General features: G+C 51.9%; 14 protein-coding genes across 35 annotated transcripts in view; 7 read left to right on the top strand and 7 right to left on the bottom strand.

The window, feature by feature from the left end:
• Positions 1-26,248, top strand: part of COL7A1 (collagen type VII alpha 1 chain) — a 31,654-nt gene extending 5,406 nt beyond the window's left edge. Inside the window, exons 16-118 of the mRNA XM_045991815.1 lie at positions 294-413; positions 576-719; positions 1,048-1,173; positions 1,273-1,419; positions 1,634-1,756; positions 2,091-2,237; positions 2,488-2,622; positions 2,708-2,854; positions 2,936-3,072; positions 3,562-3,688; positions 3,775-3,921; positions 4,008-4,180; positions 4,282-4,317; positions 4,402-4,428; positions 4,522-4,566; positions 4,640-4,702; positions 5,121-5,192; positions 5,283-5,318; positions 5,443-5,478; positions 5,643-5,714; positions 5,827-5,904; positions 6,137-6,163; positions 6,246-6,299; positions 6,442-6,504; positions 6,592-6,651; positions 6,757-6,792; positions 6,995-7,039; positions 7,119-7,154; positions 7,506-7,550; positions 7,634-7,669; positions 7,811-7,843; positions 8,195-8,227; positions 8,394-8,447; positions 8,524-8,583; positions 8,680-8,715; positions 8,822-8,902; positions 9,010-9,045; positions 9,241-9,285; positions 9,463-9,534; positions 9,734-9,778; positions 10,031-10,057; positions 10,260-10,289; positions 10,408-10,488; positions 10,565-10,600; positions 10,677-10,712; positions 10,802-10,882; positions 11,135-11,170; positions 11,539-11,601; positions 11,810-11,854; positions 12,866-12,901; positions 12,975-13,010; positions 13,114-13,209; positions 13,331-13,366; positions 13,454-13,489; positions 13,597-13,644; positions 13,947-13,982; positions 14,119-14,241; positions 14,328-14,528; positions 14,623-14,658; positions 14,738-14,791; positions 14,974-15,042; positions 15,119-15,163; positions 15,287-15,349; positions 15,527-15,571; positions 15,902-15,937; positions 16,067-16,102; positions 16,242-16,286; positions 16,487-16,519; positions 16,602-16,664; positions 16,755-16,790; positions 16,870-16,950; positions 17,078-17,146; positions 17,272-17,307; positions 17,386-17,427; positions 17,586-17,630; positions 17,720-17,764; positions 18,447-18,482; positions 18,566-18,625; positions 18,763-18,870; positions 19,055-19,126; positions 19,270-19,305; positions 19,771-19,830; positions 19,928-19,972; positions 20,195-20,230; positions 20,346-20,381; positions 20,461-20,517; positions 20,656-20,727; positions 21,219-21,290; positions 21,500-21,535; positions 21,847-21,927; positions 22,170-22,223; positions 22,298-22,351; positions 22,424-22,486; positions 23,133-23,195; positions 23,302-23,418; positions 23,517-23,594; positions 23,692-23,745; positions 23,912-23,960; positions 24,705-24,737; positions 24,879-24,965; positions 25,208-25,297; positions 25,409-25,606; positions 25,936-26,248. Coding sequence (XP_045847771.1) covers positions 294-413; positions 576-719; positions 1,048-1,173; positions 1,273-1,419; positions 1,634-1,756; positions 2,091-2,237; positions 2,488-2,622; positions 2,708-2,854; positions 2,936-3,072; positions 3,562-3,688; positions 3,775-3,921; positions 4,008-4,180; positions 4,282-4,317; positions 4,402-4,428; positions 4,522-4,566; positions 4,640-4,702; positions 5,121-5,192; positions 5,283-5,318; positions 5,443-5,478; positions 5,643-5,714; positions 5,827-5,904; positions 6,137-6,163; positions 6,246-6,299; positions 6,442-6,504; positions 6,592-6,651; positions 6,757-6,792; positions 6,995-7,039; positions 7,119-7,154; positions 7,506-7,550; positions 7,634-7,669; positions 7,811-7,843; positions 8,195-8,227; positions 8,394-8,447; positions 8,524-8,583; positions 8,680-8,715; positions 8,822-8,902; positions 9,010-9,045; positions 9,241-9,285; positions 9,463-9,534; positions 9,734-9,778; positions 10,031-10,057; positions 10,260-10,289; positions 10,408-10,488; positions 10,565-10,600; positions 10,677-10,712; positions 10,802-10,882; positions 11,135-11,170; positions 11,539-11,601; positions 11,810-11,854; positions 12,866-12,901; positions 12,975-13,010; positions 13,114-13,209; positions 13,331-13,366; positions 13,454-13,489; positions 13,597-13,644; positions 13,947-13,982; positions 14,119-14,241; positions 14,328-14,528; positions 14,623-14,658; positions 14,738-14,791; positions 14,974-15,042; positions 15,119-15,163; positions 15,287-15,349; positions 15,527-15,571; positions 15,902-15,937; positions 16,067-16,102; positions 16,242-16,286; positions 16,487-16,519; positions 16,602-16,664; positions 16,755-16,790; positions 16,870-16,950; positions 17,078-17,146; positions 17,272-17,307; positions 17,386-17,427; positions 17,586-17,630; positions 17,720-17,764; positions 18,447-18,482; positions 18,566-18,625; positions 18,763-18,870; positions 19,055-19,126; positions 19,270-19,305; positions 19,771-19,830; positions 19,928-19,972; positions 20,195-20,230; positions 20,346-20,381; positions 20,461-20,517; positions 20,656-20,727; positions 21,219-21,290; positions 21,500-21,535; positions 21,847-21,927; positions 22,170-22,223; positions 22,298-22,351; positions 22,424-22,486; positions 23,133-23,195; positions 23,302-23,418; positions 23,517-23,594; positions 23,692-23,745; positions 23,912-23,960; positions 24,705-24,737; positions 24,879-24,965; positions 25,208-25,297; positions 25,409-25,606; positions 25,936-25,952 — 6,761 coding nt within the window. The 3' untranslated portion in view covers positions 25,953-26,248. The remainder of the gene's footprint in view (positions 1-293; positions 414-575; positions 720-1,047; positions 1,174-1,272; positions 1,420-1,633; positions 1,757-2,090; positions 2,238-2,487; positions 2,623-2,707; positions 2,855-2,935; positions 3,073-3,561; positions 3,689-3,774; positions 3,922-4,007; positions 4,181-4,281; positions 4,318-4,401; positions 4,429-4,521; positions 4,567-4,639; positions 4,703-5,120; positions 5,193-5,282; positions 5,319-5,442; positions 5,479-5,642; positions 5,715-5,826; positions 5,905-6,136; positions 6,164-6,245; positions 6,300-6,441; positions 6,505-6,591; positions 6,652-6,756; positions 6,793-6,994; positions 7,040-7,118; positions 7,155-7,505; positions 7,551-7,633; positions 7,670-7,810; positions 7,844-8,194; positions 8,228-8,393; positions 8,448-8,523; positions 8,584-8,679; positions 8,716-8,821; positions 8,903-9,009; positions 9,046-9,240; positions 9,286-9,462; positions 9,535-9,733; positions 9,779-10,030; positions 10,058-10,259; positions 10,290-10,407; positions 10,489-10,564; positions 10,601-10,676; positions 10,713-10,801; positions 10,883-11,134; positions 11,171-11,538; positions 11,602-11,809; positions 11,855-12,865; positions 12,902-12,974; positions 13,011-13,113; positions 13,210-13,330; positions 13,367-13,453; positions 13,490-13,596; positions 13,645-13,946; positions 13,983-14,118; positions 14,242-14,327; positions 14,529-14,622; positions 14,659-14,737; positions 14,792-14,973; positions 15,043-15,118; positions 15,164-15,286; positions 15,350-15,526; positions 15,572-15,901; positions 15,938-16,066; positions 16,103-16,241; positions 16,287-16,486; positions 16,520-16,601; positions 16,665-16,754; positions 16,791-16,869; positions 16,951-17,077; positions 17,147-17,271; positions 17,308-17,385; positions 17,428-17,585; positions 17,631-17,719; positions 17,765-18,446; positions 18,483-18,565; positions 18,626-18,762; positions 18,871-19,054; positions 19,127-19,269; positions 19,306-19,770; positions 19,831-19,927; positions 19,973-20,194; positions 20,231-20,345; positions 20,382-20,460; positions 20,518-20,655; positions 20,728-21,218; positions 21,291-21,499; positions 21,536-21,846; positions 21,928-22,169; positions 22,224-22,297; positions 22,352-22,423; positions 22,487-23,132; positions 23,196-23,301; positions 23,419-23,516; positions 23,595-23,691; positions 23,746-23,911; positions 23,961-24,704; positions 24,738-24,878; positions 24,966-25,207; positions 25,298-25,408; positions 25,607-25,935) is intronic.
• A 1,427-nt stretch (positions 26,249-27,675) lies between these two features.
• UCN2 (urocortin 2) lies at positions 27,676-28,020 on the top strand. Its single transcript, XM_045990176.1, has one exon. The coding sequence runs from the start codon at positions 27,676-27,678 to the stop codon at positions 28,018-28,020; it is 345 nt and encodes a 114-aa protein (XP_045846132.1).
• Positions 28,021-33,184: 5,164 nt separating this feature from the next.
• On the top strand, positions 33,185-62,620 carry PFKFB4 (6-phosphofructo-2-kinase/fructose-2,6-biphosphatase 4). Of its 5 annotated transcripts, XM_045991141.1 has the most exons (15): positions 33,248-33,342; positions 37,851-37,928; positions 38,222-38,338; positions 38,484-38,580; positions 42,842-42,908; positions 45,339-45,413; positions 45,782-45,838; positions 46,570-46,691; positions 48,894-49,101; positions 49,668-49,814; positions 55,909-56,013; positions 57,586-57,715; positions 57,822-57,884; positions 58,746-58,810; positions 60,917-62,620. In XM_045991141.1, exons 2-15 carry the CDS (start codon positions 37,922-37,924, stop codon positions 60,974-60,976), a joined length of 1,320 nt encoding a protein of 439 aa, XP_045847097.1. In that variant the 5' UTR covers positions 33,248-33,342; positions 37,851-37,921; the 3' UTR covers positions 60,977-62,620. The 5 variants fall into 5 exon arrangements, with proteins under 5 accessions (XP_045847095.1, XP_045847094.1, XP_045847096.1 ...); XM_045991139.1 differs by lacking the exon at positions 37,851-37,928 and having other exon boundaries at positions 33,185-33,339; XM_045991138.1 differs by lacking the exon at positions 37,851-37,928 and having other exon boundaries at positions 33,185-33,342.
• An 11,018-nt stretch (positions 62,621-73,638) lies between these two features.
• On the top strand, positions 73,639-97,606 carry SHISA5 (shisa family member 5). 2 transcript variants are annotated; one of them, XM_045990071.1, is made up of 6 exons: positions 73,639-73,808; positions 76,029-76,185; positions 89,128-89,211; positions 95,781-95,899; positions 96,057-96,269; positions 96,384-97,606. In XM_045990071.1, the coding sequence occupies exons 1-6, from the start codon at positions 73,742-73,744 to the stop codon at positions 96,461-96,463; spliced, it is 720 nt and encodes a 239-aa protein (XP_045846027.1). In that variant the 5' UTR covers positions 73,639-73,741; the 3' UTR covers positions 96,464-97,606. The 2 variants fall into 2 exon arrangements, with proteins under 2 accessions (XP_045846027.1, XP_045846026.1); XM_045990070.1 differs by having other exon boundaries at positions 73,639-73,811.
• TREX1 (three prime repair exonuclease 1) lies at positions 97,237-99,301 on the bottom strand. Its single transcript, XM_045990068.1, has 2 exons — positions 99,160-99,301; positions 97,237-98,857 (listed from the first exon to the last, which is right to left on the bottom strand). Exon 2 carries the CDS (start codon positions 98,835-98,837, stop codon positions 97,896-97,898), a length of 942 nt encoding a protein of 313 aa, XP_045846024.1. The 5' UTR covers positions 98,838-98,857; positions 99,160-99,301; the 3' UTR covers positions 97,237-97,895.
• A 529-nt stretch (positions 99,302-99,830) lies between these two features.
• On the bottom strand, positions 99,831-113,124 carry LOC123932277 (ATR interacting protein). Of its 3 annotated transcripts, none has more exons than XM_045990062.1 (14): positions 112,859-113,124; positions 110,422-110,552; positions 109,572-109,742; positions 107,850-107,968; positions 106,556-106,713; positions 105,630-105,731; positions 105,185-105,314; positions 104,282-104,962; positions 101,611-101,747; positions 101,361-101,452; positions 100,828-100,908; positions 100,371-100,623; positions 100,071-100,107; positions 99,863-99,988 (listed from the first exon to the last, which is right to left on the bottom strand). In XM_045990062.1, coding segments are annotated over exons 1-14 (2,340 nt in total). In that variant the 5' UTR covers positions 113,106-113,124; the 3' UTR covers positions 99,863-99,987. The 3 variants fall into 3 exon arrangements, with proteins under 3 accessions (XP_045846016.1, XP_045846018.1, XP_045846017.1); XM_045990061.1 differs by having other exon boundaries at positions 99,868-99,967; XM_045990060.1 differs by lacking the exon at positions 100,071-100,107 and having other exon boundaries at positions 99,831-99,967.
• A 4,901-nt stretch (positions 113,125-118,025) lies between these two features.
• Positions 118,026-126,479, top strand: CCDC51 (coiled-coil domain containing 51). Of its 5 annotated transcripts, none has more exons than XM_045990065.1 (5): positions 118,036-118,095; positions 122,487-122,609; positions 123,427-123,625; positions 124,645-124,809; positions 125,287-126,476. In XM_045990065.1, the coding sequence occupies exons 4-5, from the start codon at positions 124,660-124,662 to the stop codon at positions 126,040-126,042; spliced, it is 906 nt and encodes a 301-aa protein (XP_045846021.1). In that variant the 5' UTR covers positions 118,036-118,095; positions 122,487-122,609; positions 123,427-123,625; positions 124,645-124,659; the 3' UTR covers positions 126,043-126,476. The 5 variants fall into 5 exon arrangements, with proteins under 5 accessions (XP_045846019.1, XP_045846022.1, XP_045846021.1 ...); XM_045990064.1 differs by having other exon boundaries at positions 123,306-123,625; positions 125,287-126,471; XM_045990063.1 differs by lacking the exon at positions 122,487-122,609 and having other exon boundaries at positions 118,026-118,095; positions 123,306-123,625; positions 125,287-126,470.
• A 596-nt stretch (positions 126,480-127,075) lies between these two features.
• Positions 127,076-156,397, top strand: PLXNB1 (plexin B1). Of its 8 annotated transcripts, XM_045990432.1 has the most exons (39): positions 128,817-129,192; positions 131,255-131,383; positions 132,822-132,874; positions 133,542-134,654; positions 135,337-135,519; positions 135,862-135,990; positions 136,088-136,188; positions 136,478-136,610; positions 136,903-137,059; positions 137,302-137,410; positions 137,493-137,601; positions 137,993-138,679; positions 138,889-139,011; positions 139,199-139,321; positions 139,591-139,684; positions 139,760-139,932; positions 140,088-140,239; positions 142,670-142,775; positions 142,918-143,054; positions 143,321-143,497; positions 143,692-143,863; positions 144,053-144,295; positions 145,061-145,237; positions 145,314-145,462; positions 145,970-146,070; positions 146,174-146,391; positions 146,558-146,736; positions 146,878-146,944; positions 147,198-147,344; positions 148,095-148,263; positions 148,558-148,661; positions 148,734-148,818; positions 149,056-149,228; positions 149,418-149,578; positions 149,684-149,831; positions 151,423-151,487; positions 151,630-151,705; positions 152,529-152,603; positions 153,785-156,397. In XM_045990432.1, exons 4-39 carry the CDS (start codon positions 133,548-133,550, stop codon positions 153,887-153,889), a joined length of 6,414 nt encoding a protein of 2,137 aa, XP_045846388.1. In that variant the 5' UTR covers positions 128,817-129,192; positions 131,255-131,383; positions 132,822-132,874; positions 133,542-133,547; the 3' UTR covers positions 153,890-156,397. The 8 variants fall into 8 exon arrangements, with proteins under 8 accessions (XP_045846389.1, XP_045846383.1, XP_045846386.1 ...); XM_045990433.1 differs by lacking the exons at positions 128,817-129,192; positions 131,255-131,383 and adding an exon at positions 127,076-127,094; XM_045990427.1 differs by lacking the exons at positions 128,817-129,192; positions 131,255-131,383 and adding an exon at positions 128,075-128,226.
• On the bottom strand, positions 128,418-132,799 carry LOC123932208 (basic proline-rich protein-like). Its single transcript, XM_045989960.1, has 2 exons — positions 132,772-132,799; positions 128,418-129,382 (listed from the first exon to the last, which is right to left on the bottom strand). The coding sequence occupies exons 1-2, from the start codon at positions 132,797-132,799 to the stop codon at positions 128,418-128,420; spliced, it is 993 nt and encodes a 330-aa protein (XP_045845916.1).
• Positions 156,398-163,539: 7,142 nt separating the features above from the next.
• On the bottom strand, positions 163,540-205,830 carry FBXW12 (F-box and WD repeat domain containing 12). 3 transcript variants are annotated; one of them, XM_045991464.1, is made up of 14 exons: positions 205,791-205,830; positions 197,169-197,254; positions 196,534-196,698; positions 187,146-187,225; positions 181,728-181,927; positions 181,085-181,122; positions 180,721-180,878; positions 179,745-179,863; positions 173,831-174,040; positions 172,643-172,801; positions 171,467-171,677; positions 170,826-171,004; positions 170,622-170,755; positions 163,540-163,947 (listed from the first exon to the last, which is right to left on the bottom strand). In XM_045991464.1, exons 5-14 carry the CDS (start codon positions 181,815-181,817, stop codon positions 163,848-163,850), a joined length of 1,398 nt encoding a protein of 465 aa, XP_045847420.1. In that variant the 5' UTR covers positions 181,818-181,927; positions 187,146-187,225; positions 196,534-196,698; positions 197,169-197,254; positions 205,791-205,830; the 3' UTR covers positions 163,540-163,847. The 3 variants fall into 3 exon arrangements, with proteins under 3 accessions (XP_045847420.1, XP_045847422.1, XP_045847421.1); XM_045991466.1 differs by lacking the exon at positions 196,534-196,698 and having other exon boundaries at positions 181,085-181,537; positions 205,791-205,817; XM_045991465.1 differs by lacking the exons at positions 163,540-163,947; positions 187,146-187,225; positions 196,534-196,698; positions 197,169-197,254; positions 205,791-205,830 and having other exon boundaries at positions 170,691-170,883; positions 181,728-182,269.
• Positions 205,831-210,922: 5,092 nt separating this feature from the next.
• On the top strand, positions 210,923-218,760 carry NME6 (NME/NM23 nucleoside diphosphate kinase 6). 2 transcript variants are annotated; one of them, XM_045991467.1, is made up of 7 exons: positions 210,923-211,330; positions 211,628-211,699; positions 213,515-213,611; positions 215,839-215,941; positions 217,044-217,083; positions 217,509-217,669; positions 218,158-218,760. In XM_045991467.1, the coding sequence occupies exons 2-7, from the start codon at positions 211,695-211,697 to the stop codon at positions 218,322-218,324; spliced, it is 573 nt and encodes a 190-aa protein (XP_045847423.1). In that variant the 5' UTR covers positions 210,923-211,330; positions 211,628-211,694; the 3' UTR covers positions 218,325-218,760. The 2 variants fall into 2 exon arrangements, with proteins under 2 accessions (XP_045847423.1, XP_045847424.1); XM_045991468.1 differs by lacking the exon at positions 211,628-211,699 and having other exon boundaries at positions 210,924-211,330.
• A 4,326-nt stretch (positions 218,761-223,086) lies between these two features.
• ZNF589 (zinc finger protein 589) lies at positions 223,087-225,643 on the bottom strand. Its single transcript, XM_045989734.1, is given in 3 exon segments — positions 223,087-225,031; positions 225,034-225,202; positions 225,205-225,643. Coding segments are annotated over 3 exon segments (696 nt in total). The 5' UTR covers positions 225,406-225,643; the 3' UTR covers positions 223,087-224,705.
• A 21,393-nt stretch (positions 225,644-247,036) lies between these two features.
• Positions 247,037-249,106, bottom strand: LOC123933181 (cathelicidin-6-like). Its single transcript, XM_045992200.1, has 4 exons — positions 248,909-249,106; positions 248,160-248,267; positions 247,950-248,021; positions 247,037-247,162 (listed from the first exon to the last, which is right to left on the bottom strand). The coding sequence occupies exons 1-4, from the start codon at positions 249,104-249,106 to the stop codon at positions 247,064-247,066; spliced, it is 477 nt and encodes a 158-aa protein (XP_045848156.1). The 3' UTR covers positions 247,037-247,063.
• A 12,601-nt stretch (positions 249,107-261,707) lies between these two features.
• LOC123933146 (cathelicidin-6-like) lies at positions 261,708-263,980 on the bottom strand. The gene is made up of 4 exons (XM_045992127.1): positions 263,783-263,980; positions 263,045-263,152; positions 262,835-262,906; positions 261,708-261,842 (listed from the first exon to the last, which is right to left on the bottom strand). Exons 1-4 carry the CDS (start codon positions 263,978-263,980, stop codon positions 261,714-261,716), a joined length of 507 nt encoding a protein of 168 aa, XP_045848083.1. The 3' UTR covers positions 261,708-261,713.
• Between the last annotated feature and the right edge of the window lie 6,832 nt (positions 263,981-270,812).

Below are 270,812 nucleotides of genomic sequence, written 5' to 3'. Positions count from 1 at the left end.
CTCCTCTAAGATTCACGCTTATACCCCCTCACTGCCTCCTCTGACCCTATTGGCTTCCCTGTCAGACCCTCTTCTCTCTCAGATTCCTATCACCTGCTTCACTCAGACTGCAACTGTCTCCTCTATCAGAACCCCCACTTCTTCCCCCATCTGGCCCATTCACCACCTCCCCCATCAGATCCCTGTCTCCTTTTAGATTTCCATAGCCTTCCGGTAGATGGTCCCCCAATCCTCCCCCATCAGACCCTCTCCACTGTCTCCTCCATGAGACTCTCCATGGCCTCTCCCCTCAGACCCACTGGGCCCAGTGAGGACCGTCCATGTGACGCAGACCGGCAGCTCCTCTGTCACCATCGCCTGGAGCAGGGTTCCTGGTGCCACGGGATACAGGATCTCCTGGCACTCGGGCCGTGGTGAGGACCAGGGGTTTGGGAGGGGACTGGAGGTTTTGGAGAGTCACGGGGGTGGATGCAGGTCTGGGTGGAATGGGAGGTGGAGGTTAATTAGGGGTCCAGGTGGGGCATTAGGGGGCAGAGTCTACCCAGCCCTGGAGCTGTCTCTGTTCCCACTCCCAGGTCCCGAAAAATCCCAGCTGGTTTCCGGAGAGACCACGGTGGCTGAGCTGGATGGGCTGGAGCCAGATACTCAATACACGGTGCGTGTGTGGGCCCATGTGGCTGGTGTGGATGGGACCCCCGCCTCCGTGCTTGTGAGGACAGGTGAGTGGATCCTGGCCAGCTGGCAAACATCTCATCAGCTACCCCAGCCCACTGTGTTTCTTGTCGGCTTCAGCTGCCCTCTCCATCACTGCTCAGTGACCTTTCCACATTGACTAAGTGTCCCTCCTCCGCGACCTCCTGGCCACCCCACCCTGCCCACTCTGGGGCACTGACCTCCTCCCTCTCAGAGGTTGCCTGCACTGACCTGTCCATACTAACCTCACGCTGACCTTCAGACCTCCTTGCACGGACCATGTTAGCACTGCCACGCTGTTCTCCTCCAGCCATCCAGTGGCCCCTGGCCCCTTACTCTGCCTCTGCCCCCCAGACCCTGCGCCCGTGGGCAGTGTGTCCAAGCTGCAGATCCTCAATGCTTCCAGTGATGTTCTGCGGGTCACCTGGGTAGGGGTCCCTGGAGCCACAGCCTACAGACTGGCCTGGGGCCGCAGCGAGGGTATGTTTCCCTGACCCGCCCTTGTCCCTCCCGCTTGGGACTGCCCTCTCTGGTAAAGCCACCCCCACCCCGACTGTTGCCCCATGTTTGCCTGCCTAGGTGGCCCCACGAGACAGCAGGTGCTCCCAGGAAACACGGACTCCGCAGAAATACGGGGCCTCGAAGGCGGAGTCAGCTACTCGGTGCGAGTGACCGCAGTGGTCGGAGACCGCGAGGGCGCGCCAGTCTCCATTGTCGTCACTACACGTAGGCGGAGCTCGGGCTGGGGCTAGCCTTGGATTGGTGGCGTGGACGGTTTGGGGATGGCATTTGTGCGCGGCGGGGGTCGAGGAGGGAGAGGTATGAAGCCTCGGATAGGCGGAGGAGCCGGTCGGGGCGGTGCGCGTTCCAGGATTGGTCTGGCATTGGCTCAGGAGCCAGTGGGGGCGGAGCCTCCCTGATGCCGGGGCTTTCTCTGCAGCGCCTGAGGCTCCGCCAGGACTGGAGACCCTTCGCGTTGTGCAGCGAGGGGAGCACTCGCTGAGGTTGCGCTGGCACCCGGTGCCCGGGGCACAGGGCTTCCGTCTGCGTTGGCGACCCGAGGGTGAGCGCTGTCTCCGGGTGGGGGCGGGCTCAGAGACCAGAGGGGGCGGGGCTGGGGGCGGGGTTGGCGAGTTAGGCGAGGTCCGTGAGTGGGCAGGGTCTGTGGTTTGCTGGATCAGTGATAGTGCGCGGAATCAGTCTGTCCGGCGGGTGGGATCAATAAAGGTCAGTCGTGCAGGGTCAGTAAAGTGAACAGGGTCAGCGAGAATGGGGAAGATCAATTAGGAGGGTGGATCTGGTCAGCAGGGTCAATTGGTGAGGTGGGCGAGTTCATTAATGCTGGTCTGTAGCATCCTTCCACGTGTTTTGGGTCCTCACTCTCATGCCTGTCCCAGGTGGCCAGGAACAATTCCGGGTCCTGGGGCCCGATCTCAGCAGCTATGAACTGGATGGGTTAGAACCAGCCACCCAATACCGCATACGGCTGAGTGTTTTGGGGTCAGCTGGAGAAGGGCCCCCCACGGAAGTGACTGCACAGACTGGTGAGCCCAGAGAGTCCCCTCTTCCCTGGTGTGAGCTTTCCCCCACTGATGACTCACCCTGGTTTCCTGCGCCCCATGACCCTTAGTGACTCCTCCTGTAACCCTCCTACCACTCTTGCCCCTGGGGTGACCCCCAGCATGATCTCCCAAGACATTTCTTTCACTAACCCAAGAACCTCCTCAGATGATTTCTCCCCTTTGGGTTCTCAAGACATAGACTCTGATCCCTGGTCTTTGATACCTTTTTCAGAGTCACCCCGTGTCCCAAGCACTGAACTGCGTGTGGTGGACACTTCAGTCGACTCAGTGACCCTGGCCTGGACTCCAGTGTCTGGAGTATCCAGCTACATCCTGTCCTGGCGGCCACTCAGACACCCTGGCCAAGGTGAAGTGGAGGCCAGGTTTGGGATGGGCTGGCAGTTGGGGCTCCACAGGAGGCCTCCCATTTAACCAGGTTTTATCCTCTGCAGACATCCATGCGGCCTCGCAGACACTTCCAGGGATCTCGAGCTCCCAGCAGGTGACAGGGCTGGAGCCGGGCCTCTCCTACATCTTCTCGCTGATACCCATCCGAGAGGGTGTACGGGGTCCTGAGGCCTCTGTCACACACATCCCAGGTATGGTAGGCACGGTGGGAGGGGCCTAAGGGGGTAGCCAGATGGGCCAGCCATTTCAGTAACTCAGCCCCCTTCCTGCAGTGTGTGCACATGGCCTGATGGATGTAGTGTTCCTTCTGCACGCCACTCAGGACAACGCTCATCGTGCAGAGGCTGCAAAGCGAGCCCTGGAGCGTCTGGTGTCTGCACTTGGGCCTCTTGGGCCACAGGCAGTGCAGGTTTGGCCCCAGAGACAGCCAGACCCCTTCCGATCCCAGCCCTTCCCCATCCCGGGCTTCACAGCAGCTATCATTAGCCCCCTCTACCAGTGATCCAGGCTGTCTCCCAGCCCTCCCCTTCTGCTGCTTGGCTCCTTATCCTACTATCCTACTATCACTGCTGACTCCCCCAAGTTCAGGTGTAGTCCCACACCCTGAGCTCTGTATCTCCCGCCACAGGCCCTGTCATTCTTTTTTTTTTTTTTTTCAAGATTTAATTTATTTATTTGATAGAAATCACAAGTAGTCAGAGAGACAGGCAAAGAGAGAGGAGGAAGCAGATTCCCTGCTGAGCAGAGAGTCCGATGCAGGGCTCGATCCCAGGACCCTGAGACCATGACTTGAACTGAAGGCAGAGGCTTTCACCCACTGAGCCACCCAGGCGCCCCCACGCCCTGTCATTCTTGCTTTGCCATCCTCCCCAGGCTCTGTGTACCCCTCCCACCCCAGGTTGGCCTCCTGTCCTACAGTCATCGGCCCTCCCCACTGTTCCCGCTGAATAGCTCCTATGATCCTGGCGTCATCCTGCAGAAAATCCGCAGCATCCCCTACGTGGACCCAAGTGGGAACAACCTGGGTAAGGAACTGCACTGGACGTGGACTCTGGGGGCTGCCCCGCGGGGAGCTGGTGGCCCCTGGCTTCTGACCTGTTCTTTCTCCCAGGCACTGCTGTGGTCACTGCTCACAGGCACCTGTTAGCCCCGGATGCTCCCGGGCGCCGCCAGCACGTACCAGGGGTAATGGTTTTGCTAGTTGATGAGCCCTTGAGAGGTGACATCTTCAACCCTATCCGTGAGGCCCAGGCTGCTGGTGAGGAGGAGGGCCAGTGGGGATGGGGCCTGGGGACATCCTGGCTCTGGCGCAGTTGTCATGCAGACTGCTGGACCCCTCCTTAGGGCTCAAAGTGATGATCCTGGGCCAAGCCGGAGCTGACCCAGAACAGTTGCGTCGCTTGGTGCCGGGCGTGGACCCCGTCCAGACTTTCTTTGCTGTGGATGATGGTCCAAGCTTGGAGCGGGCAGTCAGTAGTCTGGCAACATCCTTGTGTCAGATAGGCTCAGCCACCCAGGTTTGCAAGAGGCCTCCGGGGGAAGGGTTGCTGGCAGGGGAGAGGGGGCCTGGGGACCCTTGGTAGAAGAGCCCGGCCTCCAGGAGATCTTATATCCACAGCCACAGCCAGAACCTTGCACGGTGCATTGTCCAAAGGTAAGTGTCCAGGGTTGAGAGGGTGGGCAAGGGCCACACCTGGGCCCGGCCCCTCTGACCCTCATTGGACATATCTTTCCCCAGGGCCAGAAGGGGGAACCCGGAGAGAGGGTGAGTGACCCTAGCTGGAGGCAGAGAATGGTTGGGGGTCAGTGGGGCTGGGGGAAGGCTGGTGGTACAGGGCTCACTGATCACCCTTTCTAGGGCCTGAAAGGACAAGCTGGGCCTCCTGGCCCCCCTGGCCTTCCGGTGAGTGCCTCCCCACACCTGTCCTCTGCTCCCTGACTGGCACACAAGCTCCTTACCTGCTTTCTTCTCTCAGGGCAGGATTGGTGTTCCTGGCCCCCAAGGGCTCCCAGGGAGTGCTGCTGCAAAGGGTGACAGGGTGAGTGGAAACCACTGAGGTTCCCCTAAGACACTCCTGCAAGTGTCCCCTGGGTTTTTGAAAGACAGAAAGAAAGAACAGGGGTAGAACCACAAGGGTATTCCCAGAAGCCGAAGTGGACATTGTAAACCACACCAGAGACTTCGGGAAAGGGCATAAAGCAGAAGAGCCAGGGGAGTTTTGAGATTTCCCCCAGAGAGCCTGGGTGTGAGTTCTAAATCCCAGAGGCAGGGAAGGCCCTCTGCCTCGTCACTGCCCTTGTGCCCAGGATGAAGCCCCATTGAGCTCAGAAGGGTGGCTTCTGTGCCCCACTGCTCCGCCCCAGGAACACTTGGGGGCGTGTGGGTTCTGCGCTCCTCCAGCAAACCAGGGGCATGAGGGAGGGCCCCTTCCTGCCCTGACCTCTTTGCCTCCTTAGGGCTTCCCTGGGGCAGAGGGCCCTCCAGGCAGCCCTGGCCTCCCTGGGACTCCGGGAAGCCCTGGCTCAAAGGTAAGCAAGCCTTGCCCTTGCAGGTGCCACAGTGGGACAGGCTCGAGTGGGTGGTGGGTGTCTGACTGTCCTGACCACTTCCATTAACAGGGTTCCCCAGGGTGGCCTGGTCCTCGTGGAGAACCAGTAAGTTGTCTTTTGTTCATCCAGTGTCTTCCCAGAGTCCTTTCTGCGGGGTGGGGGCTGTGGGGGTGTGCAGCGTCGGAGCGCCGGTGCCCAGGTGTCACCCTTTGCTCTATTTTGTCCTCAGGGAGAGCGAGGACCTCGAGGCCCGAAGGGGGAGCCGGTAGGTGCGGGGGGAGGGAGGGAGCCAGGTGGCCCAGGGATGAGCAGGCTGGACACTGTGCAGGGCCTCGGGCATGATAAGGGATAGCTGAGGCCCCTCGAGGGGCTTCTCCCACCTCAAGGCTCCCATACCCTGAATCCTGTCCACTGCTTTCTGTCCTGCAGGGAGAGCCTGGACGAGTCACTGGAGGCGAGGGCCCAGGACTTCCTGGGCAGAAAGGGGACCGGGGACCTCCGGTAAGTTCCAGGACGTGTGGGGGCAAGCGACGTGTGGTGGGGGGGCCAACGGAAGGCAGGGTGGGAGCAGGGGTCCGTGGGGGCATACTTCACACTTTCTCTCTTCCATCAGGGCCTTCCTGGATCCCGTGGACCACTGGGGGACCCAGGACCCCAGGGGCTTCCAGGACTTCCTGGAATGGCCGTGAAGGTGACAACATGACCCCTGTATGGTTTCATGACCTCCATGTGATCTAGTGATCTAGTGACCCCATTTGAACCCTACTGGTCACTCTCACTCCATGTGACCCTTAGTGCCCCATGACTCCTCAGTGCCCCCATGACCTTCGTGATCCGATTTGTCCCCCTGACCTTCACCGTTCCCTTTACATTGGGGAGTGGAGCTGTACTCCAGGGTCATGGGGCCATGATCTGTCTTTCAGGGTGACAAAGGCGATCGTGGGGAGCGGGTAAGTGCGGGGCAAAGTGTCCTGGGGGTGGCTTGGAATCTGATTCTCCTTGGTCGTCTCCTCACCTGCTGTTCTCCCTCAGGGCCCTCCAGGACCGGGTGATGGCGGCACTGGTCCAGGCGAGCCTGGGCTGCCGGTGAGGGAGCCCTGAGGCTCTGCTGGGGAGCTTGGGGCCATGCTCAGGGGTGTGGATCCTGGGGCTGGGGCTCTGCTGGGCAATGGTGGGGGGTGCTAGGCCTCATGGTTTGGGGCTCACGTTTTTATCCACTTTCTCCTAGGGTCTGCCTGGAAACCCCGGACCCCAAGGCCCAGTTGGCCCCTCCGGAGAGAAAGGAGAAAAAGTAGGAAGCCTGACCCCTTGGTGTCCCAGTTCTGGGGTGGGGGCGGGGGCAGGGGCAGGGTCTTCTACTCATCTGTTTCTCCTTTAGGGTGACTGTGAGGACGGAGCCCCAGGTCTCCCAGGACAACCTGGGAGCCCGGGCGAGCGGGTGAGTGTAGGGACTAGGGTTCTGAGGGGCGGTCCCAGCTGCCTTGGCCTCCCACCCTCGACGCTCTCCTTATGCCCAAACCCAAAATCTCTGAACCACTCCTAGGGCCTACGAGGATCTCCTGGAGACATTGGCCCCAAAGTAAGTGCCATTTTGGGGGGGGGGTCAGGTGCGGAGCGTGACACACTGAGTGGGAATGCTGTAGGTCTGGGGGCCGTAGGGGGGTCAGGAGAAGAGGATTCTCACCAGGTCAGAGGCTGTGGTTTCCGGGGCAGGATGGCTAGAGGTTGAGACACCTTCTCTGGGGTTTGACAGTCAAGGCACCCTTCCTGTCTCCCCTTAGGGTGACAGAGGACTGAAAGGGGCTGTGGGTGAGGCCGGAGAGAAGGTGAGTGCACCCCAGGGGTCTCTCTGAGCCCCAGAGGGTCTGGGGTCAGACTCAGCTCTGAGCTGTCCTGTTCCATCAGGGTGAACGTGGATCGCCCGGCCCAGTGGGACCCCAGGTGAGCCCTCTGACCCCAAAGCCCGTGCCCGGCTGACTCGAGTTCTGCGCCCCTTCCTGCTTCTGACTTCTCAGCCTAGACTTCCCCTGCCCCCGACCTCTCCTCACGTAATTGCTGCTCATGCAGGCTCTAACTCTCAACCCCTGGGACCTGCTTTGAACTTCTTGACCCTACTGAACTGACCTTGACTTCCACTGACATGGTCTCTGTCGTCCCACTGAGTTTGACCCCTGCCACCTGAATCTTGGCCTTTCGCACCCTCTCTCTAGCACCCTTACCGTCTCTAGCCCTTGTTTGCCACGATCTCCCGCCCTCACCCCCTGGACCAGCATGTCCGCTCTTCTTCCCCAGGGGCTGCCCGGAGTGGCTGGACGTCCTGGACCCGAGGGGCCCGAAGTGAGTCTATAACCGTGGTGGGACTGGGAGAAGGCTTTTCACGTGTTCCTCCCACTCTGGCTTCATACTTTTTCCATATGCAGGGGCCACCGGGACCCGCCGGCCGCCGAGGAGAGAAGGTGGGTCATTGCCTGGGGGCTGGTCCTCTCCCCACCCTCCCACCCCTGCTCCATACTAGGGATTTTGGCCAGTGGGACATTGGGAACATGGATTCCTAGATGGGTCTCTGACCCATCCCCGCCTCTGTCCTTTTTCCACAGGGGGAGCCTGGTCGCCCTGGGGACCCTGGAGTGGTGAGCAAAGGGCGGATGGGGCTTTGGGCACAGCTCCTTGCACACTGGCCTGCGTGTAGACCAGTGTTCCAGGCCAGGACCCTGTAACCTTGGGGCCCTGGGTAGGCTAAGAGCTCTGTGACTCTCCTTATGCTACAACACACCTCCTGACTCCTGGCTGTCTCCTGTGACCCTGTGACCGTCACATAGGTCATAGGCTCCATGTAACCCCTGCCTGGCTCCCAGCCGGGCAGAGACGTCGGGACAGAGATGAGCTCTGTGACTTGCAGTTTGATGTAACCCCATCCCCAGTCAGTCACAGTACTGCGGTGCCCAGGTGTGGCCAAGCATGTCTGTCCTATTTGTTTTCAGGGACCTGATGGTGCAGGGGCCAAAGGAGAGAAGGTAATTTTGGCAAGAGGGAAAGGAGGCTGACACAGGGTTGAGGTCAAGGTAACAGTGCCTGCCGGAGGCCCCTGAGGGGCAGGATTGCTGGATCAAGGTGGCGGTGGGGTCTGGTTCATGGGACTTGGAGCTGGTGCTGATGGTTGATGGCCTTTGTCACCTCTAGGGAGATGTGGGGCCCCCTGGGCCCAGAGGAGCAGCAGGAGTCAAAGGGGAGCGGGTGAGTGAGGGGACAGGGTCTAGGGGGTCGGGCAGGTGAAGACTGTGCTCCCTGACTTCTGATCCTTCCATCCCAGGGCCCACCCGGCTCGGTTCTTCCTGGAGACCCTGGCCCCAAGGGAGACCCTGGAGACCGGGTGAGTAAACGTGGGATTGGGGGGTGTGACAGAAGGAGATGAGGTAGTACCTGGGAGCCCCAAATGAGTCCAGTTCCCCTCTTCCATGCCCTGCAGGGTCCCGTTGGCCTCACCGGAAGAGCAGGACCCCCGGTGAGTACCTGTGACTTTGGGTAACCTGGAGGTTTCTGGGGTTACCACCCCTCAAGAGTTGGCTGCTACCTGCGTCCCGGTCACCTCACTTCTGCCTCCTCCACAGGGTGACTTGGGGCCTCCTGGAGAGAAGGGAGACCCGGGGAGGCCTGGCTCCCCAGGACCTGTCGGCCCCCGAGGACGAGACGTAAGAAAGCTGGAGTTGGGGGCAGGGGTTTCTGAGGGACAGGGGAGTAGGGTGTTGTCAGACTCGTGGGGGATCTGGGGACCGGGGCTAATTCTCCTGTCTCACAGGGTGAAGTTGGAGAGAAAGGTGACGAGGGCCCCCCGGTGAGACTCCTTCCCACTGTGATTTCCGAACCCCTGCCCTTGAACTAGGATCCCACTGGGCTGGGGGCGCCACCGGGTCATCCAGTCCATTCCCCTGCCTGCTGTCCAGCTGGCGCCAGAGCCTTCTCTGCCCTTCTCCCCGAGTCAGGTTGAGTCCAACCCACCTGCTCAGTGTGGCTTTCTCTCCGTCACCAGGGTGATCCAGGTTTGCCTGGAAAAGCTGGCGAGCGTGGCCTTCGGGTGAGGCTGGAAGGGCGAAGTGAGGGGGTGCTGGAGAGTCTGGAAGGAGGCATGGGGTGATGAGAAACTCTGGCATGGTTTGGGGTGATGGGGAACCTGGGGCAGTGTAGGGGGGTGGGTCATGGGAAGCCTGTGACATACTGGGAGGGCCTGTCTAAGGCCATCTGCTCTTCCCAGGGGGCACCTGGAGCTCGGGGGCCTGTGGGTGAGAAGGGAGACCAAGGAGATCCTGGAGAGGATGGACGAAATGTGAGTCCTAACCCCTGACCCCAACTTCAACCATCGGTTCGCAGCCCAACCCTGCAATGCTAGGTCCTCACAGTTTGCTGGGACCCCTTCATCACAACCCCCAAAGGCCTCCAGGATCCCCATGAGTCCTCAGTTTGTGCCCCAAACTCCCTGAAACTGCCGGCTATCTTGGTGATCCTGACGCCCTGACTTTCTGCAGGGGAGTCCTGGACCGTCTGGACCCAAGGGGGACCGTGGGGAGCCGGTGAGTAGTGCCAGTGTCCTGGGCTCTGGAGGAATGCAGATTTCCAGTGTTTGGTCTGGTCAGTGACCATGTAAGGGCCCTGAAGGTCAAGGTGGGGAGCACTGATGGCCACCTTCGGGTCCAGCCTGCCTTCTGGGGGTTGGTATTGGGGTGCTTCAGGGAATCTAGGGGCAGAATTGAGGCTGGGGCAGAGCTGAGCCACGCCCTGGGAGCTTGGAGCATCTTATTGCCCATAATCATTTCCTTCCCCAGGGTCCCCCAGGACTCCCTGGACGGCCGGTAAGGGTTGAGCTGAGTCTGGTCCACTGTCCTCTCCCTTGCCTGCCCCTGTTGACGCTGTATGGTGTCCCTTCAATCCTTCCAGTGGGATGGGATGGTTCCCGTGTCCCCCATGGCCTCCTGATAGCTCCACTGACCCCACAGCCCCTCACTGGCCCCGCTTCTCCTTGTTGAACCATTCACGGGCCATTCCTCCTGACAGGTGGAGCCGGGACTTGGAGCTGGAGAGAAGGTATCAGGGTCTGGGGGTGGAGGGGGGCTCGGAGCACAGGAAGCATCCCAGTGCCTCCACGACTGGGCGTGCCTGCGACCATAGGGCTGTTCCTTCAACAAGCTCGTCTCTGCCACAGGGAGAACCTGGGGACCGTGGACAGGAGGGTCCTCGAGGACCCAAGGGTGACCCAGGCCCCCCTGGAGCCTCTGGGGAGAGGGTGAGTGTGATTGGTCCCTGGAGGAAATGTGGGTCTGGGAAGGCCTGGTCTGATTTCTTCCTCCCCTTATCCTCAGGGTGTCAGTGGACTTCGGGGGCCCCCAGGCCCGCAGGTGAGTGATGCTCTTTGCCCCAGAAGCCTCAGTCCCCCTCCTCCCCTCATCTCTCATCTGACCTTATTCTCCCCAGGGAGACCCAGGTGTCCGAGGCCCAGCAGGAGAGAAGGTGAGAGGGCAGGGAGGGTTTTTAGCCGTGAGCCAGGCTCTTAGGTCTGTCTTATCCTTTGTGGCCTCTTACCTCTCTGTTTTCCTCAGGGTGATCGGGGTCCACCTGGCCTAGATGGCCGTGGTGGGCTAGATGGGAAACCAGGAGCCCCTGGCCCCCCCGGGCTGAACGTGAGTTGTGATGGTCATTGCCTGGTCATGCCCCCCTTCCCTCTTCATGTGACCCCAGCCTCATCTGGGTCTTCTTGGTCTTGAGCTCTGGGGACAGATGGGGTATTTGTGGCTTCTCCTAGACCCCTCCCGGGTGGGGGGGCGTGAGTGCCTCTCAGGCCCCGAGTTCGCAGGAATTAGTGGCCATGTCAGCAGGTGGTCCTCCTGAGCCCGCAATCACTGCAGACTCCCTGACTTTGAGTTTCTCCTCAGGGTGCTACGGGCAAAGCTGGAGACCCAGGGAGAGACGTAAGTGATGGGAGATGTCAGGACGGAGGGCAGCTCAGGGTCTGGTCATCACACCGCAGCATCAGTGGGAGCAGTGGGAGCTGGTCCAGCCCTGTGCCTGGCAGGCAGGCTCTAGCAGGGTCCAGCTTTCTGACCTTCTCTGCCTTGGCCTGAGGAGGTCCCCCAAGTCCTGGAGTTTCTTCCCTGGGGAGTTTTAGTAGGGGACCCCTAACCAATGGGGTCTCTGCCTCAGGGGATCTCAATGGAACCTCCAAATTTTAGAGGTCTCTGCCCTCAAGGAGGATCTTAGTGGGGTCCTCCCCAGTCCACGGGTGTGCTTTGGGGGCTCTCTTAGTGGCTCTTTCAGTACTAGCAAAGACTTTTTCCAGGGGCTTCCGGGCCTCCGAGGAGAACATGGCCCCCCTGGCCCGCCTGGCCCCCCTGGAGCCCAGGTGAGACTGAGATTTCATGGTTCCCTTTCTTTTTTTAAAGTTCATTTACGTACTTCTTTAAATGACCTCAGTAATCTCTACACCCCCCATGGGACTTGAATTCATGATTCTGAGTTCAAGAGTCACACACTACCAATTGTGCCAGCGGGGCACCCCCTTCCTGTCCTCCCCCAGGCCCTGACTCCTGATCAGTGATCTGTCCCCACAGGGAAAGCCTGGAGAGGACGGCAAGCCTGGCCTGAACGGGAAAAACGTGAGTGTCCAGAGCAGACACAGGGACGGGTGCACACAGCCCAGGTGTGCAGACACACATGGGCCACACGCGCAGACCCCTGCTGAGATGCGTCCACACTCACACATACTCCCGGACCCACACATACTCCCTGAAACACACCTCCACGTGCACACGCGTGCAGTCGCACGGACGGTGAGCCATGGGGCCATGCTAACCGATGCCCAGATGGGCTGACAGCTGCCACGATCACACACAGCCAGGGGCACAGGCAAAGAGCCATGGGCACAGACGGAGGAGGGGTGCAGACGTACTGGTGTGAAGCCACGTTCAGGGATACTTGGAGACGTGTTGGCACGCAGGTGCCTCCACCCAGCCCACATAGGTGCCGAGACGTATGTGGAACCCAGGCCACATGTGGACTTGCGTTGAAGTATGGTGAGACACACATCCGAGGCTCTGGCATGTGACCCACGCAGTTATATCCACAGTCACTCGTACGCACATGGCCAGGTGTATCGAGATGACACACACAAGACTTGTGGGCAGATCCTGGGACATACAGATGATTCTCAAGGCACCAAGGACATGCGGACACACGTCTGTCCCACATAAACGTGTATGTGGCCATATGTAGACGTGGGTGAAGGCGTGCAGACAGACAAAGACACCTACTAAGTGTCACCTGCCAGGACACACAGACAGACCCATGCAAGGCTACACACGCTGACGCACACACGTGCACACACATGTCCAGAGGCACGCAGATGTGGAGCTACATCTGGAAAGCCAGAGACAGAGGCCATGGGCAGTTACCTGCGAGGTGAGCAGAGCCCCGTAGGTGTGCCCTCCGAGTGCCACAGTGCACTCATACAGTCCCAGGCCCTGCTCTGAGCCACACGGAGGCTTGGAACTACCGGCCCAGACATAAGGTCATCTGAGGCCCGCCACGCCAGTGTCTTGCAGCCAGACAGCAATGAAAGTGAATGTGAATTCTTCTGATGTTATGTGATGTGAATCTTCTGCCCACAGGGAGAACCTGGAGACCCTGGAGAAGATGGGAGGAAGGTAAAGCCCCTCACTTGGAGTCTGCTTTGGCCCCAGATGAGGGCCCTGTGTAAAGCGCTCTTGTCTTCCTCAGGGAGAGAGGGGAGATTCGGGCGCCCCTGGGAGAGAGGTGAGTACTGGATTCTTCTGTGATCTGACCCCAGATCCCGACTCTGCAGTGTCCGGCAGACCCCGGGGTCTCGGGGTCCTGATGCTGGCTGTGTCCTCCACAGGGTCGCGATGGTCCCAAGGGTGAGCGTGGCGCTCCTGGTAGCCCGGGACTCCAGGGCCCCCCAGGCCTCCCAGGGCAGATGGGCCCCTCTGGGCAGGTGAGTACCCAGGAGGGGAGTTCCAGGTCTTGGGAGTGACAGGGGCCATTATGTTCCAGCCGGACACCCTCCTGGGATGCGGTGATCCTGTGTGACCGCTTTGTGTTCTGTCCTATCTCAGGGTTTTCCTGGGGTTCCAGGAAACGCAGGCCCCAAGGTGAGTGTGCGTATGGTGGGTCAAGGGCATGATGAAGGCTAAGCAAGGTTGGGGCATTTCTTCCACCTGATCATTCTTCCTTCTCAGGGTGACCGTGGGGAGACTGGACCCAAAGGGGAACAGGTGAGGTCCCTACCTTTTTCACGTACCTAGGCAGCTGAAGCTCACAGCTAGGCACACACACTTCCCCCAGAAACTGGGTCCAGCAGCTTGTCTCTTGGTGTCTCCAGGGCCTCCCTGGAGAGCGTGGCCTGAGAGGAGATCCCGGGAGCGTAGGGGTGAGTGAAGCCTCAGGCCCCGGTTCTTGACTCGAAGCTGCAGGCATGAGGGAGCCGCCCCTCCCTGCTCCCCCTTGCCGTGAGGCCCCACGGGTTCTGTGCTGTGCGCTCAGTCCCCTGCCCTCCTGGGGTTCCCACAGCCGATATTCAGGGTGCCGGGCAATGGGGACATGCCAGGGAGGGGCTTCTAGAGCCCCGGGTCCCCTGCACCGGTGCTAAAGGGTCCTGTGGGCCAGAGGCCTGGGGAAGAAGGTATGGAAGCTTCTCTGAGGGCCGCCCCTCACCCCAGCTTCTGTCCCCAGAATGTGGAGCGGTTGCTGGAAACGATTGGCATCAAGGTAGGTTGTTTGGAGGCTGGGAGTGGGGACACATGGGGAGCCCCATGGAGCTAGTGGTGCCCAAATGGCCGAGCGGGGGGAGCCTGGGTGGGTGCAGGGTCAGGCCCTGTTTCCCCAAGTCGTTGCCATCACTCAGACGTCTACCCTGCGGGAGATCACGGAGACCTGGAATGAGAGCTCCGGCAGCTTCCTGCCCATTTCTGAGCGGCGCCGTGGCCCTAAGGGGGAGCCAGGCGAGCGGGGCCCCCCCGGCAAGGAGGTGTGTGTGTCTGCGGGTGGGCGGGGGCGCCCTGGGGACGGCATCATTGCGCAGCTGGCCGCACATTCACTCTTCTGCTCACCCAGGGCCCCACCGGCTTCTCTGGAGAACGCGGGCTGAAGGGAGATCGCGGAGACCCTGGCCCTCAGGGGCCACCAGGCCTAGCCCTTGGAGAAAGGGGCCCCCCTGGACCTCCTGGCCTTGCTGGGGAGCCAGGAAAGCCTGGCATTCCTGGGCTCCCAGGCCGGGCTGGGGGCGCGGGGGAAGCAGGGAGGCCAGGAGAGAGGGTGAGTGAGGCTAGCCAAGGAGGGCTGGGGATGTGGGCCCAGGAGGAGCTGGATGCCCCATGGACATGGCTCTCACCCGATGTTTGCATCTCAGGGAGAACGGGGAGAGAAAGGAGAACGCGGAGAGCAGGTGAGCTGAGGGGGCTTCCAGGGTGGGGCTGCCTGGGCGCCGTGCTGGGACAGCCCTGCCATTTCCTTCTTCTCCGCAGGGGAGAGACGGCCCTCCTGGCCTCCCTGGACCTCCTGGACCCCCTGGCCCCAAGGTGACTAGCCCGGCCCTGCCCTAAATCTGTGACTCTTGGTACAGGAGGCCACCATTAACTCAGGCCCCAGAAACTCCATGTGGTGTCTCTGACCCAAACCACGGTGGGATCCTGCGAGTGGGGATGACCCCTCCATGACTCTGTGACAGGTGCCTCTCTCCCTTGTGACCTTGTACGTGTAGGTGGCTGGGGAGGAGCCAGGGCCAGGACTCTCTGGAATGCAAGGACCCCCTGGATTCAAGGGCGCCAAGGTCAGTGTGTGGGATCAGTTGGGGGCCCACCCTCTGCCCTGGCACCAGGGCCTAGCTTGACGTGTCATCCCTACAGGGGGAGCCAGGCAGTGATGGCGACCGAGGCCCCAAGGGAGACCGGGTGAGGCCTGACCCTCCACCCCACACCGTGCTTCCTGTTCCTTTAAGGGAGCCCACAAGGGGTGGTGTGTCCGTGGGTGCACGGTAGTGACTGGGGGCTCAGGACCTGCCTTTCTGCTTGCAGGGTGTGCCGGGCCTCAAGGGAGACCGGGGAGAGCCCGGACAGAGGGGTCTTGATGGCAACCCGGTGAGTCTGCGCCATGGCCCAGCCCCCCCAACCTCCCTCCGCTGGCCCGGCCCGTGCCAGCCCCAGTCTCTTACAGTGCAGTCTGGCCTGGAGTCTGCACTGCCTGGGACTGTCTGGGGGAGTGCAGGGATGGGGAAATGAAGAGGGACCGTGTGGCCTTAAATCTGTTCTCTCCAGGGCCTACCGGGAGAGCGTGGGGTGGCTGGACCCGAAGGGAAGCCGGTAAGTTGGGGGCGCGGCCTGGCTCGGGCGCCCAGGGACAGCTGCTCTGTGCCATGTGCTGGCTACTCTGGGCACATGTCACTAGTGACAGGGGCGTCGTGCCCACGAGCCTGGACGTGAGTGCAGCCATGTGACCTCTGTGTGTGTGTGTGTGTGTGTGTGTGTGTGTAGGCCAGTATGTATTATCCCTGAGGAACCATCCTTGGGTGGGGGGTGGGGGGTGATCTACGCCTTGGGGGGAAAGTGGCAGCCTATAGGCGGGCTCCAGAAGGTGGGAGCAGGCCCAAGTGAGGCCCAGAGTGAGACTCAGCAGCCCCCTTCTCTATCCAGGGTTTGCAAGGTCCTAGGGGGACCCCTGGCCCAGCGGTAAGTACCCTAGCATCCTCCCCTGCTCCTGCCCCCATCCTACCCCAGCCCACAGGGGATGTACTTCCTGAGTTTCTCTGGTGGCCTGGCACTGGCTCCCCCTCATCGGACTCCTTCTCTCTCCAACAGGGGGGCCATGGAGACCCTGGGCCGCCCGGTGCCCCGGTGAGTCACAGGAGACACTGCCTGGTGGGGTGGGCTGGGCGTTGGTCCCCACTGCTGAGCCTGGCCTCGTTTGTGTGACTCTCCAAGCCTGGGTGGATAACTCTGACCCTGTCCCCTGGTCTTACTACTTTTTTTCTAGGGCCTTGCTGGTCCCGCAGGACCCCAGGGTCCTTCTGGCCTGAAGGTGAGTACGGGTATGTGCAGGTGTGTGGCTGACAGGAAGAGGCGGGTCATCGGAGCCGGGTCCACACCAGGGAGGTTGTCGTCCTGCAGTGGGGCTGAGCACCGCGGTGTCCCCTCCCTCCCTGGGGCCTTTGCTCATGGACAGGGGCTGAGGAGCCTCTTGTCCTTCTGTGGGTGATGTGGTCTCTGGGTTTTTGGCAGGGGGAGCCCGGAGAGACAGGACCACCGGGACGGGTGAGTGGCCCAGGTCATGGGTGAGAGCCATGGGGAGCTGGATGGGTGCATAGGCCTCACTCTGAACTCTTTCTTCGCCCAGGGTCTGCCTGGACCCACTGGAGCCGTGGGACTTCCCGGCCCTCCTGGACCTTCAGGCTTGGTGGTGAGTGAGGTCCCTGCAGGGACACCGTGTCCTGCTCTCTGAGTTCCACGTTCTCCCCTGTCCCCCTCACATCTGATTTGTCTCCCTTAGGGTCCTCAGGGGGCGCCAGGTTTGCCTGGACAAGTGGTGAGTCCTGGGGGTTGAGGCCGGGCTCCAGGGGTCAGGAGTTGGCGGGCAGGCCCCTGACAGAGCTCCTCCTTCGCAGGGGGAGACGGGAAAGCCGGGAGCCCCAGGTCGTGATGGTGCCGGTGGAAAAGATGGGGACAGAGGAGCTCCTGGCGTGCCGGTGTGTGTTCGGGGGGAGGCTCACTTCAGGCTTGTGACGGGTGCCTGTGTGGGGAGGGTGAGGAGAGCAGGGCCCCAGGACTGGGGTTGGGGGGAGGCCCTGAGTCCTTCTCTCTGCTCTGTCACAGGGGTCACCAGGTCTGCCCGGCCCTGTTGGACCTAAAGGAGAGCCTGGATCCATGGGGGCTCCTGGACAGGTGATCCTGACCCTGACCCCGATCCCCTGTCCCTCACCATATCTAGTGCTGGCCTCCTATCCGGGATGGTGGTGGGGCCGGGGAGAAGGCAGGGGATGAGGTAACTCACTGGGCATTCCCCGCAGGCTGTGGTCGGGCTCCCTGGAGCAAAGGGAGAGAAGGTGAGTGTGGGGGAGACCTGGGGGAGGGGCCAAGTGCTGGAGGCTGAGGCATCTGCCTGACCCGTGTCCCATTATCAGGGAGCACCTGGGGGCCTCGCGGGAGACCTGGTAGGAGAGCCGGTGAGTGTCGAGCCTCCAACAGCATTGTTCACCCATCCGCATGACCCTCGGCTTCCGTAATAAGGGTCGCATTTGACCCTGGGCCTCGTGCCTCCTTCCTTGAGTATCCTCTACCAGTGACCCCAATGCCCGTGCTGTTTCCTGTCCCTTCTCTACAGGGGGCCAAAGGTGACCGAGGACTGCCAGGGCCTCGGGGTGAGAAGGTGAGCTGGGCCCGGCCCCAGGGCCAGAGCACTGGGTCGAGGGGGGCCAGGCCAGGTGTCTAGACGCCCTTACCACCCTTTCTGTGCAGGGTGAAGCAGGCCGTGCAGGGGAGCCTGGAGACCCTGGGGAAGATGTGAGTCTGGGGTCTGGGCAAGTCTGAGCTTGGGAGGAGGAGTGCAGTTGTGGACCTGAGGCTGCATTCCCGGGCCTGTGTACCTTCCAGCATTCAGGATCCTGCTTCTGGGGCACACGGGGATCAATCCTCTTGGCTTCCATGCTCCTGGGGTGGGGGGTGAGGGCGCCATCTTTGCTTCCTGGTCCCTGTTTCCGGTCTCCTGCTCCTCGGTGTGTCTGAGCGCACGTGAGTGGTTCCTATCTGCTGCCCCTGGGCTCAGGACATGGCACAGTTCCTGCGGGTTTCTCCTTGGTCACCTGCTTATGCTTCCCGGGTCCCCTGGCCCTGGAGTTCTGGCTCTCAGCTCCCTGCGCTGGGGTGGCTCTGAGTTCCTGCACTGGCATGCTCATAGGATGTCCCATCTGTGCTCACATCCAAGGTCCCCAAGCCCCTGGTCCTGTGTGAGCACTACGTGTCCATAGTCACGCCCAAACTCCCCTGTATCTGTGCTCACAGCTGAGCTGCCCTCTGTGCCCTCACCATGGTCACCTCTGAGCTCCTGTGAGTCAGTCCTTGTGTACATGTCTGAGTCCTGTGTCTCCAGGAGCACATCTAAGCAGCCCTGGGAATATTCTTGGGCCACGTCTCAGCTCTGGGTTCATGTTCCTCCTCTTAAGTGCTATTTATTTCACTATTTTAGGGTCAAAAAGGGGCTCCTGGACTCAAGGGTAATAAGGTACGTGTACCCTGTAGTGTCTCTGGTGGAGGTCATGTTTCTGAGACTCCCTGGGCCTGACCTGACCCTTCTCTCCCTTGAAGGGTGACCCAGGAGTGGGGGTCCAGGGCCCTCCTGGGCCAGCTGGTCCTCTAGGTCTGAAGGTAAGTTGATGCCCCATCTCCAGTGGTGGGCAGTGGGCAGGGAACGCCCTGGAAGGGTGAAGAAGACTGCGTTCGGGGACTAGTTCTGGGAAGGAGCCCTGTGGGGACCACGCCTCCCTCTGCTGTCTCTGTTCCAGGGAGATGTGGGCCCTCCTGGCCCCCCTGGTGCTCCTGGTGTTGTCGGATTCCCCGGTCAGACAGGCCCTCGAGGAGAGATGGGTCAACCAGGCCCCAGTGGAGAGCGGGTAAGCATGCTGGAAGCAGCTTGTGGGGACTTGGTGACTTCAGGACCTCTGAATCTGGTAGTGGGTGAGCAGGTGACCAGAAGGCGGCCCAGGCCCTGCCTCGGGGGCTCCCAGTCTTGGAGGGGCCAAGGGGGAGGAAGGTCCCCAAGTCACTCTCTTCTGCTTTCCTTCATTGTTCCGGTAGGGTCTGGCAGGTCTCCCTGGGAGAGAGGGAGCCCCAGGTCCCTTAGGGCCACCTGGACCACCAGGGTCAACGGTGAGTAGAAGAGCCCCAACGTCCCATGTGTCTGATTCCTGTGGGTTGGGGTCTGTCCACATGGGGACCGGGACACACTTCATGGCCGGGTGTGTGCATGTGCCTTTGAGGGGCACAGAACCCTCACCTTATTCTGCCCACAGGGAGCGCCCGGGGCCTCTGGACTCAAAGGAGACAAGGTAGACGGGACAAGGCTGCTGGCTCCCCTGTATCCATCACCCCCCGTACCTCTGCTGACCCCCATCACCCCTGCAATCTCCACTGACCCACATCACCCTTCCCGCCTCCACTGAACCCCATCCCCCCTGCCTCCACTGACCGCTGTCACCCCACAACCTCACTGACCTGTCACCCCTACAAACTCCACTGACCCCTGTCACCCCCTGCAACCTCCATTGACCCCTGTCACCCCTCCCGCCTCCACTGACCCGTCACCCCTCTTGCCTCCACTGACCCCCAATCACCCCTACAACTACTCCATTGACCCCTGTCAACCCTCCTGCCTCCACTGACCCCCATCACCCCTATAACCTCCACTGACCCATCACCCCCTCCTGCATCCACTGACCCCCATCACCCTATCTGTCCCCCTCTGTCCCCCACTGATTCCCTTTGGATATCCCCGGTACCCTCTTGTTCTCCAGGGAGACCCTGGAGCAGGTCTGCCTGGGACCCGCGGCGAGCGTGGGGAACCAGGTGTCCGGGTATGTATGTCCCTCTCTGCAGCCACATCTCCCTTTAGCACAGCTCTCACTTCTGATTTCCAACTTCTGAGTCAATGAACTTCATGTCACCTTCCAGGGTGAAGATGGCCGGCCCGGCCCGGAGGGACCCCGAGGACTCATGGTGGGTCCCCTTGGGGAAAGTGCCAGCGGTGTGCCTTCTGTCCCCTGCCTGTACCCTCTGTGCCTTTGGAGCACGTTCTGTAGCCCTCTGACACTTTTTATGTACTCTCTGGTCCTTTATCTCTCTTATCCCCTGGGTCCCCTGGGTCTTCCCCTGCCCCCTGAGCGGTCTCTCCACCAGTGTCCCCAAACTCCCTTAGCTCACTGTTGTCTTCTCATACAGGGGCCTCCAGGCAGCCGGGGTGAGCGTGGGGAGAAGGTAAGGACGGGGGGGGGGGAAGAGCCCCTGGGGTGAGCGGGGGTGGGGCTAGATCCTGTAATTCAGGACTTGGAACCCCTCTGCTTTGGAGAGATTCACACTCTTCACCCAACAGGGTGACGCTGGAGCCTCAGGGCTAAAGGGTGACAAGGTGAGTGTGGGCACAGGGGAGGGCAGAGGCAGCGACTAAGGGTGCTCTGGACCCCTCTGACAGCCCCCTGTCCACTCAGGGTGACGCAGCCATGGCTGTGGGGCCCCCAGGGCCACGGGGTGCCAAGGGGGACATGGTGAGTAGATCTGGCCCATGTCCAAACTGGGTCTCGCTTCGGTGTGGGAAGGGCTTCTCGGGGGGCTGGGCCAGGGGATCTGAGAGCTGAAGCTCAGATGGTCCAGACCCTGACCCTGACTTCTGGCCCCCAACCCAGGGTGAACGAGGGCTTCCAGGCATAGATGGTGACAAAGGACCTCGTGGAGACAGTGGGAACCCTGGGGAGAAGGTACAGGGAAGGGGGGGATACTTTGTGCGGGGTCAGGAGAGGGTTTCTCTGGGCTGTGGGGGCTCTGTTGAGGGTCTGTGAGGATAGGAAGGGAGGATGGGGGGCTTTTGGGAAGGGCTAGAGGGAAGGGGGTTCAGGAGGCTGTAGTGACTCTGTGGGGTGGCTGAGAGGATGGGGGCTCTCCAGAGGGGTCGAGGACCTCCATGTGAGGTCACCAGGGAGCTCTGTGGAACGTAGCTCAAGGAGAGGCCCTCTGGGAACAGACAAGGAGCTTCTCAGGGGTCAGGGATACTCCAGGTGGGTTTGGGGGCCCCATGGTAGGAGGGAGGGACACAGATCTGAGAGCCTAGGCTGAGAACTGAGCCCCGCTGGGGGCAGTGGGTGGGAGCAGCTCTGGCTATAGCTCCCCTCACCTGGCAGGTTCCTGTCATACTCCAAACCCCGAGCCTGGTCTGGTCCTGATTGTGCCCTTCTCCCGGTCACACCCACAGGGCACCAAAGGAGAGCCTGGTGACAAGGGTACAGCCGGGTTGCTGGGAGCTCGTGGACTCACGGGACCCAAGGTCAGCCCCACCCCAGGCATAGACCCAGAACCACCCATCACATACATCTGTCTTGTGGGTGTCCTCTGATCGTTGGAGGGTTTCCAGCCTGCCTTGCTGTTGGCCGCATGTGTGTTCACATGGGATCTGTGTGCAGCCTGGGAGTCCCCATGAGGCATGGGGGACAGTCACACTGAAGGACTGCCCTCCCCAATCTGTGCTTCCCACAGGGTGAGCCTGGCATCGCAGGGAGCCCAGGTGACCCGGTAAGTCGCCCATGCTCCCACAGAGATGCCCTACCCCACAGGGTCCCTGTCCTCATGTGGTGGCCTTTGACCTTACAGTGACTGATGCTCTTGTGGTGTCCTCATGCTGCCTGGGGGCCCCCACCTTCACAGTAACTGCTGTGATGATCCCACATGGTGACCCCTGCCCTGGGGAAGCCCTGCCCTGGCAGCAGCTCTGGCCTCCAGCTGTAACTCTCACCCCATGATGTTCCCTGTTCCTCTCATCCAGAATGGTTCCCCTGGATCCCCCCGTCCTTCCTTGACTTCATATTGACCCCTCTCCTCACTAGGGATCCCCAGGAAAGGACGGAGCCCCTGGTGTCCGGGGAGACAAAGGAGATATTGGCTTCATGGGTCCCCGGGGTCTCAAGGTGGGAAGGGGCGCTGAGGTGTTTTCCTGGCTGGGGCGGGGGGGGGGGGTTGATGTTGGAGGGCAAGGTATCAGGGGTCGGAGGTCAGATATCTGGGGTCAAATGTGGGATATTAGGTTAGGAGTTGGAAGGTCAGCGGTTAGAGTGTCTGAGGGCAATTTGGAAAGTGGTTATGTGATCAGGGGCTTGGTTATAAGGTGATCTATCTGGAAGTGACTTTTCCATTTGCTTCTTCCCCACAGGGTGAACGAGGGGTAAAGGGAGCCTGTGGCCTTGATGGAGAAAAGGGAGATAAGGTATGGAGGTGATGGGGATGTGGGTGGCTGCGGGGCCTGGGCTTGCGTCTGACTCCCCCACCTGATGCCTACAGGGAGAACCTGGTACCCCAGGCCGCCCTGGGCTGGCAGGACGCAAGGGAGATATGGTGAGTGTGGGACACCGGGGATGGGAAGAGGATGGGTGGGCCAGGGCCCAGCTCATGTTTTCTCTTTTCTAGGGGGAGCCGGGGCTACCAGGCCAGTCGGGGGCCCCTGGGAAGGAGGGCCTGATTGGTCCCAAGGTATGGGGTCTTTCAACAGCGGTTGTAAGGGGGTCAGAATGGGGCAGGGAAGATCACAGTAGGGTGATGGGAGTTTCATATCAAAAGGGCTGTGGAGGGGCGCCTGGGTGGCTCAGTGGGTTAAGCCGCTGCCTTCGGCTCAGGTCATGATCTCGGGGTCGTGGGATCAAGCCCCGCATCAGGCTCTCTGCTCATCAGGGAGCCTGCTTCCTCCTCTCTCTCTGCCTGTCTCTCTGCCTACTTGTGATCTGTCTGTCAAATAAATAAATAAAATATTAAAAAAAAAAAAGGGCTGTGGAGAGTTGGGACATTGAGGGGTAGAGTGAGGTTGGTCTTGAGGTTTAGGTCGGGGTCACAGTGGGATTTAAGATTAAGGGATGAGACGTGAGGTGAGGAGATGTGTATCAGGACTAAGGGGTCAGGAGGGGAGGCTGGAGTGTCCATATAAAGAAAATAGGTGAGATTAGGACAAGGGGTATGATAGTAAAGTCAGGGTCACGGGGAGCACGGCAGACTGAGGGTCCTGGGAGGGTAGGGTCACAGGTGCTTGGGCATGGAAGATTGTGGCCATTGGGTCAAGGGGCTTGCGGCTGTTGAGCTGAGGAGGTCAAGGCAGATGGTCTGTCATGCTTCTTTCCATTTCCAGGGTGATCGAGGCTTTGATGGGCAGCTGGGACCCAAGGGTGACCAGGGCGAGAAAGGGGAGCGGGTAAGTTAAGACCAAGGTCATGGTAAACTAAGGAGAGACTGTCCTTTCTGGAGGTTCTTCCATCTTTGGGGGCTTTGATCACTGACACTGACCTGTCTCTCCACAGGGGCCCCCAGGAACTGGGGGCTTCCCAGGTCCTCGGGGCAGTGATGGCTCTAGTGGTCCTCCTGGGCCACCCGGCAGTGTTGGTCCCAAAGGCCCTGAAGGACTTCAGGGCCAGAAGGTAGTAAAGAGCTTGGAGTCTGACTCCTGACCCCTGAACCTCCCCGACTTCTGACTTCTGCTGTCTCTGACTGGTCTCTTGGTCCTTGCGTCTGATAGGGTGAGCGAGGCCCCCCTGGAGAGAGAGTGGTGGGTGCCCCTGGAGCCCCTGGGACCCCTGGAGAGAGAGGAGAGCAGGTGAGTGGGGATTCCTGGGCATAGGGCCTGAGACCAGGGTGACCTCTGGTGTCCTTAAGATCAGAGGTCACAGCCAGGTCCCATCCATTGTGCATAGGGGCGGCCAGGGCCCCCCGGCCCCCGCGGGGAGAAGGGAGAAGCTGCGTTGACAGTAAGTGTAGGCCTGGGTGGGCTGGGTCCCACCTCCTGCACCCGGGACCCCCTGGGCCTGGGCCTCTGACTCAGGGCTGTCTCTCCATGCTCCCTGGATCATGGGCCTCCTGTCTCTCCCGTGATCCATGGGTGCCTCATGATCCCCTGTGGTCTTGTGCTCCCAGGAGGGTGACATCCGAGGCTTGGTGCGTCAGGAGATGAGTCAGCATTGCGGTGAGTGCAGCCCAGCCCAGAGCCTCCTGGGTCCCGTTCCTAATCCATCCCAGCTCCCCTAGACTGGGGCAGGCAGGGTCCCCAGAACTTAGGGGGCTGGCACAGTCAAGGAGATGGACAGAGATGGATAGAAAGGTGGAAGGATGGGGCGCCTGGGTGGCTCAGTGGGTTAAAGCCTCTGCCTTCAGCTCAGGTCATGATCTCAGGGTCCTGGGATCGAGCCCCGCATTGGGCTCTCTTCTCAGCGGGGAGCCTGCTTCCCTTCCTCTCTCTCTCTCTGCCTGCCTCTCTGCCTACTTGTGATCTCTGTCAAATAAATAAAATCTTTAAAAAAAAAAAGAAAGGTGGAAGGACGTCTGTGCTTCCGGACAGACATGCCGACAGGACTTTCCCATAGGGTCCCTAGCAGCCCAGTGTGGTGGCGCGTAGAAGGTGGAGGTGGGAGCAGCCAGCTGGGGGTCAGAGAGTGAAGCTCTGTCTGCTCCTGTCCGTCTGACTGCTCCCATACCTTCTCCACGCCCGGCGGTTTCGACTGTCTCTCTCTGTCCCCCTTCCTCTCTCTCTGTTTCCTTCCCATTCTTTCTCTCCCTCCATCGGTCTCTCTGTCCCTCTCTCTTGCGGTCCTTCTCTGTCCATCTCTGCCTCCCTGGGTGTGTCCCTCTGTCTCTCCCCCTGCCGCTGTTCCATATTTGTCTCCTGCTGTCTGTCCTTATTTCTCTCCCTGCCCTCCTCTGCCCTCTCCAGCCTGCCAGGGCCAGTTCATCGCATCTGGATCACGTGAGTCATTTTCTGGTATCTTCTGCTCCCGGAACTTTGCTCATCCCAGACCCTCCTGTGCCCATCACCTGGGTCCACTCAGCAGGGGCTTGACTGGGTGGCCACCATTATGACCCCAAGGCCCTGTGCCCGTTGCTCCAGGACCCCTCCCTAGCTATGCTGCAGACACTGCGGGCCCTCAGCTCCACGCCGTGCCCGTGCTCCGGGTTTCTCACGCGGAGGAGGAAGGTGAGGACAGCTGGATGGGGGGTGGAGGGCCCGTGCAGGGTGGTGGGGGCGCAGACCCATGCAGCGTTGCTCCCGCACGCGGGGCAATGCCACGTGCATGGGGCAGTACGGAGGGCACAGCGCAGACATGGCGCATGTGCCGGAGACCAGGGCTGGCCGCCCTGCCCCCAGGGCCAGGGTTGGGCAATGTGAACATGGCCCTGCGGTGGCCTCACTCCCAGGACCCCTCACCCTCTGTGCAGGCCAGGTGCCCCCTGAGGACGACGAGTACGAATACTCTGAGTACTCCGTGGAGGAGTACCAGGTCCCGGAAGCTGCTCCAGCCAGCGCCGGTGAGAGCGGGGGCTGGCCCGGAAAGGTTCGGGGACAGGCAACAGAACCCCCCCAGTCCCTCTCTGACGGCCTCCAGCCCTGCTGACCTCCTGACCCCTCACTGGCCCTAGACCCCTGCTTGCTTCCGCTGGATGAGGGCTCCTGTACGGCCTACACCCTGCGCTGGTATCATCGGGCGGCGGCAGGTGGCACAGAGGCTTGTCACCCCTTTGTCTATGGCGGCTGTGGAGGGAATGCCAACCGTTTCGGGACCCGCGAGGCCTGTGAGCGCCGCTGCCCGCCCCGCGTGGTCCAGAGCCAGGGAACAGGTATGGGCCTACCTCTCCACCCTGGACACTGAGCCCACCCAGATCAGGTCCTGGTCAGGGTCTCAGGTTGGAGCCCCCTCAGATGGGGGACCTGGGACAGACCCCCAGACCAAGGAGCTAAACAGAGAACCCTCGCTGTGGGGCCCCCTCCATGCTCCCTCCTCCAGGGACCTGAGTGAGGATCCCCTCTGTGAGGTCAGACCCCACCCCTGCCGTGCCCCCAGCTGCCCCACCGATCCTTTGCCCAGTGCCTCTCTGGGGCCTACGTGCTGGGTAAGGCCAGATGGCTGAAGACAGCTCCCCATTTGCCACACCGCACTCCACCGTAGGTGCTGCCCGGAGCTGAGGCCTAGGTGACCAGCTGAGACTCAGCGTCCCCTGGAGGAGTCCTGCTGTCCCTCCCCTTGGTGCTAGAGGCCTGTGTGCACGTGAGCGTGCATGAGCGTGTCCGTTATTTCAGTGACTTGGTCCGTGGGTCTAGCCTTCCCCCCTGTGGACAAACCCCCATTGTGGCTCCTGCCTCCCCAGCAGATGATTCAGTGTGGGGGTGGCTGTGGGCAGGGAGCGGATGTGACTGCATCTGACCCGCCCCTTGACCCAGGCCTGTGATGACATGGTGCTGATTTGGGGGGGGGGGGCGCATTAAAGCTGCTGTTTTAAAAGGCCCCTGTTGTGACTCTTTGGGGAGATGGGGGTGGCAGGGGTCAGGTTTGCCCTGGGAGGTCAGTACTATCCTGCATGGGTGCACAGTCTCTCTGTCCGGCCCTTGCCTCTGTCCTGTGACCCTCCGTCCCCAACTTGTCCCCAGAAAGGCATAGACCAAGTGGGGATTGAGGACACGTCCTCACGGCCCCCCAGGAAGGGATGAGTCAGAGGTGGGGGGCTGCTTCATGCCAGGGGCCATGCCCCAGCTCCTACCTCAGGGGGCTGAGAGAGATAAATGGGCCGTGACGGGGGCAGAGGGCTGGACCACAGCACCACACGGCCTGAACCCCGCCGCAGGCAGCCCCGTTGGCCCCACCTTGTCCTGGAGGAGGCTGCTGCTGGTAGGACTGGGGTGGCTCTGGGTGGGATGGGCAGGGCCTTGGGGGCTGAGTGGATCTGGGATTTGGGCTGGTGGGGGTCTCTGGACCTGAAGGGGCCTTGGAGTCTCTGCTTGAAGACCCCCTTCCTGCTCTTCCTTGTCCTGGATCTGTGGCTCCCTCAGAACTCAGGCTCCTCTTTTGCCCTTCTGTGTTCTCTCTGTGTCTCTGCCTCCCTATTTTTTAAAAAGATTTTATTTATTTTTGGGGCACCTGCGTGGCTCAGTGGGTTAAAGCCTCTGCCTTCGGCTCAGGTCATGATTTCAGGGTCCTGGGATCGAGCCCCACATCGGGCTCTCTGCTCAGCAGGGAGCCTGCTTCCTCCTCTCTCTCTCTGCCTGCCTCTCTGCCTACTTGTGATCTCTGTCAAGTAAATAAATTTAAAAAAAAAAAGATTTTATTTATTTATTTGAGAGGGAATATGTATGCACGAGCAGGGGGAGGGGCAAAGGGAGAGGGAGAAGCAGACTCCCTGCTGAGCAGGGAGCTCCATGTGGGACTCGATCCCAGGACTCCCGGATCATGACCTGAGCCAAAGGCAGACGCTTAACTGACTGAGCCACCCAGGTGGCCCTGCATCCCTATTTTTATCACGTTGTCAGTGTCTGGGGTGGTTCCCACCTCTTTTTCTTCCAGTCTCCCTCTATTTTGGTTTGTCTCCTCCCTCTCCTTTCTCCCTCTTCCAGTCCCCCTCCCCAAGTGTATCTCTATCTCTGCATGTAGATCTAGCTTTGCTCTCCTTATCTCCTTGGCCCCTGCTCTGTCTAGCTCTGTCTTGATTTTCTCAGTCTCACTCTTGCTGTCTTGTCCTTTCATCTCTGTCTCTTCTATCTCTCTCCCTTCCCTGCCTGGCCTCTCTAATCTCTCTCTGTCTCTTTCCCTCAGTCTCCCTGTCTGTCTGCTTTCCCCATCCGTCTCCATCCATATGCCACGGCTGCCCAGAGCCCCTGCCCTAAACCTCTTTTTTCCTCGCAGCCTGACCACATGATGACCAGGTGGGCTCTGCTGGTGCTGATGGTCCTGACGTCGGGCAGGGCCCTGATTGTCCCCACGACCCCTCTCCCAGCCTTCCAGAACACTCCCCAGACCACTCCCCACCCCGTGACCTCGGAGAGCACCTCAGCCAGCACCACAGGCCCCTCCAGTGCTTGGGGCCACCCCAGCCCCAGCCCCGGCCCCCACCCAGGTCCCCGCCCGGGTCCCCGCATCACCCTCTCGCTGGATGTCCCCATTGGCCTCCTGCAGATCTTATTGGAGCAGGCTCGGGCCAGAGCTGTGAGGGAGCGAGCTGCCACCAATGCTCGCATCCTGGCCCAGGTTGGCCGCCGCTGAGCTGGAGAGTGGGGGTCACAATGATGGGGCCACCCTGGGTCAGGAGACCTGGAGGGCGGCGGCAGAGCAGGACGGCACTACATTGGGACATGGGGCACCCGGCCACCGCCCTGTGGGGTCACTGCCAGGTGGTGTCATATCACAGCTGAGTGCCTCTCAGAGCCACGGTGTGTCTGGACAGCCCCAAAGGTTGCCAGATTGGGGGGCGGCCAAATGGAGTCTTGCCACGCCTGGAGCCCCACAGACTTCCAGTATGTCTGGACAGCTTGGACACTACAGCGGAATGTCAGTGCTGGGTGGAGCCGCGCCATGTCTGGGTGGCCCACGGTCAAGAGCATCCGGACACTCAGTGTGCTTACTCTTGTGCCACTTTTAGGAACCTCAACACAGCAGCCCGACATGTTATCTGAGACCTATCTCAGTCTGCCTGAGACCAGACCTGCAGGTCTGCCCCGCCCCCCACAGGTCACCACACAGGGAGGTGCCCGTGGAGGGTCACACGCATGTCTTGTGCTCCCGGAGGCAGCACCCATCTCAGATAAAGGGGCGGTCGGGGGCATCTCCGGGCACAGGTGGCCAAATGCAGGAAGTCTGTGGCCATGGCAGCCTTGCCCTGTGGCAGGCATATGCGTGCATGGGTGACTGCGTCTCTGTGGCTCTGACAACGGTGACGCTGTGTGGGCAAGGTGGGGGCACGTGAGGGGGCTGTGCGGAACAGGGGCTTGTCCCCCAAGCCAGCATGAAGCGCGCTCAATGCACAGCCAGGCACTGTCCCACCCACGCGCCTGAACACCCAGCTGTGGCCCTTGGACACACGTGGCTCAGGCTGCTGGAACTCCAGCCCAGCTCTGCACCTCCCGCATCCAACTGTCCGGAGCAAAGGTGCTCATCTTTCCAAGACTCAGCTTCCTCCTCTGGAGAGCAGAGTGATGCCAGCGGGCTTCTCGTGAGCACCTGGTGACGGTATACGTGAAGGTTCTGGCATGCAGGAAAGAGCTCAATAAACGTCATGCCTGGAGAATGGGATGAACGAGGATCACAGTCGTGTGCACCCAGGCAGGGACAGTCAAGGGCTGAGTCACCACTGGCTACGCTGCCTCTCTGCCCACTCTCCCCAACCCCGCCCCATTTCACCGAGCTGGTCCCCTAGGTGTGGAAGGAATAGGTTTTCCCTAATCTCACACCACCAGCTCCATTGTGGGGCTGGAGATGGGACAGACCTTCTGAACGGTGTGGACAGGCTTGCCTGCAGATGGGGCAGAAACTCTAAGTAGTGTGGACAGCTCTGGCTGGAGACAAGGGCAGACCCTGGGCGGTAAGGACTGCTCCGGCTGTAGAGGGAGGCCACACGGGGCGGGAGCACGGCTGCCTGGGCTGGGGGCACTGTTGATCTCTCAAGTTGTGAGCGGCCCTGGGGGGCGGGCCCGGGGCGGGGCTGGGAAGGCGGGGCCACACGGGGCACACCGCAGCTCCCTCCGCGCCCGGAGGGCGGGGCTGCCCGGCTCCGGGCTGCAGGGGGCGGCGGCCCAGGGCCAGTTCGCTTGCAGGATGGACAGAGGCGAGGAGGGAGGCAGCGCCCTGACGGACCCCGGGTCAGGGAGCAGCAGGCGGGGTAGGCATGGGCGGCGGGGAGCGGGTGGAGGGGGTTGGGGGAAAGACCAGGGTGCAGCGGGGGTGGTGCTGGAAGAGGTGCGAGGGTGTTGGGGGGGTCTCTCTAGGTGTAGGGGTGCTTTGAGGAGACATCAGCCTGTCAGTGGCAAGGAGGAGGGGGAACACTGTCGCCTTGCAGGGGAGTGGGGGGAGCTGGGTCAAGGGGGAACTATAAATAGCTTCTCCCTCCAGCCCAGAAAGAGGGACAGCCAGCTGGAGCTGCCTGCGGCCCTCCTGCTCTGCCCTTTGCTGGCCTCCAAGGGGTCATGTTTGTCCAGGTCCCCCCTGAGGGATCACACATCATCTTGGGGAGGCCCAGAGGCTCATTTGGGAAATTTTTCATATGAAGTGGCTTTAGCTCTTGAACCAGAATTTCTAGGGCACCTACTGTGTGCCTTGAGTGGATCCTGACTGCTCTAAGCACCCACTCTGTGCTCTACCCTGGTCATGAACCTCTCTGAGCCCTTACTGTGTGCCTTGGCTGGCCCTGAGTCACTGAGCACCTACTATGTGCTCTGTGCCAACCTGGAATCAGCAAGTCAGACCAAGCAGGTCACAGTTTACAGGCTGCTCAGTCGCATGGCTCCATATCCCCAAACTGGAACCTCACCCCCAACCGCCATGAGCTCTGGGCCCAGGGAGATACCAGGGATGATCCTTGGCTTGAAGTGGCCAGAGGAAGCTGGAGCTCCTGGGAACTCCCTGAACCTCCCAGTGGCAGCAGAGGGGAGAGGAGGAGGGAAATCAAAGGGAAGGGAGGCAGTAGAGAGCAGCAAGCCCCTGCAGCCTGCCTGTTTCTGTGCAGGCCTGGGTTGTCAGTGCGCGGGTTGTTAGTGTGCGTGCACGTTGGGCTCTGTGTGCATGCTTCCATGCATGGGCATGTGGGTCTGTGTGGCATTCATTGAGGTCCCTGGGCCTTTATGTGGCAAAGTCTGGCCAGGACTGACCAGCAGATACAGGGATGGGGAAGCGGTTGAGCAGTGAGAACTGAGCATCTAGGACTTCAGCTACCCTTAGAGCTTGTAGCCAGGGACACTGGAGAGAGGTCCAGAGGTCAGTGCAGAGGGCACCACCGGAGCTAACCACGGGCAGGCCAGACAGCTTCATGGAGGAGCAGGGAGACTGAGCCCATAGTCAGTGCCTGCTGACACCCCAGTACACTTTCCACCGCATCGTTTTGGGATGGCCCCAAGGAGGGAAAAGTCATAAAGGCTGGCTGTTCTATTGGGCGTCTGCTGATGCTGGGAAAGCAGAAAGCCAAGAGAGCCCTGGAAGGAACAAACCAGAGCCTCGGCGTAGGGGTGGGAAATGTGGTGACATGGAAGATATGGGAGGTGAGGTTTTGAAAGGCTGGGAGTTCACCTGAGTCCATCCTGCACTGTGGGCTGGCTCTGGGACCCTGGGCCCTTTTCCCCTTCCTCAGTTTCCCACTCAAGAAATGGGCAGGGAGATGAAGAATATTCTTAGAGCAGAGGTAGACTCTGGCCTTGGGGAGGAGCCCCACGCTTCTTCTGCTGGTAACCTGTGGCCTTCCACTGGATATGGGGACTTGGAAAGGTGTGTTTGGGTCAGCCCAGGGTCAGACTGTTTGGGGAAGAGTGGGAGGTACAGAGTCGCCCTCTTCCTGGGAGGCTCAGCTCAGACGGTCTGGGTGTGGGGACAGTTTCCTCGAAATGACCCTGGCACCCTGCCCTGCTCTGGCTACCCCCTACCCCCAGCCTTTGACTAACATCCCAGGAGGGCTGAGGTGGAGAATGGGCGGGCAGGAGGAAGTGCTTGGTGTCTGTGGATGGTAGAGTGCGTAGCTTTTGCAATAAGTGCTGGGGGTTGGACAGGGTGTGGGTGGGTGGCGACAAGGTCTCTGAGGTCAAGGTGGCCCCAAGATGGCCTTGGCAATGGCTAGGAGACAGACAGCAAGGCTGCCTGTGTCAGGGACAGAATGAGTGGCTTTGGAGAAGTAGGAAAGTGGGCGGGTTGTCTCAAGTCCTGCTCATCAGGACCTGCCCACGGTTGTGCTCAGAGCTGCCTCTTGGGGGGCGGGGGGGGGGCATTGGACACGACAGAGGAAGGATGAAGGAGGAAGTGCCCAGCTTTGGCTGGGGCAGGGCATTCCTCCCGGGGTAGAGGGCTAGAGCTGGTTTCAGGGAGGGTCTAGGTGGGCTTCTGCCTGCTGAAACTTCATCTCCTGTGAAGGGGGCAAGACATCTATATCAGAATTATCTGAAGGGTCCTTGCCAGGCTCTGAAGTGCTGGGTGGAGACAAGTGTGTGGCAGGGAGGTCAGAGGGAGGGGGTGCCGCACCTGGGGTGCGCTGGGTGGAGCCTTGTTCTCCATGCCCCTAGCCCTGGCTCCTGGCTGGACACACTTTGGGCAGAGAGAACCTGAGGGTGCCATGATCTGGGGCTTTTGTGGAGGACATCGCTAGAGGGCAGGTTTGAGCAGGGTCAGTGGGGCCCCAGGACAGAAAACATACAGAACTTGGGAAAAGCTGGGTTGAGGAGACAAAAGAGAATGACCCAGGGTTCCTGAACTTCTGGATTTCTCCCGTGCCCTTTGCTTCCACTGCATTCTTAGAGACAGGAAAGAGATAAGTAATATAAATGATATTGCTAATGTGCTTCAGGATGGATTTCTCAGACACTAAGACATTTCAATCTATATCAGAATCCCGTCAGGTCAATGATGTCCACATTCTATTTTCCTAATTTTAAAATATGCAAATTTACAATTTGCAACTTAATTCGTAAAAATGAAATCCTGGAAGAAGTAAAATAGTGCCAGAGCTCAGTGAGTACCCAGGAAGCTTGGTTAAAAGGTCCTGCTCACGTGCTCCGGATGGACTGGAGTTTAGCCCGAGTTCCCCAGCGGCCAAGGTAAAGAGAGGAAACAATTTTGAGATGTCCTTGTCCATGAGGTAAAAGATTTTCTGGCGTGGTTGAGCCGGTCACTCCAGTGCGCGAGGAAGAGTCCTGGGGCTCTAGAGAGGGTCGGGACGCCCGGCTCAGGGGCGCAGCGGTTGAAACTGGCATAACGCAGGAGCCACCAGACTGGTCCTGACCAACTGAGACCTGCGGGTCAAGCAGGCGCAGCTCCTTGGCACGCAGATCCCTCCCTCCAGGCCGCCCAACCCTTCCCCCCACCCCGATCCTTGGTAGCAGTGAGCGGAACCCGGGTGCCTGGGGGCAAGGCTGTGCAAGGCAAGGCGGTGGATGAGGCGGATGCAAGTCTGCGCGGTCCCGACGGGCGTGCTGGGCTAGTGCATCCCGGGCAGGTTCGGCACCATCCCGGCCTTGAACCTGTGGGGACCTGGGCATGCGCGTCCTGGATCCCACCGTGAAGGGCGGGCCTGCCGCGTACAAAACCGGCTGGTAGGCGATTGGGCATGCGTGGTGGGAGGCCGGGCCCTCTTGTGTTGGGGTAGGGCCTACTCGTTCTGGGGCGGGGCCTGCCGGGAGTTGGAACGGCGTCTCCGTGGCTCGCGGAGGGGTGGGGCCGAGGGGCGGGGCCTCGAGTGGCCCGAGGTGGCCCGGCTGCTGGGTCGGAAGCCGCGCAGTCCGACTCATCAAGGCTAGGGCATGGCGTCCCCACGGGAATTGACCCAGAACCCCTTGAAGAAGATCTGGATGCCGTACAGCAATGGGCGGCCCGCTCTGCACGCCTGCCAGCGCCGTGGTGAGGCGGGCTCCGTGGAGAAGGGCAGGGTGGTGCCCGGGGGTGGGTGGATCGGGCGGCCTGGGCCAGGAACAGGTGGGGAACCGGGGACAGGTGAAGCTGCCGTGACTGATGGTAGGGGAGCAGGAACTGGTCGAGAGCCGGGCACAGGTGTGGCAGAGCAGAGGGCGGAGGCAGATATGTGGCCCTGTCTCCTCTCTCTAAGGACTAGGTCTGGCTACCATCACCTCGGGGAGGCGCCGGCCCCCTCTCACCGGAGTCTCTATCCACAGGTCAGGCTGGGGGAGGATTCGGAACCTCCCCCTACCATTCATTTCAGGCCAAAGAACGTGGACCATGTCTGAGCTGTGTTGGCCTTAGGGAAATCCCTTGACCTCTCTGAGCCCAGAACTTTCAGAGGCCCAAAGGTGGGCCAGTCCTCCAGTGAGAGGAAGGTGGCCCCTTGGCCTTAACTACCCACCTCTGGGGCTGAAACCAAGCTTTGGGAAGAAGTTCAGGGAAGTGCAGTGTGTTGAGGATGAAGAAGGTGGGAACACTGTCTCATATAGACCTGTCTTTGTGTCCATGGGGTACGTGCACCCCGGCGGGGTCGCGGGTGAATGGTAAGGCTAGAGGGGGAAACGTCCAGGAGACATGCTGACATTCGTGGGATTGTTAAGGGGCTCACCTTTCCTGGGATCCCGATGTTTAATCCACTTTACTTGACTTTCTGCTTGTCCTTAAATGAGTCTGCAACCTCTTATTGCCAAGAAAAACAAAGGGTTTTTTTGTTTGTTTTTTTTAGGAGTAGCCAACATTATAATGAATTTACAAGTTGGCAAGGACCTCAGAGAACATCTAGTCCAACTTGGGTACAGATACAGAAATGGAGATCAGGAGATTGTGTGATGTGCTAAGGTCCCTCTGTACTCCTTGACCTCTGCTTGGGCATAATAAGGGAGGGGAGAGTGCTCTGTTCTTGTTTGGCTTTGAGGCCAGCCTGGAGGCCCTGGCTTTGACCAAGATGTAAGTCCTGTGGGTGGGCTGTGTGTATCTGTTACTACACCGGGTTCTGTTAGGGGGAGTGGCCATGGTTTTGACCGGGCATTCTGGTGAGTCATGGCTCTGACCATGATCTAGGTCCTGGTAGGATTCTGAGGTGATGATCGGGCTCTTAGGCCCGGGGCCATGGCTTTCCAGTCAGTACTTGGTCCTGAGAGGCAATGGTGACTGCCTAGCCAGCTCTCCTTCCAGACTTTTCTGTGGAGAGACCAAGGCCAAGGCCCCTTGCCCTTGTGCTTCTAGCCAGTCTGTGTTGTCCTAATGAGGGGGTGGCCACTGTTATTACATAAAGGGCAAGAAGTCAGAACCTGGGCTTTGAAGAGCCACATTGTTGCTCAGCTGTGTGACCTTGGGCAAGTAGCTGATACCCCTTGCTAGGCCATGGGTTCCTCATCTGTGGGATGGAGACAGTCATCGTCCCTGCTCCTAGGAGCTGCTGTGAGCCTCTTCGAGGGGAGATGCTTGATAAGTGGTGGCAGGTGGTGCTGTCATTTCGTCACCACCCTTCTTTGCTTCTCAGTACCTCAGAGTCGGGAACTGAAGCATCAGCTGTGAGCCAACCCCCATTCCAGATGGCAAAGATGCTGAGGCTCAGTGGGGAGGGGCCTGTGTTTCTCCAAGCTCCAAGGATGCGGTGAAAATATGGCTCTGGCCTAAGCACAGGGGCTTGTGTGTGGTTCTGTCTCAGGCTGTTACAGCAGGTGAGATTCTGGACTGGCCCAGCACAGGAGGGCTTCCTGAAGGAGGAGGCACCCAAGAAACCAAAGATGAGACCTGCAGATGGTATGGGGATTTGGGCCCCAGGCGAAGGTCCCCAAGTTCACAGCGGGGAGTAAGCCATGAGTGAACATGGAACCTGTCTGGGCAGCACCTGCAGTCCTTAGAGCCTGTGCATGTAGCCATGTAGCATTTTAACCCCTGCGTGGTAATTTATAACTTGGTGGAATACCACAAGAACAGGTGAGGACCTGAGGGTGGGGGGTGGGTGGAAATTGACCTGATCAGAGGGCTGCATAGAGAAGAGGGTATAGAGGCCTATGGCTGGTCTGTGCTGTGTGGTGGGTTGTCTTTGGGTGCCTAGTCCCTGGCCTCTAAGGGCACCAGAGGCTGCTTGGCTGTGCCTCTTCTACCCCTACTCACCGTTAGCAATTCTTTTTCCTTTGGGGAAATTCAGGCCACACATGAGCGCGTGGAACCTGTTACCTTTCTTCATCACTGACCCCTCAGCTCAGCCCTAGAGGAGCACTGGGGGCAGGTGGGGCAGGGGCTGAAGAAAAGACTCAGAGCATGCCAGAAAGAATGGCACTTGTGATAGTTTTTATTGGAAATAAGGTACCAAGAACTTCTTGGCTAAGGACATGACTGGAATGGGCACAGGGCAACAGGGGAGATGACTTTCTGTCCCCTCTGAACAAGACAGTCATGCCAGATTGCTTGCTTTTAAAGAGTTCTCCCTTCCCCAGCTTGGCCCAAGGAGACATGCTCAGGAGGAGGTGCAGTTCTGGAACCTTCTTTAGGGCTTGTGGTGGCCCCTGAGGTGGTCCACCAGAAAGTCATCACAGGATAGCACCAGCCTTGTCTTGGGCCTCTTGATTCCTAGGGCCCTTGCGACCCTCAGCAAATTTATAGGAAAAGGAACCAGTGAGGTAAGTTGATTGGACATGTCTGCAAATCTCCTTGGGCGCATAAGCCTCATGTTCTGCTGTCTAATTGCCCAGTGCCAAGGCTCTCGAGGGGCCCAGAACCCCAGCTCCCCTGGTGCTTATGCTCTCTGTTCAGGCCTGGTAGTGTGTTCTGTCTTGTGGGCCTCGGTTTGTAATTCCTCTTCTGCTAGCTGGCTTCTGTTTTGCTGTTGTAAGCAGAGCTATTGCAGATACGTGTACTTTGAGCTTTCTTTGGGTCACTTCCTTGGGAGCTTATCTTGAGGAACAGTGTTGATAGGTAATTTATTGCTTTTGCTCCCAGTCCTGGTGGACGGCCCTGCCGGCCTTCTGCAGGTGGCGATGCATGGGGCCGGGGAGGGGATCCTGTCACCACACACTGGGGAAAGAGGCCAGGGCTGTCTCTGGGAAGACAGGAGATGTGAAGAGGGGGTATAGAACCCCACTCCTGAAGGCCTGGGACAGCCCTTCGGGGAGCAGTGGGAAGGAGGGAAGCAGTCTGGGTGTGCAGGCTCCCCCCGTCACCCTGTGCTTCGCGGCCGACTCGCTGCCCTTTGCTTGCTTGCGAGCCTTGGCCAGCAGTCATGCAAACAGCACAGGCCCCAGTGTCACTGGCCCTGAGGACGCAGGGCCTTGCTTAACTTGCTTTTCTCTCACCTTAGCCAATGCTGAGGTTTTTCTGCAAGTTCTTGCTTGCTCACTGTCAGCCTGTGTTCTGTGGGATCCTGTCCTTCCCTCCCCCGAGGCTTAAGGTTTGGGTCATACCTGTCCAAAGGTCATGAGCGCTGCAGCCCCCACTGGCAAGCAGGGCCCTTTGGTTCTCTGTGGGACCTGCCTGGAGACGGACAGATGCCTCTGCCCCCCAGCTCCCAAGGGCAGTGGATGCTGAGGTGCCTTTGCATCTCAGGGCGGGGCAGGTGGCTCTGGCTTCCCAGACACCCTCTGGCTTTTACCTGGAGATAGTGCGGGGCCTCACTGAGCGATTCTCATCCCATTTGACAGGTGAAGACACCAAGGCTCAGAGTGGCCAGTCATTGTCAGAATCCAGATGGGAACCCAGACCTGACTCCTGAGCCCCAAATGGGGCTGCCCCTGGGGCCTCTGTGCTCCAACTCCAGTGAGGGGTAGGGCCCAGCAAGCCGTCCAAGAAGGGCTGCCAGGAGACGGCATTTGCAGAGCCCTGGGGGCAAAAGAGGGGCAACGACAGGTCCCCACATGGGCCACCTGTCTGTGGGCTGTGGTTTCACATGGCCTAGATGCTGAGGACGGTGAAAGGGAAGCTTTCTAAGGTTTCTGTGGTGAGGCCACACTGAAAGCTGAGCCGGATCACGTGAGGCTGGTAGTTCTGCTGTCCTGGTGTCTGTCCTAGTGGGCCAGGATTTGGGGATGCTGTGTCCAGACCTGTCCCCCCCTCTGGCCTTGGCAACTTCTCCGGTGGGTGCACTGGCGGCACATGGGATGGTGGCAGGTGGGCTGCGTGAGGGACAGTCCTCGTGGACATTGGTCTGGGTCTCTGGTCTCAGCCCCGTGGCACTCACCCTGGGGGATTTCGAGATGTTGCCGCCCCTTCGCCCCATAGTTTTTGAGCAGCAGCTCTGTGCCAGACTGCGTGATCCTGAACGGCTCCAACGCTGCAGGGCTGCTCTCTCTCCAAGTGGTCAGGTGCAGGGGGCAGACCCATGGGTGGGGTAACCAGGATCAAGGGAGTGTGCCGGGGTACCTTGGAGGTGGCTAGGAGGCAGGGCTCCCCGAAGAAGCAGCTTTTGAGCCGGGCTTTGTACCAGATGAGGCAAAATTCCCGTCCAGGGGGATAAGCAGTGGAACTGTGCAGACAGGAATGCTGGAAAGGTTCTGTGCGGCCGGGTGTGGATTCCGGAATGACAGGTGGGCGTTGACTATCTCCTGGGCTTTGGCTCCGTCTGCCTGTTCATTCAGGGTTGGGGCAGGTCCAGCTTTATATCCGCAGTACCCATCAGGATAAGGGCTGATGAGATTCTGCCGCAGCTGCTGGAGCCCAGACAGGCCTGGGCAGCAGGGTTATGCCAGCGGTGGCTGACACCAGGGTCTGAGGCCAGGAGGCCTGGCAGGCCCATCTGATGTCCTGTGGCAGGAGCAGAGGGAGGGGCCCTCTGGGAGGTGTCCCAGCCCTTATCTGACACCGCCTCCTTGCCTTTCAGTTTGCATGACCAACTGTCCAACGCTCATTGTCATGGTAGGCCTGCCCGCCCGGGGCAAGACCTACATCTCTAAGAAGTTGACTCGCTACCTGAACTGGATTGGTGTGCCCACGCGAGGTGAGACTTGGCCTGGGATTCCAAGGGGGCCTGGGGGCTTTGTGGGGGAGGGGAAGGGAAGAGAGAAGGCTGGCCTGGGGTGGGTCAAGGTCAAGAACTGGGGAGGGCTGCTGCTGTGTGAAAGCTGAGCCTTTCTTTCCCCCAGAATTCAACGTTGGCCAGTATCGCCGGGACATGGTCAAGACGTACAAGTCTTTTGAGTTTTTCCTTCCAGACAACGAAGAAGGCCTGAAGATCAGGAAGTGAGTGTGTGTACGTGTGTAATTATGTGTGTTTACAGAGAAGACCTTGGAGCCAGGTGCCCAGCTGCTCCTGAGCCCTGGCCTTGCTCTGCCCCACTGGGCTGTGACAGGGTTGGTCTTCTGATCTCTTCAGATGTGGTGGGGTTGGGAATATGGGGACAATGGGCAAGGGTATAGGGCCTCTTTTTTTTAAGATTTTATTTTATTTGAGACAGAGAAAAGGAAGGAGAGCGTGGGCAGTGGGGAGAGGCAGAGGGAGAAGGAGCAGCAGACTCCCTGCTGAGCAAGGAGCCAGACATGGGGCTCCATCTCAGGACTCTGAGATCATGACCTGAGCCGAAGGGCAACCCTTAACCTGCTGAGCCACCCAGGTGCCCCAGGTGTATGGCGTCTTGGCCGCTGGCCCTCCCTGGGATTTATGAACCCTTAGTAAGGACGTCCTATGGGAGGGGAGGATGGAGCTTCAGAGAGATTGAGGAGACTTAGGACAGGTCATGGGCGGGCTGCAGAGACCTCTCACTTGCTTACCCCAGGCCCTCCACCGGCATGGCCTCTGGTAAGGAGGGGGGCCTGAGTGGGTGCAGGGACACAGGCCTCCAGGGTGGAGCAGAGTGGGAGAGGGACCACCTTCTGGCACAGAGTGGGAAGGATTGGGCCCAGAACCGCACTCTTCCTACCCTTTCCCTGGTAAACTGTATATTTGGAGGATGTTTGGCACATGCTTAGCATGTTCTTGGCATGTGTAGGACAGGCCTCGGCTTTGCTTTCAAGTGGCTCAGACTTCACCCTCCTGTTCTCATTCATGAGAGGGGAATTTGCAGACAATACCCTACCTCCTCCCCTCCCCGCCCCATTCAGACTCAAACCAAGAACACCAACTAGTGATCTGGGGATCTGCGCTCTTTTTGGCAGGTGTCAGCTGAGGGATCAAAAAGCCTCCTTACCCTTGCTTGGGGTTCGGCCATTGTGGTAGGGCATTTAGCAGAGGCTGGCCCAGCTCTAGTGGCCTCCCCAAATCAAGCAGAGCTCCAGGCCAGAAGCTCTGGGTTTGTTGCCTAGGCCTGGGTACTAGGCTGCCCGCTCTGTCTCTGGCCACCAGGGGGCAAGAGCTCCCCACTGTGGGGTGTGGCCCTGGTGCAGCAGCCCCAAGAGAGGGGAAGGGGAGTCTGTCGTTCAGGCCTGTGGCCCAATTGTGGGTGAAACTGGGGGCGGACTCCCTTCACCCAGACAAAAGGGAGGGGACTGGTATTTGAATTCCCGCTGTGTGTTGGCCGCATGCTGCCGTTGTCCCCCTGCCCATTTTGCTCAGGAGTCTCACACGAGATCACACGTTTCTGCCCAGAACCCAGACTTGACTCTAAGCCCACACCACCGAAAACTTTCGTGTTCATCTTTCCAGTGTTTCCCAGTTAGTGGGTCAGAGGTTGTATCCAGTGCCAATCCTGCAACAACCAAGCCGTGGGCACCCACTAGCCAGTTTGTCCTCTCCCGTGTGGGGGCCGGTGGTGTCACTTCACTCCTCCAGATGCGGAGGCAAGGTCTGAAAGTGATGGTGCTGCTTGGGATCACGCAGGGTTTGAATCTGAAGCCAGGCCTGTCTAAATCCAGTGTGTCTGGGAAGAATAAGGGAGTGGCCCTGCCAGGGCCCGCCAGTAATTCTGCTCAGGCCTCGCGAAGGTAGGAGTATTGGGATTAACTCAGAGGGGGAAACGCTGACTTGGAGAGGTTGGAGAGCTAGGCTAGGGCCCAGATGGAACAGAGGCCCCAGTGGGAGAAGCTGGGGGTGGGTTCACTGGTGCCTCCCTGCAGGCAGGCCCTCTGGCTCTTCCTGGAAACCCTCCCTCCTGGATCTGAAGGCTAGCTCTGGCCCCTGGGCTTCAGGACCATTTCCCAATAACCAGCCCAAAATGCCCACAGGTAAATGACAACAGAGAAGGATCACACTTTTTAAAATGGGAAGCCTGAGGGGCACCTGGGTGGCTCAGTGGGTTAAAGCCTCTGCCTTCGGCTCAGGTCATGATCCCAGCGTCCTGGGATCGAGCCCCACGTCAGGCTCTCTGCTCGGCGGGGAGCCTGCTTCCTCCTCTGTCTCTCTCTCTCTGCCTGCCTCTCTGTCTACTTGTGATCTCTGTCAAAAAAAAAAAAAAAAAAATCTTTAAAATGGGAAGCCTGAGAAGGGAAGGTTAGATTGCCCAGAGGCCTGGGTGACCTCAACACATTGTTGAGGTCCTTGGGGCTACGCAACGTTGACATCTGTCCCGTTGACCTCTATCCCTGACCCCAGGCACCATGGAAGGTCCAGGGAAGGGCATGTAAGGTCATGTGTGCACACACAGGTCACGTGAACACACGCACCATCGGGCACACTTAGTCTCCTACCACACACGAGCCCGCGCTCACGTACGCCTGTGGGCACTTGCATGTGCGTCTCAACAATCCCATTCAGGTCTGTCCTGACACGGTCCACCTGGAGTTAACATCAGTCTGCACAAGGGAAGGGCTCAGTCCCACAAGACCGTCCCCGCTTCACACCCACACCCCCATACGCTCGGGCTCCCTGGCTGTTGGTCCCACATCTCCACTGGAGCCCCGAGATCCCCCTTACCTGGTGTTGCCTCAGCCAGAGCAGCCCGCTGATGTTAGTGCAGGACTCGGCTTCACACAGCTGGCCGGAAATGGCTCCAGCAATGCGTTGCCCAGACGCTCAGAATTCAGGGTTTTTCTTGGCAGAAGAAAGCTCTTTTGTTTTTTTAAAGATTTTATTTATTTATTTGACAGAGAGATCACAAGTAGGCAGAGAGGCAGGCAGAGGGAGAAGGGGAAGCACGTTCCCTGCTGAGCCGAGAGCCTGATGTGGGGCTTGATCCCAGGACACTGAGACCATGACCTGAGCCAAAAGCAGAGGCTTAACCCACTGAGCCACCCAGGCGCCCCAGAAGAAAGCTCTTTAAAGTTTTAACCAAAAGACCCGCTGGGGTGCAAAAAGGTCACAAAGAGGCATAGGAGCAGAACTGCTGCTGCTTCTGGGGACCTGGACTCAGCTGTGCCACCAATTTGCCCCTGACCCCAGCGGCCGGCCCCCTGCTCTGCCTGGCCTGTGCTCCATGTTCAGGCCCCAGGGCCCGGCCAGTGAAAGGCCCCATAGCTCCGTCCTTGGATGTGCTGCAGGTTTGTGTACCAAATCCGAAGATCAAGCAAATGGAAGAACGTCTAACTTTCTAACTTGACTCTTGCATCAAGAAAGTGCAGGTAGGGGCGCCTGGTTGGCTCATATGGTTAAGTCTCTGCCTTCAGCTCAGGTCATGATCTCAGGGTCCTGGGATCAAGCCCCGTATCGGGCTCTCTGCTTAGCGGGGAGCCTGCTTCCCCCTCTCTCTCTGCCTGCCTCTCTGCCTACTTGTGATCTCTCTCTCTCTGTCAAACAAATAAATAAAATCTTTGGGGAAAAAAAGTGCAGGTAATAGATAAAAGGCTCGAGTGATCTGCTTGTCTCCAGACATTAGAGGAGAAGAGGATAGTATGAGGAAGACCTTACATATGGCAGCCCATTTCGCAGCAATAAACCGAAAGGCTGAGATGTTCTGAAGGCGATATAGTTGATGGTTAGTCATGGGGAAGATTTCACCTTCCAGAGGGTCCGTGGACATGGGTGCAAGAGGCAGAGACACAGCACCCTCCTCCATAAGGGGTAGTTTCACATATTCGCTCTTCCAGGAAAGCAAATGGAATATTAAGTATAACATCGCCCTAGGGGCCAGGAACAGTGTCTTTTCTCTCCCCACCACCAGCCCCCAGCACTCACACACAAGGAACCATCTCGTTTTAAAAGTGCTTATTTTGGGGGTGCCTGGGTGGCTCAGTCAGTTAAGCATCTGCCTCCAGCTCAGGTCATGATCCCTGAGTCCTGGGATCGAGTCCCGCATTGGGCTGCCTGCTCAGCAGGGAGTCTGCTTTTCCCTCTGCCTCTGCCTGCTGCTCCCCCTGCTTGTGCGTGCGCTCTCTCTCTCTCTGTCAAATAAGTAAATTCATTAAATCTTAAAATATATATATATCCCCAGTGGCCAGGAGCACATAGCCTTCGGGTTACAGGAGCAGAATTAGCAAAAGTACTGAAAAGGACCTCAAGGAGAAAGCGACCTTGAGAAGGGTAGGGTCCCCAGGGACTGGGCCCTCCCTGGTCAGGTAGGATGTGTCTCTGATCTGTGGCCCTCCTGCCTCCAGGGTCGGGTACGGGGTTGACCCTGTGTTTTCTCTTCTGAAGGCAGTGTGCGCTGGCAGCCCTCCGTGACGTCCGGCAGTTCCTCAGTGAGGAGGGGGGCCATGTGGCGGTGAGTGGGACAGCCCGGTGTCTTTTGGGAGTGACATATGGGAAGCCTAGCTACATCCACCCTTTTGCTTGTCAGGTACCTAGCAGGGAGGGGAGGGTGTGTGTGGCTGCAGTGGTCCCTGGGTGCCAGGCCCTGGAAGGAAGTCAACAGTCACCATACAGAAGGAAGCCCGAGGCTGGATGTGTGCTGGGAATTTCCCTCTGGGCTTGTGGTTGCACTTGACCTAGTAGGTCTTCCTTCTGGATACTCACATTGTCGGTCACCACATGTGGTTATCGTGTTACCTAAGTCTTGAGCAAGTGTGATTTCTGCTGGGCTGGAGAGAATCCTGCCGCACATTAAGTGGCTGTTCCTGGAAGCTGCTGAATCCTGGGTAATGGAATTCCAACGATGTGCTGGCCCCTCCCGTCAGATGGATGGGTGGGGCCAGGTTGAGCCTGGGTGTCTATGGGAAAGGCCCCTCTCCTCACCCTGTGCATTAGAACACAGGAGCAGCTTTTTCCTTCCTTTTTCCTCTTGGAGGTGTGGTTCCTGCAGCTCTTAATCTTCCAGCTCCACCTGACTCAGTCCCCTTCTTGGTCTCAGGAGTTTCCTTGTCCTGGCTCCCCAGCTGAAGCCCTGCTCTTGGCCCCCGTGTCTTCTTTTTCCTTGACTTACTGACTTGTTTTGTTGGAGCTCATCCTCCAGTAGCTTCCCAAGGAAGGTACTTGGGAATTACCTTGCATGAGATCTTGCGTGTCTGGCAATGGCTTTTCATCCTCCTATCTGATGGTTGGGTTTAGGTAGGAAGTATTTTTCCTTTAGAATTTCTACAGCATCGCTCTGTTGTAGTATGGCTTCTAGAGTAGTGTGGAAAAGCCTGATGGCGTTCTGATTTGCTGATCTTCCCAAAAGTTTCATCTCTTGGGGCTGCTCATGCCCTTTCCTCTGTGGAGAACTTGACAGCCTTGTGGTGGGTCTTCTCCCTCATGCTGGGTCCCGGGGCCACCCTTTCCAATGTGAAACTCTTTTCTAACAGGTCAGGGAAAATGTCATATTGCTGTAATAAACCACCCCCACGGGTTTCTGACAGTTGATTCTCTGCTCCACTCCCAGTTTTCTGAGCTGCTTTTTTGAGAACTCCTGGTGGTTTCATGCTGGACCTGAGCCCTAGTTTTATCTTTTTTTTCTCTCCCAATTTCCTATCTCTGTCACTTGTATTCTATTTTCAGGGAGACTTGCTCAACATTACTGTACAAGCATCCAGTTGAATTTTGAAAGAATTTCTGTGATCGTATTTTAATCTCTCAATTCTACATTTCTTATCTTTGAGTGTTCCAGTTTTTTAGAACTCTATTTCTGTTTCAGGGTTCTTACAGTATTTTGTATCTCTCTTTAGATAATAGTTGTAAAGTTTTTTTTTTTGACATTTCTTTCTGTTCCCTGTCCCATCTTCATTTCCTCACTGTTCCTTTTATTCTTTCTATGTAGTCTCTGTTTTTCACGTTGAGGTTTTGCTGGAGCATCCCATGAGCCCTGGTTGAATGCCCTCTTAAAAAAGTGATGCTTGGGACACCTGGTGGCTCAGTCGGTTGGGTGTGCCTACCTTTGGCTCCCGTCATAATCCCGGGGTCCTGGGATCAAGCCCTATATCAGGCTTCTTGCTCTGTGGGGAGCCTGCTTCTTCCCCTGCCTGACACTCTCCCTGCTTGTGCTCGCCTTCTCTCTCTCTCTCTCTGACAAACAAATAAATAAAATATTTTTTTAAAAAAAGATGCCTTAAAACCTGGTTTTAGACATGCGAGTGAATGGGTCACCCCTGAGGGCACATGGACAGGCCCCAGTGGTTCACAAGGAGGCCCAGGCAGTTCAGCCTGACTGGACAAGGCAGGGAGAGGGCCTGGGGCTCCACCTGCTCTTAGTTTCACCACCAGGCAGTCCCCCCATTTCCACTGCACACTTGTCCCTTTTCTCGGAGACACCTGGGTCCCTTTCCTGATGCTCCTCATTCCATACAGGTGGGTGTGCTCTGCTGGCCGAGGGCTGGTGTTTGGTTTTCTCCATTTCTCTGAGTCAGTCCCCAAAATTCTGCTAACATCTCTCCTGTTCTCTTTCTTCTTCTTTTCCCATCTTTGCAGAGTCTCGGGTGGAGTGACGATAAACGGGGGTTCTGCACTCCATGTTTAACTGGTTTTACAGGAAGTCCTGTTGGCCAAGCACGGACTGAGTGCCTTCCAGGAGCACAGGCACCCACTCCTTCCAGCTTCCTTGAGGCATGTTCCTCAAGGAAGGGGAGGCCTGGCCCAGGCCCTGCAGAGACCGGCCAGGCAGGTGGCCTGGGCACCAGCTGGTCCTCGTGAGAAAAATGGTCCCTGTGCAGCTGCCGTTGGCTGGCCTCCCACCTCCCCCGCTCTGGGGCCAGAGTCCAAGTTAACCCTGGTTTGGTCCTAGGTTTTTGATGCAACGAATACCACCCGAGAACGGAGAGCGACCATCTTTAATTTTGGGGAGCAGAATGGCTACAAGGTGAGAAGTCTTTGGTCCACCTCGTTGTTTGGACTGTGGCACATTCGGACCCCCCAAGCCCCTGTCACAGCCTCCTGATGTGTGCGGGGGTCAGGCAGGTGGCCTTCTGGGTGGCTGTGGGGTATAGGGGTTGCTGTTTCCTCTCCACCTGGGCTTTTCTTTCCAGGGAGGTGGGTGTCTTGTAGGAGCGTTCTGGGTAGGGTGGCACCTAGTTTGGTTTGGGGCTTCTCGAGCCTATCCCCACCCCAGAAGAAGGGCCCTGGGGTCAGCTTGGCCCTCGGGGAGGTGGGAGCTCTGTGGAGCCAGGCCCAGTGCCCTGATTGTGTCTGTGGTTCTTTCCCTCCTGCCCGGCCTCATCCTTGCTGTAGACCTTTTTTGTGGAGTCCATCTGCGTGGACCCCGAGGTCATAGCTGCTAACATCGTGGTGAGTGGTGTCTCTGACCTTGTGGGGGATCGTAGTGCAGCAGAGGTGGCGTGGGACAGCAAGGTCCGTCTGCGGGTTTGGGCCGGTGCCTAGGCCGGCCTGGCTTTGGGCTTCTTGAACATTGGGTATGGCGGGGGAAGGCCGTACAACGCCAGGTCAGGTGAACAGAGACTCTCCCATGCAGCGGGCCGTGTAGCTGGGGGGTGTGCACTCTTGCTCCCTCCTCTTGCCTTCCCCTCCCTTTCGCCATCGTCATTCCCTGGACAGTGGGAGAGGAGCTTCAGCCTCTGGAGGCAGGGAGTGGGGGTAGGAAACGATGTTTATATTCTGAAAGAGAAAGAGATTTGACCTTTCTCCCCTACACCCTGTCCCCTATCTCCTTATCCAAGGAATGAACATCTGGGTTGGGGGAGATGGTTCAGCTGGGAAGGGGCTTCCAGGCCCTTTGCCCCTGTGGCCTCACCTCCCGCTGTGGCACAAAGGTGAGGACTCCCACCTTCTGCTGCCCAGTAATAGTCTGCCCGCACTAGTGTGGGAGTGAAGACCAGGGGACTGCTGGACTCTTCCTAACGGAAGCAGTCTCCCGGGGTCGGCCTCCAGCCTCATGCCCCCATCCTTGTCCTGGCCTCTGGCTCAGCCTCCCCTCACCCCCTGCCCAGCATCCTCCTTGGTCTCTGGCCCTGCCTGGCCTCCAGCCCTCATGTGTCCTTGCTCTGTACCCGGTCCGGCAGCAAGTGAAACTGGGCAGCCCTGACTACGTGAACCACGACAGTGATGAGGCCACGGAAGATTTCATGCGGCGCATTGAATGCTATGAGAACTCGTACGAGTCACTGGATGAGGACCTGGACAGGTGAGTGAGGCAATCACTGTGGTCTGCAGCTATGATGGGTGGTGGGTGGGGGTCCCGCTCGGCTGCCTCCTTGTGACTCACTGGCGTGGTGGCTGAAGGGCTGCCCCAACAGGCAGAGATGGTCTGGCCTTTTTTCTTCCCTTCGGGCAGAAGTTGTAGGCCAGAGGTGACTTGCAGAACCCCTATTACCTTATGTGGGGCTCTGCAAGTCGGAATTTTCTGTTATTCCATGTGACTCTTGATCTCAGGGTCCTAAGTTCAAGCCCCGTATTGGGCATAGAGCTTACTAAAAAGAAAGGAAGGGAGGGAGGGAGGGAGGGAGAAAGGAAGAAAAAAAGAAAGAAAAGAATTTTCTGCTATTCTTTTATAAAATCAAGCCTAATTTCTGTGTGGAGGGCCTTCCGGCAGGGCATTTGCAAGCATTTCATGTTCTGTGAGTGCACAGTCTGTGTTTTGAGGTGGTTGGGGGGGTGGGGAGGAGCGCCCACATCCCGTCTACACAGAGCTGGCAGTGGCCTGTGCTGGTTAGCTCCACAGGCTCCTTCTGGAATGGCAAACCCAGCAAGAGTAAGTGTTGGGTGGGGAGGGGTCTTCAGACCTGCATGGGGCATGCCGTTAAGGCTCTTACGGTAGCAAACTCTATCTGTAAAGGGTCAGGTAGCAAATATTTTGGGCTTTGGGAACAAACAGTCTCTGTTGAGCTATTTAACTCTGCCATTGTAATGCAAAGGAGACGTAGACAGTATGTCAATAAATGGGCATGACTCCTATTCCAATAAAACTTTATTTACAAAAACAGGCTGCGGGCCGAATTTGACTTGTTGGCCATAGTTCACCAACTTCTGTGTAACAGCCTAAGTGGGGGCAGTGGTTAAGTCAGTAATACCATGGCCTCTGGTAAAGTATTGCATAGTTACAGATCATAGTCAAGACACAGGCGACAGGGTAAGTTATGTAGCATTACGTGAACGTCTGAATATAAACCTGTATAATCATATGAGAACATCTCGTGCATACAAACCAGGGGAAACAGGCGCCTGGAAGAGAGATGATTTCTGGGCGTCTTTACAGAACAGTTCCTACACTGACTGAGTGTCTGTGGCCGCCCAGGCCAGTCGGCATCCACTGCCTGGGCCCCTGTGGTTTTTCGTGTTTCTCCAGTCACCCCAGTACAGTGGTTCTCGTGGTTCTGTGACGTGACCACACGAGAGGGGCTTAGCCAGGTGGAGCTGCTCCTGTCCTATTCCTCAGTTGATGCTGCTGCTGTTTTTATTGGTGTTTGTGTAACAATCCTAAACCTAAACCCAGGCCCTAGAGCCAGACAGTGAGAACTCAGCTGAGAACCTTCAGATGGCCTCCCCAGGCCAACCCAGAGCACCATGCCCGAGAAACCCCGCCTTTCCTCCTGCTGCCTCCCCAATACCCAGCAAACATAAACAGACGAGTGAGCGTGTTCTCCTGCTGCCCCGCTGCCCAGCCTGAGCGAGCAAGGGAAGCAGCTGAGCTGGGGTACAGGAGCGGGCTTCCTGAGGGAAGGAGAGGCAGGTCCAGGAGTGGCTGGCCAGGGGAGCGGAGGTGAAGAAGGTTTGCCAGCTACCCCAAGGTCAGGCTTGGAAAAAACTCTCTCTTCTTTATTTATTTATTTATTTTTAAAATATTTATTTATTTATTTGACAGACAGCGATCACAAGTAGGCAGAGAGGCAGGCAGAGAGAGAGAGGGAGAAGCAGGCTCCCTGCTGAGCAGAGAGCCCGATGCAGGGCTCGATCCCAGGACCCTGAGATCATGACCTGAGCTGAAGGCAGAGGCTTTGACCCACTGAGCCACCCAGGCGCCCCAAAACTCTTTCTTCTTTACCTTACAGACTGTGCGTTAAAAGCTCAGAGGTAGGCAAGTGGGGTCTGGGGGCCACAGAGCAGGGGTGACAGTCACAATGTGTATGACTGACCCTTTCAATGTCACCTTTTGGAAACACGATAAGTGTTGAGCACCTCTCACCGGGGTCTGTCTGGATGTCCCACGTGTTGTGTTGCTCCCTCTTCATCCCGTCCCTTGCACACCCGCTGCCTGTCCCATGTGTTGTGATCTCAAGCCTGGTGGTCCAGAGCACACAGCTCTGTGGCCACTTCCGATGGCTGGCAGGCTGAGCCCTCGGGGGCGCAGTCACACTCGCACGTCTCTGTCGCCCTTCTCTCTGGAAAGGGATCTGTCCTACATCAAGATCATGGACGTGGGGCAGAGCTACGTGGTGAACCGTGTGGCCGACCACATCCAGAGCCGCATCGTGTACTACCTCATGAACATCCACGTGACCCCCCGCTCCATCTACCTCTGCCGGCACGGGGAAAGCGAGCTCAATCTCAAGGGCCGGATTGGCGGGGACCCGGGCCTGTCCCCTAGGGGCAGGGAGGTCAGTGTGTGTGTGTGTGTGTGCGTGCGCTGGCCTACTCGGGGGTGGTTGGGGGAGCCGTGGGCAGCTGGGTGCATGCATGCATGTGTCCAACAGGCCTAGCTCCAGCTCTCGTAGCTCATGCGTAATCATTCAATCTGGAATGTTCCTATCATGTAGGGAAAGTCACCAAGCACCACGCTTGGATCTCTGGCTTCCATGTGAGCTGTCACCAGCTGAGCCCCTTTCCTTGGAGAGGCACACCATTATGGGAGTGACCCAAGTCCCTGCAATGCAGCTGATGGCTGTCCCGCAGTCTGGGGGAGATGCTCAGGCCTCTGTGGGGAGGCCATGTGGTCCAGGCCATCCGGTTGGGAGGTGAGCGATGGCGAGGGGCGTAATGTTTCACAACTGGAATTCAGAGCATCGCGTAAGGACAGCACTCGAGGGTGTGGGTGCTCTCAGGAGGTCAGTTCTCTGTGTTCGGAGGCTGGGTGGGCAGGATTCTCTTGTGCCTTATGGCTTTGTGGTTCTTTGAAGGGCCACCTTGGGTTTGTGGGTCCGAATTTGTTTCTGATGCATTTCAGTTCGCCAGAAGTCTGGCCCAGTTCATCCGTGATCAGAACATAAAGGACCTGAAGGTCTGGACGAGCCAGATGAAGAGGACCATCCAGACAGCCGAGGCCCTGGGTGTGCCATATGAGCAGTGGAAGGTCCTCAATGAGATCGACGCGGTAATCAGCTGCCCTTTGCTGCCCTCCCAGTGCCCCCGCCCTCCACTGCTCGGTGCCCTCAGTGCCCGCGCTCTGCTGCTGGGTGCCCCCAATGCACCTGCCCACTGCTGCTGGGTGCTCCCAGTGCCCACCCTCCACTGTAGTCCCTGCCCCTCCCTTGCCCAGCGTTCACTATCCCCATCTGCTCACCATCCCCACGGGCCCTCACTGCCCCTGCCTCTGCTGCTCGGTGCTCCTGGGCTCAGCCCAAGGCCCCGGGGGAGCTCTCTCCTTCACTCTCCTTCAGTTTTTAGGGATTGGATTCCCCCCTCCCCACTTCCCTTCTTTTGAATTTAACTATCTTGACCAACCAAAATTTCTTCTGGTGTTCCAACATAAGCCTTAAAAACTGATCTCTCCCTAGTTAATTCACTTACCTATAACCACCCATCTATCTTTTCCCTGTTGATTTATTTCATCTACTTTTATATTAAGTATGATTTACAGTATCACACGATTTTAATTATGGTAGTTTTTTAGTCTGTTTCTTGGCCATTTGGATATCTTTTGTGAGGTCTTTCGTTCTTTTTCTTCCCAGACTGGATTGTCTGCCTTTTTTTTCCTGGTGGTTTTTAGGAGTTCTTTATGTATTCTGGATACACTCCCAATGTTTGACTGGGAGCTGGACATTTTGGATGAACCGTGGGGGACATAATTTAGGCCCAGGTGAATGTTGTCTCTCTTCAGAGGATTAACTTTCACTTTTTGCAGCCAGTTGGGGTGGGTTACCATAGTCGACTCAGACATAGAGCAATTTGCTAAGCTGTGTTTTGATCTTTGTAGAGGGCAATCAATGTTCAGGTCTTCTCCTTCTCCTAGAATGTGGCCTGTAAGGTTCTGATGGAAAACCTTGTGGGCCCAAGCTTCTGTTTCTGGCCCCTCAGCCCAAGATGGTTGCCAGCTTGGCCAGACTTCTGTCCACTCAGTCCCTACTTCCTGCTTGGCTTCTCCTCCTCACCCCCGGTTTTATTGAGATATAATCGGCATGTAACAGTGTGTTACTTTCAGGTGCACAACACGAGGATTTGGTAGAGTTATATATTACGAAATGACTAAAATAAGGTAACGTCTGTCACCTGCCATAGTTATACATTTTTTGTGTGTGTGAGGAGAACTTTTAAGATCTGATCTCTCAGCAACTTTCTTTCTTTCTTTTTTTTTTAAGATTTTGTCTATTTATTTGAGAGAGAGAGTGAGAGAGAGAGCACGAGTGGTGGGGAGGGGAAGAGGGAGAAGCAGACTCCCCACTAAGCAGGGAACCCCATGCGGGACTCGATCCTGGGACTCGATGCCGGACCCCGGGATCATGATCTGAACCAAAGGTGGATGCTTAACTGACCAAGCCACCCAGGCGCCCCTCAGCAACTTTCAAATATATGACTAAGTATTGTTAATTATAGTCACCATGATGTACGTTATATCCCGAAAGCTTATTTATCTTTTTTTATGTATGTATAATTCAAGATTTTATTTATTTGTGTGTGTGTGAGAGAGCTAGAGAAAGAGAGAGGGAACAAGCAGGGGGAGCAGCAGGCAGAGGGAGAAGCAGGCTCCCTGCTTAGCAGGGAGCCTGATGCGGGACTTAATCCCAGGATCCTGGGATTGTGACCTGAGCCAAAGGCAGACGCTTAACCAACTGAGCCACCCAGGTGTCCCAAGACTTATTTATCTTATCACTGAAATTTTGTACCTTGGACCACCTTCACCCATCTCCCTCACCCCCAGCTTCTCATCCTTTTAACTGCCACTTTCAAAGCAACACAACCCCAAAGCGAGAAATGATGCCATGTACCAGGTTTCTGTCTTTGGGCTTCCTTTTTCTCCAAGACCTCGGCCCCTCACGGCCTCTCTGCCTTGGTGCTCTATGATAATATCAAGCAAATTAAAAAAAGTTTTTTTTTCCTGTCTGGCTTTTCCAGTTGCTCTCCCTGGAGGGCTGTTCTGAAACAGGTGAGGCCACCATTGCCTGAAGTGCAGGCTGGTAATGAGAGCAGATTTGAATTGTAGAAAGGTCACCCCAGCTGGCGTAGAGAACTGGTATTGTTGGGGGTGAGGAAGAGGGACAGGCTGGAGAAGGGAGACCAGTGAGAGGGGTCCACAGTGGCCTGGTAAGGTGACACCTGGAATGTGTCTGGCAGCCAAGCAAGAAAGAGGAGTGGAGGGATCTACAGGCCCCCTACTCATTTATTCACTTATTTCTGCCAGCCTGCCCTGTGGTCGGAACTGGACCAGGTGCAAGGAACCAACATGTGGGGAAGGGGGAAAAAGTGATAACTTCGAAGAAGACAAGCGTCCAGAACCATTCCGGGTTTCCGGCCCCTGCGAGGGGGTTCTGGGTCACGTGAGGGCAGGAACTGTGTCTCCCTTGTGCCCAACGTGGTAGGGACTCACTAAATATTTACCTATTGAGTGGAAGGAGGAAGTTTGGGGGAGAACTGGTGAGCTCTTGAAAAGGGTAAGCACTTTTTGTGACCCTCTTATAGCTCCTTTGACCGTCTTGTAGGCTCCCATCTGCTGGGACTGTTGGGAGTCATGGAGGCCGGCGGCCATGTTTCCGCGGGGGTGTGCTCTGCAGGGACTCAGTCCCGGCTCTAACACTGGGCTTCCCTTACGCCACCCCAGTTGCTTCTTTTTTTCCCTTTGTAGTTAATCTGATTATTTTCCTAGATGCTGGTGGATTCTTTTCTTTATCTTGCCAGTTTTCCTAATATCTGTGATCTAGTCATCATTCTTTTGTGTTTATCTTTGTTCTTTTCCTGGGTTCTGGTAAACAGCCTTGGGCTAAGCCTTCTGTTTCAACACTGGGGTGTTTTTTTTTTTCCTTAGTTCAGCCCACAATTCACGGCCTTATCTGTTTCTTTCTTTCTTTCTTTTTTTTTGTTTTAAATACCAGCTTTATTGAGAAATAATTCACATACCATCTGGTTCACCTACCTAATGCGTACAATTCAGTGGTTCTTAGTATAGTCACACAGCTCTGCAACCACAACCGCAATTAATCTCAAACATTTCATTGCTCCAAAAAGCAACCCTGACCCCATCCCTCCATTTCCTTCCAATTCCTTCCCCCAGCCAGAGCCTACCACTCATCTGTTTTGTGTCTTCATAGACTGGCCTAGTGGGGATATTTCATATAAATGGAATCTTACACTATGCGGGGTTTTTTTTATGACTTAGTGTTTTTTTTCCTTTCACTTAGCATGTTTTCAAGGTCCATGCATGTGGTAGCAAGTGTCTGAGCTTCATCCCGTTATGTTGTCCCGTATCCTGTTGGACGGATGTACCCCATACAACATATCCAGTCCTCAGCTGACGGGCTTTTGCGGGATATGCATTTGGGGGCTCCTAGGAATGATGTTGCTGTGAACATTCGTGTGCAGCCTTTTGTGTGGACATGTTGTCCTTTCTCTTGGGCGTATATGGAGGAGTGGAACCATGTGGTAAACTCTGTATTTAACCTTGGCGGAAAACTGCCAGGCCGCAGCCTTGTGCGTTCCCACCAGCAGTACCTGAGGGATGTGATTTCTCTGCATCCTTACCAACTCTTGCTATCATCTGCCTCTTTTTTTTTTTTTATAACCTACCAACAGTGGAACATCCTTCAGCAAGCTCTCTACCATTTTCTAACAAAGATCTCCTTTTCCTTAGTGTCCAGTAAATTACCATTTCCATTTCCTTCTGAGGCCTCACCAGAAGCACCTTTCACATTCATATTTCTTTTTTTAAAAGATTTATTTATTTATTTGAGAGAGAGAGAGAGAGAGAGAAAGAGCATGAGTGAGGGCAGTGGGGCAGAGGAAGAGGGAGAGAGAGAGCTCTCAGGCAGATTCCTTGCTGAGCGTGGAACCCGGTATGGGGCGCGATCCCAGGACCCCAAGATCATGACCTCAGCTGAAGTCTCAAGTTGGCTGCTTAACGGACTGAGCCTCCCAGGCGCCCCAACATTCATATTTTTAGCAGCATTATGCTCGTGAGGATATATGTTTTCTAAGATGATAGAAGCTCTCTCTACCATGCTTCACTTCCATCTGAGCCTTTACTAGAATCACTATCAATGGCCATATTTTTACCAAGTATCTGGTGTTTGCCAACAGTCCTCGGCATTCCCTAACTTACAGCTGCAATCTCTGTCCTCGAATGGCCTTCTTCCCTGTGTGTGTCTCTCTGTGTCTTCACTTGGTCATCTTGAAAGGACATCAGTCAGTGGACTGGGGCCCACCCTTGGTGACCTCATTTACTTAATTACATTTGAAAAAACTTCCTTTTTTTTTTTAAGATTTTATTTATTTATTTGATAGAGATCGCAAGTAGGCAGAGAGGCAGGCAGAGACAGAGGAGGAAGCAGGCTCCCCGCGGAGCAGAGAGCCCGATGCGGGGCTCGATCCCAGGACCCTGAGATCATGACCTGAACCGAAGACAGAGGCTTTAACCTACTGAGCCACCCAGGCGCCCCATTCTTTTTCTTTTTTTAAAAAAGATTTTACTTGTTTTGGGGATGCCTGGGTGGCTCAGTCGGTTAAACGTCTGCCTTCAGCTCAGGTCACGATCCTGGGGTCCTGGGATCAAGCCCTGGGTCAGGCTCCCTGCTCCCTGCTCAGAGGCAAGTCTGCTTCTCCCTCTCCCTCTGCCACTCCTCCTCTTGTGCTCTCTCGCTCTCTGTCAAATAAATATATAAAATCTTTTTAAAAATGTGTTTTATTTATTTTAGAAAGAGGGTGAGAGAGCACGTGTGAGCTGGAGGAGGGGCAGAGGAAAGGGGAGACACAGAATCTCAAGCAGACTCTGCGCTGAGCGCAGAGCCCAACATAGGGCTCAGTCTCACAATCCTGAGATCATGACCTGAGCCAAAATCGAGAGTCTGATACTCAACCGACTGAGCCATCCAGATGCCCCCAAACCCTACTTCTAAATAAGGTCGAGCTCACAGATACCATGCATTAGGACTTGATGGTCTCTTTCAGGAGGGGCACATCTGACTCAACAAAGATGGTTTGTCTTTCTGGGAATTTTCTTGTTTCACGTAAGTTATCTCATTTGTTGGCACAGACGTGTTCACAATAGCCCCTTAGAGTCTCTTCTCATTCTGGAAGCTTGGTAGTCCTGTTCCTCTGTGATGCCTAATCATAGAGACTGGAGCTTTTTCTCTTGTCAGTCTATGGTTTGTGAATTCTGTTAATCTTACCAAGGAACCCACTTCTGCTTCCATTGTTTTTCTCTGTTTTCTGTTTTCTGTTATGTTGGTTTCTGCTCTGGTCTTTATTACTTCCTTCCTTTGGCGTGCTCTGCTTTTTTCCTGCTCTTCTTTTTTCCAGTATTTTAAGATGGAAGATCGGATTATTGATCTGAGATCTTTCTTCTTTTCTTTTTCGCCCCCTCCATACAGACATTTACAGCTAAAAGTTTTTCTCTTGGCCTTTCCTTCTTTTTTTTGGGGGGGGGGGCCTTTCCTTCTTAATAGACATCTTTGCCCCAAGGCTTGGTCTAGAAAACAGCTTAGAACAAAGGCAGAGGCCAGCAACTTTTTATTAGGACATTTTATGGCTTCTTCCCCTCTCGGGGACCTTAAACCACACTTATGTGTTGTCAACCAGTGTGCTTTGCTGGATTTTTTTTTTTTTTTTTACAAAATAGCATTTATAGAAGGTAATCTACACTACGTGTGAGTGTGTGTGTGTCGAAGGACCCAAGTGAAATCTTGCTTTATGGCTTGTACGACAGTCCATAACTCAGAATACATATTTCTACAGCACAGAGAACAAAAGACACAAGGAAAGACACATAGTTAACATTCCTGTTTATTTTTATGGCATAAACTGGATGGATGAAAAAGACTGTTGTGGTAGCTCTTTACAAACGAGGGGCTGCCCCCTTGGTCTGTGTCCCCACAAGCCTGCTCTTTCCAGAGGGATTCTAAGCTCCAGGCTGGGAGAGCCCCTGTGGCCCAGGAAATGCCCCGTAAACCTGGTCCCCTCTGCCTGCCCTCCCCCGCGTCCCCGACACAGGGCTCATCCCCAGGCCTGGCATGGGAGATGTGACGACCTCCGTATCTCCTTAGGGTGTCTGCGAGGAGATGACCTATGAAGAAATTCAAGACCATTATCCACTGGAATTTGCCCTGCGGGACCAGGACAAGTACCGGTACCGGTACCCCAAGGGGGAGGTAGGTGGGATATGGGGGCTTAGCCCTAGCTGCCCTCTGCTGTCTGCCCCAGGGTTTCTGGGGGACTCTGTGGAGGCTGCGTGGGCAGCAGGTGGGGCCTGACCTCAGAGCTTGGCCAGGCTGGGTGTGTGCGTCATCTCTGCCGCTTCCCAGCCATGGTGCCCAGGCCACGGTCCCCACCCACCTTCGGTGGTGGATGGACATGGCTGCACGGGACCCCAACTCTGAGACTCATTTGATTCCTACTCTCCGATGTTCCCCATCTTTGCCTTTCCCCTTCCCCAGGGCGTCACAGGGATCATGCATGCCCTCCCCGTGGCTCCAGACACAGGGCCCTGAATACAGGCTAGGAAGACCTTCCCTAGTTGAGTCGTGGCCACAAGAAGCCACGTGCTCAGACACCTTCCCTCAGGCTGGCTCCTGCCTCAGCCCAAGCCCCAGGTCAGAAGTCGGTCACCTTTGACTTGGGTATCCCCCACTTCCGGGAGGTGGCCTGGGACAGTGGCCAGATAAAGATACCCCTACAGACACACACATATGTATGCACATACATGGACAGCTGCAGAAGCTGCCCCCCACCCCAGGTGCCAGGCTCTTGGCCCCCCTGCTAGACTATCTTCAGGAAAAGTAAGCCTCCGGGGAGCATTAATTATTCCCCACATCGTACTGTGAGGCAGAGCTCAGATTTAGAACTAACCCAGATAACCATAGAAAGAAGCAAAGCAGTTGCCTGTTCAGAGTTGAGAATACAACGGGGGAAATTGGCAGGGAAATTATAGTTACCGAAAGAACTGATCTAGGATTCCTCGGGAACTATGGGGCATTGCTCCCCGTCAGCCTGCGGGGGGCACTTCCAGCTCCAGCTTGAGGCTGCATTTTGAATGTCTTGAAGGCCTGCTCACTGTGTGCAGAGAGGGCTTGATCTCCAGGGGAAGTCTCTGCATCTCAGGGCCCACGGGTTGGTCCAAGGGCTCCCTCATAGGCTACCTCGCAGCACCCGGGGAGGCCCAGGGCACTTCGACCATAAAGATCTTTGTTCCTGGGCCCTCAGGCATGCCGATGGGTCATGTTCCAGAAAGTTCTGGGGGTCTTTGCTCCTCCCACCCCCATGGTTCTCTCTGTGTGTTACATCTGCCGTGGGCTGGAAGGGCGCCGCATCTCTACTCCCAGTCCTCAGTTTCCGGCAGCTGGGGGTTCCGCTGGGGTCCCTGTGGGTAGGCAGGGAGATGGCCCCCTTTGGCTGGCAGCCTGAGGCCCAGCCCGGCCCTCCAGTCCTCCTGGGACCTGGCCCTGGGCTAGAGGATGCATTCTCTTTCCCAGACTGCCAGTTCTTCTTCCCTCCCAGCTTCCCTCTCAAGCTGGACATCTCACTGTCCTACAGAGACAGGCCCTAGCCCGGAGCTGCCCACCCCCACTGCCTGTGCCCCCGGGGTGCCAGGCTTGAGGATATCTAGCCATAGCCTCCCTGAACAGTGAGGGTCCCGGGAGGGAGGAGGTAGCCTGCTACCCAGAACATTTCCGTCACTACCGCTGGAGCAGGGCCTGAGGGACCCTTCCCGCTTGTCCTTGCAGTCCTACGAGGACCTGGTCCAGCGCCTTGAGCCTGTCATCATGGAGCTGGAGAGGCAAGAGAATGTGCTGGTCATCTGTCACCAGGCTGTGATGCGCTGTCTCCTGGCCTACTTCCTTGATAAGGCGGCAGGTATTGGCCGGCCCCGAGGGAGGTGGGGTGTGTGTATGTGAGAGAGACAGAGGGACAGTTATGTGGGCATCTCTGGTGTGCCAGCCCTGCCCATCTGTGTCCACAGAGCAGCTGCCCTACCTCAAGTGTCCGCTGCACACCGTCCTGAAGCTGACCCCTGTGGCTTACGGTAAGGAAGCTTCTGGCACACTTGCCTGCTTGCCAGACACTGGCTTTCCACGGGGCTCCATGCTGTTTCTGCAGATCCTGCCTTTCCCAGTTTCCTTTTTTTTTTTTTTTTTTTTTTTTTGGTTTTAATTTCTGTGGCCACATGAGCCCTTCCAGAGATCTTTAACCATCATCCGCCGGCATGACGGGCTTTTCTGTTTTTTTCTGAAACCCCCACAGCCCCCACGGCCTGGACCTTAAAATATTCAGAGTATCTTGAGAGCGGACTCATTTGAGTCCCACCTCTGCCTTTCATTGTGCCTGCAAGGGGCCTCGGGCCGCCTCCTAAGCTCCTGGGTCTCAGCTGGTCACTTTCAGCCCAGGCTACAAGGCACCCCTCAGGGGGTCGTGTCCTTGGGAGAAGGACAAGAAAGCCCAGCGACAGCTGATGTCAGGCCCCTGTGTGCCCATCCCCTCATGCCCATTGCACGGAGCCCCTGGTGTGATGTGGATTTGGCCTTGTGTTTGTGGCTTGGGGTATGAGTGGTTTGGGGGCCCTGAAGGCTCACGGAACGATAACATGTGGAGCTCAGGCCTGGGGCTGCTTAGATGGCTCTGCCCCGGCAGTGGACAGCTCGTGTCCTCAGTGAAGCCCTCCTGGATGTCTGTTCTCACCAAGGCTGCACGGTGGCACACGATAAACACAGGGCTGAGGTGTGCCTCCTCCTTCCTCGTATGCTCCCCAAAGCTGCCTAAGGCAGGAGGACTGGATGAGGCTGAGATTGGCTGCCTGTTCTGTGACACCCAGGGCCCCCACCCGAGAGAAGCTTCTACCCTCTAGGGCTCCAGGAGGGGAAATGGATTTACATCTTCCCTTTGGCAGGTTGTAAAGTGGAGTCCATATTCCTGAATGTGATGGCTGTGAACACGCACCGGGACAGGCCTCAGGTAGCAACGGGGTTACGGCTGGGGCAGTGAGCTTATTCCCGGGGGTGTCTAGATACAGCATCTCCCAGGCCCAGGGCCAACTGGGGTGCCTGCCAGAGAGAGCTTGAGTTTTGTGCCAAGCCTGCTGTCTTGTTGTCAGGGCAAGGTCATGGCCTGGACCAGGCCTTCCCAAGGGTGTTGCCCTAGGAGTGGGGAAGTCCCTGGAGCTGGGCCACCAGGGTAGGAAGTGCCCGATCCTGGGTATGGTGGCTTCCCAGCAGCCCTACCGTAGAGGTCTGAACCAGCGGGAGAGGCTGTCTCAGCTGGGAAAGAAGCAGGAGACCTACAAGGAGACACTTGGGGATTCTTCCATGATCCCCTCCAAGTTTAGGCCTCAAGGTCATCCTTTCCAACTTCGAGCACCTTTAAAAACTAAAATGGTATGTGCTTTGTTGGGGAAAGGGCCCTACAGGCTCAAGAGTGTGTTGGCGCTGGACAGAGACGGTCCTGCTACAGAGCAGTTCATGACCCTGTGTTCCCCCAGTGCCTTGTTTAAGATAGAAGCTCCTCGAACCATTGCCTAGAACCCCTTTCCATGTCCATGGGAGGTCTCTCTGCCACATTGCTTACCTCTTCTACTGAGGCCAAGGGCTGGGCCAGCCCTTCTGGATCCCATTCCCGGAGTTGGGTGCACCAAGAAGTCTCCTGGGGTCTCAGTTGTGCCTGCTGCCCCCCATAAGGGGGGATGGGGGGCTCTGGTCCCTGCCAAAGGTGCACAACTTGGGCTGCTCACCTGCAGCCCCTTGGCCTTGATCCCCACAAGCAGAGATGTGTGGATGTTCTTAAGGCCTTGCCCCCTCACTGGGACCGTCCACCATGCAGGCCTCTTCCCTGTTTGTCCAGAGACTCTGCTGCAGGCCCCCTCTGGCCCCCATAGGTCGGGGAAGGCATGTCCTAACAGGAGCTCTTTGTGTTGAGGGAAGTCCAGAAGGCAGTGGGCCCTCTCTGACTGACAGGGTGATGGTAAGAGAAGCTACTGGACCCGGCAGGCACTGGGGGCTGAACCCCGCATCTGTAGGGTGGGACCCATAGGGTCCCTGGCAGCCCCTTTGCCCCCCTCTGCGTGCTGGCTTCTGAGAAGACAACTTCCACTGACCACAGGTTCCCTTTAGGTGGCAGGATCCCCGGGCTCTAGCCCATTCTTGGGAGCAAACTGAGATAGGAAAGGGGCCCCCAGGAAGCCTGCCCCATCCCGCATCAGAGTCACACCTGTCCCTCCCCTTGCAGTGGCTGGTTCAGCAAACCCAGAGGTGGGCCCCTGGGGGCCGTGTCTTCTTCGCTGTGAGTCTGGGGGCATCACGGTGGCCCCAGGTGACCTGCTTCAGCAGATGCTGGTTATGAGGGGCCACAATCAAGAAGATGGGCCACCAGGACTGGGGGACTCATAGGACCATCTTCTGGAGCTGCGGAAAGTGTCAGGCCCCGTAATCCTCAGGCCTGAGCCCCGCAGGCCATGGAAGGGGCTGGGCTTTGTGGCTCGGCGAGGCCTGTCTGTAGTTGACAGCTTCGGGAGGTCCAGGGCGCCCTGCGCCTCGGCTCTGAGAGGACTGAGCAGGCCGCAGACGAGGAGGGGTACACAGGCTCCTGGGGCCTCATCAGACACCTGCCCACCGAGACTTAGACCAGGAGGTGGGCAACCCCAGGATTGGGGTCCCCTTCCCTGCCCCCACTGATGAGGATTTGAGCCCCCAACCACTGTTCCCTCCCAGTTGCCTCAGGCCCGAGGCAGGAGGTGGGATGGCCTCGTTCTGTCAGTCACTGCTCACTGCCTCACTGTCTGTCTGCTCACTGCCGGTCCCGTGAGCAAGGAGCGAGCAGGACCCAAGCACCTTCCTCCCCTGCCTTTGACTTCTTGTGCTCGTCCTCCCACTCATTTGTGGAGAGGCTCCTGGGCACCTCGCTCTTAGGGAAATTTGGGGGTTGGAGTCCCACAGCCAGGGCTCCTGGAGGGTGAGTCTGTGAACCTAGAAGCCTGCAGCGATGAGTAAAGTAGACAGCAGGACAGTGGGTGTCCGTCTGTTCTGGCCACAGAGTGAACGTTCTGTGTTTTGTGTGTGTGTTTTGCAGAATGTAGACATCTCGAGGCCCCCGGAGGAAGCCCTCATCACGGTCCCTGCTCACCAGTGACCATGTCTCCCCCACTGCCACCCCCAGGCAGATATTGAGCTCTGCAGGTGTGGTCATGACAGGCCCCTGGCCCATGTGACACTTTCTCTGCTGGAACATCCCAGAGGCCGTGCACTGGCCCCCCTGCTTCCTCATCGATGGTGACAGGGTTAGACGCCATGCCCAATGGGCTGCTGTAAAGTTTTGGTCAGACTGGATCTGCCCGGGGGTGCCCCTCCTGTCCTGCCCCGCCGGGAACCGGAGAGCCGCCGAGGCCTGGCCCTCGTGTCGGAGCCGCTCGTGAGCGCTGTGTGCTCACTTCAGCAGAAGCCCGCAGGGAGGCAGCCCTTGTGGTCACCCCTTCTTGACCGTGCATACGCTGGAACATTTGGGGGAGCTGGGGGCCCAGGCCACCCCTGCCCCTCGGCTGTCCCGGTGAAAGCACATGAAGTCGGGGTGGTCGTGTGAGCTCCCTTCCCTGTGCCGACCCAGGTGCTCGAGGAAGAGGCTGCCATCCCGCCTCTCCGTCCCTACTGTGCTCCCCTCGCTACCTCTGCCCCGTCGCCGCTGTGTCCACACGGGAGTGGACCCTGGTGGCCGAGAAATGCATTTGCTGTGAAACAAGCCTGTCCTGGCATTCGCTGCCCTCCGCCGGTGAGACCGAGCAGGGGACAGGCAGGAAGGTGGGGGCGCCCTGCCCAGGGGAGGATTTTCCCAGCATGGCACAGCTTTGGCTTCCCTTGCGTGGGAGCCTGGCGTGAGAACCACCCCGGGGGGCTGCCATCTGTCACACACTCCTGAGTTCCTTTGGGCCCAGGGAGGCAGGCTGGCCAGGGAGTCCTGGCTCCATCTTGTCTCTGGGCAGGAGGCCTGGCCGGCAAGTTGAGAAGCTGCGTGAAGAGGTGTCTGGGTCTGTAATTGGAGGCCCTGCTGTCCACAAGTGGGTCCTGGTCCGGGATTCTGGGCCCACATTGTACCTGGAAACTTCCCTGGCAGAACAGCCCATCTTTCCCAGCCTCCTGGGGCTTTGCAGCCATCTGCCCCTGAGGGGAACGTGTGCCCCTGCCCCGGCTGGTTGTCTCTCATCCTTGTGCACTGCAGTGGCCATGGACAGACCTGGTGGAGGGCTGGGGCAGGAGCTTCTGGACTTAGCCTGCCAGAGCCCCTAGCCCTGAAGTCAGGACCAGAGGACCATGCCACTGCCTTTGGGACATGGGGACCACAGCCCTTGTTTCCATGTCCCCCAGAGTTTCAATGACTTGGTCACTTGGGCATGCTTACTTGTTGGCCATGGTGGGTCTCTTTGATTGGTGCCAGGTACATCGAGACATCCCCACCTCTCCAGGACCGGCTGGCCGAGGCACGACCAGCGAGGCACAACCAGTGAGGGCAGTCAGGAGCTGCTGGACCCAGGGTGTTACGAGGACTGGGATTGGGCAGAGGGATGTCTGGGGGCATGGCATCACTTGGGGCAGATCCTCTCTGCTCTCTGCATGGGCAGCCACCCACTGGCTGGCTGCCGGGTTTTATCCATGACGGTTCTCGTGTCAAAACATTTGTGTCAAAGACATTTTCCCATTCTCCCTGGAGTGGGTGATGGTTGGTGGATCTCAGCTGCACATGACACCGTGTCCAGCATTCTTTGCAATAAATACTTAAAAAATCGGGGTGCCTGGCTGGCTCAGTCAGTAGAGCATGTGACTCTTGATCTCGGGGTTGTAAGCTCAAGCCCCATGTTGGGCCTAGAGCTTACTTAAAAAAAATAAATTAAAAATGAGAATCTAAGGTTGTATCTTGTGGCCATCTCTCCATTTCTGAGGTTTTTTTTTAGCTGGTTCTGAAGACTCCCACATTGAGGTCTCTCATAGGTCTGTGTTGGGGTCTTTGGTCCAGCTCCCACTTCCATGCCTATCCTCCTCTGAGAGGAAGCTGTCTTGTCCTGGAGTGAGTCCTGGGCCTGGCGCCCATGGGCAGGGACAGGGCCGAGTTCTCTCTGGGCCAACCTAGGGTTCTGGGTCCTCGCCCCTGAGCAGGAAGCAGATGTGTGAAGGGGCATCTGAGGTGGAGGACCATTAAGGGGAAATTATGGGTCCCAGATCATGGCATCTTTGGGGAGCGGATGGAACCAGGGGCTGGGTCAAGGATGGAGGGGCGGCAGGGGGTTGTGAGTGGGGGCGTGTTGGCTGGTTCTGCCCTGTTTTCTTTGTTGCCTGCCTTTGGGTTGGGGAAGATGATGACGGGCAGGGTTTTTCCCCTTCCCCTGGTCCAGGACCTCACTGGACTCTGCATGCCTCCTGCCCTGGGGCCGGGCTGTTGGAGGGCAAGTCACAGGGCTGCTCCTCGGTGGACTGATGGGGCTGGACATGTTGGCTGCCCATCTGCACCTCTCCCAGTGTGTCGGGATGGAGGTAGCTGTGGCCGGGCTGCTTCTGGCTGGTTCGGTGTTGCCAGTAGCTATGGCTCTGCCTTACCCAGTTGTGTCATGATCAGTGACAGAAACCTCTGACCTTCATCCCCGAGTTCAGCGCAATTTCAGCTGCGATGGTCTTCCTGGCAGTCAAGATTAGGGGACAGCTTGATGGTCCTCCCCCCGTCTCTGGACACTGAGTTCCTGGGTGGACACCTGACCTGAGAGGCCTCAGCACTTTTGGGAGAAGATGTTAAAGACTTCTAATAGCAAAGCAACAGCAGAAGGAATAAGATCTAACATTATGAGAATTTTTCTTCAGGTCCAATGTTCTACCACAGCCTAGGAAGAGGTATTATATTTCATCATATTGAAAAATTGTGTAGCATTTTGGGTTGCTAGGAAACAATGACCATCATTGGATGTTAGGGTCAGAGGACATTTGGATAGAAAGAAATGCTGTTCCAAAGGCATAGGCTTTAGCAGAGGCGTCTGGCTAAGCTCAGTCAGTGGAGCACATGACTCTTGATCTCGGGGCTGTGAGTTCGAGCCCCATGTTGGGTGTAGTGATTACTTAAAAATAAAATCTTAAAAAACAACAACAACATAGGTTTCAGCAATATTTGAATTAGATTTATAATATAACAATTACATACTATATATTAATAAATGAAAATACAATGATCACTTGGCAAAGGGAAGTGTTGGCATGTTTGGCTTAGGCCAGTCATGTGTGGGGCTGGGCACATTGTTATTTGAACTTTAAAACTATTTTATGAAAAGTGAAAAATGGAGGACACGCCTGGGTGGTTCAGTCAGTTGGGCATCTGACTCTTGACTTCAGCTCAGGTCATGATCTCAGGGTCCTGGATTGAGTTCTGCATCATCAGGCTCCGAGCTCAGTGGGGAGTCTGCTTGGGATTCTCTCCCTCTGCCTCTCCACTGGTTTGTGAGTGTGTGCGTGTGCTCTCTCTCTCTCAAAAAAAAAAATATTTATTTATTTATTTAAAGATTTTATTTATTTATTTGACAGAGATCACAAGTAGGCAGAGAGGCAGGCAGAGAGAGAGAGAGGAGGAAGCAGGCCCCCTGCCAAGCAGAGAGCCCGATGTGGGACTCGATCCCAGGACCCTGAGATTATGACCTGAGCCAAAGGCAGTGGCTTAACCCATTGAGCCACCGAGGTGCCCTCTTTATTTATTTTTTTAAAAGATTTTATTTATTTATTTGACAGAGAGCGAGATCACGAGCGGTCAGAGAGGCAACCAGAGAGAGAGGGGGAAGCAGGCTCCCTGCTGAGCAGAGAGCCCCATGCGGGGCTCGATCCCAGAAACTCAGGATCAGGACCTGAGCTGAAGGCAGAGGCTTTAACCCACTGAGCCACCCAGGTGTCCCTAAATAAATCTTTAAAATAAAAAAAGGGGGCACCTGGGTAAGGCCTCTGCCTTTGGCTCAGATCATCCCAGGTTTCTGGGATTGAGCCCCGCATGGGGCTCCCTATTCCATGGTGAGCCTGCTTCTCCCTCTCCCTGTCCCCCTGCTTGTGTTCCCTCTGTCTCTCTCTCTCTCTCTCAAATAAATAAATAAAATCTTAAAAAAAAAAAAAAGAATCCCCCATATGGAGAACAGTGACTATGTTGCTTAGTAAGTAAAGGTTGAATTGTGTCCCCCCCACAAAAAAATTCAGACATTTAAGATCTAACCCCTGATACCTCACAATGTAACCTTATTTAGAAATGGAATCTTTGGGGGCGCCTACGTGGCGCAGCTGGGTAAGCATCCAGCTCAGGTGGTGATCTCAGGGTCATGAGATCAAGCCCCCCGTGGAGCTCCACACTCAGCACCAAGTCTGCTTGCGATTCTCTCCCTCTCCCACTCCTGCTCATGCTGTCTCTCAAATAAATAAAATTAATCTTAAAAAAAAGAAGAAAGGAAGAAATAGCATCTTTGCAGACGTACTGAGTTGAGGTAAGGTCGTACTGTGGTAGGCTGGGCCCTCATTCAGATTCCCCGGTGCCTTCAGAGAGAGTGTGGCCCTGCCAATGCCTCGGCTCCAGAACCAAGAGACAAGAACTTTCTGTTGTTTAAGCCACTTGGTGTGTTATAGCTGCCCTGGCAGACAAACTTCTCAAAGACGTTCCCCTCAGCAATGAGCTTCTAAACTCAGAGAAGGGCGTATCTCTGGGTGAGCTGTCTGAGAAACTCAGTCCAACATTTGTTTTCAATGAATGAGCAAATCTTTCTGAGGCTTTGGATTCTTTCCTCTACATGAGACCAGGGAACTTTCGGCATCTTGATTGCGTTTGGTGAGACTCGGCTTTCCTTCTGGCCAAATAGACACACAGAACGACCCCTTGTAGCTCAAGCCAGCACACGGAATCCCAGATTTCTGGCAGATGCAGCTGTGTTGATAAATTCAGCCCCATCTAAACTTCGGTGCTTAACTCCTTGGCCCCGGACCTGGATCCTTCCTCACACATAGTCTTCATATTGTGACCAAGGTAAAGTAACAAAGTCTTACAATTCCTTTGATATATAAGCCTCCCCCTCTGGATTTGACTTGGTAATAAGATGTCCAGACATGCTGGAATCCATCTTTTTATTTATTTTATTTTTAAATAATCTCTACACCCAGCGTGGGGTTTGAACCCACAACCCTGAAACCAAGAGTCACATATGGTGCTCCACTGACTGAGCCCGTCAGGTGCCCTACAGGAACCCATCTTCAGTTTAAGGCACTGGGGATGTTAAGGAGTTTGGGAAGAGGGGCAGGCGGGTCGGCTTCCCCTGGCAAACTGACTCCCTCACAAGGTCTCAGGGGAGGACGCCTTGCTTCCGGGGGCAGGGGGTTCAGAGGGGCTGCCGTTGGTGGTAATAGGATTCCCTGCGTTCTTCCATCTCTCTTTATCCCGTGTCATTTGCTAACACATCAAGTGCCTACCATAGGCTAAGCCGTGGGGGCAGAGCAGTAAGCCTAACAGACAAGCTCTTGCTGTCACAGAGCTGACATTCTAAATGGTGGTAGACACAGTGAGAAAATGAGACCAGGGGCGTCTGTGTGGTTCAGTGGGTTAAGCCTCTGCCTTTGGCTCAGGTCATGATTCCAGGGTCCTGGATGGAGCCCCGCATTGGCATCGGGCTCTGGGCTCAGCGGGGAGCCTGCTTCCTCCTCTCTCTCTCTCTGTCTGCCTGCTTCCCCCTCTCTCTCTGCCAGCCTCTCTGCCTACTTGTGATCTCTCTCTCTCTGTCAAGTAAATAAATAAAATCTCTCTTTTTTTTTAAGATTTTATTTATTCATTTGACAGATCACAAGTAGGCAGAGAGGCAGGCAGAGACAGAGGGAGGAAGCAGGATCCCTTCTGAGCAGAGAGCCTGATGCGGGGCTCAGTCCCAGGACCCTGAGACCATGATCTGAGCCGAAGGCAGAGAGTTTAACCCACTGAGCCACCCAGGCACCCCATAAATAAATAAAATCTTTTTTTTTTTTTAAGAATTTATTTATTTATTTGACGAGAGAGATCACAAGTAGGCAGAGAGAGAGAGAGAGAAGGAAGCAGGCTCCCTGCCGAGCAGAGAGCCCAATGCGGGACTCGATCCCAGGACCCTGGGATCATGACCTGAGCCGAAGGCAGAGGCTTAAACCACTGAGCCACCCAGGCGCCCAATAAAATCTTAAAAAAAAAAAAAAAAAGATCAGAGAGAGAGAGAATCACTTTACAGAACGCTGGGACAGGCAGTATACGAAGGCCTCACTGGAAGGTGACCGAAAGCCTGGAAGAGGCCGGGAAGCATTCCACAGCTAGTGCGAGACTCTGAGTTCCAGGGTAAGTTCCAGGAACATAGGGGACACTGGGGGGCTGCAGAAGCAGGAGTGAGGAGGAGGAAGACCAGGTCAAAGGTCACGAGGTGCTGGCGATATGGGGCCTTGGAAACAGGAGGCTACTTTGAGCCAAATGACTTGATCTGATGAACATTTTTAAAGGGTCCCTCTGTCTGCCTGCTTCCCCCTCTCTCTCTGCCAGCTCTCTCTCTTTTTAAAAGATTTTATTTATTTTTCAGAGGGAGATAGAGCACAAGCAGGGCGAGCAGAAGGCAGAGGGAGAAGCAGGCTCACCGCTGAGCAGGGAGCCTGATGCGGGACTCGATTCCAGGACTCTGGGATAATGACCTGAGCTGAAGGCAGACACTTCACCCACTGAGTCACCCAGGTGTCCCAAAGAGCATCTCTTCTGTATTAAACGACACCCCCAATGGGGGCTTCAGCCTGCCAGGTTAGTTAGAGCCCTTTCCCTTCATCCTATCTGGATTTCTTTAGCTCCCACCAGATGAATGTCCAGTCCGGACACCTCCTGCCATCCCTGGGGACAACTCCTGTCAGTCACAGGAAACAGGACTTTGTCCAACTTAATTAAAGAAAGCGAATTTCTTTCTTTCTTTCTTTCTTTTATTTATTTTGTTTAAATTTATTTATTTGACAGAGAAATCACAAGTAGGCAGAGAGGCAGGCAGGAGAGAGAGAGAGGAGGAGGAAGCAGGCTCCCTGCTGAGCAGAGAGCCCGATGCGGGACTCGATCCCAGGACCCTGAGATCATGACCTGAGCTGAAGGCAGAGGCTTAACCCACTGAGCCACCCAGGCGCCCCTTTCTTTTATTTTTTGAAGATTTTATTTATTAATTTGACACAGAGGGAGCATAAGTAGGTAGAGAGGCAGGCAAAGAGAGAGGGAGAAGCAGGCTCCCTGCTGAGCAGAGAGCCCGATTCGGGGCTCAATCTCAGGACCCTAAGATCATGACCTGAGCCGAAGGCAGAGGCTTAACCCTCTGAGCCTCCCAGGCGCCCCAAAGAAGGCGAATTTCTAAAAACAAACTCGTGTAGCTGCCAGAGCCACCAAGGAGGCTAGAGGACAAGAGCCACAGTTTGTCTCCAGCCCAAATCATAGCTCTGAACTCCTCAGGGTAGGCCCAGACACTGCGGGGGGGCCCGCCCCCACGAAGTAGGCTCCTAGTTGTCCTGCCGCCGCCGGTTGCTCCAGGGAGGGTACGTTTGATTGACTGAGCCTGGACAAAGGCCCTTGCCCTCCGGCGAAGGACACCGGGGCAAGCGAGTATGTGGCATTTCTGCCTTCTGAAGCGGAAGAAAGGGGCCAGGTGCTGGGTGGAAAGGGATGGCCAGGACCTCTACTGTAGCATTGGTAATTAACGTGAATTCAGCTGAGTAACATGTAAAGCTCTAATTGGCTTAATTAAACACTTCCTTAGCTGGGCAGCACTCCACCTGTTGAGTGGAGGGGAGTTCCAAGAGTAGGACCAGATGGAGGGTTTCTGCAGACGGAGGGTAGTAGCAGGAAAGTTATTGGCAAAAGAAAAGGATTGTTTCTGGCGGAGGTTGAAACCGCAATTAGATTGGGGATCAAGCCCTGGTTTGGGGACTTGGTCTGCGGGGCACCTTTCTGGGCCTACAGTTTTCTCTTTAACAGCGCTCGCCCCTCTTGTCCCTGAGGCTCAGTCCTGGGCTGATCCTGTCAGGACTGGGACTCCGGGCATCACTGGATGTGGCTCTGGGCTGCCAGCCCCACGTGAAACTCCCAGCACAGCCGGGCCACCCAGCGCAAGTGAAGGTCCCATTCATACAAGGGTTGTTTACGGGGCTTTTGATAGGTTCAAGAGGTCACCTAGGTTGGCGCATCACCGGGGGGCTGACATCAGGAGGAGCCCCCCTTTTTTTTTTAAGATTTTATTTATTTATTTGACAGAGAGAGATCACAAGTAGAGAGGCAGGCAGAGAGAGAGAGAGGGAAGCAGGCTCCCTGCTGAGCAGGGTGCCCGATGCGGGACTCGATCCCAAGACCCTGAGATCATGACCTGAGCTGAAGGCAGCGGCTTAACCCACTGAGTCACCCAGGCACCCAGGAAGAGCCCTTTCAGGGTGTCTAGGTGGCTCAGTCGTTTACTGTCTGCTTTTGGCTCCGGTCGTGATGGGGGGAGTGATGGGATTGAGCAGTCTGTTGGGCTCCCTGCTGGGTGGAGAGCCTGCTTTTCCCTGTCCCTCTGCCCCCCCCCCACACTCGTGTGTGCATGCACACAAGCGTGCTCTATCTCTCACCCTATCTCAAATACAATCTTTAAAAATAAAAACAAAAACGGGGAGCCCTTTCCATCCCTAGGCCTGCAGGGGTGAAGTGGGGAATGCTTACTCAAACCTGGTGTGGGCCCACGCCTTAGTCCCGTTCAGTTCCTGTGATCTGTCCACCAGAGGGATCTCTCAAGACATGCGCTCCTGTGGTCCTCTAGATAAAGGCCCAATATCTCAGCATACAGCCCTGCAAGGGACCTGGGAGAGGGGTGGCTATGGGGTGGGGCGTGTTGACTGCAGGCAGGAGTTTGTGAAGGAGTAGGGGAGGAGCAGCCCTACCCACACATTCTCCAACTTCCTACCTTTGCCTACTATTTGCCAAGCCCAACAAGAAGCCCCGGAAGAGGGAGCCCAGGGACAGAGTAGGGTGGAAGGTGGGCCGGGAAAGAAAAGTCAAGACAAGTTGCTGCCACAGGCCCCTACTATGGGCAGCACAGAGGCTTGGGGGCACTGAGGCAGCCTGTCCCCTAGGGGAGTGATTCAGGGCTGGTACTCAGGGGAAAGTGATCAGTGGGTTGAAGGGGATCCTGTCTTTCCTTTTTCAGTTTTCTGGTATGTGCATGGCCCTTGTGCTAGTTATAGAAGACGGACCTCTACCCCAGCCTCACTGAACCCCCAGAGTAGCAAAAGACACCCACATAACCCAAGGTTTGGTGTTGGGCTGGGGAGCCACAAGGGCTGTGGGAACGTAGAGGGGAGCCCTAACTCAGACTTGACATCTTGGGAGGCTTCCTGGAGGAGGTGGTGTTTTAAACTGGGACCTAAAGGGTGAGTCAGAGTGGGTGAGAGGGATGTATGTGGTGGCTGCAGAGCCAGGAGGCATGAGGAGCCCCATTTTATTGCTGGGAATAAAATTGGAGCTTTACCTTAAGAGCCATGGGGAGCCCTTGCAGGGTTTAGGGTGGCAGGGGGTGTGGGGGGTAGGCGCTGGCTACTGATTTATTCTTTAGGAAGATCAAGACTGGAAGCATGGAGAGAGGTGGTGAGACCAGAGCTGGGTCAGTGGTGAGGAAAAGAATGTTCTGGAGGTGAGAGTGACAGAATGGGGGGAGTCGAGCACCAGTCTGGGTGACCAGGTAGAACTGGGGAAACAGGTGTGACTTGTCCGTGGGGGCCTAGGAGCTCTTGGGAGATGCTGTCCTGGGAGTCCTTAGGGCCTGGACTGTGCTGCATGAACAGGGATTCTCAGAGGCTCAGCCGGTTTGGAGAGAGAGGTGAGGGCAGGGACCTCTGGGAGCACACTGGGGAGGGGGCAAGAGGAGAGTTGTGGGTGGACGGTGAGGAAGGTGAGGATCAGGTGTTCTGGGGCACCAGTTGGGAGTGCAAGGCCGAAACGCAGAGGGAGAGGGTGAGGACTTAGGGGAGGACTCTGTGGTGCCAGTGGCCTGGGACAGGGGAAAAGCAGAAAGGAGTGAGTGTGTGTGCCCTGAAGTGAGGTATAAGCCATTCCAGGTAGACCAGACGGGAAAGGGGCAGAATTTAAGGGAGGGTCTGCTTCTAGGAGGAAGGGCACCGGCTGGGACGAAAAGCAGGTAGGGGAAGACTAAGGAGACAGGCTGTCAGAGGGGCCGGTCTGAGCTGCCCGGCCCATCCATCCCATACACCGTGGCCTGGCACTTTTTTGCTGAGCTAGTCCAGTTGGTCTGGGTCCTTGCATCAGGTGTCCTGCCTGTAGGACCCTCAATCCTGTTGAATACACTTTTTTTTTTAATGTAAACTACATGCAATGGAGGACTTGAACTCATGACCCTGAGACCAAGAGTTGGATTGGAGGGCCCTCAGTCTTGTTGAGATCCCCACGTTTGGCACAGGGAGTTTGGTTTCTGTCTCAGAGCGGCTGATTTCCCCAGGCGGCTTATGGAAGTGACCACTTCCCTGCTTTGCAGACTTGGTGTCCTCCTCCCTTGCATGGACGCATGCCTGTCGGGGGCATGGCTGTGATTTCTCAGCCATGGACTGTTCTTGGTGTCTAGCCCCATCCTGTCTGCGCACAGCTCTGGGTGGGCCATGGAGCCCTCACCGGACTCCCCCAGGAAGGTTTCCCCCATTTGTGTATGAGGTATGGGAAGATGACAGGGCATGGGAACCCCAATCCTGAGAAGGTCAGGGAGGATGAGGCCAGGGGAGAGGCCCCTAGAGGAAGTGGGGTGGGGGTGTCAGAGCAGAGAGGCCAAAGACAGGTGACAGGACGTAAGAAAGGACCTCTTTTATTTTCTTTTAATTGCCTTGGAAATGTGGGGAAACATTGCATTTCCTTTTTTTTTCTTTTTTTAAGATTTTATTTATTATTTGACAGGGAGAGAGAGAGACAGCGAGAGAGAGAGAGAGAGAGAGAGAGGGAACACAAACAGGGGGAGTGGCAGAGGGAGAAGCAGGCTTCCCGCAGAGCAGGGAGCCAGATGTGGGGCTCCCCTGAGTACCCTGGGATCACGACCTGAGCTGAAGGCAGATGCTTAACCACCGAGCCACCCAGGAGCGCCATGAAAGAAAGGACAACTCTTAGCAGCTTTGCTCAGGGCAGGGACTGGGTTATAAAGAGAGACCAAGTCTGTGGGAAGCAGAAGGCTGGGCACCCAGGCTGTGGAACAAGTGTTGGGAGGCTGGCTGGACAGGTGCACGTGGAGGGGAGCGTGTGGCGGCTCTTGTCCTCGGGAAGGGGGACCTGTGCTGTGTTCAACTTCAGACTGTATTGCTGAGGGGGTGTAACAAGGCTGAGTGGTGTCCGGAAGGCTCTTCATTCTGCTGGGGGACAGCTATGCCTCCGCCTCTGCTGAGTCCTGAGCCCTTCCTCGCCACGTGGTGGCCAAGCTGAGCCGTCTCTTCCCTCGTCTCACCCCTCAGCCTGGGGAACTGCACTGAGGACTTCCCAGGTGGTCCTCTGGGGTCTGTTAGTCCCAGCGATGCCCCTGGCAGGACACCATGGACACCACCATGGCAGGACACAGGGTGTATGCCCAAGCTTGGGTGCCCAGTCAGTGAGACGTGTCATGTTTTCTGCCTTGAGTACGATGTACTGCACGTGCCAGGTGTGGGGTGGGCAGCAGGTCAGAAACCCTGGGTGAAAAAATGCTGCCCATAGACTGAACACCTGTGTCCTCCCCAAATTCAGATGTTGAAATTCTAACCCCAAGGTGATGGTATTTGGAGGTGGGGCCTTTGGGAGGCGATTAGATCTTGAGGGTGGAGCCCTCATGAATGGGGGTTAGTGTCCTTAGAGAAGAGGCCCAGAGAGGTCCCTTGGTCTTTCTGCCAAGTGAAAACACAGGGAAAAGACAATCATCTATGAACCCAGAATCAGACACAGAATCTGCTGGCAACTTGATCTTGGATTTCCCAGTTGGCAGAACTGTGGTTCCCCGAGCCTATGATGTTTTGGGATGGCATCTGGAACAGAGTCGCAGCAGGGCTCCTTCTCCATTTCCTTGGCTCTGCCCAGACCCCTGCCCACAGTGAAAGGCAGGGTCAGGGATAGCTACTGCCCCATCTCAAGGAGTCTGTGTGAGCACATGGTCCTGGAACAGAAAGGAATGCGGTCCAGCCAGACTCCCCTGAGCCAGGAGGTGGCCTAGTGTGCCTGGAAGCTGCTGGTTCCCATCCTCAGAACAGCCCATCTGAACACGCTTGCCCTGAGAGGGGGGATGAGCCTGCCTGGGCTGGAGCGTAGGATGACTGTGGGGATAGAGAGGTCAATCCAGTGGATGGAGCCTCCTCAGAGTCTTTGGATTAGCATTTATTGAGTGCCTACTGTGTACTTAGGTCTGCTCTGGACACTCTTCTCACCACCTCACCTGGTCCCCCGCTTCCGGTGAGTCCCGAATGAGGATCCGCCTGTGTCCCGCCTCCCAAGTGTTAGGATGCAGATTTCCCCCTCTCCAGGAGACCCCCTCTGGGCCAAGGGCTGGGAACTGGGGCGCGGGGGAGGAAGGGGGGCTGGAAGTATCCCGTGCACAGAAGGCGGCGTCGGGTGGGGTGGGGGGAAGCCAGGCGCCGCCACCTCCAGAAGGAGCTGGAGTTTCCGCGTGGCCCCTGGACGTGGGCCTGGCCCGGAGGCTGGGAGGGGCGTCCGCTCCCCGTCCCTGGCCTCGCTCTCCTCGCCTCCGCTCCCTCCTCCGGGCGGGGTTCCCGGAACAGGCCGCCAAGGGCGGGGCGAGGAAGCGGTGGCCGTTCGGGTCGCTGAGGTTGCCGCGGCACCTCAACCCCTCCTGCTTCTTGTCCGTCTGTCCTTCTGTCCGAACGCCGCCCCGCCATGGCTGCGCGGGTCCCCGCGCTCCGGATCCTACTGCTGCTGCTTCTGCTGCTCCCGCCGCCTCCAGGTGGTGAGCCTTGGGGGTGGGGGCAGTTTGGCCCGGGCAGGCACCGTGTGTCTGGGAGGGGGGCTGCCCGGTTCCTGCGTCCCTGGAGTGCGCCCAGGCAGTACCGTCCCCACAGTGTCCCCCACCCCCAGTAACCCCGAGGCAGTCAGCCAGCCCCCCAGGACCTGACCTCAGCTCCCCTCCGTGTCTGAACGGACCCTAGGAAGTTGCCACCATTGTTGTGCCCTGGGTGCCGGTGGCAGTGGTGGGGTCTGCGTTCCCTCAGATGTTCAGAAGGATTGGGTCCTCAGGGGCTGGGGTGGGAGTCCCTGCCTGGTCTTAGCCTGGGGTGGTGGCAGAAGGAAGGCCTGGCCCCCTCCATCAGAGGCCTTCCCTTCAGCTCTATGTACTGGCTGGACTCCCCCACCCGCTGCTCCCATGGCCCTTGTGTTCCTGGAGACCGCTGAGGCTGGCCTCCCGGGTTGGAGGAAACACCACTGTGTGTGTTGATGGGACACTGATGATTCACAGACGGAGGAGGCCAGGCTGGGGGCCGTTTTGGGGTAGGAATTGGAACAGCCCCTTGCCCAGCCAGCGGAAGCCGAGTGACCCCCCTAGGGTGAGCGGCTTCCTCAAGGAAAAGGGCTTTATTTCCTGGGGGAGCTGAGATGAATCTGGGAACCCAGGGTGGGAAAGTGAGAAGGTAGTTCCCTGGTCCCTGGTCCAGTGAGTTCTGGCAAATCTCAACCAGCCTGTCTGGGGCCCAGAAGAGCATTTGTGTCCTGGGCTCTTGGTCCAAGCAGTGCAAGTGGTGTGTGTATGTCTTTGTCCCCAGCTTAGTGGCTGAAAGGACCCTGGTGGAGGAGGGTCACCTGAGTTTCCGGTAGCATTGGCCAGGCTGACATACTTACTGTCGGTTGGACGGCTGGTTAAGGGAAGCTGGGAGTGGTCAGGTCCTCTGTGCCTGCAGCTTTGCCCAGAGTAGGGTTGTGCCTGAACCTGCCAAGAACAGAGCACCCCTCCCCCGTCCCCCATCCCCTTCCTAGTTATCTCTTCTCAAGGAGGTCACTCAGTGCCTCTGTCTTTGGGCCTCGCTCTGTATGTGATGCACTGACCAGGCTGGGTCTCCAGACATGGCACGCTGCCCTGGGGCTCTGGCCAGTCTGGGTCTCCAGAGTCTAGGTGCTGGGCTGGGATGTTTTCCAGGCGACATAGCCATACTTCAGGGTTTATCATTAGACCTGTCCCCAGGCTACCATAATCATCTGGGTTTTGCTGGAGTGGGTGTTCTGTTCGGGGTCTGTCCAGGCACAGTCTGGGACCGCCCCCCTCCTGCTGGTGGGCACTAGATCTCTGCTCATGTGGTCTAAGGGTGCATGGGAACATTTGGTTATAGCATCTTCCTGGAAGTTTGCAAGCCTGTGGTCTCCCAAAGCCTTGGGTCATTTCCCACACTGGTCAGCCAGGTCCTCTCGGCATGACCTGGAATACTGGAGCTCTGTCCTTACCCCAGCCTGTGGGAAGGTCCTTGGATCCCTACTCTGGCTGAGAGCCTTGTAATGGTTCTGGGGCTTGAAGTGGGGCCACTGCCTCGGAGCCCTGGCCTCCAGTTGTGTAAACATTTTCTGGGCACCTGCGCTTCATAGACTTTTCTGGGTTAAGCGCTTCATGGACATGTATGGTGGGTATGACCATGGCCCATGGCGAGCCTGGTGTGAGGGTGTGGTCTGTGAGCTCCAGGCCCCTGCAGTCCTGTGTCTAGCAGAGACTGAGGCTGCTGTGACTGAGTGGTGAGGAGAAGTTAGGGGCTGAGTGTGGATAGAGCTGGAAAGTTGGGGTGACCATCAAAGGACCATCAAAGCCCTTGGCAGTCCAATCCGTGCTTTGTGGACCCTGGACTTGATTCTGAGGCAGTGGGGACCTGGGGTGGTCCACGAGCAGGAAGTGGCCCCACCGAATTCCCACTTAGGAAGGCCAGTCTTTCATCAGAAGCCAAGTGGCTGGTGGGGGAGAGAGGGAGCCCGGTTAGCTGCCTCTGCTGTGGGACAGGGGAGAGGGCAAGGCAGATGGGGGCTGTGGCTAGAGGTGACCAGTGACTGGGGTGGCTCAAAGGCCCCCCCAGATGCTTGTGCCTGCTGGCGGTGCTGGGGAAGGGGCTCCATTACGCGGGCCATGGCTGAGACCTGGCATGATGCCTGGCCCTGTGGCCCTCTGATGAACAAGGGTGCTTCTCCACCCCAGCCCACAGTGAGGTGTGTGTGGCTTCCCGTGGACACAACTTCTTCCCGGTGTCCTGTCCTGATTTCTGCTGTGGCAACTGTTACAACCAATACTGCTGCTCCGACGAACTGAAGAAGTTTGTGGGGAATGAGGAAAGCTGCGCTGAGCCCAAGGCCAGGTGGGTGCACAGTGGTCGCTGGGTGGGAGGGCTGAGTCTGCGCCCAGCAGGAGTGTGCAGGAAGGAGAAGTTAGCTCTGCCTCCGGCCTCTCAGGCCCTGCAAGATGGTAGAGCACTGGACCAGGGATGGGGGGTGAGGGTGTGGAGTCCTTGTTCTGGGCTGAACACCCTCCCCCAAGCTTATTCAGTTAGTCCCCTACCCCTCTCTCTCCAACCCTCGAGAGGCTCCGGCTCACCCAGCTCCCTCAGTCTTGGGCTGAGCAGGTTTCCCAGGGCTGGTGGCCTCAGCCGGCCCTGTGGCTCACCCCTGGGTATGCACCTGGACCAGCAAGGTGCACACCTTGGTGTGAGTCTGCCCTAGAGCAAAGCATGCACCTGGCAGGGGTAGTATGTGACTCGTGTAGACATCATCTTGTGGGCCCTGGAGCTCATGTCGTACCCTGCACCATGCCTGTGTCCTCTTACTGTGGCCAGTGGATTTGCATTGCATCATGGGCTGAAAGCAAGGTCTCCCTTTGCCACATCAGTGTTTCTTTTGTGTTTGATCATTAGGAATAGAGAGGGTGGAGGGGATCCAGCTTCTCTGCTCGTGGCAGGTGATCATCACTGGTCTGGACAAGACCAGCACATGCCATCCTATATTTTGAATCTCACATGTCCCTTCCATTTCCCTCTCACCCCATAAGCAACCAGTCTGTATGTCGTTTTCATTGTTTGTGATTGATTGATTGATTTTTAAGTTAAAGTTTTTTTTTTTTTAAGATTTTATTTATTTATTTGACAGAGAGAGAGAGATCACAAGTAGGCAGAGAGGCAGGCAGAGAGAGGAAGGGAAGCAGGCTCCCTGCTGAGCAGAGAGCCCGATGCGGGACTTGATCCTAGGACCCTGAGATCATGACCTGAGCCGAAGGCAGCGGCTTAACCCACTGAGCCACCCAGGTGCCCCAAGTTTAAGTTTTTTAAATTCTGCACCCAACCTAGGCCTCAAACTCACAACCACAAGATCAAGAGTTGGGTGGTCTACTGATGGAGTTATTTTGTGTTTTTGGAAAGTCTACATTGTTTTGTGGGTGCAAGGAACTCCCTTACCTTTTGCATTTGGCTCAGGGTTTATAAGACCCAGTAATACTGCACTGTGTGCATCTGGACTATGTCCACCCTTGTGGTGTTATTCTCTGGGGTGTGAGTATTAAGCTTGCTGTCATAGATGACTGCTGTAAGCATCTTCCTGTACTTTCTTCCTCTTTTTTATGAAACCATGTGAGAATTTCTTGAAAGTGTACATGGGAACAAATTGCCAGGAGAGTGAAATGTATGTAGTTACTAAGGACTTCTAAGGTGTTCTTAGGAATGGCAGCCCCAGGCTACATACCAGCCTACCTAGATTCCTGATGGATCAGAGTCCACCCTTTCACTGGAAGTGAACACCTTTTGGTGTCCTTGTATTTTTACATGAGTCTTTTAAAGAAAATCCATTCCAGTAATTTTTTTTTTTAAATACACGAGCATTTCATTTAAATTTAATGTAATTATTGGTGTTTTGGAATTTTATTTGCCATCTTATTTTGCGCTTTTTATTGGTCTCTTCTATTCTCTATTTCTTTCCTCTTCACTTACCATATTGTTTTGCTTTGTTCTTACTCCAGTTTTTCTTCTTCTATTCGTTTTTTTTTTTTTAAGATTTTAATTTATTTATTTGACAGAGAGATCACAAGTAGGCAGGGAGGCGGGGGGGGGGGGCGCGGGGAGCAGGTTCCCTGCCAAGCAGAGAGCCCGACGCGAGGCTCGATCCCAGGATCCTGAGATCATGACCTGAGCTGAAGGCAGAGGCCCAACCCACTGAGCCACCCCCGTATTCCTTTATTCCTTTTTCTTGCCTTGTTGCACAGGCTGGGACTTCCAGTGCAATGTTGAATAGAAGTGGTGAGAGCAAATCTCCCTGTCTGGGTCTCAATTTTAGGGAGAAAATATACAGGATTAGATATGATGCTAGCTGTAGCTTTTTCATTGGTGGCCTCTATTAGATTGAAGAAGTTGGCTTCTATTTCTAGTTTCCTTGGGCTTGAAGGGATCTTGAATTTTGTCAAATAGTTTCCCTGCATCTGTATTTTTTCTACATAATTAATCTTTTTGATGGTACTGTAAGTAGTGTAGTTTGGAATTCTTGTTATTTATTGATATAAAGGCAATACATTTTTATAAATTGACCTTGTATCCGGAGACTTTAATAAATTTATGTATTAATTTGAGTGATTTTAATAAAAAGTCTTAAGAATTTTCTACAGAAATGGTCACATCATGTGTAATTAATGTTTTATTTCTTCCATTCCAATTCTTATACTTTTAATTCATTTTTCATGCTTTATTGCACTGGCTAGGATTTCTAGTGCAGTGTTGATGGGAAGTGATGATAGATAGCATTCTTGTAGCAGGGGAAGGCTTTCATCATTTCATGATTAAAAATAATTAAATAAAATCTTTATAAAGGGGGGGGCACCTGGGTGGCTCAATTGATTAAGCTGCTGCCTTTGGCTCAGGTCGTGATCCCAGAGTCCCAGGATTGAGTCCCGCATTGGGCTCCCAGCTCCACGGGGAGTCTGTTTCTTCCTCTGACCTTCTCCCCTCTCGTGCTCTCTCTCTCTCTCAAATAAATAAATAAAATCTTTTTAAAAAATAATGTTTACTGTAGTTTTTTTCTTAGAATACCTTTTATTAGACTAAGGAAAGATTTTATTTATTTATTTGACAGGCAGTGAGAGAGGGAACACAAGCAGAGGGTGTGGGAGAGGGAGAAGCAGGCTTCCTGCTGAGCAGGGAGCCCAGTGTGGGGCTTGATCCCACAACCCTGGGATATGATATGAGCCGAAGGCAGATGCTTCATGGCTGAGCCACCCAGATACCCGGTTTCTGCTAATCTGATAGTGATACTAAGAATTCTTTTTTTTTAATAAATCCTTTTTATAAATCCTTTTTTTATAAATGCCTTTTAAAGATTTGTTTATTTATTTGAGAGAGAGAGAGAGACAGAGTGTGTGTGTGTGCATGAGTGGTGGGGAGGGGCAGAGGGAGAGGTAAAGAGAGAATTTTTTTTTAAAGATTTATTTATTTATGTATTTAACAGAGAGAGAGAGAGAGAGAGAGAGAGAGAACAAATATGCAGAGGCAGGCAGAGAGAGAGGGGGAAGCATGTTCCCCGCCGAGCAGCGAGCCTGATGCAGGGCTTGATCCCAGTACCCTGAGATCATGACTTGAGCCGAAGGCAGAGGCTTAACCCACTGAGTCACTCAGGCGCCCCAAAGAGAGAATTTTTTAAAAAATATTTTATTTATTTACTTGACAGAGAGAGTGAGATCACAAGTAGGCAGAGAGGCAGGCAGAGAGAAGGGGGAAGCAGGCTCCCTGCTGAGCAGAGAGCCAGACACGGGACTTGATCCCAGGACCCTGAGATCTTGACCCAAGCCGAAGGCAGAGGCTTAACCCACTGAGCCACCCAGGTGCCCCTAAAGAGAGAATCTTAAGCAGACTCCCCACTGAGTGCAGAGCCTGACTCGGGGCTTGATCTCAGGACCCCAAGGTCATGACCTGACCCGAAATCAAGAGTCGGGCACTTAACTGACTGAGCCACCCAGGTGCCTCTCCTTGGTGCCTTTTATTTTTTTAGATTTTTAAAAAAGATTTAATTAATTTATTTGACAGAGAGAGTGAGAGTGCAAGCAAGGGGGGGCAGCAGAAGGAGAGGGAGAAGCAGGCTCCCCGCTGACCAGGGAGCCCAATATGGGACTGTGGGACTCGATCCCAGGACCCTGGGATCGTGACCTGAGCTGACGGCAGATGCTTAACCATCTGAACCCAGGCGCCCCACCTTGGTGCCTTTTAAAAGAAACATATTTCTGGGGCTCCTGGCTGGCGCAGTCAGAGGAGCATAGGACTCTTAATCTCAGGTTTGAGTTCAAACCCCATGTTGGGAATAGAGATTACTTAAATAAATAAAAATTTAAATGGAACATATTTCTTTTGGGTAAATACCTAGAAGTCAAATTGCCAAGTCATTGGGTACACGTGTTCAACTTTGGCAGATACCCCCAGTTTTCTTTTTTTTTTTTTTTTAATTTTTTTTTTTTGACAGAGATCACAAGTAGGCAGAGAGGCAGGCAGAGAGAGAGGGGGAAGCAGGCTCCTTGCTGAGCAGAGAGCCCGATGTAGGGCTTGATCCCAGGACCCCAAGATAATGACCCGATCCGAAGGCAGAGGCTTAACCCACTAAGCCACCCAGGTACCCCATCCCCAGTTTTCTAACATTGTTGTAGTGTTTATGCTCTTACCAGCCATGTACGAGAGTTCCAGTTTGTTGTGCCTCCTCTGAAAACTTGGCATTGTAAATTAATTTTAAAAATCGAGGTATAATTACATGTAGTAAAATGCACAAGTCTTTTTTTTTTTTTAAGATTTTATTCATTTATTTGACACAAAAAGAGAGAGATCACAAGTAGGCAGAGAGATAGGCACAGAGAGAGGGGGAAGCAGGCTCTCTGCTGAGCAGAGAGCCTGATGCGGGGCTCAATCCCAGGACCCTAAGACCATGACCTGAGCCGAAGGCAGAGACCCAACCCACTGAGCCACCCAGGCGCCCCTAAAATGCACAAGTCTTAATGTTTCAGTGTGATCAGTTTTAATAAATGCATATTTCTCACCTGTAGTACCTCAATCAAGATCTAGATAATTTCTATTTCTAGAAGGTTTTAATTTTAGTAATTTTGGTGAATGTGTGGTAAGACCTCATTGTGTTGTTTTCTTTTAAGATTTAAGTGTTTTGAAATTTATTGAGATTCATTTTATGACCCAGCATATATTATACCTTGGTAAATGTTTCATATGAACTTGAAAAATGGTATATTCTGGTGCGCCTAGGTGGCTCAGTGGGTTAAAGCCTCTGCCTTCGGCTCAGGTCATGATCCCAGGGTCCTGGGATTGAGCCCCAAATCGGGCTCCCTGCTCAGCAGGGAGTCTGCTCCCCCCACTGCCCCCGTCTGCTTCTCTGCCTCTTTGTGATCTCCGTCAAATAAATAAATAAAATCTTAAAAAAAAAAAAAGAAAAATGGTATATTCTGCAGTTGTTGGGTGTAGTGCTTTTAGAAGTGTCGGTTAGGTCAGGTTGGTTGATAATAGTGCTTAGATCTTTTCCGTCCTTGTGGGTTTTGTCTGCTTGTTTTATCGATTACTGAGAGATCACAGATACATTTATTCTACTTTTAGTTCTGTCAATATTTGCTTTTTGAATTCTGATGCTTTGTTGTTCGGTGCATACATATTTAGGATTGGTTTGACTTTCTTTTTTCTTTTCTTTTTTTTTTTTTAAGATTTTATTTATTTGACAGAGAGAGAGAGAGAGATCACAAGTAGGCAGAGAGGCAGGCAGAGAGTGAGAGGGAAGCAGGCTCCCCGCTGAGCAGAGAGCCTGATGCAGGGCTGGATCCCAGGACCCTGAGATCATGACCTGAGCCAAAGGCAGAGACTTAACCCACTGAGCCACCCAGGCACCCCTGGTTTGACTTTTTGATGAAGTGTTCATTTTATCATGTGTAATGTCCTTCTTTATTTCTTGTAATACTATTGTAAACCTCAAAGGTCTTTTCAAGTGGTTTTGACAGTGAATATTTATTTACATTTATCCATATCTCTGTCTTCTCTGCTGCTTCTTCTTGCTTCCTACATCTTTAAGCCTCGGCTGAGATCGGGTTCCTTCTACTTCTCATGCAGGTATGCTGGTGTCAAATTTTCTCTGTTTTTGTTTCTCTGAAAATGTCTTTATTTCCCCTGCCTTCTTAAAGGATATTTTTCCTGGTTATAGATTTCTAGGTTGGCAGCTGTCAACTTCTCTCAGCACTTTAAAGCTTTCATTCCATTGTCTTTTCTTTTCTATTTATTTATTTTTTAGTAATCTCTACACCCAGCGTGGGGATCGAATTTATGACCTTGAGATGCTTTGCTGCCTGAGCCAGCCAGGCATCCCATTCCACTCCATTGTCTTCTGATTTCTGTTGTTTCTGTGGAGAAACCAGTGGACAGATTAATTATTGCTCCTTTGCAAGCAACATGTTTTTTTCTGACTACCTTTTTTTTTATTTTTTAAATTTTTAATTTTTTTAAAATTATTTTTATTTTTTGATTTTTTTAGATTTTTTGTTTATTTATTTGTCAGACAGAGATACAAGTAGGCAGAGAGGCAGGCAGAGAGAGAGGAGGAAGCAGGCTCCCCGCTGTGCAGAGAGCCTGATGCGGGTCTCGATCCCAGGGCCCTGAGATCATGACCTGAGCTGAAGGCAGAGGCTTTAACCCACTGAGCCACCCAGGCGCCCCCACAGTACTTCTTCAATTGTTATTCTTTTCTTCAGTTTTAAAAAATTGGCAGCCGTTATCTCTTTAAAGATTGCTTCTGCTCCATTTTCTTACTCTTTTCCTTTAGAACCCTAATTACACATATGTAAGACCTCTTGTAATCCTCTTATATTCCATATTCTGCCCACCATCTTCTGTCTTTACATTTACTGTCTTTTTGTGTCTCTGAGCTTCAGTCTACATGTATTAGACCTATTCTCCAGTTTATGAATTGTCTTCAGCTGTGTCTAAGAAATTATGAATTTGTAGTATTGCTTTTTAGTTCTAGAATTTTTGTTTCTTCATTTATATTTCATGTTCTCCTGAAGTGCTTGATTTTTTTCTTTGATCTCCTTGAACTGTGTATGTGGTGGTGGTTTTTTTTTTTAATTTATTTTTTTAAAAGATTTTATTTATTTATTTCAGAGATCACAAGTAAGCAGAGAGGCAGGCAGAGAGAGAGGGGGAAGCAGGCTCTCTGCTGAGCAGAGAACCTGATGCAGGGCTTGATCCCAGGACCCTGGGATCATGACCTGAGCTGAAGGCAGAGGCTTTAACCCACTGAGCCACCCAGGCGCCCCTATGGTGGTGTTTAATATCAATGGCTTCGGTATTTGAGGCCCCGTGGGTACTTCTGTGGTCAGTTACCTGTGGTCACTTGTGTTGTATTCACGTTGTCTTGTGTCCTTGTGTTTCTGAAACTTTTTGATAGCGTGCCTGATGTCACATTTACAAAATCGATTGTAGAAATTTGGAGCTCAGGACTTCTTTCAGGGAGGATTTGTGTTGCTTTTGCCAGGGTCACAGCACTCTTAAGACCATCTTGGCCTGGGACCCCTGGGTGGCTCAGTCAGTTAGGCGTCTGCCTTCAGCACAGGTCACGATCCCAAGGTCTTGGGATGGAGCAGGCTCCTTGCTCAGGGGGGAGCCTACTTATCCCTCTGCCTGCCACTCCCCTCGCTTGTGCTCTCTCTCTCTCTCTCTCTCTCTGACAAATACATAAAATCTTAAAAAAAAAACAAAAAACATGTTGGCCTAAATGCAGATAGAGACAGAGGATTAGAAGCTGAGCTGTCTACTCACTTCCTCCCTTCTTCTCGGGGTGTCGAGGTGCAGCTTTTGAGGTCTCATCCCAAGTGAGTGGGAATCACTGGGGCCTGCCCACCTGGTGGACTCTGGGTCTAATCTCTATTACCTGAGACCTTCAGAGAACAGGTCCTCAGATGCCAGCCTTACTTCCATGGATCTTTCTTTCTAGCCTCCCACACACCAGCTTGGTATCCTTTGCTCTGTTATTGCTCACCAAAGCCTACACAATGATTTTTTTTTTAAACTTTTATTTAAGAATTTTCTGTACCCGAGATGGGTTTCAAACCCATGACCCTGAGATCAAGAGTTGCGTGCTTTTCCAACTGAGCCAGCCAGATGCCCCTGCACACTGGTTATTTATTTTTTTTAAGATGTTATTTGTTTATTTGACAGAGAGAGAGAGACAGTGAGAGAGGGAACACAAGCAAGGGGAGTGGGAGAGGGAGAAGCAGGCTTCCCACAGAGCAGGGAGCCCGATGCGGGTCTCGATCCCAGGACCCTGGGATCATGACCTGAGCCAAAGGCATACGCTTAACGACTGAGCCACCCAGGCGCCCTGCACACTGGTTTTTAAAAAATATTTTCTTCTCAGCTTTACTTTTCCTTCAAGTTTAGGATATAGTCGTTCCTAATGCTTTTAAATTTTATTTTGTTTTACATTTAATTTTGGAAATTTTCAATATATACAAAAGCAGAGAGAATAATATAATTGTACATATCCATCACCTGCTTCCATAGTCACCAACACTCTGACACTGTTATTCCATATACCTCCCCCCCTTTTTTTCTGATCATTTTAAAACAAAATAAAAATTAAAACATCATAAATACTTCTCCCAGGGATGCCTGGATGGCTCAGAGGGTTGAGCGTCCAACTCTGGATTTTGGCCCAGATCATGATCTCTGGGTCCTGGGATCCAGCCCTGAGTTGGGCTCTGCACTCAGTGGGGAGGCTGCTTAGATTCTCCCTCCCTCTGCCCCTTCCCCTGTGCACGCGCGCTCTCTCTCTCTCAAATAAATAAGCCTTTTATTTATTTTTAAAAGATTTTATTTATTTGACAGAGAGAGATCATAAGCAGGCAGAGGTAGGCAGAGAGAGGGAGAGGGAAGCAGGCTCCCCGCTGAGCAGAGAGTCCGATGCGGGACTCGATCCCAGGACCCTGAGATCATGACCTGAGCCGAAGGCACAGGGTTAACCCACTGAGCCACTCAGGCGCCCAAATAAATAAGTCTTTTAAAAGCTGTCTCCTTAAATGTTAGTTTTCATCTGTATGAACAAGTCCTTTGTAAAGAGTTCTTTGTAAAGAAATATACGAGTTCTTTGTAAAGAAATATAACCACGATTATATTTGGCATAATTAACAGTAATTCATTAGTAATTTTCAGTGCCAGTCTGTCTTTAGCTGCCTCCACTTGTTCCAAAGTACCTTTTCATGGGTGGCTTGTTCCAATCAGAATCCAAAGAAGGTTATTATTGTTACTCTTTTTAAATTAAAGTATAGTTGAGTACAATATTCTGTTAGTGTCAGGTATATATCATAGTGATTTAGTATTTTCATGTTACAAAATCATCCCCACGATCAGTGTAGTTACCATCTGTCACCATACAAAGTTACTGCAATATTATTGCTTGTGTTCCCTGTTACGTGCATTACATCCCTGTGGCTTATTTATTTTACGACCGCAGATTTGTACCTCTTAATCCCCTTCACCTCTTTCACCCGCCCAGCTCCCAGCTGGCCCTCCCTCTGTAACCACATCTTTGTTTCCTGTATTGATGAGTCTCTCTCTGTTTTGGTTTGTTGTTTGCTAGATTCCACACAGAAGGGAAACCATACGGTATTTCTTTCTCTGTCTCATTTCGGTTAGCATTATACCCTTTGACTCCATCCATGTTGTGGAAAATGGCAAGATTTCTTTCTTTCTTTTGTGGCTGAGTAATATTCTGGTGTGTCTGTGTGTCTCCCATCTTCATTTTCCACTAATCTACCAATCAACACCTAGATTGCTTCCATTTCCTGACTATTATAAACAACCCTGCAATGAACATAGGGGTGTACATATCTTTTCAAATTGGTATTTTCGTTTTCTTCAGATAAATACCCAGAAGTGGAATTGGTTATATATAGATTATGTAGTATTTCTGTTTGTAACCAATAATGGGGGGTAACCTCCATGCTGTTTCCCCACAGTGGCTGCACCAGTTCAAATTCCTATTAACAATGCACCCGGGCTCCCCTTTTTCCACATGCTCCAAAGTACGTGTTGTATTTTGTCTTTTTGATACTAGCCAATGAAGTTATTACTTTTTTTTATTTTTCAAAAATTTCTTTATTTTAAAGTGAGAGAGAGAGAGAGGACGGTGGAAAGGGGCAGAGGGAAAGGGGGAGAGTCTCAAGCAGACTCAGCAGCAAGCACGGAGACTGTGTGGGTCTTGAACCCATGACCCTGAGATCACGAACTGAGCCAAAACCAAGAGTCAGACGCTCAACGAGCTATGCCAACCAGGCACCCGTAAAGTTATTAATTTTTTTTTTGGAAGAGTGAAACAATTATTTTAGAGATTTTATTCATCTATTTCTCGGAGAGAGATAGTCCACAAGCAGGGGGAGCAGCAGGCAGAGGGAAAGGGAGAAGCAGACTCCCCGCTGAGCATGGAGCCCAATGTGGGCTCGATCCCAGGACCCCTGGATCATGACCTGAGCCAAAGACCGGCGCTCAATTGCTCAATCGACTGAGCCATCCACCTGCCCCTGAAGTTATTACTTTTAAAGTCTTTGTTGTACCTGTAGTTCTTTCCTCTTTTTTATTATGCATTTTTTCCTTTTTTTGGTCTTTTCTCCTTGATGAGTCTTGCCAGAGGGCCTGCCAACTTTGGGTTTTTAAATTTTTTTTTTTTTTTTTTTTTTGTGGTGGTTGTTCTCTTTTATTTTTGCACTTCCCTTTATTAATCCCTTCCTTATTTGGGGGATTGGCTCTATTAGTTTTCCCCCAACTTCTTGAGTTTAACATCTTACTTTTAAAGATAAATAAATTTCTGGGGCAGCTGGGGGGCTCAGTCGGTTGAACATCTGACTCTTGATTTCAGTTTGGCTCATGGTCTCAGGGTTGTGAGATCAAGCCCCGCATCAGACTCTTTGCTGTGGGAGGAGTCAGCTTGAGATTCTTTCCCTCTCTCTCTGCCTTTCCTCCTGCCTATACACTTTCTTTCTCTCTGTGAGGTAAATCAATCTAAAAAAAAAACAATAATAAATTTCCCTCTAATAACTGCATTAGCTGTGTTTCATGAATTTTAACCTGTTGTATTTTTGTTATCCAGTTTTACTAATTTCTCTCTCTCTTTTTTAAGATTTTATTTATTTATTTGTGTGAGAGAGAGAGAATGAGAAGGGAGTGGGTCAGAGGGAGAATCAGACTCCCCGCTGAGCAGGGAGCTCAGTGCATAAGCTCCATCCTGGGACTCTGGATCATGACCCAAGCAGAAGGCAGTCACCCAACCAACTGAGCGACCCAAGCGCCCAATTTTACTAATTTTTTAATTTCTTTTTCTTTCACTTGGCACAATTTAATTTATTTTTTCTTCCAAATTTGTATTTAAATTTGGGTTAGTTGACATATAGCATAATACTGGTTTCATGAGTAGAATTTAGTGATTCATTACTTAACAGCACCCAGGGCTCATCATAAAAAGTGCCCTCCTTGGGGTTCCTGGGTGGCTCAATCGTTAAACATCTGCCTTTGACTCAGGTCATAATCCTGGGATTCTGGGATCAAGCCCCATATCGGGCTCCCTACTCAATGCAAAGCCTGCTTCGTCCTCTCCCACTCCCCCTGCTTGTGTTCCCTCTCTCGCTGTCTCTCTCTCTCTGCCAAGTAAATAAATAAATAAAATTTAAAAAGTGCCCTCCTTAATGCCCATCATTCATCTAGCCCATCCCCCACCCACCTCCCTCCATTAACCCTCAGTTTGTTCTCTGTAGTTAAGAGTCTCTTATGGGGGGCGCCTGGGAGGCTCAGTGGATTAAGCCGCTGGCTTCGGCTCGGGTCATGATCTCAGGGTCTTGGGATCGAGCCCCGCATCGGGCTCTCTGCTCCGCAGGGAGCCTGCTTCCTCCTCTCTCTCTGCCTGCCTCTCTGCCTACTTGTGATCTCTCTGTCAAATAAATAAAAAAAAAAAAAAAAAAAAAGAGTCTCTTATGGTTTGCCTCTCCCTCTCTCCTTCTCTCTTGCTTTTCCCTTCCCACACGTTCTTCTGTTTTGTTTCCTAAAATCCACATATGAATGAAATCATGTGGTATTTGTCTTTCTCTGACTGACTTATTTCACTTAGCATAATACATTAGCTCCATCCACATCATTGTAAATGGTTAAGATTTCATTCTTTTTGATGGCTCAGTAGTATTCTGCTGTGTGGATATACTACATCTTTTTTCTTTTTTTTTAAAGATTAAAAAAATTTTTTTAAAAGATTTTATTTATTTATTTGACAGAGAGAGATCACAAGTAGGCAGAGAGGCAGACAGAGTGAGAAGGAAGTAGGCTCCCTGCTGAGCAAAGAGCCCGATGCGGGACTCGATCCCAGGACCCTGAGATCATGACCTGAGCCCAAAGCAGATGCTTAACCCACTGAGCCACCCAGGCGCCCCTACATCTTTTTTTCTCTTAAGATTTTATTTTTTTATATTTTTGTTTGAGAACGAGAGAGTGTATGTGTGCCCACATGCACAGGTGTGGGCGAGGGGCAAAGAGAGAGAGAGAGAAGGGGGCTCCTTGCTGAGCAGGAAGCCCTACTCAGGGCTCCATCCCAGGACCCTGAGGTCATGACCTGAGCTAAAAGCAGACGCTTAACCAACAGCACCCCCCTGGTGCCCCGATATACCACATTGTTTTTATCCATTCATCAGTCAGTGGACACTTGGGCTCTTTCCACAATTTGGCTATTGTTGATAATGCTGCTGTAAACATGTGCCCCCTTTGCCCTGTGCCCCCTTTGAATCTGTATTTTTGTATTACATATTTCTTAATTTACTTTATAATTTCTTATTAATGCACATTATTTTTGTTGCCTTTTTTTTTTGGTAGCGTGTTGGTTTCTCAAGGTGTGAGTTATGTTCAGTATTTCTTTTTTCATTTCGTCGCACAGTCGTCTCCCTTTGCTGATGTCTAACTCCATGGCACTGTGGTTGGAGAAGATAGCTTTGTGTGATGCCCGTCTTTTCAGATCGATGGAGCCTCTTTTTGTAGCCTTATATGTAGTGCCTACTGGAGAATGTTCTGGGTACACCTGAGAGGAGTGTGTGGCCTTGTAGCCTGAGATCCTGGGGAGTGTGATAGTCCTCCTCAGGAGGCCGTGAGGAGTCTTCTGTGGCCCGTACAGGATTGATTCTTGTGCATTTTGTGTGTGTGCTGAGGTCGTGTTTGTTCCTGGTGTGCTGGGTGGGGCTTGGCCGTGTCAGCCATGAAGTTTTCTCTTTTCAGTGTGTCCGCGGGTACAGAGCCCCTGGAGCAGCTGGGCTCGGCGCTGAGGTTCCGTTCCAGCTTGGACAGCGACCCCATGTCAGGGTAAGGAAAACCTGCAGGCGGGGTCCGTCTTCCTGGTGGAGGTGACAAGGGTCTCAGTGGGCTAGAGTGAGGGCTGTGAGGGCTGGGATGCCACAGAGGCATTGTAGTGGGGCCCCAGAGTAGCTGACCAACGGGTTCCTTGATCCTTAGGTTGGAAAGTCGAGTCCTCATCATTGTGGACTGGGGATGGGGGGCCGTGGTTGACGGTTGAAAGGCCAAGTGGAGGGGGTCTGTATTGACCCAGGTGATGGGGTGGGCCCTGGTGACTGATGGGGAACGAATGGTGGTCGTGGAGGTGGTGGTGGTGACGGTGAGATGGTGACAGTGACGGGGTGATGGTGACGGTGACAGGGCGATGGTGATGGTGACAGGGTGATGGTGGTGACGGTGACAGTGATGGGGTGATGGTGACAGTGACAGGGCAACGGTGACAGTGGTGGGGTGATGATGGAGACAGTGACAGGGCGACGGTGATGGTGACAGTGACAGGGCAACGGTGACAGTGACGTGGCGATGGTGATGGTGACAGGGGAGTGGTGGCGACAGGGATGGGGAGATGGCAGTGACAGGGATGGTGTGACCGTGGTGAGGGGATGGGATGATGGTGGCAGGGTGGTGGTGGTGACCATGACAGGGCGATGGTGGGGCAGGTGGTAAAGATGCTGGGATACTGATACGCCTGGTCCCTGTGTCAGGGCCCTTCTGTCAGGGGCCAGGGAACAAGGCTGTCTCCCAAACCTCAGTTCCCTTGGCCAGGCTCCCTCTCTGTCTTGTTGCCACCGTGACGAGGTGTTGTACGCACCCTTCACGTGGGCGGAGCCAGCGTGCAGCCACGCGTGTGTTTTCCTGGTGGGGTCTGTTCCACGTGCTGCCTGCCTCAGCCCTGGTGGGTCTAGAAGCCCCCTCAGGAGATCTGCCCAGGGCTGGTCGCCCCTTGGGAGGAGGACCCTTGGGGCCCCGGGCCTGCGCGGGAGTCCAGGTGTGCGCCTGTCCTTTCTGCCCTGCGGGCCTGGGTGGGTGCAGGGTCTCACTGGCCACAGTGGAATCAGGACAGGGCTCCCGGGAGGGGGCAGGGAAGAGGTACAGCCTGTGGGCCCTCCTCAGAGCCCAAGGCCCTCCCATCTGCGGGCGGGTCCTGCGCCCATGGCTGATGGGAGAATGACACCCTGATGAGCCCCTCCCTCCGCCTGCAGGAGGCGCCCTTCCTTGGCTGAGTCCCCATAGGACCTCCTGCTGTCCGGCCAGCGTAGGCCTGGGGTAGCCCCGGAGTGGGCCTTGTCCTGAGGACAGTGGAGTGTTCTGGGCAATGCTGGTCTAAGCGGTGTTTAGGAAGGAGGCCATTCTGGCTGCTCCAGGGAGGATGAGGCTGGGAGGGGGTGGCGGCCATGGCTTCCCAGTCCCAGGTGTTGGGAGGCTGGAGGGAGACTGGGCTTGGTACAGGGAGGTGAGTGCCTGGCCTCTGCCCTGGTGACAGGAATGGAGGTCCAGGCCTGTGAGAGGATGTGGGACCAGAAGGGGGGCCAGGGTGAGGGGCTCAGGTTGGGTGGCAGGAGTGTGCCGAGGGCTGAATCTGAAGAAGAGCCTTGGGAGATGCTGAGAGGGAGGGTTCGGAGAAGCAGAAGGAAAGAGGAAGATGCGTGGGCTGTGGGCTGTTGAGAAATGTGGACTTCCTACCACAGAGGCCGTGGCACCCTTGGCAGGATCCGTTCAGTGCCGCGGACTGAGGAGTGAGCTGGGAACGTGTAGGGTGAAGTGAGTGTGAAGGCTTCAGGGAGCCACTGGGCTGCGAACTCCAGACAGGAGTTGGAGGAGGAGTCAGGGTGAGGAGAGGGGACAGAGGGGACATTGCAGAACCAGGTCTCCGAGGGGCATGGGAGGAGAGGCTGCCGGGGCTGGTGGTCGCAGCGAGGTGACTGGGTGAGCGCAGGAGCACCTGTTCCTGCCTGAGGTGTGCGCACAGAACAGGGGCTGGTGGGAGGTGTGCACGTGCCTATGTGTGCTGCGGGTGCCTGCTGCCTCCCACCCCGGCTGTCCTGCCCACTGGGGAGCGTGGGTGACGGCAGTCGTGCTGCCCCATTTCTCCCTCCCTGCCTTCTGGCCAGCGCCCCTGTGTCTTGCTCAGCACCTGCCCTATACAGGTTTAGGGCTTGGGAAGCAGCCAGAAGGGCAGGGTCACCAATGACACATCTGTGTGCTGCCCTGTTGGCCAAGGGCACTGTCTCTCTGCCGGAGTGTTGGCTCTGTGGTGGGGTTCAGCCCCTGCTGCCCAGGCCATGGCTGGAGCTCCAGGAAAGCTTCAGTGGGGGAAAAAAAAACCCCACAGAGTTACCTCTGTGGGTAACTCCTTGGGTTCTGCAAGAATGAGGCCCCAGGTCAGAGCACAGGGACCCAGAGGAGGTCTCCTCTGCCTGTCACAGCCTCCGTGGGTGGTGTCTTCCCTCCACGAGGGCCCTCTGCTCCCTAGCGTGTGGCTGTGTTAGGGCCTGAGGTTGGCCCAGGTCTTCTGAAGCCTGCTCCCTAACTTGGGCGGGTGAGCCCCATCCTGCCCTGTTGAATGGTCAGTGTCTGTGTCCACTCTTGGCTTGTACGTTCCCCATGTGCATACAGGGTCCTCGGTCCCTGTCATGGTTCTTTTGGACCCTAATATCATTGTCCTTTCCGGTTCCTTGCTACTCCTGGGCAGGATCGACGTGTGTTTCAGCATCTGAGTGGTAGAATGCATGGCTGCAGGCCCCAGGCAGGTGGCTGCTGGCCATGACTGCTGTGAGTGACGGTGTGGGAGAAAGGCATGCAGGTCCCTTAGGTGCGGTGGGGCCGTAGTACACCTGTCCCAGCCCTCCCAGCATCCTTTGTGCGGCTCTCACACCCACAGAGTCATGGCCGGTCCACCGCCTTGCCAGCATGATGGTGAAAGTGCTGTTGTCCCCACTCCAGAGAGGGTCTTCCCCAGTCCCTACACGAGAAGTCTTCAGCCTTCTAGAACCACGCACTTCAGTCCTGCACACTCTCTGCTTGGGCTGATTCTGCTTTTTGAACTTGGCCTTTGGACTGTCTGATCTGGGAGGTAGCACGAACGTTGGGAAACCCACTCCTTCCTCTCAGAGGCATGGTTCCACTAGAACTGTGGCCTTGGGTACCATAGGCCCCTACCACACTCTGGAACCACCCCTCAAATATTGCCCTTCCTCAGAGCATCATGCCTGGCTGCCCTACTGGGTGCTGCCCATGGGGTCTCTGTGTGAATTGTCATCCATCAAATCCCTATTGAACACACACCGTGTGCTCAGTGCCAGAGATAGAGCGATGGCCCTAAGCCGGTGCAGTCTGTGCCTCTGTGAATCCACAGGCTGGAGGCAAGTTGCATGTTAATCAAATGCTCACAGAGTATATGTTTGTAAACTGAGGGAGACAGAAATTTAGTTCCGTCAGAGCATTTATCAAGGAGAGTCTGAACTTATCTGGATGGTCAGGGAAGATGTCCCCAAGGAAGTGGTATTTTGAGCTGAGTTCTGAAGGATGAACAGGAATTAATTACATGGAGGGCAGACCAGGCAGGAGGAACTATATATGCAAAGGCCCTGAAGTCAGATTATAGCATGGTGCTTTGAAAAACTGGAAGGAAGGTGATGTGGCCAGAGCACAGAGAACAAGGTGAGGTGGGAGTTCCAGACCACACAAGTTTTATTTTTTTTATTTTTAAAATTTTTTAAAAAGATTTTATTTATCTATTTGACAGACAGAGATCACAAGTAGGCAGAGAGGCAGGCAGAAAGAGAGGAGGAAGCAGGCTCCCCGATGAGCAGAGAGCCTGATGTGGGGCTCGATCCAGGACCCTGAGACCATGACCCGAGCTGAAGGCAGAGGCTTTAACCCACTGAGCCACCCCAGCACCCCCACAACTTTTATTTTAATAGACTTTGTTAACTAAAGATATTTTTAAAATTTTGATTTTATTTTTTAAAAATTCAGTTAGTTAACATATATTATTGGTTTCAGAGATAGAGGTCAGTGATTCATCAGTTTTGTATAATATTTATTAACTAAGGATGAAAATTTGTTTTATTTTAAGTTTTACTGTCTGGTGAGACAAATCAGATTTTTTTTCTTTTATTGTCAGCTATCATATATATGTGTGTGTGTATATATATGTGCATATGTATATATATCTATATGCACCCACACACAGAAAATTACACAGATGATTTTTTTTTTTAGGACTTAAAAAAAATTTTTTTTTTAGGGTTTTTTTTTTTTTAGGACTTAAAAAAATTTTTAAATGATCTCTACACCCGATGTGGGGCTTGAACTCACAACCCTGAGATCAAGAGTCGCATGCTCCACCGACTGAGCCAGCCAGGTTCCCCAGATACACAGTTTAACAAGTAAATTATAAATCAAATTCCTGGAGCTACGGGAGCCATAGAAGGTTTTTGAGCGGGGGTGACATGATCAGACCAGGCAGGTTGGCCAAAGGCACTTGAAGAGGCTTCTGCGTCATCCTGGCGAGACAGGCTAGTTGCTTGGAGCATGCGCTGGTGGGAGAGGGGAAGCTGAGGGGATTCGTGTGTCATTCCAGGGGCCCCCAGAGCTGCTGGTGGACCTAGATCGCTGAAGGTGCCCATCAAGGAGGACAGCTGCAACAGGGTTGGCGGGCTGAGCAAGAGTGTGGCTCCGTCCCCCACACCTCGGATCCCAAGGCAGCGTCTGGACAGGAGGGTGGACAGCCATGGTGCAAAGTCAGGCCAGGGCAGGGCAGGCGAGGCTGGGACAGGGGCCACTTTGGAAGGACCGCTGGACGGCCCTGGCTTCCCTCCCTGCTCTGGCCCCCCCCCCCCCCCCCCCCCCCCCCCCCCCCCCCCGGCATTGCTGGGCCTTGCTGTGTCTTTAAGGGCTCTGCGCTGACGTCAGAGATGGGGGGGGCCAAGATTTGCTTTCCTTTCCTCGAAAGGGGAGGAGTTTGGAACTGAGTGGCCCAGGATGGAAATAGGGGAAGTCCAGGGCTGCTGGAAGCCCAGAAGTGAAGGCGGAGGCTAACATGGGGTGAGCTTGGGCGCCATAGTGTGTGTGTGTGTGTGTGTGTGTGTGTGTGTGTGTGTGTGTCCCCATTCCTTGGGGGCAGCAGCGGGTCTGGGAGGTGCTTGAGTCCCGGGCAGGTGACGCGCAGTGGCCAGTGGCTTCTGGTTTGTGAATGCAGTTGTGTATTTTGGAGTCCTCAGTGTGAAAGGTCTGTCACTAGCCTGTCCCTGGGCTGTATGGGGCCCTGCTGAGGTGGTGCTGCCCCTCTGGACTGTGAGGGGAAGCCCCTCCACCCAGGGCTGGGGTGGGGTGGAGTGGGGTACCCCCCACCCCTGCTTTCCCCTGAGGCTTCAGTGAGAAGGCTCCACGCCCAACGTGGGTGGGGCTTGAGCTCACGACCCAGATTGAGAGTGGTCTGCTCTACTGGCTGAGCCAGCCACGTGCCCCTCCTTACACGTTTGAATATTCTAGGTGCTGTCGTCAAGCGTGTTTCTTTTCTTAGAGTTTGGTCCCTAGCAATGGAGGAGGAGAGCAAGGGACTCCATCTGCCCTTGAAAGTCAATGTTAATGAACTTCCTGTCCGGGGCCTGCCCTTTCTTCTTTTTTTTTCTTAAGATTTTTTTTTTAACTGTTTATTTATGAGAGAGAGAGTGAGAGCAAGAGCAGGGAAAGGGCCAGAGGGAGAAGCAGGCTCCCCGCTGAGCAAGGAGCTCCATGTGGGGCTCGATCCCAGGGCCCTGGGACCATGATCCGAACCAAGGGTAGAGGCTTAACTCACTGAGCCACCCAACACCCCTGGGCCTGCCTTTTCTTAAAGCCCCTCTACTCTGCTATGGTCCTCGCTGAGGGGCTGGCATCAGGCAGGGAGGCCTCCTCTTCCAGAAGGCAAGCTTAGCTCTAGCACCCCCATATCAGCCACCTGGCTCTGCTTACCCACTTGGCCTCCTGGTCAGAGTGTGGGAGCCCAGAATATATGCGAACTCCTGGCACGGTGCTGGGCACCCAGTGGGCTCCCTGTCACTCCGGGGGGCCTGTAGCCCCTCTCTGAGGCCAGTGGCGGGGCTGTGTTCCCTGTGTGCCTCTCCTCACTGTTCTGGGCACACTGGCCTCTGCTCTCCCGGGATTTCTCCCCTGCCTCTGTCCCTTGTGCTTCCATTCTCCCTCAGCGTCTGCCCCCTGCACTGAAGGGTGGGCTCCCAGGGGCCGTGAGCTGGTTGGTGTTGCCCCAGGGACTGGCTTGAGCCACGTGCTTGAAGACCTGTTGCTGAGTGGTTGGGGTGAACAAGATGGGTGTGTGATCGGGAGACCCTCAAGAGGCGGGACACAAGAGGGGTAGACGCTGGGTGAGGTGCTTTACACAGACTCACGAAACAACCCCCTTTTACACTGAGGAAATGGTCGGAAGGAGGTTCAAGCTGCCCCACCTGGAAGTTGCCCTGTGTGGCCCAGAGTCTCCTCTGGCAAGAAGGGTGCTCCTGGGAATGGTGGGAGGTGGACGGCTAGGGCGGGGCTGGGGCGAGATAGGCCCTGGGTCACGGCCGGCTCTTTGGCAGGTTTGGGGCAACGGTAGCCATCGGCCTGACCATCTTCGTGCTCACTGTCGTCACGGTCATCATCTGCTTCACCTGTTCCTGCTGCTCTCTCTATAAGATGTGCCGCCGGCCACCGCGTCGTAAGCACGCCCACCCCCTCTCTGGTCCCCCCCTCCCCCGGGACCCTGGGTGCGCAGGTGCAGAGCCCAGGGGCAGGGGGGATGTTGCTGACCAGGGCCCTGGCTCGGCTAAGCTGGAGTGAGGGGGGCTTGGTCCTGACTGGGATTCTCTTTGCAGCGGTGGTCACCACCACCACGGCCACGACAGTGGTGCACACCCCTTACCCTCAGCCTCCGAGTGTGCCCCCCAGCTACCCAGGACCGACGTACCAGGGCTACCACCCCATGCCCCCACAGCCAGGGATGCCAGCAGCACCTTACCCGACACAGTACCCCCCGCCTTACCCTGCCCAGCCTATGGGCCCCCCAGCATACCACGAGACACTGGCTGGTGAGTACCACTGCCAATGCCAGCCCTGCCTGGCCCCCCACATCTCCTGCCACTGTCCCCTCGTGCTGCAGTCCTCCAGGTGCACAACCAACCGGTTTCCTCTTCTGTTTTCAGGAGGTGCGGCCATGCCCTACCCTGCCAGCCAGCCTCCTTACAATCCGGCCTACATGGACCCACCGAAGGCAGTCCCCTGAACATGTCCCTGCTTCTCTGGCTGCCCCTTGGGGTGTGCGTGTGTGTGTGTGTGTGTGTGAGAGAGAGAGAGAGAGAAAGAGAGAGAGAGAGAAGATGGGTATGAAGGCACGGTCTTTTTCTCCCCATGCGTGGTGTTTGTGTCCGGTTTGTACACGAGGCTTCTTGTGATGCCAACATGGTGGGGAGCAGTCCTTGCCAGAGTTGCTGGGACCCTACTTCATTCTCTTCCTCACTTGAAATTGTGCTCTTTCGAAATCTCAAAATTCAAAGACTGGGAGTTCTTTCCCATACCATCCCAGGGAGACCAGGTCGGTGGGGCTTGCCATGCCAGGACAGTGAGGCTTTTTGTGGGCAACGTGCCCATGTGTTCTGGTTTTGGTGGAGTGACTAGCCATTGCTCAAGGCCATGGCCTGTCCCCAGGGTGTGGGGTACTCTTCGAGGAACCAGAGCCATCATGGCGTGGGGGTGAGGCTTGGGGCCCGGCTAAGCAGACACCCCGCAGTGCCAGAGCCTGCGCCGTGGCCAGCAGAGGGCGGACAGCCTCCGGAGACCGAAACACTTGAGGCAGAGGCTCGGCCACCCGAGCGCGGTCTGCCTGGACTGTCCCTACATCCTCCCTGGGGACCAGCTGGAGGGCCACGTCCACCCACGGCTCTGGCTGCCCACCCCCACCACAGGGTGGCAGGGCAGCCTCTGTCCACCTGCACACTCAGGTGTCCTCCCTGCAGTGTTCTTGTTTTCCTTTTAGCCAAACATTTTGCCTGTTTCCTGTTTCAAAATGTATGTGATCGTTTTTGTGAGGCTGGACCTCCTGGGTCCTGGAAGGAAATTGGCCCACAGTGGAGAGGGACCGTCAGGCCTCTGATAGGCCTTGCTCCTGACCCCAGCTTCACAGAATAGCCAGCTCCTGTACCCTAGTCCACAGTGTGTCCTGGCACCTAGGGCACCTGGGCCAAGGGGCCATCTGGACCAAAGGTGGAAGGGGGCCCTAGGTGGCTGCTCTAGCCCAGACATGAATACCTCGGTGTTCCCTGTCCCTCTGTTAATATCTCACCAGATCTGTCTTAGCTTTGTACCTGTTGAAGTGTTTCTGAGAGTCTAGGGTCTGCACCTTTGTTTATAATAAATGCAAACATTTGGGGCTGCCGCCTTCTTTCTTCAGAGCCTGGATGCTGGGAGTGGGCATTAGGCCATGTGCCGTCTTCATGCAACTCTTGGATTTCCATGTCTTTCCTGGGCTCAGACGTCTGACCATCTTGCTAGGGAGGGTGAAGGACGGACTGTGCCACCCTCTGTGTCCCCCTCCCCAGGTCCCTGAGTGTGGGCAGAGGTACAGGTGGCTCCTCTAAGGCTGCCAAGGAGGGTAGAGGTGAGTGGCTACTCAGTGCTGGAGGGGAGGGGGTCTTTATTGGTCAGACTTTCCTCTTGGCCTACTGCCCAGGTGTGGCCAAGGAGAGCCCATACAGCATGGCTAGTGCCAAGGTGAGGAAGGCCAGCAGTCCCAGTGGGGCCAGCAGTCCCTCCTTGGGTGAGGCTCCAGGGCCCTCCACTGAAGGAACGGCCTTGGGCTTCCTGCCCCTGCCCAGGTTGGCACTAGTGTCCCTGGCTCTCGCCAGGGCTTTAGTGGCCGTGGTGGCAGATGGCCTTGGGTTGGTTCCAGCAGAGGCTGTGACCCCGTACATGGGCTTGACGGTGCTGAACGGCCTGGCGTGTGCATCCACCCACTGGAGCAGGGCCCGCGGCCTCCACTGACAGATGCTGAGCAGGGTGAGGACGTCACTCTCGGCCATGTGGGAGTCCGGGGGGGCCTGGCCGTACAGGCGTGTGTAGACACTGCCCAGACTGTAGCTCTTCCGTGGACCATGCTCTGAGGGGCTGGCAGCATGCTCCAGGGCCTTCAGGGCAGCAATGCTATCCACACAGAGGGCACCATCCAGAACACTGGCAAGGCCTAGTACAGCCAGCTCCGCCTGGAGCAAGGGGAAGTCGTAGCGGTCGCCGTTGTGTGCCACGAGGCACCAGGGCTGTGGCTGGCGCTGCAGGAAGGCTCGGAGTAGGCCGGCCAGGTCGGCGTCGAAGCATAGTCGCCCGTGTGTTGCCAGTAGGGCTGTGCTCAGGCCTGTGATCTTGCCAGCTTCTGGGCTGCAAGCCTTCCCTGGAGCCACGCACAGAGAGAGCTTGTCCAGCACCCGGGGTGGTGGGGGCACTGTGGGAGGCCCCTGAGTAGGGGGTGAGCTCTCCAGGGCACATCTGTGGACAGCCAGCAGGCACAGCTCCGTGACCTTGGGCTGGGAGGAAGGCAGGCCAGTGGCCTCCAGGTCCAAGAAAATGAGGGTCTGCACGGGTCCCAGGGCTGGGGCCTGTGAGCCCATGCTGGGTACCTGCCAGGAGCCTGGGGAGGAGCAGGGGTGGGGAGTTGTGTATGAGTGCCCCAGTGGGAAGAGCTGAGGCAGGTGGGGTGGGGCACCTGAGCACATCTCTGGCCTTCCCCGCAAAGACCTGCACTGTCACACTGAGGGTGAGCTCTAGGACCTGACCTGTTTCTAGGGCAGGAAGCGAGAGAGGGTGGCATAGCTGAAACCACTGTCTTGGGGGAAGGCTTGGCTCCTCCCCTAGCACCCACCTAGCCTGGGCATAGGTTGGCCGGGAGGCTTTCCCCCACCCTGCCCCAACCCCATGGGGGTCCTCACTTACCGAGCAGCAGGCAGCAGCAGTGATTCGGGGTCTGGCTGGTTCTTGCTGCCGGCAGTTAGTGGCGGGAAGTGAAACTTAGTGTGAGCCTGCCTATGGGCTGTCCTGAGTGGGGCCCGCCTTGTTTGTCAGCCGGCCAGGTCTGTCCCTCCCCAAGCACTACCCCCCTCATGACTCCACAGAGGCCTCCGACCTACAGCTGTGGGCCTGCTGGCTGGCACAGTGCATCAGAGCCCTCACGACATGAAAGCCGGCCGGCAGGATAAGGGCTGTGGTGCCCAGCCCTTTGGGGAAGCCTAGTAGCAGGACTCTAGCCAGCCAGGGACCCCAGCTGCGGCCACTGTGCATCTCCCCTTGGCCCCACTTTCTCGGGTCTCCCTGCTGTAGGCCCCAGCTCCCCGCTGCCTCCTGCCTTGCCGCACAATGGTTTCTTCCCATGGCCTCAGCCCAAAGCGATGACTCAGGACAATTCCACAGGCTGGGCAGGGCTGTGCTCTTTCCTCAGGGCAGATTCGTTACCATGGGGACAGGTCTCAACTCCAGCCAGGCTTAGGAAGGATATCAGCCTTCCTTGGGTCTGGCTCCTGCTCCATCCCTCCCTCCCACTCAGCGACACAGGTCAGACTCAGGAAACATCACAAGGCTGGTGAGTTCTCAAACAGCCCTTCACTGCTTTTAATCTGATGAAGCGGAGGGGAAAATAGTGGTTCTGGTGCCACCGTGTGGCTCAATGTTCAGCGGCCTCAGCTGCAGTCCATCTCAGGGTCATCCACATCGGTTTCGGCGGCACAGAGGTCATCCAGGGCTGCCTCTGAGCAGAGAGAACAGGGTTCTACGGTGCAGGCCCAGAGGTGCTGGGCACAGGGGCGAGGGGGAAGACCCACCGCTCCTCCCCCACGCCCGTGGGAACTAACCAGTCCCTTCCACGCCCAGGCCTTGCTCCCTCAGCTACTGCAAGCAAAGTGATACAAAGGCAATTCAGACAGGGATGTTTCTGGAAAAACCATGGCTGCCAGGCCAACTCGACAGATACAAGCAAAGGCAGCCTGCTATGCTCCGAGAGGAGCCAGAGCAGTAAGGCAAGTAGGACCCCAGCGCGAGCCAAGGCTGGAAGGAAGACTGCTGACTTAAGGCCAGGAAGTCTGACCTGTCCATGAACTTCAGGGAAATACCGTATGCGGGCTGGACAGAGAGGGGTCCTCTTGCTGGCTTACCTTCACAGTCTGCCACGTCAGGAAGCCCTCGAATCAGCATGCTGACCCCTGGCATCACCTGGTCATACTGATGCAGGACCTCCACACAGTGCACAGTGAAGAGCTTGTCCTTCTGGGACAGGCCGTGCAGCAGGAGCACCGTGTCCCGCAGGCACCGCACTGTCCGTTTCTGCTGGTCCGTCCTCGGTGGCCCCCCAGCCCTCCGCACTGTCAGCCACTGTCTGTGCAGCATCACCGTGAGTGCTCGGACTGCCTGCAGGGAGGGCAAAGACTGAAGCTGGGTCTCAGGGCTCCTGTACCCTACTAACCTGCTCAGCTGGACAGTACCCTTCCTAGCCACGCCAGGTGAGAAGGGTTCTGAGCAGGGGCATGAGGTTTAGAAGGGGCAGGGGGCCCCTGCATAGGATCGCCTCATCCCCCGACTGAGCTGCCAGGCTGCTGGCCCCCGTGCACTCACCTCCACGTTGCACTGGCAGTTAGAGCCAGTGACTGGGGAGGAGGGACTCTGCACACCAAGCTTAGCCAGGAGCCACACAGCCTAGAACAAGAACAGACTGTTCCATATGTGGTAGAATGAGACCCTGATCACAGTGAGGGCTTTCTAAGGCTTCTCCGAGTGCTCCAGTTGCCTTAGCAACTGCCTGTCTGTACAATGGGGTCCGAGAAATGGTCCTGTGGGACCTTCCCAGGCTAGATTCAGGGACAACACCTGTGTCTCACCCGAGACCCACCTGCCTCTAGGCCCCAAAGCCAGGGGTGGGACCAGTTCTCAGGCCACTCTGACAAGTTCCAGGACACCCTGGGGTCCACCTTTATTGCTTGTGTAGTGTGGAGCCCCCAAACTGAGTTCCCTTTGTTAGCAGCTAGGTAAACTCTTGTTGCCAAAATGAATGAAAGCTCTGTTCCCCCCAGAAGGAGGAACAGAGGCCCTGAGGTGGCAGGGCGTGGGGGGTGGTAAGCAGGTCACAGAAGGGGCTCTGGAAATTTTACCTCTTGTTCTAGCTGAAGCCACTGTGTGTCCGCGGCTGCTTTGTCAGGCCTTGATGTGATGTACATGTACAGCAGCAGGAGGAGACAGCCTTCTGAAAAGGACGCCCCACCTCTCACTCAGGGTCCCCCTTCTTACCCAGAGCCCAGGGCACAAGCTGCAGAAGCCGTCAGGAGGCCTCTGACCTGTCCCTGCTCCCACCCTCGCTGCCAGCCTGCAGCGGCAGCACCCCCCCACCCCGCCCTGCTCTACCTGAGCGGGAACAGAGCTGGGGCGCCAGTTTCTCATGGTCTGCCAGGAGAGAGAGGAGCTCGACAGTCAGCAGCACGCTGGGCAGGGGGCTCTCAGGGCTGAGGCACTGTGGCAGCACAGGGAACACACACTGGAACCTACAGCACAGGGGCCCAGAGAGAGGGGACACTGATAACCCCATCCCACAACTCACCCTCACTCTTCACCAGAGGGAACGGGACATTTTGAGCAGGCGATGAGAGGAGGAGCTGTGGTTCAGACCTGGGTTCAAGTGCTGGCCGACTACCACCTGCTTGCTAGGACATCCGCTTCCTGTGAACCAGTGGGTACTAGCCTCCGCTGCCATAATGCTGTGGCTTAGAGAGGACAGGCCCTAACCCGGCCCCGTGCCACCTGTAGATGGGGGCCACCTCCCTGTACCTGGAGTGCCTGGCTTCGACACTGCTCCTGGAGCTTTCCTACCTTAACTTGGGTGTGAAAGTTACAAGCCTACGACCCAAGGAGTGGCCAGGTTCTAGAAGTGACAAATGCAGACTTGGCTAGGGCTGGATTTTTTTATCACTTGCTGAGCAGACCGTTTTTGAAAACACCAGATAGGAGCAGGTGCCCCTTTGGAGCGTGCACGGGTGAGGGGCTCTGGGCATACTCTCCCCCAGGTCTCTCCGGCACAGGAACTTGGAACTAAGTCCCGAGACAACCGTCATTTGCTCAACCCACACAATCTTGTGGGTGGGGAGGGGGCACTTCTGTGTGTCCCCTTTCATGCATCACGCATCTGTAGCGTCTCACCACACACCACTGAGGGTTAAGAATATTTCTCAGTATGCCAATCAGGAAGCAAGTTCCCACTATTTGGGGTGAAGTCATTTCAGAGCAGATTCTGTTCAGTGGATAAGCTGCCAGTTCAGTCACCAGGGAGCATGGAACTTTGTGGGAAACTGGGATTTAACCTGGTTATTACCCACTTTCATCATTATAAGTGGTCTCTCGTCCTATTGCAAAGTCCCTGTAACTATCTGCAAGAAAAATCCATCTTTATATATGACACAATGGTTTCCAAATTATTTTTGGATAGCATCAGCCTTCTTTTAAAAAATTTTTTTCAAAGCCCCCGAACATGCAAGTCTTGTTCTGCTTGGAGCTGGGGATGAGACCTCTTTGCTCAAAAGCCACTGCCATCCCAGTACCGAGGAATGACCCAGTAACTGGGAATGACCTATGGCTACACCAGATATAGTAGGAAGACATGGGTCTGAGGGTTAGGGTTAGGGTAAAAGTGCCCTTTATGAGACCGCTGTCTGCCTGGCTACTTGTGTTGCCCTGCACACTGTGTTAGAGCCTTAGTGGCACATGTCCTTCGCTTTCATGCCAAGGTGAACAGGAAGCTGTGTGGTAGTGGGGTTCGGCCTGCAAGGATGTAGGAATTCTGACACCAAGAAGCACCAAGTGGGAGGTGGTGTCAGATCATAATCAAGGGCAAGTCAAGGAACTTGCCGAGCATGCTCTCTCCATTCATAGTCATGTGCTTACAGCTAGGTGTGGGGATGCAGGGCTCTGAGGTGTCCCCTGAGCTAGTGAACAGAAGGCACCTGTCTGGCCTATAGTAAGCATCCCCTGACTAGCTGTTTTGTCATGTTCTTGTGGATAAGCTCAACAGGGATGGAATGATGGTCTATCTACCAAGAGGACTGGTACGAAGTGGTTCCTGGCATTCATTCAATACCTATGAAACAAGCAACCAGCCCCTATGAGCTAGCTCTGTGCGTAGCCATAGCACCCACCACACGTGGGTGACGGTTCTGAACCCACCATGCTGCCCACAGCTCTGAGGACTACTGTTAGCATGGACTAGACCAGCCAGAATATCCTCTAATGGAAAGCAGGATCCAGAAGTGTTTTTAGGAGGCAAGTATGCTAAGCTCAGAGACTAAAAGCTTAAGGTAAGTACAGCCAGTGGAGTTACTTCCAAGAGGAACTGCCTTGGTGGTGTGCTGAGGGGGAGATCGGATTATCCTATGGGGGATGAGGTGAATGGTGTTTACAGTTCCTCCCGGTCTCAAGGCTCTGGAACCCCAAGTTAGGATTATGACTACAGTGTTCACAAGCTAGGTTCACTACACAACCACTTCCCACAAACCTTAAGAGGAGCAGGTAACCTATGACTTGTGCCAGAGTGGGGCATGGTGATGATGGGCAGATTCCCAGCAAGGTCAGCTTATGGGCTGCAGACCTACCCTACACCCTCTGCTTCCTTAGGGAACCCCACCAAACTTAAATGTGGTATGATTCGCGGTCTTCACCTGATCCATGGCCCAGGTTCAAGGCTCTTGGTTCAGCCTTTGTCTGTCCTGGGGACTGGATGCTTTTCCATGGCAGCTAAAAGCCTTCTTTCATCACATGTGTCTTTTGCTTACCTGCTGTACAGAGGCAGAATTAAGCCAAATAAATCACTTCCTTGGTTTTCCTAAATCACTTTCTTGGTTCTCCTACCACCTGGCCCCACTTTCCATTACTTCGGAACTCCTTGAATGAAGACTCACAACATAAAACCAATGCTTAGCACTGAGAAGTATAGATAAGTCAAGATTGGGCAAAGTATAAGGGCCATGGGATAGACCTCAAGAGGTCAGGTAAGACCCACAAAGAATCATGACGCCATGCTGTGTTGTACCTGGGCAGGAAATCAAAGGAAGCATTTTCAGTTAATTTCACCAAAATCGTAAGACACTGGCTCAGGACACTGGCTTGAAGGTGACCTGTTGCTGAAGAAGAGAAAGTCAACAGGTAAAGAAGCATCTTCAGTAGTGGGTGCTGGCCTTGGTCACTGGCAAGCCCCTTTGGGGCTGAGGACACATCCCCATGATCTTGTCTGTGAACCAGGCTCTGGTTTCCTTCCGTAGCAGCAGAATCCACCCCGGCATCGGACAGTAATCGGTGGACGACCGCTCCGCTGTGGCACACGAGGTGCTGAAGAACAGTAAGGGATGCTACAGAGAAGCCTTCCAGGTTACAAAGGGAGTCCTCGAGGCTGGCCTCTCCCCCAGAGCTCACGCAGGAGGAACGTGTCGGTGAGTCCCCAGGCGCTCCACTTCTCTTGGCTCCTGCCAAATCTTGCAGAGCCTGGCAGTGTAAGCCGATAAAGAACTGTACCAGGGGGAGGAGATGCACAGCTCCAGGAAGGTGGCAGAGTGGGAAGGCCCTTCTGCTGCCCTCTGCTGGGTCTCCATCACAGGCACCTTCATCCCGGGCAATGAGATTCAGTCCAGTGAGTGCCAGGTTCTGTGCTTCTCTCAGGGCCAATGACCCATCGCGAGAACCTGTGGTCCTCAGGCTTGAAATCCCAGTCAAGGTACTAGCAGTAAATACAGAGGAAAACACACAAGCATGAGATGAGAGACAAGGTCAAGGGCTTCAGTCAACCTGCCCGCCAAATTCTCTAGTTTCCCAAACTGCACCCCACCCCCGCCCACCCCTGCCATGGGCACATAGACCTCCCAGGCTGGCCAGGACCAGAAAGGGACTTGCTTCCTGGGAACTCCTTCCTAAATGAGCTTTTTAGGAGTCTGAGGCTTACCTGCCAAACCCTGGGGGCTGCAGCAGGGTACTCATAGGAGCCTCGGAACAACTGCTCAGGAGGTGGCACAGACCTAGGGATGACCCTGGGATCAAAGGCTGCTTCAGGAGAAGGTTTATCAAAATGGAACCTGCAGAAGACATGGTAATTCTAGAAGGTTCTGACAAGGGAGGCCTTTTCTAAGGCTTCAGAAGGAAAAGTGAAGGCTCCTTAAGACACTGTCCTCTACGCTGCCTTTCAGCTCCACTGAGATCCCTGTGGGTGCTGAGGGCTCTGGGACACACCTGCTTTGGCCCTGTCTAGTTTACAGTCTTCTGGTTAAGTCACAGACTACCACTCCCCGGGACCCTCTGAAGGACTGCCTGGGGTGCTGGTTCTCAAAGACAATTCAAAGACAACCGGAGCTGTGCCAGCCTCCTGCACGAGGGGCGGGGTGTTCTGGTACCTTGAGTGTTTGAGCTCTGCATCCAGCTGTCAATAAGACTTTTAGGGGATTCTTCTTGCTTTATGGAGTCACCTCCCAGACTGTGGCTCTTATTCTCTACAACTAGATAAAATGTGAATCAAAACTTGAGTGCGAAAGCAGAGGCATATCAGAAACTCTTGAACATAATGAGTTTTTAAACTTTTTTTTTTTTTTAAAGTAAACTCTACCCTTAATGTGGGGCTCGAACTCGTAACTCTAGGATCAGGAGTTGCGTGTTCTATGCACCGGACCAGCCAGGAGACCCATCATGAGTTTAAAACAGAAACTGTTCCACCTCCTCAACCTTGGAAACCTTGGACTAAAACAAGAGCCAGAGCAACTCAATAACCTTCACATTTTGCCTTTCTCATGGAAAACAGGAACTCATACAAGGAAAGGAAAGTTCCTTTATACTGGCTATGTTTCTGGCATGTTGAGTGGGGAGGTTTTAAAATACGCCTGCAAATTCTAGAGACACTTCTCTTCAAAAGGTGCGGCCTAGTTTCCTTTCCCTTGAACACGGCTTCTAACAAACAGAATGTGGCAGAAGTGATGCTATGGGACTTCTGCGGCTGGGCCAGAAAAGGGCTGGCTTCCACCCGGCTCTCTCTGGTCGGTTAGCTCTAGAGGAAGCCGTCCACCAGGTTATGAGGTTATCCAAGTAGCTCTGTAGAGAGGCCCACGTGTGGAGAACTCTGCTGCCAGTCATGTGAGTGAGCTGCTTTGAAAGAGATCTTCCAGCCCAGACAAGCCTTCGTGACTGCCGTCTCCACAGAGACAAACCATCCCCCACTGTGCTCTGTCGGCACTCTTGTTCCACAGAACCAGGAGAAATGCTCCTTGTTTTAAGCCACAAGTCTGAATAGCTCATTACACAGCGATGGATGAGAGACAGACTGACTTACCCTCTCTGCCCACCAGGGACTTGTATCCTGGCTCTGTCTGGAAGGGGTGGGGAAGGGACATGTTAGCACTAAAAGACTCCTTTGTAGGGAAAGATGGTTTTCCAAACTGTGGAGAACATGCTTCTGGCTTTACAGCCACAGAAGGGCTTTTCCTAGGACTGGAAAAAGTTAACTATGAAAGCAAAGTAATGATTCTGCTAAAACCATTTAAAATACCTGGTTATAAAACTTCTAACTTATTCACATGTTAAACTCTTTTCGTCTAGGTGCTTGGACCAAAGGTTTTATCTATTTTATATTTGTCATTTTTTATCAGGATAGCAGTGCAAAATTCAAGGCATTTTGTTCCAAATTGTTGAAAACCTCTTTCATCTCCATTTTCTTCTAATCACCCCAAAATACTGGCCTTAATTCTAGTCCTGTTTCCAATTCCACCCAAATACCTTATTAATGTGGAACAACCTCTTATTCAATAGTCCCCAGGGGCTGAATTCAGAGATTTTCAGTAGAAAGAGTGCCTATTAAAAGGCGTGTCGTGTCCTGCAACTTGAAAACCGAGCCAGTTCTTCGGTGCCAGGGTCTTGGTGTTAGAGAAGCAGTTTTAACCCTCTGAGCACATCAAGCAACGCCAGGACCTTTCTGTCAGAGATGTGTGAGGAGGTGAGGATGGACCCCCTCTGCTCTCCTGTCTGACCTGGACTAGGCAAGGCAAGGAGAGTTCAATTTCACACCCTGTCCATTTTGAGCAAAGACAGCAGATTGTCCAATACCAGAAAAAGACACCCTGACCCATACTGTTCAAATTTCAAGGCTGGTATCAACAGTGTGCCAGACTTCTCCGGCAGGCAGGGGGCAGGACAAGACCATTAACAAGCTGATCACATCTGTAGCAAAGGCGGGACGGTTGCACAAAAGTCCCAGGGCAGCAAATGAGAAAAAAGTTCCAAGTAGTTGGGACTGAAATACATTATACATGGGGCAAGATCAGTTATTTGAAACAAATTACATAAAAATGAAGACTGGCCCACCCCAAAAGTTCAGAGAGCATCTTTCCAGCCTTTTTTAGTCCTGAGTATACAGTCCTACAGAGAGGAAGCCCTCCTGGAGTGTGAGGCCTTTATGCTGTGATGCACCAAACCTTTCAAGCCTGATCTAAACCACCCTCAAGGCCTTTAGGAAAGAGGATCTGTGTTCAAATGGCAAAGTTTAAATGGCCTTCATCAAGATTAGCCTGACCTTATTCATACTTTCTATAAACCATGCAAAACCACTCTCTCTCCAGCACCATCGTTACCTGATATGGGGAATAGAGGGAGCAGCCAATTTATTTGCTCGTTCGCTGCTTTGAAGCTTTGTCCTTAATTCATTCATCTCCGCATCTTTAAACTGGAGTTCAGACTGCAATGATTGGAGCTGGAAGGCAAAAACAACATACTCCTGGTGACCCCATCTTACATGCAAAATTATCTCTGGACTTCAAATCTCAAGCTCATAAAGGAAAACAAACCATGAAAATAAGTATGAAAGTCTGATGCGACACAGTTGTCCTTTCTATCAAGCTTTTGCCCTCTTCCTGAAAGTCAGCATGGTATTCTAGAAAGACGTTTTGACCCGAACTATTGCGAGGTAGTGTGTGAGGGTTCAGATACCATTTCCTCAGCCTCTCTGAACTTTAGCTTATCTGTAACACAAATACCTGGCTTCACGGTTGGGGAGATTAAATAGGAAGGATGGACGTGGACTGCCCAGCCTGGAGCCTGGCAAGGTGCTGTATCTCACAGTGACATGTCAATCTTTTGATGAACATAGTGGCGTACGATTCCAGGTCTTCTTGAAAGTCTGGGCAGAGGATTTGGAAATGTTGCCCAAATCCCATGCAGCATGGGGAGACCTGCTCCGTCTTACAGCCAAGAGTAACTGCTGTGACTCCCTGAGCACACTCTCCGTGCCAAGTATAGTACCAGTCACAGCACTCCCGGCAAGTGCAGGGCTGTTTAAGTCTTACATCAACCCTTCTAGTTATTCCCTGGAACAGATAATGGAAATGAGTCACAAAGCTTAAGTCATTACCCTGGGGTCTCCACTCCTATGTGAGAAAGCCTGGATTCAAACTCTGGTTGGTCTGCCTACAACTCCCTGGCTCTTCCATCATGCATGTGGAGAGACAACTGTTGCTGTTAGTGCAGGGCACAGGTTAGTGCTTCTTTAAAGTTTGCTAATTTGCTGAGTGAATGGCAGAACAAGACCCAGGTCCTTGAGATTGAAGCCTTGGAAAGTGCTGAAGGAAAATGGTGTGACGTAAGGACACCTACTAATTTCTCCCTGGAACAGCAGCTCCCTGCCCCGATAAATAATCATTTCCCTACCTCTGTGTGATTTAAACAGGTGCTATCATCTCTGTGGTTGCAGTGACTAGGTCAGGGACAGGCGCCTGACTGAGGTCAGACCAATGAGAGCCCTGAGATGGTGGTGGTGGTGGGGCAAGTATTCAGTCTGCTTTGGAGCTATGAAATATGGGCCCAAGAGCTGCTGGAGAACATATCCTTTACCATAAGGATAGAGCCTGTCTATAGAGTAGACAGGAAAGACAAGTCACAGCAAGGCTTGAGTCATTCAAGGCCCCCACACACCTGTTTTTTCCCAGACTTAGTTATGGAAGTCAGTACGTTTTCTTTTGGCCCAAGCTAGGTCAATTGAGTTTCTAACCTACCAAAAAAGCTCTTACTTAAGCCTATTTCTGGAAAGTCTAAGCTATTGATTTGTTCCAGCCAAGACCAACTATCATAGCTACCACAGCAAAGCAGTTTCTTCTAAGTCCTTTTCCAAACCACATGCAGAGCCTGAAGAAAAGTATATGTAATTAACTGATAGCAGAAAGTATTTAAGACAAACAACTGTTGAAGTCTTCCTGGGAGATTTAAAGACACTTTGGTCATTGCTTCTAACAGAACTCAGTGAACAGGCAAAAAACACTTGTTCTTGTGCCCAGAACAAGAAAAAAAATTAAAAAGTTCACCTTTTTGGAAAATTCCTTTTCTTTGTCCCCAAGTGCTTGAGTTTTCTCTTGCTCAAGAAGGAAATGTGATCTTCTCTGTTCCTCTAGCATGGATTCTGTCTGATGCAGTGAGTCCCGCAAAATTTTTATTTCTCCATTTTTAATGAGGACTTCTTCTTCCATTGCTTTCATCTGTAAATCCCAAATCAATCTTGTGAAAAGCTTACAAGGGTAAATTACATATGTACTTGTATAGCTGTGGAGATGGAAAAAGCACATGTAAACCATGTTCTACAGACCAGAAGTCCCCAAATATATCCATACCAACTAGATGTCTCCATGGTCCACCAGGCCCATTCGTGGAACAGTTGACATTCAGCAAGCTAGCTTAAGGACACACTGTCATTCACACATACAGATTCTGTAGGTTCTTAAAGTATTAAACAATCTGGGTCACACACTTCACAGTTCCAGAATTTCACACTATATTCCTAGTTTTCCTAAGGACCTACAGATGGTCATATAAACGATGTCTGCTTTTTTGTAAAACTGCTAATGAAAACAGCAAACATTATGATGTATCCCCTGTATAAGACATATGCTATAAATCTGTCTCAGTGCTATGACAGAAAGTTTGTATCTCTTTTTGGATTTGGTATACACTGTTTCCTTTCTTGCCTAGTTGTTAGGAATCTCAGGATTTGGTTTCTTTCAGTCTGAATTTTCTGGCTCTCCCCAGCCTTCCTCCATTTTGTGGGGCTGAATCTTGAACTCTCGTTTTAAAGCATTTACATATCTTACTGTGCAATGCTTTATAACACATGCATAAGTGATTAAGTTAGCTATAAGAACCACAAGTTAAGTCACTTACCTTCTCTTTAAGTTCTTTGTATTGTGCCTGAAGTACCTCTAATTCAAAATTATCTTGAACTGGAACAAATTCTCTGTTTTTCCCTGCAGGAGTTTTTGACATCCCATCTAATCTGGGGACCTTATGAACATCTGTAAAAAACAGTTCCCATATACTTTTCAGAATCCAACATTTTCCCACTTTTGTCGGTCAATGCTGAAAAGAATCACTCTTGAAAGCAAATTAGAGAAAGTTCTAGTTAAAAAAAAAAAAGTAAAAAAAGTAAGAAGTTATTTTCCAACCTAAGAAAAGGAATCAAGCTCACAAATGATCCTTATAAAATAACAGATCCTGCCACTCCCCCCAACCCCCAATTTTAAGAGTCTCATCTGAAGGCTGAAAACATGTTGTGGGGACCTCACTGATCAGAAGTTGGTGATCTATTTTTCAACAATATTTACTGAGCACCTTTATCTACACCAACACCTACACCTACTGAGCATCTGGCACAATCTAGTCTCTAAAGGTACAGCGGTGAGCATAATGGATCCAGTCCTTACACTCACAGAGCTTATAGAACATTCAAAAATATTCACACAAATGCAAAATTACAACTGTGATAAGAGCTGCACAAAAGAACAAATATAGGAAAGCTTATCCAAGGGGGATTTGATCCAATAGGAATGACTGGAAGTCTTCCCAAGGAAGTGATGACTGAGCTCGGAGCTCAAGAACGAGCAGAATTTAAGCAGATGAGGAGGAATGGGGAAATGGATGAAAAGAACACCATGTACAAGAAACAGCAAAGAAGCAGGGAGAATTCAAGAAATGAAGATTGTGTAGCTCAAACTCAGAAAGAGTGGGAAAGGGCCAGGCCATAGTAGCTTTGCAGGCCATGGTAAGAATTTTGATCTTTTTTTTTTTTTTTTTTTAAGATTTATTGATTTATTGATTTGACAGATCACAAGTAGTTAGAGGCAGGCAGAGAGAGGGGGGTAGGCAGGCTCCTTGCTGAACAGAGAGCCGGATGCAGGGCTGGATCCCAGGACCCTGGAATCATGCCCTGAGCCGAAGGCAGAGGCTTTAACCCATTGAGCCACCCAGGCACCCCTCTTTTTTTTTTTTTTTTAAGATTTTATTTATTTATTTATTTGAGAGAGAGAGAGAGCACACAAGTAGAGAGGAGCAGGGCGAGGGGGACAAGCAGATTCCATGCTGAGCACAGAGCCCGATGTGGGGCTCAATCTCATGACCCTGAGCTGAAATCAAGAGTTAGAGGCTTAACCAGCTGAGGCACCCAGGTATCCCAGGATTCTGATCTTTATAATAGAGGCAGTGGGAAGTCATTAAAGGGCTTCAGTAGGGATGTTCACTTTTATCTGTGTGAGACACAGCCAGATTTGAGTTCTGTAAAGATCACTCTGGCTGTGGTGTAAAGTCTGACTTACAGGGAGTTGGGACTGGAAACGGGGAGAATTTATCAGATTATTGTCCAAACAGAAGCAGTGACTGTAACATAGATCAGGGAGATGGTAGAGATGATGCAAAAAGAATGGATTCCCGAGGTGGATTAAGAAGGTGAAGTTATAGGATTTGGAAAGGAATTAAATGGTCAAGGAAAGGGAACTATTGCCTTGTGCCTTCTGATGGAGAGTGGTGCTAGTCACTGTTGTACAGAATATTTAGCCATTAATGAACATCTTCTGAATGTCCACTCTGCCAAATGCCAGGCTGGCAATAGTGGAGAATGACAGGGTTTCCAGGAAGTGAATGTGTGGGATTTAAGATACCTGTGAGATACCCAAGTAGAGATGCAATGTGCCCTCAAAACATTTTCTGGGGCTCCACAAGACTTCATACCTTTCTCTAGCTAGAAATGTAGGCTCCTGAAGGAAAGAGGGTTTTTTTGTCTTTTGTTAATTGCTAAGTATGTTGCAGTTCCTAAGGTTTTGGGCACCTAGTACAACTTACTGGTTGTATAAAGGAATAAATCTCTTTCATCTCTTGCCCCGGCCAGGCCCCTCTCTTATGTTCTTGCGGCCCAAGCGGGAGTGGGGGTTGGGGGGGGGGGGGCGCAGTGGTATTCATTAGATCTAGAGCCTCCCAAACCTGTCACAGGAATGAGTTCCCATGTGTAGGTATGATTCTGATGGTGGAGGACGTGTTCTAAGGATCTTTGCTTAGAACCAAGAACTTCGTGGTCCAAACTTTATAAACTAAAATGTTAACCTAATTTTCTATATTTCAAATTGGCTGACATTCTTGATACATTTCTCCCCGAAATCAAAAGACCTTCTGAGGCACAACCACTGCTTAAAGGAAGCCATTCCTATATTTTAAGGAGGGCAGTGTGGGTGCAGGACACCGGGGCAGCGGTCTCTGGGGGGTTCCGAAGCCATCAGGGAGGTCTGGCGAGGTCTGCACCACCCTCCGGGGAAAGGCCCCGAAGCGCACTCACTGGACACGTCCCGAGCAGCGGCCGGGCACTGGCTCAGGGCCTGCGACGCGAGGGTGTCGAGTTCCTCCAGGTCATCGGCAGTGAAATCCCCGTGCGCGCCGAACGGGTCTTCGGGGTCCGGGACGGCGGCCGCTGGGAAGCCCCGGGCTCTCTTGGTCGGAGGGTGCCCGGTGCTGGGCGGAGGGCCAGGGCCAGGCGCCGGTAGCCCGCTCCGCCTCCTGCTGCTCGGCGCGGGGGTTCCAGCCATGCTTCCGCCGGCCACTGTCCGAGAGCACCCGAGGAAGGCCTGGTCGCCGCGAGGTCGGATCGCGGACCAACCGCCCGCGCGCCGCCGCTCGCCTCAGCCGCTAGGGCCACGCCCCCGAGCCCACGGGCCAATCGGTTGCCAGCCAGCGGGCGCGGAAGGATGACCTAATCCGAACGCGTCGCCGTGCTCCGCTGAGAGCGGGCTTTTCTCGGTGGAGTCCCGCCCCCCAGCCCAGCTCTGTTGGGCACTCTGGTACCGGTGGCCGGGTCTCCGTGGGTCTGCGTGGGTCTTCGGCGGGATGTGTGCTGCGCGGGCCGCGTTACCAGGGGGCCGGGCCGAGCCTTACCAGCCTTACAGCGCGGGTGGCTCTGCGCCCCCTCCGCGCAGCCGCGGTGGAGTCTGCCCTGACATTCACACGTACACTTGTGAATCGTGACAGGCAGTGTTCAGGGGTTTGGTCTCTGCGACTTTGCTGTTTTCCTCCCGCCGGACTCACCTCTCACATACCCAGAGGTCCTCTTGAGAAGGCGTCTGGGAGAGTGGAGTTGGGCGGGGTATGAATACAACTTTTGTGAGGAGGTATCTTTGAGAAAAGTTAATGTTTTGAGTGTGCGTATTTGAGATAGGTCTGGAGAAGAAAGGTCACGGAGAAGGGGTGATCCTGAGAAGGGTGTGCCTGTTTTGGAGAGTGTGGGAACTAACTCTTCAGGCTGTTGGCATTCATTTATTTCTCTGGGAGCGTCCTAGTGGTTTTCTCTTAAGCGCAGGTCATAAATGAACGAGGAGGCTCAGGAGGTCAAGAAAGGCCCCTTGAAAGAGGCACCTGGCCTGCCCTCCAGTTTGAGTGGGAGTGACTGACTTAGCAAGGAGACTGGTGTACAAGTCTACTCAGACGAGAACACAACACCGACATGGAGGCCACACAAATGCCAGGTAGGTGTTATCTGTGGCAAAGAGAGAAGGTTAAGCCTTCAAAGAGGAGCAGGACTTGGGCACCTGACAGGATGTTATTGGGGAGCAGTAGTGTGCAGGACAGTTAGCAGGAACAGGGTGTTAGAGAGTAACAGAGGTAAGACTCTACCCTTGCACACTCAGTGCCAAACTTAGCTTTTAAGTGTCCTATGAATGTTTATCAGTAAATGAAAGGGAGGTGGTTGTCAGGGTGTAGAAGATCTTGAATACCTGAGTTTAGTTTTTGGACAACTAGTAGGTTCCCTCAGTAGGCCCAAATGTTGAACACTTGTCTTAATTATGGCAGGTCTCTGGTCTTGTGAAGATAGGATTGTCCTTCGTTTGTCAGGATTAGGTTCCACCCAACAGAGTAGGAGACAGCAGTGTGGTGGCGTGCTGGATCTTGGGAGTTCTTCTCAGCCCCACAGGGAATGCCGGAAGTCCAAAGTGCGCTGGCTGGGCAACTTTCCAGAAGCGGACCAAAGAGGGACCCTCCCCTTATTATTGTCAAGTACCTTAGTCATAAAACAGGCTTCAGTCTATAAAAAACCTTTTCCAGTTTTGACTTAGCAAAATCTGACTAGTTCTAGAGCCCTTCTTGAAAACAGATGATTAGAGAAAGATGAGCATTATTAGCATAATTTCCAGTGATATCAAGAGCCTGGAGGGGAAATCCAGACTTGTGCCACTGAATTGTTTCAATATATATGCATTTAGCCTCTGCCTCCTCCAGTTTACTCCTCCTGGAGTCAAAGGTGATCATCAACAAATATAAAGAGAAAAAAATAAAGGGTAACAGACAACTGGGACCACCACTTTATAGACAGTGGTAAGGGAAAAGCTCACTACTGTGATGTTTGAATTCTCTAAAGGAAGAGAGGCAGTCTCCAGTATACAGAAATGACAGGCAGAAGGACGAGTTGATAAAAACAGTGAGTCAGCTTGCTTACAATGTAGACCATTGTGGCTCAAGATGATCAGGGGATGAATGGTATCAGAAAGTAGGGAGTGGCAGCCAGATGCCTGACTGGTCATTGTGGGGACTCAATTTTGCCTTAAGAAGCCACTGAGTTCTGAGCCAAGAAGAGACAAAGTGTAACTTTGTGGTTTAGCAGGGACACTCTGCATCCTAAGTGAAGGTTAAACTGTAGGGGAGAAAGGGTAGGGGGCAGGAAGACAAATGTGGATGTGACTACAATAACCCAGGTGAGGGGCTTTAGGTCAGAATGGGATGTGGCGGGGGTGATACTGGAGGAAGTATGCAGAGGCCATATTTAGTTTTGCTGATGGGTCAAATGTGGGGTTTAAGGCATGGGAACCTAGGAAGGACCTTTCTGAAGCCCTAGTGTAAATGCAGACCTGGAGGCTTCAGGTTCTTAAGAAGCTAGGTTCTTAGGAACTTTCAGAAATCTTTCTCCTTTCCCGTTTTATTCCCTTTATAATGCATATTGTATGTATTAATGTTGCTCCTCTCCTGTAACAGAGAAGTTCCTAGACAAGAATTGCCCTCTGGTACACGTGCAGCATGCACTTAGTGGACACCTGACATGAAAGATGAATAATTCCATTACAACAAATGGCAACGTGGATGTCCTCATAGAAAGAGAACTTTTTTCCTCCCCAAAGTACAAATTCTTTCATTAACCTCATGTAATATATTCCATCGGGCATACAATGATACAAAAACAATAACCATTTCAAATGCATTGGTTTAATTCCAGGTGACACGGAGTTCAGGACAGAACCAAGACTGAAGAGCACACGCTGGCAGGATCCCAGGCTAGGTTCACTCTGACCTCACAACTAACATAGAAATGACTGAGTGACAAAAAATAAAGAGAATATGAGCCACTGTATGATTATTTTATTTTTTTACAAAAGTTTATTCTTAAATGTACAACAGGATCTAAGAAAACACTTAATTCCAGCTATAGGTAGCAACAGATGCTATGACGGAATCCGGATGTTTAAACAGGAAAGGAATTAAGGATCATCATTGCCTCGGGCACAAGAACAGCTTACTTTTTGCCAGATTTCTTAATTCCACCTGTGGCTGCAAAAGGAAAAAAAGGTCTCAGCTAAGGAAAAATATACTCTTTATGATAGAAGTGCCGGGGGTCTGATATGGATCCTAGAAAGGCTCAGCTCTTGTGCGGGGCATTCTTTTTGATACCAGCACACACAGGGCTTTACCAACAGTCTATGCGGGGTAATACTAGAATGAGGATGAGGCAGAGGCACAAATAATGGCTGTGCACTGGCCTCGATCTACATTATTACGTATTTCACACACTGGCTCATTTAATCCCCATCCCCCATCAACCCACTTTCCAGATAATGAAATCTCAGGGAGGTGTTGTTCAAAGATATAGGCTGGTCTGCAACAAACCCAAGATTCCACCTTGGGCAGTCTGATGTCCAAGTCCACATTCTCAACCACCACATCACACACTACTACATTATGATCTTGGGGTGTGGTTTACTCAGTATCTTTATTTTATTCAATTCACATCTGACTATTTGGCACACGTAGATAACTTAAAAAATAGCTACAAAATTAAATATGCCTAACGCAGTAATGAAGATCCTAAATGTCTGACAAAATGAACCTTTAAAAAATGAGAGCTCAATGAAAAACAAGTAGTATAGGATTTCACTAAAGACTGACATTATCCCTATACACAATCACAGATTAAAGGAAAGTACAAAATACCTCACGATCCAAAAGGGAATCACAATACCTAGAATCTCAGCACTGTGAATCAAACCAAATCCACTGGGATAGAAGCCTTGTAAAGCCCTGGACAACACTCCCACCATTCTAGCCTCCACCGGAGCACGGGGTGGCTGAGTGGTCCCATAGGGCACAAATAACTATAGAAGAAACTGTTCACTAGTTTGATGAATGTAAACAGCATCTAAGAAGCACAGAAAAGCATTCGGGCTGTTGGGCTTGAAAAATTTTTGATACATAAGGAATTCTTTCTACATAATGAAAAGAGGCAGAATGGTGGGTGGGGGATTAGATTAAAAGAGCATATAGCACAGTAACACATTAAGGAGCCTGGGCTCTATGTTTAGGCGCACCCATAAGTGAAGACTCAGGATGCAAAAGAATTTACTAGAATTAACAATATGAGCGAGGAAGTCAAGAAATGTTTTAAGCAAAAAAGCAGTGAAATACGAATCTGGGGCAAGAAAGAGGGGACAATATTTGGAAATTCAACTCTACGACTTTGTGTCTAAGATATATGAATTTCGCTATTTCCATTTCTGCCGCCTCCCCAAAGACAGACCAGACTGCCTGGAAGAAAAGGGATTTCATTTCCAAAGCCGGTCTGGCTCCCTCCTCTTCTCACTGCTGAGAATCGAAGCCTGGCGGGGTCCGTCCGCCGTAGCGGACGCAAGGACCTCACCAATGAGGCAGGAAATGGACCAGGCTGATTGATGCTCAGAGCATTAGCTCGGCTTGAGCTCACTCTACTCGGCCCTCACTTACCTAGGGGACCCTTCCCCGCGGCCTTCGCTTTTAGCTCCTCGAGTTTCTTCTGCTCCTCCTTCTGTTTCTGCTTGAATGCCTTATCTTCCTAGGGAGAGGCAGACAGGCTTCACGCCAGGCAAATTTCCCAGTCCCTCCGCACCCGCCCACGCCTGCGCGCTCTCCCTCACCTCGTCCATCTCCTTGGCCTGTTTCTTGGGCTGCTTCAGGGGCTTCTTCTTGCCACCTGTGGGCGACACAAGCATGCTCAGTTCGGTCCCCGCCGGGCCCTGTCCCTTTCTGCCCTGCCACCCCCGTATACTCACCTTCGCGGCCGGACATGGCGCCTGCCGCCCCTTCCCCAGACCCTGCCACCGGAAGCGGAGCTCCCCTTCCCACCCCCTGCGCCTACACTTCCACGCGGGCCCTCTGATTGGCTCCTAGTCAGGAAGCTGCCCTCCCGCTGCCGGAAGCAACTCTGGGGGCGGGCATTAAAGGGTCAGAGATCTACTGAGTGGCGGGCGCTCTGTTTGGGTTGCAGTTCCCGCGTTGGGACGCCAGGTACGAGGTTGGGGTTGGCTTGCCGGGGGAGGGTCCGGAAGCCAGTAGGGGTGCTTTACCGGAAGGTGCTAGGCTTGGGACCGTGCGGGGGGTGGGGGAGCATTGGGGGTAGAAGGAAGGGCGCGTGCTGGGGCGTGAAGTTCCGCGCGTTCCTGAAACCGAGGAAGGGACGCATGGGTGGAGGGAGATAGGAAGGCCGTGACAGAAATGTGGCCGGGGACTAGATCACTGGTCGTAAAGTTTTGGAAACCACCGGAAGGAGTTTGGATTTTATGACAGAGCCGGGTTGTGACTTTTTGTAAATTCTGTTTATTCATTTAGTGCTTTTTTGTTGAGCATGTATTATATGCAGATAGTATTATAGGCACTGAGGATGCAGCAGTGAACAAAACAATGCCTACCCTGGCAGAGCTGATGTTCTAGTGGGTGAGACAGTCCTTAAGCAAAGTAAATAAGTGAAACACATATCACAGGTCATGTACGTAAGTGCATGGAGAAAAATAAAGCAGACAAAGTGGGTAGCGTGCTGGGATGGGAGGGCATGGCAGTGACATCTGAGCAGGACTTGGAAAAGAGAAGGGAGCAAGCAGTGCAGATAGCAAGCTGCTGGCATGAAGATCCTGCTGTGGGGATAGCCTAGTGTGTTCCAGCAACACCAAGAAAGCCCATGTGTGGTAATTACCTGAAGGATGTCTTAGCTAACTTTATTGTGGTACATGTTTAGCAATATACATAACTATCAAGTGTATCGAGTCATCACGTGTGTATCTTAAACTTACACAGTGCTATATATCATTTATATGTCAATAAAGCTGGGGGGAGTAAGGTCCATATGATTGGAGGAGAGTGAGAAGAATGAGAGCCAGGAAGTGGCTTCCCTGGAGACCATGGAAAGAATTGACTTTTACATTAAGAGAGATGAGGAACCATTGGAGAGTTTGAGCAGAGAGAGACATGGTTTGGGTTGTGTTTTGAAAGGACCACTGCCTGCTCTGTTCACCGTAGACTGTAGGGGTTAGAGTAGAAGCAGGGAGACATTGTTAGTCACTGGGACAAGGTGGTAGCAGTGGCAAGGATAGGAGGGGGGATTTTGTTTTTTAGAAAGGAAGTTGCATCTGCCAATGAATTGGATATGAGGTGGGAGAGAAGGATGTCGGGTGATTTGAGGATTTTGGTCTGATTTGGACTTGAAGTTTCCATCAACCAAGATGGAGAAGGCTGTGGAAAAGACAAGTTGGAAAGGGAAGTTAAGATCCCCATTAATCTAAGCAGGGATGTGGATTAAGCAGCTGGGTAAATGAGCCTGGAATCTACAGGAGAAGTCTGGGCTGCAAAAATCAGAGTATAGTTGATAGTTTTTTAAAGTAATGGCTTTGGCAGGGGGGAAGGGTGGAAGCACTTGGCTGTCTCAGTCAGTGGAATGTGTGACTCTTTATCTCGAAGTCATGAGTTTGACCCCAACATTGGGTATAGAGATTACTTTTTTAAAAAAGTAATAGTTGGGGCACCTGGGTGGCTCAGTGGGTTAAAGCCTCTGCCTTCGGCTCAGCTCAGGATTCCAGGGTCCTGGGATTGAGCCCTGCATTGGGCTCCCTGCTTAGCGGGGAGCCTTCTTCCCCCCCACCCCTGCCTGCCTCTCTGCCTACTTGTGATCTCTGTCTGTCAAATAAATAAATAAAATCTTAAAAAAAAAATGATAGTTTTAGGGGCGCCTGGATGGCTCAGTAGGTTAAGCCTCTGCCTTTGGCTCAGGTCATGGTCTCAGGGTTCTGGGCTCGAGCCCCGCATCTGGCTCCCTGCTCAGCGGGGAGCCTGCTTCCCCCTCTCTCTCTGCCTGCCTCTCTTCCTACTTGTGATCTCGCTGTCAAATAAATAAATAAGAATCTTTTAAAAAAAGTAATAGTTTTATCAAGATAAAACTTACATACCATACAATTCACTTATTTAATGTGTACAATTCAGTGGTTTCAGTGTATTCACAATGTTGTTCAACCATCACTATAATTAATTTTATAACATTCTAGTAGATGGCTTTTAAAGTTATGGGACTGGATGAGAGAGGAGTCCGAGGACCCTGTCCTGCAGCACTCTTTGTGGAGAGGTTCAGGAGATGAGTGGGGCCGAATGTAGAAGGTATTTCAAGGAGGAGGAAGGTGGTATGAGTCCCAGGCTGCTGATAGGCCAAGTAAGAGGAGGACTGAGATCTGATCACTGGATTTAGCAATGTGGAAGTGACCTGGACAAGAGCATTTCCAGTGGCATGGTGGTTTCGAGAGCTGGATCAGAGAGGGTTTGCAGAGAGGATAGAGAAGAGGAACTGGAGAGAACGAGTGTTGACAACCTGTCAAGGAGTTTGGCTGTACAGGGGGCAGAGAAGTGGGGCTGTTGCTGGAGGGATGTCTGATCAATTAGTGAGTAGTGTCAGGTGGGGAGGGTGCACGGGACCTGGGGCACAGCTTGGTCTTCCTAGAGCATGAATTCCTCATCCCAAAGAGCAAGAGAGAAGGTGGAAACTGGACAGACACTGGCAGGTGGGAAGGTATGGTAGGAGTTTAGAGAAGTTGTCTTCTAATTTTTAAATTTTTTGTTAGTGAAAAATGAAGCAAGCCATCAGCTGCACGCGGGGAAGAGTTGCAGGTGATGGAGGTTCGTGGGATGGGCAGTTGGTAGGAGACGGTCACCTGGGTAGAGTGGGAAAATTGATTTGGAGGGGCAAGGTTCTGAATGTGGCCTTCGAGACCCTTGTTAATGTGGCCTCTGTTTACCTCTTCAGCCTCTCCTCTGCCCACTCTCCTTTCCTCTGTCTTCCAGCTACACTGGCTGCCTTTTAGGTTTTAGATGACCCCCAAGTACCTCTCCACTTTGCCCCCTCTGGCAGGGACACCTTACCTGTGATGACATGAGGGCCTGTGAGAAGTTTGAGTGGGGAGAAGGCGGGACTGGAACAGAGAAACAATTTGAGTCCTTTCCTCACACAACAACGTCTCTGCTGTCACCAAGCTTATGTCGTAGCGAGGGGCTTGGCAACATGTGAAGAAGGCAAATATGTGTCTGATGGAGACAGATAAAGCAGGTGGCCCAGGAGGGAATGGTCAAGGAAGGCTTTGCCATGAGGTGATTTCTGAGCCAAGACCTAGAAGTCAGGGTGAGCCGCCTGGAGCTGAGGAGGAAGCAGCAGGGTTGGGTTTCCCCTGTTTGGGTGCCTGTAGCGGAGATCGGGGCAGAGAGGAGGAAGGGGATGACGGTCAAGAGGAGTGGGGCTTGTTGTCCACTGGCGGGACTGGTGTCCTTGGCAAGTGAGATGGGAGCTGTCGAGGGTGCAGGGGGGTTTGAACCGAGGATAGGCAATGATGAATTAACAGAGCCTCAGGTTGTGAGGAATGGCTCTGAGCAGCAGGGAGGAAGCCGGGACAGACAGAAGGACGTAGCTGTCATCACTGCCAGGGTTGGGTGACCCTCCTGGCTTCCAGGAGTGGGCAGCTGGTAGAGGAGGAGCTGAGAAAGGAGGCTGAGAAGGTTGGAGGAAGCTGAGAGGGGTAGTGACTTCAAAAAGACAGGGTGTTGAAAACTGCAGAGATTTGGAGAAGAAATCTGGGAAGCGCTTGCTGAATCCGGCAAGGTAGAAATTTTGCAGGGTTGGAGGGGTGGGGAGCAACCTTGAGGTGGAACAGGATCAGGATAGAATGGGGGCAGAGGAAGTAGTGACAGCTGAGGTGGACACCTTTCTGGTGAGTTGCTGAAAAGGAGGGGGCTGTGCTTGGTGGCGCTGCAAGTCTTTGTGCTTTGTTTTGCTCTGGGGTCCACCCACGGAATTGTGGGGTCACAGTTCAGTGCAGTGGGTGCTGGCCTTGAGGCCTCAGAGACTAGCTCAACCCCTGGGTCATGGATGTTGTGTGCTTTCTCGGGCCTTAGGGATGGGGTCCGGGATTGGAAGCAGTATCACAGGAATGTCCCCTTCTGTGGCTCTCAGCTCAGACCCGCTTTGGGCAGGAGGCATGTCCCTACTCAAGCAACTTTGTTTTCTAGAGGGCCTGAGCTTCTCCAAGCACAGCACAAGAGGGAGGAGGCTGGTCTCCGTTACATCCAGAAGCCACTTTCTTCATCCCTGGAGCTCCTCCAGTCTTCCTGTCCACAGCTCCCACTGCTTTTCTTTCTGGCCTGGTTGTTTGGCCACTAGGTGTCACTCTTACAGCCAGAGTCAGTACTTGAGGCGCTGGCCAGGGGAGGGAGTGCTGGCCAGAGGAGGGAGTGCTGGCCAGGGGAGGGAGTGCTGGCCCAGGTGTGCCCGGAGCATGGGTCATCTGGCCTCTCTTGGGGTCCTCAGTGTCCTGGCTGCTCTTGGGCTTAGGCAAGGACTGACTGGGTAATGGGAGTCTCCCTGTGCTCTTTAGGTAACAAGAAGTGGGTGTCATTGGGGCCCAAACATCAAAGCAAGGTTGAAAAGAGAAGGATTAAAGAAACCTAACCTGTAGAGCATGACTGAGGTTGGCGAGGCGGGAGAAAGCTTACGGAAGGTGAGGATTGTGACATGGAGCACATAGGAGAAGGGCTCATGTGAACCTAAGAAAAGCTCTCCTCTGTAAAGAGATCCGGGCGTTTTGTTTTGTTTCCTTTTTCTCCTGGAATTACCTTCTCAGAGGACTGCCGAGGAGGGAGTTTTCTGCCTTGGGACATGAACAACCTATGTCCTCGAACATGAGCAAAACTCTGCTTCCCCAGTGCTGTGGCCGCCCTCGGCGTCTGGACCGTTGGTTTCGATGGCCTTTTACGGAAGTCTTTCCCTGAAACCCCCTCAGTTCCAGTTTCCCCGGGAGTCTTTATGAACCTCTGTGGGGTTTTGTCAGCATGGGTACAGCTCAGGTTTGAGAATTTGCTTTGACGTTATCAGACAACCAGGCACCAGGATTCTGAGTCACAACAGAGACTTGGGGGATGTGGGGAAGGCGGGTAGAATGGGAGCGTCTGGTGGCTTTGCGGAGGGAGGTGGAAGGCATGATCTCCTAAATGTCGTCTTCCCTGCCCTGTTCTCCCCTGAGTTGTCTGGGAGCACCCGCGGCTATGTGGCTGCAGTCCCCCGGCACAACGGAGTAATGCTCAGTTTGGACTCCTCTACTGACATTTGTTCAGAACTGCCCCTGGGCCCTACAGTCTGACTCAGGTCCAGCCTTTCTCAGCTGTGAGCTGATCTCTCTGTCGTCCCCCCACCACAGATCTCCTGATGACAGGGCGCAGCACCGCGTTTACCACTCGGCACGTCATGGGTGTGCCCCGCGTGCTAGTGCGGAGAGGCCTCCTTAGAAGGGACCTCTTTATGACCAGGACTCTCTGCAGCCCAGGCCCTCGTCAGCCCAGAGAGAAAGGACCTGAGGAGGTGGCCCTGGGGCTGTACCACCGCCTCACCGCCCTGGGAAGAGCCCTGGGGCACGACATTAGGCAGCGAGCGTCCTCCACGGCCACGACTTGGTGGGACAGATATGAAGAGTTTGTCGGACTCAATGAGGTTCGAGAGGCCCAGGGAAACGTGACCGAGGTGAGGAGGGAAGTTGGGGGTGGTGGGCCCTGCCTTCTGACTCGGGAAATGTGGCCTGAGGCTTCTGCCAGATCATCACCAGCCACACAGTGCTGGGAAGCCATGCCCGCATTTGCCTCTTCTTGAACAAATTCTGTTCATAGAGGGATTTGACTCATGTCTCACGTGACACCTGGGTTTGATAGCTCCACCTGGGGTGGAGCTCTGTGTGTAACCATGTTCACCTACCCGGAAAACGGGTTTCTGTGTACCAGTCAGTCCCCGGCCATTGACATCCATTGTGTTAGGCCAGTGGACATTTCGCACATGGGCTCTTCGGGTTTGGTGAGGATGTTACGGTGTCCTCAAAGCCCTGTGTGGAATTAGAACAGCCCCAGTGAAGGTACAGGCCCAGGGCCAGGGCAGCATCATATGCTGAGCTGGAAAGAGCTGCCTGTGGCTGTGAAGCCCTTGGTGGCAATGGAAACACCTTCTGTCACCTCTGTTCGTGCTCCTGCCTAGTGCATAGCAGGCTAGTGAAGAGGCAAGAATCTGGGGTTGTGGGAGGTTTTGAGGCACCCCACTGTCTCTCCCCTTGGAGGTCGTGACCCTGCTGAGCTGGCGTTTCTGGGTCTGTAACATGGAGACATGGAGGTCACGGCCCTGCCTCTGGTGGCCTCGTTGTGAGATACAGCTAAGATAACGTACGTGGAGCGGCGCAGGAACCTGGGTTCCGCCTCTTTGTGGTTTGTATCAGACTAGAATTGGCTGGATTTTGTGTGTAGTGTTCCTTATTTCCCAGTTTCTCAGGAGCACATTATTTCTGCTTGAATGGATAAATCTGCAGATTCTGATGGGTGTGGCCCCGGGGCTGCGCTTTGAGGACCACTGGGTGAGCCAGGATTTTGTGTCTGAGGGACTCCTTTCCACCCTTTCGCACAGACACCCCACTCACCTCAGCCACAGCCTTGTTGGGCACGGAGCTGAGCCTGTGTGGGTATGGAGGGAAGCGCAGATGGCCTCCGTCGTTCCCTCTGCAGGCAGAGAAAGTGTTCATGGTGGCACGAGGGCTTGTCCGAGAGGCTCGGGAAGACTTGGAAGTTCACCAAGCCAAGCTGAAGGAGGTGAGGGACCGCTTGGACCGCATCTCCAGAGAGGATAACCAGTACCTAGAACTGGCTACGCTGGAGCACAGGATGCTGCAGGTACGGGCAGCTCGGGAGTCAGCCCCTCCTCGCCGGGCAGGAACCCTGGCCTGGCAGGTCATGGAGGGCCAAGGTGGGAACACTCACTGGCCTGTGGTCAGAGGCCTGGTGAGGAGGTAAACCTCCTCACCGAGCCCCAGGCTTCTGGAGCCTATCCACTGACTTCGTCCTGGAGTTAGAAGTCCAGGGCAGTATAATCTGGGTCCCACGGAGGGAGCACCGTGGAGGAGGGACTGGCCCAGAGAGGACATTCTGTAGACCCAGCATTGCTAGGTTAGAAGGTAGTACGGCTCATCTTGACCACCCCCCATTGCTTTGCTCCCTGTCCCGACCGGGTTTACTCTGCCTTCAGTCACCCAGCGGGTTTACAGAACACGGGGTCTGTGCTGGGCTGAGGCTGGGCCCCAGGAGCGTCTGCTCGTGGCTACTGCTGCAGGGCCCCCTTGCTGCTGTGTAACACAGCTTTTGCTTCTGCAGGAGGAGAAGAGGCTCCGTGCAACCTATCTGCGTGCTGAAGACTCGGAGCGAGAGAAGTTCTCCCTCTTCTCTGCGGCTGTGCGGGAAAGTCATGAAAAGGAGCGCACTCGAGCTGAAAGAACCAAGAACTGGTCCCTCATTGGGTCAGTCCTGGGAGCCCTGATTGGCGTGGCTGGCTCCACCTATGTGAATCGGGTGCGGCTACAGGAGCTGAAGGCCTTGCTCTTAGAGGCACAGAAGGGGCCTCTGAGCCTCCAGGAGGCCATCCGAGAACAGGCATCCAGCTACTCCCTCCAGCAGAGGGACCTCCACGACCTCATGGTAGACCTAAGGGGCCTGGTGCAAGCTGGGCCCGGGCAGAGCCCTGGGGCCCAGGCAGGTACTTCCCCCACCCGAGAAAGAGACACAGATGTCCTTTCAGCTGCCTTGAAAGAGCAGCTCAGCCATTCCAGGCAGGTCCGTTCCTGTCTAGAGGGTTTACAAGAGCGGCTTGATGGCTTGGAAAAGACGTTCAGCCAGACGGCTGAGGTGGTTCAGCTTGCAAAGGCTGCAGTGCATCCGGGCCTGGTGGAGCCAGCAGATGGGGCTCTGCCCGGCTCCTTGCTGGAGCAGGGGAACATGATCCTGGCACTGTCGGGCATGGAGCAGAGGTTAGAAGCCCAGGTCAACAGGAACACCATTTACAGCACGCTGATCACCTCTGTGACATTTGTGGCCGCGCTGCCTGTGCTCTACATGCTGTTCAGGGCCTCCTGACCCTAGCTAGCCCCTGGACCCTCCTCCAGAGGCCCCGAAGGGATAGTTGTGGCTGTGGATTTGTTAGAGAATCCCAACAATGAAGTGAGCCTTTGGGGTGCACGCAGCCTCACCCTGAGGCTGAGCACCATCTGTGTGGCTGAGCAGTGGGCATACTTTGTTTTCTAGAAAATGCTCCCTTATATTAATGATCAAAACTGTATGTTAATGTCCAATTAAAATGTCTTTGGGTTTGTGTTACTTAAAGCAACTTACATCAGACAGAGTTTTTCTTGTTCAAGACAGATTCAGGATTCGAGGGTTGGGCCTGGAATTACGGTAATCGTCCCTTCCTTTAGTTCCTCTCTCACCTCCTCTTGGTCTTGTCCTCACTTCAGGACCATATTGGATGTACTTACCCTTGAGGCCTCGGTGTTTGTTTTGGATTGCCTGGCCTGGTCTCTGCTTGCCTGACCTTCCTGTGTCAGATAGCCTGGGAGGTTCCAGTGAGTGGAATCTGGTACATTCACTGCTGACTGTAGTTTCTGCCGTTTCTGGATTACTTTCTCTGCAGGGGTGGGAAGAACCTTCTGGTTCTAACACTGGAGGGACAATCAGAAGAAGGGGGGGGAGGGATCAGGGGAATGGTTCATAAATATTGATGGGGACATAATTAGAGATTGGTAGCCAGTCTGGGTCCCTATGCAGAGAGAGCTTTGGGCAGCCCAAAATGGTGCTGCTAGAGCTAGATGTCCTCCCATACACAGCCTACGGACTGCTTGTACACAGGCAGAGCTTACCCCATCAGCAGTATGAACTAAGTGGCAAGGATGGGGAGGTGCCTCCCAGAGTTAGGAGGTGCAGTTGGGGCATGAGGCTGGGTTGGGTGGTGGGTGGACTGCCTGGAAACCCCTGGCCAGTCCCTTTTCAGAGAACAGCAAACTTTGACCTCCTGGGCTAAACAGCCATGGATGGCCTTGTGTGTCCTTGAGTAAACAGGAACAGCCAGGAAGTACTCTGTCCTCCCTGCAGGTCCGGAAAAGCCACTCCTTTCTGAGCCTGAGCAGATGGAGGTATGTAGATCTGTGGGGAGGGGCTCCTGTGGGCTGGGAATTGTTTGCCTGGGCCTGCAAGGAGCCCACTCTCAGCAGGGACCTGTGAAGCCGGAAGGGATTCCTGCGCGGTGCCCTTCCTCCTTCGAGTCTGTGGTCAGGCTTGGGCTGTGAACACAGCCCAAGTGGTCCACAGGTTCTGTGAGCCTCTGAGCGCCTAGTGCCTTGGTCATTTGGTCACTCCATTCTTGACCTTGTTTTCTTTGTGTAATGGGTCCTCAGGATGGCATGGGATGAAATGACCTCTGTTCGTGGGATGTTCACCCTCCCAATGGGGGTAGGAAGTGTCATATCTGTGTACAGATAAGGGGTGCTGTGGGGTTTGGAAGTCCCATGTACCCTTTGGTGTGAAGTAGGTCCTAAAGGGTGTGCACCTGAGTGAATGGATTTCAGGAGAGGAGAATTCCAGGTAGGGGGGAGGGGTGGAGGGCCTGGGGTCTCTGATGCCAGAGGCCAGGGATAAGGGAACTGGGAAGGGGGCGCTGTGCTGGTGCAAGGACCCAGGTGCTCAAAGTAGGGGTGGAGGAAAGGGAGTGACATGAGAAGTTGGCGAGAGAAACTGGAAGGCAGAGTTGGGTAGATAGAAGTTACGGCAGACTCTTGATGGGAGGGGTGGTGGCAGGTGGCAGGAGAGCCCCTGTGGTGTTGGCTCTTTGGACAGTAGCCAGTGTGGGTGACCTAGACCTTCTGGTTGAGGCTCTCCCTAGCCTGTGGAGACTATGGGGGTTTACAGGGTGATATGTGTGTGTGACAAATTTTGCCTCCCAGGAGGCTATCCCAGTGTGCCTTGAGCCAAAGTCCTAACAGGATGGGCCAGGTCCTAGCTCCTGAGTTCGCAGTGGGCAGGCCAGGCTGTGTGTGAAGGGCCCGGCAGAGGGCACAACTGGGCCTCTGTGCAGCGGTTCCTCCCTAGAAAGGCCCAGGTACGTCTGCCAGTGAAGGAGTCCAGACTTGCCCAGGGCTTCTCAGCTGAGGGTGGGTCCAGGTACAGGCCTGGAAGGAAAAGAAGTAAATGTGTCCTTGCTTGTGCACTTTGCAACCCGTGTGCGCTCCTTTAACAGCCGGCTAGGTGTGGCATCACCTCCATTTGTCGGTGAGCAAATAAGGCGTGCATGGGGGGTTGGGGGGGTCAGGTTACTAGGCTTACTGGTGGCCACAAACCCAGGCCCAACCCCAAAGCCCGTGCTTCTCTCGCACAGCCAGAGTTTGGGGCCGGAAGGAGGGGGTGGCCATTAGGGAGTCCGGAGAGTAGGGACGGCGCGGAGACACCAGGCGCCGAGAAGTTCAGGTAAAGAAAGTTGGAGGGCGGCCGCAGAAGGGAAGGAGGGAGCTCGCGCTCCGAGGCGCTGGAGCGCCGGTGGTGGCTGGCGAACCCGCGGGGCTGCTGAGGGGCGAGGGCAGCGGCGCGGCGCCGTGCATGCACACCTGTGGGTGCCGAGCGCGCCCCCCGCCCGGCCCCGCCCATCCCAGGAGGGCTCCCGATTCCGGTTCCTGCGAGGCGCGCAGGTGAGGCCGGGGTGGGTAGGGCCGGGCCGCGTAAGGCCGCGCCGCCTGCGCCCCGGGCTCAGCTCCTGGCACTCGGCTCGCCCGGCCGCGACCTGCGTTGCCGTGGCTACCGCCGCCGAGCAGCCCGCGCCCCCACAGGGAGGGGTCGAGTCCCCCGCCCTCGGCAAGTGCGGAGCCCGCAGGGCTGGAATGCGGGGTCCCGGGCGGCTCGGGGCCGCGCGCCCGGCTCTTGCGGCTGCTTCCGGCCTGGCCTTGGCGGCGGGCGGGGGGAGGGCGGCCCGGCGGGCGCGGGGGGAAGGAGCGAAGCCCGGCCCGGCCGACGCGGCTTTGTCTCCTTTGTTCCCGGCGGTGGCAGCGGCGCGGCGGGAGGGGCGGGCAGCGGGCGCGCTTTTCCGCCCCTCGGTCTCCGGGTAACAGCTGCGGCGCGGCCGGAGCCACCTCCCGGGGTGGGGGGGGGGGGGCAGGGGGCAGTGAGACCGCCGCGCGCAGATCCCGAGCCCGCAGCGGCCGGCGCCCGCCTCGGCGCGCTCCTCCTGCCGGGCCCGGCCGGGTGGTGAGTGTGGGGGCCGGGGACCCGGGGCCGGGGCGGGGGAGCGGGGGTGGCGGTGCGGCCCCGGGGGGAGGTGGGCAGCTTCGGCCCTGATGCTGCCGGGCAGGGGCAGCCTGGGGAAGCGGTGGGCAGCCGCGGTCCTGACAGTTGGGACCGCACTTCTCCGCACTGAGGAAAACTCTGGCGGCTCCGCCTGTAACGCGATTGGGAGACAGAGGAGGTGGAGCTGCTCCTCCGCGCCCCCTCCTCGCCGCCGCCTCAGCCGGGACCGGCCGGCCCCTTCCCCGCCCTCCCAGGACGGCTGGTGGGGTCCTGGCCCCGTGGCCGAGGGAGGAGGGAGGATGGGCCGATGGGGAGGTCGAGGCTTCCCCTTCTGTATGCAACAGTCCTTCCAGGCCACGCTCCAAGGCGGACTGTGAGCCTTGTGTTAGGCATCCTCAGAGGGGGACCCCCCAGCCCCCAACATGACCCGGGCGGTGGGTGATTGCTGAGCGCTCCTGAGCGCTCGCGGGTGGTGCATAAATGGTGCCCGCCCCCCTCCTTCCCCAGCACGCAGGCTGCGGGCAGAACAGTGTGCACTACAGCACTGTCAATGAATCTCTCCCTGGGGGACGCTGGGCGCTGAGCAGGAGTAGGGGAAGGAAAGGCCAGTGTCCCACTGATCCTGGGACTTGGTAGATGAGGGCCTGAGTGTCACCCCTCCAGACGTGGAAGGGCAGAGTTTGTTAGCCCCTTTGGTTGCTGAGGACAGCCCCAGGACTACTTTCTCTTTGCAAAAAAGAAGTTAGGCAGGTGTGGGCTCTGCTCAAGAGGTCCAGAGAAAGGTGGGCCCAGAAGAGACCTCAAGGCAGGCACTGGGCCCCAGTACAGGCAGGTTAGGCTTTGCCCAGGAGTTTGGAGGAGGCCTGAGATCTGGTGATCTGCAAGTTGAGGACACGAGGCCTGGCTCCAAACCAGCCTTTACAGTCTGCTCTGGCCTGGTTATTAATAAAAGTGAGCCTGACAACTTGTCCCTTTGAGAGGCCAAGTGGCCTGGAGAGGGGTGTGGGTCCCATATCTCCCCTACTGGCTGGATTTCCTCAGCTGTGAGATGGGGCTTCTTTCAACGTGTAAGGAGCACTTGCTTTGTGCTGATATCTGGCTCAGTGGCTGGGACCTCTGAATCAAAAGCCACACTCCTTGCTGGCAAGGAGCTTCAAGTCCAGAATGGAGAGGGTGGAACAGAGAGAAAAGTGGCCTTGGTTGGTGCCACCCATGCCAGGCACACACTGTTCCGTATTTAATGGCCGGAGCAGTCCTGCCTCCCGTTCTACAAACCGGAACTAAGGCTCAGCCCAAGGCAGAGCTGCTGTTCACCTCAGGATGGTAGCTGGGTTTGTCCATTCCATCCACCATAAGGAGCCTGGGGAGAGACAGGGTAGGCTCTCCTGGGAGATGATGGTTGGGAGTCAGAGTTAAGCAGATAGAGAGGGAGTGGGCATTCCAAGCGGGGAGGAGTGTGAAACAGCCTACAGTTCAGACGAGCAGAAGCTAATAGCATCTGTGGGGGAGCCCTGGCACGGATTAGATGGAAGAGGGCGTGGACTGGAGGGCTTTGACCTTTATTCTTCAGGCCTGGGGCTGCTCCAAAGACAGGGGAGAGATATGCTCTGATTCTGCTTGAAGATCCCGTGAGGTAGGAGGGGCAGTCTGGAGGGGCTGGGGGCTGCTCTGGCCTGTGGCAGAGGTTAGGGGAATCCGAGTGCCCAGTAGGGAGGAGAAGATGTCATTGCCCCACCTGTGGTACATAGGGAAGGGCGAGTGTGCTGCCTCAGTGACTGAAGAGGCCTTTCACTTTTCCCAGAGCGGCTCAGCCTCCAGCCTCCTTTGTGGCCTGGCCAGGAGCTATTCTGATCCCTACCATTTTCCTGTGGGCCACTCGACCCAGTTGTGATTTTACATTTGGGGAGTGTCTTGGTTGCTTCCCCTTGAGGGCTGGAAAACCTTGGCACGCAGTAGGCTCTGAGCAAATGTTTGTAAGCGAATGGAATGACTCTTGGTCTAACTATGGACCTTCTGCCTCTAGCGCATCCCAGGGAGGAGGTGGCCAGAGGGAGTAAGCAGTAGCTGAGTGCAGGAGATGGCCTCTGCCCATCCTCGGGCAGACCCTGTCCTCCCAGAGGAAGAAACTCTTCCCCCATCCCTTGGAAACAAGGTGGGGGGCTCCTGGGAGCCTGGCCTTGCCGTAGTCCTAGGTTCACAACTCTCCCTGCTGTCCCCTTTCCCCCACCCCCTCGGGTAGCAAACAGAGGCAGCCTTGTTCCCGCTCCCATAGAGCTGCCCTGTTCTCCGCACACTAAAAATGGAAACCCCCAAGCTATTTCGGGAGCAGTGCCCAGCTGGGCTGTGGCCACCGCTCCCCTGCTCCCACCAGGCTGCTGGACCCTCCTCCGAGACTTAGGCCCAGCCTTCTCACTCTGGGAGAGTCTCAGTAGCACCTTGGCGGGGTCTTGGCTGGGAGGAGCTGACCCCGGGCTGAGGGAGACTCTCCCTCAGACAGCCTGGCAGCTGGGTGGCGGGAGGGGCCAGGCAACGTGGCCTGGGCAGAGGCAAGTAGGGAAAGTATCTTCCAGCCTGGGAGCAGCACTTCCTCAACCTAGTGTTCGTGGCTCGGGACCACCCGGGGTGGGGGAAGATGGTGTTGCCATGGTTTTCTCCCGGCAGGCTTTGGGTGGGGGGGCTACAGGGAGGGATCTGGGAGGAGAGCAGGCACCCAGGCTCTGAGGTGGCCCTGGGGATAGGGAACACAGCTGGACATGGTGACTTCCTCTGGGACAAGCCTCCCCCCCCGCCCCAACTCTGGGCCTGGCTCTGCTCTGACCTGCAGGAGAAGAAATAGCAAGAGATGTGCTGGCTTCTGCGGCCCTGTAGGCCTTAGGGCTCGAACCAGGGAAGTGCGCATGAATCCGTGTGTGGGGGAATCTGAATGTGGGTGGGTGTGCCATGTGCTCGTGTGGAATGCCTGTCTGTGCAACGTACATGTTTGTGTAAGGAGGTTGTGTCTTTGCGCAGGTGTCTGAGCGGGGGTGGGGGGAGTATGTGACCTGTGTTTCTGCGTGTGTCTGTGTGTGGACACGTTGCGTCTGCATGCGTCTGCACCTGTGCCAGGGCCTGTGTGCTTGTGTGTGCGTGTGCGTACGTGGGGCTGGCAGCATGTGTGCTTCCTGGGGTGTGCAAGCCCATGTCTGCTCATGCGCTGGGGTCAGTCTGGACTAGGACAGTCCCTGGCCCCTGGGGAGGGTATGGACCTGGGTGCCCTGGCAGATTTTGGGCAGGAGGTGAGAAAAAGGGAGTGCGTGGAAGGGAGAAGGGGCTGCAGAGGAACAGGGTGATGCTTGGGGGTGGGGGGGCCCTGCCAATCGCGGGGCTCCTTTCTAGCTGCCCTTTCCCAGGCCCTGAGGGTGCCTGGTTCCGCTGCCCTCCCCCTCCCTGTGTGGGCTCTGAGGAGGCGTCCCCTGTGGAATGTGTTTGGTGGCCGAGGGCCAGGCTGGGCCCCGTTCCACTGGCAGGCTGGGCAGCGGGAAGGGGAGCCCGGGCTCCCACGTGCCTGCAGCCCAGCCCCCAGCTTCATGCTCTGCTATCTTCCTGGCTAGGTGACTCCCACACAGGTCATGCTGTTGTCTCCTGATCCAGCCGGCCCTGCCAGGTGAGCCTGACTTCACACCTAGGCACCTGGGAGAAGAATGAGTCCCGCTTCTTCTTAGGGCTCTCCGAGGTGGTGTCCAGTCTTTCAGGCCCCAGCCCTCGCAGGCTCAACCTCTGTCATTTCACCATTGGTTTTGTGGATTCCTTCTGGATTCCTGACCTAAAAGGCCCACCATCTAATTCTTGCTCTGCTCTAATGTGCAGATGGCCCAAGAGAACTTGCCCTCCCTCTTTCCCCTCAGGCCGCTGACCTCTGTGCAGAGTGGTCCTCTCCCTCCTAGGGGCCCTGAGCCCCTCCTTCCCCTCACCTGTGCTTCTGCCTCTTCCAGGCCCTGGTCCCTGGGGATGGGATGTTTCCCCCATCTCTGGCCCTCTGGCTCTTCCCCTGGGACTCTGTGATGACAGGGTGGTACAGGGTGAAGGGGTGGTGGGGTGGGATGGAGGTCCTCCTGGGACAAATGTGCTTGCAGAAAATGGGCAGTGTTGAAATTTCCAGGAAAGATCACCTGACCCTTTGCTAGTGTGCGGTCCTGGGGCCATCCTGGACCATAGTGCCATCTAAGCCTAGGCCTCCTTTGCTCACTCCCTGAGTTAAGAGGATCCTCTTGGCAATGTGATAGCCCTGTCCCACCGGTGGCCCATCAGCTCTCCAACTCTCTCCTTGCCAGGTGACCATGCCCGCCCTCGGCCCAGCTCTTCTCCAGGCGCTCTGGGCCGGGTGGGTCCTCGCCCTCCAGCCCTCTCCACCGGCTGCTTTTGCTCCCAACGGCACACACCTGCAGCATCTGGCACAGGATCCCACTTCAGGCACTCTCTACCTAGGGGCCACCAACTTCCTGTTCCAGCTGAGCCCTGGGCTGCAGCTGGAGGCTGCCGTGTCCACTGGCCCTGTGCTAGATAGCAGGGACTGCCTGCCACCTGTGATGCCTGATGAGTGCCCCCAGGCCCAGGCCACCAACAACTTGAACCAGCTGCTCCTGGTGAGCCCAGGGGCCCTGGTGGTGTGCGGGAGCGTGCACCAGGGGGTCTGTGAGCTGCGGCGCCTGGGGCAGCTCGAGCAGCTATTGCTGCGACCCGAGCGCCCTGGGGACACCCAGTATGTGGCCGCCAATGACCCTGCGGTCAGCACGGTGGGACTGGTGGCCCAAGGCTTGGCTGGGGAGCCCCTTCTCTTTGTGGGGCGGGGATACACCAGCAGGGGTGTGGGGGGTGGCATCCCTCCCATCACAACCCGGACCCTGTGGCCTCTGGACCCCCAAACTGCCTTCTCCTATGAGGAGACGGCCAAGTTGGCCGTGGGCCGCCTCTCCGAGTACAGCCACCACTTCGTGAGCGCCTTTGCACGTGGGGCCAGTGCCTACTTCCTGTTCCTGCGGCGAGACCTACAGGCTCAGTCTAGAGCCTTCCGTGCCTATGTGTCCCGAGTGTGCCTCCGGGACCAGCACTACTACTCCTACGTGGAGCTGCCTCTGGCCTGCCAGGGGGGCCGCTACGGGCTGCTCCAGGCTGCGGCTGTGGCCACATCCCTAGAGGTGGCCCAGGGGGAGGTACTCTTTGCAGCCTTCTCCTCGGCCGCTCCCCCGACCGTGGGCCGGCCTCCGTCGGCCGCTGCCGGAGCATCTGGAGCCTCTGCTCTCTGTGCCTTCCCTCTGGACGAGGTGGACCGCCTTGCCAACCGCACGCGAGATGCCTGCTACACCAGGGAGGGCCGCGCCGAGAACGGCGTGGAGGTGGCCTACATCGAGTACGATGTCAATTCAGACTGCGCGCAGCTGCCGGTGGTGAGCCCCAGCTCCCCCCTGTCTGGCAGTCACAGCTAGACAGGTGGCCCGAGGAGTCTGAAGCGAAGCTAGCGGTGGTGCGGGGGCTGATGAGGTCAACAGAGGTAACGTGCTTCCTCTGTGCCTGGGCGATGGAAAGACAGCTTGCCGAAATCGTGGTGCGCAGAGGTCAGAGAGCCAACTGTTCGGAACCGGGCTTGGCCTGGACACTGCAGAGGGCGTATTTGTGTGGATGGACTGAGGGTTCTAGGGTGTGGGCCAGGGATCTCGATTGTAGGGAGCTGGGCCCTGTTTTAAGTTTTTGAGCAAGGGAGGCAGGGGAAATTGAGACTCGTTTGGCTCTAGCTTCTGGATGGATAACACGGGGAAGAAGCCACACCCAGGAGGACTGAATGAGGGACAGGTGGCAGGGGCCCAGGGGAGCAGACTTGGACAGGAGGATTCAAGCTTTGGGAGGCTTTGGACAAGTGGTCCAGGGGAAGACTGAGCGCATAAACCGGGGCAAGTCCAGGCAGAGAGACTGGGGTGAGGGTGAGGTTTCTAGGGGCTCCCAAAGAGAAGGGTGAGGGAATAAGGCTGTCCCAGGAGGCCCTGCAGAGAAGAGAGAATCATTTGGGAAGAGCTGGCTGGGCCGTGTGATTGGGATGTCCAGGGAGGGTCTTATTGGGCTTGTTGCCTGTAGGACACCCTGGATGCTTATCCTTGTGGCTCGGATCACACACCCAGCCCCATGGCCAGCCGTGTCCCCCTGGAAGCCACGCCCATTCTGGAATGGCCAGGGGTTCAGCTGACAGCTGTGGCAGTTACTGTGGAGGATGGACACACCATTGCTTTCCTGGGTGACAGTCAAGGGCAACTGCACAGGGTGAGTGCGCAGGAGGTAATGGGCCCTGTCCCAGGGTCTGGAGGGAACAGGCTGCTGGTGACCAGCCTGGGCAGAGCTACACCTGTGACCCCTGGGGCCAGGATGAGGGGTCTGTGACACACCCCTGGCCTGAAGGCTGGGAGAGATGATTTAGGCTTCTTTTCCCAGGGCTGGGTGTCATTTACCTGCAACCTCCCCCCACCCCCTCCTCAAGGGCTGGGTGGCAGGACCTGTACTGCCTAGGAGACAACTCTGCTTCTAAATTGCTTCCCTGTAGGGAGAGGAGAGGGCCTTGGGTCTGTGACCACGGACCTGGGTCCCAGAACTTGTCTCTGATCTCAGGTCTACTTGGGCCCGGGGAGTGATGGCCACCCGTACTCCACACAGAACATACAGCAGGGGTCTGCTGTGAGCAGAGACCTCACCTTTGATGGGGCCTTTGAGCATCTGTATGTCATGACCCAGAGCACAGTGAGTGCCAGGCGGGAGCTAGGGCCTGGCTGCTGGGAGGGGCGTTGGGGCTGTGCCAGGGACCCATGAGTCACTGGTGTTTGGATTACCGTCATAGCTTCTCAAGGTTCCTGTGGCCTCCTGTGGTCAGCACCTGGACTGTGCATCTTGTCTTGCTCACAGGGACCCATACTGTGGGTGGTGTGTGCTCCTTGGCAGGTCAGTGCTCCCCTGACTCCTGACCCTTGACCTATTCCCCAGCCCCAGCCTCCTGCCCTCACCTGCATAATTGCCCTGTCTAGTACTCCTGGTAGTCATTGATCCTTGACTTGCAACCCCTGCTCCCTGGACGCCCTCCTTTCCTTCCTCCATCATCCATTCTGGGCATCAGTGCCCTGCCAGGGCAGACATAGCCTCGTGTCACAGCCCACCTGAGGATCCTGCTCAGGTCCCCAGTGCTGGGGGTGTCCCTGCCCCCTGAAGGTGGTTCCCCATTATTTTCATGCAGGTGCAGTCGCCACTCTGAGTGCTCACGGGGACAGGGCCCAGAGCGGTGGCTCTGGAGCTTCCAGCCCAAGCTAGGCTGTCTGCACGTGGCAGCCATGAGTCCTGCCAACATCAGCCGAGAGGAGCGGAGAGAGGTGAAGGAGCTGGGCGGACGCGTCCCTCATGGGGAGGGCTCTGGTGATGGGTCAGTACCCCACGTTTTAGTGTCAGGTGCTCCAAATACCACGTGGCCTTCCACCAGTCATTTCTCTTGGGGCCTTGCTTTCTCTGTTTCTAACCCAGGCTGGAGGGTGTTTATGAAGGCTCGGGGCCCGCCAGCTGTCAGGGGCCACTAGCCCCTGAGCCTGCTCACCTCGGCTGCCCCGGAAACGGGCCCTGGCCTGCTGCCCAGTGGCTCCAACAGCCTGTCCTGGCCTCTCTTGGCAGGTTTTCCTGTCAGTGCCTGACCTGCCGCCTCTGTGGCCAGGAGAGTCCTATTCCTGCCAGTTTGGGGATCACCAGAGTCCCGCCCTGCTGACCAGTGCCGGTGTGATGTGCCCTTCCCCAGACCCTAGTGAGGCCCCAGCGCTGCCGAGAGGAGCCGGTGGGTGAGAGAAGGGGCCAGCTCTGGGGCTTGGGAGCCCCACCCTCTTCCTGTCTTGCTCCAAGGGGTGCAGTTGGGGTGAGGTGTGAATCCGGGCAGGGAACCCTGAAGTAGCACCTTTCTCTGAGTCCCCTCAACTGCCCATTTTGTGCCCTGTGGACCATGTTGCAGACCCGGGGCGCTCCCCTCTGCTAAGGGGTGTGAACCCCACTCAGCCTGGGCCCTCTCTTCCTGCTTTGCAGACCACGTGTCCATGAGCGTGGAGCTCAGGTTTGGTGCTGTGGTGATTGCCAAAGCTTTGCTCTCTGTGTATGACTGTGCAGCCGTCACTGAGCTCCGCCCATCTGCGCCGTGAGTCCCCTCCCCCGCCGCTGACCCCTGGCCCCCGGGCTCCCCCACAGTGACTCCTGCCCAATGGCTGCACTCTGTGCAGGTGCCAGGCCTGTGTGAGCAGCCGCTGGGGGTGTAACTGGTGTGTCTGGCAGCAGCTGTGCACGCACAAGGCCTCCTGTGACGCCGGGCCGATGGTGGTCAGCCAGCAGGTGAGCAGGACCCCCAGCTGGCCCCCACGGGGTTGCACGGGTGTCTCTGACGGCCCGGGGTCTGTGTGCCTGCCCCCCCGATGTGAGGCTTTGTCACGAGCCTCCCCCCACCCCCCTGAGCTGCTGTGTGTGGCGGACTCCCTGGAGTTTCAGGAGAGAACCTTTGTGGCTGAGCGGCAGGGGAGGTCTGGGCCTCGGACCCCACCTCAGCACAGATGCCCCTGGAGCCTGCCCTCCCCTCCCCTCTCTCCTTTGGAGAATTAACGGGCTGTTTTTGTTTCTCTTTCCCTTGGTCTCCTTTCCTCTTAACACACCCTTTGCCTGCCTGCCACCTGCTCCTGCGCCTGCCTGCTGAGTGGCCCCTCCTGTCTTTCTCTGCCTCCCCCTTCAGAGCCCGCTTCTCTCCCCAGCCCCTCCAGCAGGAGATGCACCCACCCCTTTCCCACCCAGAACCCCTCAGGCCCCAGTCACCTCTGTTCCCGACACCCTTCCCGTGGAGCCTAGGATCCCCTCCACAGCCACAGCCTCGGCTGTCCCACCTGGGGACAGGCCCTCCCTGCTCAGCCCCTGGGGGCCAGGGGCGGGTCCTGGTCCGGTACCCGCCTCCGCCTCCACAGAGTCACCTCTCCATGAGGAACCTCCCCCTCCCGACCCCCCCAACAGACCTGGAACCGCTGTCCCCGCCCCCACTGACTCCGGACCCACGGCCACACCCGAGGACCTCTCGGCCTCCCACCCATCGCCCTCAGATGCAGCAGCACTGCCCCCCGCCCCTGCAGACCCCGGCCCCGAGGCCGACCCCTCTGCGGCACTCCTGGACCAGCCCCCCGGCACTGCTCCCACCACCACTTTCCCAGGGGCCGCTGGCTCCGTGAAACCTGCCCCGGACTGGCTCACGAGAGAAGGCGGCGAGCTGCCTGAGGCGGACGAGTGGACGGGGGGTGACACGCCCGCCTTCTCCACTTCCACCCTCCTCTCAGGTGATGGAGACTCGGCTGAGCACGAGGGCCCTCCCGCCCCCCTCATCCTCCTGTCCAGCCTCGACTACCAATACGACACCCCCGGGCTCTGGGAGCTGGTGAGGCCCAGCCCAGGAAGGAGGCCTCAGGGGAGGGGACAGAGGGCAGACTCAGCCCCTTACCTGCCTTGTGATCCTGCATCAGGAGGGATCGAGGGGCAGGGTGGGTTCTGCAGCTCCACATTGGCCTTGGGCCCTGGGTTCTGCACGGGGAGCCTCCAAGTTGACCGGGTGGGCGCCATAGACTGCCTTGCTCTTGGTGTCTGCAGGAGGAGGTGAACCGGGGGCCAAGTGCCTGCCCTTGCATAGACAGTGTTCAGGGTTCCATACTAATGCCAGTGCACGTGGAACGAGAAGTCCGGCTGCTGGGCAGGAACCTGGGCCTCTTACAGGTGAGCGTGTCCTGTGGAAGGTGGATGTGTGGCCTCCTTGGCTGTTGGTTATCTGTACGCAAGCCCTGGAATACAGGAGGAGGTCTTGGCCCTCAGTCCCAACCCGGGGGCTCTGCGAGGGGCCCTGGCAGGGCTCACTGGGCCCAGTTCCTCCAGCTGCCCCACCAACTGTGTCATCTGCCCCCAGGACAGCCCGGGAGACAATGAGTGTGTGATGGAGCTGGAGGGCCGCGAAGTGGTGGTCGAGGCCCGGGTGGAGTGTGAGCCCCCTCCAGACACCCAGTGTCGTGTGACCTGCCGGTGGCACCAGGTGCGGGTCACAAGTGCTGGGGTGGGCGAGGATGCGCTGGCCACGGGCCGGCCACTGGCCTCAGCTGGCCACGCCACATTCATCCTGGGAGTCTGCATACCCTGGCTCTGGCCTCTGACCCTGTGTGCCTTGGGGTCCCTGTACCCCAGCTCTGACCTCTGACCTGGTGCTCCCATAACTAGTCCTTTTGGTCCTTTCTGTGACCACGCCCCCTCCAGGCCTGATGCCTCCCCCGGCCCCAGGCTCTGACCCCACTCCCATTTCTGCAGCTCAGCTATGAGGCTCTGCAGCCAGAGCTCCGCGTGGGGCTGTTTCTGCGTCGGGCTGGCCGTCTGCGTGTGGACAGTGCCGACGGGCTGCATGGTGAGCTAGTGGGGGCCTCTGGGGCCGCGGGACTCCTTTACGCCCGCCTCTCACGTTTGTTTCTGCTCTCTCCAGTGGTGCTGTACGACTGCTCTGTGGGACATGGGGACTGCAGCCGCTGCCAAACTGCCAGGCCCCAGTACGGCTGTGTGTGGTGTAAGGGGGAGCGTCCACGCTGCGTGGCCCAGGAGGCGTGTGGCGAGACCGAAGCTGTGGCCACTCAGTGCCCCGCCCCCCTCATCCACTCGGTGTGTGGCAATGCTGCCGTGTCCCTTCCTCTCCGCTGCCTTTAGAGGGAGGGCAGGGTGCAGGGGGCCTGAAGGAGGGAGGCTCAGTCTGCATCCCCGGGCTGCCCAGGGGTGACTGGCAGGTGGAAGTGTTCTAAGTCCGTGTCTTGGAACAGGTGGAGCCACTGACCGGGCCTGTGGACGGAGGCACCCGTGTCACCATCAGGGGCTCTAACCTGGGCCAACACGTGCAGGACGTACAGGACACAGTCAGGGTGGCCGGGGTGCCCTGTGCCGTGGACGTTCTGGAGTACGAGGTCTCTAGTAGGTGAGTTAGCCGGACCAACGGGAGTTCGGCACACCTCACGGGCTCCCCAGTGGGCTTTCCTGCACTTGGCCGCCCACCCACTCCTCATCTGTCCTTCCCTCTCCCCCTTTCCCTGCTTCTGGTCGCAGGGCCTCAGAGCAAGGGTTGCTGTCTGAGGCCCCGGAGCGTTCACCTCCACTTCGTGCACAAGTGTGCACGTTCCTGGCCTGGGCTGCCGGGGAGTCACTGCTGGGCCTAGGCCCGTCTCTACCTAGAGCCAATAGATGGCCCCGTCCAGGTGTTCTCACCTGACTTTCTGGTGACCAGGGACGTAGTTGTGATAGCAAGGTTCTCAGATCCCAGATGACTATGTTCAGGGGCTGGCTGTCCACCAGCTGCCCTTCTGCCCCAGGCACTGCTGCAGGAGGGCACCTCAGGATGACAGACTTGTGGCCCACCTGCCGAGTCCGGTCCCTGGGTCCCCAGCTGCCTTCTCAGGCCTGCAGCTGATAGCAGTTCTGGCCCATGGTAGCCTGGCTGGCAGTTGTAGGGTCCCATGCAAAGGTGCCCACGCAAGACAGTCCCAAGGCGATATCCACGATCAGCAAATCCCAAACCCAGCTGAATATCTGGGTTACCCGGAGAGCCTGTCCAAAGCCACCATGGTATATGTGCTGCCGAAGCGAGCACCCAAAGCCACCATGGAATGGGTCCTTCGTGCCCACCCTCAGAGATTCGGACTGAGTAGGCGCATGCTGGGACCCCGTAATTTGTATCTTTTTTAACTTAATTATTTATTTTGGTAATCTGTATTTTATTTATTTATTTTTGAAGATTTTATTTTTTTTTAATGTTTAAAATATTTTTTTAAAGAATTTATTTATTTGTCAGAGAAAGAGAGCATGTGCATGCTTGAGCACAAGCAGGGGGAGAGGCAGGCAGAGGGAGAAGCAGGGTCCCCACTGAACAAGGAGCCTGTTGTGGGGCTTGATCCCAGGACACTGGGATCATGTCCTGAGCCAAAGGCAGAGGCTTCACCCACTGAGTTGCTCGGGCATCCCTATTTATTTATTTTAATATTTATTTATTTAGTTAGTTTTTAAAAGACTTTTATTATTTGACAGAGAGAGACACAGTGAGAGAGGGAACACAAGCAGGGAGAGTGGGAGAGGGAGAAGTAGGCTTCCTACTGAGCAGAGAGCCCGATATGGGGCTCGATCCCAGGACCCTGAGATCATGACCTAGGCTGAAGGCAGAGGCTTAACCACTGCGCCACCCAGGCACCTCCTTTATTTATTTATTTTTAGAGAGTGAGTGGCAGTGGGGTCAAGGTGGGGGAGAGGGACAGAGGGAGAGACAATCTTAAGCAGGTTTCATGCTTAATGAGGTGCCTGACGCAGGGCTCAATCTCATGACCCTGAGATCATTACCGGAGTTGAGATCAAGAGTCAAACACTCTAGTTGACTGAACCACGCTGGCACCCCCTCGTATTAAGTATTTTAAACTAGACATTGGGGGCACCTGAGTGCTTCAGTTGGTTAAGTGTCTGCCTTTGGCTCAGGTCCTGATCTCGGGGTCCTGGGATTGAGCCCCGCATCAGGCTTCCTGCTCATCGAGGAGCCTGCTTCTCCTCTCCTGCTGCCTCTCCCCCAGCTTGTGCTCTCTCTCTTGCTCGCTCACTGTCAAGTAACTAAATAAAATCCTAAAAAAAAAAAAAAAAGTGAACCAGACTTTGTTGGAGCACGTGGTTTCCCCCTTCAGTGTGTTATGACCGAAGACTGTTAATGATTCTAGAGCCATGAGACTAAGGTAACTTGCTAAGTGATTTATAAAGACATTCAAACATTCGCCGGTTGAAGTCTCTCCTGGGTACTTCACACATCACTTGCTCTGTTTTCCAACGTGCTGGCACTGAGTGTGACCATGTCACGGAATCGCGCCGCTGCCAGCTTCATGTTGGGGAAATTGATTTGCCCTGAGCTTCTGTTTTCTGGCCAAGAACCAGCATTTTCTGAGATTGCTCACTTTCCCTTTCTGTCTGTCCCCTGACCTGACTAGAGGCTTCCAGGACTTTTTTTTCACGAGGAAATCAAGTTGCCACTGCTTTGCGAGTGGCGTGGCATGCGTGGTGGTGGTTAGGCCAAGCGTTAGCGCAACCCCTCATCCCACAGCAGCCCTCCGGGGCTCTCTGTGCCACAGAGAGAGGGCGATTCCCCTTCATGAGGGGGGCCTCAGAGTTGGATTTGAGTAACTGAAACTGTGACTATGAATTCGCAGGGGCCAGAGCCCCCTGGAGTGCCGTAAGGCATTCCCTCCAAAGCAAGAGCATCTCTGTCAAATTCAGGAGCGGGAACAACACCTGACTGAGTGGGGGCAAGGAGGGGGCAGCTGAGTCCGTTTGAGGGGGCCCTTGGTGTGGCCCAGCACCCCAGCCTGCCCTGTGCCCACAGCTTCGTGTGCGTCACTGAGGCCAGCGGGGGGGAGGTGGCTGGCACGGTGACGGTGGAGGTGCCAGGAAGAGGACGTGGCATCTCAGAGCATGACTTCGCCTACCAGGTGAGGTGGCTCCCCCCTAGCCCATCTGGTTTTGCCCTCCTGGGGCTTCCCACCCTAGGGCCTTCTGTCTGCCTCAGGCTCCCCTGGCTTCCCTGTGGGTGGCCTCATGCCTGCCTATCTCTCCCTACCCCTGTTCCCACAGGACCCGAAGGTGTATTCCATCTTCCCGACCCGGGGCCCCAGAGCCGGGGGCACCCATCTGACCCTGCATGGCTCCAAGCTCCTGACTGGGCGGCTGGAGGACCTCCGAGTTGTTGTTGGAGACCAGCCTTGTCACCTGTGAGGGCTGCTTCCTCATTCTCCCAAAATCCATGTGTTCGGTGGAGAAGACAGAGGGGCGGGATGCTGGGGAGACCAGCAGTGGGGGAGAGGGCCAGGTCTGCTCCAGCAGAAAGTGGCCAGATCTTCCCGAAACTGGGGCTTTTGTGGGAAGGCGGCCTCCAGGGTCACCTGTGGAGCTCTCAGTGGGCTCTGAGGGAAGCGAGTGGAGGCCCGAGTGGGTCCTGTGTCCTGGCCCACCTTCCACTAGTCCCTCCCTTCCGTAGGCTGCTGGAGCAGCAGGCCGAGCGGCTGCAGTGTGAGACCAGCCCCCACCCTATGCCTGCCGCGCTTCCTGTGGCTGTGTGGTTTGGGGCCACTGAACGGAGGCTTCAACATAGCCGGTTCGAGTACACATCAGACCCCAATGTCACCTCTGCCGGCCCCACGAAGAGCTTCCTCAGGTGCTGGGCCGGTTGCTGCATGGCATGTGCTGGCGGCGGGGGGGTTGTTTTGCAGCTCTAGGACGTGGAGGGGTTGCAGGGCTTCCTGTGGGCATTGTGATTCCCGTGCCAATGGCAGGGAGAAGGACCATGTGGCTTGGGCTGGGCTAGGCAGGTTCTCAAAAGCCATCCACGGTTCATGGTCTGTCTTGCAGCGGAGGACGTAAGATATGGGTCCGTGGCCAGAATTTGGATGTGGTACAGACACCAAGAATCCGAGTGACTGTGGCCCCAAGAGCCCTGCTGCCTAGCCAGGGGCTTGGGCGGAGGCGCCGCGTGATCCCGGAGACGGCATGCTCCCCTGGTGCTTCCTGTGGCGGCCATCATGTAGGAGACCCACGGGCGTCCCTACGAGGAGACCCTTGGGGCTAGCTGTCCCCCGCGTCACCCCCACTCCCCCTCCTTTGCACAGCTATGGGTGGCGGGTACCAAAGAGGCTCTCTCCCTGTCCTTGCCGGACCCCCTTCCTGCGTGGCCCTCAATGGGTCCTCCCTGTCTTTCCTCCCTCTGCCCCAGTTTGAGGAGCCATGCCACGTGAACTCCTCTCAGCTCATCACGTGCCACACGCCTGCCCTCCCAGGCCTGCCCGAGGACCCCTGGGTCCGGGTGGAATTTATCCTCGACAACCTGGTCTTTGACTTCGCAACGCTGAACCCCACACCCTTCTCCTATGAGGCCGACCCCACCCTGCAGCCCCTCAACCCCGAGGACCCTACCATGCCGTTCCGGCATAAGCCTGGGAGCGTGCTCTCTGTGGAGGTACTGTGTCCGCTCCCATGTGGGTCCGTGCGACCCTTCGCTTTGCTGGACATTGCTGCTGAGGGAGACTGGGGCGGGGGCGGGGTGCAGCATGGCAGCAGAGCAAGAGCCAGAGGACAGATCTGGCTCTTCACCCTTCATGTGGCGAGGGGCTGAGGGGTTGGTGGGGGCTGCCCAGCCTGCCGCGTCGGGCGGAGGCTTGGGTCCTGCCGCCTGGGTCCCAACACATTCTGCGGCAGGAGTCTGAATGACAGTATGCAAATGGTCTGGCACACACAATAGCTGGGGGCATGGTACACAGTAGGCGCCTGGGCTGATGCCCGTTTGGCAGCCTGGCTCAATGTGGACAGGCCCTTGGCATGGGTTCGGACATGTGCAGTAGGTGGGCATCCCGGAAGGCTGTAAGTGGCCAGCCCACCGTTGTGCACCTGGTGGGCCCACAGACAGGTAGGGGCTCTGGCTTTGTGAGTAACTGGGTGTCAGGATTGAGGGGGGGACTTTCTATTGTCCAGATTTTTAGCTCTGGAAAGTGTGAAGAACAGGAAGGGCAGAAGAGGGTCGGGGGCAACTTGGGAGATAACCATGGACAGCCGCCTCCCCCACAGGGGAAGAGTGCTGAGGCATCATCAGTGCTGCGCGGGGGGGGGGGGGGGGTGTGTGTGTCAGGACGGTCCTTCCCCCCTTTGGGGGGATGGGATCTGAGTGACCACCGGCTCCTCCCCTTAGGGAAGAGTTCTGAGTAATCTATGTGACCTCGTGTTCCAGGGGGAGAATCTGGACCTTGCGATGTCCAAGGAGGAGGTGGTGGCCATGATAGGGGATGGCCCCTGTGTGGTGAAGACGCTGACCCGCCACCACCTATACTGTGAGCCCCCCATGGAGCAGCCCCTGCCCTGGCACCACGCCCTCCGAGAGACACCTGATGCTTTGCCCGAGTTCACGGTCAGTAGGTGGGCCTGGGCTGGGCCGGGCCCTGGGCGTGTGCTGAAACCTTGCTCACTGGGGGCTTCCCATGTAGGTGCAGATGGGGAACCTGCGCTTCTCCCTGGGCCACGTGCAATATGATGGCGAGAGCCCCGTGGCTTTTCCCATGGCAGCCCAGGTGGGCTTGGGGGTGGGCACCTCTCTTCTGGCTCTGGGCGTCATCATCATTGTCTTCATATACAGGTGGGTGCAGCTGGCCGTGGCTGGGCTAGGCCAGCAATGGGGGTGTGGCTCTAGAGGAAGGGCAAATGAGGCCAGGGGTCAACAAACGTTCCTGGAAGGTGCCCGAGAGTACTAGTTTTAGGCTTTCATGGGCCAGGTGGCCTCAGTTGCCATGGTTCTGCTCTGCTTTTACTGTGCAGAAGCAGCCATAGACAAGAGGCAAACTCATGAGTGTGGCCATGTGCCAACAAATCTTTATTGACAGAAATAGGCTGTGGGCCAGATTTGGCCTGGTTGTAGTTTGTTGATCCCTGGACTAAACCACTGGGCTAGACTGGAGGTGGGCTTGCGCAGGACGGGACAGGCTAAATTATTCTGGGCGACGCCTTGGCTTGGCCAGGCATGGCCGTGTTAGACGGTGCCAGCCTGGGCCAGGGTGAGGCTGGGGTAGATAGGCCTGGACCCGAGGCACCAGAAAGAGCTCTGTTCTGGTCCGGCCTCCCCCTTCCTGACCTTGGTGCTGAACAGGAGGAAGAGCAAGCAGGCCCTGAGGGACTACAAGAAGGTCCAGATCCAGCTGGAGAATCTGGAGAGCAGTGTGCGGGACCGCTGCAAGAAAGAGTTCACAGGTGAGGCTGAGGAGCAGAGGCCTGGAGGATGCTCCAGGGCTCTGCCAAGCCTCCTCCCATGGCATGGGTCCCAAGCCCCAACCCGGCCTCCTCCGCTCCACAGACCTCATGACCGAGATGACCGATCTCACCAGTGACCTACTGGGCAGTGGCATCCCCTTCCTCGACTATAAGGTGTATGCCGAGAGGGTCTTCTTCCCCGGGCACCAGGAATCACCCTTGCACAGGGACCTGGGTGTCCCTGAGAGCAGGCGCCCCACTGTGGAACAGGGACTGGGGCAGCTCTCCAACCTGCTCAACAGCAAGCTCTTCCTCACCAAGGTGCCAAGCGCCCTGCCCCGCCCCAGGCCCCAGGCCTCAGGCCTCTCCACCACTGGGGGAAGGGGAGGGAGGCTCCTGGCCCCGCCCCTCGGGCCCTGGCCCTGCCTTCTCTGTCCCTCCGGTTCTGAATCGTCCGCTCCCTCCCCATCCTGTCTCCCGGCACCAGTTCATCCACACCCTGGAGAGCCAGCGCACCTTCTCGGCTCGGGACCGGGCCTACGTGGCATCTCTGCTCACCGTGGCGCTGCATGGGAAGCTCGAGTACTTCACTGACATCCTCCGCACGCTGCTCAGTGACCTGGTGGCCCAGTATGTGGCCAAGAACCCCAAGCTGATGCTGCGCAGGTCTGTGTGGCTGTCGGAGGCCGTGGGGGCTGGGGGGGCTGTCAGGGCTGGAGGCAGGGGCTCAGGGAGGCCGCCTGGGGTAGAGGAGTCTGTGGCTCAGACGCCTCTCGGTCCTGCCCCTGTCCTTTCCTGTCCTCCCAGGACGGAGACCGTGGTGGAGAAGCTGCTCACCAACTGGATGTCCATCTGCCTGTACACTTTTGTCAGGGTGAGAGAGGCAGAGGCAGGGGCAGAGTTGGGGGAGGCAGGGTGGGAGGGGCTACCCCCCCCCGGGGGGGGGCAGGGCTGTCAACCACACAGCTTCTGGCCCCCAGACAGCTTGGACACTCCTGCCCAGCAAGTCTCAGTCACCTTAGGCACTCTGCGGCCCGTCCCCCTCCCCAGCGTGGGCCATGCTCCATACAGCTCCGTTTCATGCCCATCATCTGACCCGGGGTCCTCACGGCCTGTCACTCCCCTAGGACTCAGTAGGGGAGCCTCTGTACATGCTTTTCCGGGGAATTAAGCATCAAGTAGACAAGGGACCAGTGGACAGCGTGACTGGCAAAGCCAAATACACCCTCAATGATAACCGTCTTCTCAGAGAGGATGTGGAATACCGTCCCCTGGTGAGTGGGTGGGGAGGGAGAGGGGAGAGGAGGGTAAGAGTGGCGAGGGACAGAGCGTGTGAACGTGTTTGCGCATAGTGGGGTCAGACCCTGGTGAGGATGAGTGTGGGTGGTCGTGGTGAACATCTGTGTCTGGTTTACAGTGGGCCTGACTTCTGGCTGGCTGCTGGGGAAAGGCTTTAGACTGGCTTAGCAGGACAGTAGCTTCAGGGCCAGTCCTTGAGGCGGAGGGCCTGAAGGACCAGTGACCACGAAACCCAGGCCAGCTCTGTCAGACCCGGCCATCTCGTCCTGTGGGTGGCTTTCTCCTTAGGGCAGGCCTTTCCTCAGTGACCCACACGGGGCGTCTTTGGGAAAGTCTCATTCAGGCTCCACCAGACCTGCTCTCTCTGAGGCTGGCAGGGACTTGCCGCTTCTCACGCCGGCTTCTCTCGGGTGCCCCAGCCTGACAGTCATGCCAGGAACCTGGGGTCCTGAGTTAAGAGGGCCTTGTGTACCCTTGTTTTTTACTGCCATTCACTTACCTAGTGCACTGTGTTAGGTGCTGGGGTCATGGCAGAGGGAGCCTCTATCCCTCTGGGGCTGGGGGCGGGCGGGGGGGAGTTGGGGACAGCGAAGAGACAAGAATTAAAGACTCTTCGGTGCCTGGAGGTCGGAGGCAGTGGCTTCCTCATGGTTGTCCCTGTCCCTGCGTTTTGGTCAGCAGAGGTGCAGCACGAGCCATGACTGCTGCCGTGTGTGCCTCCGTAGACCCTGAATGCACTGTTGGCTGTGGGGCCTGGCGCGGGAGAGGCCCAGGGGGTGCCTGTGAAAGTCCTGGACTGTGACACCATCTCCCAGGCCAAAGAGAAGATGTTGGACCAGCTTTATAAAGGAGTACCTCTGGCCCAGCGGCCAGACCCCCGCACCCTGGATGTCGGTGAGGGTGGAGGAGAAGGGTAGCCTGGGGGCCCGAGCCAGAGTGAAGGCTGGGCTGGCCCTGACTTAGCCCTGCAGGGGCGGCGTATTGCTCAGTGGGCGTGGGGCAGAAGTGGACTGCAGAGTCCCTCTGCCAGGACAGTCTCTCACATGGCGAGGGCCCACCACCCTAGTCTTTGCAGAGCGTGGGGGAGGCTGCCCCCTGATGGTGGGTCTGTGCCCCTGTGGAGGAGGAGGTAGGCCCCACCTGCAGGAAGGGTGTCCTGGGAGCTCTCAACCCACCTTGCTCTCGCAGAGTGGCGGTCCGGGGTGGCCGGGCATCTCATTCTTTCCGACGAGGATGTGACTTCGGAGGTCCAGGGTCTGTGGAGGCGCCTGAACACCCTGCAGCATTACAAGGTGGGAGGGGTAAGAGCAGGAGGAGGGGCGGGGGGTGGGGCTGGTGGAGGGGTCACCGGCTGTGATCCGCAGGTCCCAGATGGAGCGACCGTGGCCCTGGTCCCCTGCCTCACTAAGCACGTTCTCCGGGAAAACCAGGATTATGTCCCTGGAGAGCGTGAGTACTGCCCACCCCCTTTCAGCCCTCACCCGGTCACTGTTCTCTGCCCTCGCTTTGCCCAGTCCCCAATAACAGGCAAAGTCCTCTGGACCTTAGGGTGGGCGTGTGTCTACTTCCCTTCCACGGAGAGAAGCCCTCAACCTGTGCCTCTGCTCCTGGAAGTTGGCAGGACCCTGGGGGCCCAGGGAAGGTGGTACCTGATGAGGGGTGAAGAGCTGTGGGGTCTTGGCACAGGGACCCCAATGCTGGAGGATGTGGATGAGGGGGGCATCCGGCCCTGGCACCTGGTGAAGCCGAGTGAGGAACCAGAGCCCCCCAGGCCTCGGAGGGGCAGCCTACGGGGCGGGGAGCGTGAGCGCGCCAAGGCCATCCCTGAGATCTACCTGACTCGCCTGCTGTCCATGAAGGTGGGGCAGGAAGGGCGGGAGGGAGGCTGGGGTCAGGGCCAGGCCAGGCCACAGGTCTGGGCTGCAGGGGAGGACGGCTGCTTAGGAGATTTGGAGTGGTGTGGGGCTTGCATGAGCATGGTGCCACGGGGCGTCCGAGGCCAGGCTGGGGCTGAGGCCCCCTCCTCTTGTGCTTCCCCTCCCCCACAGGGCACCCTGCAGAAGTTTGTGGACGACCTCTTCCAGGTGATTCTCAGCACCAGCCGCCCTGTGCCACTTGCTATCAAGTACTTCTTCGACCTGCTGGATGAGCAGGCCCAGCAGCACGGCATCTCCGACCAGGACACTGTCCACATCTGGAAGACCAACAGGTGGTGGGGGGGTGGTGGTGGCTGGAGCCAGGTGGGCCAGGTGTACCGGGGTCTCCTCTCCTGCTTCCCCCGAGCGCTCACCGGCCATGCCTGCCCCACCCGCAGCCTGCCCCTGAGATTCTGGATCAACATCATAAAAAACCCACAGTTTGTGTTCGATGTGCAGACGTCTGATAACATGGATGCCGTGCTCTTGGTCATCGCGCAGACATTCATGGATGCCTGCACGCTTGCCGACCACAAGCTGGGTCGGGTGAGTAGGTCCCGCCGGATGCGGAGAGCACACCGGCAGGCCGGGGAAGCAGGAGCCGGGGCTGGGCAGTGCTGTGTGCGCCCAGATTCCGGGCTTGGCTGACAAGGTCAAGGGGGAGGGCTGGGGGAGGCTGGTGACTGTAGCCCCAGGCTGGACTTTGTCCCCAGGAGGTGGCAGGGCCTCATCTTCAGAGATGACCCTTCCAGAACCAAATCCAGCAGGCAGCCTGGAGCTGTTGTGGGACCGTAGAAGCCACCTGTCCGCCTGGTGGCCCCCATGTCACCTCGGGCTCCCCTTCTCCCAGTCGGGGCTCACCGTAGCCAGAGGCCCAGGGATCCGGAGTGACTCCCACTTCTACATGGGGCAGAGGAGGTGTTTGGCTGCCAGTGCAGTGCAGATGGGAGAGTCTGGGGCAGCGAGTGCCCGGTGTGGAGCAAGGTGCTGGTGAGAGGAGCTGAGAGGCAGATGGGCGGGGCCAGGGCCGTGTGGTAGCCTGCAGTGGCGGGGTATTGTCACCGCAGTAAGAGCCAGCAGAGTCGCAGGACAGATAAGGGCACATGGCTGCAGCTGCTCAGGTCCCCAGCAGGCAGGGCGGGTGGCTCCTCAGGCCCGGGAAGGGAGCCTGTTACCTCTGGAGAGATCAATTTCTAGGCCTCTGTGGAGAAACAGAAAGTTCAGTTCTATTCTGTAGTGCTGTCTTGTGGGACCCGTTTTTGTTCCGTGTGTTCCCGTCACTCCGTCTACAGTGAACAGAGAACCACGGGGGCCACCAGGACCTGGGGCCTCAGTGGGTGGTGCTGCGTGGTGGCGGGTTCTTGCCTGACCTTCACACGGCCTCCCCTTGCCTGCAAAAGTGCAAATGCTTGCCCGGTAGCTCAGCAATAGCCCAAACCGGGAATGCCAAGCGTCCCCCCACGGACAGCGGCTGAGAAGGCACGCGTGCTGGCTCAGGCCCAGGGACTCGCACCACCGCCCACACAGGGGCGCCATCTTGCCTCACCCTCCCCGCAGCTTCGGGGTGAGGCAGCGGGTGCCGAGAACAGAAGTGTGCTGCCCGGAGCCCACGGCTGGGGGGCAGAGCTGGGACTGGAACCCACTTCGGAGGTGGGGGATAGATCTGGGTGTGTCAAAATTGTGGGTTCTGACTGGAGAGACCTGCTTCAGGTGCCAGCTCGGCCACTCGGGGTGGGGTGGAGTGGGCCATTTACTAAATAGTGGGGTTAGTTTCCTGATCTTGAAGATGGTTACCTGGGGAATGAGCAGCACCAGGAGAAGCAGCACCAGGGCCCCACACGTCGCTGCACCCTCCCGGCCTGCATGTCTCCTTCCTGCTGGGTGCAGGTGGAGGCAGATGGAGCTGAGAAATGACCGTGGAATGATTCGGGGAGAAGCTTGGGATGACAGGAGCAGAGGCTGGACATCGGTGTGGGGGAGGAGCGGAGGAGGTCCTTGCAGAAGGAAATGGCCCGGGGGCACCAACTGTCCCAGGTGCCTGGGACTGAGGAGTTCTGGGGATATTTGAAATGGGGGAAAACCAGGACAGTCAGTCACCCTAAGGGGGCTTTCCTCTTTCTTTCCTGCTGGTGCCCAGGACTCCCCCATCAACAAACTTCTATACGCTCGAGATATTCCCCGTTACAAACGGATGGTAGAAAGGTAGGAGGGTGAGATAGTGGGTCTGGAAAGGGGATGGGTGGACAGACGGATGGAGGTTTGTGGCTGCAGCCCAGGGGTGGACCCTGGTGGGGTGAGCATGGCTCATTATCTCAGCAGCCACCATACCCATGGTCCCTGACAGGTACTACGCAGACATCAGGCAGACCGTCCCTGCCAGTGATCAAGAGATGAACTCCATCCTGGCTGAGCTGTCTCGGGTATGGCCCTCCCTTTGCGTCTTGGGTCGGGCACAGGTCTCCCACCGTGAGGATCCTGCTCTTTTGCCAGGAAGCTCTGGGGACCTCAGCAATCCTGTGAGCTGGTTGGGGTGGGACCCATCCCATCATCAGAAATGCAGAATGTTCCAATGGCCACTATAAAGACCAGGGCTCCCAACACCTCACTACAGAGCAGCAGAGGCTTGTCACTGAACCTGACTCAGCCAGGTGCTGGGGGGCCTGCAGCCATGCTGGGGTCAGGGGACGGTGGGTCCCAGGCAGTGAGGTGGCCGGGGTTCAGTCCCAGGACGGCCCATGCTGGCCTGCTCTTGCCTCCGTACTGCTCTGCTGCCCTCAGGGGTGCAGATGTGCCCATAAACCATGCCCGGTAACAACAGCCTGGTGGCAGTGCTGCATGGGGGGGCTTTGTGTGCTCACCTGACCCCCCAGGACCTTTACAGCTCGGGTGATCGCAGCCCCGTGGCCCTGACGAGGAGGTGCAGACTCCCAGATGGCCCCATAGAGGGGCCGGATGTGACCTCACAGGAGATAGGAGGGAGATCAGAGCAGACCGACACTGGGTCACAGTCTGGGAGCAGCACCTGTCCCGCGGGGCCCTGCCACCGTCGGGGACCCCAGGCTCCCAGCTGACACCTCAAGGGGAGAGAGCCAGGCCCTATTCACACTGCAGACCTGGGAGCCCTGATGTGCTGATGGGGCTTTCTGTGCAACACCTGTCCCTTCTGCTGCCTCGTCCCCCGCTTCCTAGGGAGTCCTGGGGCTGGTGACACCCCTCATCTCCCATCTCTTGTCTCCTCCCTAGAACTACTCTGGGGACCTTGGGGCACGAGTGGCCCTCCACGAGCTCTACAAGTACATCAACAAGTACTACGACCAGGTGGGCAGACCTGCACAGAGCCCCGGGGCCTGATGGAGAGAGGGGCGGGACTCATGGTCCCCGGACATGGAGCAGGGGTGCACACTGGTGCTGGCTGTGCTCACCTGGCCGTGCCCTCTCCGTCTGGGCTCCTCGGCCGCAGCAGGGATCCCAGGCCTTGGGGAGGGGCTGCCGGGGATCTGCCGTGGCCTGGAGGTGGAGGGGGGCACATGCTGGGAGGGACACACAGCTGCCACCCATATCCCCACCCTGCCCTGACTCGCATCCCTCCTGAGTCTGCGGTGGCAGCATGCCGAGCACGGCCACCTGTGGGCTGCCCGCACTGCCAGCGGGGAGGGTCCTGCCGGGGGCGGGAACGGGCACAGTAGAGCCAGGGAGGGGGCTGTCTGGGCCCTTCCTGGAGCAGGCCTCGAGATCAGAGCACCCACGAGTCAGCCAGCTAGGTGCCTGCCAGAATCGCACACCCCGGTGTTTGTGTGGCATCCGCGGCGTGGCTGTTGCTGTTAGAGATGAGGAGCCTGCCTTGTGGCCGAGGCTTGGAGTGAGACAGTCATGCCACAAACGAGGGATGCACAGATGTGAATGCGAGCACAGCGGCTTTGCTCCAGCAGCGCGAGCCCCTGCCTGAGGGAGGCAGGGGGTGGGGGTGTGAGGCATCTGGAGGCCCCTCCCAGACCCTGCCGTGCCCCCCGTGGCAGCCCCTGCTTGTGCTTTTGTAGTTGGGGGTGTGGGGTTGGGGAGCTCCCCGAGGGTAGGATCGCATGGGGCCCACCGTTGCGGGGTCCCTGCTCCTTGCCCAGTGCCTGGTAATAGGAAGTTAGGAAATGCTTCTTGCCTGGTGGACAAAGGGAGCCACGATGGCTGGAACAGGGCTTCTGGGGGGTTCGTGGCAAAAACGTCAGCATGGTGGGTGCAGGTGGCCTCCACTCAGCACGATCTTACCCGTGGAGGCAGATGCTTGTTACTGTGAGTGCTAAGTACTGAGTAAGGTACCTCATTCTCACCTCTGGAATCCTTAAAACCCTATGCTGACCTCACCAGCCCAGCCCTGAGGAGGTGAGGGGGCTCGCTGTGTTCCCGCGCCCCCGCCCCCAGCCACGCCACAGCATCTGAGGCAGCCCGTGGACGAGTGTGGGGGAAGGTGGTGGCGGGCACCTCTGACTGGCTGGTCTTGGTTGCAGATCATCACTGCCCTGGAGGAGGACGGCACGGCTCAGAAGATGCAGCTGGGCTACCGTCTCCAGCAGATCGCAGCTGCTGTGGAGAACAAGGTCACGGACCTATAGGGACCTGGCCAGCCCTGGCCTGTCGTTTGCCTCAGCCCTGCCCAGGCGGCCCTGGAGCCGTGAGGGAGAAACTACCTTCTTAGATGCCTGTAGTGCCTGACAAGCCGAGTTAGTGGAAGGTGGCTCCCAGTCCCCCTGGGGGCTCTGGCCTCCGCCCTGCTGGACCTGCCTCGCAGGCCTGGGGCCTTGAGGCTGATCGGGTGGGGCCCAGCCTGCTCCCTGAGCCCAGCGACCCTGTGGGCTGTTTTGTGTGTGACGTCAGTCTGTGGGGAGTCAGGGACTAAGGGCTTCCAGAGAGTGGCTGGTGGGGCCTCCAGCCCCTGGAGAGACTGTACTGTTCTTGTACACTGGCCTTTATCCCACTGGGATGCAGAGGGGGAGGAGGAGAGCCCCACTTCCTGTCCTGCCCTCCTCTATCATCCCTGACCTCAGTTTAGCTGCCTCTGGCCTTGTTGCTGCTGTCACGTTCCTAGGTCCGAGAGAGGAATGCCTTTGCTAGGCCGCTGCAAACTGACCCCTCCGCGGGGCTGGCTGCGTCCGGGCCACCCTGCCTCAGAGGCAGCCCGTGGTGAGGGCCACTGCTGCAGGCGCCCGGGGGAGAGTGGCGGCCCCACTGACCCAGATCTTCATTAAAGGATAACACACTGCATGGCGTCTGATGTGTGGGCTCGGCCCAGCCCCTCTCCTGGTAGGAGGCGGCAGCCTGCCTGGCAGGCCCCAGGGGGAGGGGGGATCTGTACCCTGGGTCGCGCGCGCGCGCGTGTGCGTGAGTGTGTGTGGGGGGGTGGTTCTCATCACCCCCACATGAGGCTGCAGCGCGAACCCCATCCAGGGTGGTCTGGGGAGCCTGCAACCCGAGGCGGGGCGGTGGGGACCAGTCTGAGTCCCGTCAGGGGCCCTGCCTCGTCTGCAGCACAGGTGTTCTCAGGCCGCCGTCCTGTCGTCTTGTCGTCTGAGAGGAACTGGAGAGGAGGACACTAGTACACGTGACTCCAGGCACAGTGGGTCTTAGGGCGCTTATCCGTACTCCTGCTTCCTGGCTCCCCACACCCTTCTTGCCTGGGACGTTTGAAGGGGCTCCTGGATATTCCAGGCGTCCGGGGTGGGGGGCCTGACCCAACCGTCTCCCTGTGTGAAGGCCTCCTTGGGTGGTGATTCCTGATTCGTAGCTGGAGGTGAGCGTTGAGACTCTCTTGGTCGGGTCTTGTGTTGCTGGATGGGCCTGTTGGTCTGGGGCTCGATGCCCCTTTGACTCAGACCACTTTTGGCCTCAGCAGGAAGAGAAATGCCCTCAAGTCTTGACTTGGCTCTCCGCTTACTCCCCAAGCCCAGAGACCCCCAGGCTCTCTTCCCTTCTGACCAGAGTCCCCACTTCCCACTCGGGTCTTCACAGAGTTTGAAGAGACCAAGGCTGGTAGGATTCCAAGAGGAGTCCCTTCCTTTCCTCACAGTGGCCCTAAAGCCATCTCAGAGTCCTTGCCCCTGAGACAGCAGGAGCCACGCTGATCTGTCTGTGCCCACTGTGGTCACAGCTGCTGTTCTCTGCCCTGAAGCCACTCCCTCCCCACTTCTGCCCCTCAGAGAGGTCAGCAGTCAGGCCCCATCCTCTGGGAGCCTGGGAGCTTCGGTACTTCAAAACAAGGAAACCAGGTGCCTGTGTGCCTGGGAGGGCTGAGCATTGAACACGCTCTGAGTCGTTCACTTCACCGTCTCAGCCTTCTCAGAACGTTGTTCTAGATAAAGCAGAGAATGAAAACGTACCATGATAACGTAGGAATGTCTAAGTCCTCACTCAGATGCCACAGCTGAGAACAGAGAGCTCCAGCTGCTCTGCGATTGCCTGCTTGGGTCTGGCCACATTTCAGCATCACAGCTGTCAGCCAGACTGACCAGCGTCTTCCTATGTTTCTGATGAAGGTGGCAAACGCGTACTCTCGTGGCTTGGTATCTCCCACAATCGTGTTAGTGTACAATGGACCTTGTTTCTCACCGGGGGCGCCCTTAGGGGTTAAGAAGTGACTTGCCTTCCTACGTGAGCTTTCTCCAATTTAAATACTGGAATAATTATCCAGGCAAGATCTGGGAGTTTTGATGACTTTTTTGGCATTTAAAGAACTGTGCTCAATGGTGTAATAGCTGAATTTGTGCTGATAAATCGTGGTATCATCTTGGAAGCCACTTGAAACCCTGGGAGTGGGCAGAAGGACTCCAGATCCTCCTGGGCAGCACTGACAGATGGCTGTCGGCTGTGCTGGGGGTCACAGGGTGGGCCTTGGCTGCCCCAGGGTTCTGGTTGGGCGCCAACACTGGGGTAACCAGTACCTTTTCACCACCGCCCCCAGCTTCTCCTTAGGCTAACACATTTCAGAATAAATTCAAACCCAGACCTTCTTCTGGTTCTGCTCCATGGATCTCCCTTTGAAAGCGTCTTGTTCTAATTAAGGATGGTGGCTTATCCCATTGCAAATATTTACCGGAAATCTAAGGCAAAGATAACATCTTGGTATTTGAAAGGAATTTGTTCCATGATTGCAATTTGGGGGGTTTATTTTTAAGTGTTTGGATTACCTGACTGATATGTGTACTTGAAGCAGAATGATCTTTGGGCTGTCCTAGCAGCCACAGGTCTAGGAACGGGCGGGAGGGTGTGGGGACTGGATCCCTGGGGAACTGGGGACTTGGGATGGTGGTGTACTGCCACCTTCTGGTCATAGTGTGGAATTTGATCAGAGGCTGCTATGGGTATTTCTTTGGAGTTCTTTAAAAATCACAGCAATGAAAAAAAAATCACAGCAATGAGATTTAGTAGTGCTGGGGCTCAGGAGGTAACCTTGCCTTATCTCTGAACTTTGGTTTAGATGTGAGATACATGTAAGGAAGTAGCTGAGTTGGGAGGGCAAAGCAGAGGTTAGTGACCACTGAAGCCTTTTCACCCCTAAACTGGCAGGGGCACAACCCCGTAACGGGCCCATGGGATGTGCCGGGGCTGGGTGCTCACTGATGCTATAGAAACCTGGTACCTGACTTCCTGGCCAGGCACCTACTATGAAAATGCCGCAACTCCCAAATTCTTCTCTTCCCCACGATCTTTGGCCAGGAAGGCCGGATACCTGGATTCTAGTTTGAGTTTCGCCTCCCCTGACTTGCTGGGCCTCTGGGGAGAAAGGCAGGAACGTACTGGTACGTGTGACCCTGTGTCGTAGGATGGGACCCCAAGTTGGCAGCTGGCAGGATTTAATGAGGAAGTGTTTGTCAAGGGCCAGATCCATCCAGCTCCTGGTGGGAAACTGATGGCATAACCCAGAGAAGAGGTCACGGAAATGGGCTTAGCAAGATAACTACTTCCAGAGGTGCGGGGGGAGGTTGAATCCATCCAGAGGGAGTGACTTGCTCAAGATCACCCAGCGAGGAGGACTAGAACCAGCTTCTGACTCCCAGACGGAACCTTGGAGTCTTGCTGCATCAAGCTGCATTCAACCTCCTACCCTGCCCTTGCCTGGCAGGGAGTGGCGCTCAGGTTCCCGGTGCCACCTCCCACACCCACACCCCTGTGTCCCCAACTCTATTATTGGACCAGGTCTTTGGGTCTCTTGGGGAACCCATCAGGCCCAGGTTTGTCTGTTTCTTGTACATTATTCAGTCTTGGTTTCCTATCTCCTCCCCTCCTCCTTGCCTCCAGTGGTTATGTCCATTTCTCCTGTTTTGTTGGTTTTGGGTTTTTTTTTTTTGTTCCTATATTTGAAGGGAGTCATATTTAGGATTTTTAAATCTTTGTGTCAAACTTTTTAATTGAAGTATAGTGGACATATTAATTTCAGGCGTGCAACATAGTGATTCAACAATTATACACACAATGAAATGCTCACCACGGTAAATGTATTAAAATATTGACTACTTTTTGTCCCTATGACTTATAATTGAGAGTTTGTACCTCTTACTCCCCTTCACCCATTTTGCCCATCTTCCCCACCCTCTTCCCCTTCTTAGGCAATCACCAGTTTGTTCTTCGTGTTTATGAGTGTTTCTCATTTTCGTTTTATTTTTTTAGTATATGTGCTGCCGAAGCGAGCACTCGTTTTATTTTTTTTAGATTGCACGTGTAAGTGCAATCATATGGTATTTTCACTGAGCATACTAGATCTATCCAGAGCCATCCCTATTGTTGTAACTGGCAAGATTTTATGACTGAGTAATAATCCATTGTGTGTCTGTGTGTCTGTGCATGGGTGTGGAATCTGTATCTGTTCAGCCATCGATGGACAGAGGCTGCTTCCATGTCTTGGCTATTAGAAATCGCGCTGCAGTAAACATAGGGGTGCATATCTTTCTGAATTAGCATTTCCGTTTTCTTTAGGTAAGTACCCAGAAGTGGAATTACTAGATCATATAGTGTTTCTATTTCCAATTTTTTGAAAAAAGATTTTATTTGACATAGATCACAAGTAGGCAGAGAGGCAGGCAGAGAGAGAGAGGGGGAAGCAGGCTCTCCGCCAAGCAGAGAACCCGATGCGGGGCTCAATCCCAGGACCCTGGGACCATGACCTGAGCCGAAGGCAGAGGCTTTAACCCACTGAGCCACCCAGGCGCCCCTCTATTTCCAATTTTTTTTTAAATATTTTATTTATTTGACAGAGAGAAATCACAAGTAGGCAGAGAGGCAGGCAGGGAGAGAGGAGGAAGCAGGCTCCCTGCGGAGCAGAGAGCCTGATGCGGGGCTCGATCCCAGGACCCTGGGATCATGACCTGAGCCGAAGGCAGAGGCTTAACCCACTGAGCCACCAAGGCGCACCTATTTCCAATTTTTTGAGGAAGCTTCAGACTGCCTTCCAGATGACCTTCCCATCAACAGTTCCCGGGGGTTCCCTTTCCTTCACATCCTGACACTGGTTATTTCTTGTCTTTTTGATTCTAACCATTCTGATGTGTGTGAGGGAATGTCTTACTGTGTTTCTGATTTGCATTTCCTTGACGAGTAATAATGTTGAGCATCTTTTCATATGTCTGTTGGCCATCTGGGTGTCTTCTTTGGAAAAGTGTCTATTCAGGTCGTCTGCTCATTTTTTTTTTTTTAAAGATTTTATTTATTTATTTGACAGACAGAGATCACAAGTAGGCAGAGAGGCAGGCAGAGAGAGAGAGGAGGAAGCAGGCTCCCCGCGGAGCAGAGAGCCCGATGCGGGGCTCGATCCCAGGATTCTGGGATCATGACCTGAGCCGAAGGCAGAGGCTTTATCCCACTGAGCCACCCAGGCGCCCCTCGTCTGCCCATTTTTAATTGGTTTTTAATCGGATCGTTTTTTGGTGTTGTAGAACTTGTTTTATTTTGGATGCTATTTGGATATGTTATGAATTTTAATATTCTATTAACCCCTCATCGGATGTATCATTTGCAAGTATCTTCTCTTATTCAGTAGGTCGCCTTTTTATTTTTGTTGGCCTTCTTTGCTGTGTAAAAGCTTTTTAGTTTGATGCAGCCTCAATTGTTTATTTTTGCTTTTGTTTCCCTGGCCTGAGGAGACAAATCTAGAAAATGTTGCTAACACTGACGTCCAAGAGATTTGTGCGCACCAGAGGTTGGTTTGCATTATTACCGGGTGGATGCCGGTGAGTACTTTTCACCAGTTGAAAGAGATTGGGTTTTACCAATTTTTGGTGACTGTGAATACAATGGCTATAAGCATTTATACAGAGGCTTTTGTGTGATCAGTTTTCATTTCTCTTGGGTACTTAGAAGTGGGATTGCTGGGTGATATGCTAAGTGTATGTTTTATTGCATAAGAAATTGCCCAGCTCTTTACAAAAGTGGCTGGAGCATGTTGTGTCTCGTGTCGGGGAGTTCCGGCTGCTCCACATCCTCTAGCTCTTGGCACTGTCCATCTCCTCCCTAGCCCCCCCAATCTAATAGGTGTACACTATCTTCTTGTTGCAGTTCTAATTTAGATTTCTTTAATGGCTAGCAACGTTGAGCCCTTTTCATGAACTTGTTGGCCTCTTGTGTATCCTCTTTGGAGAGGTAGCTGTTCAAGTCTTTTGCCCGTTTTTACTTGGGTTGTTTTCTTGTTGAGTTTTAAGAGTTCTTTATATATTTGGGATGTAGGACTGTAAGGGCTCAAAGGATGTGAAGGGCTCATCAAGGAAAAAGAACAAGAGGTTGTAACACACACAAACTTTACTAAGTGTTGCATGGAGGGGAAGTTCCTCATCCCGGGAGACTGTCTGGAAGCTTGTGGTGCTAAATAGCTAAAACTCTGCTTGTTTGGGCCATTTCCAAAAATAAAATTTGAATTTGGTGCCAGTTGGCTTTTGAGGTAACAGGTCTCATGCCTGTTTTTGGAGCCCGTGATAAAGCATGCTCAGGATCCAGAAACCTGTAAAGTCACAGACTAGGATTTCAAAAAACCTTTATTTTCCTAGCCAGTCTGCCCCTTTAGTAGTAGAGAACCAGGAGAACTGATCTGATCTCTCTGCTGAGTCCGCACACCAGTATGTGGTGTGTGTCCCTTACTGTGAAATTTGCTGAATGTAGTTCAGCCCCAGGCAGGAGGAGGTGCTGACAAGCACTAGAGCCGCGGCCGGGCCGTGTGGTTGCACTGGTAAAGGTCAAAGGGAAAGACACGGCCAGAGAGAAGGGGTTAAAGTTGAAGGTCATCTGCAGGACATCTCTTGGGTTCTCTGGAACCACCCATATGGTGCTACCCCAATTCAGGGCAATTAATTCTGTTAAATAACAAAAAGGCAACCATGTAAATTTTAAGGGTCCAAGGGGCTTTATTAGTATATGTGCTGCCGAAGCGAGCACCCAAGGGGCTTTATTAATCCATTTGTGAACTGGGCAGCGTTTCCATCTAGTGAGTAAAGAAAAGCTCCAGCGGGCTCCAAAAAAGGAAGAGTTTTTAAAAGTTAGATTGAGAGTGGGGAAAAAGATTATTAGCGAAAAAAAGGAGATTATTAGCAAAGTATCCATGTTTTAGGCAAGGTCGTTCTCCAGGAAACAGCAGTAACTTTCCTGGTGCTGATCAGGAAAGTCCCACGTAAAGGTGACATTTCTGGGGGGCTGAAACTGTAGCTAGGTTAGGACCCCAAGTCCAACCAAGACCTGATACCTTAACCTAAGAGACACCATGTGGGGTCTGTGGTTTCCTTTTTCACAGTTCCATATCCCGGGTGTCCGGAGCAGGTCCATTGGCTCCAGTGGCCGCAGCAGAGCGAAGTAGATGGGGGCTAGAGAGGCTGCCTCGCTCTCTGGTGAGGTCTTTACTCAATAGAATGTGTTAGTCAAATCTATAAACCCCTTGGATTAATCCATTCAAGCAATGATATCTGGAAGGGAAGTTCCTTTTTTTTTTTTTTAAAGATTTTATTTATTTGACAGATATCACAAGTAGGCAGAGAGGCAGGCAGAGAGAGAGGGAAGCAGGCTCTCTGCTGAGCAGAGAGCCAGATGTGGGGCTTGATCCCAGGACGCTGGGATCACGACCTGCGCTGAAGGCAGAGGCTTTAACCCACTGAGCCACCCAGGCGCCCCTGGAAGGGAAGTTCTAATAAGAGGAATAGCTCTGTTTCATTCCCTGTAGCTATAGTAAGCCCCCACTCAGTAGCAGTGGCTTTCAGCACCCGCCAACCCAGGGCACCAAAAGAAGAGGTGAGGGGTGCGTGAGGAGTCTATACCCCTTCTGTAACTAAGTCAGCTAGGCTAGAGGGCAGGCACCTTCCTGGTACAGGTAGGGGAAGATTAACTCTTCCCAGAAGCTGCTTCCCGCCCACGGATCCCGTGGCTGAGACAAACAAAACCTGGCCTGGAATCCCAGCGTAGGTCAAAAGTGGACTGCCAACGCCCTGTGGGGATCCTTACAAAAAGGAGGGGCTAAAATGCCATCAGGTCTATTATTTCTGTGGGTTCTTAAATTCTTTTCACCACAATAAACCTTGGTCAAATTACCTTAATGGGTGTGACCTCTGTCTAGTCTTGGGACCTTGACGTCAGCTCCACCTCCAAGGGGAGTGTGGTTACGGTTAAGAATTCTCTGGAGGGAATGGTTTCTTTGTTTTTATTCCACTCATACCTGATGCTGAGAGAGGCTGCTCTCCCCATCATCCTTCTCCAAGGGATAGACTTCCCTTCAGTTTACCTACAAGGAAAGGACTGTTACTTTTCTGAGGGTCCCGCACCTTACAGATCTGTGACCTGACCTCGACGTTGGCAGGGGTCCTGTGCTCCATCATGGAGTCCTTTAAAATTCTGTGAATAAGGCATGCAGCGTTTCTGGACTTTTCTGGAGTTGCCGTTTTTTATTCCCCAGCTAAGAAGGTTTCTCTTCAACTCAACCCCCTTTGCCATAGATTTTAAGGTTTTCTTTTGCCTTTGCAGTTTTGAACAATGTTTGGTGCTGTGTGTAGAAAGTTTTCTCTGCTTATCTTGGCCAACTTTTTCCCGGAAATGAGAGCCCAACAGCAATTCAGTTTTATCTCTAAGTTGTTCAAATATCGCAGGCGCTGTGGGATCCTGTTCACTGTTTCCTCGGACAGATGGCGTTCTTTGTGCTCATGCGCCCATAACCCACAGATCCTTGCCTCTGTCCCATCTTCCATCCACCTCCATGTCCTCCGCCACATACCCCCTTTACGGCAGAGATTCTAATCAAGCAAACAGCCTCACGGGCTTTCCTTTCCTTATTCGTGACGGCTACATTTTTTTTGGTGGAGGTAAAATTGGTATAGGACAGGGTCCTCATTGCAGGTGTAGGCTAGGGCGGCTGCTTAAATCGCTTTTCTAAATGACAGTGAAAAGGATCTTTAAAAAAACACAGATCTATAAAATGTAAGTCTGTGTTTTACCACAGAAGAAAAAACAAGTATTTGGGTTAGACCCTGCAGCTGTCTGTGTGACTTGACACTTTGACTCCCAGCCTGTGTCAGTACGCACTCTCCTCCGGACTCTGATTTATCTCTAGACCAGACGTGTGACTGTCCCAGAACTGCCAGGTGCTGTGTACAGCGCATCTCCTGCCAGCTTCTCCATCCAACCTTGTCCATCTCCAGAGACCTTCCACTGACTTCCTTTCCTTTATCCTCCTGGTCACAGCTTCAAGTTTATTTTGAAGAAGAGGGAATGGTGGGCATTTTAAGAGCCCAGAAACCCACACTGCTCCTTGGAGAAATCTACTGAGATTTCATTCTTAGGAGAGTAGTATGTCCCCCTCATGTCTTCTTTCTTCCAGTCCTCAGGACAGCAGACCCGTGGGTCTTAGGCTTGATGTATTAGTACTCTCTCCCCGAACTCTGAATCCTGAACCAGTGACACAACCTAAGGGGCAGGTCTTTTTCCTGTCCATGACAGTGGCTGTAATGAAATGTGAGTTGAAACTTCTTTGTGATTTAGCTTTTGTTGTATGTCCTATTTCCTAGTCCTCTTGGACATCTTATTACTATCCATATTCTGAGTCACTTTTAGCTGCCATTGAGTATCAACGTCTATGTTTTTCTAATACATTAATGTTTTGCTTACATTTTAGAGAATATGGACTAATACAGGTGACCTTCACTTTTACTATTTTCTTAAAAGTAGACTCCACGCCCAGCATGGGGCTTGAACTCACAACCCTGAGATCAGGAGTTGCATGCTCTACCGACTGAGCCAGGCGCCCCAGATGCCTCCGCTTTTAAACCTGCCTCAATCTGAAGTCATACTTCCCCGCCCTCCCCCATATAAGCTCCTTTTGAATTGATTTGTGACCAGCTATGTTTTACTCCCCTAGTATTCTATACTCTCCCTGCTAGCAAGGACAGAGGACAGCCTTCTGTCTGTGTAGTGCATCTATTACAGTGTCTGATTTACTATAGGTAGTTAAATCATTCCTTCTTTCCTAAGATCACTAAAGAGTCATTCTCGGTTTACAAACAGAATTCTCTTTACTACATTGAGAGAGATGATGTAAGGTTAATTCCATTAGTTTCCACATTACATACGCAAAGAATACATCACCAGAATGCTAGATTCACGAAGTCTCGACACCACACATACGATGCTCATGTTATCGCATATTGCTTTGGAGACATAGCTGCCAACAGGAAAAGACAAGATCATCAGTGGACAAGTGGGAAAGTAGTTATATCCATTGTTGATACTACTAAATGTGAACCTGACACAGATATGGATATTCTTCCCAAATCAATTGGTCCTTTGATCACTAGAGTTATTCTTAGATTTGGTTTTGACTGCACAGATCTGACACAGTTATGGTGATTATTAATTGCAAGAGTCACCATCCCAACCTGCTCGAGATAACACTGCCAGAATTCTCAAGATAATCTAGCAAATCAGAGATATTATTTAGTAATGATGAGAGAATATTTTTAAAGGGCTTTTTTTTTTTTAAATTCATTGGAAAGTGCTAGCAAGAGTATGAGCAGGGGGAGGGGAGAGGGAGAAACAGACTCCCCACTGAGCGGGGAGCCCCACACAGGGCTTGATCCCTGGGCCCAAGATCATGACCTGAGTGCACGTAGATGCTTAACTTACAGACACCTGAGAGAGAATAGAGAGAGAATTCTGTTCCCTTTGCTGATACCTGCCCTCTTCCAGGTGAGTACTAAAAGAGGCCATGCCTCCCTCCCCATGGGGGTGATGTAGACATTGTGGGGCATGGCCCTGTCAACCATTCTCGTCCTGTACTGATGAGGTGATACTCCGACCCCTCTTCTCCAGGAGTCGAGAAACTGGGGGGGGGCGGGTAGAGTTCTGTTGACCATCCCTGCCTCACACTAACCCAAGCAAGGCTAGTGCCTTTACCCCTCCCCTGCAAAGACTGAGGTAGAGCCCTGTTGCCCATCTCCTCCCCTGCACTAAGGTGAGTAGAGGTGGCCCTCCTTCCTCTTGCCTTCAAGCACCACAGAGACAAGTAATAGCAAAAAAACTCCTCAAATTTGGTAAACCTACAGAGTAAAAAAGTCGATCCAACCCAAGCTAGTTAGATTCAAGGAAATCTACAACACATTAAATTTCTGAAAACTAAAGACTGCAAATAACTTGAGATTTCCTCCCTGAATGGCCCAGCAAGAACATCTCAAATGAAAGCCCTTACTCCCCTCACTCTTCTTATCCTCCTTCCTCCTTCCTTATGCTCCTTCGCCATGCAGTCAAGTACACTAGATGCCAGTTCAAGCATGACTACTAAAGGTAGTGCTGCCAAAGATGGTACACCGACCACCACCGCACCAAGTCCACCTACTCCAGTTTCTGTATCAAGTGCAGTTAGAGCCTTCACTGTCACGTCTGCAGAAAGCAAACCAAGCACAGTTGCAAAAACATCACCTAGAGCTACCATGACCATCATCTCACCTGTAAGTAGTAACTGGAGCACAACAGCTCCTTTTCCAACAACACAAAAGACAAAATCACTTGAAATCAGCCCGAGAAAAATGACACTTATCTACAGAAGAACAACACTTCGAAAGACAGATCTCTCATTGGATACCGTAGAAGCTAGAAGGAAATAACACAACGTTTCCCAAATGCTGAAATAAGTTAATTACACCTGTGGAAAGACAGGTCTGTGTACAATATGCATAAAAATCACAAGCCAGTTAGATGTTGTCTATAAGAAACCCATTTCAGTTGGGGCGCCTGGGTGGCTCAGTGGGTTAAGCCGCTGCCTTCGGCTCAGGTCATGATCTCAGGGTCCTGGGATCGAGTCCCACATCAGGCTCTCTGCTCAGCAGAGAGCCTGCTTCCCTTCCTCTCTCTCTGCCTCTCTTGTGATTTCTCTCTGTCAAAAAAAAAACAAAAAAAGAAACCCATTTCAGTTATAATGATATAAGTAGACTGGAAGTAAATAAATGGGAAACAATGTCACATACAGACATTACTCAAGAGAGCAGGAGTAGCTAAGTTAATAACAAAGTAGACCTCAGAGCAAAGAAAATTGCCAAGGACAAGGAGAGACATTACACAAACATAAGAGGGCCAACCAGCCAAGATGACATAATAATACTAAATGTATATGTACCAGATAACAGCTGCAAAATACATGAAATAGAAACTGATGGAGTTTAAAGGAAAAAGAGATCCATATTTATAATCAGAAAATTTAGCCATCTTCTCTCATAACTGATAGAACCACTCAATCAATAATCAGGAGGGGTATGGAGGAACTGAAACAGATAAGACGATGCCATTGGCAATTACGGAACATTCCACCCAACAAGAGTAGGGTACACATCCTTTTCAGGCACAAATCAAATATTCACCAACATACACCATTCCCTGGTCATAAAGCAAAGTTAGACAGAAGGAAAAAAATTGTGGAGTATGCTCTCTATAAGTGATTTAAACTAGAAATCAAAAAGATAGCAATAAAATATACAAACACTTGAAAAATAAATAAATTTTTGAACAATCCATGGGTCTTTACTCCTGAAACTAATATTATATGTAATATTATCATAAATAATATGATAATTGACTAAGTAATTAGTCATTTCATCTAACTTGTTCCTTTTAGTCTTTTACATATCTGTAGATTTCAACTCCTTCACTCCTGATACTGGTCATTTCTTTTCTTTTTTATTATATTAATATTATCATAAATAATATTACATATTATTAATACATAATTATATGTATTAATATTATATGTTTATTACATATATTAACACATAATTATATGTAATATAATACATATAATATTAATATAATAAAAAAGAAAAGAAATGACCAGTATCTGGAGTGAAGGAGTTGAAATCTACAGATATGTAAAAGACTAAAAGGAACAAGTTAGATGAAATGACTAATTACTGGAAAGCCACAAACTACCAGAATGGTACTATCATCTGAATGGTACTATAACCATTAAAGAATTCATAGTTGGGGCACCTCGGTGGCTCAGTTGAGCATCTGACTTCCACTCAGGCCTTGATCCCAGGGTCCTGGGATCCAGTCCCATGTTGGGCTCCCTGCTTGGTGGGAAATCTGCTTCTCCTTCTGCTCCAATCCCCTGCTTGTGCACGTGTGCTCTCTCGCTCTCTCTCACACATACATGCTCTCATGTATGCTCTCAGATAAATAGAATCTTATAAAAAAATTCTTTAAAAAAGTAAAGAATTCATGGTTGTGGGGCACCTGGGTGGCTTAGTCAGTTAAGCATCTGCCTTCAGCTCAGGTCATGATCCCAGGGTCCTGGGATCTAGCCCTGCTTCAGGCTCCCTGCTCTGTTGGAAGTCCATTTCCCCCTCTTCTTCTCCCCCCAACGCCCCCCCCCTCACAACTCCCTCCTCTCATGCATGGGCTCTCTAATCAAAATCTTAAAACGAAAAACCAACCACTGTAATTTGTCTTGTTAACAATCTAAAAAGGAAAAATCATATGCTCAGGAATTGGTGCAGGAAAACCATTGGCAAAATGAAACATCTATTGATGATAAAAACCCTCAGCACACCAGAACTAGAATGGAACTTCCCCAACCTAATAAACGGTAATTACAAGAACATATAGTGAATTTCATAATTGCGAAAGACGCAACACTTTCTAACAAAGTCAAGGAATCTGCTCTCCGCTCCAGTGTTGTTAGTGGAGGGTTATTATTATTATTTTTTTTAAGTAAACTCTACACTCAACGTGGGGCTTGAACTCATGATCCCAGGATTAAGAGCTACATGCTCTATCAACTAAGCTAACCAGGCACCCCTTGTTACTGAAAGTTCTATCCAATGCAGTAAGTCAAGAACAAGAACTAAAAGACATACGGATTGGAAAACAAGGGGAAAAAAATCTGTTGACAGATGACATAATTGTATACATGGAAAATCACAAAATATCTACAGATTAATAAGAGCTATTTGACTAATAGTTTAACGAGGTTGTAGGATATAAAATTAGTATTTCAAAAGCCAATTATTAGTGAAAAATTGAAAACTGAAGATATTACTGTTACAGTAGCACTCAAACCACTAAATACTTATAGTCTTACAAAATATTTGCAAAAGCTGTATCCTGAAAACTACAAGACACCTGATAAAATAAGGAAGACCTAAATAAATTGAAGAGACATAAGGTTCATGGATAGGAAGACTCAGTTGTAAAGATGCCATTCCCCCCCGCCCACCAAAATTTATAGATCCAATAGAATTCCAGTATAAACTCCAGCAGAATTTTTGTGCATCTGAGTAGGATTCTAATTTATTTATTTATTTAATCTCTACACCCAACGTGGGGCTCAAGCTTATGACCCTGATATTAAGAGTTGCATACTCTTCCGAATGAGCCCCTAGTTTTTTTAAAAATTCCCTTAAGTAACCTCTATAACCAATGTGGGACTCAACCTCACTACCCCAGATCAAGAGACACATGCTCCAAAGACTGAGCCAGCCAGGGCCCCCCCCACCAGCAGAATTTTTGTAGACATTTACAAACTTATTCTAAAATATATGTAGGGAAAAAAAACACACACACAAAAAAAACAAAAACAAAAAATATGTTGAAAACAAGGGAAACAGAATAGCCAAAGTAATTTTGCAAAAGAACAAAGTGGAGGACTCACATCATCAGATTTTAAAATTTCTATGAAGTTATAGTTTCAAAGTAGTGTGTTATTAGAGAAAGGATAGATACATAGGTCCTTGGGACAAAAGAATCTTGAAATTAACATATCTATGTTATATAACATTAACACATATACATATAACATATACATACAAAATTAAAACACACATATATATGTTATATAACATGTATATATGGTCAATTTTTGGCAATATGTAAAGGCAATTCAATGGAGAAAGAATTTTTTCCCCCACAAATGGTGCTGAATAATTAAATACCTGTATGTAAAAAAAAAAAACAAAAAAAAAACCTTGATCTATATCTTACCCTATATAAAATTTAATTTAAAATGGATAATAGACTTACACGTAAAATCTCAAACTGTACAATTTTGAAACAAAGGGGAAAACCATAGTGACCTCAGGTTAGGCAAAGATTTCCTAGATACACATCCAGAGCCCAATCATTTTAGAAGAAAAATTGGAGATTCAAAATTAAGAACACCCACTATTTGAAAGACACTGTTAGAGTAGAAAGACAAGCCACAAAGTGGGAGAAAATATTTGCAAATCCTTATGTGATAAAAAAATTTATGTTCCAAATATATAAAGAGCTAACAAAACTCGATATTAATAAACAACCCAACTAAAAAATGTACAAAAGGTTTGTACCAATGCTTCACCAAAGAAGATATGGCAAATAAGCAAATGAAAAGCTGCCTGACGTATTAGGGAAATACACAGTACAACTATAATGAGAGCACAATACACACCTTTCAGAATGTAAAGTAGTCAAAACAAAACTGGAAAAGAACCAAGTAGGAATAAAAAGATAGATAGCCCCTAGGAAAGCGTTTTGCAGTTTCTTATAAGGTCAAACATACCATATGACCCAACAGTTCCCCTCTTATGTAAATATGGAAACATGTTCATCCCAAGCTAGAAACAACATAAATGACCCTCAGCTGGCAAGGTGATGAACTGTGGCCCATCTCTACAATAGGGCCCTCACCACTCAGCAACAAAAGGGAGTGAATTCCTGATACACCACAGGAGGGTGAATCTTGAAAACCACGCTCACCAAGAGAAGCAAGACACAAAGGGATACATACTATATAATTCCATTTACATAAAAGCTTAGAAAATTTAAACTAATTAATAGGGACAGAGGGGTGCCTGGGTGGCTCAGTGGTTTAGGCCACTGCCTTCGGCTCAGGTCATGATCTCAGGGTCCTGGGATGGAGTCCCGCATCGGGCTCTCTGCTCAGCAGGGAGCCTGCTTCCCTCTCACTCTCTCTGCCTGCCTCTCTGCCTACTTGTGATCTCTCTCTGTCAAACAAATAAATAAAATCTTAAAAAAAAAATAGGGACAGAAAGCAGATCAGTGGTTGCCTGGTGCTGGGGATGAAAGGAGGGAGAGTCTGCAACGGAGCCTAAGAAACTTGGGGGATGATGGAAATATTCTGTGGTTTGATTGTACTTCTGATTAAAAGACACTATGTTTTTGTCAAAACTCAAACTATGTTGGACAACTGCATTCTATTTGGGGGAGAGACATAAAATTTCTTTGCATTGTTAAAAGAAATTAGATGGATAAAAGACATAATGCTACACAATATGGAACGTGTGATATGAAGGGGATATATTTAAAATTACTGAGAGGTGCCTGGGTGGCTCAGCTGGCCAAGCACCTGCCTTCGGCTCATGTCATGATCTCAGGATCCTAGGATCGAACCCCACGTCAGGCTCCCCGCTCAGTTGGGAGCCCACTTCTCCCTCTGCCTCTGTTTCTGCTCATTCTCTCTACCAAATAAAATCTTTAAAAAACAAACAAACAAACAAACAAAAACCAAGAAGCAGCAACCCAAATGACAAACTCAAAAAAAGGTATAAACCTTGCTAATAAAGACAGGATATTGAAGATGTCGATGTTCCATATTCTGCTGTGGGCAAACTAATGGGAGCCCTTTTGGAAAGCCTTTTGAAATGTACTGCATGGGCTGCGAACATATTCTAAGAGCTAGTAATTCTCTTTTTAGACCTAAGTTTATTTATACATACATACATACATACATATATACATATATATATCCTTTAAAAATTTTTTTTTAAAAACCTCACTTATTAGCCCTTCATTTTTTCATATGGAAGAGTTGGAATCTTTGAGGAAAGGTGAAGTCACAGAAGCAGGGCTTACCAGCTCGGCGCCAAGTCACTGCCCACGTGCTCCAGATGACAGCAGCTCTTGAGGTATGGGTAACGGCCTTCCTCTTCCCACATGTACAAATGCAGAGAGTCATCCATGGACGTGCTGAGGACGTGCACAGAATCCTACAAAGGACACCTGGGATGAGCGGCCCCGAGTCCGAGTGCCGGGTGGTAGGTGGAGGCTTATACCTACCACCCATAAGTTGCCGATGGTCCTCTGGTGGTCCTCAAATCGCTGCAGCAGTTGGCCACTGATGGTGAAGAGGAATAAGGACGGCCCGCTCTCAAAGACGATCACATTTCCGTCTCCGACTCCCATCCACACAGGACTCTCCATGTGAGCCGGCAACAGGAAAGTTGCAACCTGGTGGGCTGTGTTCGTGCAAAACACACACACACACACCCGTGGGGGCGAACTGGGGATCCTTGAGTCTGCACAAGAGCTTTACGCAGAATGAAAACACACACTCCCTCCTTTCAGGGGACCTCAGTCTGCTGAGGAAGACGAAGGGCAGGCCAGTGACAGATACAGGTCACGGACCATGGTAATGGGTGCTGGACCCCACAACAGGGGGTGGTGGGCAGTAACAGGTCAGGCACAGAGGAAGCTTTGGGATCCAGGCCCTACAGCAGGATGGGAATCTGAACAGACCTGCCCAAGAGGGTGGGGGGCCGGTGGAACATAGTAGAAGTCCGAGCATGGGCAGGAGAGGCCTGCAGGCTCGGGTTAAATAAATCTCCTGCCCCCTTTCCACAGAATTATGGCTTCCAAAGAATACTTGCGTGGAAGGGTGGAAGGGTCTAGAAACCGTGTCTCCGTGTGGCACAGCCTACCTTGGATGTCTGTTCTGTCCCCCGTCCTCTCAGCCATTAGCTCGAAGGTGGTAAATCCCGTCTTTTGGAAAGAGCCTCTTCGGTACATCACTGTTACCCTGCTTGTCCTCCTTGGGGCCCAGCAGGCCCTGCAGCACGATGAATACGGGATAGAGAGGGACAGAGGGCTTTTGCCTTCTGCCGGTTTCAGCAAGCTCTCTGTGAGGAATACCTGGGGAGAGAGTATATTGCACATCCGGTCAGGTGAAGGGAGAAGTAAGAGCACGTCAGGACAGGAGCGACTCCAGAAAGGCCTCCTTCAAAGCCTTTGTTTTGTGGGGGTACCTGGCTGGCTCCATCAGTAGAGCATGTGACTCCTAATCTCAGGGTCAGGAGTTCAGGCCCCACGCTGGGCATGGAGCCTACTTAAAAAAAAAAAAAAAGAAGAAAATCCTTGTTTTGTGGCCAAAGGTTTATTCGGAATCTTAGGAAGCACTGAGGAGTAGCCTCTGCTTGTCTCTGACATCCCAAGAACTGGCTTCCTCTCCTGCCTGTCATGGTCATGTGGAGAGCAAAGCCACCAAAGCTGCTCTTCTGGGGTGCCTCGGAGCTACAAAATCATCCGGCCACATGGGAGCCCAGATCAAGCTGCCATTGGTTGGATAGATTTTTCCCTTCTTGGAGAACTCATCATGGGCTGTTCGGCTTTTGCTGCCTCCTCTCAGCTCCTCGCTCTCGGGTGCGTGGTCCGCATGTGCCACATGGTAAAAATGGCGGACTCAACGGCCACAGACTTTCTCAGAGGGACATTTGTAGGCCGATATGTTCTCATTTACTTCTGGACTTCTTTGTCCCTTCCAGCCAAGGTGGATAAAAGTAAAGTAAGGAAAGCTAAAAGGTTACCAAAGATCCTTCTTTCTTGAGACCTCTCTCACCTTCCTCTAACTCTTTGGCTGATTCAGGCTTCATGAGTAAACTTTTATTAACTTATTATTTTTTGCAACTAGACCCTATCACTTCAAAGGACATTGTTTCTTGGCTCCAAAAATGGATTCTATGTGTGATACAGCCTTTGAGAGGTGGGAGCACCCTGTGTAGTCCTCCCTGAGTTCTGTAGGTTCTCCAACACATCCTAAACCCCACTTTGCTAACGTTTGACCCTCTCCTCCCAAAGTTGAAGCACAGAGCACCACCTACCACTGGCAAGATATTCTGATGTGTCCCAGATGCAAAGATCCATTTCTTGTCGGGAGAGCAGTGTAGGAGGTCAACACTGTATTTGAATGCATTGACTTTAGAGACATGCCTTAGCTCAGGCACGGTCAATGTGTACATGTCACCTTCAGAGTTGCCTACCTGAAACCAAAGCACCACCACCATGTCAACAGAAGGAGACAGGAAATCCTAGAGCCCACAGAAGGCAGCGCTGTCAGTTGCAAAACATACCGTGGTTTCTTTGACCCCATAATGGAAATGAAAAGCTACCTCAGCATTGTGAGAATGATCCCCCAAAATACAAGTTCCTAAGCCCCAATCTTCTCAAGAACAGTTACTCACAGCACATCAATGTTAGGGCCAATTTAATGTTAAAACCTTTTAACTATTAGGGCCTGCTTAGCCAGAGCGACTCCATATTGCCTCGGTAGCCATATTGTTGTTTACATCCACGGACTTCATTGCAGGAATAAACGCCCCAGTAGTTCCTGGTATGGTTCTGGGTATCGATTCCGGGAGTAAACTCCTTAACAATAGAAGCCACGTACCTTGGGTCTGCGGTTATGCCCTATAAAACCAGCCTGTGAGATCGGGAGGGGGTCGCTCTCTTCGGAGGTGGCCCTGGCTGGTCAGTCTGACTTCTAATGCTTGGCATAGAATAAAGCTCTACATAACTTTCACTTTGTCTCAGTCTTGTTCCCCTGGTGGGTCAGTCTAACTTCTAATGATTGGCTTAGAATAAGGCTTTACATAACTTTCACTTTGTCTCAGTTTCATTCCTTTGATAATGGACCCCAACAATCAACACTGTTCTTTTCTCACGACTTCCCAAACCCATGGCTCTCTCTCCATATTCCCTGTCCAAGGTCAAGTACTGCACAATACACACTTGAAAGAAGAGACATAGATAGGAAATCATTCAGGGAGGCTTTTTTTCCCCCTTTTCTGGAAGAATGACTAGGGAAAACATACTTGCGATAGATCAAAGGCCAAGATGGTAGCGGAGTTTGTATGGCCAATATTTGTGGGTATGTTTGGGCTCTCAGAGTTTGTGGTAGGGAGGACTCCAAGACAGACAGACAGTAATGGGACAGTCATGGGGGCACAACACTTGTCAAGGCAGCGGGCATTTTGTTCTGTGGGCCCTCTCTAGGTGCAGGGCTCACTTACCATCAGGAAGGGGCCATCTTTTGTGAGACAGATTTCCAAGGAAAAACAAGCCTGTGGCATGGTGAGAGTAGCCAGGGCTTCTGCATCCTGACAATTCCACACTTTGACTGTTCCCTCCAAATCCGCAGTGAACGCAAGACGCATCTGAGGGAGGGTCACCAGACGCATGATGCTCGACTGCTGGGCGGGGCTGGACCAGATCATAGTGCCCTAGAGAATGAGAGGACACTGTAGGTGTGCGAGGAACTCTTCACACCTACTGGGCTTTCTTTCTGCCAGTGTTTATTTGAAAGTTTCCTCCAGATCCATTTTTTGCTTCTGGCAAAAGAATTAGAAAATTCTGAACATCTTAATTATTTGAGGAGCAGTGAGCACAGAAAAAGAGCATCACAGTACATTCAAGGCAAGATCTCACTGTGCGATCAATCAGCATAAAGAATGATCAGGCTTCTGAGCTCAAGTCAGTTCTGCCTCTTACTAAAGGTGTTACATTCAGCATTACTTACCAGTTGTGGCTTCTTACAGGGCTCTTGTATTACATTTCACAGCACATGAAATAGTTTTTCTGAATTCTTTCTGCCTAGGGATGCCAGGGTAGCTCTGTCGGTTAAGCATCTGACTCTTGGTTTCAGTTCAAGTCGTGATCTCAGGGTTGTGAGATTGAGTCCCATGTCAGGCTCCACGCAGAGTCTACTTGGGTTTCTGCCTCCCTCTCCCCATACTCCCAAATAAATAATGTTAAAAAAAAAAAAAAGAATTCTGCCTAGTCCACAGTAGGAATTCAAAGAATATCAACTCTCATAATTATTATTCCATCATCGATCTTGTACATTGCAGATAAGACAAAAGAGAGTTTCCCTTCTCTTCAGCTTTTAAAAAATTGTTGGGGCGCCTGGGTGGCTCAGTGGGTTAAAACCTCTGCCTTCGGCTCAGGTCATGAACCCAGGGTCCTGGAACCAAGCCCCACATGGGGCTCTCTGCTCAGCAGGGAGCCTGCTTCCTTTCCTCTCTCTCTGCCTGCCTCTCTGCCTACTTGTGATCTCTGTCTGTCAAATAAATAAAATCTTTTAAAAAATTGTGAAGTATATAAAAAAGAACACAAAAATATATGTAAAATTTAGTTACTACAAATTGATCATCTAACTCCCTCTAAGCCCACCGGTACTTGCTCTATTAACTTCTCCACACTCCCCAAATATAATCACCATTTTGGTCTGTAACACTGTGCAAGTGGTCATCCCCAAATTGGGTGGCTTAAGATCAAAACCACAATGAGATCATTTCACACCGGTCAGAATGGCTAAAGTCAATAACACAATGACCAACAAGTGCCCACAAGGGTGCAGACCGAAAGGAACCCTTGTGCCCTGTTGGTGGGAATGCAACCTGGGGCAGTCGCTGTGGAAAACAGAATAAAAAAATTAAAAATAGAACTACCACTTGGTCCAGCAAGTCCTTTACTGGATATTTAGCTGAAAAAAAGGAAAATGTAATTTGAAAAGCTCTATGCATTCTTGGGCACCTGTGTGGCTCAGTGGGTGAAGCCTCTGCCTTCGGCTCAGGTCATGATCTCAGGGTCCTGGGATCGAGTCCCGCATTGGGCTCTCTGCTCCGCAGGGAGCCTGCCTCCTCCTCCTCTCTCTCTCTCTGCCTGCCTCTCTGCCTACTTGTGATCTCTGGCTGTCAAATAAATAAATAAAATCTTTAAAAAAAAAAAAAGCTCTATGCATTCTTATGTTCATTGCAACATTATTTACAATAGCCAAGATATGGAAGCAACACAAGTGTCCATCAATAGATGAGTGGATAAAGCAGACAGACAGACACACACACACACACACACACACACACAATGAAATATTATTTGGCCATGAAAAAGAATGAAGTCTTGCCATTTACATCAACATGGATGGATCTAGAGGGTATAATGCTAACTGAAGTAAGTCAGAGAAAGACAAATAGCTTAAGATTTCACTCAAATGTGGAATTTAACAACAACAACAACAAAACCAGAAAAGAGATAAGCCCCCAAACTCATAACTCTAGAGAACAGTTACCAGAGGGGCAGAGTGGGAGATGAGGGAAACAGGTGATGGGGATTAAGGACTGCCCTTGTCATGACGAGGTGATGTACAGAATTGCTGAATTGCTACATTGTAGACCTGAAGCTAATCTAATGCTGTATGTTAACTACACTGGAAGCTTTTGAAATAAGCAAAATAAATAATAATAAACCCTCTCCAAAAATACTGGGTGGTTAAAACAGAAGTTTTCTCTCAGTTTCTGTTAGAAATTCAGGTACATGGGGCGCTGGGTGGCTCAGTTGGTTAAGTGACTGTCTACGGCTCAGGTCGTGATCCTGCAGTCCCGGGATAGAGTCCCAAATCAGGCTCCCTGCTTGGCAGGGAGTCTGCTTCTCCCTCTGACCCTCTCTCATGCCCTCTCTCTAATAAATTAAAGAAATTTAGGTACAGCTTAGCTGGGTGGTTTGTGGCTAGGGGTCTCTTTATGGGGTTGAAGTTGGCTTTGTAAGGATGAGGCTCAAGAGGGTCAACTCATTCAGCCAGCAAGTTGGTGCTGGCTATGTGCAGCCCTCAGTACTTCTCCACACAGACCTTCCCTGCAGGGCATCTTAAGGGTCCTCATAACACTGTGGCTGGCTCTCTAGGAGCCACTGACTCAAGAGAGAAGAAGTGTCTTTTAGGACATAGCTTTGGAAGTTACGCACCATCATTTCCACAATGTCCAATTGGTTACCAAGGTCAGCCCGATTCAGGGTGGGCGTGGACTACCTAGGATCATGAATACGGGACAAGGAATACTGAGGTCATCTTCCAGATTGGCAGACACACTCCACCCTGCAGTCCCTAGTAACTCACCTCCCTCCCACATGCAAACTACACTTGCCATTGCCCATGCCCCCAAATAGCTCACCGCTACAACATCATCACAAAATCTGGATCTCGTTGTTTGAGGAGATGAGGTTCTTCATATTCAGTTCATGTGAAAACCTCAGAAATATCCCAGTTCTGACCACCATCCCCAACATACAAGCATAGGACATTATACCATAGGTAAGGATAACATTATAGACCGTTTCCTCCAGGGTGGGGGAAATGGCAGTAGAGGGGTGGGAATCCCTGCTACACAGAAAATTCGAGATCCGATGAGAATGTGCTGGTAGGACATTGACCAGGACTCAAGGCCCAGGAAAGATTCTTCAGGACTCCTGGCTCCACTCTCTAGGCTCTTGGTTCTGCCTTCTGCGTTATGCTGCCCCATCCATACCCGGTGGCCCAAATCAGTAGCTGAGTAGGGTCACAGGCTGCCTCTTCCCTGTAAGAGTTCAGGATTCAAAGGCCTCTCTTCCTGTTGTGATATTTCAGCACCCTTGCCAATATGATTCCCTGAAAAAAACTTTGTGGATCTCCAAAGAAACTTACAGGAGTTGACGTCATTAGACTAGAGCCACACCCACAAGCTTTTGAGATGAATCCCGACACCCTCGGAGGCGGCTGGGTCTGCTGAGGACGAGGCTTCAACCTGTGAGGTCCACAGCTTGACCTCGGTTCTGAGGCACCCTCTTAGTTCTTTCTGAGGTCGAAAAGAATGTTGCGGTCATGGTATGGTTTATTAACACTGCCCTGCACTGATCTTGCTTGCAGTCTTGGCCTTAAATCTTAGCACCATTCGCCATCTTGAAAGACTGCAAATTTTCGGAACCAGCAAGCTTTGGCTCTCTTTTATCTGACAGTCATTTTCTCCTCTCCCTCTTATTTTACTACAAGCAGCAAGCAGTGGCCAGCCCTCAGCATTCTGCCTAGAATTCTCCTTGGCAAGAGCATTCAATTCCTTGGATCTATTTGCTCCTTTTCACATTAGCCGGGGTGACAATGTTGCTAAATTTTCTACATCTGCAACAAGAACCCTGTTTCCTCTGGTGTCCAATACCCTTGTTTACATTTCCCTTTGTCTTCACTGCCAGCTTCATGGCAGGCCACTAGGTTTCTGCTAGGTCTCCTCAAAGTCCCAAACTCTCCTCAGGGTTTCTCCAGCTTCTTCTCACTGCCTGATTCTAAAGCTTCCACACCTTAAATTACAATCAAGAAAAGTAGTACTAAAATCTGTTATCTGTTGCTGCCTAACGCCATAGCAGCTCAAAGCAAGAAACTCTTATCTCACACAGCTTCCGTCGGTCCAAAACTCGGGCAGTGAGTCACTGAGCGGCTCTGGTTTCAGGTTCCTCACTTGGTTGACTGTGGATACAATCTGAAGGCCAGAAGGTTAGCCTCCAATGTGATTCACTCACAGGACAGCCAAGATGGTGCTGGCTGTTGGCAGAAGGTCAGAGATCTTTGCCAAGTGGACCATCCACTTGGCTTCTTGGATGTCCTCAGGGACATGGTGACTGGTTTCCTCTAGAGCGAATTATCCAAGAGAGTGCCTTTCTGATTTTCTCAGCTTTAGTGAAATGTAATTGACATATAACATTGTGTAACTTCAGGGGCGCCCAGGTGGCTCAGTCAGTTAAGTGTCTGCCTTCGGCTCAGGTCATGATCCCGGGGTCCTGGAATCGAGTCCTGCATCAGGCTCTCTGCTCAGCAGGGAGCCTGCTTCTTCCTCTCCCTCTGCTGCTCCCCCTGCTTGTGTTTCTTCTATCAAATAAATAAAATCTTTTAAAAAAATTGTATAACTTTAGGAGTCCCTTCTAGACTTTTATTTCATCATTCTCCTGCCACCTCATATATTCATAAAGGGTTTACTTGTCATCATTCAGAAGACCCTGTGTGAAAAATGGTCATTAAATTCTTCTCACAGGGAGGAGAGAAATCCAAACAGGGAAGGCCAAGAAAAATACAATAACTTGTGACCCACTTTGGGGTCTTCTGATTCCCCACCTAGTGATTCTTGCACTACATTTACTGATCCTGATGTAGAAGACCTTTGTCTACCCTGGAAGTGACTGGAGTTAGAGACCACTTTCTGAAAAAACCAACACAACAAATGCCAACAGTTGAGAGAGAGAAGTAGAATAGGTCGTGGAGAGACACAACAACCCAAGTTTATCTCACAGCCGTTCCATGTTACCACTAGAAAGTAAGTCCCTGTACAAATCTATATTGAGAAACACACATACGGGGCGCCTGGGTGGCTTTCAGCTCAGGTCATGACCCCGGGGTCCTGGGATCAGGTCCCACATCGGGCTCCCTGCTCAGTGGGGAGCCTGCTCTCCCCTTGCTTGTGCATGCTGACAAATAAATAAAATCTTAAAAAAAAAAAAAAAAAAGATAGGCGCCTGGGTGGCTCAGTAGGTTAAGCCTCTGCCTGCAGCTCAGGTCATGATCTCAGGGTCCTGGGATCGAGTCCCACATTGGGCTCTCTGCTCGGCAGGGAGCCTGCTTCCTTTCCTCTTTCTCTGCCTGCCTCTCTGCCTACTTGTGATCTCTCTGTCAAATAAATAAATAAGATCTTATTAAAGAACTACACATTAACAAGTGAATTTTCTGTATGTCTATCATCTAAATGGAAAGGTCCCAGATTACCAGTTAGAAGACCCAATTAGAGGGGCGCCTGGGTGGCTCAGTGGATTAAGCCGCTGCCTTCGGCTCAGGTCATGATCTCAGGGTCCTGGGATCGAGCCCCACATCGGGCTCTCTGCTCCGCAGGGAGCCTGCTTCCTCCTCTCTCTCTGCCTGCCTGTCTGTCTCCTTGTGATCTCTCTCTGTGTCAAATAAATAAATAAAATCTTTAAAAAAAAAAAAAAAAAAAAAAAAAAAGAAGACCCAATTAGAAACTCTGTCTCTGTCACCAATTCCAAGCACCATTCCTGCCCCCCACCCCAGCACTTGCCACCTGTGTGGAACAGGATGGACGCGATGAGGCATTCCTTGTGCTCCTTGCTGGCTAGACTCACCTCCTGCAGGTCCCAGGCATAAAGCATGTGCTTTGATGACACTGTACAAATGACTGACTTCTCCTCTCCACCCACTGCATGGCCATATCCTGACAGATAAGCCATAGGTCCTAAGATTCCTAGAAGGAAACACAGACAATACTGGCTCACCAGATAGTTGAGGGATGAGCCAATTGAATAAAAAGGGCTCTGGAAAGATAACGAAGTTTTCCTGCACCCTCTTAGGAGAGTTTGGGAAACAATTATGGAGAAGAGGAGGAGCTGGTTCTAGAGTCATCCATACGTAGGTTCCCATTGCAGATTGGCCTGAGGCACTGGCCGACTTATTTTTCCTCCTTCGTTTCAGTTTCCATACACATAAAATGAGGATAAAGAGGTCTCCATCAGAGAACTGTTCTGAGTTTTATTTTTTTAATATTTTATTTCTTTATCAGAGAGAGAGAGAGAGAGAGAGAGAGAGGGAGCACAAGCAGGGGAGCAGCAGGCAAAGGGGGAAGGAGAAGCAGGCTCCCCACTGAGCAGGGAGCCTGATGTGGGGCTCGATCCCAGGACCCTGAGATCATGACCTGAGCTCAAGGTAGACGCTTAACCAACTGAGCCACCCAGGCGCCCTTCTGTTCTGAGTTTTAAAAGAGGTACTAGAAATAAAGTTAATGGTAGGCCTGTTATTCAGTTTCCTTCTTGTTTAAAATCTTTATTTTATGAGGAACGGGAGGCCTTTGGAGAAAGGAAGTCACAGGGCCTGATTTTAGCTCATGTAAAGATCACGCTGGTCTTTTCACACACCATAGATGGTGGGGGCCAAGAGAAGATGGAGGGAGACCTTGACCGTGACCACAGCAACCCAGTCCCACTAAGCCTTCATTTTATTTGTCTTCACTGAATGAAGACACGGGGGGGGGGGGGGGGGGGGGGAAGATAGTGCGTTTCTTAAGACTAGATTGTCATGTTCCTTTAGGGGACCCTATCCCCGTACCGAGGTTCCCACTTGCTTCTCTGAAGATAAAGTCCTCTGGCTTCACCCTCGCCATCCGGTGCTCCAGCTTTATTTGTCTGAAGAAGAACTGCTTCCAGGTCTGTGAGCCCGGGCACGGGGAGAAGCCGCAGAAGCTCCATTTCCTCAGACACAGGTTTCTGGAAACAGAGTCATCGGCCCCCCCAGGCAGCCCCCATCAGCTCCCTCCTCAGTAGCACGGGTCTCACCAACCCTTTCTTCACTGTAAGCCTCACTCGGGCCTCTCCCAGCGCAGTCCCACCCAGGCCGCCTTGGTACACACTCGGATGCTCTCTCCCTCCCAGGACACACCCCTGCCTTCCTGCCTCACCCTTCCCTTGCTCACCTCCATAGCTGGTCATTCTCTGCAAGCCTGTTCCAGCACTGAGGGGGAGAAAGGAAGAGGTAAGCAGGCGGTCAGTACCCAAAGGCTGGCTCTTCCTTTGCTCTCCTCTGTTCTGGAAGCCAGGCCCTCATCTCAGTGGTTAACCAGCCACCACTGGTGGCTCTCAAAGCCCTCCCAGTCTGGGGGGACCGGGACACGGTAACCACAGAGGCCCATCGCGGCAAAGACAGGCGCTCGGAATTCTTGTGGGAGAAACATTGGGTTTCCCGGGGCTTCAGATGGACCATTCGATCCGCGCAGCGACACTTGGATATTTGTCCTTTTCGTTTAACAAAACGTGAGGCCCTCAGAGCGCAGGAGGCGAACCCCCCAAAACCCAGCGCATCCCTCCGCTCTTCCGCGAGCTGGTGCTCCACCGGGTCAAGAGAGGCAGCTGCAATCCGGGCACTGGGTCTGTGGGAGCCGAAGGAAGGGGCCGGAACAGGGTAGACGTAAGCAAGGAGGGAGGCGGCGTGGGCCCAGGGCTGGGGTCGCCAAGGTGCCAGCGCGGAGGGGCTGAGGTGAAGGGGGTCTGTGTGACGACTCGGGGAAGGGGGTGGGGGGGAGGGGGCCCAACAGAGAGCGGCTTGTGGAGAGCATTTACCCTGTTGACTCGGGAAGCCTGGAGCAAGCTGAATGCGTCCAGGAAGGAGAAGATTTTCAAGAGCGGCACGTCAGGCACGGGAACCTCCATCTTGCACGGCCTGAACCTCCATCCGGTCTCCTCTCCGGCTGCTCCGAATTTAACGTTTTGGCCCAAGTCTGCGGCACTCGGGAGGATCCCCACCCGGAGCTCATCGGGCTCTGACAGAAACAGGCCGCAGGTGGGCGCGCTTCGGCCTCTGACCCCCCGGCCAGATCCACGCCGCTGGGGGCACCGCCCTCCCAGCACCTGCTTGTTAGTGTTCATTGTTTAAAGTGTTCCACGGGACCTTCTTTGGTGCTGGGAACCGAAAGTGCAGGGTCTGGGGCCGCTCAGGGGCTGATGAACTTGTCAGAAATTTAGGAGTTTTCCACGGACACACTCACATGCGCCAAATTCAAGTCTCTGTGTGACACCCTTTAAGCTCCAAATCACCAGTGTAGGGAATCAGCGTGGCCAGTTTGGTTTTCTTTCTTTCTTTCTTTCTTTTTTTTAAGATTTTATTTATTTACTAAAGAGAGCACAAGCAGGGGGAGCAGCAGAGGGAGAGGGAGAAGCAGGCTTCCCGCTGAGCAGGGAGCCCAATGTGGATTCCATACCAGAACCCCGAGATCATGACCTGAACCAAAGGCACACACTTAACTAACTGAGCTACCCAGACACCCTGCTTGGCATGTTTATCTATTTTGGGACACGGAATCTGCCATCAGGGCCTATCTTCTAGCACCAGCACAGCCCTGGGTTTCCACCTTTGCGCATTCCACATCCCGGTGGGAGGAAAAAGCATGGGCCACACAGACTTTTCCCACAGAGGCCCTGCCAAGGGCACAGGGACCATCAGAGATGGCTCCCACAGGTGGTACCTTTCTCTTGTGACCCAATTCTTTTCTTCCAAGAACTTGACTACTGATTCCAGTATTTTCTATGAGTTCCTCTGTGAGGCTCAGTGATGACGACCCCTTTCCTTGAACTGCTGCCTCCAGCCTGACCCACGGTAGTAGTTCTTGGAAGACCTGTTTTCCCTACAATGTTATCTACTCCATTATCCAAAACCAGACTGGGCTTTTCAGGGATAAGTGTCTTCTTCCTCAGAATTTGCAGTGGAAAATCTTTCACCTTGACAGGCCCATCAAGTACAAACCTGACAACTATGGGAGGACACATTTTTCATTCTGTTGAATTAGGTTCATAGACAATCAGTTTGAAGAGAATGTCCTTTGGGGCACCTGAGTGGCTCAGAGGGTTAAGCCTCTGCCTTCAGCTCAGGTCATGATCTCAGGGTCCTGGGATCAAGCCCCGCAGGGGGCTCTCTGCTCGGCAGGCTCCGCTGAGCCTGCTCTGCTTTGCCGAGCAGAGAGCCTGCCTCCCCCTCTCTCTCTGCCTGCCTCTCTGCCTACTTGTAATCTCTGTCAAATAAAATAAAATCTTAAAAAAAAAAGAAGAGAATATGCTTTAAAGAGAAAGAAATTATCATAAAGAAAAAAATTCTGGTTTTAGGAGCGAGATAAAGGGAGTCTTCCGGTATCTTTCATATCAGTAATTCTAGTCTGTTCTAAGTCAGTTTCCCTGAACAATGCCATTTTACTGATTATGAAATTATAATCTGTTTTTTGGTTTATCTAATTCAAATGAATGAGCAAGCCCTTAACAGACTCTTTACACTTTAATACCAACAAAAATATATATTCAAATTTATTAGACCTTGATATACATCCTAAGCTTTTCTTCAAATATATTCATGTATGGGCTAACAGCCCATGGGACTGCACACCCGTCAGAACACCTAAAATAAAAAACACGAGAAACAACAGGTGTTGGCGAGAAAGGGGAACCCTCGTATGCTGCTGGTGGGAATGCAAACCGGGTCAGCCACTGTGGAGAACAGTATGAAGGTTCCTCAAAACTTAAAAATAGCGGGGCACCTGGGTGGCTCAGTGGGTTAGAGCCTCTGCCTTCAGCTCAGGTCATGATCCCAGGGTCCTGCATTGGGCTCTCTGCTCAGCAGGGAGCCTGCTTCCTCCTCTCTCTCTGCCTGCTTCTCTGCTTACTTGTGATCTCTGTCAAATAAATAAATAAAATCTTAAAAAAAGATCTTTTAAAAAAATTAAAAATAGAGGCACACCTGGGTGGCTCAGTCGATTAAGTGACTGCCTTCGGCTCGGGTCATGATCCTAGGGTCCTGGGATCGAACCCCACATCAGGCTCCCTGCTCAGTGGGGAGCCTGCTTCTCCCTCTCCCTCTACCTGCCTCTCTGCCTGCTTGTGCTTTCTATCTCTCTGTCAAATAAATAAGTAAAATCATAAAAATCATAAAAAAAAGATCTGTCTGTTGTTTCTTTAAAAATATTGTATTTATTTCTTTGACACAGAGAGAGAGATCACAAGTAGGCAGAGAGGCAGGCAGAGAGAGAGGGGGAAGCAGTTTTCCCGCTGAGCAAAGAGCCCGATGTGGGGCTCAATCCCAGGACCCTGGAATCAGGACCTGAGCCAAAGGCAGAGGCTTAAGCCACTGAGCCACCCAGGTGCCCCAAGATCTGTCTGATGTTTAAAAAAAAATTAGGGGGGCACCTGGGTGGCTCAGTGGGTTAAAGCCTCTGCCTTTGGCTCAGGTCATGATCCTGGAATCCTGGGATCGAGCCCCGCATCGGGCTCTCTGCTCAGCAGGGAGCCTGCTTCCTCCTCTCTCTCTGCCTGCCTCTCTGCCTACTTGTGATCTGTCTGTCAAATAAATAAATAAAATCTTAAAAAAAGAATTAGGGCACCTGGGTGGCCCAGTTGGTTAAACAACTGCCTTCGGCTCAGGCCATGATCCTGGAGTCCCGGGATCGAGTCCTACATCAGGCTCCCAGCTCCAAGGGGAATCTGCTTCTCCCTCTGACCTTCTCCCCTCTCATGCTCTCTCTCACTGTCTTTCTCTCAAAGAAATAAATAAAATCTTTAAAAAAAATTTTTAAAAATAAATAATTAAAAATAGAACTACCCTATGATCCAATATTTCTACTACTAATTCAGAAAGATGTATGCCATCATATGTTTATGCAGCATTATTTACAATAGCCAAGATATGTAGGCAGCCCCAGTGTCCATCAATAGACAAATGGGTAAAGAAGACATGTATATATACATATATATGGAATATATACACACACATACACACACAAGGGAATATTACTTGGCTGTAAAAAAGAATGAAACCCTGCCATTTACAACAACATGAATGGATCTAGAGGGTATCATGCTAAGCGAAATTAGTCAGAGAAATACAAATACCATATGATTTCACTCATACGTGGAACTTAAGAAACAAAACAAATGAACAAAGGAAAAAAGATACAAAAAACCAGAGAGAACAAATTGATGGTTACCAGAGGGGAGGGAGGTGAGGGGATGGGTGAAATGGGGAAAGGGATCAAGAGGACACATACTGTGATGGGCACAGAGTCATGTTTAGAATTGTTGCATGGTTATAATGTACACCTGAAACTATTTTACACTGTATGTTAATTATACTGGAATTTTAAAAAAGATTTTATTTATTTATTTGTCAGAGAGAGAGCACAAGTAGGGGGAGCAGCAGGCAGAGGGAGAAGCAGGTTTCCTGCTGAGCAGGGAGCCCGATGCAGGACCTGATCTTAGGACCCTGGGATCATGACCCGAGCTGAAGGCAGATGTCTATCGACTAAGCCGTCCAGGTGCCCCTGGAATTTTTTAAAAAGCCTCAAATCCGGAAAATTCCTAAGAAAAACAAAAGCTAAATATTTACAGCACTTGTGGGGAAAATCTTAAGTTTCCCAGAATGAATTATAGTTACATATATAATATATAATATATATATGTGTGTGTGTATGTATACATAACTCTATACACAAATGATTTGAATATATTTATGTCAGTTAGATGTCCCCCAAAGCACTTAATTCTAATACATCCTTTGTCTTACCCTCTCTAAAATTTTAAAAGCCTGTCCAATGTGGAATCAATAAAATGACAAAAAAACCCACAAAACAAAACAACACAGGGGACTGGAATTTGGTGATAAGCTTCCTTCCAGCTCTCATGGTCCAGGACATTGAATGTAAGAACGGATCTTCAGGCTGCTGCCCATTCTTAGTCTCCAAAGGGTAAGAATGGTGATTTCAAACTGACTCTGTCTCGGGATCTCTCTCTCTTTTTTTCTCTCTGTTCTGTTCATCCTTTCTTCTCCAGATCAGGGCAATCACTTACCTTTGTTTCATTAAGGTCTTTTTCTGAGGTTTTATCTTGTTCTTTCGTTTGGAACACATCCCTCTTTTCTTCATGTTCCTTGACTCTCTGTGTTGTCATCCAACTCTCCCAGTCTTGGTGAGTGGCAGAGTGGCCTCATGTGGGAGATTAACCTTGTCACTCAATCCTGCCCTATCTCTTGCTTGTCTCCCAAGCTCTGCTGATTGTCCAAGTCGCCTACCTTCTCTTTAGCGGCCCCTAATCGCTGAGGGAATGCCAAGATGTGTCAGCATCTCAAAGGGGAGGATCTCGGTCAGCACTGGATTCAGGCTGACTGGAAGTCTGACCCTCAGGCAGCAGCTTTTAAACATGCACAAATAGCAGTGCCTGGCTGGCACAGTTGGGCTTGGGTTGTGACCTCAGGGTCATGAGATCGAGCCTCATGTCAGGCTCTGCACTCAGTGCAGTCTGCTTAAAATTCTCTCTCCCTCTGCCTCTGCCACTCCTGCTTGTACTCGAGCACATGCTCTCGTTCTCTCTCTCTCAAATAAATAAATCTTTTTTAAAAAAATCCAACGTGTACAAATATACCTTTTTCAGGAGAAGACAGATGTTTCTATCTGCTTCCTCTGCACTGAGCCTTGGGGAGCTGGCCAGTTGAGAACCGTTTCTTTCTTCACTACTTTCCTGTTGAGCCCGTGAACATAAGCACCACTGATCATGAGAGCAGGCTCTCAAGAGATGTGTCCTCTGGTGTCTCAGTCAGTTAATCGGCTGCCTTCAGCCCGGATCCTGGTCTCAGCAACTTGGGATCGAGCTCCGAGTCGGCCTCCCTGCTCAGTGGGAAGTCTGCTTCTCCCTCTCCCTTTGCCCCTCCCTCTGCTTGTGCTCTCTCTCTCTCTCTCAAGTGAATGAATAAAATCTTAAAAGAGAGAGAGATGTGTCCTCTGGGCAGCAGACACAAAAACCAGGGTACCAGGCATGTACAAGATCTCTTTTCTCAGAGACACCGCAGATCTGGGGTGGGGTAGAGGGAGAGCAGAGATGGCACCCAAGATCTGCAGTTCATGTTTGTTGCTTTCCCAAGTCTCCTGTGACTTTAAATTGCATCCCTCTGGTCACAGGCACAGCCCTGTAATGCATCATTGACTCAGCAAACACCGAATGTGTGCTTACTCGTCCTAGTCCCTTTTCTGAGCAGGGGGGCTCACCAGGGAGAGGACTCAGGCTTCGCTTCCCCGATCTCTCTGACTCGCCTGGAAGAGAGAGAGACAGAAGGTAGAAGTCGGGTTAGGTTGGCATGCTCCGGGGAGCCAAGGGCAGCGTCTCTTGCTCTCTGCTGAGCTCCCAGCCTCTTGAAGTTTGGTCCGATCAGTCCAGAGACCTGACACCGTGCCTGGCACCTTGAAGGTATTTAGTAAATATTTGGTTTACTGCTTGCTTGCATGAATGAATATGTGTATGAGAAAGATTGTAAACAAAGGGGAACAAAGAGAGCAGAGGAAACATTAGCATGGGGGGGGTGTGGCTGGCTGGCTGCCTACCAACCTGTGGGGTCATCTGCGAGTACCAAGAAAGGATGGAAGCCTCAGGTCAGCAAGGAGTCCCGCTCCCACCCAGTTATGCCTTGGGGAGGTCCTGCAACACGAGAGTCTCCTCCTCGCCCATGGGAGGAATCCGGGGCTCTCTCCTGCCAGAATGGGCCTTCGCAGGTGCAGAGCCTGCACACTCAGGGCATGAGTGCTGCTACTCCCTCCCTTTCCCAACCCCCTGAGAACGTGCCTTAGTCCTTTCCCCTGTTCTTACTAAGTCCCGAGCCACCCGCAGGGTCCTTTTCCACCTTGCACTCTACCCAAGCATGGAACGAATTTCCCATCCTGAATCTCAGTTTATAGGAGGGACTGACTTCGACAAACCGAAGTTCTGAATGAAGCCCAGTTTATCCATTTTTTTGTTTTTCTTTCTTAAGATTCCACCCATTTGTGTGACAGAGAGAGATGCAGTGAGAGAGGGAACACAAGCAGGGGGAGTGGGAGAGGGAGAAGCAGGCTCCCCACTGAACAGGGAGCCCGGTGTGGGACTCGATTCCAGGACCCTGAGATCACAACGGGAGCTGAAGGCAGATGCTTCACGACTGAGCCATCCAGGCGCCCCAATCCATTTTTTCTTTAACGAATTGTTCTTTTCCTCTTTCAGGAAAACTTTGCCTACCACAAAGTTACTTTTTGCTTGGATCTTTATTGTTTTGGGCGTTCATCTTCAAGTCTGTAGTTCACTGCGAATTAATTTTTCTGTGCAGCTTCCCATCTGATACAGCACCACATGTGGAAAAGGTGTTTTTTTCTCTACTGCAGTTCACTGACAGCTTTGTTGAAAATCAGGTGATCGTGACACACGTTGGTCCATGCCTGGATTCAGTATTATGTTCCATCGATCTAATCATAAGGACCTCTATACTTTGCTGGGTCTTGAAATGTAATGTTTTCCTCTCTAGCCCTGAGAGACTCTGAGATGTTTTAGAGGCTTTCTGTCCAAATTCTTATTCCCTGATTCCATGTAGTCTAAGAATTTGGCAAATGCCTCAAGAGGAAGGAAAAACCAAATCATACGTTGGGGTCCCATCCTCCTGCCTCCTTTCCCTAGAACACTGGCCACCCGAATCCTGGCTTCCTTGCCATCCACAAAGTTCAATCTTTGTTTTGCTTACTTCCCTGACCCTTAGCAACCGCCCTCCCCAGACCTCCAGGGGCCTGGGTTTTCAGGCTCCCTCCTGCTATTAACAGCCCTTGGCTCTCACTCTGGTTCACTTCCTTTTGCCATCTGCCCACTCAGACCCTAGTTTCCTAGGCTGCTCTCTCTGATCATGTCATACAGAGTCATTTCTTAAAATCATATTTCCTTTTTAATCTGGTTTTCATGGGAGCATGAGGCTTCCACCATCCACTCCATCATAGCCAGAAAAGGGTGCCTGGATTCCTGATTTAAATGAGGTCTATATCCTGATGACTCCCACATTTATATATCCTTCCCAGGCATCTACATAGTTGAAAACTAGGTAGCCTTTTGTCTTCTTAACATTTATATTTTGATATCCAAAAGGCATCTCAGGGGCACCTGCGTGGCTCAATGGGTTAAGCCTCTGCCTTCCGTTCAGGTCATGGTCTCAGGGTCCTGGGATCGAGTCCTGCATCGGGCTCTCTGCTCAGCGGGGAGCCTGCTTCCCCTTCCCTCTCTGCTTGCCTCTCTGCCTACTTGAGATCTCTGTCTGTCAAATAAATCAATAAAATATTAAAAAAAACAAAAGGCATCTCAAACTTCCAGTGTACATTTTCCCTGTGTCCTCATGCATAGTAACTGTCACTTAGATTCATTCTCTTGCTCAGGCCCCCAAATCTCACATTTTTTCTCGATTTCTCTTTCCTTGTGAACCTCCTCTCCCCTTGGAGAACCCCATCTCCTCCTTCACATCTTAGCTCAACTACTACCTCCACATAATTTTTCTTAAAATTTAAAAAAAAAGTTTTTCCTAAAATAACACTTCCCATCAAGTGTGGTCCTTTTTGCTATTTTGTCTTCATACCCTTAACAGCCCCTGTAATTCACTTACACATAAATAAAGTACATTTATTTGTTTATCTATTTATTGTCTCTCTCCCTCCAAGGAAGATCATTTCTTTGATGAAAGGAATCTGTCTAACTCACTTCCGAACCAACGAAGTCCAGGCTTGTTTCTGGAAATGTAAGATTTAATTATAATCCAATGAATAAAGGAATGGATGAATCCATTTTAAGCTGATGAGCACCGCAAGTACCCTGAAGGGCACAGTTGCTAACAACCCCGGGCTAACACGGAAGGGTTCCTGCCTGATGTAAGGATAAAATGAGTGAGAAATGAGGCTTTATTTTCCCTGTTGAAAATAAAGGAAGAGATTTCCTTCCCTTCCTTTTTTTTAGAGCATTACCTTGAGAAATTTTGCAATAGTAAGCTCTTTCTTTGTCTCTTCAAAGTGTATAAAATCTTTTTAAACCCTAAATAAGACTTGCCAATCCAAACCATAATGACATATCGCCTCACACCAGTCAGAATGGCTAAAATTAACAAGTCAGGAAATGACAGATGCTGGCGAGGATGCGGAGAAAGGGAAACCCTCCTACATTGTTGGTGGGAATGCAAGCTGGTGCAGCCACTCTGAGAAACAGCATGGAGGTTCCTCAAAAAGTTGAAAATAGAGCTACCCTGTGACCCAGCAACTGCACTACTGCGTATTTACCCTAAAGATACAAACGTAGTAATCCGAAGGGGCACGTGCACCTGAATGTTTATAGCAGCAATGTCCACAATAGCCTAACTATGGAAAGAACCTAGATGTCCATCAACAGATGAATGGATAAAGAAGATGTGGTATATTTATACAATGGAATACACGCAGCCATCAAAAGAAATGAAGTCTTGCCATTTGCACCCATGTGGATGGAACTAGAAGGTATAATGCGGAGCAAAATAAGTCAACCAGAGAAAGACAATTATCATATGATCTCCCTGATATGAGGAATTTGAGAGGCAAAGTGCAGGGTTTGGGGGGTAGGGAAGGAAAAAATGAAAGAAGATGGGATCCAGAGGGAGACAAACCATGAGAGACTCTTAATCTCAAAAAACAAACTGAGGGTTGCTGAGGGGTGGAGGGGTAGGGATAGGGTGGTTCGGTTATGGACACTGGGGAGGGTGTGTGCTATGGTGAGTGCTGTGAAATGTGTATGTAAGCCTGACAATTCACAGACCTGTACCCCTGGGGCAAATAATACATTATATGTTAATTTAAAAATGACAAATAGTAAATAAATAAGACTTGCCAGAGTACACGTACTGTGATGAGCACTGACCAATGTACAGAATTGTTGACTCGCTCTGTTGTACCCCTGAGATTAACAGAACACTGTATGCTAACTGCACTGGAAAACAAAGAAATAAGCCACTTGCCAGCTTTCTGACCCAGGAATGTCTTTTTCAAAGACCCAAGAAGACTTCCCTTTAAAATGTTAACGTTCAGGAAGAGAGCACCCCTATCTCGCAGTTTCTGTGGGAGGGCAGGAGCCTACCTTCAGTGGGTACCTTGCTCCCAGTTGAAAAACTATCTCCTGTCATGAAGATAAGAGTTATTTTTCCTTTGTATAGAACCAGTGAACTAACACAGATGGTCACCCCAATACCGGGTGAATTTAGGATGAGCCACATAATAAATTGTGCTGGCAAGTCCTCTTGGTGAATGCTTAGTCATTTATGGTCTATCTTGGGAGCATGTGTGTAAGGGGTTGTGTCTGCTTGACCATAAAAGGGTGAGATTCCTACCTGTCTTGTAACCTGTCATTGTAATCTCTTCCTGACTGCCTTTGAGCCACAACACATTCTGGCTTGATGCTTATTCAATAATGAAATTTCTTTTTCTTCTTCTGTCAAATAAATAAATAAAATCTTTTTTTTTTTAAAGATTTTATTTATTTATTATTTGACAGAGAGAGAGATCACAAGTAGGCAGAGAGGCAGGTAGAGAGAGAGGAGGAAGCAGGCTCCCTGAGGAGCAGAGAGCCCGATGTGGGGCTCGATCCCAGGACCCTGAGATCATGACCCGAGCCGAAGGCAGCGGCTTAATCCACTGAGCCACCCAGGCGCCCTAAATAAAATCTTTAAAAAAAAAAAAAAATTTTTATTTTTAAGTACTCTCTACACCCAGCGTGGGGGCGCAAACCCACAACCGTGAAATCAAGAGTCAGGAGCTCCTCCAACTAAGCCAGCCAGGCGCCCCTGGGAGATGGTGTTTTTCATTACATTTCTGCGATGCTGACAAAGGTAGGGAAAAATTACATCTCTTGAGGGTATGTGAATTTGGGGCATATTCCAAACACACATTTTCTCAGAAGCAATAAGCCAAAGGGCAAGACAAACACGAGTTACATCCAATATAAATGAAGGCCGAAGTGACAGGGATCCAGATCTCTAAGTTGAAGAGGTTCGCTTGTGCTTCATATTTTCCCACCCTTCCTTAAAAAAATACAGTAGAACTAGATATTTTTTCTTGATAGAATGAGACAAAATATGCAAGAATGCATAGTATGCTTTGCTGAGCAGTCCCAACCTATTTCCTGTGTTTTTCTGAACAGATCTACATTTTCCAGAAAAATATTTGATGAGCTCATGAAGTTCCAGAGGACGCCTCCACAGGGCTTTCTCATGTGACTACTGCTGGTTACTGAACGGCCTTAGAAAGAAAATGGACTTTTGCTGTTCTGGGGGACAATAGACAAATTAGGAAAGTGCTTCATTACAGACGCCCGGTAGAAATGTGAAGGCTAGGGATGCCTGGGTGGCTCAGTTGGTTAAGCGGCTGCCTTTGGCTCAGGTCATGATCCCAGGATCCTGGGATCCAGGATCCCGGGATCCAATCCTGTATCCAGCTCCCTACTCTGCCGGGAGCCTTCTTCTCCCCCTGCCTGCCACTCTGCCTGCTTGTGCTCGCTCTTTCTCTGACAAGTAAATAAATAAAATCTTTTTTAAAAATGTGAAGGGGGTGCCTGGGTGGCTCAGTGGCTTAAGCCTCTGCCTTCGGCTCAGGTCATGGTCTCAGGGTCCTGGGATCCAGCCCTGCATTGGGCTCTCTGCTCAGCAGGGAGCCTACTTCCCTTCCTCTCTCTCTGCCTGCCTCTCTGCCTACTTGTGATCTCTGTCTGTCAGGTGAATAAATAAAATCTTAAAAAAAAAATGTGAAGGCTAATGAGTAGTTGTTTTGGGGGAGAGAAAGAAGTCTAAGTTGGGCAAAATGGGGGCAATTAACTATGCCTCCTGTAGGGGGTGCTCCTTTGCAGTGAGGCTCCATAGCTCCGCCCATTCCATAGCTCCGCCCATCAGGATGGGCCAGTTCGCTGGGCTTCAAGACTCTTTGGCTCAGGGTCACATACAGGACGTGTTGTGTATGGCAGCCCATGGGCACTCTGGTGAGCCTGCCTAGATGCTGAGGGAGTGATAGCTCTCTGCTACAAAAGGGGAAGACAGTTTCGCCATATTTCTCCATACGGCATCTACTCCACTGTTGAAATTTGGTTTCACTGTTTTTCTGGTGGAAAATTCTGTTCACGCCCAGCAAACTGGTATTTAAACTGTCTTTTGGAGCTACCTATGATTTTCCAAGGTCTTTTTTCTTAGTATCAGCCTTTAAAAACATTCATACTTGTACTTTATGGTTGATGCACTTTCTTTTATACAGAAAAATAATTTAGGAGAACCCATACTTTTCTCTCCATAATTAGATGTTTCTATCTCAGTTTGGTCAGTTTCACCTTCCTGGTGAAAGCAAATCAGCAACTCTTACACCGTGTGGGTGGAAATGTCCACAGCTAACGTATATGATCTCATAATCTTGGAAGAGTCCTGTTGGACACTTTTCAATGAGAAAATATTTTTTCCTAAAATTAATAATGATTGGGGGAAAATGTGATTCTCTGAACTTGCTCTAAGCAATATGGCAAGTTTCTCCGTCCTCAATAAGAGGAATAGAGTAGTTCCATTGATGGTCCGTTTGGAGAGGGAACCTCTGATTTGTCTATTGATTGCAGAGATATGTATCATAGATACACTCTTGTCACCCCACCCCCCACCCCATTGGCTCACCCAAGTTCACCTGCAACTTTAAAGCAAGAGGACTTCCCCAGTGAACTGTCAGATTTACATCCCAGGTATGGGCGTCTTCTCTCTGCCTGAGGCTTTCGGGACCTGAGGGGTACCACATGAACTTGCTGGGCTGCATAGACAGGACCAGGGATGGGGGAATAAAGTTTCTGAGGGTCCCCCTCAGGAGGACCTGAGGGTCCTCCAAGGGGGGCATGGGAGTTGGATGGGGAAATGTTGCAGCCTCCCAGACTGAACAGGGATGATTCTGACTTTGTTCCACACCGCTTCTGAGACCTGCTCATTGATGCCACAATGGATGGTTTTTCTACTTTCCTTGTCTCATTTCCCCACTTCCTCATTTTTTTTTTTTCTCCTGGGGACCATCTTTAACATAAAGTATACCATTTGAGTCCTTGTCTCAGGATCTTCTTTGGGGGAACCAATCCTAAGACCATCAGCATAGGGACTCGTCAACTGTCGGTCAGATGACAGTGAGGACTGTTTGGCTAGTGTTAAGTGCCACATTTGGGAACATCCCAAAGACATGCGGTGGATTGGGATGGGATACAGATGGAAAGTGAAGCACTAACTCACACATTAGTTCTAGAATTTGAACTATATGTGGGGAAAGAGATTGGAAGGTCCTGGAGTTGGGTGTGTGGCCAATCATAACCTATGGACATGTTCAGAGAGCCAGAATATCACCACAGCAGCATTTATAGACCCTCATTTCTTTTCTTTTTCTTTCTTTTCTTTTTTTTTTTTTTTTAGGTTGTATTTATTTATTTGAGAGAGAATGAGAGTGAGCAGGGGTGGGGGAGAGAGGCAGGACAGAGAGAAGCAGACTACCCACAGAGTGGGGACCCTGATGTGGGGCTCGATCTCAGAACCCTGAGATCATGACCTGACCTGAAGGGAGACATTTAACCAACTGAGCCACCCAGACACCAATGGATCCTCATTTCCTTTTTTTTTTTCTTAGTATATGTGCTGCCAAAGCGAGCACTCCTTTTTTTTTTTCTTAAATATTTTATTTATTTATTTATTTATTTATTTATTTATTTATTTATCAGAGAGAGACAGTGAGAGAAGGAAAACAAGCAGGGGGAGTGGGAGAGGGAGAAGCAGGCTTCCCCCTGAGCAGGGAGCCCAATGCAGGGCTTGATCCCAGGACTCTGAGATCAGGGCCCGATCAGACCCTGAGCCACTCAAGCACCCCTAGACCCTCATTTCTTATAGCAGGAAGGCAAACAGCAAAAATTAAGGCCAGGAATTCATTACAAGGGCTGTGGAATTAAAAGGATATCAGTGCGGACACCTGGGTGGCTCAGTTGGTTGAACAACGGCCTCCAGCTCAGGTCATGATCCTGGAGTCTGGGATCGAGTCCCGCATTGGGGCTCCCAGCTCCCAGAGAGTCTGCTCCTCCCTCTGACCCTCTCCCCTCTCATGCTCTCTCTCACTGTCTCTCTCTCAAACAAATAAATAAAATCTTTAAAAATAAATAAATAAAAGGATGTCAATGCACAGACCTTGCAGGTCTTCTCTGCTAAATTAGGACACTAAAACCAAAGGAGTAAGACCCTGATACCAAGGACAGGAACATATGTTTGGATCCTCTGGAGACCACTGAACCATAGATCTATGGAAGCAGTCGCCTTACCTTTGCAAGAGGGGAGCGGGCTCCCATTATCCTGTGGCCGTACAAAGGCCCCCCAGAGTGGCTTCTGCACAAGATGCTGTCTGCCCCCTCAAGTCCCACGGCTGCCCCCTTCATGACCCCTAGGCCAGTAACTAGGTTCAGGTCTCAGCAGGGCCTTGGTGAGGAAAGAGCTGCTTTACCGAACGAGCGGTGCACCGCGTCTCATCTGTATAGATGGGCACTGGGGGAACGGGAGCAGAAGGGCGCTGTGAGGGTTCTCACTTGCCGTGGAAAAGGCTGGTTTGTCGACATGAGGGCACTCATGTTTGTCGACATGAGGGCACTCACGGTGACGCAGGATTGGACATCTTGTAAAGACACGTGGCATTGGCCCTTGATCCTGCTGGGAGAGCTCTTGAAAATGTGACCTGTTGATGCCACAGTAAATGAGGTGGAGATGCTGGAGTTGTCTTAGCAAACTGTGCAGGTCAGAGCTTCAGCAAAGGAACACACGGGAATTGAATTATTAGGGCGCCTGGCTGGCTCAGTCTGTTAAGTATCTGCCTTCAGCTTGGGTCATGATCTCGGGGTTCTGGGATCAAGCCCCACATCGGGCTCCCTGCTCAGTAGGGGGTCTACTTCTCCCTCTCCCTCCTCCCTCTGCCCCTCCCCCTGTTCATGCTCTCACTCTCTCTCTCTCAAATGAATAAATTTTAAAAATCTTTTAAAAAAAGAATTGAATTATTAGGGGTGCCTGGGGGGGCTCAGTCAGAAGAGTGTGTGACTCGATCTCGGAGTCATGAGTTTGAGCCCCACATTGGGTGTAGAGATCACTTAAATAAAACTTTTAAAAAAGAATTGAAAGATTATGTGACTCCAGAGAACCCACTAGAATATGGTCCTGAAGAGGGCCCAGAGATCACTCCTCTCACAAAAGCAATACAGGATGCGTTAGTCGGACAGGCAGTAGCATCACTGAGAAGCTCAGTAGTGAGCTTCTGCCCCCTGAAGGTCCTGGTGAGGACAGGAACATGACTAAGAAAGTGGGCTCCCTAGTGTCAGTGGGGACAATGGGATTCCATACCACAGGAGCCAAATGGTAACAGCTCACTGTCAGAAGTGAGATGGGTGTGACGGCTATGACAGGAAACAAGCCTGGCTTTGCAACCTGGGGGCCTCTGTTCACACGGATTTGTGTCGGGGGCAAATCGGCCTTGTTCCTAGGCATGAGAGAGGATGGGCAACCAGGGATGGCACGGCTTACCTTCTGCAGATGACGTGATAAAGAATGGGATTGCAGAAGATTCGTGTCAGCGACTAAGCAGATAACTGTGAGGCCCTTATACAACTTGGACATCTAAACCAGTTTCACAGAGCCGGTTGCTTGAATGGGGACCTGGTGTCCTTAAGAATGGACCCAACAGAGCCTCTGTAAGCATAAATAAACATATATTCACGAGTCCTTTACCAGTGGGACCTATGGCCATTGGCCAAGTAACCCTACACTGAGAAAAGAAGGATACCTAGATCTGTTGGGGGCTGTTCGATATAGAGAAGGGGCTTACCCGATTACAGGGTCGACTAAGAGGTATAAAACACATAAGTCATGGAGACGAAAAGTACAGCAGAGGGACTACAGTCAACAGTATTGTATCAACTTTGCATGGTGACAGATGGCGCCCATACTCGAGGTGAGCATTTTGTAAGGCATATAATTGTTGAATCAGTACTTTGTACACCTGACACGAACCTATTACATGTCAACTATACTTTGATTTAAAGAAAGAAAGAAAGAAAAAAATCGATCACAGCCCTCATGTTAAACTCAGGCATATGAAGACCGGAGGATAGCCAACTCATGTCCATTTTATACTGGATCCAGTGGTTCTGTGAACTTACCTCATTGTCCTTTCTCTGGTCTCGGACTATAAAGTCATGACGGCTCCGCCCGGCTGCTGGGAGGGCATGTGTGTTGGTTCTATGTCCTGTGAAGAAAAATTCACTAAGGTAAGAAGAACCAAGTGAACCAAGCTCCTGAAACCATCTTAACTAATCAAAATACCGTACTGTATCCAGGTAGAATTGTGGCCTCAAAGACAAAGGGCATGCGGGCCCCATCACAGGCCAAGCTATGGCTGTTGCAAAAACAAGATGGATCATGGCGGATGAGAGTCAACTACCATAAACATAACTGTGGGGCCGTTCTCTGAGCAGCAGCCATGGCGATGGATTAACCTTGTAGGAACAGATTAACACGAACTCCGGAATGTGGCTCTTAGTCTAACGTGTGTGTTGTCTCTTGTCTCTATCAGGAAGGAGGATCTAAAGCAATTTTCAATCACCTGGATAAGAAAGCATTCAGGGGCACCTGGGTGGCTCAGTGGGTTAAAGCCTCTGCCTTCGGCTCAGGTCATGGTCCCGGCGTCCTGGGATCGAGCCCCGCATCTCCCTCTCCACTCAGGAGGGAGCCTGCTTCCCTTTCTTTCTCTCTGCCTGTGTCTCTGCCTACTTGTGATCTCTGTCAAGTAAATAAATAAAATCTTAAAAAATTTTTTTTTAAATAAATAAATGAAAAAGAAAGCATTCACATTCTCTCTCTTTCCACCCAGCTACCACAACTTTTCTGTTCTACGTCATCATGTAATCTGACGGGATTTTCATTATCTTGACATGCTGACATCATGTTAATTGGTTCTCAAGAACAAGATATAGAAAGTTCTCTGGATAATCAGGGAAAACAAATGGGCACCAGGACGCAGGATAAAGCCCCCCCCCTTTTCATATCCAAAATATTTAATAGAGCCGTCTACATGACACTGTTTGCCTTCATTCTTAGCTTCCACGGAATGACAGTTCCACGGAGGGTGCTGAAACCATCAATCTCCCCAAAACTTCCTTCCTGTTTAATTCAGGAGCTACTTCAATGTAGTTATATTCATTTTCCTCTTAACAGTTTTGGATTAGTCAAAATCCAGAAGATTTGTTAAGATGACATTAGCAGGGCGGGGGGGGGGGTGCTTATTTACTTCTTCATCCTTGGCAGTCCCATTTTACACATTTTTTGGTGTTTCTATTTCACTCTTTTTTTTTTTTAAGATTTTATTTATTTATTTGACAGAGATCACAAGTAGGGTAGAGAGGCAGGTAGAGAGAGAGAGGGGGAAGCAGGCTCCCTGCTGAGCAGAGAGCCCGATGTGGGGCTCGATCTCAGGATCCTGGGATCATGACCTGAGCCGAAGGCAGAGGCTTTAACCCACTGAGCCACCCAGGCACCCCTCTATTTCACTCTTTATTTATTTAAATTTTTTTAAAATTTATTTGTCAGAAAGAGAGAGAGTGCACAAGCTAGGGGAAGGAGTATAAGGAGAGGGAGAAGCAGGCTCCCCACTGAGCAAGGAGCCTGACAGAGGACTCGATCCCAGGACCCTGAGATCATGACCTGAGCTGAAGGCAGACACTTAACCAACTGAGCCACCCAGGCGCCCCTCTCTTTGACTCTTTATATCATAAATGCCTGAGTATCTGAAATTTGTGAAGAAAAGCATATGGAATTATACATTCAGGGAAATCGATTCCTCAAAGGAACCATAATTCTCTCTGGAAAGTGAAATTAGATTCTCTACATTCACTTACTGCATCTGAGGATATCTGTTTCCCATCACCCTGGACATTACTGGGAAGTTTCTCTTCTAGTTAATTTTGACCATTTTGTTGGGCATTTTCATTAACTGCTAATCGTTTTCAATAATAATACCTTGAACAAATCTAGGTCGGAGAATTAGCATGCTGTTCTCTTAAAGCCATGGTCATTCCTGCTGCAGGTGGCAGCTCTGGAAACAGGGGAGCTCAGAGATTCCCAAAGTTCCCGTGCAAAGTGTAGCTGCTTCTCACCACACATGCATTTGGGTAGAAAGCTGAGAATTTCCGGCCTCATATCTGGGCTCTTATAATCACCTTATCCCATCGCACATCGAAATTGTGACTGTGTCATCTTCTCTAAGCTCGAGGGGAATCTCAGATATTGCAACATACAAAGTTCCATGTCCAGCTGGAACCCAGAACTCTCAACTCCTGGTTGAATTCAGTTTCTCCTGACTGGTAAGGAAGACATTTCCATGGCACTTCTAGGGTTCTGAGGATCGTCTTCTCCAGAGTTTGCAAGTGACAGAAGAAAACCTGTCACACTGGGGCGCCTGGGTGGCTCAGTTGGTTAAGAATCCAACTCTTTTTTTTCTTTTTAAGATTTTATTTATTTAGGGGCGCCTGGGTGGCTCAGGGGGTTAAAGCCTCTGCCTTCGGCTCAGGTCATGATCTCAGGGTCCTGGGATCGAGCCCCGCATTGGGCTCTCTGCTCTGCAGGGGACCTGCTTCCTCCTCTCTCTCTGCCTGCCTCTCTGCCTAGTTGTGATTTCTCTCTGTCAAATAAATAAAATATTAAAAAAAAAAGATTTTATTTATTTATTTGACAGAGAGATCACAAGTAGGCAGAGAGGCAGGCAGAGAGAGAGGGGGAAGCAAGCTCCCCGCTGAGTAGAGAGACTGATTTTGGGCTCGATCCCAGGACCCTGAGATCATGACCTGACCCGAAGGCAGAGGCTTAACCCATTGAGCCACCCAGGTGTCCCAAGCATCTGAATCTTGATTTCAGCTCAGGTCATGATCTCAGGGTCCTGATATTGAGCCCCACGTCAGGTTCCATGCTCAGCGCGGAGTCTGCTTGTCCCTTTCTCTCTGCTCATCCCCTTCTCTCTGCTCCTTCTCCCACTCTTAATCTCTCCTCAAATAAATAAGTAGATAAAATGTTTAGTAGATATACTATAGAAAAGAAAAAAGAAAACTTGACACAGTGCTTTGTGGTCTTTATATTTTTAAGAGGCTTATATAAACATAAAAACACTTTTTATGTCTTTTTAAAACTCTGTGGAGCATTCTGTGAAAAGCAAATAAAGGTAATCAGGACTTGTAATTTCATGTCAATAATTTTGGGGAAGTCACTGAACTTTTGTCCTCCTTGGATGGTAACTGCAATCTTCATATCTGTAGTTCTTATGAATCTCCAAAGATCCTTTAAAGAAGAGGGTCTGGAAGCTACTTTCAGTATTTGTAAAAGCCTATCGGAAATCATATCTAGGGGCGACTGGGTGGTTCAGTCTGTTTAGTGTCTGCCTTCAGCTCAGGCCATGATCCCAGGGTCCTGGGATCTAGTCCTGCATCTGGCTCCCTGCTCAGCGGGGAGTCTGCTTCTCCCTTTCCCTCCATCTGCCGCTTCCCCTGCTTGTTCTCTCTCTGTATCAAATAAATATTTTTTAAAAAGATTTTATTTATTTATTTGACAGACAGAGATCACAAGCAGGCAGAGAGGCAGGCAGAGAGAGAGAGAGAGAGGAGGAAGCAGGCTCCCCGCCAAGCAGAGAGCCCGACGCGGGGCTCGATCCCAGGATCCTGGGACCATGACCGGACCCGAAGGCAGAGGCCTCAACCCCCCAAGCCACCCAGGCGCCCCTCAAATATTTTTTTAAAAAAGGAAATCATATCTATATTAAAGTTTCAAAGCTTAAAAAAAGGGGGGATGGGGCATTCAGAATCTTGCCAATCACAGCGGCCAGCACTGTGTTGTTTGCACAAGAAATGTGTCAAATTTTGGAGAATGACAGTGTATATAGATTTTAGGGAGACTGTCTCCTCAATTTTTGATCAAGTCCAGAGGCCACATGGACAGCACCACATTCACATGGGCTACACGCAGGCTGGTGTGCCTACGCTGTGTTGTGATTTGTCTCCAGCAATCTGCTGTCACCCAGTGTGGGTTCAGTGACTTACTGCCTCAGACAAATACGTGTTTTCTACAATAAACACACACACGCCATTTCCCTGTGAGCGCTGTTGCCAAACCAGTTCCTGTGGAAGTTACACTTACACGGTGAGCTATTATCTTTCCTCTAATGATAATATGGCATCTTGTTATATTTCACTTTTTCGGTTTTGGATTCCTGTCTGTACATTTCTCCTTTTCTCTTATTCTGGGGCTGTTACCCTGCTTTCTTTCTTCAATATAGATACTTCTGTAGGCTTCTCCTAGACTTCTCAGATAGTTTTATCGCTATTTCATTATTTATCATTGTTTATCCACCTTATCGCTCTTATTTATTACCTGGTCTTCCATGTAGCATTAGTGAAGCATTGATTCACTGGGAAAAAATGACCTTCAACAGAAAGGTAGCCGGGCTGCAGGGGTGCACCTGCCCCTCGTTCCCGGCTCCCAAACAGACCAGGTACGGCCACTGACTGGGGGCAAAATCCAGAGGCAGAGAGACCAGTAGTGGTGAAACAGGAAAGGAATTTATTTCACAGAGGTGGACACCTGGAAGACAGCAGACTAGCTTCTCAAAGACCATCTCCAAAGTGCTGAAAATACTTCCAGGTTTATAAAAGGGAACTGTGGGACAAAGGTCAGTGAGTAAGGGCAGGTGGGCAGTGAAGGTCATGTCCACAGGTCTTGGGGTCAGTCACCATCACAGTCTTGCTGGCTCAGGGCGGTTCTTTTTGCTTGAGGGGTAGTTTCAGTTCCCGTGGGGGATGCTTTGCTCAAAAGGTCTTTGGCCTGAGTTAGGAGACAAGCTGGAAAGAACTGAATCAATTAGAAAGTAGGACTGAGGTCAAAACAGAGGCTCTTGGAGTCCTCTTTCAGACACAGATAACCAGTATCTCTCTCTGACAGGAAACTAGGACTCACATTCTGATTCTTTTTTTTTTTTTTTTTAAAGATTTATTTATTTATTTGACAGAGATCACAAGTAGGCAGAGAGGCAGGCAGAGAGAGAGGGGGAAGCAGGCTCCCCACTGAGCCCAGTGCGGGGCTCGATCCCAGGACCCCGAGATCATGACTTGAGCTGAAGGCAGAGGCTTAACCCACTGAGCCACCCAGGTGCCCCTCACATTCTGATTCTATCTCTATTTTTTGTAGCCTGTGCCATTCTAACTGTCTATGAACTCATTTCCTCTCTCTCTTCCCTAACCTCACCCACTTCTTTGAATAGCTTAAATATTTGAATACCCACTGTCTTCAAATATCTCAAAGTATACTATCATTTGGCAAAATCTAGGCTTCTTATCTCTGTGCCTCTGTGTTCTATGTCCCAAGCTTCAACAATTTTCTGATTCAGAATCTCTCATCATATAAATATTCCATTAAAGGTGTGCTTTGGGACTGGGATAAATAAGCACAAACACACATTTGGGCATTCTGTGTCCTATCACTTTCTGAGAACACAGAGAGAATGGGATATTCAGCAAGATGGGTTACACTTGGAAAGGGGTTCAGATACGCTGGACCCTTCTGTTCCTACTTTGATTTCATTGAGGGTGATCTTCTAAGGATACCTGTTTTGTTTTGTTTTTTTTTTTTATTAAAGATTTTTATTTATTTTTGCACACACGCGAGAGGGAGCATGTGCGAGTGAGAGCGTGACTGGGGGAAACTCAGAGGGAGAGGGAGAAGCAGACTCCCCGCTGAGCAGGGAACTGGACATGGGAATTGATCCCCTGACTCCAGGATCATGACCTGAGCCAAAGACAGACAGACACTTAACCAACTGAGCCACCCCAGGTGCCCAGGATACCTGTTTTAAAAGTATTTTAGGGGGCGCCTGGGTGGCTCAGTGGGTTAAGGCCTCTGCCTTCGGCTTGGGTCATGATCCCAGGGTCCTGGGATCGAGCCCCAATATCAGGTTCTCTGCTCAGCAGGGAGCCTGCTTCCTCCTCTCTCTCTCTCTCTCTCTCTGCCTGCCTCTCTGTCTACTTGTGATCTCTATCTGTCAAATAAATAAATAAAGAAATAAATAAAATCTTTTAAAAAAAAAGTATTTTAGAATTCTACATTTTCCTGCGTCATCTTTTATAAAAATGTCTAGTTTTGTACACAAATATTAGGAACATTATAATTTTTCTGCTCATATATACAGAATAAAATCTTTGAGTTCCCATGCTCTGATGGCATGTGCTGGGAGATTCTCATTCGTTTCTGTTTCAGAGCCTGATACAATGAAGGAGACAGTAAGTGTCTCTCTCACCCAAAGGGTTTGTGATCAGTGAGAAGCTGCCCACTTTCTTTTCTTCAGTATATAACCAGACACGTAACAGTGTAGGTCTGGAGGTTTCAGAGATCAAATGATCCTTATGGATAATTTTTAATTGTTATTTCTGCTCCTAAACATGTTTCCTACCCCTGCTATTATCTTTTTTTAATTCTTGTTTTTCACTCTATTTCTTCATCAGCTCTTTCAGGTGGCATGAACGAGCTGATTGTTAAATGGAGGTGAAGAGGTGACTTGGGTAGCTGGTGGGTGGGTGATGCAGGGAAGTATTTAATGGTGACAGTCACATCATGGAAGGAAGCTGGAGCGGAGAGGCTATTTTGTGATTGAGCTGAGAACAGTTCTCTTTCTATTGCTCGGTTTACTGAAACAAACTGTATATGGTTGCTTACGTTTTCTTACACTTTCTGGATATGTACAGCACGTTTCTGTGCCTTGCTTAGGCATCACCCATGTCCCCCTACGTCGTGGAAGTGCTGTGACTCAGCTTTTCCGTCCTCTTGGCTTTGGTCTGGAGCTCCCTCTTCTGCCACCTCGCCAGGTCAAACAGCCTCCTGCATGGCTCCCTACAGCAGATTTCCTTTTTTTTCCTTCTTTTTTTTTTTTTTTAAGATCTTATTTATTTATTTGACAGACAGAGATCATAAGTAGGCAGAGAGGCAGGCAGAGAGAGGAGGAAGCAGGCTCCCCACTGAACAGAGAGCCCGATGCGGAGCTCGATTCCAGGACCCTGAGATAATGACCCGAGCCGAAGGCAGAGGCTTAATCCACTGACCACCCAGGCACCCCTTTTTTGTTTTCTTTATAACTTTTTCTTTTTCTTTTTTTTTAACCAGTCAATTAGCCTACAGCAGACTTCTATATGTACCACCTAACACAGTGTCCCAAGAGGAGACTATGCCATCTACTTGCTTCTTTTTTTTTAAAGGTTTTATTTATTTATTTGACAGAGAGAGAGATCATAAGTAGGCAGAGAGGCAGGCAGAGAGAGAGGAGGAAGCAGGCTCCCCACGGAGCAGAGAGCCCGATGCGATGCGGGGCTCGATCCCAGGACCCCGAGATCATGACCTGAGCCGAAAGCAGTGGCTCAATCCACTGAGCCACCCAGGCGCCCCCCCACCCTTTTTTTAAGAGTTTATTTATTTGACAGAGACAGCGAGAGAGGGAACACAAGTAGAGGGAGTGGGAGAGGGAGAAGCAGATTTCCCACTGAGCAGGGAACCCGACTCAGGGGGCTTGATCCCAGGACCCTGGAATCATGACCCAAGCTGAAGGCAGACGCCTGATGACTGAGCCACCCAGGCACCCCTTGCTTCCTTTTTTTAGAAGATAAAACTCCCAATATTGGACTCTCACCTTGATTTTATTGGTTTCCCTATTTTTTCATTCGTTTTCAAAATTATTAAAGCTATTTGTTGGCTTATAAAGATCTATTTATTTCTTTTTCTTTTTTTTTAAACATATTTTATTTTTAAGTAATCTCTACACCCAATGTGGGGCTCAAACTCACAACGCCAAGATCAAGAGTCACACGCTCCACTGACTGAGCCAGCTGGTGACGATGGCTTCATCATCCTAGCTCTCCGTAAATGTAAAATATTTTTTCAAAGTCCTATTTTACTCCATATTTAAATCTGAGCTTAAATGTTTAAGTTTAAAATATCCAGACAACTGAAGTATTTAAAATAAAGATTTAAAGCAATACAATTTTGCAAAAAGAACTACATGACTACATCTAAAATTTAGAGGCAGGGACAACCATATCAAAGAAGATAAGAAAGCAGAAACTATGTAATAATAAAATGGAATTACTTGATTAAATACCATGTAAAAATATTTGTGTGATACTATATTCTGTAAACATAATTAATACACAATTAGCATGTAAACAATCGATCTAGTAAAAATGTACTTTGCAGATTATAAAATTTGATTAGTTACATGGGAGTAATAACTTATGAATTTCTGAGGAAAGACTAAGGGAAAACTGGAGAAAAGGTGTGAATTTTCAGTTCGCAAGGACCAACCCAGAGAGACATAACCTCTTAGAAAAGTATTCACATTCATTTGGGTAAAGAAATGCAAATCAAAGTAACAAAGGCAGGGCGCCTGAGTGGCTCAGTCAGTTAAGCATCTGACTTGGCTCAGGTCATGATCTCAGGGTCCAGGGACCAGCCCCGAGTGGAGTCCCATGTTGGACTCTGTGTTCAGCTGAGTCTGTTTCTCCCTCTCCCTCTGCCTCTTCCCCAACACCCATGCTCTCTCTTTCAAACAAATAAAATCTTTAAAAATAATAATAAAATAACAATGCCATATCACTTTCTAATCGCCAACCCAGGGAAACGCTGAAATTACTAATGCCGGAGGGAATAAAGGAGACGAGCACATTCCTACCGTGCTGGTAGAACTCTGACTTGTTTCAACCTACCTGGAAATCCGTGATCCTCCTCCTCTTCCCTCACCTCCCTCTCCCTTCTCTGTTTCTCCCAGTCTTCCTTCTCTCACTCCTTCCTTTCTTTAAAGCAGCATCCCACTCCTATGAGTCTGAATCTGCCATAAGAAGAAAGAAACAAGAATAAGCTTCCTGCAAAGCTGCAATCAGCAAACATCTAGGTTCTTAAGATACTCTGTAAAAAATACAACGAGGCTACCCATATTGCAGACTGTGCCCCGTAAAAGTGAAAGGTGCAAATCTCAGCTGTGCTACTCATCAGACATGTGGATATTGGCAAGTTATTTGACAGTGTTGCATTTTCCAGATCAATGGCATGAGGATAACACTGTATCTAAAAAATAAGTTTGTTTTAATAATTAAAGTAGATCTAGTCCCACAGAGTCACCCAGCCCCCTATCTACTTATTTAATGTGAATATGATTTTTCAGTGTGAATCTGTGAAAACAAAGGGCAAATATAGAACCGATGCTGGATCCCAAGTAATTCCAGCAACAAGTAATATTCAAGGGTCCATACACAAATAACTGGGAAACATCAGCACCATGCAACACATTACGAGCTAGGTCCAGGTTTGGCAAGAACGACTAGATTCTTTTTTTTTTTTTTTTTTTTGATTTTATTTATTTATTTGACAGAGAGAGATCACAAGTAGGCAGAGAGGAAGGCAGAGAGAGAGGAGGAAGCAGGCTCCCTGCAGAGCAGAGAGCCCGATGCGGGGCTCGATCCCAGGACCCTGAGATCATGACCTGAGCCGAAGGCAGCGGCTTAATCCACTGAGCCACCCAGGCGCCCCAAGAACGACTAGATTCTGGAGTGGTAGCGGACAGCACGCACCACCCTTAAAAAACTGAAATAGAAACTCGCGAGATTTAAGCATTACAGAATTTGGAGTTGGAAGAAACAGGTATGCGTGGTGACCACATTCCCAACTTCAGAGTTCCCTTCCTTCGGGCGCCTGGCTGGCCCAGTCAGTGGAGTGTTCGACTCTTGATCTCCAGGTTGTGAGTTCGAGCCTCACGCCAGGTGTAGAGTTGACTCAAAAATAATTTTTAAAAAATCCTTGAAACCAAAGTTTACTGTCTTCTACTGTCAGGCATCTCAGCCTTAAGAAGACATTTCCTCCCTCACCCACCCACTCCCACACACATTGTTATTTCATTATCAACAAACCGGAAATAAAAAAATCTTGTCCAGGTGCACCTGGGTGGCTCAGAGGGTTAAAGCCTCTGCCTTCGGCTCAGGTCATGATGCCAGGGTCCTGGGATCGAGCCCCGCATCCGGCTCTCTCCTTGGTGAGGAGCCTACTTCCTCCTCTCTCTCTCTCTGCCTGCCTCTCTGCCTACTTGTGATCTCTCTCTGTCGAATAAATAAATAAAATATTTAAAGAAAAAAAAAAAATCTTGTCCAGCCTGTTTATCACAGCAACTATGGGAATCCCAGCAGCTAAAGTGGACATACAAATTTGCAAACGTTTGAGTAGGAAAAGGGTTATTAATTTACTATTTGTTTTACTCAGGGAGGTCTTGGGCAGAAATTACCTAGATATATAATTTGCCTGGAAAATGGATTGAAACCCCCATATAAATAATGTCAACTGCCTTGTACTATCATATTTTCAACAATGCAAGTAAGCTGTTGGAAAATACTATATGGCTTTCCCTTCAATACTATTATTGATTACTAAATATTAACACCAAAGTAATACTATGGAAGATTAAGAAATGAGAGTGTGTTGTTTTGTCTCTTCCTGTCTTTTACTGTCTGTTGATTTAACATGTGTCACTGAACTTCTAGTGACTGTCCTTACATCAGAGACAAAGATCAACTTCTAAACATTTAATTGCAAAGTTCTTGGTGCATATTCTTTACCAAGTGATCCCCTCTAGATAGTCCTCACTAGCTCTTTTTTCTGGCGTCTCCTAAAATTCCATTTTTGAGATCATTTTCTTCTTCTTCTATTTTTTTTAAAGATTTTATTTATTTGACAGAGGGAGAGAGAGATCATAAGTAGGCAGAGCAGCAGAGAGAGAGAGGGAAGCAGGCTCCCCACTGAGCAGAGAGCCGGATGCAGGGCTCCATCCCAGGACCCTGAGATCATGACCTGAGCCGATGGCAGAGGCTTTAACCCACTGAGCCACCCAGGCACCCCAGGATTATTTTCTTCTAATGTCCAATTGTTCTAGGGAAATAAATGAAGCAACTTAATAGCATCAGACAAAATTCACTTCGAATGGCCTGAGGAAAGAACAGACTCGAAGGCTTTAGACTTCGTTTTCTGGTCAGTCAGATCTGTGTGAGAATGTGTACTTCTCGTGGAACTTTCTCTCTCCAGCCATCAAAGGCTGCGTATTTTCACAGTTTTTCTCCCACCATGAAGGAAGTTTTCTCGAATGCCGTCTTGTGTTGGCCATCTCCGTGTGGGCTGCCTTTGCAGTTGGTTATGTACGCTTGCACATTTTCTGGGGTATATCCAGGATTACAGCATAGTAGGAGGGAAGAGTAGGAGGGAGGAGTGGAAGCGCAGTTCAGTTTTGTTTCATCCCAAATCCTAACTCTACAGATGTAGAAACTGAACCCAAAGGAAGAAAGGATTTCCTTAGTGTCATTGGTATCAAAGCTAGGAGTAAACTCCAGACCTTCCAAACCCAGGACCTTTCTCAAATACCTGATTACTATCGAGGCATTCAAACCTTAAAAACACTCATTTCCAGAATCTCTATATTTACATTTCTCAAACCCCAAAAGAACGTGCTGAAGGTCTGTGGAAATAGAATCAGATTTCTGGTCAGTGGCTGGTTTGAGAGGAAACAGTGTTCATGCTTAGCTGTAGGGAATCTCACTGTGGAGCAATTTTGACGGGGTGGGGACCGGGAGTGCTAGTGGTCAAAGAAGTCACCCAAGGCAGAATAAGAGACATAAAAGTTTAGGGAGCATCAGGCAGGAAAACAAGCAGATACTGCCCGGAGGCGGTGGCGAGTGGCTATAGTTATAGGGTGGGAGGAGGAAGAATGGGGACTTATGGAATTTTCCCTTTTTTGGTAATCTTAGGAACTGCGTGTGGCTGTAATTAGTCAGTTAGGGCCTGTGGCTATTTCAGGTGGCTTGCTTAATGAGCCTGTTTGCATCAGCTCAGTGGTCTCCGGTCACTGTGGACCCTCTTGCTTTCTTCAGATTTCCATTGCTCAAGCCTGTTGCCTAAAGGCGGCCTCTAACCTCAACAGGCCCATCTGTTTCCCATCTGGACACTGAAACTCTCATTCACCTTCAATTTTCTACTTTCTATTGGTGCTTTCTCTCATTTAAAACATTTTTTTCAGGGCTCTCACGTCTTAAGAGGCTCCGTAACAAACTGAAAATGATTCTTTGTGCCTCTCATATCTGAAAAGGAAAACCCCTTTTCTTCTTCTACTGAAGAAAAAACTATTTCCTTCTTCTCCAACACTTCTGACACCAAATGTGTGGGTTTTCCACACAAAGCAATCCTCCCATTTTCTGTGGATACCAACTGGGTATCCCACAATTTAATACAATTGTGACGATACGGTCTGGCATCCATCCAAACACCACAGTTAAGGACTCAGTCCCTCAAGATTGCTCCTACTTCAGACACCGTCACAACACGGGACCTGCAGTACTTCTAACCAACTAGTTATCAGTCAGGAGTTCCCCAACCCCCTTCTCAGGTTCAGTAATTTGCTGGGATGGCTCACAGTACTCAGGATAGTGCTTTACTTACTATTTTACCAGTTTCTTATAGAGGACACAACTCAGGAACAGCCAAATGGAAGAAACACCTCAGACCAGGTATTTGGGAAGGGGCAGAGTTTCCATGCCCTCTCTGAGCACACCATCCTCCCAGCACCTCAGTGTGTTCAACCTGGAAGCTCTCCAGACCTTTTGGTCTATGATTTTTATGGAGGTTCCATATGATTGTGTCAACTGAGAAAAAGAGGCAAAGCTGAAAAAAAAAAAAAAAAGGCCTTTAGCTGAGGTCTCAGAATCGCAATTTGGCAGGCACAGTTTCCAGAGTAACCTGAAAAGTGTCCTGCTCACATGGGAAAGCAAGCGATTTTTGTGAGAAAGAAGGAGGGCAGCCACAGGATATAAAGAGAAAAAAACTTAATTCAGTGCTAACGGTTGAGCTGCCTTTGATGACTACCTAGTTGATTATTTTATAGCTGTTATCAAACAAAACTCCCCCTGGGATGCATTAGTCAACATTTTTGTCTTCATAAAGGTCATGTCAACAGCTTTATGGTCTGAGGACCAGTTTGGATTTTACAAGCAACTGTTTGTAATACAATGACCCCTTCTGGCCCAGTTCAAAAGTTCATTAGTTAGAAAGGAAAATAGAGGGGTGTCTGTGGGTTACAGACACCCACAAAATAGAGGGGTGGCTCAGTGGGTTAAAGCCTCTGCTTTCAGCTCAGGTCATGATCCCAGGGTTCTGGGGTCGAGCCCCACATGGGGCTCTCTGCTCAGCAGGGAGCCTGCTTCCTTCTCTCTCTGCGTACTTGTGATCTCTGTCTGTCAAATAAATAAATAAAATCTTTTTTAAAAAAGAAAGGAAAATAGAGCTTCAAAATGGAATCTCTCCTGTCTAGAAATTTTATACAGTTCCACAAAAGCACGATTGATTAAATCATTGGCCACTGGCGATAAATTCAATCTTCACCTTCTGATGGGATCTGATGCTTCCCATGTGCCAACCAGAGTCTCCCTCATTCTAGCTTTTGCCCCTAAGGTCAGAAGGCAGCAGCAGCACCTCTGAATAGGTTTTTTTGTCTTCCAGATTTCCCTCTTTCTACAGGCACAGGGGCTCGCCTAAAAGAGGCAAAGGTGAACTCAGCTTCTTCGTCCTGCACGCACCTCGGACAAGTACTGGCCACCAACCACGTGCCAGGCACTAGCCTAGACAGAAACAGAGAGCGCGAGTCAGGCAACGAAGGCCCGTCCCACCTCCGACCGCCACCTCCCCCTCCCCACCCCTGCGCAGGGCCGCCCCGGAACGCCCCGGAACGCCCCGGAACGCCGGCCTCCCTGCCGCCTGGGGGCGCCCGAGCGCCGCCTCGGAGAGGCCGCTCCCGCCCGAGACCGCTCGGTCCTCTCGTGCGGCCCGGGACAAGCCCGTGGGGAGAGACAAGGGCCACCAGCGGGGCCGGACCTCGGGCTGCAGGCCGCCTCGCCTCAGCCCGGCCGCTGCCACTCGCTGCGCCGTCCCCTCGCGGACCTCACATACCCGGCGTCCGCAGCCGGCTGGGTCCGCTGCCTCCCGGCCAGGACCCCCAGCAGGGCTGCCCGGCCGAACGCCCGAAGGACCCCGCGGGGGCCGCTCAGGCTAGCTATCGCGGTGCCTGGTGGCCGGGCTCCGCGCTGGAGGACCAGGGGACTCCAGACGTGAACTTCGGCGGGGTCCAAACAGCCCTGGATCTGGGGTGCGCTTAGGTCCTGCTTCGGAGGCCAGGAGTCGCGCGGCTGTAGGCCCGGAGAAATGAGGGCCAGCGAGGAGAGGGGTTGGTGTCAAGAAATGGGGCTGAGAGCCTGGGGGTTGGGGAGCTGGGCCTCAGGTGTCGGGGTGAGGGTAGGGGATGGGGAGAGGAGACAGAGTTGAGGGGTTGCAGGCCCCCGCGGTTCCCTGGAGGAGGGGGGCTCGGTCACTGCCCTCCTGGAAGCAGAGGAATGGGCGCCTCAGGAGTGGAGGCGAATACCCAGGCAACTTCTGTAATTTGTGATTCTCTGATAGAGGAAATTTAAAGTTGAGCGATTTTCTTGACCTGTCAGCATTTGTTTTAAATACTGTCATTACTTAGCTGGCATTAGGAAAGGAACCACATTCTTTCCTGGAGAGCCCTGGCAGCTTGGCCTTGCAGTAGCTGAATGAGGTTCGTTCGTTCGTTCATTCATTTATTCAGCAAATAATGTTGAGAGGCAGCTATGTACTAGGCACTCGGCATAGGTACTGGGAATAAGATGATGAGCAAAACAGACCCCTGCTTTAATAGACCTGACCTAATTGGTGGAGACATAACTGAAGAAAATGTCCAAAAATCTATATAATAGTGGAAGTAATTCACCCACTAAGATCTAGTGGGTGAATAGGAGGTTACCAGAGGAGGCACATTCTGGACTGTGGAAACGTCTCAGGCAAAGGGCTAAGGAGGGCAATGATATAATTAGATTTGCATTTTTTCCTTCACCGGCTGCTTAGCAGAGAACAGATTGTAGAGGCTGGCAGGAGTGGAAAGTGAGAGGCCGTGGAGGAGTTGCAGGAGTCCCAGGAGGGTTGATGATGTCTTGGACTGGGGTGGTGGCCCTGGAGAAGGAGAGGAATCTGGTGATTAATGTGGATGTGGAGTGAGGGTGGGGAGGGGTCAAGGATGTTTCTCCCTAGATTATGGTGAAGATTCGGTTTGCTTTTGGGTCACTCACAATCTGGGATATTAGGGAGAGTGGGTTGGCTGATCTTGTACCAGTTAGACTAGACTTAGTTTTGTGGCTTGAGTGGAGCATCCAGCTGAAAACTGTAGAAAGGACATGAGTAGGGGACACCCTAGCACTGCCTTTGACATGATTGTTGGACTTTCAGCCTGAGAGAAATGAGAACATGTCCATACTGACCCTGTGTGTGTTCATGGAAGCCTTCTCCATATTTATTGGCAAATTTAGGAGCTCCGCCAGATAATCTTTTGAGACCTAGTTCTTGGTCCTGATCAAAGGATCAAATTCTTACATGTGAATAGCATTTCACGATTGGGAGAGACCTCAAGTTCTTAGTCCAGTTTATTTATTTTTTAAAAAGATTTTATTTATTTATTTGAGAGAGTGAAAAGAGAGAGAGAGAGAGAAGGAGCAGGGAGAGCGCAAAGGAAGAGGGAGAAGCAGACCCCCAGCTGAGCAGGGATCCAGTCATGGGGCTCAATCCTGGGACTCCAGGATCGTGACCTGAGCCCAAGGCAGACGCTTAACTGACTGAGCCATCAGGTGCCCCATTTCAGTCCAGTTTAAAAAAAAAAATACTTTCATGTTCTTATATCATTTCCATAACTATTTATTGAGTTCTTACACCATGCTAGACACTAGAAATACAAAGATGGACAGATAAGACTATATAGGTTCAGTTAGTCAGTTAAACTGACCTTTGTCGTGGGCACTGTTTCGGCTGCTTCAGATACGAAACAATTACAACTGGTCCTGGACCTTGGAGTTGCACGTCCACAAGCCTTGCCACTGAGGACAACCGAGAATATTAAAGGATTTGATTTGGGCAGGGGAGATCCTGACCTATCTGCAGGATTAGATAAGAGATGGTATATATGCAGCAAACTTCTTTGGGGGTATCCTGGCAACGTCCCAATTCTTGTCCATCCAATCTTCCAATTCTAGGATTGATGGGAGCACACTGTGGGATAGAAGACCTTATGAAAGGAAACAATTATTGTACCTTTGTGGCCAGGCTGTTTAGCAATGTAAGTTATAACTCCTCTAAAACACAAAGAAAAGTTAGGAAGTGAAGGGAATATTGGCAGAGACAGGCAGTGTTTAAACTTGAATTTCTCCTAAATAGGTAACTCCTTTGTGTAACTGGCATAGGCTTTGGGAGTGACATCGCTCTGGGCTTGCAAGGCAGCACAGCTCTGGAGCAGGGAGGGTGGGGAGCACACCACTGATAGGTCCCTAACCCAGCTTTCTGATGGCAGGAGTGAGATGACCTCGATCTTGCGGAGCCCTCGGGCTCTCCAGCTTACTCTGGCCCTGATCAAGCCTGATGCTGTTGCTCACCCCCTGATTCTGGAGGTAAGAAGAAATCCTAAATCTCTTACTGTATGCCCTGGGCACTGCATCTCTTTCTGGTGCCACAGGGCCACTTGTGAAGACTGACAGCACAGTCCTGTGCAAGACCCTGTGGAGGCAAAGCTAGGAGCCATGGACTCTGACCCTAAGAAGACTAAAAATCTACTGGAGAATTGGGGCAGATTAAAAATATAAGGATCCAATACAAGAAGAAGAACCAAACCTCCAGACAGTGCATGTATATTAGTTTTCTGTTTCTGTGCAACAAATTACCACAAACTTAGCAGCAAATTACCACAAACTTTGCAGCTTAAAAGAACATTTATTATCTCACAATTCTAGAATTTAGAGGTCCAGTAGGCTTAGGTGGGTTTTTCCTCAGGATCTCAAGGCCAAAGTCAAGGTATCAGCTGACCAGGTACTTAGCTAGGGGGTCTGGGTCTGGGGAAGAATCCACTTCCAAATTCATTCAGGTTGTTGGCAGAATTTGGTTCCTATGGTTATAAGACTGAAGTCCCCACGTCCTTGCTGGCCTTCAGGCGAGGACTGCTCTGAGTTTTAGAGACCACTCACATTACTCATCACATGGCTCACTCCGTTTCAAGACAGCAACAGTGTGTTTAGTGCTTCTCACGCTTTAAACCTGACTTCTCCTAGCCAGATAAAACTCTGCTTTTAAAAAGCTCATGTGATTGGGGCACCTGGGTGACTCAGTCATTAAGCATCTGCCTTCGGCTCAGGTCCTGATCCCAGGGTCCTGGGATCGAGCCCTGCATCAGGCTCCTTGCTCAGCGGGAGGCCTGCTTCTCCCTGTCCCACTCCCCTTGCTTCTGTTGCCTATCTCGCTGTATCTCTCTCTGTCAAAAATAAATAAATAAAATCTGTATAAAAACATAAAAAGCTCATGTGATTAACTGGGCTCCTCTGGATAATCTCTGTTTTGATTAAAGTAAAGTGAACTGATGGGCACCTGGTTGGCTCAGTCAGTTGAGCATCCGACTCTTGATTTCAGCTTAGGTCATCCTCTCAGGGCCATGGGATCTAGTCCTATGTTGGGCTCCACACTCAGTGGGGAATCTTTTCAAGATTCACCCCCCCCCCCCCAACAATGCTCTCTCTAAAAGAAATAAATAAATCTTAAAAATAAATAAATCTTTGGGGCGCCTGGGTGGCTCAGTGGGTTAAGCCGCTGCCTTCGGCTCAGGTCATGATCTCAGGGTCCTGGGACAGAGTCCCACATCGGGCTCTCTGCTTAGCGGAGAGCCTGCTTCACTTCCTCTCTCTCTGCCTGCCTCTCTTGTGATTTCTCTCTGTCAAATAAATAAATAAAATCTTAAAAATAAATAAATAAATAAATCTTTAAAAACAAATAAAGCAAAGTCCACCGATGACAACCTTAATTACACCTGCAGAATCCCTTTTGCCATGTAATGTAACAATCATATTGCTTCATATTCACAGTCCTTGAGAGAAGGGTGCAGAATCTTGTTGGTACTCGGGGAGGGTCATTGTAGGGTTCTACCTACAATAGTTCTATAAGTACTAATTGAGCAGCTCTGCTAGGTAAGCTGGCTGTGATGCAGAGGAAGACCAGAGCAGTCAGATATGGTGGCATGTACATGTTGGGACCTGGCCATGCTCAGAAGGGTGGACTTCAGTTAGGATAGGAGGGCAGATTTCCACAGAGGGAGATCCTGAGGCAGGAACATATGTGGTGGATCTGGGGGCCACAGGAAGGCTGGGCCAGTGGGACTAGAATTGGAAGAGGTGGAGGGCAAGGAAAGTACAGCCTTGAGCACTGGGCTAAAGTAGTTGTACCTCATTCTATGAATAAAGTTCTGACCAGAGTGTGACATGTAAGTTATGGTGTTTTTAATCTGTCAAGTGTGATGGTTTGGAGAGAGTGGGACAAACTCAAGACAGGACCGCCATCAAGAGATTTTTATGATGGTCTGAAGGGGGGTCGTGTGGGTTTCTGCTCAAGGAGCTGTAGGAACAGAAGGGCAGAGATGCACTTCCTGCCCCCTGCACCCCGGGCTCATGCTCTGGCCACGTGACCAAAGGTCTTTACCTCACCTCCACCATCTTTCTCTTCTGACCTGACAATGGGACAGACCCTCATGTCCTGGGCTCTGATGGGTCCTCGTGGTTCTTGTGGTCAGCCCAGGTCTCCTGTTCACTCATATGGTCCCTTTGACCAGTTTTTGTCTTTGATGTGATGTTTATCCAGGCTGTTCATCAGCAGATTCTGAGCAACAAGTTCCTTATTGTACGAATGAGAGAACTTCTGTGGAGAAAAGAAGAATGCCAGCAGTTTTACAAAGAGCATGAAGGTAGGATCAGCAGTCCTCTGAATGGGAGGCTTCTCTATCCCAAGACGTATGCAAGAGAGATTTTTACCCGGATGCACAATGGCAGGCTGTCTCTGACCTACCAGCTGTCAAATTGCAGCCATTCTAAGGTCTTGCTTTATATACAAACTTTTCATGATTATCAATCTTTTAAAATTACTTTCTAGGGGGCACCTAGGTAGTTCAGTCAGTTGAGTGTCTGACTCTTGATTTCGGCTCAGGTCAGGACCTCAGGGTCATGGGATCGAGCCCTGCATCAGCTCCCCACTCAGTTCGGAGTCTGCTTGTCCCATCCCTCTGTTCCTCCCCGCCACTTGTGCTCTCTTTCGCTCTCTCATTCTAATTAATTAACTAATTTATTAAATCTTTTAAAAATATATATATTTTAATTATTTTTATTAACATATAATGTATTATTTGCCCGAGGTGTACAGGTCTGAATCATCAGGCTTACATACTTCACAGCACTCACCATAGCACATACACACCCCAATGTCCATAACCCAACCACCCTCTCCCTACAAATATATATATTTCTTCTAGGAGGGCTCCACTTCATAGTCCCAACCAGAAATTTTAGTTTTATGTCTTGATGATATCAGTAGTTAATAGTGAATGTTTACTCTTTTAGACATTGTCCTAATGCTCATGGTTGAATTGAATTTTCTCTAGAGCCATATGACGTAGATATCATTAGGTCTCCAGTACACAGATTAGGAACCCGAGTTAGGGAAGATAATGACCTACCTGAAACCGCATAGGTTGTAAGTGACAGGGCCTGGATTCAGACCCAGATATGTCAGACTCCAAAGTCCTTCTCTAAAAGAGTTTTTATTGGGGCACCTGGGTGGTGCAGGTGGTTGAGCTCAGGTCATGATTTTAGGGTTGTAGAATCAAGCCCCATGTCAGGCTCTAAGCTCAGCATGGAGCTCCCCTGCCCCTCCCATCTGCACGCTCTCTCTAAAGTGGATGAATATTTTAAAAGATAAAATAAAACAGCTTGTATTATTCCATGTAAGGAGGCAGAAGTACTAAAAGTTCTCTTGGGCACCAGTGTCTTGACGAAGTTACTCTCTCTTTGCAGGGCGTTTTTTCTATCAGCGGCTGGTGGAGTTCATGGCCAGGTACTTCTCATTTTCATTTCGGCATCTTTATGCACCAAGATTTACCTACCCCTGCTCCCTAAGTTTGTTGATTTCATTTGACACTCTTTAAAGTGTAATCGGTGTTAAGTGTCTGAAGAAACATGACTTGGGACCATGTGTAAGCCAACACCAACCTGGTAGCCACCTGTCCCATGATGGTTATTGGTCCAATGGCTATAGAAGAGTATTGGTGAATGCTACTTAACAACTCTGCTGACCTCTGTGGCCTTTTGTGTATACCCACAGTGGCCTTCTATCACCTTTAACTTGAAGCAGCAGGGGTACTTAGCTAGAAAAGCAGGGTATCTCTCAGGATGTAGTGTGCCTTTATTCGTGCCCTGCTCACAGTGCGCCCTACTCAACCACACAGCCAGATTCTTGACATGTGTTCCTCCTGTACACAGCGGGCCAATCCGAGCCTACATCCTCGCCCACAAGGATGCCATCCAGCACTGGAGGACACTGATGGGACCCACCAGAGTGTTTCGAGCACGTCACTTGGCCCCAGATTCAATTCGTGGAAGTTTCGGCCTCACTGACACCCGCAACACAACCCATGGCTCTGGTGAGTCTGCCTCCCCTATCCTCAGCCACATATAAGAGAGGATGGTTTGGGCTGCCTGGGTGGCTCAGTGGGTTAAGGCCTCTGCCTTCGGCTCGGGTCATGATCCCAGGGTCCTGGGATCAAGCCCCACATCGGGCTCTCTGCTCAGCGGGGAGCCTGCTTCCTCCTCTCTCTGCCTGCCTCTCTGCCTACTTGTGATCTCTGTCTGTCAGATAAACAAATAAAATCTTTAGGAAAAAAAAAGAGAGAGGATGGTTTGCCGTTGGTGCTCAGGCCGTATGGTGGAGTTGAGAGCCAGGTAACCTTGCTGTGAATTTTCCTCCCAATGGCCTTTCTGGCCCCTGTGGCCTGCTCAGCTGATGTGGCCCCAGGACTGAGGTCAGGCAGAACTAGAGGCTCAGGTTTCTGAATCTGATTATAACTGCCTCTTGTCTCCATCCTGCACTCCCTATGAGAACCCTTTCTCTTTTTCTTTCCTGCCCTTATAGACTCTGTGGTTTCGGCCAGTAGAGAGATTGCGGCCTTCTTCCCTGACTTCAGTGAACAGCGCTGGTATGAGGAAGAGGAGCCCCAGTTGCGCTGTGGGCCCGTGCGCTACAGCCCAGAGGGAGGCATCCACTGTGCAGCCAGACCAGGAGGCCCAGGACCAGCCTGACACAAGCCTGTCAGTCTGTGAAGACTGGTGGCATTTCCCAGCCTTTTCTTGGAGACCTCCTGGGACCAGGGAGGCCTGAGAATCGAGGCACCATCTCTGCAGGCACCATACCCACCCGAAGACCTAGCTCCTCACTGCCACCTGCTCTAGGATCTAGCTCTCTATCTACCTCTTTTCAAGAATGTTCATGGGTGATTCAGAGAAATAATGGCTCCTCTCTTCTCTGAGAACTGTTCGTCTTTCTCAAGGAGCTTGCCTATCTGACTTGCCTGGAAAATGCAGTGACTCTCTATAAGCACCATTTGGCCTTTCTTAATAAAAGTCAGTGTTCTACTAAATCCTGAAGGCTAAGAGCACTGTTCTAGGTGCTTTCTCCCTCTCCTTAAGTGAAGTAATTAAACCTGTCCCAGGGACGCCTGGGTCACTCAGTTGGTTAAGCAGTCTGACTCTTGATTTTGGCTCAGGTCATGACTAGGTCATGGGTTCAAGCCCCACGTCGAGCTCCATGCTCAGTGCAGAGTCTGCTTGAGATTTTCTCTCTCTTTCTTGCTCTGCCCCTCCCCCTGGTCTCTCTCTAAAATAAATTTTAAAGAGCAACAACAACAAAAAACTGTCCCAAACCCAAGTTCCTGTTCTATGCTAAATGGAGAGAATTGTGCAGAAATCTCCCAGAAGGTTCACACACAGTGTGCAGCTTGTCTAGTGCATAAAAGCACCCAGTGACAGCTGAGTGTGGGCCCAAATCCATGCTGTGCCCCTGGCATAAGTCTGCCTCCTAGGGAAGGGGGCACCTTTTATTTGAACAAAGGTGTGTCTACCCAGTAGAGGCATGTTTCTATGACTCACTTCTTTTTTCTGATTGCACAAAGCCACTAAAGTCAGCCATGTCTGTGTTGTAGATGAGGATAACAGCTACCTATTGCTGCATTACAAATCACCTCACAATCTAGTGGCTTAGAACAGTGATTTATCTTTATGTGTCTCTGGATTGGCTGGGGGATTCGGCTGGTCTCACTTAGATTCACTCATGTGGCTGCAGGTAGGTCAAACATGGTTTTTTATCCTGAGCTGCTTCATAGCATGATTGTTTCAGGGTTCCAGGAGGACAGCGCCCCATTCACAAGCATTCACAAGCTTCTGCTTATATCATGTTTGCTAATATCCCATTAGCCAAGGCAAATCATGTGGCCAAGCCCAGCATCCATGTGGGAAGAGACTAGGTAAGGGCATGGGTACTGGGAGGTGTGAATCACTGGGGGGCCGTTACTAGGGCAATCTACCATACAGGGCGTAGTGAGGAACCTTGAATTTATATGGAATTTGTGAAAACAAGTATTTGCACAAGTTAACAAAGGAGATGAAGAAATAGCCTGAGAAGGAAGGAAAAAACCAAGGATATGTGCATCAGGAAAGTCAAGAGGAGAGGGTGTTTCTGGAGAAAGAAGCAATGGTGAATATTATTGAGAAGTCCAGAATGATGACGCCTTTAAAATAACCTCTAATGTGGCAGCATGGAGGTCACTGTGACCTTGGTAAGAATAACACCTCTGTGCCAACTGGGGGGCTACCTTGCATGGAAGATAATGGGCTAAAGCATTTATAGTGTCATGCTACCCTGGGGTTAGAGTGAGATGTCTGGGAGTCAGAGAATTTCACATCTGAATCTATAAATGGATCTGCATGTCCTCCCCTCTTCTCTTCCTGTTCCTGTTGCAACATAGGAAGTGTCCTGCTTCCCATTCAGCAAGTCCTTCTAGGTGCTCTGAATCCCACCTGGCTCTTTTGGTTTTCTGGTCTCTACTGCACTTTCACCTTTCTCTGCTGAGTCCCTACCCTTTGAATTCAAACATGTTTTGAAAACATGTTTGGGTGATTTGGCATGGAGCCTACTTAAAATTTTAAAAATATTAAAAATAAATAAAAGCAAACCTTTTTTTAAAAATAGATTTTATTTATTTATTTGACAGACAGAGATCACAAGTAGGCAGAGAGGCAGGCAGAGAGAGAGGAGGAAGCAGACTCCCTGCTGAGCAAAGAGCCCAATGCGGGGCTTGATCCCAGGACCCTGGGATCATTGCCTGAGCCGAAGGCAGAGGCTTTAACTCACTGAGCCACCCAGGCACCCCAAGAGCAAACCTTTCTTAATACATCATCTCCTTCATGCCACTGTCCCATATTTCTGCTCACCTTTCTGGCAAAACTCTGAACAGAGTAACTTAGAACAGCAATGACCAGTGACTTTAAGTCTAGACAAAATGTAGATGTATGTAGACCCATTTACCTCTGCTCCCCCCTGCTGAGTACAACTGAAAACGGAGTAAACCTGAAAATCATGCAAGAAAATCAAGGAGAACTCTGGAAAGTTCTCCAAAGGAGGACTGGTTTGAGACTTCCAGACTAGAGGAACAACACAGCAGCAGGGCATCTTGGGTCTCCCTACACAACAATACAAGGTGATCCAGACTAGGAGTTTCCCAAACTGTAACCTGGAAACATGACAGGCCCATCTGGCCTATTCTTTCCCATGACTAAACAGACTAAATAGGAAGTCCAGCTCAAAACAGCAAGCAAACTGTCAAAAGAGAATTAATCAGGAGTGCCAGCTATCAGTAACCAGCCAGGGGAAGTACTCTCTTTCCTAGCCAGGTTTGAGGCTACCCTCCCTCATGGAAAAATACTAATGTGAGGTAGCACCCACAAGAGACCAAAACAAATGCCCTAAGTCCAAGTTCTGTGACCAAAGTTAGACCTCTAAGTCAAAGTCAAAGGTAAGTTTCAAGAGCCAAGTCAGTCCTATGTCTGAGTTCAATGTCCAGGACAAGTTGAGTTCCAAACTAAGGTTCCAGGCTAAGACCCAGGTCTCCCAGTCTAGGTCTAGGATTCTGGTTCAGATCAGCATTCCAGGTCTAAGGTCATTTCTGTAGGTAGGTCTGATTTCTAGGTTGGGTCTTGACATGAAGTCAAAGTCTCAGGTTAGAGATTGAAGTTCAAGTAACAGTTCCAAAAAACCAAGTCTGAGGACAGGTCCAACATCACGGATAGAGTTCCACAGTTGAGATTTGATGTTCAAGTCCAAGGTCCCAAATCTATGTCCAAGGACCAACTGGCCAAGTCCAAGATCCAGGCCCAAGTCTGAGGTTCCAGGTTCAAAGTCCAGGTCCAGAGTTTGAGAACAAGGTCCTTAAGTCTACAACGTTATCAGGTCAAAGTCTGGGTCCAAAATCCATGTTCATTTACAAAGCCCAGGTCCAATATCAGTATTGAGGATCAAATGCAGACACACACCCTACATTCAGGTCCCAAGGGCAGACCTAAGTTTAAAATGTTCAGTGTTCAAGTCTGAGGTCCAAGATACAATTCTAATATCAAAGTCCATGTCCAAGGGCCAGGTTTAATATCAGGACTAATTTACAGACCAATTCCACATCCAACACCTACAACAAGGTTCAGGAGCAGGTCAGTGTGCAGTTCCACAGATTATATCTAAGATCCAGATTCAAGTCTAGGTTCATGGTCCAGGTTCAACATCTATGTTCATATTTGAGGCTCAGGTCCAATGTTACTGTTTAATGTCAAATCTAGGTCCAGGTCCATAGTCCAGATTCAAGGCCCCATGTTCAAGGTTGAGGTACAAACACTTCCAAAGTCCAGCTGAGGTCAAGACCCAAATTCTGGATCCAAAGTCAGATCCAATGCTGAGGTTCAAGGACCAGGTCCAAGGTCCAATTCTAGGTGCACTTCCCAGGTCTAAGCTGAGTCCAAGATCTAGATTAAATCCATGTCTAAAGTCCAGGTTGAATATCTAGTACTAGGTTGAGTTCCAGCTCCACGATCCAAATCCAAATTCTAATCCCACGGTCATGTATAATCCGTTCTGAATTATAGGACCAGGGTCCAGAAATAAGGTTCGTCTTTAAGGTCTGATATTCACATTTGAGATCCAAATCCAGGACAGAAGCCTAAATCTGAGAACTACATTCAGGTCTGAGATACAAGATCAAAGTCAATTTCATTGCCAAAACTCACTGGTAAGATTCAAAATCTTATTCATACGTGCAAGTCCAGGCCAAAGATCCAACCAAATGTAGGCACAATTTCCATTTTTAAGGTAAGGTCTATTGTCCAAGAAAAAGCAAGATTTGAGATCCAGGGTCACCTGGGTGGCTCAGTTGGTTGAATGTCTGACTCTTGATTTTGGCTCAGGTCATGGTCTCAGGGTCTTGGGATGGGACCCTGCGTCCAGCTCTGTGCTCACCATGAAGTCTGCTTGTCCTCCATTTGCTCCTCCCCTGCTCTCTTTCTCTGTCTGTCTGTCTGTCTCTGTCTCTCTCTCTCTCTCTCAAACAAGTAAAAAGAATCTTAAACAAAACAAAACAAAACAAAACTTCAGCTATTCCTCCCTGGGCAGGAAACTCTGTGAACCCCAACTGTCCTTGGAGTGTTTGCCCCCTTTCCCCATCCCTTCCTCCACTCACAATCCTTTATTTTGAAGATCTCACAAAACCATGAGCCTATCATTGTAGAGGTTGGGCCATTATGACCCGATTTCAATCCCTTTTCAAGAAAGGAAGGGGTGCTTGGGTGGCTCAGTCAATTCAGTGTCCAATTTTTGATTTTTGATCTCAGCTCAGGTCATGATCTCAGGATTCTGAGATCTAGTGTGTCAGGCTCCATGCTTAGCAGGGAGTCTGTTTCTCTCCCTCTGCCTCTGTCCCTCCTCCTCCACCCCAGCCCTGCCCACCCACTCACATGCATGCCCACGAGCTCTCTCTCCCTCATAAATAAATAAATAAACAAATTTAAAAAAAAAAAAGGCAGACCCAGAAGGGAGTGATTTCTGACTGGAAGGAACCCAAAGCTATCTGGCCTGGACATTGGTCACTTCTGCATCCCTTCCTGTGATTCCCAGATCTCAGTGGGAATCTGTGGTCTCACTATGCCAGGCCTCTGTGGTGTCTCTACAAAGTCTGTGTGGATTTTAATAGAAAACAAATATTTTTTCTTTCCTTTATGTTGGCCAAGAGGGGCCATTTGGGCCCCGGGGAGGTAACACAAGCAAGAATGGCTCTGGTTCAAAGAGCTTTAGCAGCACAGTGAGGACAGATACAAGTGTGCAGCTGAAAGACAGGGCACAGAGATTGGGGGCGCTCTAGAGGCACCATGCTTAAAAGCCCCGAAACCTGGTATTGTCAGGCTGATGGTGGACATTGCAAGAAATCTTACACCTTCCAGGGGAGGGCCAAAGCAGCTTGATTATGAAGTCTAAGTCTGAGACTGAAGACCTTTTGGGGTGTGGCTAAACGGACCTGGGTTTGGGATTGGAGGGGTAGCAGGAAGACATGGCTGAGGAGTCCCGCAGATTGCAGGCCAGAGACAACAATCACTAAAGGTGGGCACAGAAGAGGATGCAGCAAAGGTTAGGGACATAGAAAAAAAATAAAACAGGAGAGTGTCATAGAGTCAATGGAAGTTAGTGGACTTGCAGAAGGAAGTAGGAATTAGTCGACTAGGTGCAAAGACCACTAAGGGGAGCATCACTTGGTACCTCTGTTCTCAGAAGCTAGACCTCCGCCACCTTCACACTCACAGTGGGGGTCAGGGGTCAGAAGACTGTCCCTGAAGCCCTCTCCGAGCTCTAATGGGGTGTGTGGAGGACAGATGTGACTCTCAGTGTTTCTTACGAGGTCACCACTAGCTAACACTTTGCACTCCCTGTATGCAGGCTTCTCCCTGAGCATGTCCTCTGCTCTGTGACAAGGAGTGATGTCCAGCTAAAGCCTTGTCCACATAACCTTACAATCAAGGCTTCTCCCCTGAGTGTGTCCTCTGGTGTCTCATGAGGGCTGACCTATCACTAAAGCCTCACCCACATTCCCTACACGCATCAGGCTTTTCTGCTGAGTGTGTCCTCTGATATGTGCTGAGAGTAGACTTGAGGCTAAAGTCTTGGCCACACGCCGTGCACTTGTAAAGCCTCTCTCCTGTGTGTGTTCTCTGGTGGGGACTGTCTTGTGGCTAAAAGCTTGCCCACACTCCCCCCACACTTTAGGCTTCTCCCCAGAATGTGTCTTCTGATGGGTGATGAGGGTTGATCTATCACTAAAGCCCCAACCACACTCCCCGCAGACAAAAGATTTGTCCCCTGAATGTATCCTCTGGTGTATGATGAGGTATGATTTCACCCTAAAGCTTTGGCCACAGTTCCACAGTTCCTGCACACATAAGGCTTATTTCCTGTGTGAATCCTCTGGTGCTTAACAAGTTCTCACTTTTCACTAATGCCTTGCCCACATACTGCGCACACAAAGGGCTTTTCCCTTGTGTGTGTCCTCTGGTGTCGGAGGAGGTGTGACTGGGAGCTGAAAGCTCATCCACACTCCCTTACACATAAGGCTTTTCCCCTGAGTGTGTCGTCTCATGTCTGATGAGATGTGACTTCCTGCTGAAACCTCGTCCACACTCCCTGCACACGCATGTTTCGCCTGTGACTGCCTTGTGTCTGAATAGGTTTGTCTTCTGGATAAAATCTAGTCCATGCTCTCCAAACTCAACTGTTCCAAATCCTGCGGTTTCTTCCCTTTCGAGAACTCTGTGCACTTCCCCAGAGCTCGTCCCATGGGCTGGACTGAGTTGTACCTTCAGTACTCAGCTGCCTGCCCAGGAGCTTATGGATGGTCCCTGGGGTAGTGAGGGAAAACCAGAGAAGTCCCCCTCTCATTTGTACTCCCAGACAAGGGTTGAGAACCTCCTCTTCCTTGATCTTCTTCTTTGGCCCCCCAGTGGCTTTTCTCAGAATGCGAGTACCACTGCTGTTGCTGGTGGTGGTCCTCTGGGCAAGAATCTCCTGGTTGGAGTGGATTTACTGAATATAAATCTGGACTACAGGATGACTGAGTAGTTCACGTTGACTGAGAAATTGCTGCTTGCCAAAGACCAGAAAGCAGGAGGGCCAGGGATGAACTTCCGGTTTTGATTCTCCTGAAGAAAGGAGGAAAGGAAGTTCTGAGTCAGAGTAGTCATAGGAAAGGCTCACTGGGCTCCTCTTCCTTGTCTTATGGTTAAGAGCTAGCCCATTAATCATTCACAATGACTCATGTCCGTTTCCCCAAGTCGTACTTTATAGGACCTACATTTCCATTCAACTTCTTTAAACTTTTTATATGGAAATAGTTTCAAATGTACAGAATAGTTGCAAGATCAAGAACAATACGAAGAATATCTGGGCACCCTCTACCCAAATTACCTATTGTTAACGTGTGTGATGTTATATAGACGTGTGTGTGTGTGTGCATGTGTATGTATGTATATTTTTTCTCTGAAACATCTGAGAATGTACTGCATATGTCACGGTTCTTTACCCCTAAATACTTTGGTGTGTATCATAAAAGTAGGGGTATTCTCTTCCATAACTACAATACAGTTATCAACTTCGTAGATTTGACATTTACATGATACCTGTATCTAACTTTCATATATATTCCAATCTTGTCAGCTGAGCCAATAATGTCCTTTTATAGCATTTTCCCTGCAGTACAGGATCTGGTCTAGGATCAGATATTATAATTAGGTATCATGTTTCTTTAGTTTCCTTCCTCTTATTTTTTTTTAAGATTTTATTTATTTATTTGACAGACAGAGATCACAAGTAGTCAGAGAGGCAGGCAGAGAGAGGGGAGGAAGCAGGCTCCCCGCTGAGCAGAGAGACCGATGATGGGCTCGATCCCAGAACCCTGAGATCACGACCTGAGCTGAAGGCAGAGGCTTTAACCCACTGAGCCACCCAGGCGTCCTTTGACCCCAAATCTAATCATTGCAGCCCCATGATGTATGCTGGGGCTTTTTTACCAGGGTAGAAAAGGGGCTTTGCGTCCCACCTTTGGTCCTAAGTGCCTGTCCCCTCCTCCTTTACACTGTGACTAGGGAACATTTGACAGCCACATCCCAGCTGGCTGCAAGTCTCGCCTCAGGAAGGGGTGGGCTGGCCATCCTTTCCGGCGGTGTGGCTCGGCTGTGGGGTTGGGGAAATCGAAGCCAGAGAAAGTACTGTCTGCCCAGTCCAGCTTGCCTCCCTGGTGCCTCTGGAGGCCTTGGCAGCTCCTCTACAGGGGGTCAGTCGGCAGGGGACCGAGAGCCAACAGAGCGGACCCCTGGCTGGTAAGGGCCAAGCCCCCCTGGTGCTCTGAGAAGGGGTTTTTAACATTGGTACACATGCTGTGGTTCCTGGGGTGCCCTCTACTGCCCCCCTGCTCAGTAACAGGGCCTTGCTAATCGGGTTGTCACTGGATGAAAGTGCTTGAGATTTAAGTTACTATCCTGGCTTTGCCCGACCTCAGTGACTTGTAAGACTGACCGTGAAATAAACTGTTAATCCTGATTAAAAAAAAAAAAAAAAAAAATTGTCTCCCTATTTTTAAAGAACATTCTTCATGTTCTAGAATATATAGAGAGCATTCCTGATGTTTTCCCATGATTAGATTCAGAATATGTACTCCATTCAATTTTTAAATATTATATCCTTTACCTGAACCCACAAAACCCACAGCAAAACCTACTGTACATATTATCTTAACAAGGAATCTTCCAAGTAAGGATCAGAGGTATCTTCAGCTCTATAAGTATCTAGTACAAGTATTATACTAAAATTATCTTCTAGGCCATAACCAGTTATACTGACACAAATAGCTACAACATTTGTTTCCAATAAGAGGGAACCATCTTTATGACCTATATGGGAATGCCCTTTGTGACTTTTCCTATGGGAAGAAAGAAGAGGTGACTTAGGAGTCACTCAGTCTGGATGTCCTCCAGTGTAGAAGGTAGTATAGAACGGTGGTTAAAGAGGGCGTGTGAAATCTACATTTGAGTTTCCCCATCCATTCACAGATACTGGTTAGAGGACTAGTATGCATCATCTACCAGGCAGTGGAGATTTGGCAAAAGACAAGACAGGGAGGCACAACTGACTTAAGTGACCTTGGCTCTTGGCCCCCCGAATTAGTCCAAGATATGCTCTTCTCTGTTTTCCACAAATCAGCACCTACAGAAAGTTTACCATTTGTCTGTACTTACCTAAGAAATCATCAAAACTGGATTGCAAGTCTTCTAGCCAGCTAAAGATGATAAACCATGAACTCTTTGAAATCATGGGAGATCAGACCCTTTATTGACCCTAACTGAAGACTCTTTCCTGATTAATAAAAGGATTGTTTTACAAAGTGTTTTACAGATATGTACAGACCCACAGATTCATTCCATCCCATGCAGAATGCTAAATTTTTTATCTGTTATTAGCACAAATGCCATAAAACTGCCTTTCTAGTCCTTAAACATCTCTGATATTTCTCTGAACTATTCAGTAAAAGTTTTTCTACTGGTATTTATATCTTTATCTGACAATTAAATAAACTCAGAATTTTTTTTAGTAAGTTTTGGTGATCTTTGCTTTATGACCTGATATTTGGATTCTAAGAGTTGTTAATACCATTAGCATTGGCCATAATAAATAGCATTTGCATGGTGACTGCTGTGAAGTGTGTAATTCTGATGATCCACAGACCTGTACCCCTGGGGCTAATAATACATGGTATGTTAATAAAATTTTTTTAAAAATAAATAGCACTTGCTATGGGCCCAGCATTTTGCTATACAATGTTTTTCATGAAAACCAAATTTAGTTCTGCTATTATCATTTCATAGATGGGGAAACTGAGGTTTAGAGGGGTTAAGTAACTTATCCACAGCTACAAAGTAAGAAGAGACAAGACAGGGTTTAGGTTGTGCTCTTTTTTTAAAAAAAAATTTTTATTTATTTATTCGACAGACAGAGATGACAAGTAGTCAGAGAGGCAGGCTGAGACAGAGAGGGGAAGCAGGCTCCCTGCCGAGCAGAGAGCCCTATGCGGGGCTCAATCCCAGGACCCCAAGATCATGACCTGAGCCAAAGGCAGAGGCTTTAACCCACTGAGCCACCCAGGCGCTCCTCAGGATATGCTCTTAAACAAACCACAGATAACTCTGAATACTTAGCATACAAAGGTTTATATCCTACAAAATCTGTCCTTAAAGGGAGAAAAAAAAAAGCTTCTAAGCAAAAAATGACACTCTTGCTGCCTTGACTAGGTTTTTGCAGAATATAACGAGAATTAAGCCCCGGACACAGATACAGTCTTCTGAGGGGAAAGCTAACCCAATTTGGCATATAAACTAAATCCAGAGGCAGTCTAGGGCTGCAAAGCTGCCACCAAGACATCCTGATCAGGAGATGTCCAAACACCAGCCCAACTGCACTGACTCAGGACAAAATGGGGGGGGGGGGGGGGACTAAGTCACGCTGCTCCAGAGGAGGTACTGAACCCAGTCCTACCAGGATCCTTGCCCATTCCAAAGGTAGTATTCCCTGGAGCCTGGAGAGCTCTGCCCTGAGATCACAAATAGAGGAAATGGGTGGGAGTGGGGGACTAAAGCCAATTCTCTCTCTTCCTTCTCTTTTTTTAAGAGCAGGGTGGAGAGTGGGGTGGCAAGAGGGGGGGAGAGAGGAGGGGTGGAGAGGGAGAGAGAATCTCAGGCAGACTCCCCACTGAGCACAGAGCTTGAGGTGGGGGTTGATCTTACAACCCTGAGACCTCAACCGACTGAGCCACCCAGGCGCCCCTCTTCCTTTTTTAGTCTATATTTATTCTATATTTCTAATAAATAGGACTCTTCACTTAAAACATTCATTTTAAAAGTCCATAATGTTCTGAGTAAAAGCCAAGCTCCTCGGAGGGCCTGCGAGGTTCCGCATTCTCTGGTGATCTGTTGCCTCTCTGACTCTATCTATTCTCCACCCTTGGTTTGCTCCACCAAAGCCATGCCGACCTCTCCTCCTGAAGCCTTGCACTGGCTGTTTCCCATGTCGGAAACACCGTCCTCCCAGACATATCACTGATATATTCCAAGAACCCACATTTGGGCCTAATATTGAAGAGTTAATAGATATTTTTTGAATGAATGAATGATAGGGGCAGAGTTAATTAATTAAGAACTAAAAGGTGAGGGAGAAGACAGATAAAAGATTGTCAACATTGTCACAATCAAAGCTTCCTTCTTTTTTCAAAGATTTTATTTTTTAAGTGATCTCTACACCCAATATAGGGCTTGAACTCACAACCCTGAGATCAAGATTCACACCCTCCCCCAACTGAGCCAGCCAGGCACTCCCAAAGCCTCCTTTTAAATACCCTGGTTTCTAACATCTCATTTATTGTCCTGAAATGAAACATATATTTAATAAATTGTGCCCATACAAAGAATATTTTTAAGATAATGGAATACCTTATCCAAAATACCAAAAAGGAATTTTAAACTTTTTTTTTTAAAGATTTATTTATTTGACAGAGATTACAAGTAGGCAGAGAGGCAGGCAGAGAGAGAGAGAAGGAAGCAGGCTCCCAGCTAAGCAGAGAGTCCGATGCGGGGCTCGATCCCAGGACCCTGGGATCATGACCTGAGCTGAAGGCAGAGGCTTTAACCCGCTGAGCCATCCAGGCGCCCCTAAACTTTTTTTTAAAGATTTTATTTATTTATTTGACAGACAGAGATCACACGTAGGCAGAGAGGCAGGCAGAGAGAGAGGAAGGGAAGCAGGCTCCCCACTGAGCTGAAAGCCTGATGCGGGGTTCGATCCCAGGACCCTGGGATCATGACCTGAGCCGAAGGCAGAGGCTTTAACCCACTGAGCCACCCAGGCGCCCCCCAAAAAGGAATTTTAAAAAAGTAATTTACAATAAAACATTATGCATTTCAATCTGAATTTCTTGTCAGGACTACATTAAGAGACATAACAAAGCAATCAGATGCTCACAGCTACAGGCAGATCATCGTGGACACGAAGTTACAAATGCAGACAGATACATATGTCTTTTGATTACACACATGTGGCCATTTTATTGGTGATAGACACAGGTGTGCGGTATAGGTGGTGACTCCAACACTGCCACCAGCACTGCCATTGATGATGTGATTTTTTTTTTTCATATTGGTAAACACCTCTTGGTAAAGTTTGGAAGTGTTTTCCCTTGATTTATAATCTATGCAAAAATTACCTTATGGTGTTATCTAAAACAGATTTATATTCTAGATTCAGAGCCTTACAAACAGATTCATGCCCCATGGAGAAAAACCAGGAGAGGGAAAAATGGATACAGATTTAAGAGACATTTAAAAAAAATGGAATGTATGGATCTTGTCTGAATCCAGATTCAAGTTTGCAAAAACACTTTCTTGAGATGTTCAGGTGGATCTGAACATGGACTAAGTGTTGAATGATATGGAAGCACTGCTGATAATTTTGTGGGATATGATAATGATACTGTGGTTATGTAAGGCAAAATTGTCCTTATTTAGTAGAGTTGCACTGTGATATACTTAAGAGTGGTATGCCACATTATATGGGATTTGCTTGAAAAGAGTCAGCAATGAGAGAAAAAAAATATGTATGGAAAGGAAGGAAAGGATGAATCAAGAGTAGCAAAACATTTCAAAGCCTGAAATGGATCCAATATGATTTAAAGTTTCAGGGTAAAGATTAATTTGAATCAGGTTATTTTAAGGCAATTTTAACATAGTCCTCAGAATCAACAAAAATGTGAGCATAGAGAATAAGAAGACCAGACGAAACAAGATGAAAACTAGACCAAATTAGATTGGCCAGTTGAAAGCAAATTTAGGGACCCCTGGGTGGCTCAGTCTGCATTTTTGGCTCAAGTATGACCCCAGGGTTCTGGGATCGGGTCCCACATTGGACTCCCTGATCAGCAGGTAGTCTGCTTCTCCCTCTCCCTCTGCCCCTGCCCCTGCTCATGTTCTCTCTCCCATTGTCTCTCAAATAAATAAAATCTTAGAAAAAAAAAAAAAAAGAAATTCTCTCCCCTTCTCTCTGCCCCTCTCCCCTGCTCACTTGCACATGCACTATCTCTCTCTCTCTCTCTCAAAAAAACTTAAAAAAATCTTTAGGGGTCCCTGGGTGGCTCAGTCATTTAAGCATCTGCCTTCAGTTCAGGTCATGCTCTCAGGGTCTTGGAATTAAGCCCCACGTCAGGCTCCCTGCTCAGTGGGGAGTCTGCTTTTCCCTCTCCCTCTGCCCTTCCCTCTGCTTGCACTCTCTCTCTCTCTCAAATAAATAAATAAAATCTTTAAAAATTAAAAAAAATAAACTTTTAGGGGCATCTGGGTGACTCAGTGGGTTAAGCCTCTGCCTTCGGCTCAGGTCATGGTCTCAGGATCCTGGGATCGAGCCCCACATCTGGCTCTCTGCTCAGCGGGAAACCTGCTTCCCCCTCTCTCTCTACCTGCCTCTCTGCCTACTTGTGATCTCTGTCTGTCAAATGAATAAATAAAATCTTTTAAAAAATGAAAAAATAAACTTCTTTTTTCTTTATTTTCAGCGTGCATTGTTTTTGCTGGGTACGTTTTGCACCACACCCAGTGCTCCATGCAGTACGTGCCCTCCCTATTACCCACCACCTGGTTCCTCAACCTCCCACCCACCCCCCCCGCCCCGCCCCTTCAAAACCCTCTGGTTGTTTTTCAGAGTCCATAGTCTCTCATGGTTCATCTCCCCTTCCAGTTTCCCTCAACTCCCTCTCCTCGCCATCTCTCCATGTCCACCGTGTTCTTTGTTATGCTCCACAAATAAGTGAGACCATATGATACTTGACTCTCTCTGCTTGACTTATTTCGCTCAGCATAATCTCTTCCAGTCCCGTCCATGTTGCTACAAAAGTTGGGTATTCATCCTTTCTGATGGAGGCATAATACTCCATTGTGTATATGTACCACATCTTCCTTATCTATTCATCCATTGAAGGGCATCTTCGTTCTTTCCACAGTTTGGTGACCGTGGCCATTGCTGCAATAAACATTGGGGTACAGATGGCTCTTCTTTTCACTACATCTGTATCTTTGGGGTAAATACCCACCAGTGGAATTGCAGGGTCATAGGAAAGCTCTATTCTTAATTTCTTGAGGAATCTCCACACTGTTCTCCAAAGTGGCTGCACCAACTTGCATTCCCACCAACAGTGTAAGAGGGTTCCCCTTTCTGGGGCGCCTGGGTGGCTCAGTGGGTTAAGCCGCTGCCTTCGGCTCGGGTCATGATCTCAGGGTCCCGGGATCGAGTCCCGCATCGGGCTCTCTGCTCGGCGGCGAGCCTGCTTCCCTCTCTCTCTCTGCCTGCCTCTCTGTCTACTTGTGGTCTCTCTCTGTCAAAAAAAAAAAATCTTTTAAAAAATCTTTAAAGAGGGTTCCCCTTTCTCCACATCCTCTCCAACACACGTTGTTTCCTGTCTTGCTAATTTTGGCCATTCTAACTGGTGTCAGGTGGTATCTCAATGTAGTTTTAACTTGAATCTCCCTGATGGCTAGTGATGATGAACATTTTTTCATGTGTCTGATAGCCATTTGTATGTCTTCATTGGAGAACTGTCTGTTCATATCTTCTGCCCATTTTTTGATATGATTATCTGTTTTGTGTGTGTTGAGTTTGAGGAGTTCTTTATAGATCCTGGATATCAACCTTTTGTCTGTACTGTCATTTGCAAATATCTTCTCCCATTCCGTGGGTTGCCTCTTTGTTTTGTTGACTGTTTCCTTTGCTGTGCAGAAGCTTTTGATCTTGATGAAGTCCCAAAAGTTCATTTTCGCTTTTGTTTCCTTTGCCTTTGGAGACATATCTTGAAAGAAGTTGCTGTGGCTGATATCGAAGAGGTTACTGCCTATGTTCTCCTCTAGGATTCTGATGGATTCCTGTCTCACGTTGAGGTCTTTTATCCATTTCGAGTTTATCTTTGTGTACGGTGTAAGAGAATGGTCGAGTTTCATTCTTCTACATATCGCTGTCCAATTTTCCCAGCACCATTTATTGAAGACACTGTCTTTTTCCCATTGTATATTTTTTTCCTGTTTTGTCAAAGATTATTTGACCATAGAGTTGAGGGTCCATATCTGGGCTCTCCACTCTGTTCCACTGGTCAATGTGTCTGTTTTTATGCCAGTACCATGCTGTCTTGGTGATCACAGCTTTGTAGTAAAGCTTGAAATTGGGTAACGTGATGCCGCCAGTTTTGTTTTTGTTTTTCAACATTTCCTTAGCAATTCGGGGTCTCTCTGATTCCATACAAATTTTAGGATTATTTGCTCCAGCTCTTTGAAAAATACTGGTGGAATTTTAATTGGAATGGCGTTAAAAGTATAGATTGCTCTAGGCAGTATAGACATTTTAACAATGTTTATTCTTCCAATCCAAGAGCATGGAATGGTCTTCCATCTTTTTGTGTCTTCTTCAATTTCTTTCATGAGTGTTCTGTAGTTCCTCGAGTACAGGCCCTTTACCTCTTTGGTTCGGTTTATTCCCAGGTATCTTATGGTTCTTGGTGCTATAGTAAATGGAATCGATTCTCTAATTTCCCTTTCTGTATTTTCATTGTTAGTGTATAAGAAAGCCACTGATTTCTGTACATTGACTTTGTATCCTGCCATGTTACTGAATTGCTGTATGAGTTCTAGTAGTTTGGGGGTGGAGTCTTTGGGGTTTTCCATATAAAGAATCATGTCATCTGCGAAGAGAGAGAGTTTGACTTCTTCCTTGCCAATTTGGATACCTTTTATTTCTTTTTGTTGTCTGATTGCCATTGCTAGGACTTCTAATACTATGTTAAATAAGAGTGGTGAGAGTGGGCATCCTTGTCGTGTTCCTGATCTCAACGGGAAGGCTGCAAGCTTTTTCCCATTGAGGATGATATTTGCTGTGGGTTTTTCATAGATAGATTTTATGAAGTTCAGGAATGTTCCCTCTATCCCTATACTTTGAAGCGTTTTAATCAGGAATGGATGCTGGATTTTGTCAAATGCTTTTTCTGCATCAATTGAGAGGACCATGTGGTTCTTCTCTCTTCTCTTATTGATTTGTTCTATCACACTGATTGATTTGCGAATGTTGAACCAACCTTGTAACCCAGGGATGAACCCCACCTGGTCATGGTGGATAATCTTTTTAATGTGCTGCTGGATCCTGTTTGCTAGGATCTTGTTGAGAATCTTTGCATCCATATTCATCAGTGATATTGGTCTGAAATTCTCCTTTTTGGTAGGGTCTTTGCCTGGTTTGGGGATCAGGGTAATGCTGGCTTCATAAAAAGAGTCTGGAAGTTTTCCTTCTGCTTCAAATTTTTGGAACAGCTTCAGGAGAATTGGTGTTATTTCTTCTTTGAAAGTTTGGTAGAATTCCCCCAGGGAATCCGTCAGGTCATGGGCTCTTGTTTTTTGGGAGGGTTTTGATCACTGCTTCATTCTCATTATTAGATATCGGTCTATTCAGGTTTTCAATTTCTTCCTGATTCAATTTTGGGAGTTTATAGTTTTCCAGGAATGCATCCATTTCATCTAGGTTGCTTAGCTTATTGGCATATAACTGTTGGTAATAATTTCTGATGATTGCTTCTATTTCCTTGGTGTTAGTTGTGATCTCTCCCTTTTCATTCATAATTTTATTAATTTGGGCTTTCTCTCTTTTCTTTTGGATTAGTGTGGCCAATAGTTTATCGATCTTATTGATTCTTTCAAAAAACCAGCTTCTAGTTTCATTGATACGTTCTACTGTATCTCTCGTTTCTACCTCATTGATCTCTGCTCTAATCTTGATTATTTCCCTTCTTGCGTGTGGAGTTGGTTTGATTTGTTGTTGATTCTCCAGTTCGTTAAGGTGTAGAGACAGCTGGTGTATTCTGGATTTTTCAATTTTTTTGAGGGAGGCTTGGATGGCTATGTATTTCCCCCTTAGAACCGCCTTTGCTGTATCCCATAGGTTTTGGACCAAAGTGTCTTCATTCTCATTGGTTTCCATGAATTGTTTAAGTTCATCTTTGATCTCCTGGTTGATCCAAGCATTCTTAAGCAAGGTGGTCTTTAGCTTCCAGGTGTTTGAGCTCCTTCTGAAGTTTTCCTTGTGATTGAGTTCCAGTTTCAAAGCATTGTGATCTGAGAATATGCAGGGAATAATGTCAGTCTTTTGGTATCGGTTGAGTCCTGCTTTGTGACCCAGTATGTGGTCTATTCTGGAGAAGGTTCCATGTGCACTTGAGAAGAATGAGTATTCTGTTGTTTTAGGGTGGAATGTTCTGTATATGTCTATGAGGTCCATCTGGTCCAATGTTTCATTCAATGCTCTTATTTATTGATTTTCTGCTTCAATGATCTGTCTATTTCTGAAAGAGGCATATTAAGATCTCCTACTATTATTGTATTCATATCAATATGACTCTTTATCTTGATTAATAGTTTTCTTATGTAATTGGGTGCTCCCATATTGGGGGCATAGATATTCACAATTGTTAGATCATCTTGGCAGATAGTCCCTTTAAGAATTATGTAGTGTCCTTCTGTATCTCTGACTACAGTCTTTAGTTTAAAATCTAATTTATCTGATATGAGAATCGCTACCCCGGCCTTCTTTTGAGGCCCATTGGCATGAAAGATGCTTCTCCATCCCTTCACTTTCAGTCTGGGTGTATCCTTAGGTTCAAAATGGGTCTCTTGTAGACAACATATGGATAGGTCCTGTCATTTTATCCAATCTGCAACCCTGTGTCATTTATGGGCGCATTTAGGCCATTCACATTTAGAGTGATTATTGAGAGATAGGTTTTTATTGACATCGTGTTACCTTTGAAGTCTTTCTGTCTGTAGATTGTTTCTATATTTCTGTTCAATGATATTCTTAGGATTTTTTCTCTTTTATAGGACCCCCCTTAATATTCCTGCAGTGTCAGCTTGGTGGTTGCATAGTCTTTTAAGCCTTGCCGGTTTTGGAAACTCTTTATCTCTCCATCCATTTTAAAAGTCAGTCTTGCTGGATAGAGTATTCTTGGCTGCATGTTCTTCTCATTTAGTACTCTGAATATATTTTGCCAGCCCTTCCTGGCTTGCCAGGTCTCTGTGGACAGGTCTGACATTATTCTAATGGGCTTTCCTCTGTACGTAAGAAGGTTCTTTGTCCTAGCTGCTTTTAAGAGGGTCTGTCTTGAAACATAATTCCTCTTTTAACTATAAGGTGTCGTGAGGACTTTCGAGAATCTAAAATCTTGGGAGGAAATCTCTCTGCCTCTAGTACATGAATGTTGTTTCCATTCATGAGATTGGGAAAATTTTCATAGACAACTTCTTCCACTATATCTTCTAGACTTCTTTCTTTTTCCTCCCCTTCAGGGATTCCAATAATTCTGACGTTGGAATGTTTCATGGCATCATTTATTTCCCTGATTCTGTTTTCGTGGCTTCTGAGCTGTTTGTTCCAGGCTTCCTCCTGATCCTTTCTCTCTATCTGTTTGTCCTCCAGATTACTAATTCTATCTTCTGTCTCAGTTACCCTAGCTTTTAGAGAATTTAGATTAGATTGGAACTCATTGAGAGCATTTTGAACATCATCCCTGGTGGCTTTCAGTTCTGCCCTAACATTGTGAACATCATCCCTGGTGGCTTTCAGTTCTGCCCTAATCAATTCTGTTTGGTCATCCATGGCTTTCTCCAACCTAGCTATTGCCTGGATAATTGTTAGTCTGAATTCCTTTTCCGACATATTGTCTATGTCGATAGCCATTAGCTCTGTTGCCAAAGGTCCATCCTCTGTATTTTTCTTCTGTTGGGTATTCCTCCTCCTAGTCATTTTGGTAAGAGATGACTGAACAGATGCAGCTGGATTTATCGATTGCGGTGCAATCAAGGTGCACCCTGGAACACTTCTGTGCAATCAGGGTTCCCCACCCAAATGAGAGAAAAAAGAAAAGAAAAAGAAATAGAGAAGAAGAAAGAAAAAAAAAAAGGAAAAGAAAAAAGGAAAAAAAATAGAGAGAGAGAGAGAGAGAGACAGGAAAAAAAGGGAAGATAAAACAGAAGGCTCAGCCCAAGTGGGCCCCAAGGTAAGATTTATGAAGTATACAAACAAAAACAGACAAACAAAAAGACTGATAAAAGTATATGACAAGAGGGAAAAAATGTATATATATATATATATATATATATATATATATATATATATATAAAAGCAAAAAAAAGGGAAGAACCTCATCAGAAAGAACCCCAAGTATAAGATTTATATATTATCAGGACAAACACAAATTCACAGAAACACTGGCAGAAGGAAAAATTGGGAGACTGGTTATAAATTCTCAGTGTGGGCAAGGAAGGTTATTTTGATTCTTCCTGGATGTATCTTGATGTTTTTGTTAAGGGACTCAACTTTCCTAAGTTACAGGGGGATTAGAAACTGGTTTGCCTATAGGGGTAGCATTGATTGGGGAAAGGGGATTACCTTGAAGTTTAACTCTATATGTATAGTAGAAAATAAAAATTAAAAAAGAATAAACTAGACTAAACTAAGTTAAAATTTAAAAAGAATTTTAAAAAATTAGAAAAGCAAAAAAAAAAAAAAAAAAAAAACCATGGGTGTAGGGTGTATGTATCAAAAAGTTCAGGTTAGAAGGTTATTAAGGAATTTGATGTACTGGACATCTCAGTGTGATGGTAAATAGGTTAAAAAATTATCTGTATGTATTAAAAAAAAAAGAACCAGAATATTGGTAAAGAGTTAAAAATAAAAGTTGTATTTATGAAGTAGTGGTGGTTGTTCTCTTCTAGTCTTCTTCTTTTTTTTTGTTTCTTCCTTCCTGGTTGGTTTTCTGGGGGAGGGGCCTGCCACGTGGGTTTTCAGACAATGATGTTCCCTGAGTTAGGTCCTCCTGCTCCCCTCAAGGGGGTGGGCTCTGGGCTCTGAGGAAACTGTTTTTTTCAGGCTTTTGTTCTCTGGGGGTTTTTATGTTCTTTCATCTGTTTTCTCTTGCCTTGACAGCTTTTGATGGTTTTTGGAGTTTTAGAGGAGAGCAAACTGCACCCCGACCTGCCTCTCAGAGAGAAGCCTCAGAATGCTCTGCAGAGCTGCTGGCAGAGTCGGCTCTGAGTCACGGTCCCTGGGGATGCAGGAGCTCCTCGTTGTACCCAATACCAGGGCAGCGGCGGCTGTCTGGGCAGCTCCAGACTGCCAGAGAGGTTCCAAGCAGAGATCGCACACTGAGATTTTCCCACTGTCCGGGGCTGGGAATGTCTGGTTTTTCCGGATGCCAGAGCTCCAGGCTAGCGCCTATGAGCACCTATCTCAAGGGAGGGTGTGGGACGTGTGCGTTTCAGGATTGCCGTCTGGCCAGGCTCCCAGCCCCTCATGGGAGCCGGACCCCACTCGTTCTCGGGGGCGCTGGCGTTCAGGCGCACTGGCGGCTCAGGGACGGAGACCTGATTTCTCCACCGCACTCTCTCTGGCTCAGCACCAGGGGAGGCTGTCCTGGGTCCGGGGACTTAAGTCCCTGTCCCTAACCGCCTGGATTCCCACTATTCCCCCCCCCCCCCCGCAATCCTTTGCTCTTTGTTTTTGAGTGCTTTCAACCAGACTCCAAGTTAATGCTGGTCCCCAGACGCAGGGCACTCTCGTATTGGGGTATTACTTTCCAATCGGTCACCTCTGGTGGCTCCCTCCCCCTTTTGTTTATCTTCCGATATCAGTCCGATGTTCCCACTCTGCTTTACCTGCCACTGGCGTCTTCTGCTCCTGTAGAGATCCAGACGTGTATAATTCTGATCTCAGGCTGATTTCATGGGTGGTCGGAGTTCCCCGGTAGGTAATCAGCTCACTTTAGTGTACAGGTTGAAAAGGCGCCTCCTCCTACTTCCCCACCATCTTGACTCCCCCTGAAAAAATAAACTTTTAAAAATAAATAAAATACTATCATTTTAACACATAATCAATATTGAAAAGTTATCAGTAGTTTATATTCTTTGTCAAGTGTGACTTGACAAAGCACATCTCAATAATGACCTTACATTTTCAAAGGTTAAAGGAAAATGTAGTCTCACCAAAAACAAAAAATAAATAAACTTGTGGGGGCAGAAGACACAAACAGACATTTCTCCAAAGAAAACATCCAGATAGCCAACAGACACATGAAAAATGTTCAACATCACTCATCATCAGGGAAATGTAAATCAAAACTACAATGAGGTATCACCTCACACCCATCAGAATGGCTAAAATAAAAAACACAAGAGGGGTGCCTGGGTGGCTCAGTGGGTTAAAGCCTCTGCCTTCGGCTCAGGTCATGATCCCAGGGTCCTGGGATCGAGCCCCGCATCGGGCTTTCTGCTTGGCAGGGAGCCTGCTTCCGTTCCTCTTTCTCTGCCTGCCTCTCTGCCTACTTCTGATCTCTGTCTGTCAAGTAAATAAATAAAAATCTTAAAAAAAAAGATAAAAAACACAAGAAACAACAAGTGTTGGTGAGGTTGCAGAAAAATAGGAACTCTTGTGCACTGTTGGTGGGAATGCAAACTGGTGCAGCCACTGCGGGAAAACAGTATGGAGTTTCCTCAAAAAGTTAAAAACAGAACTACTCCATGATCCAGTAATCATGCTACTAGATATTTACCCCCAAAATACAAAAATTCTAATTCAAAGGGATACATGCACCTCTATGTTTAGAGCAGCATTATTTACAATAGCCAAATTAATGGAAGCAGCCCCAGTGTCCATCAGTAGATGAATGGATAAAGAAGATGTGGTATTTATATATAATGGAATATTACTCAGCCACAAAAAAAAGAATGAAATCTTGCCACTTGCTCTGACATGGACAGACCTAGAGAGCATAATGCTAAGCAAAATATGTCTGCCAGAAAAAGACAAATACCATATGATTTCACTGATATGTGAAATTTAAGAAACAAAACAAACAAGCAAAGGGGTAAATAAGAGATAAAGACAAACCATGAAATAGACTCAAGTATAGAGAATAAACTGACAGTTACCAGAGGGGAGGTGGGCGGGGGGATGGGTGAAACAGGAGATGCGGATTAAGGACTGCGGTTGTCAGGATGAGCAGTGGGTGATGTATGGAAATGTTGAATCGCTACACTGAACACCTGAAATAAAATATATTTTTTTAAGATTCTATTTATTTATTTGACAGACAGAGATCACAAGTAGGCAGAGAGGCAGGCAGAGAGAGAGGTGGAGGCAGAGAGAGAGAGGGAGGCAGGCTTCCTGCTGAGCAGAAAGCCCGATGCGGGGCTCGATTCCAAGACCCTGGGATCATGACCTGAGCCGAAGGCAGAGGCTTTAACCCACTGAGCCACCCAGGCGCCCCTGAAACACAATATTGTCTGTTAACTATACCGTAATTAAAATTGTTAAAATTAATTAATTAATTAATTAACTTGTGGTTGATGGGGAAATATTTTAGACTTGTCCAGTACTTAGTTACAAATTAATTAGAAGTAAAATTTAAAATGTAGTTCCTCAGTAGCGCTCGCCAAAACAGGTTGTGTAGCCTGAGCCCCGGACTGAGGCGGCAGGAGATTCCCGGCGGCGGCGGTTAGCACCATGGACAGTGTTCAGGACTCAAGGGGAAGGCAACCCCTCCCCGCCGCAGGGCAGGTGAGCAGTCAGAAGGAGTCCTCAGCAGCGCGCACAGCGCCCAGCCTCAACCGCCACATCCTGAGGGGCAGCCGAGGCCTAGGACAACGCTGACACCAGCTCGGCGCCTGAGGTCCAAGCGCGGGAGGAAGTGGGCCGGTCACCTCCTCTCTCCCTTGTCCCTTCGGCCCGCCGAACCCGGTCGGCCGACTCACCGTGAGCCGCCGAACCCCGAGCACAGCCCTCGGGTCCCACCTCCGTGCCTAGGCTGACAGGAAGGCGAAGCGGGGGCAGGGGCGACAGTGGCAGAGGCAAGCCCACGGAGGACCGCGCAGCGATCCTAGGAGCCGCGGGTGGGCCAGAAGGAGGCGGGGACTCTAAAGGAAGTGCGTCACCCCGCGGCGTGCAGCCTGCCGGGAAGCGTAGTGCAGAAGCAGAACGGTCCTCCGTCCCTCCAGTTCTTAGATGGGACCCCAAGTGTACACTGTCACCGCGTGTGAACAGTGCCATGACCTTATGTGATCAGGACCATGACGCCACATGATGAGAGCCACTGACTCCAAGTGATGGGAAATGTGACCCCTCTAACCGTGACTGTGACCCCACATGCTGGGGCCATGACGCAAGTAATCAGAGCGTGCAGCCCCCGGTGCCAAGGGCCCTGACCCCACTTAATCAAAGGCTTGACCCCATGTCTTCCGGGGCTGTGACCACAGCCTTGCTCAGAGCAGTCACCCCTATAGTGCTATTCTCCCAACCAGGATCTAACTTCTCTGGGGTCTGGACCGTAAGTCTTTGTGGGCGGGACCCCGTGTCCTCATGTGGAAACCCAACTTCACCTGGTATTGACCCCACATAGGTGGGGCCGTTACCTCTGGTGCAGGGAATGATGCTAAGGTGGTAGGTAATTAGCTATCTTTTATAAATTGGGTGTAGATAAGTCGGTGAGCTAGATGGATGGAAGAGTTAATTTGTGGAGGTGACAAAGTGATTTCCATTCTTCCTGTTAAAAACCTATGGAAGGAAAAGGGAATGGGGGAAGGAGAGGGCGGAGGGGAAATCCTGGCTCTGACCACAGTCGGAATGGTTTTGTGATATATTAGGGATGGGAGAGATTTTAGCAGTCTCTCATCTGCTGTCCTGCCTGCCACTCCCTTGCTGAGTATTCAGTAAACTTCTATCTCAATCAATCAATCTATCAATAGGATGGGAAAGATTTTAACACCACTTTCTCAGGGCCATGACTACAGATGACCAGAGCCCTGACCTACCTGGTCAGGACCATGACCTCCACATGCTTAGGGCCATGATCATGGTTCTCCTGCTGTGAGGAGGCTCTGCCAGGCCCTCAGGAGGGGGGCGGCAGGCATCCGCTCCCTGCTGCGGGATGGAGAGTGTCCTTCAGGTCTTGAATCCTGGAGCAGTCAGCCAAGTCGGGGAGGATATATGAAGGACTTATATTTCCCTTATGCTCTCCATGTTTTTTAGTGACCTTTGATCCTCTCAGATTATCTCATACTAAACAATATAATATGACGGTTGAAAACACTGAATTTGCAATCCAAAAGAACTCATGGGAAATCCAAAACCCACCACTTCCTCACTTTGGAGTCCTAGTTTCATCATCGAAATGTGAACGAGGGGTCCTCTGTCCACTCAACACACAGCCTCTCAGATACAGGGCAGGAGGCTTAAAAATCACTACTCCTCAGGCAGTTTAACTGGGATTTCCTTTGTAGATAAAGCTGAATATTTCAAACTAGGCTGGTTTAAACAAACAACAACAAAAAATCAGCATATTCTTGTATTCTGATGTGAATATATATTAGGTAAAGAGATCAGATTCAAAATCAGGTTGTAATTACAGACGTTATACTGTCATTACTGTGGAAATAGTACGGAATTATTATCCCAAGAAGGAATGGAATAATGTAACTTAGGGACTGGATAGATTAAGTGTGTCTATGGAAGAAAGTGTGCCCCTCAGCTCTGGCCTGACGCAGCCTTACTTAGAAGCCTCCTTCACCCTATCCGGACAAGGATAACCCCCGGCCACCTCCCCCACTCACCCAACCCTCGCAAAGCCCTTCCCTCTCTGCATCCCTGGGCCTTTGGATCTGGAACCATCCGCCAGGAACAGCCCCAGGGTGGGGGAGGTATTGATGGGTCTGAGCTCCGCTGTGCCCTCGGGTGACAAGAGCAGCATCCGGGCACAGAGCAGGGGGTGGGGCTATGCCGGCAGACGGGAAGCCCGAGCCAGGCCCGGGATGACTGACGCTGGAGTTTGGCAATGGGCAAGAAAACTGTCCTTTCTTTTTACCAACTGGAGCCTAGGCTTGCCAATTTGCACCCTACTCGGATTTTGGAATCAGACTAGTCATGTGAAATGTCCATTCCCTCGCAAGCAATCGGTAATGTGATATAGATCGTGCCATGACCGGGTGAGACAGGGCTGTATTTAGTTCACCAAACTCTTTTCAGGCAATTTAAGGAAATCTGTCTATCTTGGGGAAGTTATTTGACATTCTCCTATCTTTTACCCGTTTTTTGGTTTTGGTTTTCCCCCGTGTGCAATGTGGGAAGATTACCCTTTATCTTCCTTAAGGAAGAGGCGGGGAAGGAGAGAAGCAGACATTCCCAGTGGCTAACTTTGGCGGAGGCTTCTAAGTGCCCGCTCCCTGCTCTTGACCGAGGCTCCAGGCACCCTGGCAGCAGCCCACGGGGCTACAGGTTCAGCTTGAGGAAATCCTTCTGGCTCCTTGTGAAACCACCACATCTGGTTCAGCTGTCCAGCCCACCCTGGACCTCCCATGGGATGCTCCTCTTGGCCTAACCCCCTGCATGCGAATGGCTTGTTTGGATTGCTTTTTCACCTCACGTTTTTCTTCTGGATTCTACAGGCTCCCCTAACTCGGTTTCTTGCCCCAGGCCAAAGACACAGCCCCCCAGGCTCCTGAGGTGGCCAGCCAGACCTGCCTTGGGGCCCCAGAACCTGACCACAGCGTCCCCTCAGAACCACGATGATGTATCATCCCTGCCAACAGGATCGGGCCAAACTAGAAGCAGGCACTTGGTGTCTTTCAAATACCACAAAGGCCTTTGTGAACGGGGAGGACCACAGGTGGTCACACAAACCATCAGGCTGACTGGCGCCAACATGTGGAAGAGGGGAAAACACCTCCTGACCCACTGAGCACGGCTCCACCATCCTCCTCTGCTAAAAGCCATGAGCTCATGTGTTCTGGGGCTGAAGCTCGTGTTATGGGGCAGTCCAGTGACAAACAGTATGTCTAGAAGCAGCCAAAGGCTAAATACAGGCCCATGGAGACATTTCCATATCCACCATACTGATTTGTTTACTTCTTCAACCACAGGTTCTTATACCAATCAAAAGCTTTAAAAACAAAAACAAACAAACAAACAAACAAACAAAAACTCCAAAAATCTGGCACCAAGATCACAAAGAGGGAATATTGTTCATCCTTGGAGCAGCACAGTGACATTCCACAGGAGATGAGCAGATGCCGACAAGGCCAGACTCCACTCCTCTCTGCTCACAGGTGTCGTCTGGCTCATTACAAGGCACCAGTCAATGCACCTGACCTGCGTGCATGCTGGGGCTGCTCCAGGGAACGTGGCCCCAAACTCTGAGCTCCCATCAGTGATTTTCACCGCGAGACCACAGCTAGGCTACGTCCTTCCTCTGCCTCGTGTTTAAAGGCCTTCCAGTCTTGAGTCGCCAAAGTCGTCCTTGGATTCACCAGAAAGTTTGGGTTATCCACAGCCAAACCTCTCCCCTAAAGGAAGAGAGGGACTGCTATTCCTCGGGTGCTTACTGTGTATTCTAGAGGGGGCAGCCCACAGCCTCAGTGACTGATACGGGTCAATGTCACCAGCAGCTCTGACCTTTTTTTTTTTTTAAGATTTTATTTATTTATTTGACAGACAGAGATCAGAAGTAGGCAGAGAGACAGACAGAGAGAGAGGGGGAAACAGGCTCCCCTCTGAGCAGAGAGCCCGATGCGGGGCTCGATTCCGGGACCCTGGGATCATGACCTGAACCGAAGGCAGAGGCTTAACCCACTGAGCCACCCAGGCACCCCCAGTGGCTCTGATCTTTATCTGAGGTGGTTCTTCTCGTCACAAACATCTGTGAAGGCTACCCAGTCTAAAAACATGGCTCCTGAATCCATACTTCTGCCCTCAAACCAGCCACAAGGAGCAAAGACCATCCAAGGAGCAGTTAAAGGATTGACTCTACTACAAAAATAATCTAAATATAATACTGATTGTAGATTCTAATATGTGGGTACATATTCATTATATAGTTATTTCAATGGTTCTGTATGTTTAACTACTTTTTAACTTTTTATTTTATTATTTTTTCAGTGAGCTCTACACCCAGTATGGGGCTCAAACTCATGACCCTGAGATCAAGAGTCACATGCTCTACCAACTGAGCCAGCCAGGTGCCCCTGTTTAACTACTTTCTAAATAAAATACTGAGAAAAATTTAAAAACTAAATAAATCTCACAAAGATGAATACCTTTGATGGAAGAGAAAACCTATTTCCTAAAGAAAGAGCCTTTCCAGAACCTTGTAATCAGAGGAGACCATGTCCCTTCACTAAGACAATTAACTCTGATTTCCAGAGTGATCACAATGATGGCCCACAACAGGGCATGGGAATTCAGTAGTTGACGAGCAGTGGATGTCACAGAAAGGAGGGTCAAGTGGAACCCCCTCAACGTGGCCCCACTTGGGAAGGTAGGAGCCATGGAAGAAGAAAACTTAGTGTGACCTGCTCACCAGGAAGAAGCAAGTGTGAGAGATAACAAAGGAAATGCTACGTGATATCCTGCTTCTGTTGCTCTTAGAGCAGGATATCTATGTCTTATTTTAGGTTGGCCCAGAAGCAGATCTAAGACAAGGACACAAGGGGAAGGAGTTTATTTGGCAGGCAAATATGGAAAGCAGCAGTGGGAGCATAAGGAAGTGAGACAGAAGAGGAACAGAAGAAGCCAGAATAGGGTGTGTTAGTAAACAGGTCATTGTTGTGGGCAGCAAAGCCACAACCAACTGGGGACATGAGCGATGTGTAACCCATCTTGGCGTGGATTCACCTAAGACCAAGGAAGAGAAAATATTTTTCCACCAACTCCTGCCAATCTTTGGTTGAGGCTACTCCCTGGAGTGCCAACTCCCCTGGCAAATAGTCACAGGTGCTTCTAGTAGCTACTGAATGCCAAGAGGGGAAGACACTGACAATGTCCTAAGCACCCATGTCTCTACTAGCCAGAGCTCTTCAACCGGTTGAGCAAGATTCTTGCTTTTAACAGTTCCAAATGTTGGTACCATATAATGCCTAAACAAAAGCCCTAAACTTATATCTGCTACCCAGCTAAAGAAACAGTGATGTTTTCCAATGCCAGAGGAGATGCCAGGAGTGGTGGGCTTTTCCACAGTTAGGCTTTTCTTTTTTCTTTTTTTAAAGATTTTATTTATTTATTTGACAGAGATAGATCCCAAGTAGGCAGAGAGGAGGAAAGAGAGAGAGGAGGAAGCAGGCTCCCCGCCAAGCAGAGAGCCTGATGCCGGGCTCGATCCCTGGACCCTGGGACCATGACCTGAGCAGAAGGCAGAGGCTTTAACCCACCGAGCCACCCAGGCACCCCCAGAGTTAGGCTTTTCAAGGGGAATTGGAACTTCATGGGAATTGTACCAGCAGGCTGACCTTAGAACCCAGCCAGCCAGGAGACTGAACTGCCTCTCTGTGTTGGACAGAATGCCTGGCCCCTCCCCAACTGTTATGTCCACGGGAGCAGGAACAGCTCTGCAGCCTTTCCACTACCACTACACACAGGGTGCATCTCCTTCACCACTGCTGGTGTTCAACGAGGATGGTGGGAGGCATCTGAAGGGCATGGGGAAGAACCCTGAGAATGGAGACACCGTCCTTGCCCTCTGAGCCCTCCAGCCTCACCCCACGCCCTTCCGGGTGGAAGAGCCGCACAGCCTTTGTATTTTGCATGGGTGCGTGTTCGCGCGCACACACAAAACATACGCGAACCCACACGCAAGCCCTCCCAGGATTGAAGATTCTGTCATGGTAAGTAGGAGGCAAGACAAGTAAAATTGAAGCTTGGAGGAAGTTTCTTTCACAAAATTTATTTTTCAGGGTCTAGAAGCCTGAGCCAGGGCAAAGCAGATGCTTTGGACTCTTCGTGGGGCGGCTGGTAGTTCATAGAGTCCTCATATTCTCGGGAGATTTCTCCTAATCCAATCCCGAATAATCTGCCACACTCCCCTGAAGCGATTGCCCAGCCGGCTAAATTTGCTGACTTCCAGGTTCTGTGCATCAAAAGGAAACAGTTTCTTTATGGGGGCTGGCCTGGACCCAGGGTCAAGACGAAACTCCTCCCATCCTAGACACTCCCCTTATTGGGCCACCCCAAGAGCTTTGGGGCTTCAGGTCATCCTCTGGCTCTAACCTCCTTAGTATGTGGTTGATTGAATCCCTACATCCACAGAGGAAGAAACTGGCCTAGAGAAGGCAGGGGCTTCACAGGGTCTCACAGCTGAAAGCTCATTACTCAAACTAGCTCTCAAGCCTCAAAAGGAGTCTGAATTCCCTGGAGGGTTTGTTAAAGTACAAATTGCTGGGCCCCACCCCAGAATTTGATTCTGTAGGTCTGAGTGGGGCCTGCGAATTTGCATTTTTAAAAAGATTTTATTTATTTATTTATTTGACAGAGAGAGAGAGAGATCACAAGTAGACAGAGAGGCAGGCAGAGAGAGAGGGGGAAGTAGGCTCCCTGCTGAGCAGCCTGATGCTGGTCTGGATCCCAAGACCCTGGGATCATGACCTGAGCCAAAGGCAGAAGCTTAACCCACTGAGCAACCCAGGTTCCCCGAGAATTTGCATTTCTAACAAATTCCCAGGTTCTCAGGATCACACTTTGGGAACCACTGTTCTAAGGGGTTGCAGAGAGAGTCCTAGAGACCTGAGGCTTAGGTTAAGGGAGGAGCCCAGGGTAGGAAGGGCTTTCTCTGCATGGATGTGACATGGTTAAGTGGCCCATGGGATGTTCTGTACACCACCCCCGTTAACCCCGGCAACCCAGAAGGGGCCACTCACATCCTCACAGCTGATGTCAAAGTAGCTCTTGTCCTCGTCCAGGCTGACTGTCCCATCACACTGTTTCACCAGCTGAGAAGAGGAGGCTCTGGGTCAAATTGGAACCCCTGTGCCATAACCTTCCAGCCTCACCCCAGTGGCTGGAAATAGTCCCAGGAAGCCACTTGCTCAGCTCCCAGGGGGGCATTTGCGGGCGCCCCCCCGCCTTACCCCATTGTCCTTGAAATCACACTGCTCCAGGGACTGCTGTGTCGTCTTGGGACACACAGTCTCCTTCACGGTGAAGCTTGCTGGCTGTGGGATGTTTGGGTTCTCATCCTGCTCAGGGGAGGAAGTGGGAAGACCAGACTCAGGCTCATGTTTGCCTTCTCTAATCTGTATCCCTGCCCAGCTGCCCCAGCCCGTGCCCCCACCAACCTCCTAGCTAGGAGAGCAGCCTTTCAACAGCCCCTGCTATGAGTCTGACGCTGGCTGCCTGCTAAGGCACATAGGTGAGGAGGGCAGAGCCCATTCCCGCCCTCCCCAAGCTGAGAGCATGAGCAGACCCCAGACAAGCTCTAATGAGTGGCACGCCCTTGTCAGGGAGCCTCAGGAAACCAGGGGTCTCCTGGAGGCAAAGACATTGCCACTGGAATCTCAAGGCTGAGCAGAGCCGTTTCGTGGGCAGGGAAGTCACATCCCAGAGCCAGTAATCCCACTCATCCCCAGAACTTCCAGAAGGCGGAATGGGACTGGCACCTCTTCACACAGCACAGATTCTAAGGCAAGGAACGCTCATGCTGGGGGAGCTGAGGGGTGGCACACAGCTCTGGGAAGGTTTCCTGGAAGAGGTGGGACCACACTTAGAGAAAAGCCTTCTGGACATGAGCAAAGCATGAACAAAGGAAAGGACAGCACGGCCATCCTGGCTGGCCAGACAGAGCAGAGCGTCCCTCCCACTGTCACCCTCCCCGACTCACTCCTTGGGGCTGTGAGTTCAGCTGGAGGAGACGGTAGAGATTCTCATCTGAGGACCGCTGGTTTAAGCTGTCCACAGCACGGAGCACAGCCTCCCTGTAGCTAAGGGTCCGTGTGGTGGCCGGAGTGATCAGCAGGCCGAGAAGCAGTAGCCACAGTGACCACCGCTGCAGGGAGGTGCTGTCCCTCTGGGTCTCCATGGTCCCCAAGTCGACCTCCTCCCAACCTGCAGGTCGCTCCTTTATGCCCAGCCTGAGCCTGACGCAAAGACCCAAACAGGAGCCTTCCTGACCCACCCGTCACCAGCTGCCTGCCAGGATGTGGGCAGAGGCTTGCCTCAGTCCCTCCTGTCGTTGCCACACGCGTGCAAGTGGTCCTCACGTGCGACTAAAGAAATAGTTTCTCCATCGCCCCGGCAATGTGTTGGCCTCTCCTGGGCCCCACAGGGGAGTGTCATTGCCAGGGCTGCTCAAGAGAGTTGAGTACCCGAAGAAAAAGGGAGACAGGCAGCTGTCCAACATCCTTCTCCCCAGGAATCAGGGTAATAGAGCGTATTCACCACTCAATCTCCAGCTCTAGGCACTGCCTTGCATCCAGCTGGCACTCAGTTAACATTTGAGGAATGAATAATAACAGTAACCACCCGTCCTCTAGAGCCTGACCCCCGTAGTCAGTTGTAAGGGAATCCTTCAAGGCCCCAATCCTATTCTCTGGACCCAGCCCTCGGACAGCTCAGGGGCTCAGCTCTGGCTGTCCCCTTTTTTGGGTCTTCTCCACTGCCTTTCTCAGTCTAAAAATGGCCGAAGCCACCCCCAGCCAGGGCCCATTGCCCTGGCTCCTCCCCACCCAAGCCCGAGGAAGGGTCATCTACCTTCACTGACCCCCTTCTTCACTCTCTCTCACACTCACGGCTGCCGTCGGCCGGCCAGCCCTCGCTGGATGCACTGTTCCCTCTCAAGACTTGTCTTTACCTGCGCAGGAACCGATGACCCCTGCTCCAATGTCCCTCGTGCCACTCTCCTGGCTTCCCTCTCATGTCCCTGGTACTCCTTCTCAATCTCCTCCAAGGGACCCTTCTCTTAATATGGGGGGGTGGGGGGGGCTTTCAGAATTGTATCCTGAGCTGTTTCTCTTCCCAATCCCCACATCTCCCTGGGGACATCCCTTCTCAAGACACCAGTTATCGGAGACAGACCTGGTCTGTATCTCTACATCCAAGACCCCCATGAATACCCCTGCTTGTCTCCAGTAGGTCACCGGGCCTGCTGTTTTGCTCAGTGCCATTGCATGAACCCTGAGATGAAAGCTTGGGGTGTGCCCCGCCTGCAACTTCTTCCTGGGAACAATCCCTTCTGACCTCCCCCATAGCCCTCTGTCCTGGTTTCCTTCTTTTTCTTTCTTTAAGATTTTATTTATTACTTTGAGAGAGAGAGGGAGAACAAGAGAGAGAGCATGAGCAGGGGGAGTGGGAGAGGGAGAAGCAGACTCCCGCTGAGCAGGGAGCCCGATGTGGGGCTCGATCCCAGGATGCTGAGATCATAACCTAAGCCGAAGGCAGACGCTTAACCGACTGAGCCACCCAGGTGCCCCCAGAGCCTGGAGTCTTGTTGCTGCCCCTTGCCGTCACCCGCAGTCCTGCACACCCCGGACACCAGAATGCCTTAAATACGCAAATGGCCCAGACTCCTCTGAGCCTCCTTCTCTTGCTTGACCTCTGCACCTGATCCTTCCGCTCGGCATGCCCCTCCGCCTTGTGAAGGCTCCCCATGAACTCTGACCAGTCAGAGCAACTCCTCCTCTTTACTCCTCTTTGCTTTTCCAGAAAGTCGCCTCTGACTTGACCCCAGATGACTGTCTCTGTCCAATGCTCTGGTTGAGACCTCCAGCTAGGGTGGCTGGGTCTGGGGGGTGTGGAGAGAGCATCGCTGGGAGAAACGATCAGCCAGAATGACAGAAGGGTCCAGAGGCCATGCTAGTCCCAGCTCCCCTGTGCAACGACTTGAGGCTTGAGCCTTGGGGAAGTTTCTGTCTCCAGGGGCCCATGGGACTCTTGGAGGCTCGGGCGGGGCACCCCAGGACGTGGCAGCCTGGACGCATGATGCTGGTTGCACACTCAGTCCTGGGAGAAGGAAGGAGAAATGGGCTGCTGTGTAACCTCGTTTCACAGGCAGCTGTTGCCTCAGTGGCCTCTTGGTCAAGCAGGGCTTTGCATGGGTTCTGCCCAGACTCCGCAATTCCCATTGGGTGCCTCTCCCCGCTGCAGGACCGGACCGCCAGACGACCTGGAATGGGGGCATCGCAAGCACCATCTTTTCCTAGCTGTGTGACTTGGAACAAGTTGCTTTGTTTTCCTGGGCCTCAGTGGGCTGTCCTCATCTTCAGGAAGGGGATTCCATGTCCTGCAATGTCTGCATGGGGACACATGTGTCCTGTCACGTCTTGCCCTCCCGGGGGATTTTGGTGAGTGAGGTCAGGGTCAGGTCTCCTTGCCCAGCAGTGACTCCAACTCAACCGTGCCCCAACAGGTGCATGCCCACACGCAGGTTTGGGAGCTGTGCCCTCCTTGCCAACACCAACACCCACTGCCCCAGGGTCCTGTTACCTTTTTCCTCGGAGTCAGCCCCTCTGGGAGGTCTGGCCCAATGTCACCCCCAACTGGCATCCTCTATGATGCACCCCACACCCAACCACAGGATGGGAGGCAGCTCACCAACCTGCCCTTTAGTCTGAGGCTCGTCCCCAGGATAAGGCTACCTATCCCTTTAGGCAAGAGTCATGAGGCCTGAGCTGCCCCCTCAAACTTGAAGTCCCCAAAGCCACTCCATCTGTCTAGCCTCCCCCCACGGCTTCCCAAATGTGCCAAGTTTGTCCCCAGACAGAGGCTCCCGAGGGCAAGCCTCTGCATTCCCTTCATCTCACAGGTTCCCTAGGGGAGAGGACCCATTTCATCTTTGGGCGCCTCTCAGGACCCGGCACTGGGCTCTGCCCTCAGAGGGCTCCAACAACCAGTGGGTCCAGAGCCAGCTTTAGAGAACAGCTGTCGAAAGAGAAGCTCCACATCCTGGGGGTGGTGATGGGTCATTTCTAGCACATATGCCTTTGTTTTCTGGAGTGATTCCCAAGAGGGGCCTGGGACATGGTGTCCCAGGAAGCTCTGTCCAGCCAGAAAGGGGAAACCCAGATATTGCCCGGATGTCAGCTTTAGGGCCCATCTGTCTTCCCCTGGTGGTGGTTGCAAGGTATATGGTGGGGGAGAAAGGAAGTGTCAAACCAAAGAATGTGTCCTCCTGGGAAAGGCAAGGCCACTGTGTGCAATCCCACCCTGGCCTGTGCAAGAATACCCACCGCGGGACAGGGACCCATTGCAAAATCAGACTTCCCATCTCCACATTTGCCGCCAATGAGGAAGATGAGACCTTCAGCTTCCTGACCTGGGCAGCCCCTCCTGCTTGCCTGGTGACCTTGCCCAGCTCTGAACCCCATTCCCAGTCTCTCTTCTTGTCAGTGATCCATAAACCCTGTGCAACTCCAACATTTCTGTGTCTCCAGGTCGTTGGGGCCGAGGCAACAGGAGCGAAGCCAGAAGCCCTGATGAGCCTCCCTCTTTCAACCTTCCCTTCTAGATGCCCCACCAGGGAGCCCCCAGAGTGATGTGACTGAAGTCAGGAAGGCACATGACCACCGTCCTCCCCCCTCTCTTGCAGGCCAGGCAACACACACCTGTAACTTGTATCTGTTGCATGTAGCTGTAGGGGTTGGGAAGCAGAAGCTCGTCCCAAATCAATATTTCTGTTGTAATAGCTTTACTGAGATATGAGTGACATGTCACACCGTTCACCCATTTAAAGTATAAAGTTGGGTGCACCTGGGTGGCTCAGTGGGTTAGGCCTCTGCCTTTGGCTCAGGTCATGATCTCATTGTCCTGTGATCAAGGCCCACATCGGGATCTCTGCTTAGTGGGGAGTCTGCTTCCCTCTCTCTGCCTTTCTGCCTGCTTGTGATCTCTCTCTCTGTGTCCAATACATACATAAATAAAGATCTTAAAATGATACAGGGCACTAAACAATAAAATTTAAAAGAGAGAACATGAAAAAAATAAAGTATAAAATTGATCAATTTTAGAATATTCACAAGTTCTGCAAACCAGCACCACAGTCAGTTTTAGAACATTTTCATCATCCCCAAAAGAAACCCCCTGGAGGGGCACCTGGGTGGCTCAGTTTGTTAAGCATCCGGCTCTTGATTTTGGCTCAGGTCATGGTCTCAGGGTTCCTGAGATTGAGGCCTATCTCGGACTCTACGTTCTGTAGCGTGTCTCTCTCCCTCTCCCTCTGACCCTCCCCCTGCTCTCTTGTGCATGCTCTCAGTCTCCTAAAATAAATAAATAAATCCTAAAAAAAAAGAAGAAAAGAAAACCCTGTTGGCAGTCACTCCCCATTCCTCGCCCCCAGCTAACACTCCAACCCTAGGCAATCACTAATTTACTTTCTGTCTCTATGAACTTTCCTATTCTGAACATTTCATGTAAACGGTTTCGTTTCTTTCACTTAGCATAATGTTTTCAAGGTTTCTCCATGATGATTTCTAAATGATCCATTCACACAGTTGACAAAATTTACTGATTTGTCCAAAACGTACTCATGTCTCTCTCTGTGGGACAGGGGAGGAGTGGAGTCACAGGGCCTGAGAGTGTCAGGTTGGTCAGGCTTCCAGTGTTCCCGGAACCCCACCCTCCCTGTGTCCTCAGCCTCCTCCTCTGTCTCCCTCTTTTCGGGTTCACCACCCCAGTTTATGTTTCCATGTCTGCTCAAATTCATTATGAAGAGAAATAAAAGCAGACTCAGTAGAACTACAGATAAATCTTCAAAGTGTTCAAACCAATCTCCTATAACATGAATTCCTGTAAAGGGTACAGAATGTTTGAGGGCCCTTTTTGATTAATCAACTCACTTGCTAGATTTTGTGAATTGCTCAGTCTGAAAAACAGCAGGATTCTTTTTTTTTTTAAGATTTTATTTATTATTTATTTGACAGAGAGAGAGAGATCACAAGTAGGCAGAGACGCAGGCAGAGAGTGAGAGGGAAGCAAGCTCCCTCTCAAGCAGAGAGCCTAATGTGGGGCTGGATCCCAGGACCCTGGGGCCATGACCTGAGTCAGAGGCAGAGGCTTAACCCACTGAGACACCCAGGCGCCCCGAAACAGCAGTATTCTTAAGATACTGAAAGAAGGCACATCAAAAATTACTCAATATTTAATGGATATCAAAAGAACTAAACTTTTCATTTGTACAGCGCTAGTATTTATTGTAGAGCAAAAAAGACTATGTTTTATAATAAAAAGACAAACCCATAAGAACAAACTCCCCAAACTCAGCATTCAATCTCCTTAACATATCTGAGAAATGTCACTACGAAAAACGTGTTCAAAAGACTATATTAGGAATGAAGGGTCATTAGAACAAAGTGCTGGTGGGGCGCCTGGGGGGCTCAGTGGATTAAAGCCTCTGCCTTCGGCTCAGGTCATGGTCCCTGGGTCCTGGGATGGAGCCCCACATCAGGCTCTCTGCTTGGCAGGGAGCTTGCTTCCCCCTCACTCTCTGCCAACTTGTGATCTCTCTCTCTGTCAAATAAAGAAATAAAATCTTAAAAAAAAAAAAAATGGGCGCCTGGGTGGCTCAGCTGGTTAGGCAACTGCCTTTGGCTCAGGTCATGATCTCAGAGTCCTGGATCAAGTCCCACAGCAGGCTCCCTGCTCAGCAGGGAGTCTGCTTCTCCCTCTGACCCTCCCCTCTCATGCTCTCTCATGCTCTCTCGCTCTCTCTCTCTCTCCAATAAATAGATAAAATGTTTAAAAAAATTTTTTTTAAAGTAACCTTGTTTAAAAAAAAAAACCAAAAAGAGAAAAAGCAAAGTGTTGGTAATGTGGTGCACTCTGGTGGGAGGGGGCCACCAAATGTGGGACAGTCCTACTGGGTAGAGGCCAGCCTTGTAGGCAGGGAAAGAATTCACCCAAGGCAGAAGAACAAAGGAGACAGAAGTGTATCCCGTACACTGCAAGGAAGCTGAGGACACACAGGGGTGGGGGTGGGGCCTGTAGTTTAGAGAGAAGGTGAGGAGGTACGGGAACATACAGAATTCCCCTTTCCTGAAGATGGGATTGGGAGGGAGACAAACCATAAGTGACTCAATCTCACAAAACAAACTGAGGGTTGCTGGGGGGAGGGGAGGTTGGGAGAGGGGGAGTGGGGTTATGGACATTGGGGAGGGTGTGTGCTATGATGAGTGCTGTGAAGTGTGTAAACCTGGAGATTCACAGACCTGTACCCCTGGGGATAAAAATACATTATATGTTTATAAAAAAAAAAAAAAGAATCCCCCTTTCCTGGTGCCGTGTCCGATGTCCCGGTCAGTAACTCAGTGGTCAGCTAGGGCTTATGGATGCTCTGAGGTGAGTCACCTAATGGGCCTGTTTGTATAAGGTTCTCAATGCTCCATGGTTGCCTAAAAGTGGTCTCTCCAGGGAACTTTGGTAAATTAAGCTATTTAATCCTTAGCCAGCTGACTGCTTTTGCCAGGGGGCAGGGCTCAGTCAGGTCCCCAGGAATCCCTCTCTGCTCCCCAGGATCCCTCCCCCTGTCCCCCAAGCCCTCACTGTGCTCTGTGGGATTTTGTCTCCAGGCCTTAGGGTCTCACTCTGCTCCCTTGAGTCTCTGTGTGATTTCCAGGGCCCCACCTGCTCCTCCAAATGTTCCCTGGGTCCCCACACCCTCACACTTGGGGCTCTGGCCGAGTCCATGTGGCAAGGACTCTCGGACTTCTCTGGGGAGCAGCCTTCCTGGGATTCTTGCAGGCTTAGCTTTTTGTGGAAAGTCAAGGCCCTCGGCAAAAGTTCCAGGTTCCCAGCCACAGACTGAACAACAGACTTCTCTGTCAAATAAATAAATAAAATCTTGGGGGAAAAAAAAAGAAAGTAAGTAAGAGCTCCAAACAGGCACAAAGAGGTGCGTATCAACTCTATCCCACTCCCCATTGCTCAGAAGGAGTAACTGAGGTCCCCAGAGAGAGGCAGAAGGGGGCTTAGCAAGGTCACAGGATGTGGCAGGGGAGTGCTGGGGCTCAGCACCCACAGCACACACCCCCACCCCGCACCCCGTCGTTGGACCCTAGGGGGCACTCTGGAGCTTTGTGAGCTGGCCTCTGGCCTCCCACCAGCCAGGACTCCCTCCTGCCTGAACAGGCTCAGTGGGGCCCCCCAGAGGACAGGCTGCTTTCCTCTGCTGGAGCACCCTCTCCCCACTCCCCACAGCCCAGCCTCCCTGACCTGCCAGGGTCCCAGGCTCCTTCAGAAGAAGGCTCCCCTCCTCTGGAAAGCCCACCCTGACTGTCCTTGGCCCCAGCTCCTGAGGCTCCCTGAACACAGCTCTCTTTCAGCACCGTGCCCCACAGTGCAGTCTCTGTGGGGGAGTCGTGAGTCTGTGAGGGGTGTGCAAAATGTACTAGGATGGAGACAACAAGTACAGAACCCCTCTTGGGGCATCCTGAGGAGGTAGGGAGTGAGCTGATTGTGGTACTGGCTCCTGAGAGGGGCAGGCGGGGAGGGCTGGGGGAGGCACAGCAGGAAGACCCGAGGTAGGAAAAAGCGTTGGAGTCTTAGGCCGGGATACCTGACTGACATGGACCTTGTCTGTCTTCCTCCAGGCGGTGGCCCCCACGGGGTGAGACCAGCTCATCTGTGCCCAGGTCTGGACCCCAGAGGGACTTAGTATGCGGTGGATAGTGGGCTGCCCTGCCCTGGGAGCTCAGGAAGGGACACTCAGGATTATCTCAGCTCCACCCCACCAAGGGGGCACTGGGAGCAGAGCCAGGAAGCCCATGAGCCTCCCAGACTCCACCAGGGCCCTTGTCAGCTTTTGCATAAATGAGAGGGGATCTAGGCAATGTCTCCCAGAAAGAAACTAGGGAAACTCCGCAAGAAAGTGGATCTTGGGGCGCCTGGGTGGCTCAGTGGGTTAAAGCCTCTACCTTTGGCTTAGGTCATGGTCTCAGGGTCCTTGGATTAAGCCCCACATCAGGCTCTCTGCTCAGTGGGGAGTCTGCCTCCTACCCCCACTGCCTGCCTCTCTGCCTCCTTGTGATCTGTTGTCAAATAAATAAAGAAAATCTTAAAAAAAAATGGATCTTTTCCATCTGCAAGGACATGGACAGAGCTGCAGAGTATAATGGGAAGCGGAATAAGTGCTCAGTCGGAGACAGACACATACCGTGTGAATCTGTGGAATTCAAGAAACAAAACAAATGAGCAAAGGAAAAGAGAAAGAGAGAGGAAGCCAAGAAACAGACTCTTAGCTACAGGGAACAAACTGAAGATGGGGGGGTTGGTGGGTGAAACAGGTGAAGGGGAATAAGGACAGAGCTGGCTGTGATGAGCTCCCCGTGGTGCATGGAAGTGTTGAATCGCTACAATGCACACCTGAAACTAATATAACACTATATCATTAACGAATTGGAATGAAAATTGGGAAAAAAAAAGTGGTTCTTCTGCCCCTCCCCCCGGGGGTGGGAGTGAGGGAAAAGGAGATGGGATTGGCTCCAGCAAAGTAGGTTTTGATGAAGACCACGCCATGAAGTGGCCAAGGGCAGAGAAGCTGGTGCTAGGTGCCCAAGCTGAAGTCCCAGCTCTGCCACTTACTTGCTTTGTTCTTTTGGGCAAGTAGCTTCCCAGCTTCTCTGTCCGTCCATTTTCCCCCCTGTACAGTTGGCCTTGGCAAGCACAGACCTCAGTGGCTGATAAAGCATGAGGTCTGGTAAAGGAGTCCAAGCAGATAAAGCACGTGGTCCACTATAGATGTTACTATCAACAGGGGGAAGAGCCACCCCCAAGGGCTGATCAGGACCATAGACTCCAGGATCAGGCGGATGGATGTTTGAATCACTGCTTTACCGCTCACTACAAGGGAGTGTGAGCCCAACTCACATCGCCTCAGGCATAACTGAGCAGCTCAGAGGGAGAACAGAACAAGCCATAGAACTAACTGGTCCTTCTGGGTGCTCGCTCCACTTTCCTGCCATACCCTTGGCCTGGAGCAAAGGGACAAGCCAAAGTAGAGCAGGGTCAAGATCTCAGAGGCTGTGGTAACTAGGCCCTGAGACGCTCAGGCTAGGTTCTGGGCCCCCCCATCACCCCATGCCCACTGTGAACCCAGCGAAGGACACCAGCCCAAGAGGTGGGAGCTGATGGTCCTGCAGAGGTCAGTGTAGGAGAGGTATCACCACCTCACCCCAACTCTGGACTCGCACCTTTCCCAGTCCGCCTCTATTCCCCCTCCTGGTCTGGCTGAGACAGATGTCCTTCCCTGTCATGCTCGGCCCTGTCTGGACACAGCACGGCCTCGCTTGTGCGTGAACACCTCCTCTGTCCCCGCCCTAGAGCCCCGGGCTTCCAGGCCATCCATGCTAAGTGGTGTACGTGAACCAGCAGGGCCCCGCTGAGTGACTTGGGTTGCCCCTGCCTAACCTGCTGACCATGTAATGCGAACCTCAACAAGATGTCCACCAGCTGCCCCTCCTCCTTATCAGTAACACAGAAGATGTTATTACACCTGCTTGCAAGGCCATTGTCTTCTCCATGGAGGAATGCCTCCCACGTAAACTTCGGGGTGAGGGATCAGAGACCCTCCTGAGGGAGAAGGGGATGGCAGCCATCGATCCGCACCTTCCCCCCATCCCGGGACCTGCTCACCAGGAGAAGCCCAGGCCATTGCCGGTGTGCCCCCCCGAAGCCCCACTCTTCAGGAACCTCCCTCAAGGATGCGGGTGAGGAGGCATGAACCAAGATGCTCCATGCAGCTTTGCTGGGCCTAGTGGGGACCAGAAATTATCCAAACACATGTCAGTGAGAAAGGGTATGTCCACTCTGTGGTCTACAGGGCAGCCATTTAAAACGAATGAGCTGGGGGCACTTGGGTGCCTCAGTAGGGTAAGTGTCTGCCTTTGGCTCAGATCGTGATTCCAGGGTCCTGGGTCCTCAGCAGGGAGTTGGCTTCTTCCACGGCCTCTGCCCCTCCTCCTACCCTGCTCCCACTCTTGCTCTCTGTAATTAAAAATATAAAATGAATGAGCTGGAGGGCTGCCTGAGTGGCTCAGCCCATTTAGAAGCTGACTCTTGGGTGCCTGGGTGGCTCACCGGGTTGACCCTCTGCCTGTGGCTTGGTCATGGTCTGAGGGTCCTGGGATAGAGCCCTGCATGGGGCTCTCTACTCAGCAGGGAGCCTACTTCCTCCTGTCTCTCTACCTGCCTCTCTGCCTACTTGTGATCTCTCTCTCTCTCTCTCTGACAAATAAATAAATAAATAAATAAAATCTTAAAAAAAAAAAAAGATTTGATTGCCCAGGTATCCACTTCAAAGATAGCTATCTCAGGGGTGCCTGGCTGGTTCAGTAACTAGACTCTTGATCTCAGGGTCATGAGTTCAAATCCCACATTGGATGTAAGGCTTACTTTAAAAAATAAAATAAAATTGGGGCACCTGGGTGGCTCAGTAGGTTAGGCCTCTGCCTTCAGCTCAGGTCATGATCCCCGTGTCCTGGGATCGAGCCCCAGGTCGGGCTCTCTGCTCAGCGGGGAGCCTGCTTCCCTCTCTCTCTCTGCCTGCCTCTCTGCCTACTCATCATCTGTCTCTGTGTCAGTTTTTTTTTAAATCTTTAAAAAATAAAATAAAATAAATAATAAAATAGCAAAGGTGGCTGTCTCAAATATACACATGGCCAGACACTCGGCTAGGTAAAAAGCCAGGCCACCAAGTAGCCCTCTTCAGAGCATTAACATGGAATGTCTGGCAAATGATTAGTGACCGGCATGAAAAATAGAGGAACTCCTGGATGGCAGAGGGAAGCAAAACTTGAGAGGCCCAATAAACAAAACGTACAAACAAACAAAAAAGCCAGGCCACCTCCCCACACCGAAGGTCCTTTGTTTTAAGATCTTGGTTGATTTCGGTAACTGACCATTTGGACCACTTGGTTTTTTTCTCTTCCTTAAATTTGTCAGTAGTAAGTGAGCCAAGGCCCTCACACTCAACCCCAACAAAGGCAGAACCCCCTCTCTTACTTCTTCTCTCTTTCTGGGGACTCTTTGTGTGGCCCTAAGTGTGCCTTGTAGTTCCCAGGTCTTACAAGTAATACACTTGCTTTTTTTTCTTTCAGAGTTTCCTAACGGTTACAGCTGAAGGGCATCTTGCAATTATAACAAGAACCATGAGGGCTGCTCTAGCCACAACACTGGCCATCGATAGGCCAAGGCCAACATACAACAAATGGCACAGTTGGGATTGCACGACTGCCCCTGCAACTAACCAAGGGGAAGGCACTTTACCTGTGACTTGCTTATTAACCCCCTGACTCAGTGAACACCGTCTAGGAAAGGAGCACCGCATGCGGGTGTCAGTTGGTCGCTCTGTGCTTCACCTATTGCCTCTGTTGTGTGTTGTTGCCTGTCGTGTCCAGCCCAGAAGGTCAGCGCTGCCGTAATAACCCAATGAAGTCCTCAGAGCGGTGTGATCAGGCTATGTTCACATATATATAATATTTTATTGAATTCAAATGACTTTAAATTTCAATTCCCCCCCCCTTTAGGTTGTTAGAAATCTGAAGAATAAATCGAGAAAATAAAAATTATTACTGACTTATACAGAGCTATTACTGAAAAGTATTCCGGTGTTGAGCAGAGGGGGATATAAAATAGGATTCACGGGGCGCTTGGGTGGCTCAGTCCCTTAAGCATCTGCTCTTGATTTTTGGCTCAGGTCATGATCTCAGGGTGGTGGGATCAAGCCCTGCTTCTGGCTCCACGCTCAGCCAGGAGGAGGCTTGAGATTCTCTCTCTCCTTCTCCCTCTGTCCCTCCCCCACACTCATACTCCCTCGCACAAGCTGTCTCTCTCTCAAATAAATAAATAACTCTTCAAACAAAACAAAATAAAATGGGATTCATTCACTCCAGGTGCCCTGGTGCATCCCCGGTTCTGGGTGCTAAGGCTATAAAGACAGCTACAGTCCATGGTCGAGGCTCTATGTTCTTTTTTTTTTTTTAAGATTTTATTTATTTATTTGACAGAGATCCCAAGTAGGCAGAGAGGCAGGCAGAGAGAGAGAGGGAAGCAGGCTCCCCGCCAGGCAGAGAGCCTGATGCCGGGCTCGATCCCTGGACCCTGGGACCATGACCTGAGCAGAAGGCAGAGGATTTAACCCACTGAGCCACCCAGGCAACCCCAGAGTTAGGCTTTTCAAGGGGAATTGGAACTTCATGGGAATTGTACCAGCAGGCTGACCTTAGAACCCAGCCAGCCAGGAGACTGAACTGCCTCTCTGTGTTGGACAGAATGCCTGGCCCCTCCCCCAGCTGTTATGTCCATGGGAGCAGGAACAGCTCTGCAGCCTTTCCACTACCACTACACACAGGGTGCATCTCCTTCACCACTGCTGGTGTTCAACGAGGATGGTGGGAGGCATCTGAAGGGCATGGGGAAGAACCCTGAGAATGGAGACACCGTCCTTGCCCTCTGAGCCCTCCAGCCTCACCCCATGCCCTTCCGGGTGGAAGAGCGGCACAGACCTCTGTGTTTTGCATGGGTGCATGTTCGTGCTCACACACACACACGCGCGCGCACACACACGCAAGCCCTCCCAGGATTGAAGATTCTGTCATGGTAAGTAAGAGGCAAGACAAGTAAAATTGAAGCTTGGAGGAAGTTGCTTTCACAAAAATTTATTTTTCAGGGTCTAGAAGCCTGAGCCAGGGCAAAGCAGACGCTTAGGACTCTTCCTGGGGCGGCTGATACTTCGTAAAGATTCCTTTGATTCTCCTGCCAATATTGCGAATGCCCCGTCCCACTCTCCCGAGGAGATCGCCCAGCCATCCGAATTTGCTGACTTCCAGGTTCTGTGCATCAAAAGGAAACAGTTTCTTTATGGGGGCTGGCCTGGACCCAGGGTCAAGACGAAACCCCTCCCATCCTAGACACTCCCCTTATTGGGCGACCCCAAGAGCTTTGGGGCTTCAGATCATCCTCTGGCTCTAACCTCCTGAGTATGTGGCTGATTGAATCCCTACATCCACGGAGGAAAAACTGGCCTAGAGAAGGCAGGGGCTTCACAAGGTCTCACAGCTGAAAGCTCATTACTCAAACTAGCTCTCAAGTCTCAAAAGTAGTCCAAATCCCCTGGAGGGTTTGTTAACGTACGAATTGAGGGACCCACCCAGAATTTGATTCTGTAGCTCTGAGTGGGGCCTGGGAATTTGCATTTTTAAAAAGATTTTATTTATTTATTTATTTGACAGAGAGAGAGAGAGATCATAAGTAGGCAGAGGGGCAGGCAAAGAGAGAGGGGGAAGTAGGCTCCCTGCTGAGCAGAGAGCCTGATGCAGGTCTGGATCCCAGGACCCTGGGATCATGACCTGAGCCAAAGGCAGAAGCTGAACCCACTGAGTAACCCAGGTGCCCCGAGAATTTGCATTTTTATTTATTTATTTATTTATTTATTTATTTATTTGACAGAGAGAGATCACAAGTAGAGAGAGAGAGAAAGAGGAGCAAGCAGGCTCTCTGCCGAGCAGAGAGCCTGATGCACGACTTGATCTGAGGACTCTAAGATCATGACCTGAGGCAAAGGCAGAGGCTTAACCCACTGAGCCACCCAGGCGCCCCGAGAATTTGCATTTCTAAAAAATTCCCAGGTTCTCAGGATCACACTTTGGGAACCACTGTTCTAAGGGGTTGCAGAGACAGTCCTGGAGACCTGAGGCTCAGGTTAAGGGAGGAGCCCAGGGTAGGAAGGGCTTTCTCTGCATGGATGTGACATGGTTAAGTGGCCCATGGGATGTTCTGTACATCACTCCCTGTTAACCCCGGCAACCCAGAAGGGGCCACTCACCTCCTCACAGCTGATGTCAAAGTAGCTCTTGTCCTCGTCCAGGCTGACTATCCCATCACACTGTTTCACCAGCTGAGAAGAGGAGGCTCTGGGTCAAATTGGAACCCCTGTGCCATAACCTCCCAGCCTCACCCCAGTGGCTGGAAATAGTCCAAGGAAGCCACTCGCTCAGCTCCCAGGGGGGCATCTGCGGGCGCCCCCCCGCCTTACCCCATTGTCCTTGAAATCACACTGCTCCAGGGGCTGCTGTGCCGTCTTGGGACACACAGTCTCCTTCACGGTGAAGCTTGCTGGCTGTGGGATGTTTGGGTTCTGGTCCTGCTCAGGGGAGGGAGTGGGAAGACCAGACTCAGGCTCATGTTTGCCTTCTCTAATCTGTATCCCTGCCCAGCTGCCCCGACCAACCTCCTAGCTAGGAGGGCAGCCTTTCAACAGCCCCTGCTATGTGTCTGACGCTGGCTGCGAGCTAAGGCACATAGGTGAGGAGGGCAGAGCCCATTCCCGCCCTCCCCAAGCTGAGAGCATGAGCAGACCTCAGACAAGCTCTAATGAGTGGCACGCCCTTGTCAGGGAGCCTCAGGAAACCAGGGGTCTCCTGGAGGCAAAGACATTGCCACTGGAATCTCAAGGCTGAGCAGAGCCGTTTCGTGGGCAGGGAAGTCACATCCCAGAGCCAGTAATCCCACTCATCCCCAGAACTTCCAGAAGGCGGAATGGGACTGGCACCTCTTCACACAGCACAGATTCTAAGGCAAGGAGCACTCATGCTGGGGAGCTGGGGGGTGGCACACAGCTCTGGGAAGGTGGGACCTGGAAGAGGTGGGACCACACTTAGAGAAAAGCCTTCTGGACATGAGCAAAGCATGAACAAAGGAAAGGACAGCACGGCCATCCTGGCTGGCCAGACAGAGCAGAGCGTCCCTCCCACTGTCACCCTCCCCGACTCACTCCTTGGGGCTGTGAGTTCAGCTGGAGGAGACGGTAGAGATTCTCATCTGAGGACCGCTGGTTTAAGCTGTCCACAGCACGGAGCACAGCCTCCCTGTAGCTAAGGGTCCGTGTGGTGGCCGGAGTGATCAGCAGGCCGAGAAGCAGTAGCCACAGTGACCACCGCTGCAGGGAGGTGCTGTCCCTCTGGGTCTCCATGGTCCCCAAGTCGACCTCCTCCCAACCTGCAGGTCGCTCCTTTATGCCCAGCCTGAGCCTGACGAAAAGACCCAACCAGGAGCCTTCCTGACCCACCCGTCACCGGCTGCCTGCCAGGATGTGGGCAGAGGCTTGCCTCAGTCCCTCCTGTCGTTGCCACACGCGTGCAAGTGGTCCTCACGTGCAACTAAAGAAATAGTTTCTCCATCGCCCCGGCAATGTGTTGGCCTCTCCTGGGCCCCACAGGGGAGTGTCATTGCCAGGGCTGCTCAAGAGAGTTGAGTACCCGAAGAAAAAGGGAGACAGGCAGCTGTCCAACATCCTTCTCCCCAGGAATCAGGGTAATAGAGCGTATTCACCACTCAGTCTCCAGCTCTAGGCACTGCCTTGCATCAAGTTGGCACTCAGTTAACATTTGAGGAATGAATAATAACAGTAACCACCTGTCCTCTAGAGCCTGACCCCCGCAGTCAGTTGTAAGGGAAACCCTCAAGGCCCCAATCCTGTTCTCTGGACACAGCCCTCGGACAGCTCAGGGGCTCAGCTCTGGCTGTCCCCCTTTTTGGGTCTTCTCCACTGCCTTTCTCAGTCTAAAAATGGCCAAAGCCACCCCCAGCTAGGGCCCATTGCCCTGGCTCCTCCCCACCCAAGCCCGAGGAAGGGTCATCTACCTTCACTGACCCCCTTCTTCACTCTCTCTCACACTCAAGGCTGCCGTTGGCCGGCCAGCCCTCGCTGGATGCACTGTTCCCTCTCAAGCCTTGTCTTTACCTGCGCAGGAACCGATGACCCCTGCTCTATTGCCCCTGATGCCACTCTCCTGGTTTCCCTCTCATGTCCCTGGTACTCCTTCTCAATCTCCTCCAAGGGACCCTTCTCTAATATGGGTGGGTGGGTGGGGCTTTCAGAATTGTATCCTGAGCTGTTTCTCTTCCCAATCCCCACATCTTCCTGGGGACATCCCTTCTCAGGACACCAGTTATCAGAGACAGACCTGGTCTGTATCTCTACATCCAAGACCCCCATGAATACCCCTGCTTGTCTCCAGTAGGTCACCGGGCCTGCTGTTTTGCTCAGTGCCATTGCATGAACCCTGAGATGAAAGCTTGGGGTGTGCCCCGCCTGCAACTTCTTCCTGGGAACAATCCCTTCTGACCTCCCCCATAGCCCTCTGTCCTGGTTTCCTTCTTTTTCTTTCTTTAAGATTTTATTTATTCATTTGAGAGAGAGAGAGCACACACAAGCAGGGAGAGTGCCAGAGGGAGAGGGAGAAGCAGACTCCCTCCTGAGCAAGGAACCCGAAGCCAGACTCGATCCCAGGACCCTGAGATCATGACCTGAGCCAAAGGCAGATGCTTAACCGACTGAGCCACCTATGTGCCCCAATGTTCTGGTTGCTCTCATCATCTTCTCTCCTCTGGAGCATGACCATAGTCTCAGACTCCACTTCCTCGAGGTTCCAGACACTTCCCATGCCAAAACCTATCATCCACAGCAGTTTTCTAGGGGCTCTTTCAAACCTCTGCCTTTAGGAGCCCACCTGCCTCCTGAGTTGGTATCAGAGCCTGGAGTCTTTCTGTTCTTTGTTTTTTAAGATTTTATTTCTCAATTTGAGAGAGAGAGGGAGAACAAGAGAGAGAGCATGAGCAGGGGGAGTGGGAGAGGGAGAAGCAGACTCCCGCTGAGCAGGGAGCCTGATGTGGGGCTCGATCCCAGGATGCTGAGATTATAACCTAAGCCGAAGGCAGACGCTTAACCGACTGAGCCACCCAGGTGCCCCCAGAGCCTGGAGTCTTGTTGCTGCCCCTTGCCGTCACCCGCAGTCCTGCACACCCCGGACACCAGAATGCCTTAAATACGCAAATGGCCCAGACTCCTCTGAGCCTCCTTCTCTTGCTTGACCTCTGCACCTGATCCTTCCGCTCGGCATGCCCCTCCGCCTTGTGAAGGCTCCCCATGAACTCTGACCAGTCAGAGCAACTCCTCCTCTTTACTCCTCTTTGCTTTTCCAGAAAGTCGCCTCTGACTTGACCCCAGATGACTGTCTCTGTCCAATGCTCTGGTTGAGACCTCCAGCTAGGGTGGCTGGGTCTGGGGGGTGTGGAGAGAGCATCGCTGGGAGAAACGATCAGCCAGAGTGACAGAAGGGTCCAGAGGCCATGCTAGTCCCAGCTCCCCTGTGCAACGGCCATGAGGCTGTGGGCCTTGGGGAAGTTTCTGTCTCCAGGGGCCCATGGGACTCTTGGAGGCTCGGGCGGGGCACCCCAGGAGGTGGCAGCCTGGACGCATGATGCTGGTTGCACACTCAGTCCTGGGAGAAGGAAGGTAGAAATGGGCTGCTGTGCAACCTCGTTTCACAGGCAGCTGTTGCCCCAGTGACCTCTTGGTCAAGCAGGGCTTTGCATGGGTTCTGCCCAGACTCCGCAATTCCCACTGGGTGCCTCTCCCCGCTGCAGGACCGGACCGCCAGACGACCTGGAATGGGGGCATCGCGAGCACCATCTTTTTTTTTTTTTTTTTAAAGATTTTTATTTATTTATTTGACAGAGAGAGAGATCACAAGTAGGCAGAGAGGCAGGCAGAGAGAGGAGGAAGCAGGCTCCCCGCGGAGCAGAGAGCCCGATGCGGGGCTCGATCCCAGGACCCTGAGATCATGACCTGAGCCGAAGGCAGCGGCCCAATCCACTGAGCCACCCAGGCGCCCCAGAGCACCATCTTTTCCTAGCTGTGTGACTTGGAACAAGTTGCTTTGTTTTCCTGGGCCTCAGTGGGCTCTCCTCATCTTCAGGAAGGGGATTCCATGTCCTGCAATGTCTGCATGGGGACACATGTGTCCTGTCACGTCTTGCCCTGACGGGGGATTTTGGTGAGTGAGGTCAAGGTCAGGTCTCCTTGCCCAGCAGTGACTCCAACTCAACCGTTCCCCAACAGGTGCATGCCCACACACAGGTTTGGGAGCTGTGCCCTCCTTGCCAACACCAACACCCACTGCCCCAGGGTCCTGTTACCTTTTTCCTCGGAGTCAGCCCCTCTGGGAGTCTGGCCCAATGTCACCCCCAACTGGCATCCTCTATGATGCACCCCACACCCAACCACAGGATGGGAGGCAGCTCACCAACCTGCCCTTTAGTCTGAGGCTCGTCCCCAGGATAAGGCTACCTATCCCTTTAGGCAAGAGTAATGAATGCCTGAGATGCCCCCTCAAACTTGGACTCCCCAAGCCACTCCATCTGTCTAGCCTTCTCCCAGGGCTTCTCAAATGTGCCAAGTTTGTCCCCAGACAGAGGCTCCCGAGGGCAAGCCTCTGCATTCCCTTCATCTCACAGGTTCCCTAGGGGACAGGACCCATTTCATCTTTGGGCGCCTCTCAGGACCCGGCACTGGGCTCTGCCCTCAGAGGGCTCCAACAACCAGTGGGTCCAGAGCCAGCTTTAGAGAACAGCTGTCGAAAGAGAAGCTCCACATCCTGGGGGTGGTGATGGGTCATTTCTAGCACATATGCCTTTGTTTTCTGGAGTGATTCCCAAGAGGGGCCTGGGACATGGTGTCCCAGAAAGCTCTGTCCAGCCAGAAAGGGGAAACCCAGATATTACCCAGATTTCAGCTTTAGGGCCCATCTGTCTTCCCCTGGTGGTGGTTGCAAGGTATATGGTGGGGGAGAAAGGAAGTGTCAAACAAAGAATGTGTCCTCCTGGGAAAGGCAAGGCCACTGTGTGCAATCCCACCCTGGCCTGTGCAAGAATACCCACCGCGGGACAGGGACCCATTGCAAAATCAGACTTCCCATGTCCACATTTGCCGCCAATGAGGAAGATGAGACCTTCAGCTTCCTGACCTGGGCAGCTCCTCCTGCTTGCCTGGTGACCTTGCTCAGCTCCGAACCCCATTCCCAGTCTCTCTTCTTGTCAGTGATCCATAAACCCTGTGCAACTCCAACATTTCTGTGTCTCCAGGTCGTTGGGGCCGAGGCAACAGGAGCGAAGCCAGAAGCCCTGATGAGCATCCCTCTTTCAGCCTTCCCTTCTAGACGCCCCACCAGGGAGCCCCCAGAGTGATGTGACTGAAGTCAGGAAGACCCATGACCACCATCCTCCCCTCTCTTGCAGGCCAGGCAACACACACCTGTAACTTGTATCTGTTGCCTCTGGCTGTAGGGTTGGGAAGCAGAAGCCTCGTCCCAAATCAACATTTTTGTTGTAATAGCTTTACTGAGATATGAGTGATAGGCCACACCATTCACCCATTTAAAGTATAAAGTTGGGTCCGCCTGAGTGGCTCAGTGGGTTAGGCCTCTGCCTTCGGCTTAGGTCATGGTCTCAGGCTCCTTGGATCGAGCCCCACTTCAGCTCTCTGCTCAGCGGGGAGTCTGCCTCTCACCCCCCCTGCCTGCCTCTCTGTCTCCTTTAGATATGTTGTCAAATAATAAAGAAAATCTTTAAAAAGATGGATCTTTTCCATCTGCAAGGACATGGAGAGAGCTGCAGAGTATAATGGGAAGCGGAATAAGTGCTCAGTCGGAGACAGACACATACCGTGTGAATCTGTGGAATTCAAGATACTCATCTGTGGAATTCAAGAAACAAAATAAATGAGCAAAGGAAAAGGGAAAGAGAGAGGAAGCTAAGAAATAGACTCTTAGCTACAGAGAACAAACTCAGGGTTACAGGGCAGGAGGGGTGGGGATAGGTGAAACAGGTGAAGGGGATTAAGGACAGAGCTGGCTGTGATGAGCTCCCCGTGGTGCATGGAAGTGTTGAATCGCTACAATGCACACCTGAAACTAATATAACACTATATCGTTAACGAATTGGAATGAAAATTGGAAAAAAAAAAAAAGTGGTTATCTGCCCCTTCCCCCGGGGGTGGGAGTGAGGGAAAGAGAGATGGGATTGGCTCCAGGGAAGTAGGTTCTGATGAAGGCCACGCCATGAAGTGGCCAAGGGCAGAGGCTGGCGCTAGGTGCCCAAGCTGAAGTCCCAGCTCTGCCACTTACTTGCTTTGTTCTTTTCGGAAAGTAGCTTCCCAGCTTCTCTGTCCGTCCATTTTCCCCCCTGTACAGTTGGCCTTGGCAAGCACAGACCTCAGTGGCTGATAAAGCATGAGGTCTGGTAAAGGAGTCCAAGCAGATAAAGCACGTGGTCCACTATAGATGTTACTATCAGCAGGGGGAAGAGCCACCCCCAAGGGCTGATCAGGACCATAGACTCCAGGATCAGGCGGATGGATGTTTGAATCACTGCTTTACCGCTCACTAGCTGTGACTTCTCTGGAAAAATTCTGCCCTTGTAGGCACTCTCAGCAGCAAGGGAGTGTGAGCCCAACTCACATCGCCTCAGGCATAACTGAGCAGCTCAGAGGGAGAACAGAACAAGCCATAGAACTAACTGGTCCTTCTGGGTGCTCGCTCCACTTTCCTGCCATACCCTTGGCCTGGAGCAAAGGGACAAGCCAAAGTAGAGCAGGGTCAAGATCTCAGAGGCTGTGGTAACTAGGCCCTGAGACGCTCAGGCTAGGTTCTGGGCCCCCCCATCACCCCATGCCCACTGTGAACCCAGCGAAGGACACCAGCCCAAGAGGTGGGAGCTGATGGTCCTGCAGAGGTCAGTGTAGGAGAGGTATCACCACCTCACCCCAACTCTGGACTCGCACCTTTCCCAGTCCGCCTCTATTCCCCCTCCTGGTCTGGCTGAGACAGATGTCCTTCCCTGTCATGCTCGGTCCTTAACACGCACAGTCTGGACACAGCACGGCCTCGCTTGTGCGTGAACACCTCCTCTGTCCCCGCCCCAGTGCCCCGGGCTTCCAGGCCATCCGTGCTAAGTGGTGTACGTGAACCAGCAGGGCCCCACTGAGTGACTTGGGTTGCCCCTGCCTAACCTGCTGACCATGTATGCGAACCTCAACAAGATGTCCACCAGCTGCCCCTCCTCCTTACCAGTAACACAGAAGATGTTATTACACCTGCTTGCAAGGCCATTGTCTTCCCCATGGAGGAATGCCTCCCACGTAAACTTCGGGGTGAGGGATCAGAGACCTTCCTGAGGGAGAAGGGGATGGCAGCCATCGATCCACAGCTGCCCCCCGTCCCGGGTCCCCTGTGGGTCCTGGGAGCAGCCCAATCCCGATCACGATGAGATTCTTTCTTCCATTCACATGATGAAAGAATCCACGAGAAGTGCCCTAAAAAATCCAAAGTGGCAGAGACAACCATAGTTACCTTCGCCCTATGTGTGCTTCCAAAATGTCCTGATGCCTTTCGATTCTATGCCATGTGTACGGTGGAGGGCCAGAGATGATTCAGAGGTGATCTCCACTCCCAAGATCTCCCCGTTCAGCAGGAAGATGCACAAGGACACAATATCTGTGTTAGAGGGGTCTGCCATGGTATGGTGGAAGACCAGTGAACACAGCCAGTAGAGGGGGTTGGGGTGAGCCTGGTGGTGGGTATTAAGGAGGGCACACATTGCACGGAACACTGGGTGTGGTGCATAAACAATGAATTTTGGAACACTGAAAAAATTTTTAAATTAAATAAAAAAACACACACACACAGCAAATATAGACAGTGTGAACCAAGGCGTGACAGTGAGAAGGTCCACCAAGTTCCATGAGTAGTGACTAGTTCATGTGAAGAGTGAAGCATGTGTGTGGGTGGGAAGCAAGCTGGTTAGACCGGAGGCCTCAAGGCTCTACCGAGGCCAGGCCAAGGCTGTAGTAGTGTTGAGCTTCCCAGGGAATAGAGCATCCCTCAGGCCTGCACAAGGATTGCAGGGATGCCTCAAATCTCTGTCCTCTTCTGTGGTCGGGAGACACCTGAGGAAAAGCCCTGGTC

This window comes from Meles meles, chromosome 20, assembly GCF_922984935.1.
Source record: "Meles meles chromosome 20, mMelMel3.1 paternal haplotype, whole genome shotgun sequence".
Taxonomy (NCBI): domain Eukaryota; kingdom Metazoa; phylum Chordata; class Mammalia; order Carnivora; family Mustelidae; genus Meles; species Meles meles.
This window is presented reverse-complemented; position numbering and strand designations above follow the sequence as displayed.

Excerpts from the sequence above, each read along its gene's own strand:
- UCN2 (XM_045990176.1), top strand. The coding sequence starts at position 27,676 with ATGACCAGGTGGGCTCTGCTGGTGCTGATGGTCCTGACGTCGGGCAGG.
- PFKFB4 (XM_045991138.1), top strand. The coding sequence starts at position 33,246 with ATGGCGTCCCCACGGGAATTGACCCAGAACCCCTTGAAGAAGATCTGG. Across the intron at positions 45,839-46,569 it reads TCATAGCTGCTAACATCGTG|CAAGTGAAACTGGGCAGCCC; the intron begins GTGAGTGGTGTC and ends CCGGTCCGGCAG. Across the intron at positions 57,885-58,745 it reads GCTGACCCCTGTGGCTTACG|GTTGTAAAGTGGAGTCCATA; the intron begins GTAAGGAAGCTT and ends TCCCTTTGGCAG.
- SHISA5 (XM_045990070.1), top strand. The coding sequence starts at position 73,742 with ATGGCTGCGCGGGTCCCCGCGCTCCGGATCCTACTGCTGCTGCTTCTG. Across the intron at positions 95,900-96,056 it reads GTGCCGCCGGCCACCGCGTC|CGGTGGTCACCACCACCACG; the intron begins GTAAGCACGCCC and ends TTCTCTTTGCAG. Across the intron at positions 96,270-96,383 it reads ATACCACGAGACACTGGCTG|GAGGTGCGGCCATGCCCTAC; the intron begins GTGAGTACCACT and ends TTCTGTTTTCAG.
- TREX1 (XM_045990068.1), bottom strand. The coding sequence starts at position 98,837 with ATGGGCTCACAGGCCCCAGCCCTGGGACCCGTGCAGACCCTCATTTTC.
- LOC123932277 (XM_045990060.1), bottom strand. The coding sequence starts at position 113,105 with ATGGCTGGAACCCCCGCGCCGAGCAGCAGGAGGCGGAGCGGGCTACCG. Across the intron at positions 101,748-104,281 it reads TCCTTTGATTTCCTGCCCAG|GTTCCAGTGTGTGTTCCCTG; the intron begins GTACAACACAGC and ends CCTGTGCTGTAG. Across the intron at positions 99,968-100,370 it reads TGACGTGGCAGACTGTGAAG|AGGCAGCCCTGGATGACCTC; the intron begins GTAAGCCAGCAA and ends CTCTCTGCTCAG.
- CCDC51 (XM_045990064.1), top strand. The coding sequence starts at position 123,314 with ATGACAGGGCGCAGCACCGCGTTTACCACTCGGCACGTCATGGGTGTG. Across the intron at positions 123,626-124,644 it reads CCCAGGGAAACGTGACCGAG|GCAGAGAAAGTGTTCATGGT; the intron begins GTGAGGAGGGAA and ends TTCCCTCTGCAG. Across the intron at positions 124,810-125,286 it reads TGGAGCACAGGATGCTGCAG|GAGGAGAAGAGGCTCCGTGC; the intron begins GTACGGGCAGCT and ends TTGCTTCTGCAG.
- LOC123932208 (XM_045989960.1), bottom strand. The coding sequence starts at position 132,799 with ATGAAGCTGGGGGCTGGGCTGCAGGCAC. Across the intron at positions 129,383-132,771 it reads GGGGGCTGGGCTGCAGGCAC|GCGGAGCCGCCAGAGTTTTC; the intron begins GTGGGAGCCCGG and ends ATCGCGTTACAG.
- PLXNB1 (XM_045990433.1), top strand. The coding sequence starts at position 133,548 with ATGCCCGCCCTCGGCCCAGCTCTTCTCCAGGCGCTCTGGGCCGGGTGG. Across the intron at positions 137,060-137,301 it reads AGCGCTGCCGAGAGGAGCCG|ACCACGTGTCCATGAGCGTG; the intron begins GTGGGTGAGAGA and ends CCTGCTTTGCAG. Across the intron at positions 139,322-139,590 it reads TGACCTGCCGGTGGCACCAG|CTCAGCTATGAGGCTCTGCA; the intron begins GTGCGGGTCACA and ends CCATTTCTGCAG.
- FBXW12 (XM_045991464.1), bottom strand. The coding sequence starts at position 181,817 with ATGGAGGTTCCCGTGCCTGACGTGCCGCTCTTGAAAATCTTCTCCTTC. Across the intron at positions 172,802-173,830 it reads AAGATGGCCCCTTCCTGATG|GTAGGCAACTCTGAAGGTGA; the intron begins GTAAGTGAGCCC and ends CTTTGGTTTCAG. Across the intron at positions 171,678-172,642 it reads ATCAGAATATCTTGCCAGTG|GTATTCCTCACAGAGAGCTT; the intron begins GTAGGTGGTGCT and ends CTCTCTCCCCAG.
- NME6 (XM_045991467.1), top strand. Across the intron at positions 213,612-215,838 it reads CTCACCCCCTGATTCTGGAG|GCTGTTCATCAGCAGATTCT; the intron begins GTAAGAAGAAAT and ends ATGTTTATCCAG. Across the intron at positions 215,942-217,043 it reads GTTTTACAAAGAGCATGAAG|GGCGTTTTTTCTATCAGCGG; the intron begins GTAGGATCAGCA and ends CTCTCTTTGCAG.
- LOC123933181 (XM_045992200.1), bottom strand. The coding sequence starts at position 249,106 with ATGGAGACCCAGAGGGACAGCACCTCCCTGCAGCGGTGGTCACTGTGG. Across the intron at positions 248,022-248,159 it reads GTGATTTCAAGGACAATGGG|CTGGTGAAACAGTGTGATGG; the intron begins GTAAGGCGGGGG and ends TCCTCTTCTCAG. Across the intron at positions 247,163-247,949 it reads TTGACATCAGCTGTGAGGAT|AACCTGGAAGTCAGCAAATT; the intron begins GTGAGTGGCCCC and ends TTTGATGCACAG.
- LOC123933146 (XM_045992127.1), bottom strand. The coding sequence starts at position 263,980 with ATGGAGACCCAGAGGGACAGCACCTCCCTGCAGCGGTGGTCACTGTGG. Across the intron at positions 262,907-263,044 it reads GTGATTTCAAGGACAATGGG|CTGGTGAAACAGTGTGATGG; the intron begins GTAAGGCGGGGG and ends TCCTCTTCTCAG. Across the intron at positions 261,843-262,834 it reads TTGACATCAGCTGTGAGGAG|AACCTGGAAGTCAGCAAATT; the intron begins GTGAGTGGCCCC and ends TTTGATGCACAG.